Here is a 278,301-nt window from a genome sequence, read left to right on the forward strand (position 1 = left end):
CAGAGTCCGGGGAACGTCTGTTAATCTCGATGCAAAATCCAGAGGCCAAAGCATATCTTTATTATCTAAATTACGCTCTTGAGTTTTTTTATAAATTTAGCATTTTCTTTCAAACTCAAGAGACAGGAATTCATTTGCTTCAAAAGACTGCGGCAGAACTTTTATGCGATATATTACGCAATTTTCTGAACCGCAGCTTTTGAAACACATAGATCTAGTAAGAATGATGAATTTTTCTGTAGTCGAAAATCAACTTCCATTTAATAGTATAAATTTAGGAACAGAGTGTCTTAATTTTCTGCATCAACTGAATGCAGAAGGCAAGTCCGACATCGTAGAAACCGTAAGGAAAAATTGTTTAATGTTTTATATTACAGCTGCAAACGAGCATGTCTTCGTCGAGCAATTCTTAGCATGTTGTATGTTTTTGAACCACCTTTTATATTAAATGATACAAATAGAGACATTTCCTTCAGAAATGTTCTCTTAATCGCTAAGAAATTCGGCGGTTTCGACGAAGAAGGACTGCAAACAGAATGGTCAGTATTGCCTTTGGAATTTACAACGAAAGGTAGACAGACGCTTATCGAGATGAAATTCGATGGTTTCTGGAAAACAATTTTATTAACGCGAAATTTGGACTATAAAATTAAATTTCCTGAATTGATGAAATTAGTAAATACAATTAGATCACTTCCAAATTCCAATGCCGATGCAGAAAGATTGTTTTCCATGTTACCTGACATAAAAACAAAGAAACGGAATAAACTTTCTTCGGCCAGCGTCAACTCTATTTGCGTTGTGAAATCTTCGTTAAAGGCGCAGAGGGAAAACTCTCAACCCATGGAGGTAGATGACGATCATCTAGCTCTATTGTATTCCAAAAATTTATATCATAGATTTGCTAAGAAGCAAAAGTGTAATTTAAGATTAAACGCAACATATGACAATAACTTTGAGAATTTTCCCGCTACGTCATATGAGGAAAATTAAGGTACCGATTTACTACAGAGCTTTTCTCTAGAGAGATTTTTCTCTCCAGAGAAAGGCTCTATAGTAAATTCGTACTATTAGGCTGCAATGACAGTATAAACGTTTTCATGCGACGTAGGCGCAACAAGGTGTGATGCATGTACCATAACGTCACGCGAAAGCGCTTACACTGCAACCGCAGTCTTGTTAGTGATGTCCAAAATATTTTTTTTTGGACATCGCTAATATGTAAATAGTCGTTCAATTTGTCTCGCGTTGTTACTTTTTTTACGTATTTCGCTTGCTGTAAATACTATTCTGCTTGCTCTAACTATCATATTTTTTCTTCATTTATTTGCTTATATTTTGCCGTATATTTTTAGTTAGTGAAATTGCTTGCTGTAGATAGTGTGGCTATGACGTAGAATGTCGCGCCTTGTTACACTTACGTCACGGTACCGTAAGAGCAACAATGCACGACATAACGTGCCAGCTTAATCGCAAACGTCCTATCCCGACATCCCATCCTTTGGAAATGTAAACAATTATATAATTTTTCCATTTTTATGGCTCGTGTGTATATTAATAAAAATTAATGCATTCACGAGTTAGTTTTTCATTATATTGTAATTTCATTACATTAATAAAAACATTTTAATATACGGCATGTGATAATGTTACAAAGAAATAACAATTTTTTACATTTCCCTCCTGATGGAAGTGACCACCACCTTCCCGTGGTTTCCATTGAACGGTAGCGTGCACGTTATTCTTTTACCTATCGTTACAATTATTTTGTTATGTAAAGTTAAGTCAAATATATAACATTTGATTGTGTGTAACAATTTGATACGGTTATTAAAAAACATAGTGGGAAAAGTCAGTAGTAATCTATTTCTGTAGCGTGCACGGTACTGGCTAAGAGTGGTTTTTCATTTTAATTAACCCTTAATTAACCCTTTACGAGTAAGACTGCTTTGAACAACATTATTCTAAAATATTTGTGGAATACGTTTTTTATGTGGTTTAGGTAGGTATGCAAGGCATAAGATTTCGTTTAATTTTTCCTGTCTAGGAAAGATAGGAGAAAAATATATTTGATCTTAATCCTTCTTAAGATTTATATAAATCGCTTTAAAAATTTGTTACAAATGATGTGTATGTATCGAAATAATTATAAAACTAAAAACGTATAATCATCATTATATGGGAGCTGATCACGCTTAAAATATAATGAGACCTTAAAACGAGAACATAAAACTTAAATGTTAAGTTTCATTGAAATTCATTCAGCCGTTTAGACGCAATTATGTCAATAGCATAGGAACAAAAAAAAATATGTTTTTTTGTAGTAGTCACAATATGATGAGGGGGTCCTAAAACGTGTATTTCCGCTAAAAAAAAATTTCGAAATATTTTTTTCGTTATTGAAATTCACTTATTGTTAGTCGTTGAGGAACAAAAAAAATGTCTTTTTTTCAATAGTCACAATATGATCAGGGGTCCTAAAACGTGTATTTCCGCTAAAAAAAAACTTCAAAATTTTTTTTCATTATGATACTTTATAAATTTCCTTATACCTTACATATAGGTCGGAAAGTAAAAATGCTGGGGCAGTCGAGACTTGGAAACGTATGCCACTTATCGCGAGATCGTATTTCAGTTGTTTTGTCTTTTACAAGAGCAAGAAGGAAAGGCTCACATTAGCGTTCTTTATCGATTTGCCGAAGTTGTGCGAAGTGCCGAGCTCACGTACACGTGGCTCGTGCGGTAGGGTATGCCTGCTATCCCCACCATTCCGTTAGACGCTAAGGAAGTTCGTCGTCACTGTTGTCGATTTCGATGCACTCAATTATGCCCGATCTGGCCACACTGCAGCAGTGGCTCGAGCACGTGGCGATAGTGTTTTGTTTATACTGCTCGCGCATCGATGGGCCGTTGAAATGCCCGGACGAAGAAAGGACGTAGATACATATAGCCCAGTTCCCATGGGTTTTTAAAAGGCAATAATTAGAAATAAAGTTCTATTGAATGAATAGCAGTATATAGACGTCAATTTAATATATTTCATTTTGCAGAAATGAATTTAGAGGGGAATCAAAAAAAAAGGAAAGAAGAATATAGACGTTCTAATATATGGCATGTGATTATGTTACAATGAAATAACAATTATTTACATTTCCCTCCTGATGGAAGTGACCACCACCTTCCCGTGGTTTCCATTGAACGGTAGCGTGCACGTTATTGTTTTACCTATCGTTACAATTATTTTGTTATGTAAAGTTAAGTCAAATATATAACATTTGATTGTGTGTAACAATTTGATACGGTTATTAAAAAACATAGTGGGAAAAGTCAGTAGTAATCTATTTCTGTAGCGTGCACGGTACTGGCTAAGAGTGGTTTTTCATTTTAATTAACCCTTAATTAACCCTTTACGAGTAAGACTGCTTTGAACAACATTATTCTAAAATAATTGTGGAATACGTTTTTTATGTGGTTTAGGTAGGTATGCAAGGCATAAGATTTCGTTTAATTTTTCCTGTCTAGGAAAGATAGGAGAAAAGTATATTTGATCTTAATCCTTCTTAAGATATATATAAATCGCTTTAAAAATTTGTTACAAATGATGTATATGTATCGAAATAATTATAAAACTACAGACGTATAATCATCATTATATGGCAACTGATCACGCTTAAAATATAATGAGACCCTAAAACGAGAACATAAAACTTAAATGTTAAGTTTCATTGAAATTCATTCAGCCGTTTAGACGCAATCATGTCAATAGCATAGGAACAAAAAAAAATATGTTTTTTTGTAGTAGTCACAATATGATGAGGGGGTCCTAAAACGTGTATTTCCGCTAAAAAAAAATTTCGAAATATTTTTTTCGTTATTGACATTCACTTAGTCGTTTAATGTATTCATGTTAATAGCATAGGAATAAAAAAAAATATCGTTTTTTTCAATAGTCACAATATGATCAGGGGTCCTAAAACGTGTATTTCCGCTAAAAAAAAATTTCAAAATTTTTTTTCATTATGATACTTTATAAATTTCCTTATACCTTACATATAGGTCGGAAAGTAAAAATGCAGGGGCAGTCGAGAGTTGGAATCGTATGCCGATTATCGCGAGGTCGTATTTCAGCTGTTCCTCTTTTACAAGAGCAAGAAGGAAAGGCTCACACAAGCGTTCTTTATCGATTTGCCGAAGTTGTGCGAAGTGCCGAGCTCACGTACACGTGGCTCGTGCGGTAGTGTATGCCTGCTATCCCCACCATTCCGTTAGACGGTAAGGAAGTTCGTCGTCACTGTTGTCGATTTCGATGCACTCAATTATGCCAGATCTGGCCACACTGCTGTGAGGAACGGCACAGGACTTACCCCAGAACCGTCAAAGGCACAATTTCTAACATACAGGCATGTCTCTATAAATTTCAAATCCATTAATCAATATGAATTTGTGATATGTCAGCCAATTTCGAAAATATGGTTTCGAGAAAAACTCATTTAAAATTTCTGGTATGATTATTAACCGTTGGGTACTCTTCCCTCTAAATGGCTATAACTTTGTTATTTTTACGAATTTTAATGAGTCTACGTTTATTATAATTGCTAAATGAAGAGGACGAGTTCCGAGTCAAAGATCAGTTGCGGGGTTTTAAAAAAGGACAGATTTGCAGTTTTGTTCTCATTAATGTTTGCAGCGTGTTTGCGAGGGATGTGTCCGATATATACATATGTATATAATCAATACATTTTCCTTCAATAATTCTCCATTGCAAAAATTCTACAGTATTCTTACATTTTTTTATATTTTAAAATTTTCCCATGTTATTAGAAAGTAGATATACGACGTAAGTTATACAACTTATAGTTCCTAGCATGTATAACATGTATATGTATATAACGCATGGTCGCTTCGTATGGAAAGTCAATGAATCTTCAAAAAGCACCCAGGTCCGATTACGAGAAATGTAAGGTCTGTCAGTCACGATGGCTTTTGTCGTTTACTGACGATTCGAACGGGTGGCGATGCCAGCAGGCTTGCTTTCGAGAAATGTAAGCGACGTCAGCGATGCAAGAGCGAGAAGGAAATCGAGTATCAGCCTGTTCTTCTCGGCTCTTCCGAAACTCAACGAGCTCACGTACACGCAATTGGGCATAGTGTGCGAAAGTGAGGAATGAGAAGTTTCCGGGGCCCCGATGCACAGTCTGATTAAACTGATTTCGAGTCGCAAATACGTTTCTGCCGAGTTATTTTTTTAATAAATGATGTATTACAATTTAAAATAAAAAATAGAGAATTTGCGGTGTACGTATCAATGACATACATCCTTAGGAATTTTAATAATCTTGAAATTTTTAAATACTCTTAATCGATTGATTTCTCCAATGAAATTAATCGATTAATGTCCAATGATAGACCCTACAGCTTTAATTCCGTTAAAAAATAATAAAATTTATGTAATTTTATTTTCTGTCTCACTTCCTCTTGTGTTAATTTCTGAATTTGTTGATAACGTTGCGAGTGACACGAAAATGGTAATGGGGTCCCGGGACCCCAGAAACTCCGGCCGAAAAATTACATTACGTGAAAGGTCTATTCATATATCTCGTCTGTGGTGAAAGGTCTACTCGTATATCTCGTCTGTGGTAAGAGGTAGGACCAATGGAATACATTCACTATTGTATGGTGTTTTTCTCACTTTATGGGCATAAGGAACAACTTTTTCAACATTCTTAAAATTTATAAATATTCTTCATCCAAATACGCGTTGTTTGAAAATTTTTTTCTCGAAAGTGCTTAGAATTTCGGGGTCATGTGTATTCACCAAAATTGATTGTAATTGACCCCTGCAAACAAAAATAATGTTTTTATAATGATTTGGAATTTTTTAATTTCATCGAAAAATTTTAGCACCTACTCGCTGTCGATTATTTCTTAACAATTTGTTTTTGATTTTTAATAAATTGATTTGACACTCCACGGAAATGTTTAATAATTTGTTGTAGGTATCCATTGTATATTATGACAATCATATAGTTTATACTATAAATATGCGAAGAAACGCATTTAAAACGTGAAATAATACAGTTTAATCCCCCAAAATCATTAGTGAAAAATGTATAATACCTTCAACTACACAAAAAAATATTTCCTCGCTTGGTTTTTTAATAAATTTATTTACCCTATAAATTTACTTATTTAATCATTAATTTATTTTTTAACATTTCATATAGAGTTTCAAAAATCAATTCCAAAATTCGACTTTTCAAATCGTACATGATTCGAGTTAAAATCGATCTGGATTTGTTAATTTAATTTGGATAGGAAATAAATTACATAAATTTTTGTAACGCTTCTTTCTTTAAAAACATTTGAATTCCAATCAAATACCGAGGCACACAAGCGATATGAACAAGTGCAAAGGATCATGACAAAAATTTGACACACGCTGTTTTGCTAAACAGAAAAGCGTGTTGAACGAAAATATCATTGTATTAATAAAATTGCCATCGTTCATATATATATTAACATTTTACATCGTAACACTTATTCGTATATACAATTAATTCTCCCGCTAAGTTTCTCTTAAGCTCTATTTTACAGTATCTGGAGTTGTTCGCAGTACAGAAAAAAAGAGGCCTATGCATCAGCATTAAACAACAACAACCTCTTAAACACCTTAAATAACAAATCTTTATTTACATTCACGTCTTAGCGTGTCCATAACCTGAAATATCGGAAATATTGACATGACATACGCTCGCGATCCAATATTCCAAACAGTTCTCCGATTTTACATTTTATTTAGCATATATACTAATTGCGATCGTAGCGCGACCAACGTTCAAGATGTCTGTCGCAACGGCTCGGAATTCGCGTTAACCCTTCGAATATTACGCAACTTTCGATCTTAAGAGACACGATAAAGTTAGTTGTTTAAATTCCCGGTGATTTTTGAAGGAGTCGACGGAAAAGGTGTTTAAAAAATATGATATCTACTACACTGAGGTTTTCGAGTGATAAAATTTGATTTTTAAACATAAAATCATGTTCAGTTTCGACGGCAAACGAAGGGTTAACGTTCATCTTGGACGCGTGGCGCGTAAACGGTACCGTAACGCTACATACACCTGGGCAAATAATATAAAAATAATTCTGAGGTACTTATCTCCCCTCGTAGTCGGAATTTCCTATCTAATTGGCAGATCACGTTCGTCGCGTCTGTAAATAAACATCCTCGCGTCAAGAGGATGACTCACGTCTCGTATTACTCGTGATTTCTTGTCTTTTTCTTTCCGTCTCGTTTGTCCATTTGTTTTCTCTACCCATTGGCTAGCCTGCGACGTTTAGGCACAGGAGAACTCCTGGTTCTTGGAACGATACGCGCGGAAAAAAAGGGAGAAAGCAGAGACGGGGCAAACTTGCATTCACGAATACGAAACAAAATTAACATTTTTGTTCGTTGTTCCGTAAATAAAATTTGTAGTATCCGACTATTCGCATACGGAATTTCGCGTATTCTTTCGATCTCTTAGAATCGACCGTTGCCTGTTCGAATCTGGAATAATAATCTAGCATCAGCAATATTTTTCGTTCTGAAAAATTCGATTGTTGGCACTTGCATTGTTTTCTACAAACACTCTTCGATCGTGGAATAAAATATTTTATAATTGAAAGTTTTGCTACCAAACATGAAAGTCCACGAAAAGAATTTGTTTGATATTAGCAATTTCGAGACAATTGCTGTGGTGTACTTTTGAAAATTAAAAGTAAGCAATAATGAACTGCATAAGTGTACATTGAAATTATCCAAAAACTGTAAGAACTATATTAGTGTACGCTACTTTTGAAAAGACGTCCATCGTTATTTAAAATAATATTTAATCCTCGCGTACAATTTCACCAGTGTCAGAGGCTGGCAGTCAATTTATTCCAGAAAATATTCATTTATCATTCGAGATGTACGAAACATTAATCCATTACTGATTTTACCCGACATTGAAACAATTTTTCAAATATTTTTAACGTTGTTCATTGGCTAAAGCCATTAAAATAATTCATCGATAATGTTGAATGAAAATGCCGTTAACCAACAATTAAATTATGAAAATATTATCAAGAAATTTTCCGCTTCAAAAACTTGGAAAAATTCATTGTAAAGATAATTTACTTTTTATGTATTTTTGCTTTATTAATCGATACTTGGAATTTTATGCTATTTTTTCTATTGTGTATGGTGTTCGGCATCGGGGGGAAAATTTTTAATGGGAAATTCTAGAGGCTGAATTAAGACAAAAATCAAGAATACTAATTTGTTGATTGAGGCTTCGTTAAAAAATTATTAACCTTTACAGTACCGCCTGTAGAACGGCAATCTACGAACAGCTGCGTACACGCGACAGTGGTTCTCACTCACAAAACTGTACGGCTGTCGATAACGTCACTAAGTAGAGTTTCTCATACTAAGTGAGAAACATTATCGCGCGCGCGCAGCTGTACGCAGGTTGTCTGTCTACAGGCGCAACTTTAAATGTTAATAACTTTTTAACGAAGCCACAATCAACAAACTGGTATTCTTGATTTTTGTCTTATTTTAGTCTCTAGAATCTCTCATTAAAATTTTTCCCCGAAATGCCGAATACCCTGCATGATAATAAGTTTAAATAAAAATTCGTCTCTTGTATTAGTTCGTTTAAATTTTCCGCATAATCTACCACTGCCAAGTATTGCACAGATTTCATAATCGAGTCCAATCGTTTGAGTCTACCTTATTTACGTACAAGATCGAAAGCACGATACTCTAGAGCAAGGCATCAATTATATGTAGAAAATAACTCTCATCCTAAGCTTAATTCGCATCTCGACGATACTCCCTAATATTGGTGTCCTTAAAAGAATACGTTCTTTACACGAGTCATTATACATTGACAGTTCTACCAGGCTTCAAAAGCGTTCTTGCATTGATCTAAACCTTCAAAGAAACACGACAGAGACGCGAAATTCTTATCTCGACGAAAATTTCGAACGATACAACTTCGGTGCCAGAGCGTCTTAGAGAAATCGTAATAATTATTTCATAAACATAAATTAACAAATCTGATCGAAAATTTCTTAACGTTCACTATTTTTTCGTGTTGCTTTTCTAGTAATAAATGTTTATATGATTTCGTTTTTATTTACTTTAAATTGAGTTCCCTTTAATTTCTCATCCGTTATAATTATGTGTAATCGTATTTTATAACTCAAAAACATTCGTAAATTTTGAATTAATAATTAAATTGGATCGACAAAATTAAAATATGATTCTGTTCTGTAGGGCCCGCCAAAAATATTCTTTCATCGACAGAGGGTGAAAAGTTTCAGAAATAGCACTGTAGAGTCTCCACTCTTCACGGACAAAGAATTTAATACCTTAACCGTCTGTGACGCTGATTTTATTCATACTTTGTTCGAATTCCACGTTCGATAACGCGTTTCGCAAAAGATATGCAGCGTTTTTCCCCTAATTTGTAGAAATTACACGTGGCTATTACTATGACGAAGAAAGGAGCTCTGTGGCGCTGTTTTGCTACGGGTAGGGACTCTGAGAATTCGTAGGACAGAAATCGTTCGAGTCTGCTAAGTAGACTCATCAGTAAGGCTTCCTAGCAGACCCTTTAGACGACTGGGATATTGGGAAGTCGGTCAAAGATTGTATATTATAGTAACCGAGGGGTCAGTCGAGCGCTTGTGAGAGCGCGACCCCTCTAGTGGCAAGCATGGGAGGTGACGCCACAACTCGGATAAGAAAAGGCGGTCGGCGTGGTTGATGCAATTAACTGACGTAGAAAGCGATTATCAGAAATTAGTTACACTTTTTTCACTGAACGCACGCAGGGTAATCACTGAATTCATTGGTACGCAGTCGTTGTTTTAAAATTAACTTTGTACTATACTTGGTATAGTTCCTTCTTGTTCTCATACTTTGAGCTTTGAACTAACTTTCTTCTTAGATGGTGTTCCAGCAAAACACTAACTTTTTTTTAACAATTCATTGATGTAATTAAAGGCTGTCTCTCTAATATTAACCACTGTTAATTAAGAAACGAATATTCGTTTAGGATTGCTACACCGATCCTGTGCACTTAAAATAATATAAAATGTAGAATATACTACAGAAATTACGTATTGACTAAAAAAAAAACCTACAATGTTAAGTACAGTGTATTTTTGTTATTCTTTTAAATTTGATTACATCAGATTTGTTCTGTATATGTATATTTTCCATCTACTAATTGTTTTGAGTAGTATAATAATGCTAGTATTGACGTTGATAGCATTGACAAACCTGTACAATATTGACATTGGTAGGTCTGATAATTGGAGGGCTGATACAGATTTCTAGCTTGTTTAATATTTACAGTTTACTTGCAACTACGATGCAAATTCAAGACAATTTAAATTTTAAAGTTTTAATAATATTTTCCGAATAAGCCTGCATCCAAGTGTTACTTGCAATTAATTAGCAATTATTACTTTTATACAGAATACACTAAACAAATTAAAATTAGATATAATTATTTTACACGTCAAAGCAATATACTAATAAATGTTGGCAGTAGTCGCTTTACATTATGCAAATAGTAATTCTAATAAATTCAATGATTACCCTATAAAATCGTTGTTTTCGTTGCATCGCGTTGCACTCTAACGCTCTTAAATAATAACGTACGATCAAATAAGCTGATCAAAGTCGTCTTTTATAAAAAAAAGGATCCCTCGTTGATCGAAATACAGCCAATCAGATTGACCTTGTAATAAGATATTCTGTAAGATAAATTTTCGCGAAGAAATTAAATGCAACAGGAATGAATATTACTATTATATATTAAATAAATACAGAATAGCTGTGCTCATTACGAAACAGAATATTCTGTAAACTTGTTTTTCCGAAATTAAAAACAAAACATAACTCGTAATGTCAATTTGCTACCTGCGCTCTTTGCCAGTTCAAATTTCATTCTTTTGCATCCAATTTCCTCAAAGTTCACACTTTTAAGGTATTTCTATTATCAAACTATAATAATGTCTTGTACATGTTTTCTGATCACGGCAATAAGAACAAATAAATTGCGTTATGTGAACAAAGGTTTTCTTAATAATTCTTCGTTTAAATCAATTTACTAGAAAACAAACTGATTTGCTTGTTAACACAAACATTAAAATATTCCACGAATCGAGCCATTCATTATGAAAGTTGGTACAAGACCATTTCTCTCAAAAATTATTAATATGTGCTAATAGGCTCTTTGCATACTTTTGATTATCATCGGTAAATAAACTTACCAGACGTTTAAAGAATACGCACATTATTTGAAGAAAAATATGCTTTTGATAAATGGATCTACATCATTTTCATAATTATCAAATTTGAAAAGCATAGTACCAATGTTTCTTCTAAGGCAGAGAAGCAAGCATGTGACTCGTTATGTCCTCTGAGTGGTAATTGGATTCTTTTGAGCAACCAAAGATTACACGATTGAATAGATTCATTAAAGAAATTGTATGTCTTTATTCGAATGAAATGATTTTTATACCATGTATGAAATAAGTCCAGTTTAAAACTGTGAAATATCACCATATTTACTTATACGTTAATTTTAGATCATACAGGACAAATCAATATAGTATACTGTAATTTAATATCAATATTCGTTTCATTTCTTAATTGTTACAATAATATACCTGTTTTGTGTCCTTATATTTTACAAAATATAACATGGATATCATAGAAACGTAATATTCACATTTGTGGTCCAACACTACTTCTATAATTAGTGGTTATCATCTATCATTTTTCGTTTAAATGCCCTTATACCATTTTCATAATGAACGGCTTAAATAATAGTTTTTGCAACACTGGTTCAGAGTCAGCAACAAACTCGATCGTGAAATTAATAATCTGTCAGAAGAGACACTTTTAACTATGAAAACAGTCGTAGCAGCTAACGCATAAAGCTGCAGGGAAACCAATCGCTCGAATCTACAACTATGGCGAATTGTCAAACCCGTTAACAACACCTGTACGATCTACAATCAAAAGCAGTCTTTTAAATCGAAACGCACACGAACGCTGCTGTTTTATTGAAACAAATGTCTAGAACTAACGCAATAATCCATTGCTGATTATTTTTTCGGTGGAAAAGCGATCGCCAAATTAGTTGACAGTTCAGGGCCAAATATTGGAGAGGATTGGTCAGGATTTCGTGCATCATAAACTAATGATTAATATTACAACTATATTAAATTCAACTTATGAAAATTATTCTGAAACATATACTTGTCTAAATAAATGCAAACCATACTGCAACATAAAATATTCGTCATACTTTTGTTTTAAAACTAAAAAAAAAAAAAAGAAACAAACTTTGTTCAAATTACACATTTTCTTTTTTTTCTTGGCGATATCAATTTTTATAAACTATTTCTTACGCGTATCTTCTATTTGTCTATAGTTTGTTTACGTGAATAAAAATTTACGTTGCAACAAAAAGTGTTACATTGAAATTTCCTGGCAAGAACTTATTTCACGAATAACTAAAATTACGATTGGATTTAGAAGAAAATGTCATGTTGTTTCCCGACTGCCAACGGTAATCTATTCGTCATGTTTCTTTCGCTTTTAAATTTACTTTCTTCTACGGACGTTTGCTTGACCGGTCAACTAATTTGACACCCGCTATAAAATCATTCACGCGAACGGTGAAAACGGATCGAAGGATCGAGAGGGCTCCGTCTAAGCAACGACGCTATATGTATCTACCAGCAGAAGAGTTTGTGTCGGTTTCCTGGAGTAGGATTCGTGCAAAATCGCGTCAAGGAGCAAGAAACTTATTGTCACGTAAATTTGGCACAGAAGCTAATATGTGCCATTGCACATGTACGCTACGAACGATTCATTGTATCGCAGGACATCTGATGCTCGAAAATCGTCTTCTGAGATTCTTCGAAGCTCTGGCGGGCTTCCAATCGGGCTTCCAACTAGCCAAGGCGTGTGTTTGGATACGGTGAAACGCAAGATCGCTTTCTCCCTTCGTTCGACGATAATTCTTTGACGTTTCGTAGAAAGGTCTTAACTGAACATTGATTCCAAGTCAGAATTTTTCTCTATAATGGTAACAATTGCTTATTGTAACATTTCAACGTTTACGCGTGACATTAACCTCTCGCACTATGTTCAGAGTTGTTCACGCGTCGGTACAGCAGTTTCACCATGTTTGTATATGTTTCTGTACACGGATATAATCGTTGCAATACAACGTTAACATAAAAACTAAATATTTCAAGACCTTTAGATACGACAATTACGGTTTATCCAGTTAATTAAAATCATCGTGGCCTAAAAATAAATAACTTAACTTGAATTGCTAACATCTTGAAATAGCTGGCAGGAGAGTAATTATCGTTAATCGAAGCAATGTTATTTGTGTTTTATATAAACTATACAAGGTCTGAATAGTGTGGAGTCTATATACTTTGGAAAATATACATTTCGCCCGATATATTATAGCACAAGGGGTTGCACGAACCATTGTCATCTTGACTCGGCCCTTTCTACCAAACATCAAATAATTACGTTAAAAACTCTCCGCATCGCAGTTCGAACGTGAGTGAACTATAAACCAGGGTTGGGGAACCTGCAGAATGTGACCCGTCGAGGCGTTCAGCGCGGATTTCTCGCATATTTCGTTAATCGTGCGTTTATACCATTTATAGGTTATAAGTTTACAACAGGGCGAGAACTATCCGAACAATTTAATAACCGAACATTTTATAAGTATTTGAATGCTACGAATGTACTATTTTTCCACGAGAAGAAGGCACAGCGTACTTGCATCCCCACCTCTGTTGCAGTCCGCTGACTCACAGGCATTGGTCGAAAACGTTGACGAAGATCGGTGACAGCCAATCAGCGGACTGCAGCAAGAGTGGGGATGCAACCACGCTGTGCCTTCTTCTCGTGGAAGGACCTGTACTTCGAATATCACTATTCGCCGTTATTCAAATATCAAAGTATTCGTATACTCGCGCCAGGACAGGGACTACTTGATTCATAATCAACGTCTACTAAAATTTATATTCAAATACAGAAAAATTCGACAAAGTAGTCCTGATCCTAGTCCTAGCTCGTAACTGTCGTATAAAAATACGTAGATTAAAAGATCGTTCGCTGATTTACGGGTTCCTAGAAAGGCATTAACTTATATTCAGGTAAGTATCTCGTTATAATTTCGTCAAATTGTATTGTAGATGAGTGTGCGGCTTTGTGAGAAATCCATGAAGCGATACACAGCCTTCCAGCGACGGAAGGTTCCCCACCACTGCTCTAAACTGTGCTACTTTGTTTTTCTCAGGAGGGGGATGCGCATGTGACCGAACAACAACGTTGCTTAGAATGCACACCGACGCTAATGTATCGTCTACGACGATGTGCAACGCGTAAGATAGACGCGACATTCGAAACGAAAGTGTTTCGTCGAGACGATGGTAACGATTACAATCACGTTTTGTCTACGCATCTCTTCTTTCTAGTTTGATATCAACAATTTAAAAATCGCTTGAATCACTATTGACGATCGAACGTTTGATATAGTTAAGGTCAGACGCAATACAAGGATTTTCTTTATCAGTCTACGGATAATAATCCCCTTCTCGTCGACTTTCGAACAGTGTTCCTTGAAACCTTTCTTTTCTTTTAGCTATCTTATTAAAGATTCCTGCGTTTACCTAAAAAGAGTATATTCCAAAATTAAATACATATGTACGTATGTATATGTATATATATAAATACAAATATCTCTATTTTACAACGCAATGTACCGAAATATTCTTCAGCTCTCGCAATTATACATATAGTTTATACGACATCGACGGTCCTTATTCTCTTTCTCACAAAGCGATTAAATCTGATCCAGTCGAGAACACGGGCTGCACTGTGTTTACACAGAACAGATTGTACAATGTAGGCATAATTATAGAGATGAATTCGATTTGGGGGGGGATTTAGTAAAAAGAACTTATGCAAACATTTTTCCCTGTTTGGTATTATTCTTGAATTGCAGCTATTTTTGTGTCGTACCAGTCGTTTGTCAATTACTTATAGAAAGCACTGTTGAAAATTTTCAATAGAGTGCAGATTACAAAATTCATTATTGTTTATCTTGGATGCTTTCAACGTGTTTTTCCTAACTTTTTGTAAATACACTTTTTTTTTTTATAAGGTACAAGGAATAGGATTTTTTCATGTAATCTGCATAACTAAAACTCTTTACAGAACATTATGAAAATGTGCAAACACACATACACGCAAAGAATCATACACGAAGGTTCAAAGTTTTACCCTACACAGGCACAAAAAAGGCTGTAATTCAAAAACAAGATCGCACGCGCGAAAACATTTGAAAAGAAATCTTCTGGTCGTTCTAACATTCGGAATTCACCTCGAAAGTTACACCCACAATTTATTACAGCATTTACAAAGAAACCGAACGATCCTCGTGCGATCAAAGCATGACACGATGAGACATTCTATTGCTTATATTAAATGAACACACCTAACGGAAGTAGATAAGATATAAACGGAACTTCGATGAAGAGAATTGACAAAAGAGACAGAGACGAACTCGATTTACAATACAAGGAATATTCTGTACAATATCGCGTTATCCTAGGATAAAAGCAACTGCGTTTCTTTTTTTTTTTTTTTTTTTAGTTTTGTTTTCTCTTTTTATTCAGTACGATTCCAGTACGAGCGATTTGGAAATCGACTCCTTTAAAAATGTTTGACCACGACGTGAAAAAATATTTGCGATCGACGCCGGATATATCTAACATTACGATTTAAGTGCACGTAAGTGTACAAATCAACGCAAAGAATTCGAGGATGATGTCGATATTGTTTCGATTTTTCATTTATTCCTTTTATCCGATTCACATTTGACTACGAACAGTCCATAAATTTACACCTGTTCGTAATGAAATATACATATTTATCGAGCGGAGAAAAATAAGGGACATGTATATTTTTTGATCTCCAACCCCTCGAGTTTAAACATTTTTGATTGACTATTATTTTTAATTAGTTTCGCACGAATTCGTGACATTTAGTCTGTACCCAGTGGAATTCACATATTTTTTCATGAAAAAATACCTTAATTTTGAATTCATCTATACAGAATGAGACCGTTGATCTGTAAATGAATTTTTTTTCAGAAAGTAAACGAAGGAACCAATGCGGTGATTAAAAGGAAAATGGTTAATAAATTTTGTATGTACCATTTTGTTTCTCTCTCTCTCTCTCTTTCTATTCATCTGTTACAGTTTGCTTAATGTCTAGCGGCCAACTAATCCGATTTTAAAATCAGTACGTCATCTATTTTCAAACTGATCACAGAAGATGTATCTCTTTTACTATTCGTGAGTTTTCTTTCATTATATAAAATAATATTTTCACTAAGTTTGATCGACGACTATGATTATAACATTTTAAATAATCCTACTGGCATCCGGAATGGTTTAAAATAACGAGTCACCATTGAATCAACGAATATTTCTATTTTTGGTCACTATAATTTTGAGAAATGTCGAAGACATTTCTAGACATTAAAAACTGGCATGACAGTCAACGTGTTGACTATACGTGAAATCCCTAATATACATATACTATCACTCAGGGTTTACCACATGCGAGGTACTCATTAACTCTAAAAATGAGAGAATACGACGTGTAAAATGTTGTTTCATGTAGTTTTTTTACTACGAACAAAATCATGAACATAAAAAATATTGTAAACAAGTGAATTCGAATAGAAAACCACGAAACATTCGACTAATAAACTTTCTCGTATCTTTGATAGATTTCAAAATAATTTCGCTTCTTTAAACTCGAGTTTCTTCGATAAAAAAATAAAAAAAAAAAAAAAAAAAAAAAATTATACATGCCCTTGGGCCTCCTGTTACACAAATATGCAACGTTTTCTAGCTGACTACGATCGTTCGACGAGTCCGGATTAAGTCAAAATCGGAAAAATACCACACCACTGGATTTTCCATATATCTTCGTATGCGAGTATGTATGCTTAATACATACATATTATACTTCGTAACGTTTATCTAAGCGACGGACACCGAAACAACGTATCCCTATCAGAAGATGGATAACGAATGATCTGCGTGCGGGTACACGGCTCAATGTCAGGAGAATATTAATAAGAACGTTATTGAACGAAGAATAACGATTCCCTAAGTTATACCGTGGTATTCTGGTAATGTTCAGCTCGCGGGCGTTACTTGGGAAACGGTGAACGGCGTCACCTGATAGAGAAAACACCTGTTGCACACTCTTACGGGTTTTGTGTGACCGTAACGAGGCAGGGGAACGTTGTTGCTGCTGCAACGACCGCAGAACACCTTGCCGCAGTTTCTGCAATGATGCCTTCGTCGCACCACGGTGAATCCTGCCTGACAAGCCATACACCTTGGCGCGTCGTTGTCGGGAATCCAGGCTGGCGCCCTCTCCACGCACTCTTCTCCACGTTCGGTTACAGGAGAAACTGTAAACAAAAATCCTCTGTACACTGACTGGTTCTATTATTTTGTTAACCCTCAGGAGATCTTTAGGTATTTTTCTATCCAAAACCGTTCTTATTCATTTAGGAACGAATGCAATTATGGACAAAACTATAATGAAATTTGTATAAGTATGTTTGTTTTCTGTTAGTGAATAGGTATCGATGATGGCATGGTTAAACAACGACATAACGCAACGTGTCGATTGTCGCTTGTTCTTGCATCGTGTCCGGCGTGCGAGTCGAGTTGCGTCGATGCGAAATCACGTCTATGCGGTGGTTTTATATTCTTGCATTATTATACGTTTATATATTATAGCTATTCTTAGTCTGTGTGTGTTAGTGGTTTGTATAATGTATTAATATCCCGAGTGAGAAACAATCTGACATTTTCCTTTCTTTAACATATTTTTGTTTATATGTTTATATCATATTTATCCAGAAGACCGTCAATGTATGGTGAAACAAAGAGGACCGCCCGAGGGTTAAATACCTGTTGTAAGATTTTCAGATTTTCTAACAAGCGCGTAATTAGAAATTGACACGTACTAGGATTTTGGTCATTCGTTGCTGGAGTCTCTTCTAAATCCTCTTCGTATTCCTGCAACGAATCTTGTCGTTCGCGATCGATACCCGTATCGTTTAAAGGACTCGTCGTCTGATTATCCGTCGTTAAACTTTCATCTTTCGTCTCTCCGTCCTCTACGGTTTGACTACTGTTCATAAGGAACACGCACTTTAAAATATTGCGCAGATCCGATGCAAAGTTCGTCTGCAACTGATCAGCCACCCCTGCTATGCACACGAACAGTCGATGGACAAGATCTTCCGACGATCTGAAACAGTATCAGCAATCTATGTAACCAATTATTTAACCAACAACAAGAAAGTACACGTAAATACTATTCAACAGAGTGAATAAAATTTCTTTCCTTCAATTTTTCAAGATAATATTAACATCAAGCTCATATAATATTATATTTACTGCTCATGCATTATTTTCATTCCATTTTGAATTTGTATAACTTACAAATTTATAAATTACACTTTTTGGGGAACCCAATCCGATCTTTGATCAATCTCTACATATAACGTCTCAAAAATAATCAGATTCTTCGGTGGTTCTTAACCTGGCTTCAAAGGGGCTGTAGAACTTACACATTGAAATTTTAAATATTTATTATGACAGCTATTATGCTAAAATATATCTTTTTCTTAGCTAAACTAACAATATAGAAAATAAATGTAACGGTTGACGTCTATGTAAACTTTTAAATGCTGATAAAAGTATTGTAAAATGGAACAGATGGATAAAGTGGAACACAAATATTTCTCTTAGATAAACGGTTCGAAACGAAAGATTTCGAACATACAAGTTTCAATATTTAACCAACTTGATAACTATTTCTTTTTCCCTGGTTATCAGAGAACTACTAAGGTAAGTATTTCAGTTGATGGTTCTTACATTATATTTTGGGAGAGGCAAAACTTTTTGAAAAGAGAAAAATGAAAGTATTTAGTACATACTTATTTTTGTTTAAATAATTAGGTTGAACAGTAGTATGTCAATTATTATTCTAGTTTCTTAAAAAATTTTAACTGTTTAATCTGTGGGATATGTACCTACGTTTGTCATTGCAACAAACTATTATGTGTTAACTAAGCATGTGTAATGAAGGTAAAAACAAGATTGTTTTATAATTTTGTCGCGAACTGTAAATTCTATCGAAAATGCAGACCCAGCCAAGATTAAACTAGTTGATTTTAGAAAGAAAAATTTGCTACAATTGAAACTAAAAAAAAACAGAGGATTCTGATGTTCCTCATAAGCTTATCCTCGTATTATAGAGCCAACTTGTGATTTTATTCTGTTCTGTGCATTATACCTAAGCAAGTCAGGATTTCTAACATTGTTAGTTTCAAGCGTTGCATTTACTAAATCTTCTGTAACTTTGTAATTTTTGCAAATTTCACTTCAATATTTTAGGGGGTCATTCTTAAAACCCCAAAAATTGAAAAGAGATAAAAAAAATTCGATTATTTCAATCAGTCACAGTGGTTTGCCCCCTTAATAGAAAAGATTGGTTGAGAATCACCGCCATAAGAGTAAAAGTCGTGGAAAAATGATTTTTACCGAAATTTCGCTCGAATCTGATTCCTATTCGCGATCTCGGCGGCTTGCATCGCCAGTGCGATCTCCTCGTCGTCCTGACAGTCGCTCTGGAACTCGCTGGTCTCTGAGCTCGAGTCGCAATAGCTGGAACAACTGGAGCTGGACGCGACGTCCGGTTTGCGAATCAACGAATGATCTGTATTGAAAGACTGTGTTCCGGGGACTGCCGATGCGTTTACCAGTCTTATCGCTCGTGTGGTTCTCTGTGTATTATTGTCTTTTGTTGCATTCTGCGTCCCGTAAGAAATGTTCTGAGGTATCATGGGTGAAACTGGCTCCGTCACCAGGCCACTCTTGTCCGTCCTTGGTCCCAAACCGTCGTTCATCAGTTCGTTCGGACTTCTGTTTCCCAATTTCCTCTTGGTCTGTTCCGAGCGCGGATTGACGCGTTCCTGCTGCTTGTCCCTCTTCTCGAGATCCCTCCTCTTCATTCGACTGATTTGCTCCGACCTGGATCTCCTGTGATCCAGAAGCTTCCGATTCTGCGGCGACAAGTTTCTCTGAGCCTTCGAGGCGACGCTGCAGGTTCGTTGGCCGGACGCCGGCGCGCCGCGGGTCTCGAAATGCTGCAACCTCGGGCTGGCGCGCGGACTATGGCTACCAAAGTTTGGCATTTGCCTGGTGTTCTGGCTAGGATGCAAACTGGCCCCGTAGCTGATCAATCTGGGGTTCAAGCAACGATCCGTCGAGTTCGACCTGGAGCTCTCCGTGCTCGTGGCGGACCGTACGTTCGGAAAATTTGTCGTTCTGCTCTCCTGCATCGCCCGATGAACGATCTGCCCGTTGTTCCTCTCGTGTTTGCGCTGATGACGTCGCTTCTGCTTCTCGTACCTGACTTTCCTCGACGCCATCTTGTCCTGCGCGTACTGCTCGATCTTCGTGCCGATCTTCCCGATGTTCTGCGACGTGGACGGACAATTCTCGCACTTCAGGTCGCTCCAGAACTCCTTCCTGGACGTGGACGCATCGATGTTCAGATTCAGATTCTCCCAATTCTCGGTGTAATTGATCTGAAAGCTCGACTGGTTTGAATCGCACACGGATATGTGACCGTTACCGTACGCGACGCCGACGAACTCCTCGTTCGTTCCGTCGAAGTTCGACGATATCCTTGGAATGTTTTTCGCGGCCTCCGTGCTGGCCGAGTGCAGATTGTACACTTCGATGGAATGGTCCAGCGACGACACGGTTTTCACGCTTCTCAGGCTACAGACGCACGAATTGTCGGAGATCGTGGAGCTCTTCCTCTTGGGCGAGTTGAGATTCGAGCAAGAGTAGCTGGTGTTCTCTTGCGTGTCCTCGTCGTCCAAGTTCTGCTCGTCGTGGTGTATCTCGTTGGCGAACGTTTTCTTCTCTTCCGGGCTCTTGTCGTAGAGACTGGTGTTCTCCGACGATATCACCGTGCAGATACCCGAGTCCGTCTGCTCCGACATCTCGTTCTGACAGTCGCCGTCCAGCAGAAGGTTCGACAGGGTCTTGTTCGCCTCGGATATCAACTTCTTCGAGTCCAGGTCTGGCAGTGAGTTCTGTATGTGCACCGTCTCGCCCGTCACGTTGTTCTCGTGCGAGACCTGATTGAGCAGATACTGCGTCTGAGGTATCTCGATGTTCTCGGAGCCGCCTAGCATCTCCGATATATCCGTGGTCATGAATTCGTCCTGTTGCTTGTGCAGATGATTGTTGCACTGGCTCTCGCTGGTACTGGACACACTACTCTCGTCAGCGTTCCGAGCCGCGCTGCCTTGCTCCATGAAAACAGGACTTGCGTTCTCCTCGTCCCTTCTCGAGCAAGGACTCCCGTCGCAGGATTGACCTCTGCTGTTCGAATCGTAAGATTTCTTAACGTTGTATCGCACTTCGTTACCGACACAATCCCGTTCACACAATGTCCTCGAGCCACCGTTGCACCTAACAACACTTTCCTCGTACCTGTCCGTTGTAACGCTCACGCGATTAGGCCCGGTTTCCGTGATATTTATCCTCGTTTCTCTGTGCCTATCCTCTAACCGATCGGTCCTTCTCTCTGCCGAACGATCGACGTTCTCTTCCGTCAATGTTTCAATTACGTCGTTCGCCACCTCGTCCATATTGTTTCCCGTATTCCTCGTCACTGTGTAAAAATCTACGATGAAGTCTTTGCAGTTCGGATAACCGGTATAAAAATTGTGAACGAACTCCTCCAGGTCTGGTATGTCCTGGCACGCAGACTTTGACGACTGCGTGATAGGACCCGACGGTTCCTCGTTCGAGCACAACAGTTTCTCCAACATGTACAGCTCGCGATTATTTAACGTCCACAGAAGCTCTCTTATTTTTAGAAGAAGCGTCTGAAACAAAAACATTAAACATTGGTATTGCTGTTGTTGCGTAATGCTTGTTGGAGAGCGATAAGCACGATAAAGGTTTAGATTGGCATTGACTTTCGCGTAACGGGGTCAGTCTGGTAATTTCGAATCAAAAAATCGACTGCTTTTGTTTAATATTCAAGTCTGAAAAGCATCGTTGCGAAAAGAACCGAACCTTTTATTTGTTTTAAAGGGATAAGCCTAAATTTTAAAGTTTACTTTTGAAAGAATAACAAAAGAGGCCTAAAAAATCCATATCTAGACCGGAATACACCCTCTTAATGGACTTTCTAATGGTCTCTTATAAATTTTTATTAAAAGTGGATATTTCTTTTTTTCATTCAGTTTGAATCCTTACTTTTAACTATATGTTTCAAAAGTATTCACAATTTTTTTATACGAAAATGTTAAACATTATAGGAGTTATAATTTGGTGAATCAAATTTGAAGAGAATCTTCGACGCAAGTATCTTTAATCACTAAATGTAAAGAAGATCATAAAAAGTCAATAACAGTAGAGTTCCGATTACCCGACACCCGATTATCCGGAATGTCAGAATAACCGGCATATTTACCTCGACTATTCTTCGGTAAATGATACGGAGTATATTTCACACAGACGAAGTCACAGCCATATGCATCTAGCAGTGACGTCGATACTAAACAGTTGACAAATAAAGCGTAGGAATTTTATATAGTTTACTTTTTATTAATAAATTGTATTACTACATTATCCATGGTTGTGTTTATTAAAAATAAAAAACGAATTTTTAAGAAAAATCGACCGGGGGTACGTGCAGAAATTTTTCGGCAAAATTTCAAATCATTCTGAAAAAATTATTTTTGGTTGCAGGGGTCAATTACAATCACTTTTGGTGAATAGACATACGCTCGAAATCCTACGCACTTTGGAGGAAAAAATTCCTCACTGAAAATATAATATGTAGCCAGAAGTGGAACCCCGCATGCGAATATTAAAAAGATCATAATTTCTGAACGGATTGGAGGATTTTAATGTTTCAAAATACAAATAACGCGTATTTTGACGAAGACTATGTAGAAATTCTAAAAATGCTCAAAAAGTTATTCCTTGACCACATAAACTGAGAAAAACCACATAAAAATGGTCCAATTTTCAAACAGCCATAACTCCTACAATAGCGAATATATTTCATTGAAATTTTGAGGGGAACTAAAGTTCATGGATACCTACAAAAAAGTATTAAACTACTTTTCCGTAGCGCGTCATATAAATTTATTAAAAATCAAAAACGAATTTATAAGAAAAATCGACTGAGGGTAGGTACTGAAATTCGGCGAAAAATAAAAATTTCAAATTGTTCTGAAAAAATTATGTTCGTTTGCAGATGTCAATGACAATTATTTTGGGTGAATACACATACCCCCGAAATTCTACGCATTTTCGAGAAAAAGAATTCAGGAAGGCGGACAAATTTTTCGGCCTAATTGAAAAATTTCAAATCGTTCTAAAAAAATTATTTTCGATTGCAGGGGTCAATTACAATCATTTTTGGTAAGTAGACATACCCCCGAAATGATTCTGTAATTTCATTTTCTGTCTCACTTCCTCTTGTGTTCATTTCTGTAACCTGTTGGTAATGTTACAAATGACACGAAAATGGTAATGAGGCTGTAGATCCCCATAAAAATGAGGCGAAAAAATACACTACGAGACGAGGTCTACTCGTATACCTCGTCTGCGATTATATTTCTTGTATTGATCATTTCATACACAGTATGTCGGAAAAATAACGGAACTTTTTAATGAAAACTGCTAATGCCATCTATTGAAACAATATGTAACCTGAAAGCTGTATATTTCCTCTACAAAACAAAAGTATCATTATTGGAATCGACTAACGGATTGTCAAGCTATAACGGTTAAAGTGGCAGTACCTTCTGTCACTTCGTCACAGAAACACAATGGATCAAAGAGCAAATATTAAATTTTGTTTCAAGCTCGGGGAAACTTTTACAGAAACATTTGAATTCATGAAAAAAGTTTATGGTGATGATTGTTTATCCCGTATACGTGTGTTCGAATGGTATAAACGATTCCAGGACGGTCGTGATGCTTTGGAAGATGACCCAAAGCCAGGCCGGCCAAAAAAGGAAAATCGCCATGAGTTGGTGGAAAAAGTGCGTGAAATGATTACCTACGATGCGACTTCAAGTGTTAGATGGATGGTAGAGGTATTAAATACGACTAAAGGCATGATTCACGAAATTTTGACAAAGGACTTAAACAAACGGAAAGTCTATGTTCGATTTGTTCCTCACGCATTAAATGAGGACCAACAGATTGCTCGCGTTGAACATTGCAAGGGTCTTATTAAAACAGCCAGGCCGAACTGCACATTTCTGGAATCGATTGTGACTGGAGACGAGACTTGGTGCTTCAAGTACGATCCACAAACAAAGCACCAAAGTGCAACGTGGAAGTCCCCAGACTCTCCGAAATCGAAAAAATTGCGATACCAGAAGCCACGAGAGAAGACAATGTTGATCTGTTTTTATGATTCGAAAGATATTATACTTGGGGAATTCGTTCTACAGGGTGAAAGTGTCAATGGAGAATATTATCTGGGTGTTATGGAGCGTTTGTGGAAAAAAATCCAAAAAGGAAGTTGGTTTTTGTTGCACGATAATGCACCATCGCACAAGACTGTCGCTGTTCGTGAAGTTTTGGTGAAAAACAGGTCTGTGTGCTCCAACATCCTCCGTATTCGCCAGACTTATCTCGATGTGATTATTTTCTATTCCCAAAACTCAAACTGGCCATGAAAGGAACGTTTTATGACAGTGTTATACAAATCCAAGGCGCGGTGACAAGAGTCATTGAGACGATTTCGCAAAATGATATAAAAAAATCTATGCTGGCACTAGTCGAACGTGCCCAGCGGTGTATTGATGCAGAAGGGATGTATTGTGAATAAAAAAAAATAATTTTGGCAAAATAACTAATTTCCATATTTTAATTTAAAAAGTTCCGTTATTTTTCCGACATACTGTGTATGTAGGTATAGTCCAATTATTCAGTATATTTGATTTCTCGCCATTGCTTCAGTCCCGAGGATGCCGTATAATCGGAATTTTACTGTACTTGACTTTAAAATGTTATCAAATATTTAATTTTCAATAGTCACAATTCATACCGAATAGAATACTTTTTGATTATTTTATTTCCGATGAACTTTTTTAAATCCTTCGCTGGATGAATATGAATAACAAATGTCCTTCTTTGGCAAAAATATCTAAGAAACCATTAAAATATTGTGATCCAGGCAGAGATACTCCCTTATTGAATTAAAGTTGCCAAACTGACGAGAATCGTAAATAATTACCGATTGTTGCTAATTATGATCGTTGGAGGTACGCTTACCCTAAAAGGTCTAAACATTTCACTAATGTTGTCGGGGGAATTGAGGCACAACGGGCCTCCCGGCGGGGCCAAGAGACCGGAAACAATCGCCAAACGAGGAATAGTAAACATCAGGGCTGGCTCGTAATTATCCACGTCGGCCTGGCTGAGCAATCCGCGCTCGAGAGCTCTTTGCAGTGTCTCCGAAAATAAAACGCACACGAGTTCCTGCTGTTCGTACTCCTTCGTCGATTTCACCGGTACCATGGCGCCTACGTAGCACAATTCAAAATCGGCGAACAGTCGGTCGAAGATCTTCAACGACTCGATCAGCTTCTCCAGCAACGGATCCAACGGGTTTTGCGTCTGAAAAATGAACTGCCAATAGTAAAGTCAATTAACCGACGTTCCAATTAAACGACACCGTTGTTTACGTAAAAATTTCATCTTTAGATCTGGACGTATCATTCGTCCAACTATCGCAGTTTTTCTTTGAAAAATTCAACGAACGATGAATTATTCGCGCGCGACAATGTTGCCAGTTGGCAACGTTACGTTCTTTCTATTTTAATAAACAACATATAGCGAGGGATCGTAATGAACGTAAATTGTGTTGCATTTTAACAACGTGACACACGTTCGGCTTTCTTACTTTCTCTTACAAGGGGAGGTCATACCCTGTCAACCTGGGATTTCAACCAAATTTGGCAGAGTTGTTGGGGCTGATGTCCAAACGCATTCTGTAAAATACTAGACGTTTATGGCCAGCCATTTTGTTAAAAAATGGCATTAAAGTTTAAAATTTCGAAGTTGTCGGATCGACGTTTCTTTTTTTTTAAATTGTAGGTCTCGAAGAGGGGAACACAAAAGTCCAATACATTTTTGCCGTAACATCAATAATTTAAACAAAAATTTGAGTTTTTGTGACGGGATAAATACATATGTACCGTGTAGTTGTAGCGTATTTTCAACAGTCATTGTAGCCGTGGAGTTAGCGTCGAGGAATTCGGGTTGGAAGACTGGGGTTCGTCTCCCCGGAACTAGAACATTTTGTTTTTTTTCTTTTCTTCGCTTATTTTTGAATTTTTATTTATTTTTAATTTTAATTTTTAATATCATGGAAAAAGATGGCTATTACAAATAAATAAAATACTATTATGGTTATAAATGTTTATTTTCACACATACTTACAAACATATTCTCATATATATTTACATCTCACGTATAAATAAATACAAAAATTAGATATTTATTTCATACGGGTTTCGCAATGCATTGTATGATTTTTATCATAAAAACAGGAAAAACATAATGGTTTCATACACCAAGCGCATGTTATAAATGCTTGTTCTGTACAGCATTTTTTATTTCTTAGGTCGTGTGGAAAACATACTTGATTCACGTTACAAAAGATTTCTTTTTTATGATTCGGAGGGGTGAATTTAGACGCATACCATGCATATTTAATCATGTCGGTAAAAATTGGAGCAGATAATTGATAATGGATTATGGAATGTAATTTTATTATATCCTGTCTATTGGTTAATTCTCTGTTTTCGCGGATTAATGTTAGGGCGTTTTGGAGTCTTGAAAGAAAGTTCTTAACCTGTCTAAAAAAATACACGTCACACGGTTGGCAAATGGGTGTACATTTTGGTGGTATCACTTTTAACGTGCAGGTAGCCATATTTTTATCTTCCGGATCATAAAAGATCCTGTCATATAATGCTGGATTTGTTTGTCCACCCCACGAATCGATGACTAATAAGAATTTATTTGCTTTTACGTAAGGTTTTAATATATTTTCCAAAAATAATTGATAGGTATCAGATTGCAATTTCCCTGACTTTGTGCAAGTGGCATGTACATTGCCTAATTCTTCTTCTTGTTTTCGAACATCTACTGCTACCAGTGGTCCAAAAAATGCTGTACAGAACAAGCATTTATAACATGCGCTTGGTGTATGAAACCATTATGTTTTTCCTGTTTTTATGATAAAAATCATACAATGCATTGCGAAACCCGTATGAAATAAATATCTAATTTTTGTATTTATTTATACGTGAGATGTAAATATATATGAGAATATGTTTGTAAGTATGTGTGAAAATAAACATTTATAACCATAATAGTATTTTATTTATTTGTAATAGCCATCTTTTTCCATGATATTAAAAATTAAAATTAAAAATAAATAAAAATTCAAAAATAAGCGAAGAAAAGAAAAAAAACAAAATGTTCTAGTTCCGGGGAGACGAACCCCAGTCTTCCAACCCGAATTCCTCGACGCTAACTCCACGGCTACAATGACTGTTGAAAATACGCTACAACTACACGGTACATATGTATTTATCCCGTCACAAAAACTCAAATTTTTGTTTAAATTATTGATGTTACGGCAAAAATGTATTGGACTTTTGTGTTCCCCTCTTCGAGACCTACAATTTAAAAAAAAAGAAACGTCGATCCGACAACTTCGAAATTTTAAACTTTAATGCCATTTTTTAACAAAATGGCTGGCTATAAACGTCTAGTATTTTACAGAATGCGTTTGGACATCAGCCCCAACAACTCTGCCAAATTTGGTTGAAATCCCAGGTTGACAGGGTATGACCTCCCCTTGTTAGTTCGATTTTCAACGGAACATCTCGTGGACTTTCGTGTCTTGCGTTATTTACACGATGTTAATAATCGTATTCTTTGATACGAACAATTAAAATATGGTTCTACTTTTTTTAAATCAGTGTGTTACTTTTCAGAACTTCTACTATTTTTATTCCTTTGAAATTCATGCAATCGATCGAAAGATAAATAAAAAGAACGAGACATATTTTTCGACCCTGAAAGCGGAAGACTCGAGCATTAAAGGGTATAGCCGAATAAGGGGGTCAAATGTGCCCCCAAACCGAATGGAACGAGCCACGGGTCATTCGATAGCAAAAAAAAAATAACCCCTGTGTGCAAATTTTTAACTTGAAATCTCGACCGTGGGGGTAGTAATGGGGTGAAAACGAAAATCATGTTTTTGAATTATTTCTCTTGACCTATTGAGTAAAAAAATGTAAAAAAATTCAGAGACATTTCGGGTACCGGGGCACATACTTTGGGAGATTTTCAGATTTTTTGATTGAAGAACCAGGTAGTGAAAAATAAAAAACAGCAAAAAATACCGAAAAATGCCGATTACGTATTGAAGGAGGCCCGGAACTACTTTTATACTTTTACAGTAAACAGGTATTACTATTACTATTACTCTCAATTTTTTTCAGATTTTTCATTTTGGTGCGCCGCAGTGAAAAAAAATAAAAACCGAGTTTTTCCTCGTTTTCTGCGTATTAGAGTAACTTACACGTTGAATTTTTATGCATCCTTCAATATATAAGTGTTTTGTAGACTGCTTAATGTTTCTACACTAAGCAGAATTACATAACAATTGAAACAAATAAAATAAAGCCAACCGTTGAGCGCAATATATCCTAGAAAATCAACGATATTTTCAACGGCGTCGATGGCGGAGCGTTAGAGTGTCCGACTGCTGAACCGCTGGAAGTTTTTTTACCGTAGGTTCGAGTCTCTCTTCTGGACTTATTATTTTTTTTTCTTCATTATTTTTTTTTTCAAATTCTAACTATATAACAATGCTTTATATTTATTTATAAATGTTCTGATAGCATTTTACAAATATTTTAACCTGAAATATGTATAAATATAGTCTTGGAGTGTTTTTTGCGTTTTTATTTTTTTTGTCAACCACGATTATTGTTTAACATCTCTTACACTGAAATTAATGTGAAATGTTAGTTTTCAAATCTCTTACCTTTGACTATTGTGAATGGATCGGAGCAGAAGATTGTATATTGGCTTACTATTACTTCTTCTCGCCCTTCGATCAAGCAGATCTTTCCTTCTCGTTCTCTTTCTTTGATAAATATGAATGTTTGCTGCGGCTTTAGTATCTAACGTAGACATGTAAGGGCCATTCCACGCCAAATCTATTAACCCACTCTCTGCCAATGATACTTTTTTCTAATAAACCCATTTTTAAGTACCAGTTTGATCGTTTCATGCTTATTTTTGAATGAAGTATCATTGCTCGATGGAAACCACGGGGAAAAATGATTAATTGTCCTACCTGCGTTACGAAGGAAATAAAGGTTCATTGGGTGAGGGCCCAGACCGTTCAGGTCAATGGGTGATTGTCGCGTTCGGGTTTCACAATGTATTTTTTAATTACGCATTTCAAGCTACTATATGCGATGGGATTTATACATAATTACTTGGCATGGTCCGTAGAGGTTGGTCCTACAAGTGTTTTCATTATCTTTAAAACCAGCAGTAAGGAAAGGATAATAACCCTTACATGTCTACGTTAGATACTAAAGCCGCAGCAAACATTCATATTTATCAAAGAAAGAGAACGAGAAGGAAAGATCTGCTTGATCGAAGGGCGAGAAGAAGTAATAGTAAGCCAATATACAATCTTCTGCTCCGATCCATTCACAATAGTCAAAGGTAAGAGATTTGAAAACTAACATTTCACATTAATTTCAGTGTAAGAGATGTTAAACAATAATCGTGGTTGACAAAAAAAATAAAAACGCAAAAAACACTCCAAGACTATATTTATACATATTTCAGGTTAAAATATTTGTAAAATACTATCAGAACATTTATAAATAAATATAAAGCATTGTTATATAGTTAGAATTTGAAAAAAAAAATAATGAAGAAAAAAAAATACTAAGTCCAGAAGAGACTCGAACCTACGGTAAAAAAACTTCCAGCGGTTCAGCAGTCGGACACTCTAACGCTGCGCCATCGATGTCGTTGAAAATATCGTTGATTTTTTAGGATATATACACCCAATGGTTGGCTTTATTTTATTTGTTTCAATTGTTATGTAATTCTGCTTAGTGTAGAAACATTAAACAGTCTACAAAACACTTATATATTGAAGGATGCATACAAATTCAACGTGTAAGTTACTCTAATACGCAGAAAACGAGGAAAAACTCGGTTTTTATTTTTTTTCACTGCGGCGCACCAAAATGAAAAATCTGAAAAAAATTGAGAGTAATAGTAATAGTAATACCTGTTTACTGTAAAAGTATAAAAGTAGTTCCGGGCCTCCTTCAATACGTAATCGGCATTTTTCGGTATTTTTTGCTGTTTTTTATTTTTCACTACCTGGTTCTTCAATCAAAAAATCTGAAAATCTCCCAAAGTATGTGCCCCGGTACCCGAAATGTCTCTGAATTTTTTTACATTTTTTTACTCAATAGGTCAAGAGAAATAATTCAAAAACATGATTTTCGTTTTCACCCCATTACTACCCCCACGGTCGAGATTTCAAGTTAAAAATTTGCACACAGGGGTTATTTTTTTTTTGCTATCGAATGACCCGTGGCTCGTTCCATTCGGTTTGGGGGCACATTTGACCCCCTTATTCGGCTATACCCTTTCTCAAAAAGAAAGAAAAATGTGCAAGATATCCTCTACTGTGTTTGAACACGTTCGGATAATAGAATTTTCCATTATACGGTGAAATTAAAACACAATTTCGAGGAGTAAACAGGTTTCGCTTAAAAACACTTCGTCAAGCAAGTGGCGATAAATACCTTCAGGTTCATGTGACCTTTCAGCGCGTGCTCTCTGAGCAAATTCCTGACGATATCCAGCGACTTTGTCAGAGCCTTAGCCAACGGCCTCATGGCTGAACTTTCAGCTTCCCTGTTCATGATGGAGGATCCAGCCGCTAAGCATTCCGCGCCGAACCATAACTGGCCGGCCAGGTTCTCCTGCATCACGTCGTCGGGGAACTTCACCCTGAAATCCCGATTCGCCCTGCTCTCCGGTATCAGGTCGTCCATTATCTGGCTGCATATCGTCAGCACCTTGTCCTGACAATGGCGAAGCTGATTCACCAGCGTGGTGCATCTCTCTGGCTCCTGTCTGCCATCGAAGGAATCCAGCTCGCAGGCGACGGCGTTCAGGGACTCGTCCGCGTAGAAAAACTGAGCGAGTAAACTCGTGTCGTCTCTCTGAATTCGATAAAAAAAGAAACGGATCTTCGTTAAACAACACAAATACGTCATCTTCTTGGTTATTTCATGCGAGATTAAAGTCAATATTGTTGAGCCGTTCATATGGCGACAACTATAATAAGGATGAAGATCGTGCGGGGATTCCCGTGGCTTTTGTTCAAGTCGAGTCGTTTGTCCGAGCCGCATGGTTGGCATCGTAATTATTATTGCAATTTATTTATATTAAACTATGTAATACTTAAAAAATAATAAAAGTGGTTGTGTTTAACATTGAAATATTGTCTATATGTATACATATATACAGGGTGTTCGGCCACTTCTGGAAAAAATTTTAATGGGGGATTATACAGGCCAAAATAAGACGAAAATCAAGAATACCAATTTGTTGATGGAGGCTTCGTTAAAAAGTTGTTAACAATTAAATTCAAAAATTTTAAATCGTTCTGGAAAAATTATTTTCGGTTGCTGGGATCAATTACAATTGTTTTTGATGAATACACATACCTCCGTAATCCTATCCACTTTCGAGAAAAAAATCGGGTAGGTGCTGAAATTTTTCGGCAAAAAACAAATTTTTCAAATCGTTCTAAAAAAATTATTTTCGGTTGCGGGGGTCAATTACAATCATTTTTGGTTATTACACATACCCCCGCAATCCTACGCACTTTCGAGAAAAAAATTCCTTACCGAAAATCTAATTAGCCGCCTAAATTTTTCAACGAAAACAAATATTTCAAATCGTTCTGAAAAAATTATTTTATGTTGCAGGGGTCAATTATAATCAGTTTTGGTGAATAGACATACCCCCGAAATCTTGCACATTTTCGAGAAAAAAATTCAATACGGGCGGAACTTTAACCGTTAATAACTTTTTAACGAAGCCTCCTTCAACAAATTGGTATTCTTGATTTTTGTCTTATTTTGACCTATAGAATCTCCCATTAAAATTTTTCCCAGGGGTGGCCGAACACTCTGTATATTTATTTAATCAGTTCCTATGCAAGAGGACCTGATATTTTACAACAAATAGAGGAAAACCTACGTCGGTATACTCGAACGAATAAAATAACAATTTCAAAACAATTTCAGATTTTGATTTTTTAATTTAATTATACCACTTTTTATTATGTATTTTCACGATGTTTTACACGAAGTATTTACAAATATATTCTAAACGTTTGTTATATTTTTTATGATATTTATTCTCACCACAAACTTTTTTTACAAGAAATTCGATGTTCAACATTTCAATTAAAAATACAGGTATCAAAATAAATAAGTTTAAAAATTTTTGCCATTATTCAAAAATTTTAACTTGAAATTATTTTTCAAAAGTCATTTTTCCTACAATGATTGTTAAATTAATTTAATGTTGTCTTTCTTTTCCAACTTTTCAGTAAATACGTTCATCATATTTTTTACAAACGGTTCTTAAAAAACAGTGCTAGCTTTTCGATTCTTTCATCAAAATCGATGTTCAATGTTTCAATTAAAAATACACAATTAAAATTGACTTTAGAAACATGTTCAGCGACACGTATTAAAATAAATAGGTTTACAAAATTTTGCTGTTAATTAAAAATAGGCATGTATTTTGTAGATTATGTTTAATATTCCACGAATCGTTGCATACATGGTATGAATGCTACTCAACTGTTATACTAAAACAAAAGATGGTGTGCACGTTTGCCAACGAGAAAAAAATAAATATTTCCTACACGTGCATGTTTGCCAACATGGGAATGAGAAACATTTCCAACAAAAATTTTAATTTAACTAAAAATTATTTTCCAAATTTCGTCATTTCTCCCTGAATAATTGTTAAATTAATTTAGTGATGTCTTTCTCTCCCAATTTTTCAGTAGATACAATTTGGTCGAGATAGGTATGGTTGTGTCACGATTTCGGAAACACTCTGTACTACACAAAGGAGCGTGATAAGAACATGCTTAAAACAGACAAAATATTGACGAGCGATACCAGCTGGTTCGTGCGCGTAATAGACCAAGTTTAGAAACTTGAACGATAATACACTTTTCGCTATATAGTTCTGGACGTAATAACTAATTTTAGATGCAGTAATTATTTCTTTATTCGTTATAAATAGCCACACTTTTGTCACTGTTTCATTCACTCGTAATAATTCTTCTCGTTGGTGGACACGTTGACAGTATGAACTTGAATTGATACCGAATTCTTAATTTTTCAATACTTCATATTTAATAGCACCTCAATGTTTCTGTATTGCATGTTATTAAACTATACAAGAATGATGCTTCGATGAAAACTACTTATTGTTACTTTTAATTTTCTTTCGATTCGAATATTTTCATTTATAATACTTCTTTCGTATATTTTCGAAAGATAATTATTAGCGACGGAGTCATTAATTTATACTATTTGATCCACGATCTTGGTACTTCAATGTACTCAAGATCGTGAATCTTGTTGAGTATGACGTCATTTTTAATTGTAAATCCAATTTCGAATTTGTTACGACGAACGTTGTATCTAGGTTAGGATAGAATTAAATAATCCATCAAAGTTGGTACTTGTTGATTATGACGTCATTTTTAATTGTAAATCCAATTTCGAATTTGTTACGACGAACGTTGTATCTAGGTTAGGATAAAATTAAATGGTTCGTCAAAGTTGGTACTTGTTGATTATGACGTCATTTTTAATTGTAAATCCAATTTTGAATTTGTTATATCGAACGTTGTATCTAGGTTAGGATAGAATTAAATGGTCGATCAAAGTTGGTACTTGGCGCAATTCACAAATTGGGGCTCTTTTCTTATTCGATATATTCTAATACACGCAATGACAATTTCTTCGTGCTTCGATGGATTATAATTTTCGAGTCGAATCAATATTTTATTCGTAATGAAATTTTTTTAATTTATTCAAGATCGACGTCCAACTTCTTTCTCGGTTGAAAGTACGATCCAGAAATAGTAATAAAATATTTTTAAATTTACACTTCGAATTCCACATTTTCCTACCGCGATAATGATTGCACGCATATTTCATAGATACAAAAAAATAGCAGTATTAGCAAAACAATTTTGTTACTGCTAGAACTCTGTGTGTAACGCTTATCGTTGTGATAAGGCATTTATCGAATATCATACGTGATAAAAATAGATCAGGCATATAACGGGATACACGTAAAAGTTAATTAAACAAAGTGTTCAATAACAAAACACATAACAGGAGTCGATCGACGATTTGTTGTTAATCCATTCTTGAAGTGTGCCCAGATACGATAAACGATATCGTTGTAATTTTTTCCATCGACTGGAAGGCAGAGTTTGTTGGGTTAAAGTAACGAAACTGGATGATTTAAACAGACAAATTGAACTTATTTACTAAACTTGACAAAGGTGTAACAAAACGTGTGATCGCACAATGAACGATATGCACTACGTAGCACCGAAACCCTCTGTTCTTTTTTGGGGGCACGCTCAGCGCCATCTGCTGAGTATGCAGTGTACAACATGCGCCAGATCCAAAAGCTGGGAATCGCGATTGAAATTCCAAGAGTTTAATAGCGTTTGCAAGCTGTTATCCGTTTGTTTATATAAATAAAACTCAATTGCGTCCGCGTATCGAAAATACGTACGCAACGAAATTATAAATGCTTTCGCGGCAAATGCAAGGTGAAAAAAAGTAATGTAATGACGAAAACTTTCTTCGTCGTATCGTCAATCGGAACGTTTCCCTTGGAAATGACACAATTGGTAATTTTCCGTGCACGTTCGCCGCAGAAGAGAAACCATCGCTCGAAAGATATTTATAATTTGTTACGAGCCTGTGCGTCGCGAAACAATGACTCTAATTATATCTACGATGTAATTAAAAGGGGGTCCCAGCCACGATACTTTGCGTCCCGTAAACGGTGATCTTCAATGAAAGGGTACAACGACTCGCTGCTAATTACATCGCGTAGCGTTGATTTATTTAATAACGAAACATTTTGCCCTCGACGACGCGACGATCGTTTGGCCTTTTATCGTTTGTTCACGACGAAGCAACAGAGATAAAATACCGTTGCTCCGCGCAGGGCTTATCAGATGTAGAATTAATTACTTTTGTTATTAGACGAAATGTAATTCTTCGCGTGCGTTATCCATCGCGACGATTAATTAAACGACAAATGTTATTGCAAAGTTACCAGAGCGCGACCAGCGAAATATTTTTTCTCGTTTCTCTTCCATTGTCCTATCTCTTCGCGAATTTACAAGTTTTGCAAACGTTTCGATATTTTTGCAGCTTTTTTTTTTCTTTTTTACTTTGGTCTCGATTCTTATCTGACGGGGTTTTTTTTATTAAATTGTTGTTTTCTGTACCATCGTGTAGATTAAACGATACAGAAACGTGTACGAAGCTCGATAAAAGTTTGACCGATAACGCGTTCAAACCGCGATAACGTTGGCTACGAAATCTGCATCTTTTCACACTTTCTACTTTTACGATATTTTATTGCTTTGTATTACTTGCTACTGACAAATACTATATCTCTGCAGTTCAAACGTCGAGATAATATTAATTCTTGCGGAAGAAATATTTTACAATTTTTTTTCTTTACTAACGTGTGAAGAACAATCGTGTAATTTCTATAAATTGTATATTTTTGTGCGCGTATTGTGTTTACGAATGTTTGACGATGCGTTGAAGTGTCAGTCATTTGCAAATTTTATTTAATAAAATAATAAAATAAATTCATTCAGTATTAATTTATTTTGTAATAAATAACTGGCGTTTATAATATGTTATTCCAATATTATGGATGGAGATTTTTTAAATAGAATTTTATTGTATAAAATTGAGAAATAAGATTCGTAATGTGCAAATTCAAGGACGATAAAAAACATTTTTAATATACAGTGACAAGAAATGTCACCGAAGAAATTTATTTAATTATAAATTAATACAGAATTAATTTATTTTATTATAAATATCTGACGTTCATAAAATGATATTCCAATATTATGGATGGATATTTTAAAAATAGGATTTTATTGTATAAATTTGAGAAATAAGATTCATAATGTGCAAATTTAAAGACGATAAAAAACATTTTTAACATACAGTGACAAGAAATGTGTTCGCTATTTTTTGTAGTTTTTAATGCTCAACAACAATTCATTATACAATTTTATTCAATTTAAAATTTTGTTTTGGCGTTTGTTCTGTAAGTTATTAACACCCTTTTATTTATAATCATTTGAATCATGCTTGTTATATTCAAATCTCAATGTAAACAATAATTTATTTTACAAATCCATCAATTTAAAATTTATATTTAGTAATTATTCTATAAATGAATTATTCCTCTTTTTACATATTTCACTGAAATGACGTATATACAAATGTATTGCAAATTTAATACGTACGTAACATATTGTCGGTCCATTGCAATAAACACAACTGCTGAAGTGTGATTTTTGTAACGAAGGAAACTAATGTAATTTTTCTAACGTCGGAATCGAAACAATTGTTAACGTTCTCTTTACTTTCTTGTTTCGATCAAGCATTAATAATATTTATTCACAAATATTTTATTCGAAATAATGGATAAGAAGACGATGGACATTGCGCGTTTGTAATTTCTTCGCACGTTTGTACTATTTTCCAATTTAATCATCGAAGGTCGAAATCCATATAAATGTACCACATCAACATATTCTCTAACAGAATCTGTACCAAGCATGATTATAACTAGCTTACTCTGCAAAAGCATTCGACGAACCAACAATTATTTGGTACATTATTTTAAAAATATTTATAGAATTTTCTGCGAAACAAAATTCTTTTTTTCCAACTCGTAAGCATAATAAATCATTTTGAAAATTTTTTAAAAATTCAGGAAGACATAATTTGAGGGTTTCTCCCTTAATTTACCAAGACACATTGTTCAAATATTCACAGTTTTTTGCTATCAATGACTTTCTCTACATGAAAAATTGCTATGGAAACGGTTATTTCCTCTAAGCCATTGGAACTCGAGCAACAAGACTCGGGGTTAGGATGTTGCAGTTTGTTTAACGTTGTCCTCTATAGAAGACATTGTTTAAACGAACAATAAACGCGAGTATGCCTCGCGTGAGTCAATGGTATCGATTCAAAGTGCATCGACATAGCGTTATGCAAGTGCAATTGCACGAGCACGTATCGCTGTGCATCCTAATTTACGTACCATTGCGCCGCTTAAAATAGATAAAAGAGCATGAAAGTATAACAACACTCGGAGGATTTTCGAATTTCGTGTAGAAAATTTAATGTCACAAACATAGAAACACGAGTTTATAATCATACGCGACACTACAGGGCGTTCGGCCATCTCTGGGAAAAATTTTAATGGGAGATTCTAGTGGCCGGAATAAGACGAAAATCAAGAATAGCAATTTGTTGATTGAGGCTTCGTTAAAAAGTTATTAACGTTCAAAGTACCGTCTGTAGAACGTCAACCTGCGATCAGCTGCGTACGCGTGACATCGGTTCTCACTTAGAAAACTGCAAGGCTGTCGATACGTCAGTAAGTAGAGTTTCTCACGCTGAGTGAGAACCACTATCGCATGCACGCAGCTGTTCGCAGATCGCCGGTCTACAGGCGAAACTTTAAACGTTAATAACTTTTTAACGAAGCCTCAATCAACAAATTGGTATTCATGATTTTCGTCTTATTTTGGCCCCCAGAATCTCCCACAAATTTTTTCCCAGAGGTAGCCGAACACTCTGTATACTCTTTGCTTATTTTATTTCTCGTCACGGTACGAAAACAAAGCAAGAGAAGATCTACAGAAAAATACGAAAACTATAGCTATCGAAACTGGTGTTTCTTTCTAATTAAATATTGCAGTAATGAAACCTTTTAATTTGGTTCCACGTACTTTAGTTGCTTAGTTTAAACAACAGAAACCATTTCAAACGTTATTGGAAATTAATAATTATAGTTAGTTTTCTTAAAAGATCGTAACATTCATTCGAGTATTGACGTATCATTTTAAGGTAGTTTTTTAGATTCTATCGAAGGTTTGCAAGTAGAAACGATTCTAAGGTTCCTCAAATTTTTTTGTTTTATTTTCCAAACAACTTTGGAACGCTTTAAACGAAAATGAATTTTCACTTGGTTCAAATATTGACTTTTCCCGTCCCGTAGTTATTGTTTGCTTTGTTTTCGCGTAAGCAAACAGTGTTCTTAAACAATAATCGCTCGCGGGAATTGTTACTTCGATATTTGTTTACCCTTTGGAGTTGTGTGAAAACTAGTTCGTTAAAAGTATACGAATTTTGTTTTTCATTGTGTTTTCCAGAAATGAGTTTATTGTTTGTTTCAAATGTTTGCGTCGTTACTGCTTCCAAATTCTGTCCACAATTCCGCAGTCATTGGTGGGCACCAACTGGAGAAAACCTCGTTACGCTTTCTAAATACGTTTTCGATGTTGATTTTTACAATTCGTCTTCTGTGCCGCGACTCCCATGGTTAATGAGCCATTAGTGTCATGCGTTCAACACATTATTGTAAAACTACGTTTTTTTTGTATATTAGATAATTAGCGTACGGAGTAGAACGTCGATTATCCCAACTAATTGTATCGCATTATTTACCATAAATTGCACCAATAAAAATCTTCGTTGAATCGTAAAATCGACTTAGTAAATATTTTTTAATAATTTTATTCTCATCAATATTTTACACGATTCTAAATAAACAAAGATATTTAAATGAATATGAATAAGTAATAGTCAAGAATATTGACAAACTTTTTTCGAAGAACAATTTTTACTGAAAAGGAATCTTTTCAAATCGAAACGATAATAATATTATTGTTTAAATTATGCTTGTATCGACGATTGTCTTTCTACTACCGATTCATTTTACTGTATTTTATCACCTAGCATAATTTCATTGCACTGAAGAAGACCCAAATAAAGAACACATTTATCGAGAATAATGTATGGCGGTTTGATCTTCCATTTTCAACTCTGAAATCCTTATTTTTCACCACAACGTCATAAAACTTTGGCATGTAATTTCTGAATAATATTACTTTCGAAAAAAAAAAGTAAAAAAGAAATCGATTTTTTGACCGCCTTAACGAACCTTTAAACGACATTTATAGTATAATTTTTTTGTTAATTCGTTTGCATATCACGAACGTTCGATCGCGTATAAAAATTAGGACACGTGCCATTGATTTACCATCACCGTGACGTATTGTTACGATCTTCGATGTAAATTATGCATTTATTACTTCCTATTACGGAAATGAAGTTAGATCATCAACTAGGCCACGGTTCGTAGCACAATGGCGCAGTGTACACACGTTTTCATTCAAATTCCCTTTATTACGCGCGGCAACCGTGTCGCCATCTTTCTCTGTGTGTTTGCACACAGATCGCGGAACGCAAAACTTCACCACATGTAACGAGAAAGGCCGTCGATTAGCATAAAAAAACATCTAGGTCAGACCAGCAGTAAAACTAAGAAAAACTCGTTAACCTTCGATTAATGATACGGTGCGATTAGGATTCAAAATTAGCGTGGCGTCATTATTTTAAGAAATGCGGTTCTACGAACGAAAATCTCGAAATAATATGTTCCAACGGCGAAATTTCATTGCGAAAATATACAGGATGATCGGCCACCACTGGGGAAAAATTGTAATGGGCGATTCTAGAGGCCAAAATAGGACGAAAATCAAGATTACGAATTTGTTGATAGAGGCTTCGTTAAAAAGTTATTAACGTTTAAAGTTCCGCCCGTACTGAAATTTTTTTCTCGAAAATGCGCAGGATTTCGAAGGTATCTCTATTCACCAAAAATGATTGCAATTGGCTCCTACAATCGAAAATAATTTTTCCAGAACGATTTGAAATTTTTTTTTTCGTCGAAAAATTTCAGCACCTACCTAAATTTTTTTCTCGTAAGTAGGTAGGATTTCGGAGGTATGTGTATTCACCAAAAATGATTGTAATTGATCCCCGCAACCAAAAATAATTTTTCCAGAACGATTTAAAATTTTTGAATTTAATTGTTAATAACTTTTTAACGAAGCTTCAGTCAAGAAATTGCTATTCTTGATTTTCGTTTTATTTCGACCTCTAGAATCTCCTATTAAAATTTTTCCCAGGAGTAGCCGAACACCCTGTGTAGGCTATTTCAAAAATTGTTTTTCACCAAAATCTTCGTTTAAAATTCTTAAATCCTGCCTATTTGAGGAATTAAATTCAATGTTCCTGAATCGTGGGAAATCGATTTACCAATATGGTCTTTGGAACACTGAAATGAAATTTTCTTCAAATTCCACACATTTTTCCGAGGAAAATGATAGAAAATACATTGAACAAATTATTCTAGTATAATTTCAGTTGACCGCAGATTTAAAACTCTGCCATTTATTCATTTCAATTTGATTTATAATAAATCTTGGCCATAGTAAACCTCGAACAAACTAAAATTAAATAATTCAGGCCTGAAGTCGATTAAAAATCCCATCTGTACGCTTCAGGTTTCCAAACATTTTGTAACGTGCTTTACTGACTAAGATTTTATCGAATATACACGAAATGTTCGATACGTACAACAATATTTTATCGTTTCGTCCACCAATGTACTTTACACACAGTCAATCGAAATAAATTCGGAGCAAACGATTCGCGTCGAACGCGGACGTCTCGCAGGCAATTAGCGTCGCTAACAGTCTTCGGGACTCGACGAACATATTTTTTTTTCTCTCTTTACTGCGTTTCAAAGTGACGTTGCGTACGATAAACCTGACCGAGCGCTCGTTTATTTATCCCCGCTAAATAATGGTGTCGTAAGCTAAACTCTTTACTAGATTCGCGTTGTCATTGTTCGTAATCGGAATATCGGGGAAACACATTGTGGCGTCGCTTCCCATGCTCGCCACCAGAGGACTCGCGCTCTCACAAGCGCTCGACCAACCCCTCGGTTGCTATATACATTATGTAATATAAGTTCACGGAATTTCTCACTTTCAAATCATGTATTCAAGTCAAGTGCATGTATTGAAACAAATTTTTGTGTGTAAGTAGGCAACATTGTATTCAGTTGCTACGCTAAATTTGATCGCAATATGACAACCAGTGTGTTCACAGCAGTTATTTACACAAGTCGATCTCGAGTGAGCTCTGCGATTTTTGCGATGGAAAGAACTGTCGAACAAAGAATTTGCCTTAAATTTTGCGTTTCTAACGAAATTTCTTGTGTCAAAGCGTTAAAAATGTTACAGAAAGCCTATGGTAAGTGGTACCTATAAAAAAACACAAACATACGAATGGTACAAGGCATTTAAAGAGGGCCGAGAAGAAGTGCAAGATTTGCCGCGACCGTCAATGGTTTCGACTGACAAAAACATCGAAAAGATAAAAAAAATGGTCATCGATAATCGTCGCCTGAGTGTTAGAGAGGTGGCTCATGAAGTGGAAATATCTCACATGTCCGTGCATAACATTTTAACCGAAGTTTTGGGCATGAGACGCGTGTCGCTGCACGACTTGTTCCGAAGGAGCTGAATTGTCTGCAAAAAGAACATCGAAAAGCAGCTGCTGAAAATATGATTTCACGAGCTTCTAGTGACTTTACCTTCATGAAACGCATCATAACCGGTGACGAAACATGGGTCTTGGATTATTAATAAATAATGCTTTACAAAACTGAATCTAACAGTGAGGAACACTGTCCATTGTCTGCATACGATGACCGTATTGGCATGATCGGGCCTAGGAGCCTGGGTCTGTCGTTGTAGTCGAGGGCCAGGGAAATAAACATGATGCAGGCAATGGTTTCTTTCCGTTTTAAGTGGACGTCAGATTTTCCTTTAGGGGGTCTAAGCGTCGCTTCACTTCCTGTTCAATTTTAACAGAGTAAAGACGTCCTTCCGAACCATATAATAAAGTTTCACTTTTACTTATACAGAGTACTGCTTTTTCACCCAATTCCAATAATGGGTTTATGAATACGATATGCAAACAAGTCAAAAATCTTCGGAATATCGCTTAGAAAATGAACTAAACCCTTAAAAACCGCGTCAAAGTCGCTCGAAAATTAAGGTCATGCTCACTGTTTTCTTTGATTATCGTGGTGTTGTTTATTCAGAATTCCTTCCAGATGGACAAACAGTAAATAAAGAATATTATTTGAGCGTCATGAGACGCTTGCGTGAAAATATTCGTCGGAAACGGCCAGATGTGTGGAAAAACAATTCTTGGATTCTACACCAACGATAATGCTCCATCGCACACATCGATCTTGGTACGCGAATTTTTGGCCAAGAACTCAACAAATGTGATCGAACAAGCACCGTATTCACCAGATATGGCCCCCTTTGACTTTTTCTTATTTCCGAAACTCAAATTACCCCTTCGGGGAAGACGTTTTGAGTCGATAAAGGCCATAAAAGAAAATTCGCGGAGGGAGCTGAAGGCGCTACCTACTTCAGCGTTTAAAAAGTATTTTGAAGACTGGGAGAAGCATTGGCGTATGTGCATTGCTCCTGATGGGGCCTACTTTGAAGGCGGTAAAATAAATTTGGATGATTAAGTAAGCAATTTCAGTTTTATTTTCAAATTCCGGGTACTTATTATACATAATGACGATGATATATCAAATATGATGAAATTAGTAAAAACACAGTTAGATTTGTGGCGGCGCTTCCCGTACTCGCCAGCAGAGGGATACGCTCAACTTGTACCTCTCTCACAAGTACTCGACCGCCCCACCTATTCTTATATTGTATACACTCCTCGATTAACCATCATATGTGCTGGCGTTTAAGGTAGTGCCTGCTAGAAAGCCTTACTGATGAGTCCACTAACAGACCCGGTCAAAACGCGCCCCTCCTTTCCTTTTCTGCTCTCCTACAATTCTCACGAGTTCCTACCCGCAGCGAAGCAGCACCACAGCATCATCAACGAAGATCGCGGTATCGTCAATGGAACGAGCAGCACCGAAGAACGGTTGTTTTTCGAACAGTAATAAAGTTTGAACGGAACACTCGATGTTAAACATTTATTGCGACTTCGCGTTTGCCAGAGAAAAACCACACTCAGCGTCAAAGAATTACCGATACCGAATATTTACTCTCGTCGCGCGTAAACGAAAGGAGGGATTCGGTAAAATAAAACATCGCCGATTTTAAACAGTTTTTCGGTCTCGATAACAGGATAAAGAGCGTCGTAGATAAGAAAACTTTGAACTCTACGAGTCCTCGCGACCCGACTTTTGATCCAATTCGTGAGAATTATCACGCAATTAACGAGAACGTTAAGGGGTAAGACCACTGTAAAAACCTGAAATAAAGCGTTTTTTTTTGCGATTTTTTTTTTTTGGATGGATGAAAAAATATTGGAAATAGATGGTGGAATAAAAAAACAATTTGATTGAAATTCCTTTTAACTAAGATATAATGTTATTTGAAACACTTGGAAAGCACGTCTGCACAGTTTGAAAGAAACAGAATGAGAAGGTCAGTGACGAAAAATTCGTCCCGTACCCCCAGACCCAATCGGTCCTATACTTTGTCTAAACAAGCCAAGGAAGGGACACAGCTGCACCTTCTTGACTTGTATCTCGAAACGCTAAACGCAACACACGCATCGATGATTTTTGTCAAGGAAAGAAAACTTTCTCTTTTGGAAGAAACAAACTAACTAAAAATAAGAGGATAATAATATTCAAGAATGTTATTAACCATGTCGTTAAGTGTTAAAAAAAAATATTTATTCAAAAATAGTGCAAAATGACGACGCTGGAGCCATCCTCGCGAGGCGCGTTTTGAATTTGAGGCGCTCTGTGGCACGCAGTGTAACTGACTTTATATCTGGAAAAAACCAAAAGTTTTCTCTTAATCTGCATAAGTGTAACTGGAGAGATACGTAGGGGATTTTTGAAACATTCATTTTTGTGTGATTGGCGAGCATTTGAAGTAGAAAGTTCAATTTTGTACAAAAAATGGGGCAATCATTTGTCAATAAATAATGTTAAAATTAACTTATCGAAGATCCTCTACGTATTTCTCTAGCTATACTCATGTAGATTAAGAGAAAATTTTTTATTTTTGCGTCAGTTATACTGCATGCCGCAGAGCGTCTCAAATTCAAAACGCGCCTCACGAGAATGGCTCCAGCGAATGGAAAAAAAAAACAAAACTGTTTTACAGTGGTCTTACCCCTTAAAGGGGTGCAGGCAGTCAGAAAATCCGACCTTTTTTGTTCCAAAGTAATACTATTCGGAAATTAAATGCCAAAAGTTTCATGACGTAGTCGTTACATGTTTTTCCTTCATATTATAATATACGAAGGAAAAAGGAGATATAAATGAAGGAGATGATCTTTTATAGAGGATACGTTTTAGGGTCTCAAAGTGGATGCCCTTTAGAAAGTTTAAAAACTCTGTTATTTCATAGATCATTTTGTGCAAGACTTTAAACGCGGTTTTTCTCAAAACCACATTTTTCAAATGGGCGGCTCAATAACTCAATTTTCATCCGATATACTTGAAATTTTGTATGGTGGTTCCTGATACTATTCTCTTCGGTTGCACGTACGGAATTTTCTTCTAAAAGCTTCTAATTTCCAGAAAAAAAGGTTTATAAGACAAGTTTTTTTACCTTAAAATCTCCATTTTCCGTATTTAATGCGGTATTTTTATAATTTTGATTTAATATTTAAATAAGTTCGGTGCAAAGCGGGGATTATTCAGAGTATTTTGCCGTTTGGTACATTCAATTCGCTTCATCTGGAGATGAAAAATCACTGGAAAATAAAAATAATTTGTATTTGTTTAAGTGTTCGCTACATGGTTGTTTGGCAACATTTTGCAATAAAAAAATTTGTATTCGTATAAATTTTATGCTACCAAAACATCGTGTAAAAGGGAAATTATTTATACCTAACCGTTTTTTTTTCTTTTAATAAGCCCTTACGAAATGGGTCAATCTGACTGCTTGGTTCCCTTAATCTACTAAGGAATATGTTATCCTCTTCGGAAAACAATAAAGAAATTTATGTACGAATTATATTGAAACCTTAACAATAAAAATACAATTTTCTCAATAATTGTCGTAGATTCTATAACAAGTATCGATCAAAGGCATTATAATGAAGTAAAAATTTCGCATCGTGCAAATTTTTGCATTTATGCATTGCACTAACTGGTCAACAACGCAGAATAATAAATAAAATTTGAATAAAACTTCGTATTCATCTTTCATTATACCCAGGGCTGCGATTATTTAGAATATCTAATAATGTATTCAAATATTATCATTTGAACATTACCCAAATACAGAAGCACTTATAGATTCGAACAGTAAACAAAAAAGTTGAATTTTCGATGATTTTTATTAATTTTTCCCCCTTGAGATTAAGACAAACGATAAAACTGTAAATATTGTGTTTGAATCAGTTTTTATTCCACTAGAAATTCTGCAAAATGCATTCGAAATCGCGACGAACGTGTCGTTTTTTTCATGAATATTATTTCGTGTCCATTGCTGCTTTTACTGCAAATAAAATTTTCTTAAAAAGTTGTTTTCCTTTCGTCAGACTTGCACGGTTGCAATCATTTTTGCATGCAATCGCGCCGTAACGCAACATTTAGCACGATTAACAGATTTCTCTCGTTTCAGAAACCTTTATTACACGATACGTCATTTTCTAATCAATATTTGAAGTCTCATTATCGAAGCACTTACGAGTACTCGGAGTCTCGACGTTATATACATTGCAATTTCATAATACTTTGCTAACCAAACCAACGACGAAAATTCGATACGTATTTTCTAATTTCCGCCGTGAATCAAATTCATTCGATTCCAACACTTTCGTGCAGACATTTATGCATAAAATCGAGGTTACTGTGTTAAATTTCACTTTATCGTAAATTTCTTAATACAAGTGTCTGTAATTTTTTAAATAATGAGATGCCTAATTTCTTTTTAACTCGCAATATAATCGAGGAGAGAGGTGAAAACGATGCCCAACTTTCTTGGTTGTACGAGCAAACGTGAATCGATAACAGTAACAATTTCCTCATCGAAGCAAATAAATAAATATACAAATACAAATGTATAAAAATTAAAAAATAATACAATACGAACTTGAACAGCGTACTCGAGAATATTTAAAAAAAATTATTATATTTACATTATTATGTTACATAAATTGTAACAAAAGAAGACCAAAATAACAAGCTTAATGATTAAACAAAATCCATTTTCAGGCTTATAATACGATTCGTTTTTATGTTTCGATAATTTTTATACGACTATATTCGTTATTAAATAACAGTATTTCATTAAAGTTCTATTTTTGTGTTGTAATTTACAGTGTATAAAATATAAGCATAAGTCTGTCGATATAAAAAAGATTTGTATAACAGATTTGTTATTAAAATTATTTTTCACGGTTAAAGACGGAGATTTGAAAACGATGAAATATATTAAATCCAATATTTACCGATTCTAAATTACTTCGCTAACAGTGACGTTGGCGAGCGTAATTTACATCGTAATGTATGATCAACGAATCGATGGAAAATTCTAATTCGGATCAGAATCTGTAAAATTGTTTAATACGATTTTGTTTAACGCTGTGCATTATGAAATACGACGTCAACAATGACGCAAACGAACGAGGAATCGAATAGTTGCCTGGCACATCCTCGCTAATGGATGCTTTACGATCGAGAAGCAAACAACTTTTTAAGCGCGATACGTTATAGCTTTCTTTCGGTTCCTGTATTTGCTTGGCTTTCAAAATAAAAGCTTTTGCTGATAGCGAATAGAACAGAAAAAAAGAACGAGCAAAAATAGACGCGCTTAAAACTGATATTGTGTAGAAGTAAAATATTTTAATTAATTCCATCGCTCCGCGTAGGTGAAATATTTATTCTATTTAGATTTTTGTTGGAAATGTTTCTCATTCCCATGTTGGCAAACATGCACGTGTTGGAAATATTTCTTTTTCCCTCGTTGGCAAACGTGCACACCATCTTTTGTTTAAGTATAGCAGTTGTTTAGTTTCAGTACCATGTATGCAATGGTTTATGCCATGTTAAACATAACCTGAAAAGTACATGCGTCGTTTTATTGTCTAATCCTATAACCTTCGCTACAATTTCATTCAAATCTGACGAGTTCTGTTTGAAATTCCATGAATATATTTAAAATATATATGATAAACAGTACATTTACTTCACAGAGTTTCCTGGATGTGTTTATTATTAGTAAATAGTGTTTACCATATTTATTAAATATTAATTTACATACGAAATCGCGTATTACGTACATTATTTTATCTTATGTATTCTTTTATATTTCGACTCGTTTAATTTTCCATCGAATAGGATTTTGTCTTGCAATTAAATCTATGCCTGGGTCTTTATTTGCGTACGATTCGTCTTACTTAGGGTTACATGAAATGTCTTATAAAACGAAAATGGAAATACAGAGCTTGTCGCTTATCGAAACGGTTCGAACCGATTCGTTCTCAGAAACGTAACGTAACAGGAAATCCGTGACATCGTTGACGTTAATCTCAGTGCAACTTTGCAAATTGAGAGCGTGCAAACTTTCGAGCACGATTTGCGCGAACGTCCATTCGCATACTACGTGAGTCACTCTCTCCAACGTGATTTGGTGAACGCTTCGCATGTCCCCCTCCGCGCCCCGATTTGAACTCGAACCTCAATCGCTGATAGACAAGCGCAGAAAATATGCGCACGTGTCGCGCCAGTAAAACATTCGCGAACCGTCAAACTGACTTGGTTTCGGAGATACGTAAGATTTCAAAACGTTTCGTTGCGTTTCATTAATAAGCGCCGGGTTGCTCGAAGAAATTCCAAGAAATACTACGACCCTCTTTAAATTCATGCTCACCGATAGTTGTAGTAAATTCGTGGGAAATCCTATGCGCACTGACCACTGCGCAGGTGAATGGGTTGAGTTAGGTCGGCACGTTGCGCGAACGGGGCGACGTGTAAGACGGAGACAGAGACGGTGAAATTAAAAAAATTACGCCTTTTTTTACACGACGATATCTCCGAAACGGAAAGTCGGATCGATGTGAACCAAAAACCATTTTAAATGGTAAGCTTTGCCGCTTCTAACAGTGGCATATTTATCGATAATGTACCAGTAGCTTCGGATGCGTGTAAAGTTTTAATACTTTTAATACGCGTTACTAGATCTGGTTCAACGAGAATTGGCAGAAAATCTAAATAAACACCCAAGTGACGAAGCAGATGGAACATATATCTACATACAGTGTTGGACATAAGTTTGGCACAGCACGGTTGTGTTGTGGTACAAATGCTTATAACTACCGAACAAATTGAATTGATCGAATATGTGTATTCATAGTCGACGAATATAGTATAAACTGTCTATCAAAGTGTTACAACAACCAAGTAAATTATTCGGATAATTTCGTTCGTAACGATCCTATTAAATGCTTTCGACGTTACCGACAATTATTATTTCATGAAATTTCGTTCGTTTCGACAGTTTGTCGGCCCCTATTTAACGAGACAAATATAATTTCGAATCGATCAATTTTGCTTTTTCTCCCTGCGTTTAAATAATATTCAATGACCTTGACCTTTCATCTTTCAAGTTTCCAACATACTTCTTGAAATCCTTTTATGTATCGGTACGTTGTCGATTCGATTATTATTGCATTTCTGGTACAAGATAATGTCTATGATACTTGTATCGAAAGTATGAATTTATGCTCTACTTTGTACGATCGCCGACTCTCGCCCACACGGTGTGCATAAAAAGAAAAAAAGTCATCTAAAAGCAGCGAAGCACGGAACCTCTGTGTTTAATATTTCACGGGTCGACTAGATTCAATCGTAAATGCCAACCGCCTGACGTGTAATGTCATTGTCGGCGGTCGTACGAAACGCAAAAGAAAATACCGCGGGAAAACGCAACACGGTTACGAACACGATATGCAAAAATAATCCCCGCTCGGCCAGACAATGATTTTACAGCGTACGTGCGAATCGTGCCACCGTACTTAGTGTTCAAAGAACCGTACACAAGCTTTGCCGATTCACAGAATCTTACACAATGTGGTGGCTTGTTCTGAATGGATCTAGCGTGAAGAATTCGGTATATACGATTTGAAAAGGTATTCTTTACTGTAAAACACGTATTTTTTTTTTTATCCAAATATTTCACAACATTCTGTGTTTTTAAAGAATTTGTGGCGCTGCTTTGCTGCGGGTAGGATCTCGGAGAATCGTAGGAGGACCTGCTAGCCGTCTTCATCAGTAAGGCTCTCTAGTAGGCCCTGCTTTAGACAACTCGGATATTGGGAAATCGGTCGAGGATTGTATGCATACAGGGTGTTCGGCCACCCTTGGGAAAAATTTTAATGGGTGATTCTAGAGACCAAAATAACACGAACATCAAGAATACCAATTTGTTGATGGACGCTTTGTTAAAAAGTTATTAACGTTTAAAGTTCCACCCGTACTGAATTTTTTCTCGAAAATGCGCAGGATTTCATGGGTATGTCTATTCACCAAAAATGATTGTAATTGACCTCCGCAACCAAAAATAATTTTCTCAGAATGAGTTGAAATTTTTGAATTTAATTGTTAATAACTTTTGTACGAAGCCTCCATCAACAAATTGGTATTCTTGATTTTCGTCTTATTTTGTCTTCTAGAATCCCCCATTAAAATTTTTCCCAGGGGTGGCCGAACACCCTGTATAGCAACCAAGGTGTCGGTCGAGTGCTTGTGAGAGCACGCTCCCTCTGGTGGCGAGCATGAGAGATGACGGCACAAATTCTATAAAATTAGAACGTGCAAAAGAAGCGAAAGAACCTGCTTTATTTGCGATTATTTTACATAAGTATCCTACATAAAAGCTGGTATAGTTAATTTAATAAAAGAATATTCATCGAACGATAAACAAACATTTTGATTAAAATTGAAAAATATTCGTAACGATTTCGACGATGTTTCAATTTCCATTTCGATCCAACAAATTACTTCTACGTGTTGCACGATGAAAAATTCACATGAAAAACTTTATATTTCGAGATAAATTAAAACATTTACGTCCAGAAATAATATAGATCCCTGGAAAATGTTGAACGATTTGGATCGAGGTGTAAGTAAATTAAATTTCAAACGGGCAAACTGTGGTCGGTTATTACTATATATAGAACGATTGATTGTAATTTAATTACACGTTGTGTGCAGCGGCACGGTTAATTGCGCGTATTGCGATGCAACGAACGGAGAGATCATTTGAATATGTCATTCTGAATTTTCAGATCGACCATAATAGAATGATGCAAATTATCAAACCAGAGGCGAGTCCTCTAAAAAGGTAATTGTGTCCTATTTTACGACTCTAATGGACTTAGAAGGTCGCTGTCACCTGACCTGCAGACAATCCCCATTAACCACTTTTAAAAATATTCAGATAATTCTCGTATCGACAGAAATCTCCAGAACAAATTTTTCTGGAACATTTTCCATAAATTATTTATCTTACCAGAAATAAAAACATTGTCAGAAGATAACATTATCTTTAATTCAAAATTAACTAAGTAAATCAGGAAACGAAAACTTCCCAGAAATAATACAGTTCTACCATTTTTACCGCCAGTAAAGATACAGCAAAGGTTCAAAGGTTATATTTGTACGTTGCAATAATAAATATATCACGTTAGTGTAATCTATCGGATAAATTAATTGAAATTCTATAGAATCCTAAATCGATTAATAATTGTCGAAAAATGTATTTGTATAAGTCGTTGAAAAGTTATTAACTGTTGAAATTTTATGCGATGCTGAATTTGTTAGTGTTTGAATTACAAGTGCAGATTATTTAGTTTACGAATTATTTTGTAACGCGTTATAATTCGAAATATACACGTACACAGAGGCTGTGTCGAAACGTACAGAGAGCGATTCGATGACTGCGTGGTTGCACAATGTTGATATCGAAACGAACTAGCAAAGATTCAGTGGTCGATATAGACACGAGTTAGTAACGGTACCGTGATTGAATGACGACTTGGAAATGAACTGGTGAATATAGAACAGTTGCAAATTCCTTCTGTAGGAGTCGCTAAGTGTTTAAGGATTTTTAAGTAAGAGAGAAGCAGGACAAGGACAAAATTTCGGATACAGTGTTTTAGAGCTCAAACGAAATTCGAGCCGGAAACAAAACACTTTATTTTATTCTTCGTTGCAATAAATATTCGCTATGCGCTTTAAAATTAATTCTACGTCTATGAAAAATAATTTGGAATATAGAAATATCTATAAGAGGCAATAAATAATTTCTAATAAATCGTTAATAACCCATTCAAATGGTTCACTGCGAATATTACTCCTTTTATATTTATGTTCTTCCTTAAAACATTCAACTCTTGTTCTTGAACGAATTAAAAATTTTTATCTGTCTCCATATCTCAAGCGTTGGAGAATTATAGTTGCGTGTATCGACTATTTCTGTTCTTGTGCACGTTTATGACGAAAGCATGAGTTTTATTTATATTTCTCTTTTTACGATTTAACATAAGTAAAAACGACGTGGAATGTGAATTTATCGACACCGATTGAATTTAATGCGAGTAGCCCCCCCCCCCGAAAGAGGAGCATACCGTCAATTTAGCATTAGCGAGCATAGCTGTAATCGAAATTAGTGAAACAATATTATGATTGAGTCCTCCTTGAAACACGTCAGGAAGTCAATTTGTGGTTAGTCCACCATGAAGCGTATTACAGTCATCAGCGTTGAAAGTTCTGAAACGCGTTCCACACGAAGGTTGAATTGCATCGAATAAAAAAGGGAATGAATGCTCGAATCAGGTTTTTATAGAAATTTTTATAAAATTACTAGTAACGAGGATCCGTGCAATTTAACATCGTGAATCTTATTTTTCGTTGGACGGCAACTTTCGCGAGAAATTTATTTTTAAGATTTGGAATATCGAAAATGATCAAAGTGGGTTTTTAAATTTGAAATTCAAAAGACCAACTCCACGAAGCTTATCGATTACTATTTATTTTTCGATATTTCATTTTGTCGATGCTATTGGTATCGTAGAATTAAATTTTCCACGATAAACAATAAAATATATACACGCTATACAGGATGTTCGGGCACCCATGGGAAAAATTTTAATGGAGGATTCTAAAGGCCAAAATAAAACGAAAATCAAGAATACCAATTTGTTGATAGAGGCTTCGAAAAAAAGTTATTAACAATTAAATTCAAAAATTTCAAGTCGTTCTGGAAAAATTATTTTCCGTTGCGTGGGTCAATTACAATTATTTTTGATGAATAGAAATACCCCCGAAATCTTGCGCATTTTTGGGAAAAAATTCAGTACGGGCGAAATTTTAAACGTTAATAACTTTTTAAGGAAGCCTCGATCAACAAATTGGTATTCTTGATTTTCGTTTTATTTTGGCCTGTAGAATCTCGCATTAAAATTTTTCCCAGGGAATGGCCGAACACCCTGTATACTCCAGATACTTCGAAGATGGTTTTTAACTGTCTTATATTAAAATTCTGTCGAAGAAGTTTATGGATACAGGATACTGTTCGTTGCGTATTTTTATTACAACAAAATATGATTTTATTTATGGGAGTTATTGAACGAAGAACACGAAGAGGGTCGAGTAAACGAAAAGGTCATCTCATTGTTTTCATTAACAACTCTTTAAATATCCACTTTCGTTAGAGTGTCATTATTTTTCTAGAAACGTGAAACATTATTATTTTAGTATAAATTTACAACGCTATAATAATCGTAGTAAGCATGCAATAGTGTTACTGATTAGCTATACGCAGCATCGTCCTTCCACGAGAAGAAAGCACAGCGTGTTTAGACCTCCACTCTTGCTGCAGTCCGGTGATTGGCAAAAAATTCATAGGTTTTGTAAGATCAACAACATTCACATGAAATTCTCTAAATTTAGAGATATCACACATTCCTACCACTTTCTCTATTAACATTCATTACATTAATATTTAAATATCTAACTGTACACAAATTAAATTAAATCAACAAATTAATTTAAATTACACTACTATACACTATACATTATAATAATAACATTATTCAACTGTACACAAATTAAATTGATATCTTAGTATCCAATTGTAAACAAATTTTTTCTGCAAACAAATCAAATTTGTCTGTATTCATAGACAACAATATGCAGGAAAAATTTGTTTTAGTTTTTAATAGAACTTTATTAAAAAAAAGGACAAGTAAATCGTTCAATTGAAAATACATTAATTTATTTTCCATATGAAATACTTCATGAAACAACGGTGTTATTTCAAAATAGATTATTCATCAAATAACTAGAAGAATTAATTTTAAAATAATGTATTTAAAAAGTTTTTAAAACGTGAGGTTAAGGTTCAAGTGTCGGTCACCGGTGACCACCATAACAGTCAACGCGTTAATAACACGTTACTCGACAAAGCTACGCCCATTCAGAAGAATAAACGATCCGAAGGTATTAAAGAAGCCTGCAATTTGATCGTGAATGATTCAGTTAGAACAATACAGAGTGATGCAACGTGGCACGTGTAAAGTGTGCCACACCGACGCGTTATTCTGTCAAAGCAATTTCGTTTCGGGACAGAATTCGAAGAAAGCCATGAATCAACGTCAAAGATAACCCAGTTTACGATAAACGAGGAAAGACGTTTTTCGTTTTATTTTGGAGACTTCGATATTAACCGCACGTCCGATTATTACAATATTATTAAACGTGACTCATTGAAATTACTCATCGTATGCAAAAGACTAAAACAATACCGTGAATTGCGTTCGAGAAAGGAGTAATATTCATTTTTATCAAATATTCAACTTAATTAGTGATACAACAAAAAAAGTCGACAATTTTGCACACTATATATTAAAAACAATCGTTTGGTAGTTCCAAGCGTAATTACTTATTGTATTACATAATCAAAATGATGTTTCCAGCTATAAATTTAACACTAGAACTACCGACAATTATGGTGTATTTATTAGTATAAAAGAAATTAAAACGATAGATACTTGAAGAAATATACAATGTAATGGAAATAAGTGTTTATTCGTTTTTTTTATCAAGAACTAGGATAAATTTTCAAAAATCTAGTCGAGTAAATTTTTTACAATTTTTATTAAAAATTATGAATGGGTCATTTTTACCACTTCGGTAGTTCTAGTGTCAAGATCCTTCTACTCAAAGCAGTAGTGTTCTTGTTGGTTGGTGAAATAATAATTGACGAAATCACAATTGTATATTCACAAGACTTTATATACAAAGTAAGACATGTTCGCTTTAGCTGCCGATCTGTACTAAGAGATCGACAACGTGCACAGCACTTTTACATGTATAAAGCCTAGATGGCACCAATACAATGTCCATTGTATGATAACAGATGTCGCAATTAGCCCCATACTCGAATTTCCATATTCCAACAGTGCTTATAGAAATTTTGTCTACTGTATGAGATGCTCGGTTCTTCAAGCTATTTAAATATTTGTATTTCGTATCGAATCACTCGTGCCTTGGTCGGAATAAAACGTAAGAAAGCCAATGTAATTATATCAACACCTTAAAGAGAAAGGATTCAGTATGTAAATAGGCACGATGAATTAAAGCGAACGGTTGTTTTTCTCGCCGTTCCGCACGGATAGTATCATCGTAAGGAACGGCTCTCTGGAATGAGTCATTCGAACGCATCGTTGACCCTCTTTCACCATTGCCAACCCCTGAATACAATGCTTTTCGGATACCCTCCGTGTCTCGATGTTCGTTCTTGCGTGAGTTACAAATCCACCCACACGCACACGTGATCACACGACGATCGTCACGTAGGAATATCCTGTCACAGGGCGACACTCTCTTTTAAGAACAAAACCACGCACGTATCGTGCGTATTACCAAATAATGCACGGATTCATCCTTCGTTTCCGGACCAACGATCACGCAACAAAGTCGGGAAAATCTTATCCACGAATAACCAATGCCAATTTAGTTTACATATTAACTTATACGTATACTTGGTAACAAGAGGCTACTAAACAAAACACACAGAAAAAGACTACGACATGTTCTTCGTGCCCCACGATAATGATCAGCGCCGCTCCGCGGTGGGCCCTGCAACTGTTCGGCCCGCGAATTATGATCTACTTTATTTATGATGTACTAAATTATCTTTAAAGAATTCTTTAAACCATTATTTGAACGAACGAAGCCGTGGGCAAAAGCTCGTACACGTATCGCGTGTATTAAGGAATAATGCACGGATTTGTCTGTTATTTCCAGACCAGCGATCATACGAACAACATGGGACGACGCGTAGCTCCGAACAATCGATTTTTCAATTAATTCTATATGGATTTTATTTGTTCTTCCATTAAGGTATTATTCAAATAGAAATCCTGTCAAGGTTTCGACGATCGTATCCTATAATTACGATCCCCGATTTCGTAAACGTTTACTGTTATACAATGTAACTTTTCTTTTTAATATAAATTTTTTATTTGTACATTCACAATCCGGTCACAAGCCAGCGACACTGACAGATTTTACTGTAAATGAGGTGTAGTGGTATTTACCATATCATTAATATGAACATCTGCGAATTAAGAATCTTAAAATTTTCAATTTATTATTGCTAGTAAATATTAAAGGTCATTACCATCTATGCATAACTATACCGATTCGTTCAGCAACGACTATCATCGTGCCCTCCTATTAAAATGTAGTCTGACGCTCTAATTAGGGCAACCACGATATCTCATTTCGCTGTACGTAGCATGGTATTAATTGAAGTGTCGCCTATCTAAGCAATCTACGTTACCTATACTATCTAACCGCCAGTTTCAACGTGTTTGGACATTTACTGTATTGTTACAGAGTATACGAGTTACAATTAAACGAAAATACGCCATACTGTGATCCCTGTATGTACACTTTGTATTAACACTTTGACTGCCTCGTCACTCGTATGTACGTGACTGGATTTACCACTATGGTACTAGAAAAATTAATTCTCAAGTTAAGACGTTGAGAGAAATAAATTTGAAAAGAATTTGCGAATTTTAACAAGGTTACGAAAATAAGTGCTGAAACAAATTTTAGGTTATTTAGTGGCAGGATTTACCATTATAATACTAGAAAAATTAATTCTCAAGTTAAGACGTTGAGAGAAATAAATTTGAAAAGAATTTGCGAATTTTAACTAGGTTACGAAAATAAGTACTGAAACAAATTTCATGTTATGTAGTGGCTGAAACAAAAGTTAGGTTATGTAACTTACAATGGTGTAAAATCAAAATTTTAATTTTGCGGAGTATTATGCAGTTTTCATCTGGCAGTGAACGTGTTAATTCTTGACCAGTCGTAATCAAACAAATTCTGTATTTCGCCTAGATAACAAAATTCTACTTGGTACACGTTTACTGGCATTCAATTTACTATATTTTAAATACTTAATCGTTCAATATTTAAACTATTAGTAACAAATAAATTTTAATCATTCTACTAACCTAATCTAACCTGACCTAACCCACCATAAGGATGGAAATTGTGAAAAGCTATCGTCGATAATATTTGAGAAAAAGAATAAAATATTACACAAAGCATTTTATCCAGAAGTACACGGATCCAAGTTTGAGAATCACTGTATCAGCTTGACTATCAGATAGATCAATATCGTTACAAATGTATGCTGTATTCTTTCTATCGTTACGCAATAATTTCGATGTTTTCGTACAGGCGATTTGCATTTAAATAGATTATCAAGTACTTAGACGTACTACTAATATGTTATTACTAACGATCCATGAAAAGTACCGATAACGAAGGGATAATCGTTGTGCTACGAATATTATTTATCACTGTGATTTTAAAACAAGATCTCGTATATTTTATTCTTGACGAAACGACCATGAAAACATCGCGTCGTGTCACTTTGGATAGTAAAGTCGAAAGAAAGTTAATATACGCTTACGTATAGTTATAGACTATGGCTGGCTGATACAGTTACGACTCTCGAGTGAGCGGCATCGATCTACGAGCTCTCTTTCACTCGAGAGCACTATGCAAACCTCACACGTTCAAACCTGTGTGCACATACGATGCATCACACTTAAAAAAAAGCTGTAACAAGAACACAATAAAGGTTTTCTTTCCACAAAATAAGGAAGTCAGAATGTATGCGACAAAGTTGTGAAATTTCATTACATATTTACAAATACTTTTGCAAATGTCACGTCAAAAATGCTATTAAACTCTTTCATTTATATTTGTTTTTATAAATTGTCTTTTAAAAGAAACAGTGTAACTTCATAGAGAATTAAAAAAAAAGTTTATTTGTCTACTGTATAATAATATTACATACGATTGAATTAACTTTTATTTTTTTTTTTTAATTCTCTATGAAGTTATGCTTTTTCTTTTAAAACAATATTTTATAGTACATTTATGGATTTATTTATACATGAGAGATAATAGTTTTAATGGGAATGTAATATATTATACGCAATATAATTATCAAGAAAATAAGACTTTCAAAATAAATGGATGTAAAAATGAATTTATTTCCTATCGATGGAAAAAATAATTTTCGATAAAAAAAAATAAATTTGTAAAAATTTTGTAAATATTTGTTACAAACTTTATTCAAACTAAAACTTTTATTTATCTGGTCTTATTGAAGCTCATAATGTGGCAAGTTTTAACATAAAAGTTCCGCTTCAACTGTTTCTACGAAACCGATTGAGAAAGTTTCATAACCGTTTCAAACTTTGGTACAAATATAATAATACATATCGCACACAGGCTACAAAAATGCAATGTTTGCATTACAAGTAAAAAACAGTAGGATATAGACATCCCTACTCGTCAATATTTTATGAATCGAAGTTAATGTAAAAGAATAACACATTTTGAATTATTACTAAATTTAAAAAATAACTTTTGACAATTATTACCTAGGTTATCGTATACTTTTATTGACAATAAACACGGTTATTTAGTTGACATTTTGCGAAAAAATGAATTTAAAATTTTATCGTGTCGTTCGAAATTTCGCTCAGTCACGTAGACTTTTAATGATTTTTTAATGAAACACTAACGACCTCTAACGCGTTAATCGAGTTTTACAGGCGACGACGGACAATCGAGAAAACGTTTACCTCCACGCAACGAAGAGAAATAAAAAGCCCAACCAGCCGTGTTTATGTTTATTTTAAGCCGACCGGTGATTGTACGACGGACTTGAACGAAATACGTTTGGCGATCGGTCGTACGAACACTCGGTCTACCGATGTTTTGAGAACACGTTGAACCTGATCCAACCATGGTCAAGGCACCGTAAACTAACTGAAATCTTTACTTTCTCGACACAGTAAACTTGAAAAGTGTGCTATGTACTCTTTCGTCCTCAGTCGATGAAACTGCAACTCAAATACTCTAAAAACATACGAGTACATTTTCGTCGTACTAATTTACAATGTCCTATCTCAGATTTTTCAAAATAAATTTAAGTACTGCAAGTTTCACGCATGTTTTATCTTCTAAACGAAGCTAGAAAGTCCTAAAAGTTTTGTAATAGTCTATAAAGTATTTAATTTATTTGTCCTAATTACTTTTCGAGATGTATTACTAATTTAAAATGCATATAATAGCACATACTAAGGTTATGTTAGAATAAACAGTTAAAACGTAATTGTTACTTGTACAATATTGTATAATAAACAGAAGGTTACTACCTATCTCAAGATGTCAAGTCAAGCATATTATCTTAAACATTACAAGTCAATTGCTATACGTTGACCTTATTGGTTGTCTATTATTCGAATACAATTTTGCTCATCTTTAGTATTTGGTCATTCGAGAGTGTTAGTTCTTGTATACATATACGCTGGCGTTTAAAATGAAACAACCCTATCCGGGAACAAATCTACATAACTTACATATCGGTGTTATAGTGATCTACCAAGCTCGGTTTCTATATTTAGAAATATATTTTCTATCTGCACGTTTCTCGAAATAAACTAGATATCGTTTGTTCAAAATAAAAATAAATAATAATTCTTTTGACATTTAAAAGATCATATAGAATGAGTATTTTTTAGAATAATAAGCCAAAAAGAATAAATATTTTTCAGAATAATTGTCGTAAATAAAAATATAATCTTCAATTACACTGCTTGCATCAAATCATAACCAAATAGAATTTAAAATTATCTCGAAATTAACTTCATACGAATTTTAACACTAGATTTACGGGCATTGATCGCACGTATATTTATTGATACTTTTCATGTTGACGATTACCTTAAAATACAATTTTTCTTTTAATTAGAATATGTATTCGTGCCATTGCATCAAACAAATTCAACATAAGTTGTCAAAAAATAATATTTACGCGTTCTGCAATTTTAAATATGGAATCTGACATCCGTCAAATTGACGGGTTCCGTAAATCTAGTGTTAATATTCTTTTATTGACAGATTTCCAGGCAACCGAAATGGTAAATTAATGGAAAAACATTTTTGCTCGCCTCATGACAACTCCTTCAACATGGTCATGTGACGCCATATATGTACATACGTATGTCAGCCCGAACGATCTAGGAACTATGTACGCGTACAAAATGTGTCATTAGATACTAATCGCTGGGAATCGGTTCGGTGGGAAGAACGAGCGACACGTTTCATCGTGCTGCATCATTTCCCGACTCATAAAGCAAACGCGACAGTGGTCGAAGTTATGAGGAAGCAACATCGAAACAGTCGGAATGTCTATTTTGCTTTCGCGTTTTCACGCTTGCAACGTATCATCGAACATCAATGACAAAATGTTCGTAGAAGGGGGGCAAAAAATCTTTTCCTGATACGTGCTAAGAATATCCGACACACCGACGAATATTCTACACAATAGAAACGCACGATACATGAATTAACGAGCGAAACGTGTTGCTAAACATAGTTGTTGAACCTTCCATAAAAAGGAGTGCCATCTTGATTTTCTAAAACTTATCATTTCTTGGAACCTGACTATTCGACATTGAGGTTAAGTGTCAGATTCCAGAATCAAGTAACATTAGATGTAGGTCATCAGTAATGAAAGAGAAAGTGTCGTAGCAAATAGAAAACAAGTTCAGAAACTGTTGTTATTCAATCGTGAAAGGGAGAATACTGTAGAAGTAAAAATATTCTTAAAGTATGTATTATATTGTAATTGAGGATTACGGAACAAAGACGTTTTTATTTCTTTGAGATCCTGATAGATTAAATAAATTTCCGAAAAAAAATAAACACGGAGATTGTTATATTTATTTTTCTAACGTAAAGACAACCTAACGAGACAATCGGTTTATCAATGTTTCTCTGCAATGCCTTCATAATAGGAGAAACAAAATTTATCCGGAATCAGAACCAATCGGAATAGTCTTTGTTACACTGTGCTGTTGCGAGATTAAAAACCACCAGGTCGTATTGCATATCAGCTGATTAGGTCGCGCACACACACCATGATCGTTACTTGTAATTTCAATCGGTAAAGACTTCTTTGTATGCGGCGATCGCTGTAAATTGTGAAAAGCAGGGAAACGTGAAACCGTAAACAAGGACGATATGCAGCCGTGCACGTATCAATGAAGCACGGGTACGTATATCACGCAGGTGTAACACGTCGCCCGAAGCACCTCGGGGCTATCGTGCGAATTTTCACGAAACAGGTGGCAACAGCGCGCAGGTCCAAGAGACGGGCCGAGGGGCGAGGAAAAAAGAACAAGCGCACGCGTTCGATCAGCTAAGCCACACGATGAGAAACGCACGGAGACGGTGAAAGAGAGACGGAGAGGCGCGATAAAGACCAGATGCGGAAAGAAAGACAGAAATTGGGACGGCAATACGATAGAACGGTACGGTGCTCACCTTAGGTCTGTAGAACCATTTTCTGATAGACTCCATCGCGGGGCCGTCGAGGATGTCGGCAGGCTCACGGGCGAGTCGTCACTGCGCCTTTTGCAGCCAGAGCACTTGCGACATAGTGAAATGTGCCACTGCGACCTTAGCAGAAACCGTCACACCACGAGACACCACTAGTCGATCGCATACGAAACGTAGTTCTCTCGTCAAGTAGTATCACAGTTAAACGTACGATCATCGACGATTTTGCTTGGTCCACGCATCCGAAACTGAACATGAAACGTGAATCGCGCGTCCGTACGACTGACTGACGATTCCAGATTGCAAAGGCGCAGCTCGGTGTTGCGCATGCGTCCACGCGGCATCATGGTCGACATGACGTACAGAGGTTGAACAACACTGCCATCTGCACCGCGTTCAAATTCAAGTTGCTTCGACGTTCTTGGTATCAACAATAATGGTAAATGATCAATGAATGTTGTATGACTCTTTTAAACGCTTTCAAATATCAACTTAACATATTTTGCATGAGAGTACAAGAGAAATAGAGTTTTAATTTTCCTGCACGAAATAAATAGGAACTGTAATTTTCAAAGGTTTGAGAACAAAATATTAACAGAATTGTCATTGTGGGAATTGCTTCAGTTGAGATAACAAAGACACGATTTTGTTTTAATTATATGTCATTATAGTATGCAATTACCATATTCTAAACTCGGTCATATAAATAATTTCTATATTTTTAATTGAACTTTACATAACATTGATTTAACATTTTCACGTTCATTGCAAAGATTCTTTGTATGGATTTTAATATTTGTCGGTACGAATCAATCACAACATTTATAAGACTTTTATATCTGATGATACGGAGCACATAGAAATGTAAACTTTTCAGTAATATTTCATAAATTTTGAAGAAAATAATGGCAATTTTCCTGATATGATTTTCGTATTACTAATAATATTCTATTTCGCAATAGAACAAAATTTCAAAATGATAGATTTCAAAACAACAGATATTTTAAAAACTTGAATGAAAAATAAAATTGTATAAAATTTCGAACAACTCGATTTCAATGATTCATATCTAAGAAAATCTACATTATCTGTAAATATTAAGAACCATATAAATATAGGGTTAAAAATAAAATTACCAATAATACACAGAAGGAATTTAATAATATTATCTCGAAATTTAACATATTTTCATCTACGTGACTAGATTATAAAAAAAGCAATTAAAAATGTATGACTTTAACAATGTTAAATATTATGGATCACAAATTATGCACATACATAAGTTCCATATTTTAAGTATACATTTGGATTTAAAATTACAAAATAGATTCCAACAAATCTACTTAATATTAAAATTGTCTAAGCCTCGAGTCGATAAGATAATAAACGCAACGAATTCTAATATACAAGAACATCGATCACATAAACTATGACTTAAAACAAACTGCAGCATCGTGTTATACAAATTCCTTCAATTAAATTAACAAGTGTCATTGATGCAAAACATAATTCTATTAACAAAAATTGTTATGAAAACTTACGCTACCCTTTTACTTCTTGAGATTTATCTACACACACGTTAAAGAAATGGAATGTATATTTCTACCATAATGAATAACAATAAGTTTTTACATCTACAGAAGGATTCAAATACAGATTAATTTGAAACACATTGAAACGAGTGCTATTTCCAACAAATTTATTGGTCTTAAATCTTAATAGAGTAGAAATAGAACACCCCTTGTGCTTGTGCTCTCAAGAAGTAATGTATAATTGTAGTTTAGTTGCTTTGCTTAAAACTTTTTGAAAATAATATTGAGAATATTCAATATCTTATTTCCCGAATCCTCCAACGCTTCTAACTTGTAACTAGATTTTAGAATTTAGTATTTAATAATAAAATTATCAACCAAAATATAAAGTTCTAGTACTAGTAAAAATATATCATGAATTTTTTTATTATGTTACAAAAAGTTTAATTTTGGAAATAGACTTTCATGTAACTAAATGCCATTGAACATTATTAAATATACACATATTGAGTGGCATCATGGCCCAAAAAGTTATAAGCAAAATACTTCTTGTAAATGTATGTATCCTATACTCAGTTTTGTGCAATAACACTTTACGATTGGCTGCCAATGCAGTCTTCATAATTTCGGTTACACCCTTCGTATATTTTTCTCAAAAACTGTAAGTGTTACCATAAATACTGGTTATGTAACTACAGAAACATCTAATATTCGATACAAGCATCACTATACCTTTGCTTGAAAAATGCAAGATTTTATAGTTTGACAACTTAGAAAAGATCCCTGCAATGGGAGAATTCAGTCTCTTCTCCAATCAGGTGTTCCCATTGACTTAGTTTACCCTTTAGTCCCTTGACAGTGGCATTACTATTCCAGTTTGAATTTCACAACCTGAGATTTGTCTTTTTTTTATACTAAATTTATGTCATATGTTGATGATGTTAAAGAATTAAACACTGCAAAATACCAGCCTTCCAGTTCAAACGATTATCCAGATATTAAATTTTAAAGTCTATGTTCCTTAGCAACTCTACGTTCGGTCCTTGTCACCCTTCTCAAGTCTTAATTCTTTTAAACAGTGTCGGATGACCAACGATCACTAAAACACTTATTCTACTTATTTGCTAGTATCAGATGACACCTGATAGATACGCAATTCTATGTCTCATTCCTATCTCTACCTCTATTATGCTAAGACAACTTTCACAAGGATCTTGTCTAAATTGTCGAGCTATACTATATGTATAAGTAGTAATTTCAACTCTTTTGCTTTTAATTGTAATGCACTACCACGTCTCACGTACAATCTATGCGAACTCACTATTTATCTAAAACATCTATATCACTTGAAATGAGAGTAGTTGAGTAACTTCTTCTTTTTTTTCCGTTTCGTTAAAATACTTGAATCACATAAGTAACAATTTGTCCATTACAAACATTCAAAGTCATAATATACCTTTAATAGATTGCCACACAGTAGGTAAATTATTTCAAGTAGTATGATCTAGAAAGTATCACCTAAAATAAGAAACATTTAAGTGAATTATCCGTATTATTGCACGGTGAAGTATGTCAGGAAACATTTTAAGCAGTAAATGAATAATACGTTTTCTTAAAAATTATAAGCTTTCATATCTACGACGTATTGTTTCAGCGATTGTATTCAATTTAAATGTTCTAAAATATACGATACAAATTTAAGTATCCTCTTAATACTTAAATAATAATATTAAATTTTATAAAATACACAGGATTTTAATTAAACTTGTTAATAAACTATTGAACATATGTAAAAATTTATGTATAAAACAATCGGAATAAATTTATTACGAAAATAATATTTTCGCATTTTCGAGGCAAAGTAGATACTTAAAACGAATAACGTAGAGTATACACAAATATTCATTCGATATTTAATATTCAATTAAATTTGTTCATCAAATTCGTAAAATTACTCTTAAATGTTAATAAAGGCAGTAAGTAAAATTGTTTAATTCATACGATAATTTTCAAAATTACGAAGAATTTTAGGTACATTATATTTAAAAATCATTTCGCAACAATTGAACGCAATTTGACTTAACAAGATTTATAAAACGTGAAAATATTAACGTGAAAATTTTTTTAAATTCCTTATAGAAATTCCATTAGCGAACATTTTTACAGAGAAAAATTCTTAAAATTCAGTAAATCACATCTGTTCTCCTTTGTACCAGTAATGTTTGTATTTCTAAAATACATCTCAATACGCATTAATACAATTATCTAGAATCAGGAAAAACATTACTGAAATTGTACTAACACTATTGTGGTAAGAACTTTATTGAAAACACAGCAAGTTATTCTGTACTGTTAGACGAAACTCCAACTTTTGATATAACTGTAACACTATCGTATCAATTGAAACGATCTTCAGTTAGCATTCAACAACATTAAATCACTCAATTAAAGACAATATTGCTTAAAGTTTGAAATGCATATTTGAAAAACGGATAAGTAAAATAAATATCTCTGCCTCGATGCAAAAAACATACAAATGTTACGTGTTTGTGGACATCTTCGCGAAGTAGGCTACAACGATAAAATTTGGCAACAACTAATGTACGACTTAATTTACAATTTAAGCAAAACATCGTAATAAACCTCGAATTTTGTATACGTAACCTTTTTAATGATGAATAAACCACGAACGCAAGTAATAATTGATCTGTGTATTATAAACTCATTGTAAATTTAATAAAATTACTAATAGTCAAATTTTTCATTAAAAAAAAAACAACATTTTTAAACAGACAAAACGTCACACGACTGTATATATGAGAATATTAGACAATATTTCTGTCTACTGATTGTATGTACAAATTTTGACATAAACGTATTCACAGAAGTAATGAATTTGACATCGAACTTTTTCAGTAACAATTTAATACTAAAGTGTATAGAAAGAAATGTATAGAAAGGTATAAAAGTAGATGGCACATGGTCTTTTGAAGTTAAAAAAAAATCATAAATTAAGATGCTACTCGTCGTAGCATTAGTAACTCAAGAAAGCAGGAAAAAGATAATTAACTAAACTTAAAACTTACGGGTCATAGGTTTCTGAAATGCATAAAAAATATCGTTAACAAGATGAGAAACTACATTCGTTGACTTGAATGCGTGTTAGTGAAATTGAAACATCGATTGTCCTCTTCGCAACCTCGTTGTTTAACTATATCCAAACTGCACTTTTCTACACTGACAGAGCCATTTTATGATACGAGCGTTCCGCTCAACGATACTCGGCGGATCACTGACCTTCTCGTTACAATCTTCGTTGCTCATGCCAACGCTGCAATTATTGTTCTGCCATTGGCTGCTCTGGCTCGTTTGGTTGTTTCCAACCCAAGAATAAAGACCTAACGCCGAATCGACGGAGCTAACGCTATCAAAAAATACAGGAGACGACGTCTTTGAATCTGGTTCCGCGATACACTGATAATTATCTGTATCGAGACCTAAGCGATCGAAGAAGTTCTCCAGTTGAGTTATTGACCGAGGAGGTCGAGCAGGCACTTTGTTGGATCGACCATTGTCTTGACGCCAGTAACGATCACTGATATCTGACTTTGATCTCAAAATTGGTCGACCGCGGCCTTCTTTCCAGCCTTCGGAAAACCTAATAGAACAATTCAAATTATTGTTTAATTTCTTTCAAAACAATATCAACTGACTACTCAAGACGCTTATATCCCATTGTTTCTCGTACATAGAAAAAATTCACTCGATGGAAAGTCGTTGAGTAAGTAACAAATATACACGTATCCGGGTATTTTAAAAAATACAACGACGAGTTTTATTGCATAGAAATATTTAAATTATCGCGAACAAGCTTACTGTTTACAAGTTTGTGTTACAAGTTTATTGTTCAACATTTTCAACTAATTTTTTAATAAGGAATCATCGCCACAGCTTCTTCGGTTGCACTAACGCTCTATACATATACGTACCTTGAATTGCATGTCGGACTATAATCTGTTTGACTGTTGCTACTTTCGGAATCGGGACTGTAATGTCTTGCAACGGAAGGTGGGGTACCGTTAACGTAACTACCGCCTTTCGAACGTTCTTTCTCCGTCGAGTGTTGAGTAGATGCACCACTGTCACGCCGTATATGACTCCAACAATCCTAAAGAGAACGTTACAGTAAATAAATACTGCGGTCTCCGTCAAAGGAACGGTGGCAAACCATTTCATGCGAGTAACACGAAAATTTATTAAAAAGTACAGAGCTTTCCAATAACAGCGATAGAACAGTTATTATAGCCGCCATATTTGTATTCAGCCATGCTTTATAAATTATCAGAGAGCTGACAGAGTTTGCTGATTGGGTTCTTGCCAAAATAATGAACCAAAATTGACCATAAGCAAATTGCCGAACTTGGGGAGATATTAATTCTCAGTCTTGCACTCAGAAGTTACCGTGTGGTGTAGATTTTTGGTCGGTAGAGTTATTCACTCTTATTTTTTTTCAACATAAAGATGTGACTGTGACTATGTTTATCTTTTAAAAAATTGTTTAATGCAATCTAAACGCGTACAAATAAACCTTGTAAATTTGGCTGCAAAAGATGGTACAGTTTCTTTGTAAAAAGCTCCCAAAATATAAGAAAACTCATTTTACGCTTGGGCATTACGTTAAAGTAAGAGCGTATCGGTATTTTAGATGTACATAAAGTTTTTTACAAATATTTTCACAGTTATGGAGATATCGATAGGTCCTTGTGTGACAGGCTATACATCAAGACAACCGACTACAACAGACTGATCCAACACAATTATTAGGATAGATTATAGGTTCGCCATCCCTGCAATTATACAGGGTGTTCAGCCACCCTTGGGACAAATTTTAATGGGGCATTCTAGAGGCCAAAATAAGACGAAAATCAAGAATACCAATTTGTTGATGGAGGCTTCGTTAAAAAGTTATTAATGTTTAAAGTTCCACCCGTATTGAATTTTTTTCTCGAAAATGCGCAGGATTTCGGGGTGATGTCTATTCACCGAAAATGATTGTAATTGACCCCCGCAACCGAAAATAATTTTTCCAGAACGATTTGAAATTTTTATTTCTTGTCGAATAATTTAAGCAGCTACATAATTAGATTTTCGGTAAGGAATTTTTTTCACGAAAGTGCGTAGGATTTCGAGGGTATGTGTCATGACCAAAAATGATTGTAATTGTAAATCAGCAACCGAAAATAATTTTTCCAGAACGATTTGAAATTTTTGAATTTAATTGTTAATAACTTTTTAACGAAGCCTCCATCAACAAATTGGTATTCTTGATTTTCGTCTTATTTTGCCCTCTAGAATCGCCCATTAAAATTTTTCCCAGGGGTGGCCGAACACCCTGTATGTTATGCGATAGATTTATGTGTAACTCGTACTTGTATTATTGGTGGTGGTTCGCTACGGTGTGTACAGTGTCCGGACGAGCCACCAGAATCCCTTGCAGTTGCTCCGTGGCTCAGTTTACTAGAGCCTGAGGACTTGTACGTTCGACCACCGGATGACAATACGCTGCTGGCGTCGCCGCCGCCAGATCCTAAGGAGCGTCTAATATGCCTGGAACTGAAATAATCAAAACTCATATACACGATGCTCCGTATTGAGTGGTACAATTGAAACGGGAGTGCTTTTATGGCATTACGAAGTTTGCCACCATATACAGATAAGAGATAATAAAAACTATACAGGGTGTTCGGGGAAAAATTTTAATGGGAGGTTCTAAGCACCAAAATAAGACGAAAATCAAGAATAGCAATTTGTTGATTGAGGCTTCGTTAAAAAGTTATTAACGTTTAAAGTTTCGCCTGTAGATAGGCAATCTGCGTACAGCTGCGTGCGCACAATAGTGGTTCTCACTCAGAAAACTGTAAGGCTGTCGATACGTCAGTAATTAGTGTTTCTCATGCTGAGTGAGAACCACTATCGCATGCACGCAAATTGCCGTTCTACAGGCGGAACTTTAAACGTTAATAACTTTGTAACGAAGCCTCGATCAACAAATTTGTATTCTTGATTTTCGTCTTATTTTGTCCTCTAGAATCTGTATACATAAAATTAACATTGCAGTTAAACCATATCCTTTTAAATAATATTTTGGTATGCGTCTTCGAACCTCAGATGACTCTATTATAGACTGTATAGTCTATTCCTAACAGTGTGTAGCATTTGTTAGTCTGGAACAATGTTAACTGTAAAATTCTAGACCATAAAAGCATCGAGAATGTTGAAATATTTCGAACATTACGCGATTATAATTTCTGAGATGCGTGAAAACGTTCCGAATACCTGCGGTAACAGACAGAGTCTCGCTTGAAACTGTGCTCCGAATAGTCTGAACTAGTTTCACAATCCGGGCAATTGTTCGAGGATTGATGGTGCGCCGACGGTTTGGACGACTTCGTCGACGCGCGGGGCGACAGCGATGCTCGTCGTCGTGTGCTCGTATGAAGGTCGGGCAAAGATTTGTGGCAGACCGTGTTTTCCACCGACTGGGAGCTGGTCGATTTTCTCGTCGCCCTTCCGGACGTGTGGGAGTGCGAATTGCTGCGGCCGAATTTGAAGCGAGCATCTTGTTGCAAACAGCGCTGCGAAAATAAATTACCAGGAATCAATTAATATTTACTATTCTAGTAAAGAATAGTTAAAGCATAGAAAAATATTAAGGTGTTTGTACACTAAACCCAATAGTTCAAGAATTGTACCGCCTTGAAAGGAGTTTCGTTACTTTTAATTTTTGTCAATTTTTTTGCTCGTGGTATCGATCCTTGGAAAATTACGCGATATCACAAACGATAAACATAAATTTCAATGAACAAACTTCTCAACTGTATCCATCCTGGTGCTAGAAATTGTAATCAACACGTTGACCCGCCATGGTGGTCACCGGTGACCGACGTTTTGAATGTATGTATAATGTTTCTTTAAAACATTTGCAACAACTGAACCCTAATACTTGCACGTTTTTGATCAATGTTATTTTCATTAGAAATGCTATAAAAGAATAACTACGTCGTTCAATGATTAAATATTCTTGTTTTTCTCACAAGAATTTTGATAAATATTAGAAACATTTTGGCAATCAACGTGTTAATAGTTACAGAGAAATTGTTAGTTGGCTATACGGTTGTTTTTATATGACAATTGATTATTAGGATTAAATCAGATTATTAATAATAGGATTAAATCAGAATTTGAAAATGTACAGGATTATGGAAGATTAACACAAATAATTTGTTTTGTAAGTCACTTTCATTAAGAGCATAAAGTCAGAATAAAATGTTTGATCTATGAAATAAAACTGAAAAATGAAATGTAAAACCGTGGATTATATTCTTAAAACAAAAAAAAAAACATGGCGGATTATTTGGCACACGTGAAGCGCGAATGGCCATTTGATTAAATATCTCATATGATAACTATACGCGGCTGTTGTTCGTCACTTCCGAATTGCGGCGAATTTGGTTTCAAGCACATGGAATACTAAATTGCACAGACAGCTATTTAGAATTACAAATTGAATGTTCACACGTTCATGTACCATCAATTAGTAAACCGTCCGCCACAAACTATTCGAAAAGACTAGAAAGGAAGAGGTTAGAAAATCTTAGAAATACGTTATTTTCTTGTAATGCTAATTTTATTCAGCAGTATATAGGGTGTTCGGCCACCCCTGGGAAAAATTTTAATGGAGTATTTTAGAGGCCAAAATACGACAAAAATCAAGAATACCAATTTGTTGATGGAGGCTTCGTTAAAAACTTATTAACGTTTAAAGTTCCACCCGTACTGAATTTTTTTCTCGAAAATGCGTAGAATTTCGGGGGTATGTCTATTCACCAAAAATGATTGTAGGTGAACCCCGCAACCGAAAATAATTCTTCCAAAACGATTTGAAATTTGTTAATTTAATTGTTAATAACCTTTTAACGAAGCCTCAGACAAGAAATTGATATTCTTGATTTTCGTCTTATTTTGGCCTCTAGAATCTCCCATTAAAATTTTTCCCAGGGGTGAACACCCTGTATAGTATGTGAATTTATGCACGAAACGTTATCTCGAAAGGTATTAAAATAAATAGAAAAATATTGTCGTTTATGTGATTTTAGGTTTGTAAAAGGAATTTGTTGCTACGAGCATTACAAGTTCCGTGACAATTCAATCGATTATACTATGCACGTATTACATACAGCAGTGGAATATGTTGCGTCTTCCGCGTTAAACTCGCAAACACGCGTATGTACAACTTCCGGTTCCCAACTCAGTTTCCTCTCTATAGCATCGTGACAGTTACGATTCACCATTAGCAAGTATTTACACGCCCATTCACCGACACGCCTAAGTAACACGTGTTTAATACAGCACTACAGTAATAAATTACAAAAGAGTGAAACCAAATTGCATAATCTTTTCCTGTAGAAAAACCTATGCATAATTGATATATTTATAGACATGGCAACTGACGTGATAGTCAACACTTTAATAGTTGCGGAGAAATTGTTTTTTGGCTATGCTATTGCTTTTAAACGACAATTGATTATTAATAATAGGATTAAATCAGAATTTGAAAATGTAGATACTAGGATTATAGAAGATCAACGCAAACAATTTGTTTCGTGAGCAACTTTCGTTAAGAGCATAAACTCAAAATAAAATCATTATGAACGGAATTACCATTATTAACGGAAAAAATAGCATTGTCGTATAAATTACGAAGACTTAATAAAAAATTTGTATAATATTAGTTAATAAATTGAATCTTAAATGTTCCTAAAATTGGGTTGCATATTTTATGCATTATGAATATTTTCACCGAATGCTGTTCGTGTATTAAATAAATTTAGCCACAAAATTATTTTACTAAATAATCCTTAATTGTTTCTAACAGTGTATGCAAACACTATCTGCCTGAGAACGTAATAAACTTTAGCAACGACGAGGGGACCACTAGAAAATTAACTATGAGAAAATATTTCAAAGGAAAGTAGAGCAATAATCCAAGCAAAGTTACGAGCGAAACAATGCTCGTTCTTTTTAACTGGTAAGCTTGATTAAAATACTTTACAAATAATGAAACTTAAAATTTAGCCACATTATTTAATCTAGAAATGTTACTAGTGATGTAATCGTCACGTTTAATCGATACAAAATTTTGGTTTCCGTCATGAATTTGAGTAGGCCCTGTATTTTGTTATTACTAAGATTAATTTTTAGTGTAATCCCTAGTTTATGTCTTTCGCGTATCGCATTATATGCCAAGAGGTAGGACCAATGTAGGACCAACCTCACTATTGTTGGAGTTATGGTCATTTGAACATTGGACCACTTTTATAGGGTTTTTTCCACTTTACGGTGTTAAGGAACCACTTTTCTAACATTCTCAGACTTTTTAAATATTCTTCAACAAAATACGCGTTGTTTGCATTTTTAAACATTAAAATCCTGTCATTTTAAAGATTCACATGAAATTTTGGAGTGACATTTCTGGTCTGAAATTATATTTTCGGTAAGGAATTTTTTTCTTGAAAATGCGTAGGATTTCTGAGGTATGGGTACTCGCCAAAAATCATTGCAATTGACTCTTGCAACCGAAAATAATTTTTCTAGAACGATTTGAAATTTGCTTTTTTTCGTGGAAAAATTTCAGCACCTATTCCAATTTTTTTCTCGAAAGTGCGTAGGATTTCGGGGGTATATCTATTTACCAAAAATGATTGTAATTGGCCCCTGCAACCAAAAATAATTTTTCCAGAATGATTTGAAACTTTTCAATTTCGCCGAAAAATTTGTATGTGTATTGACCAAAAATGATTATAACTGACTCCTTCAAACGAAAATAATTTTTCCAGAATGATTTGAAATTTTTTTTCCCCCGAAAAATCTACTTCCTGTCGTTTTTTCTTAAAAATTCGTTTTTGATTATTGATACATTTGTTTCACGCTGTACAGAGATGCTGTCTAATACTTTTTGGTAGATATCCATGAGCTCTACTTCAGAAATAAATTCCAATCAAATCCATTCACTATTGTAGGAGTTATGGCCGTTTGAAAAATGAACCATTTTTATGGGGGTTTTGTCACTTTACGGGGTCAAGGAACAATTTTCCGGAATTTCTCAAAATTTCCACATATTCTTTACCAACATACGCGTTGTTTGCCTTTTGAAACATTAAAATTCTTCAATCCGTTCGGAAGTTATGGCGGTTTAAACATACAAATGAAATTTCGGAGACCCATTTCTGGTCACACATTATATTTTCAATATTAAATTTTGTTCTCGAAAGTGCGTAGGATTTCTGGGATATGTTTATTCACGAAAAATGATTGCAATTGACCCGTGCAACCAAAAATAATTTTTCAACGAGGTTTAATTGGAAAGAAAAAAGTTGTGAATAGAAAAAAGTGAAATTGTACTATTTACATTGATATTCCATCTTTCCACGATTTTCAACATACTCTTATTATTACAATTTCTTCCTTTCACACAGAACAAACTATATTTCCCTGATTTTCGCTGCTGTATATGTATGTATTTTGAAAGTGATCCAAACATTAAAATAAAAAAGGTTTTATCAAATCTTCGACGAGGTTTAATTGGAAAGAAAAAAGTTGAGAATAGAGGAAAGTGAAATTGTATTATTTACATTGATATTCCATCTTTCCATGATTTTCAACATACTCGTATTATTACAATTTCTTCCTTTCACATAGAACAAACTATATTTTCCTGATTCCCACTGCTGTGTATGTATAGTGAAAATGATCCAAACATTAAGATAAAAAAGGTTCTACCAAATCTAGGACGAGGTTTAATTGGAAAGAAAAAAGTTGAGAATAGAGGAAAGTAAAATTGTATTATTTGTATTGATATTTCACCTTTCCACGATCCTCGTCGCGGAAATTGGGCGACAAGCTTCCGGGCGAGTACCGGAATTTCTCCTCCTGAGGAACGCCGTTCGATTGTATGACCACTTGTGCCGGTTTGTCAGGAAAAAAGACATTCTCTTTGCTATCGGTATTAAGCAGTCGACGTAATTTTGTCTGCAGCTGATCTCCGCCGGTGCTGCTTGGCGGCCCTGAAATCGTGCGTCGCTGCGGAACGGGAACCAGGCGTGGACTCTTCGGCGGCAAAGCGGGTGGCAGTGTTTGTTGAGGATTCAGAATACCGTCTGCTGTTAAACGAAACCCGAGTGTGCTTTAGAAATTTCCCCTATCATCTTCGATTCGTTATTCGGTGCAGTCTTTATCGGTCACTCGACTGGCAAACAAATGGAAATATGTACATAATACGTGTCTAGGTTCTTAACGCCTTTCCCTAACTTGATAAGCGAAATAAAATTATTCATCCTAATTCTCTTTGAATATTTTACTAACAAAGGAGAATGTTAAAAAAGTGCCGTACCAAATTAATAATTATAAGGCAACATTCTACAGATTCTGCACTTCGAATTGTGCACAATTGTTTATAGCAAATGTGATAGAAAAGTCCTGAGAAATGTGGTTGAAGTTGACGTTGCTACGAAAGACAAATCATAACTTTCTGACTTCAAATGACTACAACTTTGAAGTGAATGCATAGAACGCAACAATTCCGATACTATTTTGTAAAGAAAAGTCAATATTTATATAATATGCAAGGAAATATTGCCCAGATTATTGGTTAGTAACAATAAAACGCAAGAGATTAAGATGATGTATTAGGATGCAAATATTCCTCAAAATATGTTTAATGGTACACTGTAACTCTTTCCTAAAATGGAATTAAATGCATTCAATATGAAAAACTGTTATTATATTTCATCCCCTTCTTCTTTGGATCATAATTTTTTAATGAATTTAACATTAACTATGACATTCACAACGTATACGATATGGTTGCTATCGTGCAATCTGAAGTGTTTATCCTTCAGATGGTTCTGCTAGTTCGTTACATTCTTGTAGAGGTGTTATCTGGAGAAGATAACACTTTTCCTTTTGTCTGGATTTGGACCACAGTCTTATGAAATAGATTTTTTAGATTTGAGATTTTATTTTATTCTGAAGACATTTTGTATTACAATTTTTGTAGTGTGCTTGTGCAGTGTACTTTGTAGTTTAGTGTGATTTGTGTAATGTACTTTGTAGCCTAATGTAATTCTTATAGTGTATTGTAGCGCACATTATAGTGTAAACTGTATTATTTGTAGCAAGTCACTTGCAAAGTTAGCTCGAAACAAATACCGGAAGTGCAATGACAATTGGTATTGTGCGGGATGCTATCAAAACAGAAATGTCAATAGCACGGGTGACAGCACTTTTTCAGAAGTAGATTCGCTTTGTGAAGCAGTATCCAGAGTTCAAAAGTGTTTCTGAACATTGACACAAGTCATTTGTCAAGAAAAAGGGGCATCTTTGGTTGCAGTTTACAGAGTTCGTTAAAAGTAAGGTTGGGCTTGCTGCAATTGTTGGACATACTTGTGAGTGTAAAATAGGTCAAAGTGTAGTAGGGTGTTGTTGTTCACATATTGCAACAGTATTATGGTACTTCGGACTTGCGCGACATCAAACATCCACACATTCATCTGCCTACTTTCTCAACAGATATTTAATCGAAGAAATATCATCTGAAGAAAAGGATGAAATATAAAATAGTTCTTCATATTGAATGCATTCCATCCCGTTTTAGAACTGAGTTCCAATATACACTTAAGCATATTTTGAGGAATATTTGCATCCTAATATATTATCTTAATCTGTTGCGTTTTATTATTACTAACTAACAATTTGAGCAACATTTCCTTGCATATTATATAAATATTGACTTTTCTTTACAAAATAGCATCGGAATTATTACGTTTCATGTATTCACATCGAAGTTATAGTTATTTGAAGTCAGAAAGTTATGATTTGTCTTTCGTAGCATCGTCAACTTCGACCACATTTTTCACGACTTTCCCATCATATTTGCTATAAAAAATTGTGCACAATTCGAAGTGCAGAATCTGTAGCATAATGCCTTATAATTATTTTAGGTGCCTGGCGGGGTACAAATTTAGCACTTTTTTAACATCCTCCTTTCATTTCTCTTACCAAACTACTCATCAGCGAATCGGTAACGTTATAAACGATCGTTCAATCGTTCCGAACAGTCCAGAGGCAAGTATCTTTTAAATGTATTAGTTTTTCGAAGAATAAAATTTCCAACTCGAAACGATGCACTGCGAATTGTCGGTTATTATAAATTTCGTTCAGGTGAGAAGAAGATCGACGTATAAAAGGGGATATCTGGTTACGCAACCGTGATTTACGCGGCGGAGAAACCAACATTACCGAGATTAGGTTGCGATAGCATACGAAGATTATGTATTACAGGAAAATGTAGTATTACGTCAACAGTCAAACAACTTTGAATAAATTAACTACGTTGTTGACCGCGGAAATGTTAATTAGGATCAAATCAACCCTCATTCTGCATCGTCGTGTCGAAATACTTGAATCGATCTTTTGGAACTAATGCGCGTGGACGCAAGGATATCGAGTATCGCATTAGTTAAAATTATGAAATCGGTTTCCAAATATTTCTTCTGGCAATTGATGTAAAAGAAAAAGTTTTCATCGATTCCTCTCGCAAAAGAATCACTTTTTTCCACGAATCTGTATTGTTCGGATCTTCCCGGTGCATCTGCTTTGAACTCTTGACCTACGAAACTCTTTCCAACCCACAGATTCCTTACAACTGATTCTACACCTGTTCTGAACAAAACCGCCGACGGTAAACGATCCGATCGTTGCCTGTCGCGCGACTGAAACGGCAAAAGTTATGCCGTTAAGACTACCACGACGGTCGACCGCAATGGTTTAAGTGAAAACGTATGATCATTTAATCCGTAGAAAATCAACTAGTATCGCAAGAACCTGAAATCGACGGAAATCGAGCCGTTCGATTTCTTTTCATTATCAACTCGGAAGGTCACAGGCTTGGACGAGCGCTTTTCAAATAGAATCTTTATTTCTACGTGATTCGGTGACGTTCACAATTTTTTTTTGAGTGAAAAAATTGTAATTAACGCGTTGACCCGCCATGATGGTCACAGGTGACCGTATAATGTTTCTTTAAAGCATTTACAACGAATGAACCCTAATACTTGTACGTTTTTAATCAATGTTATTTCCATTAGAAATGCAATATAAGAATAAGTACGTCATTCAATGATTAAATATTCCTGTTTTTTTTCATAACAATTTTTGATAAATATTAAAAACATTTTTATAAATGGAAAACTGACGTGGCAGTCAACGTACCAATAGTTGTAGAGTAATTGTTGTATTTGTTCTGGAAAAAAAACAAAAACTTTTCTTAATCTATATGAGTATAGCTAGAAAAATACGTAGGAGACTTTTTAAAATATTAATTTTTGTGTGATTGGCGAGCATTTAAAGTAAATAGTTCAATTTTGTAAAAAAAATGGGGCAATCATTTGTCAATAAATAATCTTAAAATTAACTTATCGAAGATCCCCTACGTATTTCTCTAGCTACACTGATGTAGATTAAAATTTTTTGTTTTTTTCCAGATACAAATTTGGGTCAGTTACATTGCGTGCCGCAGAGCGCCTGAAATTCAACGCGCCTGGCAAGAATGCCTCCAACGTCGTCATTTCGCACTGTTTTTGAATAAATATTTTTCTTCTAACACTTAACGACATGGTTAATAACATTCTTGAATATTATTATCCTCTTATTTTTCCATCGATCAAAAAAAAATCGGCAAAAAAACGCTTTATTTAAGGTTTTTTACAGTGGTCTAACCCCTCAAACGATGGTTGTGTATCGGAAAAGGGCTGTACCAGGTCGTGACCTCCCGTTTATCAAGGAAAATCGAAGCGCTCCCGTACGTTCGTTTCGTAAACACGATACTCGAAGCGGCTACGTGGACACCTATCTTGGAGTAAGGCTCCACGGAGCTTTCCAAAGTACTTAGATGGCCACTTACAGCTATCTTGTTCATGGCAAGTTGCCCGTGGCAATGGAACGGAAAAGCGGGCACGGGCCACTCTTAAATGCCCGGAGTTAAATCGATTATGCGCTTCGAAGGTGTATCCGAACTTTCTCGAGAGACTTACGTCTGTCCTGCTCGTGGCACGACGCCCAGCAACAGGGCGGCGTCAGCGTGGCAGGTGGCATCTGCGACGGGGACGTCAGTTGCATGGAACACATCGAAGCGGTGCCGCATTTTCTCAGCAACCTGGGCGGTGCACCAGGCGCGGTCAACTGCGACACCTGAAGATGTCCGCTGTTCTTCAGCTCCTGCTTCCGGTCCAGCACGATCTCGCTCTTCACGTAGAAGGCCTTCGTCTCCTGGAGCAGCTCCACGGCGCTCTTCCGCTTCCCTGTGACACGTGACGAGAAAACCAGACGGCTGTAAACGACACTCGAGTAAAAACGGTAAATAGCCTGCTTCCTGTAAATGGATACCAAGCCAGATACACCCGCTACGGCGGGGTTAAGCCACGTGTGCCAGCACGAGGCTCGTTACCACTTTCTTTGCCACGAAATATTCTACCGTTTTAAACGCGAATAAATGCGAACGTATGAGAATATTAAATGGGTTTAATATGCGGTAAATATAGGGAGAATAATTTATACTATTCTTTAGTTTCGACCAGGAACTTTTAACCAAGCGAAATCACGATTGAGAAAAAAGTATTTGGCGTTTTTCTCATTTTATAGGGTTGAAGAACAACGTTTCGAACATTCTTAGAATTTCTAAACATTCTTCACCCAAATACGCGTTGTTTACATTTTGTAATATTACAATCCTACAAACCGATCAGGAGTTATGATTTTTTATATATACGCATTTCGATGAAACATTTCTGGCTACGCATTGTAAATATTTACGGTAAAGAATTTTTTTTCGAAAGTACGTAGGATTTCGGGGGTATGTTTATTAATCAAAACTAATTGCAATTAACCCCTGCAACAGAAAATAATTTTTCCAGAACGATATCAAATTTCTTTTTGGCTGAAAAATTTCTGCACCTAGTGAATTTTTTTTCTCGAAATTTCGTAGAATTTCGAGGGTGTGTCTATTCACCAAAAATGATTGTAATTGACCCCTGCAATCGAAAATAATTTTTCCGGAATGATTTGAAACTTTTCAATTTCGCCGAAAAATTTGTCCACCTTCCTGAATTTTTTTCTCGAAAGTACGTAGAATTTCAGGGGTATATGTATTGACCAAAAATGATTATAACTGACCCCTTCAAACGAAAATAATTTTTTCAGAACAATTTGAAATTTTTTTTTTTATTGAAAAATTTCAGCAGCTACCTGTCGGTTTTTCTTAAAAATTTGTTTTTGATTTTTCATAATTTTGTTTGACGCCCTATAGAAAAGTTGTTTAATACTTTTTTGTAGATACCCATGCGCTCGGCTCCAGAAAAAAAGTTTCATTAAAATATATTCACTATTGTAGGAGTTATGGCGGTATGAAAATTGGACCATTTTCATGGGGTTTTACTCACTTTACAGGGTCAAGGAATAACTTTTTCAATATTGTTAGAATTTCTACATATTCTTCACTAAAATACGCGTTCTTTGTCGTTTGAAACATTAAAATCCTTCAATCCATTTAGAAGTTATGACGTTTTAAAGATGCGCAAAAATTTTGGAGTGACATTTCTTGTCTGAAATTATATTTTCGGTAAGAAATTTTTTTTTCAAAAACGGTAAAGATTTCGAGGGTTTGTCTATTCACCAAAAATTATTGTAATCGACCCCTGCAATCGAAAATAATTTTTTCAAAGTGATTTGAAACTTTTCAATTTCGCCGAAAAATTTAGGCACCTATCCGCTGTCGATCTTTCTTAAAAATTCATTTTTGATTTTTAGGAATTCTGTTTGACGCCCTATAGAAAAGTTGTCTAATACTTTTTTATAGCTATCCATGAGCTCTACTACCAAACTAAATTTCAATGAAATATACTTACTATTGTAGGTGTTGAGGTCGTTCGAAAATTGGACCATTTTTATGAGGTTTTTCTCATTTTACAAGGTCAAGGAACAACTTTTCTAGAATTCTTGGAATTTCTACATATTCTTCACCAAAAGACGCGTTGTTTACATTTCGAAACATTAAAATTCTCCAATCGGTTCAGGAGTTATGATTTTTTGCCTCGAAATATCCTAGCTTTTCAAATATGAACAAATACAAACGTATGGGAATATTACATTTGTTTAATATGTAATAAATGTAGGGAAAACAATTTTTACTTTTTTTTAGTTTCGACCAGGTAACATTAACGATGCGAAATCACGGTTGGAAAAAAGTATTTGTCCGTGTTAAGTTCTCAAAAATAGTTGTAATTCCAGCTACCCTTGTTTCTTCAGTAGATAGAAATTTCATTTGATTTTACACTAGAAGAGTACTCAAGATGGGATACTCCTACAGTAAAAGAGAAATAGTAAGACTTTCCATTAATTTAATTGTTGTGTTTTTTGCATCTTCTATGCCAGATAAGATGTCAAAGAATTTAAAATGTCAAATATTAAAAAATTAAAATGTTCTTCCTACGTAAATAGGAAATCAACCGTGGCAGAATGCTTTGCAATTTTCTATTTTAATTACGCGAGTGATTTACTGCCCTTTACGCGTTAATTGTTGCACGTAAGTAAAAGGTCATCGGTGATTATTTATAACACTCTCGATGATAATAGAATGGTTTAACGCAACTACAACCGGGAGAATTCTTTCTCCGCTCGATTCGGCGACGAATAATTATGAGATCGAACGTATTAAAAGTATAATCGAAACTTGATCGAACATCTGTGTTCAACTGTTCATGAACGCGAAAGGCTCTTCGTAATACCACGTAGAAATTTGTATAGGAGGACTGAAAATTATACAATGTTTTTAATAATAAGCCCAAGACGGAATAGAAGTCGATTCTTCGTTCGAATGGCATTTATCAATATTAAGCTACCGAAAATGGCTCGAATCAAGAAATTTTATTCCACATTTTCCCATTTTTTTTTTCACGTTGTTCCAATCGGAGCCTTTGTCAATTAAACAGTTTTTTTTTCCTCTCTATTTCGGTGAACTCTACACGCTTCAAATTTTTTTTCGATCCTTTTCCGTAATATATCACCGTGTATAAAGGGCGAAATCCCGTTTCAATGCACACTTCAACGTTTCATCAAGTTCATCGTTTCCGCGCGATGATCGATCACGGTACGGGATAAAGGCGCGAATCAAACGAATGAAACGGCTAGCGACGACGTAATAGAAAACACTGAATCGGATCGAGAGCATATTTTCGCCACGACAATCGGGAATGATTTACGGCGATACGTTCCTGTTGATAAACGAGAGCAGTAACAAAACCGGAAGTCCGACGCGCGAGGACCCTTTCCGTGCTGATTAACAATATTTTTCCACGTTGGCTCGCGAGAGAACCTACTTTACCGGAAAAAATGTTTCCGTGTCGATGGACGAAAGTAACGAGATTAGTTAGTCATCAGGAATAAACGGAGGCCAAGCTGCGCGTAAGAATCCTCACGGCGATCAGGATGATCCCTACTCGTCGTGCCAGGACCTCCTGAATAATTCATTAAAACATTCTAATTATGTAACGAACTTTTATGCATGAGAATCTATTTTTCATAATATACCCTGGTGCGTCGTGGATCTTTAATACTTCGGGAACACCGGAAGATACATTATAGATCAACTTCACAGCGACGAGCAAAACCATAAGCCATTTAAATTGTTAATGCTAGTATAAGCTGCTTGGTTAATACATAGTTTTATCCGTATAAGTAGTTAAAAGAGAGTCGTATAGTTCAATTCGTATTAGGTAATGTTAATTTTAATTTGAATATTAATAATAATGGAATTTTTATGTTTTATGTTGATTTACATTTCTAAGTAATATATGTTAATATATACAAGATGGAAATAATCCGAGGAAAATTGAAATAATATTTTTGTTCTATTTTCTTTTTATATAGCTTTTATTGTTTATAAGAAAACATTACTGATATGTATATGGAAGAAGGCTGAAACAGAACCTTTGTAATTTGTGAGGAAACAATAGGTACTATACAACAGATGGAAAATATAAAAGTACGGAAAACGAAACATTTGAAAATCAGTGTACTATTATTGCTATAATCTGGTCAAAATAATAAGACGCACAGAGCTAACAATAGGAATAAAATATTTATCACAAAAATATCGAATTTGTAACTACTGAAATATTTCGAGCATCGGTATAGTCGCGTAGAACAAAATGGTGAATGTAGAAATTAAAACTTTCTATCTATAAACGAAAATTAGCTACGATAAATAAAATTCAAGAATAAAAATTTCATCAGCGAATTGTTGAATGTGAATTGATCGTAACGCGAATTCATCAGCTTAATTAGAATAATTAAAAAGATATTTATCAATATTTTATAGTAAGTGGACGCATGCCTTTCGTAATGCAAATAGTAATGCGAACAGAATTAATTAGATGATTAAAGCAACTAACGATCCTCATTATATCACGTAATTACACCACGCTGAATGCTTTTGCCAACTAATAACAATTATTTTTATACAACATTCCTAAAGCTTCTTCTAACGAGAAATTCACGAACGCAACCATGTGATCGAGGAAAACAATACTTGGAGGCGACGATACCGTTTTAATTAATTATATTACACCTAAGAGTCGACGTCGACGACGCATTAAATTCTGAACGAATTCTAGTCATTTTTTTTAAAGTAATTACATCGATTACGCTTTATGAAATTCATATATGTACAGGTATCGCTCCGTATGATGCGGTAGTTCTTTAAAAATTCTTGTTTTACGAAACAAAGAATTAGAACAAAAAAATCAGGGTCAAAAACTACTCGTTTATTTCTTTTATAACTATCAAAAATGTATTTATCAAAAGTATTAATAAATGTATTATTATCAACTCAAAATAACTTCTATTTCATACTCTTTGCTATTTATTCGAACGTTTTGGCAAAAGTCCAATATACAAAAAATCAAAATTTTATTAGCTCACGTACAGCACACTTCATTGCGAAAACATAACAGAATGATTAAGAACACAACTTCACCAGTATAAATGATGGCTAAAGTTGATATTACTATATTCGGCCACCCCTGGAAAAAATTTTAATGGGGGATTCTAGAAGCCAAAATAAGACGAAAATCAAGAATACCAATTTGTTGGTGGAGACTTCGTTAAAAAGTTATTAACAATTAAATTCAAAAATTTCAAACCGTTCTGGAAAAATTATTTTCGGTTGCGGGGATCAATTACAATAATTTTTGGTGAATAGACATACCCCCGAAATCCTGCGCATTTTCGAGAAAAAATATTCAGTACGGGCGAAACTTTAGACGTTAATAACTTTTTAACAAACCCTCCATCAACTAATTGATATTCTTGATTTTCGTCTTATTTTGGCCTCTAGAATACCCTATTAAAATTTTTCCCAGAGGTGGCCGAACACCCTGTATGTGCTAATATTTGCAAGTAAAAAACAGATTAATTTTTAACCTTTTCCAGTAATGCTTGCAATTTTAATGAAACGAAGATAATTAAAACATATATGAACATAAGATAAATACGCAAGAAAAATAGTATATACGCTCAAATGATACAAATTGCCCGCATTGGACAAACTTGGAAAGAGTTATAGAGAAATCACGGATCCACAGATTTTTATTTGAAATGTTTATTTCTCTAAATAAATATAAAAATATAGACATATAAAATATTTTGGAGACGAATTTTGCCAATTTGAAGTTATACCAATGCACGTGCACGCACTTCACACACGCGGTCGGGTTAAAGTATCTCGTTGGAGACGGAGAGGCACCATCATCTGCGGCTTCCTCCTGTTTTCGCGTGCCACGCACGTTGATGATTGATGACACGAGACTGACACGCCCCCGCGGAGTTGATAACCTCGTCTTGTACCAATCACTGATACGGCCGCGATAACGTCGGAAGGAAAGGCATCGGTTCAACGCATTGCTGGACCGGGATTCGAACACGATATAATACAGGGTGACCCATTTAAAACAACCCACTCGAATATAAAAACTGTCGATGATTTTGTTTGAAACAAAGTTCGAAACAAGCTGTCAAAATAGAAATTCGAAACTTGAAGTGCCGCCATTTCTTTATTTGTCGAGATTTTGATTTCTCCCTAGTTTTTGCTATAACTGCACCCATCCTAATGAAGACATTTTATCCTCCTTTGTTTTAGATCAGCAGATCGGCTATTGAACCCCAGCTTAATCGTGGAAGCTATTGGAGCACCCTTTCCAGAAGAGCCATTAAACAAGAAGTTATAGCTCCCACGATTTTGAATATTTTTTTATGAAAAAAATACTGTACATGCTTATAAGATGAATAAATATATATGCAACATCTCAAGACACAACAACCTACCTACCATTAAGAAAAAGAATCACAATAGTCGAAAAAATGACAGTCAAGACAGCAATACCTCCTTAAGAGAACCACTGCACTGTGGAGAATTGAAAAAATCTATAAAATGATACAATTTTTTTATCTCTTTTCAATGCTCGAGATTTTAAGAATAACCCCTTGAAATACTAAAGTAAAATTCACAAAAATACAAAATTATAGAAGATTTAGTAGATGTAGAACATGTAATGTGCGTAATGCTTGAAACTAACTGTTCTTTATTTTGGAACAACTCGTTATTCCGTGCACGAAACCACTGTACCATTTATGGCAAAAAATTAGTTTACAAAATATTTTAATTGTAATATTGTGGGTGGTAGAATTACAAGTATAGTATTATTAAAATATCTTCTAAACTAATATTTTGCCATAAGTGGTTCAGTGGTTTTGTGTAAGGAATAACAAGTTGCACCAATCGATGCATTACAAAATGTACAATTCTATTTAAGAAACAAAATTGCTTATTTCTAAACCATTAAACTTTTGATACCATCAACAGTTGCAAAGATATTCGATATTCGAGTGAGTCGATTTATATGAAATCCTACTATACAGGGTGATTCTTAAATCGGCGTCTAGTGTTGTGGTTCAACCGTATCCAAAAAGAACATCTATGTGTGAACGAACGTTATCCGTAGATTACGTTATCTTTTGTAACTGGAACACTCACTGGTGCATTCAAGATTTTATTTTCACCGTTTCTATTTTATAACTTCCGCGCATTATACAATATTATTTCACAATCCTTTTAGACACGATGTGTATACAAAGTTTAAAAAAAAATAATTTTATTTTTTTGTATGTAGAAGATAAAATTTTACCAAAATTGGACACGTTGGGACGTGATCAATGTAGTTGAACTTTGGTAATCAGACAAGAATCGACGTTTTTCGGATAATACATCGATAATAAGTCAGCAATTTATAATAGAAAATAGAGTGTTTCAAGTGCAATAATAAATAAGCTAAAATTTCACTAAAATTGAATATACAACATGTGATCAGCACAGTTAAATTTTGATAATTAGATAAGAGTCGACGTTCTTCCGTTAATACATCGATAATAGGTCAGCAATTTATAATAGAAAATAGAACGTCTCGAGTGCAATAATAAATAAACTAAAATTAGACCAAAATTAGACATTCAACACGTGATCAACGCAGTTGAACTTTGATAATCAGACAAGAATCGACGTTCTTCGGTTAATACATCGATAATAGGTCAGCAATTTATAATAGAGAACAAAACGTCTCGAGTGCAATAATAAACACTGCTAAATATTCCTTCAATTTAATACTGTAATCGTGGACCGCAGCAATTTCTGATAGAAGCGTTACAAAAAGAAACGTGTGACCTTAATTGGTCAAAGTAGTCGCCCGGGAAGCGAACGGATCTGCTTCAAATCTCGGCTCAGCAATTCGATTCTTTTTCTGTCGAAAATTTTCAGAAGTGGGACACGGTCGTTCTATATACTATTTGTGCTGTATACTCATTTCGTTTTAGCGCTACATACGTACAATGGCTCATGAAAGTATTCGAACGCTTACATATGCAAACTTGAATGGCCGAAATAATGTACATTAAAGTAATTTGCTGAAACAAGTAGATGTCAATAGGAAGGTGGAAGTCTTAAGATTATGCCAGTAAAATTTGAAAAGGATTCAACAACGTAAAGAGGAGTTATGATACATTTATTAGAAACAGGCATGATAAGCGACTCACAAAAGTATTCGAACTCTGTAACACTGTTGATAGTTTTTCATCTTCCTTTGCACCGAATGTAAACATCATTGCTAAATGAAAATATTGGTACGTTCACTTGATGTTAGGATATCGTTTCAGTAACAGTAACGTAAAAGTGTGCACAATAGTATTTAAAATGAACACCAAAAAGTCTGAACCAAAAAGTGTGAAAGAGAAATAATATTACGATTGCATGAGGACGGCAAATCGTATAACGAGATTACCGGGATTGTGAACAGAAGTAAGTCTACAATACATTACATCATAAAAAAGTCAAAGAATGAGGGAACACTTGCAAACAAAGCTCGATCAGGTCGACCAAAGAAATTGACTGGAAGAGAGGAGAAAGTTATCATTCGCGAATTAAAAAAGAATCCTACTATATCCGCTCCTCAACTCGCAAATATGGTAGCTGATATGTTTCATAAAGAAGTTCACCCGGAATTATGTCGACGAATCTTACGAAACAATGATTTTCATGGCAGAGTACTGCGAAAGAAGCCATATATTAATGCAGTAAATCGTAAAAAAATATTGACTTTTGCGAAAACCTACATTAATAAAGATAATTCTTTTTGGGATAAAGTCATCTTTTCGGACGAGTCAAAGTTTAATATTTTTGGCTCAGATGGTCAAAATTATGTGTGGAGAAAACCAAATACAGAATTGGAAATTCGACATTTACATCAAACAGTGAAACACGGAGGTGAATCGGTCATGGTATGGAGGAGTATGGCTGCCAGTGGCACCGGAAATTTAATATTTATTGACGGAATACTTGATAAATATAAGTATTTAAATATTTTAAAGAATAATATTAAAGAAAGTGCCAGTAAACCAGGATTATTGGAAGATTTCCACTTCTAACAAGATAATGATCCGAAGCATACTGCTAGAATTGTAAAAGAATGGATCGTATATAACACACCACACATGTTAATTACTCCACCGCAAAGTCCAGACGTAAATCCGATTGAAAATTTATGGGCTGAAATCGGAAAAAGATTAAATAAATTTCAAATAACATCAAAGCAAACACTGAAAAATAAAATTATAGAAATATGGAACTTCATTGAGTGTAGTTTTACAAAATCATTGGTTTATAGTATGGAACATCGGCTAAGAGACATTATAACTGCTAAAGGTGGTCCAACAAAATATTAATATTAAATAATTTAATAATACATGTAGCGTTCGAATACTTTTGTGAGTCACTTACCATGCGTGTTTCTAATAAATGTATCATAACTCCTATTTACGTTGTTGAATCTTTTTCAAATTTTACTGGCATAATCCTAAGACTTCCATCTTCCTATTGACATCTACTTGTTTCAGCAAATTACTTTAATGTACATTATTTCGGCCATTCAAGTTTGCATATGTAAGCGTTCGAATACTTTCGTGAGCCACTGTAGGTACGTACTTCGAGTCTCGGAGTTCCGTGCTTGGCCATGGACCGCCACATTTATCAGTCCGACCGAGACTTAGGCGATAACCATTCTCAACGCAGAAAGATTTCGGGGGTGAAAGAGAATTCGTCGATGGATCGAGCTTTCGAGGTCGCGTTTTTCGAACCGCGTTCAACGCTATTTGTATCATCCAGCAACGCGATTCTTTCCGTCTAAAGTTCAAGAGCGAACCAACGGCGAAGCAAACACGAGGTTTCAAAGTCTCAGAAAGTTATAAATAATCGGATACGACCCTTTGACAGATCAGCGTGAGTCGTTTTAACCTTACCCCTACGGGTCGTGGGTTAAAAGGAGCTCTCGTGTTTTTCTCTCTTGTTTCAACTTATGGTTGGAAGGTTCTTAAAGTCAAACACTTCTATAAAAAGAGATAGCCGCGTAGTGCGTGGAGGTTTGTTTCGTTTTAACGCTTAAAAGCTTGACGCGACGAACCGTTTGCTTTGCGGCTTGCAAGTCATCGTTTTTACACGTCTGAAACCAGCGTTCTTTCGTATAAAACGAGACACTTCGTGAAGACTTTATTTCTAGTCGTAGTTCGAAACCCGTTTAGAACCGTAGAATCCCAGCCTCATGGTAGATATTGACTTACGCTTGTTAAGAAACTTGTCTCACGGTGTTGTATAAAAGCTGGCCAAAAAGATGACATCGATAATTTTATCATTATAGCATTTACGAATTTTGTTTATTTTAAACGTACAACTTAACAAAAAATATGTAGACTGTAAATAATTGCTTTTTTATTACAAAATATTATAAATAAAAATAGACTCTCAAAGAAGAACAGGTATCATTAAATGCATAGTGATTAATTTATTACCTTTTTTTTCAATCAAACAAAACTGTATGCTTTTCTTGACAGAAATTGATAAAGATTAAATTAAAAATGATCTAATAAGATAATGTAAATGCATCGTGAAAGGAAGAATGTTAAATGTTTATAAACAACAATTCGTTACGCGTAATACGCATCCATAAATCGCGATAAACCGTAGAATTGTGGTGAATTTGACAGAGATCCGAAACGTGACAGTAAAGTATTCCTGGACAGCGAATAGTTATTTATGTTCTTTGTCTTCTAGACGAAAATTGAGTTGAAACTTGTTCGCGACGCTTGTTAGGTCCGCGTTCTTTACACAAATCACATGCGACAGTCATGGCTGGCCGGTGACATGTGTTTGACACGCCGCAGAAGACTTTCTTTTTAAACGACCGCAAACTGCGATAATAACGACGGAACAGAGATAAGAAAAAGGATGAGCTAGCAGAAGCTCAAAGAACCAACGGATACTAAGATGACACGAACGTATCTAACACAACAGCTGCAAGGTGCACCCGATCCGTAAAGAATTCTCGAGGAACGACGAGGAATTGTAAGTTTCTCCTCTTACAATTTCCTAAAATGATCAAAGAGCAGACAAGAACAAAGAGAAGTACGCGCGCCGAGAATGAGAAAAGTTTTCGACTCGCCAACACGACGTTCCGAAAGCATTTCTTTACAAATCTTTTTTACCTATTGTAACTGTTCCGCTTTATTATTACTGGCCACGACACACGCTCGAAATCTCGAAAATTTTTGCTATTTTTATGATTTGAAACGTTCACTAAACTATTGCATTCGTTTATTTCGCGAATATTAATAAATTCATTTCAAATATCTACTTTGGGATTTGCCAATTATTCTACAGGCCTTTGAAAAATATAAAGGACTTGATTTCGACTTGTCGAAAAATAGACAAACGTTTTAAACATTCGTCAAAAGTGACGAAGGTCCTGCGGGCAAGTCAAAACAAATTGAATTTAAAATTTTTATTATTAGAATAAACGTACGTATTTTATTCACCGAACCATTCTAAAGAATGTCTTCAAACGATGTGAAATTTATTAAAACGTGCAGTTATTATATCGATATCATTTGCTTAAAGTGTGATACCTAGCGACCTTTACGACTCGACAGAAATAAAAGACCAATAATAACATTTGATATTCGATTAGAACATCAAAAATAGTTAGTAATAGAAATGATTGTTTACAAACCAAAATAATTTTATAGTGTACAAATTAACTGTAATGATTACAACATAAATTTTTTTATCGTTTTTTTTTTTTTATCAATAACAATACCAGATTTAATCGAGAATTCGTACAGAAGAGCGATTATCGGAAATAAAATATTGCGCGAATATGATGCGGAAATAAGAATAAAAAATACTCGTACGACTAGATAAAAATATGTTTCAAATTATTCGAATAATCCGTTATTCTGATAGCAGAACCGTAAGTAAATTTATATACTAAAAACATTTTATGTATTATTAAATTATGAAATACATAAAATACCATTATTATATACATTTACTTACAGTTACTCAAACACGGTACGTGACCCAAAGAACGATCTTGGGATCTCGTCATCGTAATTAATTGCCCTCCACGTAACATTCATCGGAGCAGATATTCAACAGGAAAAGTTAGATCCTTTATAAATATTGTATACTATGCTCAAAGCATGTTTTTTTTTATATCTCGGGTTTCCCCGGGGTTCGAACAAAATGGAAACGTTTAAAAAAAGCTGATCGTGAAAACGAACGCTTCGCAGCATTCAATGTCAATGCGAGCACGTGTCGACAAAGGTGAAATAATAATATTAAAATTGATTAGTGAAAAATACCGGAAACAATTGAAAAGAGGAAAATATATAATAAAAAAGAATCGTTAGTTTTTTAACTTCTATTAAATTAATTTTTAATGTTTCCTAAGTTGATTTAATATTTAAAAGATATTTTTCTAATTCGCTGACCGAATATTTCGGAAAGTAAACATTCTCCTTAAACTTTTACAAACATTGTCGACGAAATTTCAACTGCAAATTGGTATCGAACAATTCCAATTTTGAATAAAATTTAAAATTTACCATATAATTGCTGCAAGGTTAAAAATTCCATGGATCGTATTACTTTACGAGACGTTAGTTTTAATTTAAACAAAAGATCATTTCTTTGTCTCGTTACTATCGAGAGTTGTATGATTTTTACGCAAACTTGGTCAATTTGTTCCATTGTGTGGAGCAGAGTGAATTAACGTGGAAGACATTTTGAATCGATGAAATCTAGGATGAAAGGAGATTGTTCGAATCGACTATGATAGAAATGAAAATTGTTCTTACCGGTATGATCGATGTGCCGATGATGATTCCTGACGTACGGGGGTGCAGGGTGTCTCGGCTGCATCTCCCAGTACGCGTTTTGACTATTACCAAAATTATTCACTCGTGGCTGCTGCGAGGGCGAAGTTTGCTTGCAAGGCAACCTGGCCATGGCAGTCATCATTTTCTTCTGCGCCTCCTCGCGTGCCCAAAATTAATCACTTCATCGATGGTCTGCTTTGTTGCGCCGTCGTTTCAACCCCATTTTCGAGCGATCGTCTGTTCCCTGGAAAGTAATTCTCTCTGAAGCCTGTGCAACCGTTAAATTTGAATTTCAATGGAAACCGTTCGTCTCATTATCGGGGGATACCGTGTTTACACAATTAGTCGCGTATTAATTGGTCAACGTTCAAGCGTTCCAGCCATGAAATGGTCATTGTGCCCCGACCTGACAATGTTGTTCCAATTGTTGCTGAAATAGACCGTTCGAGTACAAAGGAACCTGCTGCACCTTGTTAAATATTTAATCAACCACTTCCATTCGACTCCGAATATTCGCGTTTTTCAACCTATTCTTGACGACGTTTCAAATAAATACAAAGAATTCTGACTTGAAGCTACATTTAAGGGAGTATGTATTGCTGTCTAGGCTGCCATTTCTTCGGCCTTTTTTTGTGATTTTTTTTTAACGGCAGGTAGGTTGTTTTGTACTGACATTTTGCAGATATATTTATTCATCTTATAGGTATGTACAGTATTTTTTTCAGCAAAAAATATTAAAAATTGCGGGAGTTACAGCTCCTTGTTTAAAACAACGCATTTAAACTGGCTTACATGATATTTCAAGATCTAGCAGACCGATTTACTTCAAATTTGGAGAGAATATTGAGTTTTACTATTTTTTTTAATACGCTAAAGACAAAAGAAAGGTTAAAAAATAAAAATTCGAAACTTGAAGTGTCGCCATTTCTTTATTTATCAGGATTTTCACTTCTCCCTAGTTCCTGCTATAACTGCAACCTGCCTAATGAAGACACCTTAGCGCCCTCTGTTTCAGATTAGCGGATCAGCTGGAATCCTGGAAGCCATTGGAGCACCTTTTCCAAACGAGCCATTAAACAAGAAATTATAACTCCCATGATTTTTAATATTTTTCCATGAAAAAAATATAGTACATGTTTATAAGATGAATAAATATATCTGCAAGTCTCAGTACAAAACCGCTTACCTATCATTAAAAACAAAAAATCATAAAAAGTCTAGACAGCAATACCTTAAATAAATACAATTAGTAGGGACGTTGAAAACGTAAATATTCATCGACTCTATCCAAGTATCTCAGCGTATCTTTAACGACGTCTTAAATAAGAAGAACCACGAGTCGGATAGAACTGCATCTAAATAGATACAATTTTTAAGTACGTTTTAAAGTAATATTCATCTGTGTGTGCACTTGTGATCGAACATGCTATTGCCGATTCATCAAGCACTGTCCCTCAAAGATCCAGTCACGTGTACAATTGCCATCCATTAGAATGTCATTTCTATTCTTCGATCACAGTGACACCACGGTTGTAATACCCTATACCATGGTCATAATAATCCGTCACAACGCGATCATGGTTCGCTAATGCATTATTGGAGTCTCATTTACACTGACGGTCCAATCGCGAGCCGATCAAGCATTATTAGAATCACGTTTCCGTGCACGGGTATTCGAAACATAGGATAACCGAACCGTGATTGGATCACCGGTGCGAGTGGAAACATTGATGGCCACGGGAATGCAATTTGTGCCGCTGTTTGCGGACATGCATAATATTCGAGTCGCGCGATATTCCAAGAGGCTTGCTCGATCGAACCGAGAACGAACCGTGATTGTACCGTAATTAAACAACCGCCATAAATCAAGCACGATACCAAGAATAGTGAAAGCACTTGGAAGCATCTTCGTAAGAGACCACCAGGCCATATAACTGTTCTACATAGGAAAACACGACACACACACGGTGAAAGTGATCAGTCGCGCCAAAAGTAAAGTAAAACTAACATTAGATATCGGTGTGAAATAAAGCAACCTCGAGCTAAACTTTCATTAGAGGATTTTGTGATCCTCGAGACCCGCGACAGAAGGTGTTCTCAACTTGTGGAAACAATTTTCATTGTTTCAAACTATTATCGAACCTTCTGGATCCCTTATGGTTCCCTCTGATAAAAAAAAGAAAAACAATTTCTACGAAAGGGAAATTTCAGTAATTTTACTCCGATCCTATCCGTAAGTATAAAAGTTTCGTTAGAAAAGTTACTTGTAGTTTCAATAAAATGATCAATGCCAGGAAAATAAATATTTTATTGCGCTAATATTTAACCAATTAACGGAGGTTCGATTCGAACGTTATTCGGAGCAAAAAAAAAGTATGTTTCGAAAATATTCTATAGAAATGCAACTAAAGTGCTGTTATTAAAACCTAATTTCCCAACCAAACAACGACCAGACCAGGAAACGTTTTCGGAACTATCGTAACATCCGTCCTCAAAGGGTTGACACTGGAGATCCATTTCATCCGGCTGCCACTTCATGCAGCGCAGCCTCCAAGATTAACTTTTTTTTTCACGCGTTCCAGAAATTATTTTATCCTGTTGAAACCCAGATTTCGCAGAGGATAGTTCGCGAAATGAAATATCTTTCACCACGGTACAGCGTACACATTTATTTCGATCTAACCAACGGATGGTTCTCGAACGTTCAATAGTCTGATCGTGGATTAGAAAAATTTATAAAAATTCCATCGGCATGACTGAAGCTCTCGCGTCCAAGACTCGGCGCTCGTCTATAACAAGCCATCGAGCATTTTTATTGCTGGTTACTTGGAAAGATTATTGAAACTGCGATTCTCGGTACCCGCGCAATCTTGCGAACGACACGGAAGAATAAAATCATCCAAGATGAACGCGGAATCAAAGTCGAATGACTCGTTAACAAGAAAACTACACAAATGGAAACAGAAAAATATTAGTCTATATTCGCTATTTAATGAAACAATCAAAGATCAAGTTTTTGAAACAAGTGATTGTACTCGGAGAATTTTTAATTCTCCTTAATTAACTTTGTAAAATCCATGTAATGTGGGTGGTGATAGACATACAAGACTCGCATTAAGTATTAAAAATGAGGTTATTATTTTTATTTAATAAATAATGTAGGAAACATACTTTATTTTATGTTCGGTTTAAATAAATTTTGTTTCGAAGTTTAATCGAGTGCAAAGGTGGTAGCGGTCTAATTCTTATTTGAAATAAGAATCAATAATTTTTGTTGTTTTTACCGACAAGTCAATTACCATCATGGGACGTGATAGTAAAGTAAGAGACTCCTATCCAGTAGGTCCAAGTTCAATTCCCAATAACAACAAAAGTTTTTTCTCTTAATATAGATAAATTTGAATAATGAAATTCATATATAAAAATGTTAATTAAGTTATAAATAAAGTGTCTTTGTATTTATTAAAATATATAACGTATATAAAAATATAAAAATTTGATAACGATGTGAAATTCCTCCATCCACAGTAGCTGAAAACAAAGAAAGCATTACGAACTTACTTCACAAACGAAGACTTTATGTTATAAATAAAGATATTTTATTTGAAAGATAATTAGATTTATTTTTTGAAATTCAAATTTATCTATATTAGGAGGAAAACACTTATGTAGTTATCAGGAATCGAACTTGGACCTACTGAGCAGTAGTTTACTATTACGCCCCATGGTAGTAATTGTCAGATGATCGATTAAAATTATATTTCTAGATAATAATGAAACTTTAATCATGTGTAGTGAAATGGAAAGAAACGTTTATGATTACCATGTAGAGTAACCATTACACTTATTACACTTAATTCAGTGTTGCACATTTCGTACAGAAAAGTCGAATTTTTCAAATGTCCGTAAATACAGGGTGTTCGGCCACCCCTGGAAAAAATTCTAATGGGAGATTCTAGAGGCCAAAATCAAACGAAAATCAAGTGTACCAATTTGTTGATGGAGGCTTCGTTAAAAAGTTATTAAAAAATAAAATTAAAAAATTTCAAATCATTACGGAAAAATTATTTCCGATTGTGAGGGACAATTAAAATCATTTTTTATCAATAGACATATCCTCGAAATCCTCACCATTTTCGAGAAAAAAATTCCTTACCGAAAATATAATTTCAGGCCAGAAATGTCACTCCAAAATTTTATACGTATCTTTAAAACGTCATAACTTCTGAACGGATTGAAATATTTTAATGTTTCCAACGACAAATAACGCGTATTTTAGTGAAGAATATGTAGAAAATCTAATAATATGGAAAAAGTTGTTCCGTGATCCGATAAAGTGAGAAAACCCCATAAAAATGGTCCATTTTTCAAATGACCATAACTCCTACAATAGTGAATATATTTCAATGAAACTTTTTTCTGAAGTAGAGCTCATGGGTACCTACAAAATTATTAAAAATGAAAACGAGTGTTTAAGAAAAATAGGGTAGACGCCTTTTTTCGGCGAAAAAAAAAATTTCAAATCCTTCTGGAAAAATTATTTTCAGTCGAAGGGGTCTATAACAATCATTTTTGGTGAATAGATACACCCCCGAAATGCTACGCATTTTCGAGAAAAAAAATTCGATAATAAAATTTAATAATTTTTTAACGAAGCCTCAATCAACAAATTAGTATCCTTGATTTTCGTCTTATTTTGACCTTTAGAATCTCCCATTAAAATTTTTCCCAAGGTTGGCCGACCGCCCTGTATATGTCCGCCACCGTACTTGAGAATGATTCTATCGCTAGGTACGAGCAACTGACAGCTCAGTCGATTATAACCGCAGTAACGAGAAATATTATCATTCCAACGTAAAGTGTATTATGTCGATAGGAAGTTGGCCAACCGGCAGACAAAAGCAGCAGGGATTAAACCGCGTGGTATGTACGCGTCTATCTCCGCAACGTTTTACGGTGACAGGGGCTGCGGGAAAGAGACATGCAGTCTAGGGTAAAGGCTGCAAGATAAACAGAGGTCGATGAATCACTCTCGACACGACCACTCTACAAAATTGCGTATCGTCGAACGAAGAAGAAAGAAGTATATACAACGTTAACCGGCAAATATTATCGTGCGTTGAGAAACGCCCCCGGGGAATATAAATGGGATTGCCATTGGCCAACCGTAGCGCACGAACTACATCTGTCCGCGCTGAAAACGATTTCTGAAACATTAGGGTTGCCTTATCTGACACCTATTCCAGGCGAAAGTGGAAATAGGTAGAGGAACTCATTGTTCGATACAATTTTTACCCAAGACGACTCGAAGATTCGGTTGTCCTAATCGACGCTTTTAACACTTGTGTCAATAACCAAAATACTTATGGTTATTCCATAACCGGGGTGTACTAGGATAGAGGCAAAGATGGCCATACACGGTGCGCCTACGAAGTTTTAGGACTGGATTAAAAGAAAAACCAAACGTTATTTCATAGATAATTTGGTGCAAAACCTTAAATGCGTTTTTTTCAAAACCACATTTTTCAAACTGAGCGGCTCGATAACTCGGTCAATTTTCATCCGACAAACTTAAAATTTTGTACGGTGGTTTCTAATACTATTCCTTTCGACTGCACGCATGAAATTTTCGATCGAATAATTAGTTTCGACGTGGTGTTAAAAGAAAAGTTTTACGAGGTGTTAAGATTGGATTAAAAAAAAATTGACATGTCACAAAAATAAATTTATTTCATTTTAAATTGGTAATAATATCAGACAGAGACGTTAAGTTATGATTCTGAAAGTATCCTATCTCTCATTTGATTGTTTACTTATTGAGCTAAGCTTACTTCGAATCGTTCAAACCAACTCGTGTACTCGATTACGCATTCGTACTTAATTATAATATTACATTTTAATAATAAAGTTTGCTTGGATAAAGTCGAGAATAATCATGATTGTTCTAAATATACAATATACAAATATTTCAGAGATAAACAGGTGGTACACTCGACAATAGCAGTTTATATTTCCTTTTTAACGCGACCGATAGAATTAGACACGGGCAAAATTTTCAAAAACACTGGAGAACTTAACGAATATTCGACGATACAGAGTCGACTATACCCAATCGAGAATGCTTTTAAATGCAAAGTTTCGCAAACTTTTCCCTACGCCTTAATAAGCAGGCTCTACTTCGAAAAAATCTCTTTTCCATTCAGAAATATCCTGTTTATTTAACGACGCGGAAAACGAATAAATGCGTGCAAGGAACTTGCATTACAACGCCGCGGGAATAATTTATGACAGACCCGAGAGCTGCAGACTACCGTTTCGTTCTTCAACGGTAAATTTCTCATTGGAAAATTAACTCGTTCAATTCGATCGAGTAAGAAGGCTGCAAAATGTTCGCGTCAGCCAGCGAATACTTGAAAACAGGAATTATATTCGGATCGAGCTTAATTAGACGCTCAAGGCCACTTTTCCTACCGTAATCTATGCCAAACACGGCTACCTACTTTTTGCATTGTGCCAACTTGTCTTTCTGTTTGAAAATGGGTAATGAAAACGATTAACGAAAGTATAATTCAAATAATGATATATCTGAAAACGTTGATTCTAAGTTGGATCTTCTGTAAATAAAAATTCTCGGTAGAATAATTTCTTAACCACTTTTAGCCAAAGATAGCCAATACTTGATCAATCAGAAAGCACAATTTTTAAAGTAGTCAACAAAGGACAATGGCAGAAAATGACCAAAATCACAATTCTACGTGTTCTAAGATGCAAAAGCACAATTTTCTATCCTGGATACGATGGAAAATCAGAGGGAGCGATATTGAGAATCGTTGACTTAAAATGAACGTATATTTTAAAACGAATGCATGAAATATGAAAATTCAAACATTATTTTATCGCTAATAGTCGATATTTGTATCTTGCGTGAAAAACAGGTATCAAAAATATTAACCACGGAAGGTAGTTAATAAGGACAATAGATAACAATGTATTCATCCGCAGAATTATATCTTACGACTTACGCAATAAGGAAGTAGAACTTGTTTAATGTGTTACGTTATAAATTCTCTTCCGTTTCGAACGATAACAGTGACCGTAGACTTCACACATCTGGACCTCATCATTTAAAGCAAGCACCTGATTTTCGTGCACGATGTAAATATTGATTATTAACAATAAAATAACGCTTGAATTTTCATATTTCATGTATTCGTTTTAAAATGTACGCTCATTTTAGATAAAAAATTTCCAGTATCTTGCCCTCTCGCTTCGTCTACTTTTTTCATGACTTTCTCATCATTTGCAGGATAAAAAATTGTACTTTTGCAATATCTTAAAACGTGTAGAATTATATCAATATTTTAAGTACCGGACAAACTCAGATTTCAAGATTTTCAAGAGAAACGTAATTTTGTCACGAGGATAAAATGTATGAACTAGTAGGTTTACCTAAATAAATTTTTATTTTGTAACGCAAAATGGCATCCTGAACGACGTCACTTTCAATATTCAAGAAAGGTACAGTGACGTTTAGGTTAATTGGTGGCTTGGTCTACGATTATATATCTTCATTAAAAAGGTTTATTGCGATTTAACGCTTAGATCATCTCTTGCGATCTTCTTGCATAACGCTAATTCGCTACAATTGATAAGTAAAATAGTCTCTTCTTTCTACGTTTCTTTTATAAAAGGAATTTCTTCGCACATAACAGTTCGAACCGCATGTCTGACATGCCTAGCTTACTAATTTTATGGCGGAAATAACCCATCATTAGCATTGAGCAGCCAGTTAATTAAGATCGAACTACAACAAACATTCCAGTTTTTCTAATGGATTTATAAATTTAATATGCGTTATGATAACTTAACAGTTAGAACAACGAACGAACGAAACGGAATTTAATGCAATCGTAATTAATGGAAATTTACGAACGAATACAATTAAATAATTCGAACGGTATATTCCAACTTCGAGTAAACACAAAGTTTTCAAACGATTACACTATTAACATTGTGAATATTTGAAACCGTAATAATTGCAAATACAATTAAATAAACGTAAATTTGAAAACAACAAAACACGGTACAATAATAATTATTATAGAATTATTAACGTAAAATATTTGCCTTTCGGAAACGCATTAATGCACTGAATTAAATTACTCCAATTTTCTCTCTACAATTTCTCTCTGCAATTGCATCAATTAAGACTACGTTAACGAGACTACAAACACACCATTCGCCGTTGAATAGGACAATTGTTCTTAGAAACAAAAGATGGCAAAATGTTATCGAACAAAATGGTCGACACACTGTCGATTAGAGTTTCTGTTTTTCATGGAACATTGAAAGAACGCGATTACTTTTTAGTCGAGCCGATAAAACCGAAAATAATTAATTTCGAAATAAATCGCCTTGAACTTGGCTCGTTCTCCAGACACGAAATCCCCTAATTATTTCAAGAGGCTTATTTCCAATGCAGCGAATCCTCATAAGCATGCGGGTACATACAAGAAACTCCAATAACGTCTCGTTTGCACGCACTTGGAGTCAAGTTGTTTGCCCCGACGAGTCGAGTCCCGAAGGGTTGGCTCGCGGTTAACGTCAAATCCACGAAACGCCCAGAAATTCGAATGGGCTATCAGATCGCGAGGCATTTTACCGAAACGGTCGAGGTCCATCAGATTTCCAGCAATTTTAAACCGATAGGAGAAACACACAGATAAGAGCGGTCAGCGGTGAGTCAAGCGAACCGTTCGTTTCCCAAAACCACGTCTCTCTAGTGAAAATCGGAACAACGAGCTGGCATGCTATCTTCCAGCGGGAAAGGGCCATTATCGAAGAAACAATTATCAAAGCGGTCCGTTTCGTGGCCGAACACTGTAAGTAAATACACTGACCCTCGCAAGGGAAGGACGCGAACTGTCCGACTTCCGATTTTAACAGGTCTTTGCAAGGCGGTAGTATACGAAGGCTCACTAAAATATTCGAACGATGACATATTCCTGATTAAAATTTACACGAACCGTGCAGTATAGCAAATATTTTGATATTTTCGTATACAGGGTGTACGGCCACCTCTGGCAAAAATTTGAATGAGAGATTTCAGAGGCCAAAATAAGACGAAAATCAAGAATACCAATTTGTTGATTGAGGCTTCGTTAAAAAGTTATTAACGTTTAAAGTTCCACACCGACCGGAAAATATTTCGAAAAAATTAAAAAATTTCAAATTATTCTGGAAAAATTATTTTCGATTGCAGGGGTCAATTACAATCATTTTTAGTCAATAGACATACCCTCGAAATCCTAACCACTTTCGAGAAAAAAATTCCTTACCGAAAATATAAATTCAGGCAAGAAACATCACTCCAAAATTTCTTGCGTATCTTTAAAACGTCATAACTTTTCAACGGATTGAAGGATTTTAATGTTTCAAAATGCAAATAACGCGTATTGTAATAAAGAATATGTAGAAGTTCTAGCAATATTGAAAAAGTTGTTCCTTGACATCATAAAGTGAGAAAAACCTCCTAAAACTGGTCCAATTTTCAAACGGCCATAACTCCTACAATAGTGAATGGATCTGATTGATTTCTCAAATGGAGCTAACAGATATCTACAAAAAAGGGTTAAACATCATTTGTGTACAACTTCAAATGTATTTATTAAAAACCAGAAACAAGTTTTTAAAAAAAATCGATAGGGGTAGTACCTAAATTTTTCGGCGAAAAAGAAAAATTTGGAATCGTTCTGAAAAATTTATGTTTAGCTACGGGGTTCAATTACAATCATTTTTGGTCAACAGACATACCCCCTAAATCCTACACAGTTTCGAGAAAAAAATTCGAGTAGGTGGAGAAATTTTTCGGCAAAAGAAATTTTATTAAATCGTTCTAAAAAAATTATATTCAGTTACGGGGGTCAATTACAATCATTTTTTGTGAATAAACATACCACCGATATCCTACGCACTTTCGAGAAAAAAATTCGTGTACGTGGATAAATTTTATTAATAATTTTTAACAATAATTTTGTTGAGAACTTTTGAACAAAGCCTCAGTTAAGAAATTGGTATTGTTGATTTTCGTCTCATTTTGGTCTGTAAAATCTCTCATTACAATTTTTCCCACGGGCGGCCGAACACCCTTTACATGATTGAAAAATTTTATTGAAATCAAATAACACATATCCGAATTAGAAAGACTTTATTAGATTTAATAGCCTATCGTAAGTCACAAAAGTATTCGAACTGTAAGGGCAACCGTCGTATTAATAATATTTCTATCTAACGGCGAATGTAAACAAACATTGATCGATTCATACACAATTGGTCTAACAAGGAACCATCGCGAACGGTCCGGCTTCGATTTTGATGAAACTTTGTACACTTATAAAGCAGCCAAAAATAATCGACACGTATTTTTTTTTAGAAAAAAATACAAATTGTATTTTTAAAAATTTTTTAACACCATGTTATTGTACATAAGAAACCATTAACCTCGCCCATTAACAATTTGTTTGTATGTCTTTCCGTTTTCGAGATAGCCGTTTCGAGCCAAAATTTCAAGGGGTGGTTTCAGCCCTTAAACTCGAGTTACCGCAGCTAAAAAAAAATACGTGTCGATTATTTTTGGCTGCTTTATAAGTGTACAAAGTTTCATCAAAATCGAAGCCGGACTGTTCGCGATGGTTCCTTGTAAGAGAAACACTGTTCAAAGTTCGCGTCGTAATTTATTTAAAATCGAATTTTTGCAGAATGAATCGAAAAACGTTAGAAACAAGTAAGTCAGAAAGAGAACTGTTAGTAAAATGGTGCAAAGAAGGAAAATCTATGAGTGAAATTGCGAAGCTTATGGACAGAAGTATGCTCACGGTTGACTATATTTTTAAAGAATTGAATAACGAAGAAACCATCGCAAATAAATACTGCTGTGGTCGACCAAAAAAAGTTAACGGAGAGAGAAGAAAGGATAATAATTCGAGAAATTAAAACAGATCCCTTTTTTTGGCAAAATTGGTTCATCCGGAATTATTGCGAAGATTATTAAGAAAACACGGTTTTAATGCACGAGTTCCGAGAAGAAATGCATATATCAGTAAAAAAAATAAAATATTACGTCTCAAAAACAATATATTAATAAGGATTATTCTTTTTGGCAGTGATGGTCGCAAAAATGTAATGAGAACAAAGAACACCGAATTACAATCAAACAATTTACAGGCAATTGTAAAACATAATGGTGGCTCGATGATGGTGCGGGACTTCATGACAGCAAATGGGGTTGGAAATCTCGCATTCATCGAAGGGATTGTAGATAAAATGGAATATTTGAAAATTTTAAAAGAAAATTTAAATGATAGTGTAAGTAAATTGGAAAAAATTCGACAAGCCACGTTCTTTGTATTAAATAGACGAAATTATGAATATTTTTGATGACAATACAAATGTTTTTCGACTTCGTTGTATCAAAATGTATCTGTCTCCTGCGAGAGCAGTCGTAACCGTATAACTTGTCCGGAAGCGTTTACAGGCTTGCGTGCGTGTGTCGCATGAACTCGTATGTTTGCACAAAAAACAGGATAAGGTCTCATTTATAACATTAACCTGGCCGGCGTTGGAGCATCAACGATGCGAAGAGAACCAACTTTTCTCGGTTGACCCAAATGAATTGTAATTCAGCAGACGAATACATGTTGCGTTCCATCAAACTTGCGTTCCGAGATGAACTAAATGTGTCATATATCGGTTACTAACACATGTAACAAGAATTAGATCATAGGAAAATTAAAAATTAGTTAAAAGAAAAATGTTCATTGCTGTTTAACATCGATTGCTAGCATCCCTATCAAGAATAAAATTAATTTAAGAAATAATAATACTGTTCTCCAATATCAACCATTAATATTTGTAACAAGAAATAAATTGCAGAAATATGTTCATATTACAATCTATTTTCAGTTAAACGGGTCTATAAAAAAAATTTCATTTCTATTTAATATCTGTCATTGGGCATCCGTACGAAGAATTAATTCGAAAAAAATTCTCACCGTTGCTTAATTGTCTGGTATCGATAGCAGAAATTAACGTAGAACGAAATTATATCAGATATTAGCCAGGATTGAATCGAATATTGGTTCTACTGTTTGTAGCCAGAATTACTTCACAGAGAAATTTCCGGTGCTGTCTAATATCGGTTACCGGCGAACGTAACGAGAATTAAGTCGGAGAAAAATTCCCACTGGGGTCTAATATCGGTTACTGGTGTATGCACGAAGAATAAGACCAAGGAAACGTTCCCATTGCCGTCGCTCGAAGCCCAGACGATGTAAGATTTATTGGAAGCGTTACACCGTTTCCATACATATTTTCTATCGAATCAATATTTATAAGCCTCTTGGGAAAAGGGACGTAGTTTGAGATGAGCTTAAGGTAGCGATAATATCGGCGAATACGCGTCCGTATATTTCCCCGATGTACCCGACGAACGGGATCCCGGCTTATGTACAGGTAACTCCTGTACACAGTCTTGAGATATCCTAAGTACACGTCTACATGCAGGATATGCATCGTCGACCGTACTACCAAGATACACAAGGTGTCGTAAAAAGTACATCTTTCTACTTCGATACGTCTCACCTTATAAAAAGACGCCCGACGAATCGTTCGTTTCGTTCGTTATACGAGTCGGACTTGGTAAATGACTATTTTTAACATGAAACGTAAAATAATACGCATCATAATTCTTATCTTAGAAATAATCTTAAAGTACATATTAATGTATCGTAGAAAAATCAAGTGACTTTTCGAAAACAATACGTACGCTTTAAAATGGAATAAATATCGTTCGATTGATATTCGATATTAATTCAGAGAATTAATTCTTACAATACTCTTTATTCGTATAAAAAGAAATTATTAGAATTTTAAGAAATTCAATTTTGTAGTTCTTGACTTTTTCTCGATGCGCTATAAATCATTTAGAGCGTGCAATTGCATATTATCGAACTAAGCACTTAATTGACAACTGAAAACTGTTCCATGAATATTAATTTTTACTTGCAGCACGGATTTAGGTAAGAAAACTCGGTAATTAGAGAGATTTCGCAGGTTCTGATATTTTTCTGAGGCACTGCAATGTATTTAGAGCGTGCAACTGCACATACTGCACCGTTACATATGTACATATATTCTTGAATAAATCATACGATTTAAAATAATTAATATCTTTAATACTCTTACCAATATTTATAAATACAAAATTGTAGGAGTTCATTTATAATTCAGGAGAACGTACTAAATATAAAAGAAGGACTCTATAACAATAACTTTACTAAATAGTCTACCCAACTTATCCAACTTACCGAAATTTCCAACTTTTTGAACATTTTACCGAACGATAGAAACTATATTAGTTTTTAATACAGCCTGGAAAAAATACAATTATATTTTTCAAGTATCATCGAAGACCTACGAAATTGAAAGTTATCGGATCCCGAATTTTTATCGAATGAAACGTGCACTATCCGACGACTCGTCGAGAATTCAATAGAATTAAACGAGCCTGGCGCCGGATTCGTAAAAGATAAATCGCAGTGGAAACGAAAAATTCAATCGATGATAACCAACAGGCTCGTCCTTTATTTTCCCCACGAGCCGTATAACGTGTTTAATTGAACGAACGATGCTGCTCGAATTCATAGACAATCTATTAGTTCGATCAGTTGCATCGAAAGTTATAGTAATTCGGCATTCACGAGATCCTGTTGTTTGTGGAATCGCGTCCCTGAAGGCTCGAACGTGGCAAACTTTCGGAGCACCTTGTACACGTGTGATCGTACGCGAGGCTCGCGATTGCCAGTGTGCGAGAATGTGGTGCACCAAGACCGTCCATAGTAATGTTGGTTTCGTATATGCGGCGTGCACACGGTTTCACGGGTTATTTGCATAGTCTGCTCGACTGTCTGGCGAACGGAAGCTGACTACGAATTCCTGCTAGGGCAGCGGCGTGTGTCAAGTGCAGCTAATTCATTTCGCTGACTATGGGGTGCTCGATCGCTTCGTCCTTGAGATAATATTAAGAGCCAATCGTAGACCTATGACATCCGCGTGTCGGGGGACCCTCGTGATTCTTGCGTCCTCGATACTTTATCGATACGCTATGAATTACGGTAGCTTAGACAGAAATATATATGTACACGGTACAAGTCTGTTTATCGCAACTACGTCTATCGGAACAGAATTTTCGTCCATGCTCAATTTAACGAACTTCTATCATCTAAGATGTGAGCAAAGACATTTATGTTGAAACAGTTTTGTGAGGAATATTCTTTTCTCAGACGATACTACTATTTAACCCTCGTAATGGCAGGATCATTTTAATCCAGAAAGAGGTAGAAAATATAAAAATATTTTTTCAATGTAATATTCAATATAATATTGTAATATAAATTGTTATAAATATAATGTATCCAGTTGAAAGTACATATACACCAAATTGTACGTACAATTCCTTTCAGAAGCATAAAATGCAAATTCTATTGCGGATTGATACGATCCTGTATTCAATTGTCGCGTCCGTTCTAAACAATCCGCCATTCGAGGATTAAAATGTCCAATATTAGAAGCAAAATTAATTACATCACGCAATTCTAGAAACTGTCAATCACATTGGTAGAATACGGCAAAACAGTATTGCCTAGAGACCAGAGACGAGAGTTGGAATCGACTTGTTATCGATCAAATGTAGAGATGGGATCAAGTACAATTTCACTAACTATGTCTCGTTTCGCAGGTTTTGAATACTACTTGAAGCAATAATGGAAGCAATAATGTTTTATTAATTATACGTAAAGTGTATTTATTCTATATAAATAGATATCGAACTCTGGAACGAGTACTTGTAAGCTTCGAAAAGGCACTTATAAGTACTTCGACGTTATGGATACTCGAAACTTTTAGAAGTAGTACACGAAACTTGTAAATCAGAATTCTGTAACAGGTTTTAAGTAAGATATTTGATATAGTGCTTATAATTGAGTTTTATTCGAAGAATTTACACCTATTTAGAAATGATATTTTATTTACAATACTTGGTTTTAAACTATTTTTTCTTTTATCTATAATATTCCCTGCTTTGGGAAAGACACTTCGCGAATACACACACCCCCAAAATCCTATGCAGTTTTGAAAAAAAAAATTCTTTACCGAAAATATGTGTGACCAGAAATGTTTCCCTGAAATTTCGTGCATATGATTAAAAAATCATAATTACTGAACGGATTGGAGGATTTTAATCTTTCACAATGTGAAAAACGCGTATTTTGGTGAAGAATATTTAAAAATTCTAAGAATGTTGAAAAAGTTGTTCCTTTAGCACTAAAAGTTAGAAAACCCCATACAAATGGTCCAATTTTCAAATGACCATAACTCTTACAATAGTGAGTGCATTTCATTCATTTATGACATAGAGCTCACAGATACTTACCAAAAAGTATTAAATAACATTTCCGTACAGCGTGAAACAAATATATTAAAAATTCAAAATGAATTGTTAAGAAAAATCGAAAGCGGGTAGATGCACAAATTTTTCGACAAAAAAAATTTTAAATCTTTCTAAAAAAATTATTTTCTGTTGAGAGGGTCAATTACAATTATTTTTGGTGAATACATATAATCCTCAAATCCAACGCACTTTCGAGAAAAAAATTCGAGTAAGTGGACAAATTTTCCGACAAAATTGAAAAAATTCAAATCACTCTGAAAAAATTACTTTTGATTGCCGGGGTCAATTACAATCATTTTTGGTGAATATACATATCCCCGAAATCCTACGCACTTTCGGAAAAAAAATTCTTTACCGAGAATGTAATGTGTGGCCAGAAATGTTGCTGTAATTTCATTTTCTGTCTCACTTCCTTTTGTGTTCATTTTTATAACCGGTTGGTAATGTTGCCAGTGAGACACAAAAATGGTAATGGGCCAAAGAAATACATTGGATGTACGGTATACTCATATTCCTCGTTTGTGATTATATTCTTCGTTTTTATCATTTCATACGTAGGTATAGTCCAATTATCCGGTATATTTAACTTTCTGGCATTGCTCCAGTCTCCAGTATGACGGATAATCGAAATTTTACTGTATTTGAAAGTACATACTGTTTTTTTTTTTTTTTTTTTTTTTCCAAAGTACTTATAAAGAGTTCGAACCTATCTCATAGAAGTTCGAGTGTACTTGCAATGTACTTCACCCAATCCCTAATTGTATCCCACCCGCTTGTTCGCATAACGGAGGTTCTGTCGTCAAACACCAGCAAGCAGAGTCGAAAAATCGTCCTTGTAGGCAAACGAACGACCGTCGGAAGCGTGAAATGAATTCGCCTAGCCGACAGTTTATGGCACACGCGTCGATTGACCTACATTGTTGTGTCACAGGAAGAGATGCCGGGAACTGAATTACCGGAACACTAGCAGGAGCAATGAACGAGCGTGAGGGTGACTTAATTAGCCAATTATTGTCATCGCGAACAGTGCACGCAGAGGAACCGTCGGACTCCCCTATATAGCTTTACCTCTAACGACTATCCGACGTTAACAGTCGGTTCGATCAAATTCAGGACAAAGCAGTGCGAACGTCAGACCTATCCTTGAACTGCAATAGACCGTCCCATTTTGAATTTTTCGGAGAACGAGCAATGTGCCCCGATTCGTTCTCTGTGGTTCTTGCCAATGGCTCACGAAATGTATTCGAACGTACGCTGTTTAAATTTTGATCGATAAAAATATGCGTGTCAAACTTAAGGTCTGAATGTAATTTTATAACAATTCTAAGACACGAAAAATACAAGATTGCATTTACTATTATTTCCAATAGAGACGGGATATTTGAAAGGGTTCGACAATGACTGATTCGGCGAATAAAAGCCGGCATTCTTGCAAAGGGATGAATTTTTAAACATTTCTTATAACTGCCATAAATCATAAATATCTTTTCATTGAAGCATTTTTAGACGTAAATTTATACGAATTTTTATGCATTCGACCTGAGTAACAGGTAATATAAATTTTGGTCCCAACTTTTTTTGGACACCCTGTATACCACCAAAAGCATTCGGAAAATACAGAGTGGTCCACGCAGCCCTATAACTTCCAAAATAGGCGTTGCACGAACAAATTTTGTATACAAAATTTGCGTGGTTTAAAGGGGTACACTATGTGGTGCATTTACTTTTTTTATAGGTGAAGGCGTTTCGGAAATTTGAAGGTCAACTTTGTTTCTTTATTAAATAGAATACTGTATTTTTGATATCGAAATATGGAAGAATATCGAATTCTGAGTAAGAAAGTATTCCCCTTCATTAGCCCTAAATCTAACAACTAACAAGTAAATTCACTTCATTTTTTGACAATTTTCTTCGCGTAATATCAACAATGAGTAATAATAGTACTGAGTAATTGCACTTTACTTCTTGATAATTTTCACTGTTCTACAGATATCTGTGATAAGGTTGAGTCTCCAATTTGACATTACACGAAGAAAATTGTCAAGAAATAGAGTGAAATTACTCGTTAGCTGGTAGCTACAGGGCTAATAAAGGCTAATACTTTTTTACTCAGAATTCGATATAGTTCCATATTTCGATGTCAAAAATCTTGTATTCTATTTAAAAAACTTATAAAAAAAATTAATGCACTACATAATGTACCCCTTTAAACCATGCAACTTTTGTATACAAAATTTGTTCGTGCAACCCATATTTTGGAAGTTATAGAAGTCCACAAGTTGCGTGTACCACCCCGTATATGTGAGTACAGACAACATTGAACAATATCTTTGCGTATTGAAATCAGAAGGGAGGAAATCGGGAGGGTGACCCAATATGCACCAAGATAAAAAGGTAAGAATCTCTAGTTCCCCAGTTCCGAGCTGCTTGGCTGCATTCTTCGAACTCGAAATTTCACCGTCGCGAACAAATTCGTAACAGTTATCGGGACAGAATGTCGATTGGTAGAAAAGTTTGAGGAAACCCGACGTCCTTCGAGAACCTTGTTAGGCACGATTGGCACACGCGGCTCTACGAGCTACAATTTCTCGCTGGAAAGAGACTAATGCACGCGTGTTGCAAACGCAACTACCTACCGCGAAATGTTGATGACTGTCATTCCGTCCCTCACCGGAGGCAAATTATTAACCTGGCCGTGAGTCTCGCAGGAAATTATGTTTTTCCAATGTTACACTTTCGCGCGCCGTACCCTGAAAGAGGCCTCGTCGCCAGACCCCCTCATTACTCTCGATTTCTTTTCAGCAAGATTTTATAAATAAACATGACGCGTTGCGTCTATTAAGTAACACTAGCCCGAGCAAGGTTGGTTCATAGGTTCATTCATATTCGCGTTACTGTTTACGTTATCGGTCCGCGCGGTTAGCGTTCACGTTGAGAAACTTCTTTCTGCTTTTTTCCCGTTTAATTAGAGCACTCTTTGTTCGGTATAATCAACTTGACCCTGACGTTAGAGATACTAGGGAAAAATAATTTGTCGAGATACCGATAATCGGTAGAAAACTCATGTTTTCCGCTCTGCGGTTTGGCGCGATTAAAGCGCAAAAGGTGAGACGGATATCATTTATGGCCGAGAAATATGTCTCTGAAAAGGGTACAACACGATTCGAATGATCACAGCGGCGTGTAGAAACATATTCGTACGCAAAAATATTCGAATACATTTGTAACATGAACATTTGTACACTGTAATGATGATTCATTATAAATGGAAAGAAGCTTGTTTTTCTATGAATTCTTCACATTTATTATTTATCAAAATTGTTTATTATACTCTGTGTTTACTTTCATTTACAAAGTAGTTTTGTGCCTTATCAGTATAAATAAAAAGAAGCTTGTTTCTCATGAAATCTTCCCATTTATTTTTACCAAATATTGTTTATTACACACTGCGCTATTACATCTATTTAGACTGTAGTTTCTCTTTTTTGGTTGTTTAATATTAAACGAACAACTAATGCCTAATTATAAAACCAATAGAAGAGGTATAAATAATATAAAAACGGTAAACAACAAATCAACAATACAAAGGGTTTTTTTTTCTCCCCAGGCGGCCACCCATCTTAGTACTGACGTGACCGAATGGTGCTTCACTTTTGTGATCACACTAGAATGGAAGTTCGCAATGTACCATGACCGTTGTCAAGATTTGTTTTTAATTTATTCCATTATAGTGTACGAATACAAGTGAAGGTAACTATATACAGAATGTTCGGCCAACCCTGGGAAAAATTTTAATGGGAGATTCTACAAACAAATATTAGATAACTTTTCTATAGGGCGTCAAACAAAATTATTAAAATTAAAAAGGAATTTAAAAAAAAAAATCTACAGGAGATAGGTGGAGAAATTTTTCGGCGAAATTGAAAAGCAACTTTGGAAAAATTATTTTCGATTGCAGGGGTCAATTACAATCATTTTTGGTTAACAGACATACCCCCAAAATTCTACACAGTTTCGAGAAAAAAAATCAAGTAGGTGCCTAAATTTTTTGGCGAAATTTAAAAATTTGAAATCATTCTGGAAAAATTATTTTCGGTTGCAGAGGTCAATTACAATAATTTTTGGTGAATACACATACCCTCGAATTCCTACGTACTTTCGAGAAAAAAATTCTTTACCGAAAATATACTGTGTGGCCAGAAATGTTTCTATAACTTTTTAACGAAGCCTCAATCAACAAATTAGTATCCTTGATTTTCGTCTTATTTTGGCCTCTAGAATCTCCCATTAAAGTTTATCCCAGGGGTGGCCGAACACCCTGTATAAATGAAATTAGAAAGTGTTATACAGTCCACCAAGATCTGCCACCTAAATTATTTCAAAGCACATTTCATCCGTAGAAATATGTTTCGAACAGAATTTGTAGGGTAAAAAGTGACATAGGGCATATGCTAATAGAATTATGTAGTTTGTTTTCTATACAAGGTGATCGGCCACCCCTGGGAAAAAATTTTAATGGAAGATTCTAGGGGCCAAAATAAGACAAAAATCAAGAATACCAATTTGTTAATTGAGGCTTCGTTAAAAAAATATTAACGTGTAAAGTTCCGCCTGTAGAAAGGCAATCTGCGAACAACTGCGTACGCGTGATAGTGGTTCTCACTCAGAAAACTGTATGGCTGTAGATACGTCACTAACAAGGAACCATCGCGAACGGTCCGGCTTCGATTTTGATGAAACTTTGTACACTTATAAAGCAGCCAAAAATAATCGACACGTATTTTTTTTAGCTGCGGTAACTCGAGTTTAAGGGATGAAACCACCCCTTGAAGTTTTGGCTCGAAACGGCTATCTCGAAAACGGAAAGACATACAAAAAAATTGTTAATGGGCGAGGTTGATGATTTCTTATGTACAACAACATGGTGTTAAAAAATTTAAAAAAATACAATTTGTTTATAACAAAAAAAATTTATTAACTTAATTTTTCATTTTATTGAAATTTTCATAATGACAAAAAATGACGAGCATTTTATTCCAAATCCATTGGTATGCGATTTTTTAAAATTGCCTCCTACAGTTTTGCAGATTTTGATGATTTACATCTTGCGCGCACATCCATTATGGTAGTAGCCGTTCTAACTTTGATTCGACAGGGCGTAGGTGCCTAAATTTTTCAGGGAAAAAAAAAAATTTCAAATCGTTCTAAAAAAATTATTTTCAGTTGCGGGAGTCAATTTCAATCATTTTTGGTCAATATATATACCCCCGAAATCCTACGCACTTTTGAGAAAAAAATTCGAGAATGTGTGAAATTTTTCAACAAAATTAAAAAATTTCAAACCATTCTGAAAAAATTATTTTCGGTTACAGCGGTCGATTACAATCATTTTTGGTCATTACACATTCCCCCGAAATCTTGGGCATTTCGGAGAAAAAAATTCAGTACGGGCGGAACTTTAAACGTTAATAATTTCTTAACGAAGCCTCCATCAACAAATTGGTATTCTTGTATTTTTCCCGATTTTGTCCTCTAGAAGTAGTCCAAGCCTACGGTGCTCCATTAAAATCAAAGTTAGAACGGCTACTACCATAATGGATGTGCGCGCAAGATGTAAATCATCAAAATCTGCAAAACTGTAGGAGGCAATTTTAAAAAATCGCATTCCAATGGATTTGGAATAAAATGCTCGTCATTTTTTGTCATTATGAAAATTTCAATAAAATGAAAAATTAAGTTAATAAATTTTTTTTTGTTATAAACAAATTGTATTTTTTTAAATTTTTTAACACCATGTTATTGTACATAAGAAACCATCAACCTCGCCCATTAACAATTTTTTTGTATGTCTTTCCGTTTTCGAGATAGCCGTTTCGAGCCAAAACTTCAAGGGGTGGTTTCACCCCTTAAACTCGAGTTACCGCAGCTAAAAAAAAATACGTGTCGATTATTTTTGGCTGCTTTATATGTGTACAAAGTTTCATCAAAATCGAAGCCGGACCGTTCGCGATGGTTCCTTGTGAGTGAGAACCACTATCGCGCGCACGCAGCTATTCGCAGATTGCCGTTCTACAGATGGAACTTTAAACGTTAATAACTTTTTAACGATGCCTCGATTAACAAATTGTTATTCTTGATTTTCGTCTTATTTTGGCCCCTAGAATCTCCCATTAAAATTTTTCCCAGGGGTGGTCGAACACCCTGTATAATGAACTCGACTTGCTTTCGTTTGTAAGTTGTCCCAAAATATAAATAAAAGAAAATAATATTATCAAAATTGATCGTTCAAGTGGCAATAATTGGATCTTTAAGAAAAATACAGAAAATAATAAAAGTGCGACCGAAAATTTATTTGTCGAACGCAATTCCGTGGATTGGAAGCATACCAAGAGACAGTGGCAGCAAACGATAGCTTTAACGAGCAACGTGCCGACTCTTTATAGCTACGTGTACTTCCATCTATGAATTCTGAGATACATTGTGTTCGTTCGAGGTGACCTATTTTTGTTCGCATCACCTATTGGAGAAGGTACTTTTCCATTGTAATCTTGTTTCGCGAATCGAGAGCGAAAGCTGGAGATATACGCGTTCCCAGACAGACTAAGTATAACAGAGATTTTTATTAACTATTCGTTCCCAGTCGCTTCCACTCCATTTTCGTTGAAAATATACGAGCGTGCACGGTCTTGGAAGACCAAGCTCGAGAAACGATCGACATAAAAAGAATAAGAATATTTTTAATCTTCCTATGGGAAACAAAATATTCGTACATAATGTTTCTCTGTTGTAGCGGAAAGCAGACTGTGCCAATTTCATTGCGTTATTTATATTAACACTTTCCTATACGACGACTATAAATGTGATAAATATTTTTGTAATTAATATACGATTTAAATTTTCAGAAGTTACATGTGGATAATATTAAAATTTTTTTTCTTGCGTTGTCGGAGAAATTACTAGAAAAACACACGCTTGTCGTAAAACGAGAATACTCGTTTCCCGTCGGTAATGTGTTAAATATACTATTGTAAATTTGGATTTCGTTACTACAGTGAAGAAATGCACGTAAGTTTCCGTAACCAAATTGCGTACGAACCTGCTGTAACGAAATATAAAAAATGACGAAAAGCGTGCGATTGACCAAGTATTAACAGTCAGTAACATAGTGACGAAGCGAAACAAAAGGGAAATTCGTATGGCTGTCTCTTACATCGACCACGATTAATTCATAAATGAAAGTTTTCCAATACCTTCTGTATTGATGCTAGTAATGACCTTGAAAGTAAACAGGAAGTGAAAGAGAGTCGGAGAGAGTGGGAGGACCCAGATGACGTTCAACGCATCGGTTTTGCTGTCACCAATTTCCGGATCAGTCCGATGAGATATCGGCCAACCCGATAAAGGAAAATACAAGTTCTGTTGACGCGACGCAGCTGATATGTGAAATAGTTTATTCATTGACAACGCATTCATTCTCCCATATTCCACTCTTCCTACGCATTCAGATGCATCAGCTTTTCTCGATCCGTGATGCACGACTGTTGTTATATTAATATTTTACTTTGAGAAAATTGCAACAAAAGAAAAATTATACAGGGTGTTCGGCCACCCCTGGGAAAAATTATAATGGGGGATTCTAGAGGCCAAAATAAGACAAAAATCAAGAATACCAATTTGTTGATGGAGGCTTCGTTAAAAAGTTATTAACAATTAAATTCAAAAATTTCAAATCGTTCTGGAAAAATTATTTTCGGTTGCGAGGGTCAATTACAATCATTTTTGGTCATTACACATACCCCCGAAATCCTACGCACTTTCTAGAAAAAAAATCGGGAATGTGTAAAATGTTTCGACGGAAAAAAAATTTCAAATTGTTTTGAAAAAATTATTTTTGGTTGCGGGGGTCAATTACAATCATTTTTGGTGAATAGACATATCCCCGAAATCCTACGCAATTTCAAGAAAAAAATTCAATACGGATGGAGCTTTTACGTTAACTATTTAACAAAGCCTCCATCAACAAATTGGCATTCTTGATTTTCGTCGTATTTTGGCCTCTAGAATACCCCATTAAAATTATTCCCAGGGGTGGCCGAACACCCTGTATAATTTAAAAAAAAAAAATGCATTTTACAGATTATTCTCTTAACCGTAAATTTAGGCAAACAATTTCTTGCCTAACGGGAAATGTATAATTGAGAAACAGCGACGACAAACGGTTCCCCCTTTAGATTGTTTAACCAATTCACAAGACGAAGTATAAAAAACGAAAAGAACTAGTTCATAACCAATGTATAATAAGAACTTATTGCATCACGCTGGAAAGCGGTACGAATGGAAATTTCTAACACGATTCGAGATTCGTGCTTCGAAACAACGCTTTAACGTTTCTATGTGAATCGTTCCTATTCAAACAAAAGATATGCCTCAGAATTCCTTAGGAGAATATAACCGAGAAACTTCTACGACAGACAAATAATAATTACCTTTTCTTCGACTCTATTGAAATTAACCGAAGCGTTTGTTGGAACTTGTTTTCTCCTAGATTGAAAAATAATCGAAACCTTGGCGCGGAAAATATAAACGAAGTAAAATTTATATTGGTTAATATATTTAAAAAAATAATTGTAAAAATATGTGGCTAGTCGTGGGAAACAAATTCAGTATAAACGTTTAAAAGATGAACGAAACGCTATAAATGAAAAATGTACTACATATTTAATAGAGCAGAGCTTCTATTGAATGCATACTTTATGTAATACAAAAAGCAGTTCTGGAAATATTATGAGGCTTACGAGCAAGCCTTACAAGTGTTCGTGCATTACACAATCGGAGTAGGTCATCCTCGAATTGTATCGAAGCGTATACATATATGTATTTAAGTCATATTAACATTTGGTAAAATTAAAAATCATTGCTTTTCAAACTTTTCGAACTCTCTTAATAAAATCTTACAATGTCCACGCTGTGTCTATTAGAATTAATGCATTAATGTTGATCGATCGAATAATGTACCCATAGAATACAAATAATTATTTAAAGAAGACCTCCGACTAAATTAAATATTTTTATAAAGCCAATTGAAGAAAAACGATTACACTTTGAAAATAATTTCTACCTTTGATGGATATAGCGTTGATAACTGAATTTTTTTTTCTGATTGTACACAAACCTATGCAAAACCGACGGTCGATGGTCGACACTTTCTTAAGCCACTCGGCGGCTTGTTATTTCCATCCCGCTTTTGACATTGAATTCGCGTCGTGTGCCGTCGGGAACAAAAGACGATAAGACCGATATCGCCGTGCCAGAGCAGAAAACACGAGAAACTCGCCTACTTGAATACGAAGACGAGAGAAGCCGCGTTTGAAGACAAAAAGCTGCCAATATCGTTGCAGAACGTTTCAAAATTTCCCGCGTTCGACGCTTTGACAGAATGGAAGCGCGCAATGGAAACGTAATAATTCGATTACCTCGACATCAAATTTACCAAAAGGGTTGGAAGTTGACAGAATAACGTCTATACATGGTCCATTGCCCCTTATCTTAGCAATTCGATGCCCATTTCTACGTTTCCTGCAACAGCGTTTCATATTTCTATGAAAATATGGCGCAACTGCTCCGAATCCCCAAACACTGGATATATTCGTGTCGATCTGCAATTTAGAAATAAAATGGCGCCAGAAGTTTTGTACGTTAATGTCAAGGGACACGATACCAATTACGAGAAAAACAGCACTTTAGCATTTTTGCTCGGCGAGAATAATAAACAGTTTATATATCTCACGCTATAAAGAAAAGTAACTGTATATATTGAGAATATAATCATCACCATATGGTACACGCACCATATGGCAGCATATGGATCACGAACTCAATACATAAGTCGAAGAATTTCGTTTCGTTGTCTCTTATTTCACGTAAACTATTCCATTCGTCTAATCGCGTTTACGTGTAAGTTTTTCAACTCTTCGAAACGTTGGTTTCATGATATTAGAAGCATATAACCAAACGTAGGAACGACTTTTGAACGAATTAAAACGAACGTGACAAGAATGTCTTGTCTATGAATCTCTGGCGCAGAAAATTTAATTTTGTTCGAACGAGGCTTTCTAAAATAGTTTGGAAACCATTGCTCTACACCATTAAAATACTCCCGGTGAACTAGGCTGGATTGTCTAACCGTGTCTCCTGTCTTTTCGAAACTCTCGCGTAGATTATAAAAGGCTGGACAGGAAAACAAGCACGGAAAATGTCACGGCCTTTTCTCTCAGCCTCTCGCACCGGCAACGCCTGTATAAATATGTGGGGTTAAATCACTTCCTTGGTGTCCCGAATTTCAAACGCAAAATTATGTTTCAACATCTTTGTTGGAGAATCACAATCGACGCTGTGAAATTGATACACAAGTCAGCGAAAATGTAAATTCATTTTTCCTAATCACTTCAAAGCATTACCTAAACTATGTAACGGCCATTGTAAAATGTTTAATGAAAATGTTCCACTTTATGAACAGGTTAGGTTAGGTTTGGGTTAAGTTCTTTGCAGTCCTTCGTAAAATGTTTAATGAAAATGCTCCACTTTCTGAACAGATTAGATATTACTTCGCTTTAATTCCCCCCAATTTTGATGCCAGAAAAGAATTAATTGATAGGTCTGTCAATGTCGAACAAAATAAATTTCCCCCAAGATAAATTTCTCATCTTTTTCTAAGACAGTAACTTAATCGCGAACAAATAAATAAGTAATTTATCAAATTGATCCTCGGGCAAAAAAGATGACGGAAACAGCAGTCAAAGGCTACTACGGGTGTACCGTTATACCATCCCCTTATCGGTTCTTACAAGAGATAAACGACACGAGAGAGGCGAGATAAGAAGCTCGAACCAAGAGAAAGAAATAATTTTTTATCTAACGCGTTCGAGACTATTATCTAGGAAGAAAAATGAAGTGGGTGCTTGTGTACTTAGTTCCAAAGTAAATGCACTTTCTGCCGCGTTGGACTGCACGACAGAATCTGCCGTTCGCACGGCCTACTGCGATAAGGGAAAGAAATTTCTGCACGCGACCACGCGACAGTATTGATTAAAACGAAACTTGAGGTTTGCAGCGTGTTGTTGCACCGTCTGTGTGCAGTGGAAAAAAGAAAGAAGGTACAACGCGTTGTTCGAGCATCGACTACGAACAATTTTTCTCGAATAACGAACTATTAACACTAAATCCACCATTTAATTCTACTGGTACTCCATTTTTTTTATTCGACCCTCTATAACCCAGCGTGACACAAGTCGCGTACCTAGTGCATACCTACATTTTTTAAGTCTAATTTAATCCTCAATTATAGTTTTAAATTAATAGGATGGGTGCAGGTTTTGTTAAAATTCTTAATAGTATTGATTAATGGGTATACAGTATAATAAGTTTCAAAAGCCAAACATAATTCGAGTTAGGGTTAGGTTTAATATCCGATTATATATTTTGCCTAAGTTTTGGTGACTCTTAATAGACGAGGAATGCATTAAGTTGTGTAATAAGCGCTCCTCGAATTTTTCCACGGCCTATCGTCGTAACATTGAAATCGTAAGAATCGAAAATAGATTAAGCATCTCACAGTTCTGTCCAACTAAAGTCAACTCATGCATACACTTTATTCTTTAACTTCTGCTTTGTATTTCCTTCGAATTAAAGATTTTTCATACCCATTCCGTAGATGCCAATTTTCTTCTTTTAAACATAGAAACTATAGAAACATGGAAAGTGTCTTCTATCGGTTGTCCGGTACTATGCCCAGATAAGAGTTTTGCCCATCTTTGTCCGAGAGGCACCAAACATTTCTGTAGACGCTCTCGAATCGAGGCGTCAGTGGCGCAGCCACAGACCCTCGCGTCACGCAGATCGTGAATCTGTCCCCTAATTGCGAATCGTTTTTTACAAGAAGGGGGGAAAAAAGGTGGATCGTTTTTCTTTAACAGGCTGTTCGTCATCTGTTGAACAACTGATACGGCTGAGATCGGCCTGTGATCGATCTAGCGTGGACTCTGCTGGCTGCCATGTCGGCACTGAGCTGACCAACGCGTCGGCAACGAGGTCAGACCAAAAGTACGAAAACATCCCGGACCAATCAATTAACCCGAGCCCGCTGAAACAGCCTCAATGGAGATTCAAACGAAGAGAATCGATGGCTGTGCCACTGTGTAGCGTCGTCGTGGGTCACCGCTTGCCAAGCGGTTCGTTTCAACGCACGAGCCCAGTGAACGTAACGCGCCTGTGTCTCTTCTTTTCTTCTTTTTTAGCTGTTCGAGGGACCTCGGAATCGAACGGTCGACTTTAAACGCGTTTATACCGGCGACCGTTTCTAACCGACGACATCAAAGATGGTTAACGTCCTTGATATTGAATTTTTACTTCCCGACCACGAACGACAGAAAACTACAATACAAGAAATTTTCACGGTTCTACGTAAGTTTTCAAAAACAATGAACTTCTCGTAATACATTGAGTACCGAATTGCTTTTAAATCGAGTGACCACGGAACTCCAAAGTTTCATTAACAAAAATGAAATAAATTTCTTTTTTCTTTTAACACTTTCACTGCCACGTCATCCATATATGAGTGACAGGATTTACCATTATGATACTAGAAAAATTAATTCTCAAGTTAAGAAAGTTGAGAAAGATAAATTTGGATGGAATTTGTGAATTTTAACAAGGTTACGAAAATAAGTACTGAAATCAAATTTTAGGTTATGTATAGCTTACAATGGTATAAAATCAAAATTTTACTTTTTTAGGTTATGTAGCTTGCAATGGTATAAAATCAAAATTTTACTTTTGCAGAATATTACACGATTTTGATCTGGCAGTGAACGTGTTAAACGAGATACATGTTTTTAACAGGATTCGAAAACTTTTATAGAAAAAGCAATACATTTTAATAAATATCTTCAAAAATGTATATTTTCCAATCTATTTCGAGATGGTATACAGAAAAATGGTAATAAAGTACATTTTTCGAGAGAAACTAAAAACCGTTAACGTGCTTACGAACAAATTACTTATTCATTACGTCTAAATAATTATACAAGAAAAATTATACGGTTATTCATTATCGTTACGTTCTAAGAAGAATATAATGTACTTCGCGAACCTCGAATTATTTGGAATTCAATAAATGGATTATCGACTTAACAAATTACAATATGCAATAAATACACATTTAATTTATGTGCTCATGCGTGCTTCGTTCCCCTTGAGTAATATAACTGCACCATTACTCTGAGGAGAGATAAATTACACTCAATTTCCTTTTTGCACGGTAGATACGTTCCAAAGAACACCGTGTAAAAGAAGACATATTGCATATACTAAATACAGAATTTGATCTGTAACTTTCGATAATCGAACAAAATTTTATTCGAATAATAACACCAATTACATTTTATAATTGAAATTTTTATTTTTATTTAACGAGTAACGCGAGCAAACAGTTATTTATCTTTTATTCGTTATTTGACCATATACCATTTGCACTAGTCGAACGATGACAGAGATTAATATTCATAATAAATATTCCAAGATGTGTAACTTTGGTTCCTCGTATCTGTACACTCAACGAATTTTTACACCTATTATTTTACATATAGCAACAAGGGGATTGTCGACTACCACCCTGTAAAAATAGATTAAAATTCAAAGGGGAGAAGTTGAGCTCTCCCCTCTTAAGATCCCGGTTAGCGCTACCCCGTTTTAACGTTTCGTTATAGCACGCTTGTGCAAACGCTCGATAAATTGATAATTCCTCGAATTCTCCAGCTTCAAGCAATATCGAGGTATGTGATTAATAATAATAATTAATAAGCATGATATTCCTTAATAAAAGTTCAACGCTGTTCCAGTCATATTTATGTTTTCACCTTTCTCTATTTACGTAAGAGTGGAATGACCCTGTTTGGAGCTGTTTTGTTTAGCGCTCTAAATTCTAATAACCAATCCTGAACATTAACTGGATTTTTACTATCTATTTACACATTATACATATCCTTTTTGGGATACTGATCAAGAATTCGCTTTCTCAAATTCAAAGTGGCGAATCCAATATGGCGGACAAAAGTTACAAACAATATTTTCAATCGTATATCGTTAAATCTGAAGGAAAACTACAGATTCTGTGAAAAACACGATGTCGACGACCACTTACTTCTTCGGATGACTGATGGAGTTAGGAATTTCAATGAACGGATAACCTAAACGTTTTCGTATTCACGTGTTTGCATCTTTCATGGATGGTTTGCATCTTTCATGGAAAAATAAATGATTTCATCTATTTCCGTACAATTTAGTAAAGAAAAAAATTATAATTCATATTACACGTAACGAAGAAATAATACTTAGTCTAATCTGCAAATACTTTTGTACGAGACAGTATTGTAAACGGATAACTGTACACGAATCTTGCATCCAATTTCAATAGGATGAAAAACGCGTTTAATTCTTTCGAAAGTATTCCAACATAGATTGCAGCATTGCATAAACTAGTAGCTGTTACAAAAGTAACAGACTATGTTTTCAACGCGTTTATCAAAAAAGAAAACGAAGACACCATTGCACTATACTATGAATAGTTACGTTAAACAAAAAAGTGTCATTGCTAAAGGTTAAGGAAGATTATTATTATCGACTCGATTTAACCTCGGAATAAAATTATAAAAAAAATTTCATTGCCATCGCTGGCAACATAAGAAAATGGGGATTGTATAAAAAATATTAACGCTTGATTCGCTGCGAATATTTTATATTATCCGTGATGTATAATGAAACAATTAATGACAAAAATTAAAAACAACTTTTCAAATATATCAAAGTTCCAAATAAATGGTAATTTTACTTTTACTAAACAATTAAATTAATTTTCAAGTTCCAATACATATAATCTTTTATAATTATTTAATGATCGAACAGTAACATAAATAAAAATCTAAATGTATCCAGAATACGAAAGTAAAATTGATAAGACATATTTTACAGAAATATAAATATCAAATATCATATTATCAATGAATATAAATAATCATGGAAAATTTGAGTAACGAAAATCGATTTATATATTTAATAAGACATTAATAATTCTGTACCAGCAATATTAAGTTAGATCCTAGAAAGAAAATAAAATATCATGTAATCTCCTAGATGGTTTTTGAAAAATCAAATTTTACTCAAAATAATCGTATATATTGTTAATTTGATTTTATTATACTCGAGTTATATTAAATTTCTTCTACTCGAATGGAGAAATTGTAAACAAATTTTTTATATCACTTCAGCACACAACAATGCTGCGTGCACTTGTCAATTTCGTCGTTTGTTTCATGTTGCAAATGCACTTGTTAGAATTATTCAAGAAAATTTTCATGAAATATAAAGATAGTAACACCATCGATAGTTACATCGACGATCCTCGTCTAATTGTTCTGAATTTCAGTCAGAGTAAAGTATTCGCATGAATAAACTAACAAGAATCGTCGCGATAATCTCAGGAAAAGCCACAAATCACGATACATATCGGTATAAGAAGTGGCGGCCAAATTGTTAAAACTATCGAACCTCAATTTATCCACGATCAAACTACGAAACTCTCAAAATCACATTCTCATTTTTCTGTTTTAGTCTTGCCTAATTCGAGTACGTAACAGACGTGTTCTTAGCTGGTATAAAAACGAAGGAAAAAATTAAAAAAAAAAAGCACATGAAAAAGAAACAGGTATCCCACGATTTTGTAGCAGTAAATTAGATATAGACGATGAAGTTTGCCACTGTCAGTCAAAAAACCGGTAAAACAATGTGACAAGCGATTACTTACAATTGATGTTGCAGGGTCAGCATGATTTGTTCAAACAAATAAATACAGATACGTGCATTTGTGCGAAGACGATACGAAAGCACAGATTCGTGCCCGGTCATTCAACGTTAGCACAAATTTAACGAAAGTCTATGAGACGGCGGCCAGTTTCTAAACTGCATCGGCACACTGAAATCGTACGAACGCGCACTTTGCGATACTTTTGTGTACGAGCACAGCGAATCCCGATAGTCGCTCACGTTCGTAACACCACTCCGTTTGACATAATTTGTCTGGTGACCCCACGGCTGGTTACTCGTCGGCTGACGCAAAGCAACGCAGGGAGCTGCTAATAGAGTGGTGGGGATACGGCAGGGATAACGAAAATATGTAGATGTCCTTGCAGTTCGTTAGTTCGAAGGTAAAACAGAGCCGTTGATTGGCCAGATATCTCTCCCCTCTGTTTGCACGGTTCACGATTTCAATGAAGTTTCCTACAACACACGTGTTAAATTATAAATAAATCTTTCTAACAGATAAATTTAATGCTTGATTTATTAATGGTCTTTTAATTATTGAAAGAATTAAATTCTTCGCTTGTTTAATACATCTTATATAATGTATTTAATTCAGTACAATCACGTATATAGAATCACATAATTATTCTGTACATAATACGTTACATCGAGATGTCGAGCAACAATTTATTAATCAAATAATCTTGTATTAATTTGAATATTTTCTTTGACATTGTTTTATATTCGTGGAAGTTATAATTTTTCGTATCGTTAAATATTTTATATCCAATTGTACACTTTATTAATAATTAATTAATAAATTTGTATTATAACAACGTGGCAACAGTCGGTTCAAGTTCTTTAGTGCCCTCTAGCTGTTCTTCGTTCTTAAATGTGACATATACATTGATGCACATGCAATATGCAGTTGTGCTATCGTAAACTGTTGTGACAGATCGTAGGGTTAAGTTACGATTTTATTGTAAATAAAGGTTTTTCTTATTTATTCTGAAACAGGAATTGTATCAAAAGATGGAAAATGATAGCCCTGTAATATACGGACTTGAATTTCAAGTATGCAATTAAACATGACAAATGTTACAACTATTATATGTTTTTAGTTATTTACAAGAAATTGAAATTACATTAATGAATATAATATTTACTAGCATGAGAGAATTCGTTTCTATAAAATGTTATGAACATTGCAATTTATAACATAAAATTGCTAAATCTATTAACAATAGTAACATTATTTTTGTAATATTATAGACAAGAGCATTGTCTGCACAAACAGCAGAAACAGACATTGTTAGATTTTTGGTAGGAACACAGTCATTAAAGTTTAATAATAATCAAGTTCATTTGGTGGAACTTAATGAAGAAACAGGTAGTTTAAAGACTCAAGTATTTCATCATCCTATTGGGGAAATTTGGTCTTTACAAGCATCACCCACAGATCCTAATGTGTTTATAACATGTTATAATAGTTTAAGCGGTAATTGTGACTGAAATTATTTTTATTAAAAAAGTAATACAAAGGATAATGGAACAGAAAAATCAAATATGTGTCGCATCTTCATTTAGATGACGGTAGTTGCCAAATGAAAGGAGCTATTTGGAAACTACCAGAATTAAAGGAATATACAAATGATGTTGAAGATCTTAAAAAAGTAGCAGATATTAATACGATACCATATGGTTCAGATCTCAAAACTATCGCTTATCATACCATTGATTCAACAAAAGTTGTTTCAGTTGTAGACAATAAATTCATATTATGGGATATAGCTAATAGCGAACCACAGGTAATAATAGTTCTTAATTTACTATTAAACAAATTTATTTACCTTCTATCTTTTATACTGTTTAGGCTACAACTATTGGTACTTTAGCTAGTAAAGGTCAACCACGTTTTACAAATGGAAAATGGAATCCTCACAATGGTTGCAATCAATTTGTCACACTAAATGAAAATAATGTTCGCGGATGGGACTTCAGAAATCCTTCTGAACCATCTTGGACAATTTTGTCTGCTCATTCTCAAATTATTAGGTAATAAGAAAAGTCATTTATTATTTTCTATTTGTCGATTTAATTTTTATAGATCGTCTATAAAATAAAAAGCAGTTTAGTATGACATCTATTTTATATTTAGAGATCTAGATTTTAACGCAAATCGTCAATACTTTTTATCGACATGTGGAGATGATGGGTACATGAAATTCTGGGATATTCGGTCGCCTACGGAACCAGTGTTATCTCGCATAGAGCATTCACATTGGGTTTGGAGTATTAGAATTAATCGTTTTCATGATCAATTGATTCTAACTTCTAGCAGTGACTCAAGAGTAATATTATCTAGTATTGCATCAATATCTTCAGAATCATTTGGACATACAGTAACTCCTGAAGATGACTCTACACAGAATGACTATTCTTGCAAAATATACAAGTAATTATAATAGTTTGACTACAGAGTAAAAATAATACTTTCTAAAATGACGTGAAATATAATCATATTTCCAGGTTACATGATGGAGTCGTATGTAGATATGAAGAACACGAAGATAGTGTTTATGCAGTTGAATGGTCATCTGCAGATCCTTGGACATTTGCATCATTGAGTTATGATGGCAGATTAGTCCTTAATAAAGTACCCAGGAAATACAAGTATCAAATACTTCTTTAATTTAAATTTGTATATTTATATAAAGTTAAATAAATTTTATATATATCAATTTGAAAAGTAATTATATTTATTTGTAACTGAATGCAAATATTTTGTTCGCAACACGTATAACAGATTTGAAAAGTCTTATTTTAAAAACCACTTACACTTTTCTCACATACTCTGTAGAAGAAATTTATTGGATATTAACCTGTACTTTATTTATATTATATATTTTATAATCGTTCTGATACTTTGCTTGCTACATTTCTTAATTGCCCATATACTTTAGAAGGCGGACTACCCAAAATTAAGTTACATATAGCCCTTCGTGCAACTTGTATGTTTTGGAAAGAACCAAGTATATGAATTTTACTATCTGCTAAAACAATTCTAGTCTTTGTTACATTTTCTATCGTAAACTTAGTCCTACCACCTTTTCCAGCTAATCTTCCGATCGCTCGAGAGAGATGATCTCCTTTTAAAGGTTTTACATCTTGAATTTCAAATGTTTCTACAAATAAATCATCTAGTCGTAATAAAGCCAAGGCATCTTCTATTTCAAACCCATAAATAAAAGCCTTTACAAAATCAGCCCCCTTTTGTAAATTAGCAATGTCGGGAGTTTCTGATTCTGTGCGTAACTCTACATTTCGCGTTTTTAAATTAAACCTTATTTGCAATTGTAAATGTTCTACAATAGGTGTAAATATTTTCATCCAATTTTCTTTCAGTGGAGTATATCTATGTGCAGGCACTGGTATCTGAAAATATTTTACATTATTTTAATAACAGTATAAAAATTCAAAACAACTTATATTAACAAAATTAAAATACTGCATTTACCTTTCTTTGTTCTCCACCTTGTACATTTCTAGCCTTTTTTAAAGTTGTATGTGGTTTCGTTTTACCTTCTATACCATCGATTACTTCAACCTGAAAAAATATATGACCAAAGATGCAAATCCATTGAACGAGAAAAATAAAATATTTATTATGTGAATAATAAATTTATATCTAAAATAGTTCAATATAACCTAACTTTATACCTCCATATGATCGTTTGCACGTCGTTTCTTTCTTTCTTTATGCTCCATGACTTTAGTTGTTTCTGAATTATCGTTTATCTTTTTCTGATCTATACTCATTTTTATAGAAATTATTTAGTTACTACAATACAAAATAAATGCTTTATTAAAACACCGGAGCGACCATGACCATGTGTCCTACCCCTTAATTGCGATTTGGTTACGACATATATTTATAGTACCTTGGTAACCCAGGTAACACGAATTTGTGCCTTATGCACAGATAAATTTAACAATTTAATTCATTAGAAAATTATTAAGACTGATGTAGTCCAAACACTCGTTTACAGTTATAAACAAAATTGTACAGAATAAAGGAAATGATCATATTGAGGTTCAAATAAAGCTATTTCGATATGGCCTGTTTTATTGGAGTTCAAAGATTCGATTCTAAATGAAAATTAATTTTAAGATCATTGCAAACTATGCTAAATTCAAAGAAAGAAAACACTATCTACCTTCAGCATATTAAAGATATCTACCAAAATGCAGCAGAAGGGATTTTACAAGAAACATTTAGGTAAGAAGGAAGATAATTTAATCAAAGTGTTTAATGAAGATCAAATAAAGTTCTTAGAAATAGGTACACCCAAAGATCATGGTGTCAGGTGATAGTGGTGATACTGTAATAAAAGATTTCTGGATATACAGTTACTCCCAGTTATATTCGTACACTATAATGATGATTCACTTTACAAAATGAAAAGAAACTTATTTCTTATGAATTGAGCTTTTATTTTTAAAATTGCTATAAATTCATTTGTCATACATTAAGATATTTATGGGTTTATATTTTAATAAATTAAAAAAAAAATTTATCAACGGTTATGCCACGTTGAAAACACCGGTTCTCGTTTGATTGATCGCTTGGTATCACCAAGTATTATTGATTTTTGTATATTGTTTATATTAGTATACCTCTTTATAAGTTTTGTAACTGGACATTACAAGCCCGTTAAAACGTTTGGTGAAAATAAATAGAAAAGAATTCATAAGAAATAAATTTCTTTTCGTTTATACTGAATCACCATTATAATGTACGAATTCAAGTGGGAGTAATTGTACCATAGTTTGTGGTTCAAAAGAATATAAAGAAATTCCGAAACAAAATTTACCATATCCTAGCATTAGAATGTTAAAAAAAAAGATTTAAAATTTCAACCATACGAACATCTTAAACTCGACTAGAGTCGAGTATGGTGATGATTATGAATATTTAAAATGAGTGAGCGTCTAAACCGAACACACCCTATGTAAACTTTATAAATGCATACATTATAAATGATACTGAAATTTTTACTAAAAGATAGTAAACTGATTATCTGATTGGAAACTTGTCAGTATAACATATATATATATATATCATCATCCGATATAACCTCGAAGATAACATGAATGATTTTTGGTCTGTGTTACGTTTCATATATATTTTAAAGAACAATCTTTATAAAATTATTAGTACGTTTTTACTGAAATGCATCAGATACTGTAACTATACACAACTTTGCTAAAATAGCATAGAGATACGATTAGCGTATATTTTTACGTCAACTTCTATTATGTAGTATATAAATTTACTAAAAAGTTTTTACATTTCTTATAGTTTATACATCACAGTAACATATATGCGTCAGAAATTATAAAAGTGACATAAGTAACAAATTTGAAAATATTTAATTTATTTCTTGTTTTGTGTTACATTGATCTATACTATATCTATATGCGATATATAAAATATATGTCTTAGGTCACTTTTTTAATTACAGACATATTTATTTCCCTAATTCATTCAAGTGTATGAATTATATTTGCAGATAATTTGCATTTGTTTGCTAATTATGAAAATCGTTCAAAATGAATGATAAATATTTATATAGTTTTGTAAAAAAAAAATACCAATTTGAAAATATAATTATACAATTAATGGTAGTAATAAAACCCAGCAGATAAACACATTGATCATCGTGCTACATACATATGTATGTCAAAAAGTTCCAACAGCTTCACTTACATCGGCACGTTGCATTATAACCATTTTAACGATGATCGAAATATAAAAATTTTATTTATGATTAAACACTTCTTTTAGACACGTTTTCAGATAGAAGCAATTACATTTCGTATTACAACGATCTGTCAGCATTTATATTATTTTTATTTATTAATTTCCTTCCTAAATGGCATCGGAAAGGCAAGAGAAAAAACATATCGAGGACTTCGATCATAGTAATGATGAATCTTGTTTAAGCTTTATGACAATTTATATAGTATCCAAAAAAATTCAATTTCTACAAATCGAAAACGAACAAACAATCGGATTATATTCTTTCTAAGAATTATATGAATATTTATTAATAACATTAACAATTACTTAAATAAGACTATCAAGAAGTTAAACAGATGCTTTATAAAAAAAAAAAAGAAAATTATTATTACTTTTATTTCTCTTCATAATGATTTGCAAGAGTTTTAGACTACAAATTAATGTCATATATGTATTATTTCAAATTAGAGATGTTTAATAAAATAATTGAATGTATTGAGAAATTATTTTTTTATACATCATTAGCAAACTTTAATACATAGTTTGCTTTAAAATAAATGGGTCTATAAAAATTTATGTAATATTAGATATCTTTGACAGACAAAGATGTATGAAATTTATGAATTCTTGTAATATAATTAGTAACTTTACTTACTGGACGTAGCTATACATAAATATTTAAAATAAGAAAATTCTTTACTTTGTACATGTTGACATCTTTCATAAAATATTTTAGAAAAGAATTTGTATTAGTAGACATGTTACTATATAGTTTACTTTGTTATATTTCCTTATGAGGTGAACACAATGATGTAATCATAATATTAAAAATATACAGAAATATTAACTTGAATCTTGTATGGTATCTTTTAAATTTAAGGGCTTTAGTAGCAAGTGTTTTTAAAATGCTGTTTACTTTCCTATCACAAAGTGATTATCGTAAAATTAAAACTGGAAAAATTCATACAACTACAGAATGTATTTCTGTATTATAAATGGTGGTAAAACTGTTTTGATTTGACAAATATGCACACAGAATATTAGAGTAATTCATGAAACTGGGTATGATACAAAATAAGCAATTGCATTTTTTATAACACATTTTTCATTATCTTTTAAGTCTATGGTAATAATTAATAACAAGAAAAAAACCTTCTTCATCAATGTGTCTACATTAATTATTAAAAGGTACAATTAGCAAATTACTATATTGTGTATCCACTTTGTGTAATAATAGGTAATAATATAATTATAATATTTTTTTTATAATTATAGCGTGATTTTCTTTTCACGTGCTCAATCGTTTTCTACAAATATAGTATTGTATCTAATTTTTTATATTTATATATTTATATATTTATATATCCAGTTGGATTATTATCAATTATTTACTTTTACTGCTATTTATATCAATTAACCGAATACTAAAAATACAAATGTTTGCATATAGCAGGTTTTAAAGTCATCAAACTTCATTTGTAGCTGGTGATCTTAAAACGCACATTCATGTACATGATAAAATATTTGTGGCATTGCAAACAAAATTAAGGAGCTTGTAATGCATTCGTTACATATATGTATAAATGGGCACTAAAGTGAACATTTTACTTGGCATAATTATTATAGTCTGCACAAAAACGGTGGTATGTTAAATGTGTTTACAAACCACACTATAAACACCAATTGTTTATTGAGCATCACAAATACACCATTTTTTTTAATTGTGTTGAATATCAACAATTGTTACATATTACAACCAACCCATGATCTTTGGTGTATAAGTATTATTTTTATTACAATAAATACATACTATATGCAATTATATGGCAGACAAACTTTAGAAGCTCCTTAATTATGTGAACATGCGAAAGATTTACTTATCTTTAAAATATTTATATTTACACACAAAACTTGGTTTGTTTATAATCTATACAATCATATAAATGTAATATTCAATGATAAAATTGTAACATAATAATCCCTAGCTTACTTATCTAGCATCGAAGAGAATATTTTACATCGAAATTACAACTCTTTTCTTTCTTGCTCTTACTTAAATTCTGTTATTAAATTACTATACTTTACATTATATGTATATCATTCCATTACAATATAGGGCTGAATCAAATTAAACGCGATTTGGATATTCATTTCTTTATACGTTTTATGTACAGCATAAGTTCCCACCATGTAAAATAAGCATGCTACTATTTACAATATGTAATTTAAGATCCATTGAAATAAATTCTGTTAGACAAGTAATGTTCTAAATAATTTAATGTAATATTAAAAATAGAAAAAAAATTTAACAAAATTGTAATCCAGAGTAGTTATGATTTAATGCAATGGATAAATTTGTTAAAATTTTTCCTATTTAAAATATTATTAAATTCAGTACTCAACATTCATATGACAGAAATATTCCTTTGAAATATGATGTACTGCCTGATAGCCACCAAAGCTTTAATAAACAATATAAAAAAAAATGTTTTATTCAAAATATTTCATAAAATTTAATGATTTTGAAAGAACAAAGAACCAAAAGCTTTTGTTGGAGAGATGAAAATATATTTTTTAAAGCAAGATCAGGTTTATTTATTTTTCATGCATTAACGAATTTAACAATTCTCAGAAATCGGCCGCGATATAATTTTAACAAGATTCTATGTCATAGAAAAGAATTAAATATAAAACAATCGTAATAATATTTTTTTTTTATAATTAATTTGCAAATACATCTTTTACTTAACGAAAATAGTGGAAGGTACGCAACAGAATTAGAGAAAAATTAATGTAAATTAGCAGTAAAATTTTTTAAATGCAAGTTTTCAATATAAAGAAGTGCTATGATGGCTATCATAGGCTCACGAAGAACTTCCTACTCTCAATCGTATAATTTACATTTATACAATATAAAACTAGATTATCTGTTCACAAAAACAATAGTTCATATACATCACATACATACATACATATACAATATTATATGTACGTATGTATACACATCCTCATATTTTTTAAGTGTTGCCAAAAAGGTGCTACTTGAGTTTTCAGTGCACAATCACGAAGATTAATTAATAGTATGACGAAGTTGCACAATTTGAATAATTAATTTAATAAAAATTTAAACAGTTCTTATATTTACAACGAGGGGTGTTTTACGTATCTTTACAAGAAATTATTTACAAAATATATTCATTCATATATTACCTATCAAATTAACATTGTATTAATCGTTTTTCTATAATAATTATTCCTATTATTTTCATATATTTATGCTCGATTTATCCCAACGTTCTGTTTATGTTTCATAAATAAAATAAATCCTTTTTTAATAACCATATATCCTTTGCTCTCTGCAATATTGTAACTCAAGACGAACTTCCCACTGAAAGACCATGTTCACTGGGACAAGAAAAATAGAGATCTTGTAGTACTATAAACGACATAATTTTTATCAAATTCAATAAAATCATCAATTATAGGGTATCATAAGTAAAGTTTTTTGAATAGATGCGAGTTTCATTGTGTAAATATATAAAAAAGTACGATTGTCCTACAAATATTTTTGAGAAGTCTTTGTTATGAATATACATGGATCGAAGAAGTATTTCGATTTATATCCGCAAAGAGAATGTACTGTTTAGGTTAATGATGAATAGTGTATGTAATTATTATAGAGTCTTTCCATTCGCATATAATTATTTACGTGTAAAAATATTTATGTAATAAATTGATTAAAATAAATTCCAAATATAAACTAATATTTTCAAACAAAGTCTATCAGTGAAGTTGTCAGAGTAGCGACTTCAGCCCCACCAGTTAATGAAATTTGTTTTTGAGAAATGTACATTATTTACGGCAGTACAGTCAGATTTTATGTTTAATGCATTATAAATTTCGACTTTCTTTTACCATTATTAACCTGTATTAGCAATCCCTAATAACAATATCGAATAAATGATACATCCTGCAAATGTAAATTGATTTGTATACCACACGAATCTTTTTTTGGTTTTAACTAAATAATACAAATATTAAATGTTTACTGTAATTGGAGTCTAATAACATTACACTGTCGATTCAAATATTTTGAAGATACTGATCATGTAACGGAATATTTAATAAATTTACCATTAAATGACGTTCATTTAGATTTTGTTTAAAACTTAAATACAGGGTCACAAAAGTTTGGCAAAAGAAAGTTACACATCGACTCGGCAGTTTTAGATCAGTTCAGTTACTTAGTTTAAAGTTTTATGCATTGAGCAGATTATTCTGAGTAACTAAACTTTGCTGTTTAGGAGTACAGTGTAATTGAGAACGCTAGACGGCCAAAAAAATAGTAAAGTTATTTTTATTTTTTACTTTTTCGACAAGCTACTTAAACATTTAAAAACATAACAATTGTGGTATCCTAAGTGTCTAGAAATTCGTTTCTAATATTCTCGTGATAATATTATGGAATATAACATGTACACGCTTAATTCAATGAAATCCAACGTATGTTCTATTGTAACAAAAAATTTGAATACCATCCAGCACTCTAAACACGATACTCCTGCTACATGTACATCAGCATTGTGCGCTATTGACGCAAACAGTTTCACCAGGTGGGGTCCAGCCACACGGCGATCACATAACCATTTATAACAGATACATAATCAGTCGGACATGCCTTGACGAGCGACGGTAGCTAATCACTGTCAAGGTCACTTCCCGAAGGTCATTTGTTTTCTCGGGATATTCGCCTCCGTTTTGCCTGCTCTGCTGCCTCAGCTGTTACTAAAACAATGTTCCCGCTGTACGAGGTGTTTTCAGTTAAAATGGTATGTGAAGTACATAATGTATAAATTATACTGTCATAAATATTTATGCAAGGATCAATTAACTTTAAATTTTTATATAACATATCAAAATAAAAATTTCGGCCTATATATATATAATAACGTAAAAAAGAATTTTTAAAGAGTGTGAATATTTATTTGATCAATGAATAAGTTACACTTATAAGTGTATTTAAACATTTTACATACCAGCACCACTTCGAGTTTTCCGTCTAGTAATATCTTCTGTAGATCTAGTTGCACCCCTTGTATTGCTCGCTGGTGTTGCTAGTGGCGATGCTGTATTCTGTCGCACAGACCTTCTTGTTGTTACCTCTCCTAAGGATTCGTTACTGGATGCGGAAGTACCTCGCAGCCTTTCCTTTCCAGCAGTAACTACCGCGGTTGTACTTGGTTGCTTGGTTGTTAATAAACGGCTCTCTCTTTGCACTCTATTACTGGCATTGAAATTTGATATATTACTGGAATTAATTTGACTGCCAGAAACAGTTGTGCTTGTATTTGTTCTAGAATAACAAAAATTTATTTACGTAGCGGGGCTCTCAAATCTCTGACATATTCAGATATGCACTGCTGCTAAAAGAATGCACCGATGTTGCTTACTTTTGATCTTTAGACTTTGGAGATGCAGCGGATGTTTCGTCTGATAATCGCATTCTTGCTTTTCCTACAGATTCAATCAATGGTTCATCATCAGACGAATCTACTTCTACCACAATGGGACCTAAAAATACAAAAATTCTTGTATCAAAATGTTCAGGTCCAATTTTAACACAACATTAATATGTAATGTAAAAGTAATTTGTCATAAATTAAGAAAGACATGACTGAGATTGAGAGATAGCAGTATAATACTTGATTATATAATATATGCAAGTGAATCAGTGAAACGAATAAATTATGTATGTATGTATGATCATAATAATCTCAGTTTCATTGACATGTATTAATGACAATTACTTCCAATGTGGACAAAAATTTGTATGGATCGATTGTACTTAATTGGCACTTTGATTTCTCTGTTTTTGGCAGTCCTTGTTGTCTTATAAGGAAACAAGTGAAAAAAATGCATATCTAATATCTAAGTAAGACACTGACATACAAGCAAAGGCATCCTATATAATTGTACCACCTGAAAAATCGCTATTATATTTTTGAAATTAGAAAAATATATTTTCTGTAGTAGCTTTTTTCTACATGCAAGAACAATAAAGATTTGCATACAACTGATTATTAGATCTTAAAGCTCTTATTAGGTATTCATAAACAAAAGAAAACACATGAAAGTATGCTTCTAGTATATTCTTAATAGATCCATCTAAATTGAAAATGTTCATATCCTATAATGATCCCACACATTTTGCAGAAAACATTTGTTTGTAATTCCAATGATAGTGGAAACATTTTAGGTGATAAAGTTATTTAAGGACCCTAATCTATAGTGTCCCACTTTAATTTATATACACAATTATCCTCCTAGCTATTTGATATCTAAAAAAATGTTTCAAATTGAACTTATTCTGTTTCACTGTAAATACTCATGATGAATACAAGTCTTATCTAAGTAATAGGATCCCCAAAATTTTAAGGTAACCTTTATTTTATTTTTAAATAGAATTCTTTACTTTTGTTTAACTAAGCTACAGTTAATTTCAAGACGAATTTATTGATTGATGATATTTTGATTTTTCAAGGTCATTTATAAATAAATTGTTTCTTTGCTGAACATTAAAAAAATATTCTTTGTTCTCTGCATTAGAAAAGACGACTTGAGGTATCAATGATAAGACTTCTGAACATCATAAACATTTTTACGAATAAGAAATAATTCGGGAAATAACTGTATGCATATATTAAAGTAGAACAGCCTGTAAATACATTAGTACGCCAAATCATATTACTAAATCAGTGAATTATAAAATGGAATAAACACCTTTCTTGGCCTTGGCCAATATGCTGAATCCTTTTTTCGACTGTTCTTCTTTGACAGGTACTTGTTTCTTTAAAGAACCAGTTTCATCTACACCCATGCAAGCTTTAATAAGTTCTGCGGCGTTCTCGGAACATTTCCGTTTTCCTGGTCTTGGTTGTGGATCATCAGCAGTACTAGATGCTACAGAACTTTCGCTTTCTTGGCGTTTTCTTTTCCCGACTTTTATTGTCGTATTAGGAGATAATTTTGACACTCCTAACTTAGGGCTTGCTTTAGCATATGGTGATATGCTGCGTCTTTCTTCTAATTTATTAGGACCATGAGGACTACTTTTTGGAGTCTTCACAATATCAGGACTGTTTAATTTTTGAGATCTTGTTCTTAAAGATCTTTTCTCATTAGTGTCATTTGGAATTTCTATTAGAAGTTGTTCCAACAATGATTTTGGTGGTCGTTTAACATAGTCATCTGAATTGTTAGAGTTCAACCTTTCCACAAATTGTGCTTCGTCATTATCTTCTATACATATGACATCCTGCCGTCCCTCTAGTTCCTGTTTTCTTCTGCGCTTCCTTTTAACATGTTCCACGTCACTAGAATCCACTTCTGGATTTTGTGCTGCTGGGCTTGGAGTCTCGTCTCGTTGTAAAACTACCGAATTAGAGTATGTATACAATGGTGGGGTAATTCTAATCGGCTGAGGATCTTCACCCAGGGGTGATTGAATACCTATACTTATATCACTTGCATCATTTACAATTTTCTTAACCAAATCGTCTGTAACTTTTTGAAGATTCATAGAAGGCTCTCTAACTGATATTTGTTGATGACTTTGTACATTAGATTTTTGGTTTTGATCGGAACATTGTTCTAACTTAATGGTTGTTGTGCTTAAAGAAATGCTAGAGCTTTTTGAAGTATCTGACCGATCATTTTGCCTTGTATCATCAACTTTTGTATTTACTTTAGATTCTACTTTGATTTCAGAACCAAAACTCTGACTATTGGAACATGAATTGTCTGTCACTGTGCTAGCCTCGTTTGTAACTGTATTATCAAGTTTTTCTGTCTTTACATTACTATAAGCAACATGATTTTGTATTACAGGCACACCATTATTATTTTGTCCATGAGGTTCGTTGCTTAACCTAATTGCACTGTTACCATCTATGACTGTTTTTACATTGTCTTCGAATGCACTCTCGGGGGCATGTGACACTTCGTGTTTAATATTTGTCTTACCCTGATCATGCTGATTAATAGAACCTTCTAACTTAATGCTACAATTGTCTTTCTCAGAAAAGTCATTTGTTTGCTGCTGCGCGCATTGCAATAAATTATCACTATCCACATTACCGGGTACAGGAGTTGTCACAATAGTCACTGATCCTGTCACCAGAGGACTGGATACACTTTTATCATTATCAGTCACTTCTAAACTAGCAACCAAGTCACTATGACCACCAGTTCTTGATGTTGATGAAGTAGATTTTTCACTAGGTATATCTTTTGTATCATGTTCACTGGAGTTTGATATATTGCGACTTATATGATTTTCAAGATAACTTGCTACGGATACAGGACTTAACCTTTGTGGGCCACTGGACTTCAGAAGTTCCGAATGGGAATTTGAACACATATCACTACTACTAGTTGAGGAAGGCACGTTCTTATTGGTGGTTGATAGGGAAGATTCCCCTTGAACAGCAGCCTTTGTGCTGCTTTGCGTTACTGATTCGGTTGCTGGCCTGTGCAAAGGAGATTCTCCTTGGTTTGGTGACTTCTCTGAAAGAGCATCCATCGACTCGATGCCTGAATCTTCACCACCTCCTCCGCTACTAACTCTTTCTGTGCTTGCATCTACACCAATTGCAATTGGAACAGTAGTTTCAAGCAACTTTTGTTTAACTTTTGCTTCTGTTACATTAATTTCTCCAATTGGTAAAGTTGGTTTGTTGATAGGTAAATCAATGTTTTGGGATCTGGGAACTTGGTCCATTGAGTTTCCTATTACCGAAGCTTGTGTAGTTTTCAACAAACTAATTCTTTGCGTACTATCCACCTTGTTCTCTGCTGCAGATCTATCAACTTGTTTCATATGATTTTGAATCACTCTTTTGTGTCCAAAATGATCTATTTTACTATGCCTGTTGATTGCAGCATGCGTATCACTTTTTAAAACCATATGGTTTTTTAATTTTTGACCAATACTTTGATTTTTTGTTACCATGCTAGAATTTGTCTTACAAGTATCTGTATCTGTCTTACTTTTCCCAGAAATAATCCTATTTACAGATGACTGTGCAGTTTTTACAGCAGTTTCTACATGTGCAGATACCTTATTTTCAAGATTGGTAGATAAATTCGAATCATTTTGCGTAGGCATACTTGAAGGTATTAATCCAGAGTTTTCATTCTCAAATGATGGTTTGTTGACAGGTTTTGTATTTATATTTGAAACAGCATTAGCAGAAGAACATTCCGGAACAGTCTTCTGACTACTAAAGTGTGTGGCCTCTGCATCTTGAGATTCTATAACATAATTAAAAGAATTAATTAAGAAAAGAAATTTCATGATACATATTAAAACAATTGTATAAAATTATGAAAATATAACATTCGATCAAAATAAGAAAATAGAAACAAAAGCACTATATTTACCTCCTAAGTGCAGATCTTTTTCATCTATTAAACTTAATCTTCTTCTTTTCTCTTGACTAATTAGATCCTTTTTTACGCCATTTACTTCTGTTAATCTAGAAGCAATGGCATTCAAGGTATTATTCTTTTCAATTGCTGATCTATTAATGTCGCTATCGCTCGTTCTTCTAATTTCCCCCACTTTCTTGACTGCATTGAAATCATTTCCAGCCAAAAGAACGTCGGTTTTCCTTAACGATTGGTTTGAATCGCCCTTGTAATTAAGTTTTCTCCATTTTGCTTGATTATCCAAAATTCTACCACCGGATAACAAATTTTGTTCACGATGTAAACCATCTCCTGACTCTGATTTCTTTTTAGAGTCTCTTCTTTTGGTTTTACCTGTAAAATTATGTATAAATATTAATCAAACACGTAGAAAAGTAATATTTTTAAAAAGTGTAAATACAATACATTATTTTACAATAAATTCATACTTTTATAATTATTATAAAATACAGCATAACATGTATCTTACCTCCTCCTATTTTATGCTCTTGCATATGGTTTTGGACATCTAGTTCAACTTGATTTTTTGTTAAAGATTGTTGCGTATTTAAAGGTTGATTTAAAACAGTAGACTTATGTTTTGAAGGAGATGGTATTCTACTGTTTAATGGAATATCATCGACATCACTGTTTTTACTTGAACTTGGTTTTGTAATTCCGGTTTGAACGCGTACATCTACCGGTAATTCTTGTTTTAAGGCATTAGGTTTCGACACAACAGTTTGGAGTAGATTGTTGACTTTGCTAATAGCATTAGTGCTGTTGTTGATAATTGTAGAATTGGATAAAGGTAATTTGGATGCAGATGATGTACCTATAATCATACTTAAAGATGACCTTTTTTGCAATAATTTGTTCCCGTCTATACACTCCTTCATTTTCTTTAGCTTGCCTCGCCGTTTTACACTACTTGGATCAGATTCGCCATCCTTTAATGATTTCTTTTCCTTTTTTCTGATTTGTACTACCGAAGCATTACGTCCTCTTAAGGAAATGTGTAATGGAGGCACTCTTGGTTCATCGCCGGTTCCAGAATTGGGAATACCAGCGGTAAACATTTTATTTACTGATTTATCGGCTTTTCTAATTGGTGGCGTGTTTACAAAAGAAACATCAACTTTATAAGCTGGTGTAACAGGTTCAGATTTTTCCAACTTTAGTCTTAGTTTGATTTTTTCTCCAGGCATTGGACTTTGCGTAGTGTCTCTATTGGATTTTATTCTACTGTGTTTTAAACTTCCTTCACTGGCGGTAGATTTCACTGTGGTTTCGGAATCTGATTGATCTGTATTTGTTGTTGTATCATTTCTTCTTGAGAAATTACTGTCTGCATCGTCGTCAGAAAATATGGAATTTGATCGGTCATTCGATGGGGATGGAAAGGAAAAGAAATCATCTTGGTTATCTACCGCACTTTCCGGTTCCGAATCTGAACTCTCACTAGGCATTGGTTCCAGATGCCCGGTTAGAGGGTTAATGAGAAACTGTCGTATTTTACCAGTTGACGTATATTCTGGTTCAGGTGTCTCTTCTTCGTGTTTAGGAGATTGCGATGGTTCGACCTTGGTAACAGGCGAAGCGACATTATTGGTAGAAACGTGATTAGGATGAGATCCACATTGAGAAAAGGCACCTGAAACCTGATTTGTAGTTGGCAGACGTGTAGTATTGACTTGAGCACCTTGTGGAATAGAAGTATTTTGTGCGTTCCACGTGGTCCCATTAGCATTACTTGGTGCAGCCTGATAATTTCTACTGAGAATATTTTGACTTTGTCCATATCGGAAATCGGTCGTATTACTGGTATTAACATTCATGTTTTTAAGTTGATTATGATGTAATTGTTGTTGCACGTTCAAAGCTTGATTTTGCTGTCCTAAATGAGACTGCGGTGGAACCGGTTGTCGCGAATAAGGAGGAGGAGTTTGTTGCCGTTGATTATTTAAGTAACTTAGCCGTTGTTGTGGAACATTAATGTTTACCGTAGAGTGCTGCATTAATTGTTGCTGTTGTAGAAGTGGTGGATTGGAAACTGATGTAGATTGTAACGATGTATTTACAGTTTGTTGCTGTACCAAAGGTTGCTGCTGCGTTGAAGCTTGTTGTGTAAGCAATTGCGAAGTATTTATGTTCTGTTGTTGCTGAGTTAAAACTTGATGCTGTTGTTGTTGTTGAAGTAACAGTTGTCGTTGCTGCAAAGGTGTTCGAATTTGTTGTCCATTAACCGGATGCCTGATCGGAAGTTGACCTTGCAATTGTACTTGTGAAGGCCTGTAAGCCAATTCTTGTCTAATGGGAAACTTTTGTTGTATTTGTACTTGAGCATGCAACGAAGATGCAGACTGTTGTATTTGTCCACTAGTAGAGGTTTGATGAACTATTTGTTGTGTCATAGTTTGCCCAGTTCCACCAATTACATTGATCGGAAGTTGTTGAGGAATAGTCGAAGGTTGATTAACATTAACAGTTGCAAATGCAGACGTAGAAGATTGAGATAGATCAGGAATGACTGATGTCCCTCCAATGAGGTCTTCTGTCCTAAGCGAGTCTAAATTTGGTGGAGATTCACTAGGTGAAGTTAAATCTTTCCTTCTAACTGTTGGTTTTTTAGTAGGTCTCATACGATTAGTAATTCCAGAACTATCAATAACAGCTGGTGGCAACATTTTCTGGCCAGGTATCACATTGTTCGGATGTGCGCCAGCATCATTTTGTAAAAGATTTACAAGAAGTGGACTGGAGAGAGCAACTTGATTTCCATTACCATTTGAATTTCCTGTCAGCTTGTTATTGTTTGGTGACAGACTAGATGTGGTGGTAATCGATGACTTGTACTGATTCGTCAACTGACCAACCGATGCAACTGATTGAGTAGTAGTATGGCCAGTTGTTAATGTTGTTACTGTCGCCAAATTCTCTTGAGCAGGATAAGGCGGAGGTGGCTGTACATGATGCTTAAATTGGATAGCATTTTTAATTGTAGTTGCTTGTGATTCGCGACTATGTATTGCTTGGGCAGCATGTGTCATACTGGCAAATGGGAATGGACCATTATAATTACTCCTGGGCGAAGTGCTAGAATTAGTTACTGGTTGATTTCCAGAGGCACCAACATTGCTATTGCCTGATGTCGACTGTACAGATTTTGTAAGAAACGATGGGATGGGATCACAGTCCGTAGGTGCAACTACATTTGGAGAGCGAAATTGTGGAGTTTTCTCTGATGATGTACCTGAAATAACATAATGGTTATTCAGAAAATTTTACATATTTAAAGGAAAGAATTTTAATTTTATACAATATATAGTAACATACCAGCTGCTATTATTTGAGCCACATTACGTAATGCTGAAGAAATGCTAGATGTATTACTTGGACCAGGTAAAGCTGTCTGAGGATCACTGTCAACATTAGTTGTATTGCTAGTGGGTTCATTTTGAGATTTGGCACCACTTTCTTGCGAGGGTCCTGAATGTAACACAATTTCTTGTGCTTCTCCACTAAAGCGATTGGCTATCCTCAATGATATTACCTAATATACCAAATACGTGTATTAATTAAACATTTAACAACAAAAAAGAATTCAAATTAATGAAATATGTATTAAATAGACAGTAATCAAATTTTAAACATTTTGACTAATTTATATTAATGAACATTTAACAACAAAAAAGAATTCAAATTAATGAAATATGTATTAAATAGACAGTAATCAAATTTTAAACATTTTGACTAATTTATATTAATGAACATGTATTACCTGATCTCCTTCAACCTGCACTGAAAGAATTCCAAGCTGTGTAAGCGTCGGAGAAGCCTGAGCTGCTAATTCTCTAAGACGTAATGCAGCTTCTCTGGGTATTGAAAATGTGACTCTGACAGAATTCCATGGCTCTACTTTGTTTACTCTTAAACCATTCCCTTTATCTATAAATTATAAAATAATGTAATTAACCAACATTGTTGTTATATACTGTCAATATCAATACTATTTTTAATTTGAAAATTTAGAATAACTCTTGTATGCAAAAATTACCTTTGCAAAGCAAAGATTTAAGTCGATCGACAATAATTTTAAACTTGTGTGGAAACTCAGGATCTTCTAGGTCACCCACACACGTTACCACCGTCTCGATCAGATCACCATCACTATCAGCCGCCATGACTAAAATGTATAATAAATTGATGTCATATTGACTTAAATAATTTTACTATTCTAATTCCATAAAAGTTTTTAATCAATTTACTGTAAGGACTATATTATATTATAAATCAAATCTAAAATAATTCATTTTGTTTTTATAAAAAATTAATAATAAATATCATATTATACTATAATCTTGACTAATAGAAATACAAAGTAAACAACCACTGATATTTATTTAAAACAATGTAGTAAATAATACAATCAAATGTACTATGATAAATGAAAAACAAATTTTCATACTTACCAACTACAAATCACATAACTACCCAGAGAGCTTACAAACGCCTCAGGGTATCACTATGGTATGTGGTGATAGGATGTTTGTCCGTCGGTTCTAAACCGACAGCTCCAAACCACTCCAGCACTAATAAATATGCTTAATGTTTCTATGGGACAAAATAACACATTTTTATTAAATAATATTATAATATAAACGGAAAATTTATATAATATATAATTATGTTTAACACTGTTGTAGAAATGCATCTATGATTTAAAGTAAAATTAATACTACTTTGCTTCGACATACAAAAATACAAATATTATAATACAAAAAATCTATAAACCTTTGGTCTATAAGCAATTAATTTGTAAAATGTAAAATATTTAAAACTATTTATTAAGAAATCAGTTAGCATTTAAAATATAATCATACACTGTATGCCTTAACTATAGCATTTCTCATTAAGTATATTTATCAGTATAAGAATAATATAGTTATTGTTTATTTACTATACAATTATATTAAAAAATTTAAAGTGAGTAATATAAAATATGATAGATAAATTTTAAAAACAATATATGGAAATATAATACCTTACAAGTATAAAAATAAATAAATTAATATGTAACTATATTCTAAACTTATTTTAACAAGATACGAATGAACAATTAATGCATCTGAAAACTTAATATAATTATCAATATACATATGTTAATATTAAAATTAAAACATACATATATTAGCAGTCAAATAATATTAAACGACTTCAGAATGAAACTGTAATTAAACTTGGTAAATAGCTATTAAATAATAGTAAAACAATACTATACTTAATACAAATAACCAAATAAAAATAAAAAGAAAGATTTATTTAAATTTTTCATAAGTGTAATTATTCAATTAGTGATATTAAATTTGAATATGATTTTATTTTACTGTGTCAGTAATTTACAAATTATAGTTCAAGGAATAGCTAAATATTTGCATAAAAATGATTATAGCGATGTTACAAAAGTATAAACTATATAAATATTTTTATTAAAAAAAAATGTTAGAAATATTAAATTCAATTATTAAGTGGTTAAAAAGATGAAAATAATTGTATAAATTTGAATGCAGTGTCGAACATATAAAATCTAAACATAAAATTGACAAGTGTTATCGAAACAAAACACTCACGAAAACATAGTGCATAAACAAAAAGTGAGGCCAACGAGCATTACTATTTAGGTTATAATTTGATCTTGATTTTCATCAAATTATAGGGATTAATGAAAAAAATATACAATTAACATCAATTACTTGATCAATATTTACAGAATCGGCAGACATATATAAAGTAAACGATTTTGGATTAAGTCTTACCACTCACGAACTGCAATTAAAATCTTTTGGGCCATAAGACGGGGGCACAACTTCTATATGGAAGAAAATAGGTTATAGAATACTTTTCTTAACCAGATGCGAAACGTCGATTGTTGTGTTAATCGGAATTTAGTATTTTGATAAAGAAATAATTCATTTTAACAATTTCCATAATGATTTTCGGCAAAATAGGCATCCAGAGTACTGGATATCGGGGGGCCACCATTTTGTCCGTCGGGGGAGGTGTACGTGAAGTGGTCTCAAGCATGCTCAAGATAGACCGTCAAAAGTCTGAACATTTTTATTTCGCAGCTTTCCTACATGTTTTCTAATTGCGTATGCTTACCAAAACAAAGTTAAAATTCGATAACGAATGGCACACTAGCCAACGAGCCTCACTTCAGTCTTTGCACTGAACGATTCGATACCGTATGAACACAAGAAAATTTTAACGTTACCCCATTTCTTTCCAACTTCGTGCGGGATTTCTCGCGTCCAAAATGCACGCAGCCACACCACAGGAGCACTAATTTTAATCTAAAATATGCCGCGCTAGTCTTACTTCACTTTCTGCACACAGCGCACGGTAGGAATCACGAAAAAACTCGACATAATCGGTAATATAAAGGGACAAGTCATAAAACGCCATGAACAATAACAAGGAGCCGCCATTTGCAATGCGAACAACTGACATGCGCAAATCAATCGCGCGGGGCACGCTGGGTATTTGAGAGGCGCCATCTTGCCAATCATTTTAACATTGAAATTTCCTAACCTATCACTATTTATATTTATGGAGTTTAATTTTTCTTACTGCATTTAAAAATATTGTATTTCAATTTACATTATTTCATATTTTACATAATACACATACTTGATACGAGTAATTTATTACAACTTTCAGTGTTCTACGACATATATTACTTTTATATACGAATAAATATCGTCGGTTCCAAAAAAAAAAATATGCATTTATTACAAGAAATAATTTGAAACATTTATTTTTTCTGTAGGTATATCCTTCAAGTGTATTTACTTAAAATATTTATTGAAGCAATAAGAAACGAATTTTAAATATAATAGTTACAAAATACATTTTTTAGTTTATATTTCCAAAATGCATTACTATAAATAAATGTGATACATATAAAGAAATAATAATTTAAATACTAAGTACATGTATCATAAACAATACTTCCAACATAATAAAGATGTTATTCAACAAACTTCAGGATTATATAAGTTTCATCAACCTTACAAATGTACATCTAAAGTGTGATTTTCTAATAGATTTATTTATTAAATATGTACATAACTTCATACATGGAATTCTTTATTAGCACTAATTTTTCATTTGTGGTATTTAATTTATAGGGTGAGACTGCATAAGTCCGGCATCATTCATTTTTTTCAATGCTACCTCTGGATCATAAGTTCTAAAATTAAACAAAATATTTATGTTACAAGTTAAAAATCAAAAGGCCTATAAGTATAACCATCACAAAATTTTGGTTACTTGTAAAAGTCCGTCACTTTGTTGTCAAACGGATCACTTATTATCACTTTGTAGGCTAGGCCACTCAAAACAGATAGCCCTAACACGATTGGTAAATTTCTTTTAGCACGCATAAGATGAAAATTACGAAGATTAGGTTTTGCTAACCGTGATTCCGACATCTGAAATAAAAATATAATTAATTATTAACTTAATTACAATACTTTGCATTAACAATATTTTTCAATAACATGCAATTGATAATTTTGAATATCATACATGACAGATCAATAAAATTTATGTAATCAATTTTAATAGATAAAATATAAAAAAATGTATATTTTTAAATAGTTTATACTTTTAAGTAATCAATATATTGTTTTATGACAGGTTAAACATACTTGTAGTAGTAAAATAAATATTATATAACATTTAATATTTCTTAGAATGTAATAAATCTAATTGACTTAAAGGTGAAAAGATTCAGGGAACTTAAAGGAACACATACTTTTTATAAATGAAATAACAAAATACTTTAATAAACTTTAAACTATATACTTTTTTATAAATCGATGTCGATACTGTACTCAGGAGCTATGCACCGCCTAAGAAACTGCTGGAAATTGTTCACGAACTTACAAACTGAGAGTTCCTACGTATTGGTGTATTCCGAAATGAATACGTAACGGATCTATGTGTTCTTAAAGTAATAAATTTGTATTATTAGTTACAATTTAATATACGTAGCTCATGCGTTTTTACATTACATAAGAAGAAACATTTTTTATATAAAATGTATAGGAATTCATTGTATTTAGTTTAAAATTAATTGAAATTGGTATAAATGATATGTATTTGTCGTTCTTCGCCTTTTAGCAATAGTATTTTCTGTCGTTGAAAAATTGAACAATTTCTTTAAATTTCGTGTATTAAGTTTTGTTTAACAATGATAAGTTGAATAGATTTTGAGAAAAATTGTTGAAATACATCAAATTGAAAACGTTATCTGTATGACGTATACATTATACTTCAAATATGTAAAAATAAGAACATGTTTGCGAAAAAAGCATGCCATTAAGCAATTATAAATACGATGAAAATTTAAACTCTGTTAAATTATCATTTGACTGATAATTAGTATTAAATTGGGATACTCTATCAATAATTTCGTCTTCGTTTGATACTTTTTGAACGAGTCCATCTTATACTATTATTATCAATGGTGGATTTGGCCAAGGAAACAAGAACGTCAATTTTTAGTGTAGATAAAGTACACTTTGGTACTTTGATGCGTAATTTGATGACAGTTTATTTATAGTTTTGCGTTAGTTTCACCTCAAAATGCTCAAAAATATACCATCGATGACATCTATTAGATCTGATGTCAGTATTTATTAGAAATGCAGTGGCACTAACTACTGACGAAGTAGTGAATTGTTGCGTAGGTGGCTGTAACTTCGCTTGGACTGTCTCATTGCACTTAACGTTAACAAAAAATAAAAGTGTCAACCTTGGATTGTACGATTCGATAGTGAGTTTGAATAACATTGAAATTATTCTTTTATCCAATTAATTTCATCTTGTTCGTCTCGTACTATACTACGTTCAACTTTATGACAGTGTTTGTAAATACTATTTTATGAATTAATTTTGTAGTATGTACTAACAATCTTTTGTGTAATCTAACTTATAATCTGTAGATATTATTGGAATTTTCGTTAATTGATGCTATTACTTGCAGAATATTTACAGACTATAAAAGTTGTCTTTCATTTTAGATTTTATTAAATGTCTTCATAGTACAAAAGAGTGTTAATTAATACATCAGACATCATAAACAATACAATATATAATCATTATCTATAATACAAGATTGTTTTATTTGTTTTGTTGTTACTTTAGAAGAGTTCAATGTCTGTAGATTTTCCTACCATGTATGTATTATCTTATCCATTGTCTTCTTAATGTATTTATAATATATGTCTTTATTGTATGTGATAGATTTTATTTGTGACTGTGTAAAAACAGTCAAATCAACATACAGCAATTATGGAACAAATGATTGCTTTAAGTGCACAGAATTCTTTGTCTTTATTGGTAAAATTTGGGATAATGGCTTGGAATAATACCTGTGGCAATGAAAATTGTTCTGGACATGGAGAATGCCACAATGGTACTTGCTTATGCGAGGTAATATATAAAAATGTTATAGTAATACTTTGATTTCTGTTCATGTACTTTTAAAGCTAGATTTTTATTTTCATTTTTATAGATTCAGTTCGATGGATTGGAATGTCATGTTCCAAATTTAAGTTATTACATTGCATTTGCAACAATATTCTTTATGTTGGCATTTGTGTGTCTGATACAACTTATTATGTGCATTGTTGCCGAATGGCAAAAGATGAAAGCACCATCTTTTCTCAGAGCCTGTAGAGTTACCACACAGAAAGTTTTGTATTTCATTGTGTTTCTGGCATCAGTAATTAGAGGAGCATATTTTACATCACCAGTAAGTGAATTAACCATATTTAAGTCTTTTGCTATTTCAAATATTTGTTAAAGCAAGAGAAATTGTTTCGAGGCGTACTACACAATCCTATTAGATAAATGTTTAATATTGTCAATAGACTGCATTCAAGGAAGGATGGTCAAGAAGTTTGTTATCAGCATACTATCCACTTGTTTTAAGCGGGTCCTCGTTAATCGTTTGTTTCTGGGCTGAAGTATTTCATTTGAGAGACATATCATGGGATAAACCACAGTTTCTATCAAAATCATTTATGGGTTTTGTTGTATTTAATGTGTTAACGTATTCTCTGCTTTTAGCAGAATTCACGACTGCTCAAATATATTCGCAAGAAGATCAGGTAAATTAAACGAAAGTTAAATTATTTATTCATTTAATTACAATTGCTTTTAACTTTTCGAATATAACTGTTCAAGTAAAAATAAATGAATGTATGATGATACGATTTATGATTTAAAACGTATATTAAAACATATTTTTCCAGAGCTTTTATACACATATTTTTAATGGATGTTATGCAGTGCTTCTGTTCATTGTTGTAGTATTTTTTTTGATCTATGGAGTAGAAGTCTTTTTCAAGGTATGTTAATTTACAAACAAATTAGACATGTAAGTGTTTTATTATTACATATGATATACAAACTCTTTAGCATATACTCATTGTATTAAAACTATTTCTTTTTAGGTTCGAGGTGGATTTTTATATGATTATCAAGGTTCTACGGTTGTGAACAAACGTATGGTTTCTGATTTAAAAGTTAATGTAGAGGAACAAGTTACCGCAAAATTATTTGATCCTGTTCCAAGTACATCACAATCGTTGCAAACACAACAAGAAATAAATATTTCTCAATTGCACCAGTCTCGCGTTGGATTATTATCGCAAGCTTTCATGCTTTTTATTATTGTCGGATTTTTGTGCAGCGAAACGCTTAGTGAATTTTGGAAAACTAAGTAAGTTTGGAGATAATATACAAAGCGAACCAAATAACGTGGCCAATAAATTGATAATGTTTAACGCGCTCAATTTTCATTCGTTTATTTTTATTACAGGGTTCCCTTATATAGCAGGAATTGGCATGATATTGTTTTCCGTGTCATTGAAGTTGGAGTTGTATTGTGGTTCCCATGTGTGTTGTGGAATTGTTTTAGGTGTGTTTTTTGTATATTATCAACATTTACAACATAATTTTGTAAATTTTAATTATTTAAAATAACAAAGCAATGTAATTTTTTTACACTAAATCCACAGTCCAGAACAATTGTGGATTTTAAATCCGAAGCGTATATTGAAAAGACTAGATCAGTCTAAATATATGAAAGAAATTGAATTACAAGACAAAAGCGGAGAACAAGACGCTGCGTTATTCTCAGATGGAACATCGATTAGTAGTAAAGACTGTTGGATTTGTTATGATAGTGACAGGCAAGATGCTGGTCCATTGATACAACCTTGTCAATGTAGAGGGGATGTAAGCGCGGTTCATCATAATTGTTTACGTCGATGGTTAGTCGAGGTAAGACATTAATATTTTACTTCTACCGTATTTAAATTTCTTTACTGTGTCATTATATATGTTGTATATATTTCAGAGTGCTGTAAATGCTGATAGTCTCACTTGCAAAGTGTGTGGTGCACAGTATAATGTTGAACACGCAGATAGGTTAGATTGGCAAAATAGTATAACTTCGCGTCATTGTTTGCAAACTATTGCTATTGTCACTACAATGTGTGGGTCCTCTGCTGCTGCCTGGACACTTATTCAATTAGTAGAGGGACCTATTATTAGAATGTTTGCAGCCGGTGCTGCATTATTGGTGATGTACGTTTGTATAAGGTAAGTTAAGAATGTCCTTTTATATTCTAATATGCAAATCTTTTTATACTAGGTTGTATTAATTGACAAATTCATTTTTAGATTTTTAAGTTTAAACACAGTAGTTGCGTATCAACGTGCCAAAATTTCATCTTTAAATATTATCAGTTCTGACAGTAATGGGAGTGCACATGTTTCAACTATTAGTCACACAATTTGTGTAGACCTGCCAAAGTCTGAAACAGCGACGATTTAATTAATATTTGCCTATTTTCTTTTTATTAATGAGAATAATCTGCAGGAAAATATAGAACACAATTCTTAAAACTTTAAATGGATGTAAATTATGTGTGAAATTGCATATATTTTACACAGAACTTTTTTCTATGATTCGTTAGACAACTATAAAAAAAAAGTTGATTTGAATAGTTAATTTACGAATTATGAAAAATGTATTGCGTAATTTATTACTGTGTTGAAGAAAAAAAGCGATTGCCAAATTTCAAGTTTTCGTATGTTTTTTGACTAGTCTGTCGACAAGTTACCGTAAATTTAAGAAATTCCAATTATTTTTGTGTTCTTAGTAGCAAATCGAATATTTATATCAACATATTTGCCAGTATAAAAATTTGTGCTACTAAGGGCTGACAATATTTTTTTTTTTAATCAATATTGATAATGTGATATCTAAAAATGTCATTTCAGGGTGACATGAATTTAATATTTAACATTTAATATTAAAATTATTTTTTTAATTATATATAAAAAAAAGAATAAGATTTTCCGAAAAGTAATTTTGAAAATGAAGTTGCTTTATATACATTATGCAAGTGCGAAAATTATTTCTGCAGTGGTAAATTTGCAATATCATAATTAGTATTTATAAAATAAATTATAAATATCTCGAAATAGTGGTGATTGCAAATATGAGAATAAATGCAGTGTTAAAGAAGGGATTGTTCTCAACAGAAAACAAGCGCATAGTTTTGTAACTATATTGCGCTAATCATATGTAAGTCTATAATGAGTCCATAATACAGAACAAATGATTACGACGAGAACATTATACGGAACAAACGTATAAGAAAATAGATTATCTAAAATTACAAAATTAAATCTTAGTGAATAATTATTCTGCATAAGATTAACCGAACTTATCCTCATTTCAATCATCTATGGTTATGTAAATTTTGTACCACATTTATGGTTTTACGAAATTGGAAACATTATGTATAATAATACATATATTATGGATGATCCATTGGTATGTAATGCTATTTTAATAGGTAGTAAGACTTATGTTGTTTCTGTGTTACATGAATTTTATATTTGAGAATACTCGTATTTCATATGATATCTAGTTTTGTAGAACGTGTATATAGTATTATAATTATAAAATTATATGTATCTTCTCTTCTTGGAAGGGGGTATATTATGTATGTAATATCGTACTACTAATGAATATTTTCTGTTTTTTTCTTTTGTAGAAGTACAAAAACATTTTAATGGTAATAACTGATTATAATAATTGTAAATGTAGAACAGTTATTTATATGATGGTTCCATTAACGACTATTAAAAAATACATTTTATAGGTTACAACAATATAAATGATTAGCCATTCTGTATTAAAGAATACTAACAGAAGTAAAATAATATCTGCTTAATATAAGATAGAACAAATATTAAGGTAAATCTATACAATGTAATAAAAACGATGTTGTTTTCATTACAATGTTTACTCTTTTTATTATGAACTGGCTGACATAACCAATTCGTATTCAAAATATGTATTTACTGTTCGTGGATTTGCGTACAAGTAACGAAGTATGTAAGGTATAACAAATAATTAAAATATCACAAATATGTTTAACATCGATATAATTAACTTTTAAAAACCTGAAATTTCTGATTAGAGAAACTACTATTATTTTCATTATTCTGCGGAAGAAACTTAAAAATATTATCAGCACTTAATCTAATAAAATTAATTTCAATTCATCCTCATAGAAATACTAAGATATATAAATATGTATTAACATCAGCCATATTCATGTTATTGCATGTAAAATGTAGGAAAAGAAGGGAATAGTAGTAAGTTGTGATAATAAAAATTGTATGACATAAAAGTAAGTTGACTATTAAATAAAAGAAGCCAAACTAAAGCATATTACTGATTACTAATTTTATTGTTATGTTTACAAAGACAATACTTAACAATGTTACGAATATATTAAATTAAAATACTGATTATTAAAAGACAAAAGTAAATTTTTGATTGGTGAATTCAGAAGAGCAGATTATGGTAATATGTGATTTCAGGAATGATTCTGATAGGGACTTTATACCGTTATGATGTTGATATTGGCATTATTTCACTCTTTGAAGTGGAGTGAAAACAAGGAAACAAGGAAAAAACGATTGCACGGAATCGTGTCTCTTCTACGTTACAGCTTATGCTCCAGTCCCGATCCGTGCGCCTTAACAAACTTTTTATGGAAATTGATATAGTAGAAATGTCAATACATGTATAATACCGAAACCGATATACTACTAAAATCCAAAAAAATTACCGGTATTCCTGAATTACGGTTTCTGTAAAAGTTATAACGGTAAAACTGAAAAATATCGCTATAATATCGATATATCGATTTCCATTTCGATATAAATCCCTGAATTCTGAGTTACCTTTAAGTATTTAGATACGCATAAGAAATACATTTTACAAATTAAATTGAATATTTAATAAGTAATATAATTATAAACATACAGATACAACAGAACTTAAAATATCATTTAATATGAACTACTAATTTGAAGTTTATATTTCTCGACATTAGATCGATCTGCTCTGACTGTGCAATAATGTTACCTGTTGCCATGTGTAAATGTAAATATTGCAGCAGGTTACTTTTTGAAGTTGAAGTTGGATATTGAAGGGTAAATTTTAAATGCAGTTTTCTTTTGTTCAGCCTACCCTGGAACAAATTTTACATCATAAATATAATATGCGTATATGAAATAAATGCTTTGTATTACCGAATAGATTCATTATATTTTACTGATGTTATAGGTCTAAGAATATAATATTAATATTGTAGGAATATACGAATATTCATGTTTGTGGGCTTGCAGAACTCTTATAATAAATAGTTCATATAAGATTTCTAATTTTAATCGATCAAAATTTGTAATTTGCTCCTGAAAGTAAAATAATATTAAATGTTTTACCTGCAATGCCTGCAATTGCTTCTGAAGCAAAGTATTTCACATCGACATCACTATCAGTATTAAGCTTATCAAGTACGGGTTTTACTTGAGCCTGCACTGCGCAAGGCTCGAGATAAGGTCCTATCTTCTGAAGAGTTTTTGCAACATTAAATCGTACATTGGCAACATTGTCAGTGGCCATTCCAAGGACAGTTGGAAGCATCACCTTTGTTGTTATTTCTGGGCCACATACTTCAGCCAATACCTATAATAAATAACATTGTGAATAAAAACACAAAGATTGAAATATGGACAAAATATCGTACTATAATATTACTCACATTAATACAAAATAGACAAGTCATTCTGTGAAGATAATTTTGATCCCTCGACATTGCTAAAACTTTTGGTATTACTGTATTTTGTGCCCATTCAGGACCAAATTTTTCTACCAACTTTTTCAAATTTAAGGTTGCTGCTTCTCTGATAGCGTATACATGATCTACTAACCAAGTCATACATAAAGAATTTAATTTTTCGTCGAAGAATTCAACACCAAGTTGTCCAGCTAGTAATGGCATATATCTGAAAAGGTGTACATATGTTATAAATCAATTGTCACCTTATATCGATCGCTTTCATATTTCATATTTATATCATGGAATTGTGAAATTATGCATCATGAAAAGTACTCACTCTATAATGGCTAATCTCACTCGCCATTTTGTATCCTCAGCTAATTCTACAATAGCTGGTAAAAGAGATTGCGAAAGCTGTTGTATACCAATAACTTCATTGACGCATTCTAAATTACTGATAATATTCAAACGTACGTCTGAATATTCATCTCGGAGTTGTGACAAAAATAATGGTAATAGATGCTCAATTGTACTGTGAATTTAAAGAATATTTCATAAATATTTACTGGTTCCAATTACGTTTTTATATTCAAATATGTAATATTTACTTACTTATGTTTCCCAAGTATTGGACTAAGGCCCATTATAACGCTTGCTAGAGCTGATTTCACATGCTGATTTGGATCTGATACAAGTTCCTTCACTATTGGTAATATGTTCGTCATTATAATAGACTCTTGATTAAATTTGTCAAGATTTTGACAGAAGTCACGAACTTTATCAGCTGCAGCAGCTCGCACCTCAGCTTCCATATCTTTTAACAATACTTGAAATGCTGGTACAAGATCTGTTTTTGTAATCTCCGGGCCTACAGCTTTTTGTAGCTGAAATGAATAAGAACTGAAGTTAATAAACAATTAACGTAAACAATAAACGTATCTTGCTTTACAACGATGCCTTCTGTTTACCACTACACTTACGAAATGTCAGTGAGAAATCAAACGATACATATATTATAAATGAATAAAAATAAAAAAGAAAAATGTGATAACAAAGCCCGGACACGATTTATTTACTTTTTTATAAAAAAACTTTTTATTTTAAGAATTTCATATTTAACGTCGCATGAAATTCGAAACATTAGAGACAAATATTTGTTGTATCATCCCAATTGGTGAAGATATTTAAGTGGTCTGGTTTAATTGAGATGCTTTGTACATGTACTCTGATTACATACTGAAATATTTTGAGAAACTTACATCTGTGAACTTATCAGCTACCATGTAACGTACACGCCACGACTGATCGCTCGCACACTGTCGAAGTGTAGGCATGACCAATTGTTCTACATCTTCCTGTGGTAATAAAGCTGCGATAGTAACACAGGCTTCAACGGCTAAAAGACGAACTGAATCCTGTGGAATTTAATATTACACATATTAACAATGTTCTATAATTGACTATTATACTTTTTATACATCTGAAGTTCCTATAGTTTCCTACTTGTTCATCTTGAGCCAAAATAACAAACATTGGTATTAAATCTGCCTTCACGTATTCAATTTCCATAACCTTTGCAAATTCTCCTAAATTTGAAGCTGCAGATCGACGTGCCATCGGCGTGTCATCTTGACATAAATTACGGAAATGATTTCGTAAACATGCTGTAAAGACAAAATACACAATTTTATACTTCGAAAAGTAAGTTTTATTTTTCCATAGATAGGACTAAATTATTTTCTGCTTACTTTTAACCGATGGACTAACTCGTGGGTAACATACACTAAATAGGCCACATGCAGATGTTCTTGACGTAAACCAATCTCCTGTAGCTAAACGATGTATCAGAGGAACAAACTGCTCTTCCAGATCCGTTGGACTATGTTGAGCAGCGATCTTTCTTAAAGACTCCATTGCTTTATCTCGAACTATAGTTTCTTCCACTGTTGCCAAATTCTCTAGAGGTTTCTAATAAAAAATTAATTTTTTATTGAAATCCATTTCTTATTAATAAATTAAATAATATCATATTTTTACTTCTCTATTTAAGATATATGTAAACAATACATTGCTGTATATTAAGATATGAAAGATACAATGTATATTATTATGCAACTAAGGTACGTATCAGCTGTATAATAATACGAATTGTTGTCTTATAATTATAAAAAGAATTAATTCCAAATATTAATAACAATAATTTAATTTCAACCAATAATAATTTATAGATTAAAATGATATATATATGAAAAAATTATTATATTGAATGATGTTCATTGCTATAAAATACTTGAAATATCTCTTGCATTGTCATATTTCTTCAGGGAACTTATTTCATCATAATGAATAGATAATTAATTTGGCACTTATAAAGTTGTTGTAGTTACACAAAATGTAGCATCTATATATCGCATTACTATTAATTAAATATATGATTTTTTTTAAACATTCTTTTAGATCTTTCAAAGTTAAAAATTTTATATCTAATGGTATTTCAGAACCTAATAGTATAAGATTATAAATGATGATGTATACCAATAAGCATGGTGCATGTTCTGGACCTCCTACAAGAAGGGTAAACTGTCCAAGTTGTTCTGCTAGTGCTAATAGAACTTCATCTTCGTCGTACATAGACTCTGTCAGAAATGGTATCAATTCGCTACGTGTTCGTTCGATGCCTAAAGCAAGAGCAATCGTGGATAATTTCTTTATTGAATTCAGCCGTAACTGTAACAAAAGAGATTCTGTGAAACTACAAGAAGATCATCTACAATTAATTCAACTAAATTCTTAAATGCTTTCTTTTTTCTAATCAGATTTGTTACAATCCGTGTTCGTTTGAATTCAAATTTTCACGTTTAAAATTTTTAACGTTGTAGCATCGTTGCGCAGTTGGTTTATAACGCCAGATATGTTAATATCGGAAGCAGAAAGTTGATGGTAAGCTAACAGCCGATTAATCGAATATTTTATTCAGTAGTACACTACCGCTTTAGCTATCTTAACACTCTGTTTCCTTCGGTGACCATGGGCAGTAAAACAAGCTGATTGCTTTGGAATTACAGAATAACGATTATGAACATTATTCGAAGTACCTGTACATCTTCGTTTTTTAGTTCGTCGATCAAAACCGCAATTGGATAAAGGCTGTCATCCGTGATAGTGTCGCTCGCTGCCATTTTGCTGCCGACCACACCAGAGCTTGGAAACTCCTGTGCATTCAAGTAGTTGTATTCAAATTACTGCGCCATCTGATGGTTACTACTATTACAGTGTACTAGCGACATATGTAAAATTTACTTCCTTGTACTGTTCGGAGCTGAAAAGATCTGTTCCGTTGGGTACCATGAGGCAAAAGGAAGAATGCTTCTCGAGTCCGTGTATGGAGTACGAACCAGTGTTACCAGAACACGCACCGGGTACACTCGAAATTTCCCCTTCCTCTTTCTTACACTAATGGACGAGATGGCGTGGACGTAACCTCGCAGAGTTCAAAGGGTTGAGAAAGAAGGCGAGTATCAGTCGGTCTTTCTCAATCTTGAGGCTATGTAAGCTCCCGTATACGAGATAGCATTCTGGCATGAAAGTGGTAATTTCGAGTGCGCACGGTTAGTGATATGGTAACACCATAGACGAGGTATACGAGTAGACCTTTCACCCAGTGATGCCAGAAAAGCACCGTCGGGTGCACACTCACACATGCTAGATACGCGTACGTGAGCTCGTGGAGTTTCGGAAAGACGACAAAGGCAAACTGACGCATGCCCTCTTTCTCGATTCTCCGAAGCTGCCCGAAGTAATTTCGGACCGCTTCGTGGGAGTCGAGAGAGAAAGGCACACATTTGCCTTCTCGCTCTTAACAACTGAAATCCGACCTCCAGTCAACGGCATACGATTTGGATTCTCGAGCCGAGATTCTCGACTGCCCAGGCATTTTTACTTTCCGACCTATGTAGACGCACATAAGCAAAGTACCCATAATGAAAATAAAATTTTGTAAAATTTATTTTACGGAAATACACGTTTTAAGACCTCCTGATCATATTTTAATTATTGAAAAGAAAGAAATTTTTTTTTATTCCCATGTATGAGCACACATACAGTTACTAACAAAATTGAGCGTACACCTATGTAGTTAATAAAAACTGGTGGGAAAATGAACATAAACGGACATATTTAAAAGTAAAAACGTAATATTTATTTTGTTCATATATTTTGAAGGACAATTAGTGGAAAAAGTCTTAAATAAAATTAATTGTTCATTTCTATTTAGCAAAAGCAACAAAACTGTTCTTGTTTTACTGTCACAAAATTGAGCATACAGCAGATCAAATTAAACAAAAATAACTAACAGATTTTATTTTAATATTTTGTTGCAAATCCTTTTGCATCTATAACTGTTCTCAAACGTTTTGGCATAGACTCGACTAACTTTTCTGTAGTCGAACACGGAATACTATTCCATATTTCTACAATTTTGCGTTTAGCATCTGTTTTATTACTAAAACTACAATTATTTAATTTTAATTTTAATTCTCGCCACAAATTCTCAATGGGATTAATATCCGGCGATTGTGGTGGAGTGTGTAATAATTTTGGCACGTTATATAGCAGCCACTCTTTAATAATATACGATGTATGTTTAGGATCATTGTCCTGTTAGAAATAATATATGACTGGCATGTTTAATTTTAGAGCTGACGATTTCAAATTTTTTTTCAAAATATCGAGATATTTTAGTTTGTCCATAGTTATTTCAATAAAATTGCTATTACCGACTCCACTTGCTGCCATACATCCCCACAGCATTATTGAACCTCCGCCGTGTTTTATAGTAGGAACCGTATTCTTTTGATCGAACTCTGAATTCGGTTGTCTCCATACTATTATTTTTCCATCCGAATTAAATAAATTAATTTTAACTTCGTCAGAAAATATTACGTTCTTCCAAAAATTTATATCACAACTTACATATTTTTTTGCAAATTCCAAACGCTTGATTCTATTCACCTTAGAAATATAAGGCTTCTTCCTTGCTACCCTACCGTGATAGCCTTTATCACGTAGCACCCTACGAACAGTTTCTATCGATATCGATTTTCTAATCCTCAATGAAACATCTGTTGTTAATTTTGGTACACTACTTTTTGGATTAATTTTAATTTGTCGTATTATGTACCGTTCGTCAGTTCCAGTCAGAATTTTTTTCCTTCCGCGTCCTGGCTGATTATGCAGTGTACCATTGTATTTGTAATTGTTAATAATTTTTTTTACAGTAGAGTGGGCTCTACCTATTATTTTTCCAATTTGCCTTAGAGATTTACCTTGACAATACAATTTAACAACTAATTTTCGCACAGAAATATCAGTTTCTGATCTTTGTGAAGCCATAGTGCAAATTTTCGCTAATAAACAATGACAAATGAAAATCAAACGTATCATAGCAACGGAACTATGTTACTAGATACAATCGAATGAATTGTAAACCATGAGAAGTTTTACAAAAGTTAGTTTTCTAGTTACTAATAAACTGTACGCTCAATTTTGTGACGATAAAATAAGCATACTTTTGAAGTTTTTGTTAAACATAGATGAACAATCAATATTGTTTAATAATTTCTTCACGCATTATCTGCTGAAATGTACAAGTAAAATGTATAATGCGTTTTTACTTTTAAATATGTCTGTTTATGTTCATTTTCCCACAAGTTTTTATTAACTACATAGGTGTACGCTCAATTTTGTGAGTAACTGTATATATATTATTAATACGATTTTTGAAAATCAAAATACTTTAAGATTGAAAATTAATAAATTAAAATGAGATTCCACTCTTTACCAGTATTGTGCACGCTGTGGTATTTTTCAATAAGAAGAGTTCTTACTTTTATAACATAAACAAAACAGTAGAATTAATAATTGCAGAAATTAATTAATAATGATTTTCCTCGATTGTTTTGAGATAACCGTATCAATTTGTTATGACGAACTAAATAGAACTAACTAGAAACAAAGGAAAAGTGATCCCGTTTGCCAGTTTAATACAAAGTATGGGTTGTATCTTAAATTTTAAAAGGACATAGTCGAATATTTTTAAAGGTACAAAACATAGCGTTTCATTGTAGAACAGTAACATAAGTTAGCAGGTAATGTCATAAAACTGTTTTTCCCAGCTATATCCCTTTTTACCTGAAGTATAAGGTAAAAAGTACGACCTACAAGGTACGACTATCCGAAAATCGTTCACATTTTATCAATGTAAATGAAGCGGCCTTTCCATCAGAGTTAAATAACAAAAGGACAATGTTAAGTCATAGAGGGGTTTACTGACCCAAGAGCGTACAGCATATGCTATACACCGTTGGAAAGGTCTTGCCAAGGCGAATCGACTGATACCATTTTTAACTTCGATATCAGATGGGATAATGTCGAAAAATGGCCTCAAAGTTCGAGATTTTGCGATTTTGAACAAAAGAAACCGGTAGTAAAAGCCCATCCGGCCCGAGGGACCTCGGGTAGGCACCTGAGGAAAAACCGAGGGGTGTAAGCGATACTCTAGCAGATTGGGACGGCAACTGTGCCCCACCACCTTCATTTCAGTGCCGTGTTGGGCCTGCGTTTGTCGCATGGGCCCCGTTCCAAATGCCCAAGGCGAAATCGCCAATGGATCAGCTGTTTTTCATGAACATAATATATTCATGATAGACGATTCGCAGGTATGAGTTGGGAATGTACAGGTTAGTATTCAGTATTCACATCATTATGTTTCGTTCAATCAATAAAATGTCACTCCATTCACTATTGTAAGTGACGCATTAGTCTGAATACTAACCTGCACATTCCCAACTTATACCTGCGAATTGTCTACCATGAATATATTATGTTCATGAAAAACAACTGATCCATTAGCGATTTCGCCCTGGGCATTTGGAACGGGGCCCATGCGGCAAACGCAGGCCCAACACGGCACTGAAATGAAGGTGGTGGGGCACATTTGCCGTCCCAATCTGCTAGAGTATCGCTTACACCCCTCGGTTTTTCCTCAGGTGCCTACCCGACCCGAGGTCCCTCGGGCCGGATGGGCTTTTACTACCGGTTTCTTTTGTTCAAAACCGCAAAATCTCGAACTTTGAGGCCATTTTTCGACATTATCCCATCTGATATCGAAGTTAAAAATGGTATCAGTCGATTCGCCTTGGCAAGACCTTTCCAACGGTGTATAGCATATGCTGTACGCTCTTGGGTCAGTAAACCCCTCTATGACTTAACATTGTCCTTTTGTTATTTCTGTGAAAACAGAACTTTCATTAGATGTAGGTGGTGCTTGAAATTGTTATGTTTTCACTGTTTTTACGAAAAGTACCATCCAGATTCATGTACTTCGTACATTGAAAATAACATATGTTAAATGTAATTGGTTAAATTCAACTTTAAAAAAAAATATTCGAAGGTCAGACAAAAATATAATGTCACATTTAGTGTACGATTAAAATATGATTGAAAAAATAAAAAAAAAGGATTTGTTTTGGCAGGGTTCGAACCAGCACAGCAGAAGAAGTTCGGAACTTGCAGGCAAAGACCTCATCACTCACACCACGCTGATTAGTGGTGAACATAGTTCTATTTCTGAAAATAAGTACCTGTAATAACTTTAATAATATCTCAAAGTAAAACCTATCCCAAAACCTGGTACCATTCCAACTTTTCCTTGTTAGAAACGAGTTTTCAATTTGTCTTAGCGAAAATCGCAATCACATTTTGCACATTATTCTAAAACATTTGTGGTATTCGTTTTCAATGCGATTTAAGTAAGCATGTAATGTATAAGATTTCATTTAATTTTTTCTTTTCTAGAGAAGATAGAGAAAAAGTTTATATAATTTTTTTTATACATATGTAAGGCGTCGGGAAAAGGCGAGGCCCAAGCCGAGGCGCTGGCAAGGGACCGCGTCTGGCCTTCGTCCGTCAACACTCCCACCCCTACCGATGGGGGAGAAGGCTGACGACAAAGGCGAGGGTCTAGGCCCAGGACGGGCTCATTTGTTTTTCCGACGCTGAAAGAACGGGAATAAAGCATGTATACGAATACCCTGCGTATTTCTTAATTCCTAATTCCATTCTACGCGTCTGTCTAACATATATAAAATTTAATTCGTCCTAAGATTTATATGAAACATTTAAAAGATTTTTTATACATTATGCCTATACATATATCGGAACAACTATGAAACAAGAGGTATAATCATTATTATCCATGGACTGATTATAGTCAAAGTCTAACCGGACTTTGAAATGAGAACATAAAACTTAAATGTAAAGTTTCATTTAAATTCATTTAGCTATTTATATTCAATCGTATTAATAATATACATATGTGTGCTCATACATGGGAATAAAAAAAAAATTTCTTTTTTTTCAATAATTAAAATATGATCAGGAGGTCTTAAAACGTGTATTTCCGTAAAATAAATTTTACAAAATTTTTTTTTCATTATGGGTATTTTGCTTATGTGCGCCTACATAGGTCGGAAAGTAAAAATGCCTGGGCAGTCGAGAATCTCGGTTCGAGAATCCAAATCGTATGCCGTTGACGGGAGGTCGGATTTCAGTTGTTAAGAGCGAGAAGGCAAATGTGAGCCTTTCTCTCTCGACTCCCACGAAGCGGTCCGAAATTACTTCGGACAGCTTCGGAGAATCGAGAAAGAGGGCATGCGTCAGTTTGCCTTTGTCGTCTTTCCGAAACTCCACGAGCTCACGTACGCGTATCTAGCATGTGTGAGTGTGCACCCGACGGTGCTTTTCTGGCATCACTGCCTTTCACCTAATGTATTTTTTTGGCCCGTTTCCCGGAAATTACCATTTCCGTGTCACTCGCAATGTTACCAACAGATTTAGAAATGAACACAAGAGGAAGTGAGACAGAAAATGAAATTACAGAAATTTTATTATTTTTTAACGGAATTAAAGCTGTACGGTCCATCATTGGACATTAATCGATTAATTTCATTGGAGTAATCAATCGATTAAGAGTATTGAAAAATTTCAAGATTATTACAATTCCTAAGGATGTATTTCATTCATACGTACACCGCAAATTCTCTATTTTTTATTTTAAATTGTAATACATCATTTATTAAAAAAATAACTCGGCAGAAACGTATTTGCGACTCGAAATCAGTTTAATCAGATTGTGCATCGGGGCCCCGGAAACTCCTCATTCCTCACTTTCGCACCCTATGCCCAATTGCGTGTACGTGAGCTCGTTGAGTTTCGGAAGAGCCGAGAAGAACAGGCTGAAATTCGATCTCGCATAATCTCGAGCCGAGATTTTCGACTGCCCAGGCAATTTTTACTTTCCGACCTATGTAGGCATATACAATGTATAAGCAAAATACTATAATGAAAAAATATTTCATAAATTTTTTTTACGGAAATACACGTTTTAGGACCCCCTGATCATATTTTAACTATTGAAAAAAAGACATTTTTTACTATGCTTATGGATGTGCGTTCATATATTTATACTATTAATACGATTGAGTCTGAACAACCAAATGAATTTCAATATAATTTTAAATTTTTAAATCTGAAAAAATTTTAAAATACTGTTCTATTTGCCCTCTTTGTTTAGCAATTTAAAAAAACGCTGACTCATAAAAATCAATCACATGAAAATGAATGGAAGTTGACACTGCCCCTGCAGAAAATAAAAGACTGGAAAATTTTTCTTCTTTCAATGAAGAAAACTCTTTTACTTAATCTTTTTCGAAGGCGAAGACAAAAAAATCGATTTTGTCACGGCAACAATGGTTGGATGCGACGTATGGACGTTCCCCCGAATGAGGGCATTTTTGTTCTCATTAGTGTTTGCGGCGTGTTTGCATGGAATGTGTCCGATATATACATATGTATACATACATATAATCGATTCATTTTCCTTCAATAATTCGCCATTGCAAAAATTCTACAGTATTCTTATATTTTTTGATATTTAAAAATTTCCTATGTTATTAGAAAGTAGATATACGACAAAAGTTATACAACTTATAGTTCCTAGCATGTATAACATGTATATGTATATAACGCATGGTCGCTTCATATGGAAAGTCAATGAATCTTCAAAAAGCGCCGAGGTCCGAATTTCGAGAAAGGTAAGGTCTGTCAGTCACGATGACTACCGTCGTTTACTGACGATTCGAACGGGTGGCGATGCCAGGCTTGGTTTCGAGAAATGTAAGCGACGTCAGCGATGCAAGAGCGAGAAGGAAAGCGAGTATCAGCCTGTTCTTCTCGGCTCTTCCGAAACTCAACGAGCTCACGTACACGCAATTGGGCATAGGGTGCGAAAGTGAGGAATGAGGAGTTTCCGGGGCCCCTATGCACAATCTGATTAAACTGATTTCGAGTCGCAAATACGTTTCTGCCGAGTTATTTTTTTAATAAATGATGTATTACAATTTAAAATAAAAAATAGAGAATTTGCGGTGTACGTATGAATGAAATACATCCTTAGGAATTGTAATAATCTTGAAATTTTTAAATACTCTTAATCGATTGATTACTCCAATGAAATTAATCGATTAATGTCCAATGATGGACCGTACAGCTTTAATTCCGTTAAAAAATAATAAAATTTCTGTAATTTCATTTTCTGTCTCACTTCCTCTTGTGTTCATTTCTAAATCTGTTGGTAACATTGCGAGTGACACGGAAATGTTAATGGGGTCCCGCGACCCCAGAAACTCGGGCGGAAAAATTACATTAGGTGAAAGCACAGACGAGATATATGAATAGACCTTTCACCTTATGGACTTTCGCGGCCGAATCTGACTGCCATACCGACCTGAAAATTCGGAGGTGATTTTAGCGGCCTCTTCTCATGGATGGCGTTTAGTTGAGAAACTAGGCACTGAATTAGTATTGATGGGCAGCCAGCTGAGTGTGTACGTAAATACATGTGAGTTGATTATGGGAGGGATTGGAAAAGACAGTGGAGTATTATCAGACGGCAGACCCGTGCCCAAAGGGAACTGCCCCACCACTCACATACACTAATGCCAACCACCTTGTATATGAGTTCTGGCGTTTCGTATAGCTTCGTAGATTCGAGAAAGGCGGCGAATGTCAGTCTATCCTTCTTGCTCTCAACACAGCTGAAATTCGATCTCGCATATTCTCGAGCCGAGATTCTCGACTGCCTAGGCATTTTTGACTTTCCGACCTGTGTAGGCATATACAATGTACATATAAGCAATATACCATAATGAAGAAAAAATTACAAAAATTTGTTTTTACGGAAATACACGTTTTAAAACGATAATATTTTATGAACATATTTTAACCCTTTGCACTCGGTTGTCCCCTCTGAGGGGACATGAAAGTTTATTAGTGATTAAGGAGAATGAACTGATTTCACCGCAATTTTTTAAGAAACACATGTTTTCCTGTACTTTCCTATTAAAATGGGAAATATTCTATTAAAATGAGAAATATATCAGCCGTTTTTACGTTGGAAGTGGAAGGATTGTCGAGGATGGTCAGAGGCGTATGGTCGGATTCAAACACGTGGACAATAAACGTAACTATATAAACTATATTATTTAGTGTTTACTAAAATTATTTAACATAAAGAACATAAAACGTAAACGTAAAAAACTATAAACGTAAAATCGAAACTTCATTCAAAGTCGAACCATTCCTATTGCTATCTTCGTTATAATCTAAATAAATTAACGTTCTTTGTCGGACAATAGAATGAATAATAAGCTACATATTCCAAATGTAGGCCAAAGAAACCGGGACTGCATTATTTGTTCCGACAGGAAAACACCAGGAGAAAGACGTCAAACAACATTTTATTGTGAAACATGTATAAATCAACCTGCTATGTATATTGGGAATTGTTTCAGAATTTACCATACCATAGAAAATTATGAGAAATAAATTTTTATTTTTTATTTTCTATAGATACATCGAGGCGGCCGGCAATGAATGCGTATAACAGCTGTGCTTAAAAACTCGATTTGTGTAGCCGGCCGCCTAACGGCGGCCACGCATTCATTTTCTATTTCAATTTTCTTTATTGATATTATCAGAAGTGGGAAAGATTTCAGCCATTATTTCGACAAATTTAATTATTAGATCATTAGCATGATATTGTCGACGGAAGAAGAATTCACCTAAATAGCCTACATAATGTATTTGGCGAGTTCCATACTTCAGAATATTCGAACCTTTGACAACAATGCAGAACTAGATTTAGCTCGACACATTATACATTATTTGTCGTCGGTTGTCATGCCGACTAATACAAACAAGAGAAAAAAGCAACGATCGTGGACTGATGCAATACAGAGCCACAGATATGTACATATACATAGACAGAATTCATTGTGTAGTAGCGATCTTTTTGAAGAAAAATCTCGGAAACTAAGGCCGAGCGGCGGTTATATGTATAGGAAAAAGTTGCTCAAAATGTTGATTTTGGTCTGTCGGTCACGATGGCTTTTGTCGTTTACTGACGATTCGAACGGTTGGCGATGCCAGACTTGCTTTCGAGAAATGTAAACGACGTCAGCGATGCAAGAGCGAGAAGGAAAGCGAGTATCAGCCTGTTCTTATCGGCTCTTCCGAAACTCAACGAGCTCACGTACACGCAATTGAGCATAGTGTGCGAAAGCGAGGAATGAGGAGTTTCCGGGGCCCCGATGCACAGTCTGATTAAACTGATTTCGAGTCGCAAATACGTTTCTGCCGAGTTATTTTTTTAATAAATGATGTATTACAATTTAAAATAAAAAATAGAGAATTTGCGGTGTACGTATCAATGAAATACATCCTTATGAATTTTAATAATCTTGAAATTTTTAAATACTCTTAATCGATTGATTTCTCCAATGAAATTAATCGATTAATGTCCAATGATGGACCCTACAGCTTTAATTCCGTTAAAAAATAATAAAATTTATGTAATTTTATTTTCTGTCTCACTTCCTCTTGTGTTAATTTCTGAATCTGTTGATAACGTTGCGAGTGACACGAAAATGGTAATGGGGTCCCGGGACCCCAGAAACTCCGGCCGAAAAATTACATTACGTGAAACGTCTATTCATATATCTCGTCTGTGGTGAAAGGTCTATTCATATAGTACCTCGTCTGTGCTTTCACCTTATAGACTTTCGCGACCCAATCTGACTGCCATACCGATCTGAAAATTCGGAGCTGATTTTAGCGGCCTCTTCTCATAAATAGCGGTCAGTTGAGAAACTATTCACTAAATTAGCATTGAGGGGCAGACAGCTGTAGTGTATGCGCAAAAACATGTGAGTTGACTATGGAAGGGATTAAAATTCATTTTTAAATCTATTGGTAACGTTGCAAATGACAAGAAAATGGTAATGGGTTTTCGAGACCCCATAAAAATGGGCCAAAAAATCCATTCGGTGAAAGATCTACCTGTATACCTCGTCTGTGACAATCTGACAATACTCTTGAATCTTTGATGAAGCTCTATGTTTATGATGATCTATGCAAAGCGGATCGCAGCCAATTTGCTAATATTATTCTTCAGTTTTTAATTAATAATTGCATTACCCAGCTAAGAGTGATACGATTATTAATTAAACACTAAATAGTATTATCTAGGTCTCACCACGTGGAGGTTGCTGCGAATGGAGACCTGCCCTAACCGATTCCCAACCGCCCTCCATTCCATCCAACAATCGTTGGTCGAAGAAGAAACAAACGAAAGTGAAACCAACGAAGGAAACAACCAATGAAAGAGTTTTTTGAGAAAGAATTTGCCTGTAAATTCTCATCAACAAAACAGAGAAATAGACGAAAATATTGCCTGCCTGATATAATGATTAATAGAAAGAACCAAATTCCTGCTAACTATAGATCTAAATTCGTTTACATCCTACCTATCTAATCATCTAAGAAAATACATAGAAAATGTATTCTTCCTTGTTGATCCTTCGACGAAGATTTCCTGAAACATACTGTTACATACTACCTAACTATAAATCTAAATTATTAAAACATAAACTAAGCAATCTGAAACAAAATACATGAAATACATTATTTTTTTTTCTATCTTCTATTTATTCCACGATGATTTCCTGAAACACAAACAAAGCCATATCAAACAAAATTGTAGCAATTCTTAATTGTTACTTCTATAAACCTAAAACTTCCATAGGAATGTGCTCTGTAACAGAAACTTGTTTAATAGATTAGTAAGAGAACAAACAAAAATTTGACACCTGCAAGAAGCATATGCCCAACACTGAATCTGTAAAACTACAAATACTAAAACTACAGGCAAGTGCAGTGACAAAGTAAAAATAGTTCATCATAATATACGAGGTTACTTTGACTCTAAAATGAATTCGTCGCAAAATATCTTCTTGCACGTCAATCTAATGATATATTTTAATAAGTAAAAAAAGACTTTGGGTATGTTCGATATCGAAGATACCCAAAGTCGTCAACTCAATTATGAAAGTGAATTTAATTATTGAAGAATGTGAAGAGCAATCGGAAGCTACTAATTTGACACTCATTCTAAAATGAATATAATTATAAGTATTATAAAAGATATTAAAATCATGACTCTACTTTCGATTGATATTACGATATTTGTCATATAAAAAATTGCGACGTGCAAAAACATCGCAGGCTTAAATAAAACGCGACGCGTCACGTGCTCATAGCGTGCAGTGAGTGTGGGTATCAAATTGATCCCCGGCCTTGATTATCAGAAAAGCAAGTCACGCCCCTGAACCACGTCACTCAGCTTCTCTACGTACACCGTCGGGTCCTAGAGGACACACGATCACAACAGAACCCAACTTAGTACTCGAGAAAGGATATGAATCAAGAACTCTTGCCGGAGGTTATTCTCTTTTCCGTATAAAGAGGAGAATATACGCCCGGTGAGGCTCCACTTAAGCTGAACCAAGCTGCACCAGGGTTGAAGCGGTTAGAGCTATCAGACCTACTACACAAGTGATCACATGTTTCATTCTATCAAACAGGGGTGATCGAGCAAAACTCTCTGGTCCTTTCAGTCGAGACATAATCTCGGAAAGCGAAAACCAGAGAACAAGCGGACGAGAGTAAGTTATATGTATATGTACTCATTATATTTTTATTTTAAAATGAGTCTCAAATTAAAAATAATTGAATCTACTATGGCATTTGTCATCTTAAAAATCGCGGTGAGCAAGAAGATTATAATTTTAAGCAAAAGATACTGACTACACTTGCCAAAGAAAGCACGTATACAACCAGTCGAAGTTTAAGTCTAGTTTAATTGTACCAAGCAATTATTTTGTTTAAAAAGAGGTGAAGGTAAATCGAGGGAGACGCGACGCGATACGACGCGATGTCGATCAGCAGTGATAGACGCAAGGAACGAGATACGCGACACGAACCGAGTAACTGGTGAAAAGGGTCAGCTCCGTTGCCTCTTGGCAAGTCCAATCGAAGGAGAAGCGAATCGACGCACCCGACACAGAGGTTCCCCATTTCTCCCACGCATCCGGTTGGGAGCCAGTTGGATCCAACTTGGGACGACTAACAGAGAGAGGGAGCGTGTGCCGGGGCTACCGTAGACAGTAACAGTCTCTGATCCCCTCTGCGGCCGAAATACGCTTTCTCTTGGATCGTCTCGTCAGAGAATTACTTGGCATATACGCAGCAGTAAATCACATATTCGTTTCTTCGACCAAAAAATGAATATTCCATGCGAAAGGGTATCAAAAACGATTATTTGTACAACCCACGCTATCAAGCATTATTTTAACTATTGCTTGATGTTTATTAATAATTATTGCAAACAATAGGTATAAAAATATGGACAAATTCGAGGAGACTGAAAGTTTCTTTGAATTTCTGTCGAGAACCAAGGGTATACATCACGTATTCATTTCTTCGATCTTCTGCTCTTTATACGATACTTTCTTTTGTATAAGTTTTCACTTTTCTTTTCTTATCAGTAAATTATACAGGATTCTAACAAAGATATGTAAACTGCCTCACTAAAATCGCAAAACAATATATTGTAACACCCAACAAAACACATATTAATGCACACAAAGAGAAGTTGTGTATTTTGGATCGTAAATTTGGAAAATATTCAAGCATTGAGGGGTTTATCGAGGTGTCGGCCAATTGAAACGATTTAAAAATATTAAAACGATTATAAATATTATATTAAAAAATTTCAAATCGTTCTGGAAAAATTATTTTCAGTTGCGGAGGTCAATTAGAATCATTTTTGGTAATAGACATATCCTTCAAATCCTACGCATTTTCAAGAAAAAGAATTTTCGTCGAGGTTACCCTAGGTAGTAATCGCAATTGTAAAAGAAATACAATAAACATTCCAAGCTACCGTTTTTCTTTTGATGCTATGCGAAACACACAAGAGGTATACGAATAGACCTTTCACCTTATGGACTTTGATGATCCAATTTGACTGTCATACCGAAGTATTTTTTAAATAAATTAGGATTTTCGGTGTAGTTGTCAATGGGGTACATCCTTAGGTATTTTAATAATCTTGAAATCTTTAAATAATCTTAATCGATTGGTTACTCCAATGAAATTAATCGTTTGATGCCCAATTCTGGACCGTACAGCTTTTATTCCGTTAAAAAATAATAAAATTTCTGTAATTTCATTTTCTGTCTCACTTCCTTTTGTGTTAATTTCTAAATCTGTTGGTAACGTTGCGAGTGACACGAAAATGGTAATGGGGTCCCGGGACCCCAGAAAAATGGCCCGAAAAAATACATTAGGTGAAAGGTCTACTCGTATACCTTGTCTGTGACCTTACATCCAATGCATTTTTTCGGGCCATGTTTCTAGGATGTCGAGACCACATTTTCATGTTCATGTCATTCGCAATATTATCAACAGGTTACAGAAATGAACACAAGAGGAAGTGAGACAGAAAATGAAATTACAGAAATTTTATTATTTTTTAACGGAATGAAAGCTGTATGGTCCAGAATTGGACATCAATCGATTAATTTGTTTGACTTTCTATGGAAATGTTGTATAATACTTTTTTTTAGGTATCACATGTACTTACGTACCCACACAACAGCTATCTGCCCACAAATACTAATTCAGTGAATAGTTTCTCAACTGACGGCCATTCATGAGAAGAGGCCGCTAAAATCACCTCTGAATTTTCAGGTCGGTATGGCAGTCAGATTCGGCCACGAAAGTCCATAAGGTGCAAGCACAGACGAGATATATGAATAGACGTTTCACCTTATGGACTTTCGCGGCCGAATCTGACTGCCATACCGACCTGAAAATTCGGAGCTGATTTTAGTGGCCTCTTCTCATGGATGGTGGTTAGTTGAGAAACTAGGCACTGAATTAGTATTGATGGGCAGCCAGCTGAGTGGGTACGTAAATACATGTGAGTTGATTATGGGAGGGATTGGAAAAGACAGTGGAGTATTATCAGACGGCAGACCCGTGCCCAAAGGGAACTGCCCCACCACTCACACACACTAATGCCAACCACCTTGTATATGAGTTCTGGCGTTTCGTATAGCTTCGTAGATTCGAGAAAGGCGGCGAATGTCAGTCTATCCTTCTTGCTCTCACCACAGCTGAAATTCGATCTCGCATATTCTCGAGCCGAGATTCTCGACTGCCTAGGCATTTTTGACTTTCTGACCTGTGTAGACATATACAATGTATAAGCAATATACCATAATGAAGAAAAAATTACAAAAATTTGTTTTTACGGAAATACACGTTTTAAAACGATAATATTTTATGAACATATTTTAACCCTTTGCACTCGGTCGTCCCCTCTGAGGGGACATGAAAGTTTATTAGTGATTAAGGAGAATGAACTGATTTCACCGCAATTTTTTAAGAAACACATGTTTTCCTGTACTTTCCTATTAAAATGGGAAATATTCTATTAAAATGAGAAATATATCAGCCGTTTTTACGTTGAAGTGGAAGGATTGTCGATGATGGTCAGAGGCGTATGGTCGGATTCAAACACGTGGACAATAAACGTAACTATATAAACTATATTATTTAATGTTTACTGAAATTATTTAACATAAAGAACATAAAACGTAAACGTAAAAAACTATAAACGTAAAATCGAAACTTCATTCAAAGTCGAACCATTCCTATTGCTATCTTCGTTATAATCTAAATAAATTAACGTTCTTTGTCGGACAATAGAATGAATAATAAGCTACATATTCCAAATGTAGACCAAAGAAACCGGGACTGCATTATTTGTTCCGACAGGAAAACACCAGGAGAAAGACGTCAAACAACATTTTATTGTGAAACATGTATAAATCAACCTATGTATATTGGGAATTGTTTCAGAATTTACCATACCATAGAAAATTATGAGAAATAAATTTTTATTTTTTATTTTCTATAGATACATCGAGGCGGCCGGCAATGAATGCGTATAACAGCTGTGCTTAAAAACTCGATTTGTGTAGCCGGCCGCCAAACGGCGGCCACGCATTCATTTTCTAATTCAATTTTCTTTATTGATATTATCAGAAGTGGGAAAGATTTCAGCCATTATTTCGACAAATTTAATTATTAGATCATTAGCATGATATTGTCGACGGAAGAAGAATTCACCTAAATAGCCTACATAATGTATTTGGCGAGTTCCATACTTCAGAATATTCGAACCTTTGACAACAATGCAGAACTAGATTTAGCTCGACACATTATACATTATTTGTCGTCGGTTGTTATGCCGACTAATACAAACAAGAGAAAAAAGCAACGATCGTGGACTGATGCAATACAGAGCCACAGATATGTACATATAGACAGAATTTATTGTAGTAGTAGCGATCTTTTTGAAGAAAAATCTCGGAAACTAAGGCCGAGCGGCGGTTATATGTATAGGAAAAAGTTGCTAAAAATGTTGATTTCTACAACATATTCAAAAATCATCGAAATCGGTGAGACCCGGCCTTTTCTAAATAATTACCTCATTTTCTTTCAATAATTCTCCATTGCAAAAATTCTACAGTATTCTTACATTTTTTTATATTTAAAAATTTTCCCATGTTATTAGAAAGTAGATATACAACGAAAGTTATACAATTTATAGTTCCTAGCATGTATAACATGTATATGTATATAACGCATGGTCGCTTCGTATGGAAAGTCAATGAATCTTCAAAAAGCGCCCAGGTCTGATTTCGAGAAATGTAAGGTCTGTCAGTCACGATGGCTTTTGTCGTTTACTGACGATTCGAACGGTTGCGATGCCAGGCTTGCTTTCGAGAAATGTAAACGACGTCAGCGATGCAAGAGCGAGAAGGAAAGCGAGTATCAGCCTGTTCATCTCGGCTCTTCCGAAACTCAACGAGCTCACGTACACGCAATTGAGCATAGTGTGCGAAAGCGAGGAATGAGGAGTTTCCGGGGCCCCGATGCACAGTCTGATTAAACTGATTTCGAGTCGCAAATACGTTTCTGCCGAGTTATTTTTTTAATAAATGATGTATTACAATTTAAAATAAAAAATAGAGAATTTGCGGTGTACGTATCAATGAAATACATCCTTATGAATTTTAATAATCTTGAAATTTTTAAATACTCTTAATCGATTGATTTCTCCAATGAAATTAATCGATTAATGTCCAATGATGCACCCTACAGCTTTAATTCCGTTAAAAAATAATAAAATTTATGTAATTTTATTTTCTGTCTCACTTCCTCTTCTGTTAATTTCTGAATCTGTTGATAACGTAGCGAGTGACACGAAAATGGTAATGGGGTCCCGGGACCCCAGAAACTCCGGCCGAAAAATTACATTACGTGAGACGTCTATTCATATATCTCGTCTGTGGTGCAAGGTCTATTCGTACACCTCATCTGTGCTCGTATATCTTGTCTGTGATTATAATAATTAAAAATATTTGTCGATCGCACATACTTGCGGCACGACAAACTTTGGCAGTCTGTCGTAAATGGCGGTATAATCCACTAAATAGTAATTGCATAGACCAGTATATATAATCTCAAGTTAATGTATAATACGCTTAATACGATGTAAAATTATACGTCTGCACAAAGAAAAGCAGAAATTATGAATTTCGTGTTGCTGTGTCGGAAAGTAGAATTTGGCGTTGTCTTGTAACGACAGGAACAGGAATTATTTCTTGAAAAACTTGGATATTTTGCCGTTGAGGGCATAGTTTTTACAAATAAAATTAATTGATGAGTAAAAATACTAGATTTAAATTCTGCTAAAGTCGATCTTGCAAGTTCCTATTGCAATTATATGCATACAATAATAAATATGGAATATAAGTTAATAAACAAATAAATAAGATGATACAGTTAGAACAATATAATTTTAGCATGTTTAGTTGAAATATCTAAGATTAAATTGATATATTGAACGGCTTTTCCAAACCGTATCGAAGGAAGTAGAATGCGAACGAAGCGCAGACGCAACTAGGATGTTTCGAACGGTGATAGTAGGTACAAAGTTTACTGGTAATCAATGGCGTAACATAATATGCATACGTTAAATTACTGGAAGATTATTAGTGCAACTGTGCCAAATTTACGGAAACAATGAGATTCGAAAGTTAAAGTTGTATTTTGGTTCAACCCAATAGCCTAACAGTTCAAAATGTCCGTTAACACGTAACAACAATTGTATAGTTTGTTTATTTCAAAAAGTGATAGCTGTGCTAACTAATAGCGGAATACAAATGCTACCCTAGCATAATTACCCTAACTACCTGTCCACTATTAACTACATTATTAGATTCCGTTAATAGGGTAAAGGGTAAACAATCATATGATGTATCTACAATAAAATTGGAGTGACAGTGCATGTATAGAATAAGTAATTTAGTGCATTGTCAATGATGTATACATCGAATTTAAAACGCGACATGATCTTTGGCGAAAAATATAAAAAAGGTAAGTCAGTGTTGATAGAATAAACCTATCCATAAAGTATCAACATATATTTACTTAACTGCATGATTAATTTACTTAATTCACATAATATTATTTATGTATTTTGTTATAACGATACACATAAATGTAACATGTTTTATTGCAATATGAACATAATATACATGTTAAAATTATTTCAACCAATTGGTTTTAATTGCACTCGCATAAGCTTTTGAGATGAATTTCTAACGTTAAGGAAGTACTTTTATGTATTATTATAAAACAACTCTCTTCAAATATAACTAATTATTGACAACCAAATCTGAGTATAGTAATAAATGTAAATATTTTAAACATTTTATCTACGTAATCTCATATATATTTTCCATTATCATATATTATTTTCTTTTTTAATAATATTATTTTTTTTATTTGGTGCAATGGTCCAAATATACTGTGCAATATACATTTTTTTTTTACATATATGAATTCTTCTCATCCTACAGCATAGTTATGATACAATGTAAAATGCTTTCTACAAGATAGGGCATCAGCTCATTATGCTCAAATTATGGTCAATACACAATGGAAGAAAAATTATGTGAAAGGCAAGTCCTATATCTTTGTTCGACCAATCACAGTCAATTTTTTCTTATGGAATCTTGTCGAAAATAAAGTATAAGGGTCGCAGCCTTCTATTTCAGTCTGCGACATAAAAGATAATATTTAAATTAATTATGCAAATGTAACTGCTATATAATTTTAGAATATAATGAAAAATATAAAAAAGCGAGTAATAGAATGTTTAATGTTAATGGTAGAACATTTGAACATAAAATATAAAACATCTCAGAAAGTACAGTGTTTTTAATGGTCATGACTTAACACTTTTATATGCAGTCTGATGAGAAAAATCAATTTATATGAAAAAACTTTTTCTCTTAATAATTTATTCGATAGAGTACTAATTGAAATGTGACCATTAATAACAAAAAACTTTGCAGTTGATTGTACAAATACCAAAAGGCTTTCAGTGTTTCACTGTGCAATGGGTCAGTATGTTAAAAATATCTTGAATTATATATTAACAAAAGTTTAAAATGATTTTGATTTAATTGTGCACATTATAGAAAACATATGATTATAAGTCAAATTAATATTAGAAAATAGGTATTGATACTATTCTAAGTAAGAAGTATTTAATGGCGAAGTGGAATAATTTGCTAATGCTTTATATTGATGCATAATTCTTATACATATAGACCCACCAGAATCAAAACACTTAATTATTTCCATTGTTTCTGATGGTACAAAAAAATATTTTAGACATGATTTGACTAGTTATCATCATTGCAGTATACTCAATTTATTACACTTCCCTATACTTATTTCACTATATCACAGTTTATTTTCACTTGTTGCACAAACATACAATCCTCCAAACGCGATCATGTAGCAATCGTGTTTTGCAATTTTGCTAATTTCCATAGAGCATACTATTATTGCGTTCATTTCGTTTTTATATTCTTTTCCTGTATGTCTATGTTACTTACATTTTACCAACCTTATATCCTATGCCAATTTTAGATAAAAAATAAAATTTATTCGTTTGAGTAGAAAAATTCAAAAATCGTCCGCGACTAGAAGATTAATAAAAACAAAAAAGGTTATACTGCTACTTATGTATATTTACTTCAAGATTGGATTCTCCCATTGTTATTAGATTTATACGTTCAGCATGATAATATAGTATTGTCCTTCCACGAGAAGAAGGTACAGCGTGTTTACATCCCCACTCTTGCTGCAATCCGCTGATTAGCTGTCACCGATCTTCGTCACCGTTTTCGGCTAATGCCAGTGAGTCAGCAGCTGCAACAGGAGTGGGGATTGTAAACATGCTGTGCCTTCTTCTCGTGGAAAAATGGTACTAGAGAATCATCATCATCTTGCTTCCTGTACGACTTCATTGAATTAGTTGGAAATACACATGTTTAGATCACGTTTAACTGCGTTGTTTTATTTTTTGCTGAATCCGCTATCATCGATATATTTTAACATCCGCTACAGGATACAAGACAAGAAGACACGTACTACTTCGACGCAAATAATATCGATAACATTGAAAAATTCGAAGACATTTAAACCGCGCCATGTTTCTTTTTCGAAACCAGTCAAACGATGCCATAAATATTTTTTGGTATCGTCCGAAGTAAATGAAAATAATTAGGTGTTCTAGTCTTGGTAGGACAGCCTGTATGTTATAAGCTTCTTGCACAATTTATCATAGAGATAAGTTCAAATTTGTTGCGAGTATCTTGACAACAAATATTACATATTTCAAAGAACAAACTTAAGTATGGGTAGCAGAGGAATCCGAGACATTTCCACAATATTTCATCCTCAACAAACTGATGCTTCAACTATTCTTGGTGACAATCAGCAGAACCATGGTTCTCGAAGTAATACCGGCCAAGTTACTCATGACAATTCCGGTAAGCATGTATCAATATACAATATTTATAAATACGTTATAACAAACTATGTGTAATGATTTACAGTAGAATGTTGATTAACTGTTTTATGCATTTATGACTGTACTTTTTCGTATAAAAACATTTATCTAACACTGATATTTTTAAGAAAATTAAACTAAGTGCTATGGTTTATAAGAGGCTTGAAGTATACATTTAATAAAAGACGATGTAATTCACAATAATGCACGCCGACCAATGATTAATCTACGATTGCGATTCGCACGCTTTACTACAATCGCACATGTGTGAAACCTGAGTCAACAAATGTTATTTAACCTCTTCAGGGAAGGTTGGACTATTTATTATTGACAGTAACTATAATTATAAAAAACTAAACGTCCACATATGTGGCCAAGGGCGTGAAGAGGTTAAATTATAACTAATTGTAAGAATTTAGCCTTCTTTTTGACAAATACAATGTTCTTGCTACAAATACTTGACGGTATTTTAAGAGTGAGAGATGTGATTAAACACTGTTTTTATTTTGGTAGTGTACTTTATTCTAAAGTTGTAGGTGACTCATGATGTAAGAAGGATAGAGGGATCAACTCTATCTCTACTCTTGTGGTTTTAAGTAAAAACTTCTGATACAGGGTGTTTTGCCGTTTGGCGTAAGTTTTAAAATCATGTTTAATTTTGGATATGTTGTAGTCTTTGTCGATACTGAAGTATCTCAAAGGATTTTTCAACATTTTGAGAATTGTTGAACCTACAAACATGTAAAGTTGAATACTACGTTTGTTCGAAAAATTGTATACAAATAAAACTTGTTCCGGTTGAAAAAACAGTTCGCCGGTGCAGTAGAGCAGGTCATTTGTTTCAAATAATTTAAACAAAAAAATGGTGAAGAACAATTTTTATTTGCTAGTTACATCCTTTGCTAGTTCAGCAGCTATAATTTTTTGAAAAAAGATAGCACTCAACTTTACATGTCTGTAACTACAACAATTTTCAAAATCCTTTAAGATACACTTAAATATTGTTAAAGTCTACAACATATTCAAAGTTGAACTAAATTTGAAAACTTACTTCAAAAGGTGTTCGATTTCGTGTGAAATAACCTAGTATATAGATCTTAGTTTTTCCAGTAGACTTTGCGAATGTTTAACTAGTTATTTATTTTTCAACGCAAACACTGCTATTTAACGCGTTCACTGACAAATCGAAAACCCTTATATACCAATTTTCATTTAGATTAAAAAACGTCTTCGTATTTTGGCCACGTTTTTGCGATTTGGGACTACTGTGCCCCGTCCGGGTGACCTTTACGTCCATTAGGATGTAGTGGTGGTCACGGATGAGATCTCTCCAAGTGTGATCGACTACGAGCGCCCCCTCGAGCCTACAAACATTGAGTGTGCGGTCAAGACCTTCGCCAAGATCCATCTAATCTAAACTTTACCGACTGCCGTGAGGGGACATCTAACACTTACAAAGCACAACGTCATGGTGGAGCGACGGATCTTACTGACCTTTACATTCTCTGCAACACAGCCCAACTGAGATACAAAGGCATCCTTGACTTCTATGCGGATAACGAAGTCGTACAGAACTGTGGTGTCATCTACCGTACTCGCCACCAGAGGGGTCGCTTTCTCGCAAGCGCTTGACTCACCCTTCTGTTCCTATATATACGCTCCTCGACCAACTACCTACTATTCCGTCGTCTAAGGCAGGGCCTGCTAGGAAGCCTTACTTTGTTGACGAGTCCATTAGCAGGCTTGGGACGAACCGGCCCTCTCTCCTTTCTCCACCAGCAGAAGCAGTGCCACAGGGGGCCCCATCACCCTCAAATAGATGACCCCGGCGTCTTCGATAATTGGGCCCTATCCACCTTCATGATTGTCCTTGGTCAAAACTTCCTACAACATGGCTGGTCCAAACTACGTATACTGTCAAATTCTCGGGGATCTTTCAAGATGATTCCTCCATAACTCTTCCTCTCTCTCCTTTTCGCATGTACCTCCGCAATTTCAAGTTTAGGTTCGATTCCCTCAGTTGGCTTGCGGTCCTTTTAAAGGTGGGTGCCTCCATCAGCCGAAAGCGCAAAATTAATTGGACGCGCCTTTGCGAATGTATAGACGATGGTGTGCAATTTATCCATGACTGCAGTTTGGGGTCCAATTCACTTTTAAAAGATGACATCCGCTGCTATTTGCAGGTTCTTCTTAAAATCGTAGCGATGCATAATCTGGAAATCTTCTAAGCTGGTGGCACCAAAGCAAGCTTTTTTAAGCTTGCACACGTACATGCGTGTGCCATTCAGTCTTAATAGACCTGGAGGCAAAAACTGTCTTGACCTTCTCCAACTGGACGTGCATTATTGCTGCCAGGGCACTTCATTTCCTGTACCACGTACTGGAGAATTCTTCTCTTATCCCTTTCTTCTGTGAAAGTTGAATTAGTTAGTTCGTCTAATAAGTCCCCGGCTGGGAGTTGGGAGAACAGGTCAGGATCATCCGTATCCTTATTGTTAGTGATACCCTACGTGTAGGAGCTCGTCGTCTAATCTGACATAGTTATATTTCATATAAATTGTAGAATGTCACATCACACAAATAAATTGATAATAGAAAATTAATACTTGAATATGTGGTTTTGCTTATTTCACACCAATCCTCTATCCAAATTTAAACTCTTGTATCGAGCTATTTTGACAACGTTCTTCGCATTTGCGAATATTGAATATTAGCTATTTTAATCTTGTTGTTTATTGTACTATTGTATTCCCAGAATAATGATAAAACATTTAGATATATCTATATCATACGATGTTAATGACAGGACTGTTATATAGTGTTTCTTTTTTCAGTTTTAAACATAGTTTTTGTGATCGTAAACACTTGATATTGTTTATTTAGGTTGTGAGCAACAGCAAGGATGCAGCGTCATTGTTGGCTGTGGTGATTCCGCGCCGAGTTGTCGTCCTATAGAGACAAGCGGAAGTGGAGTCGCTGCTGAGGGAACTGGTGGTAATCCAGGGCATAATACGGGCCAAACACAAGTTCAATCTCATATGACCACGCCTCCAGTTACTTACCAACGAAGGCCTAATTCTTTATCCGCTTGTTATGCATCGTGTTGTGCTGAATCTGCAAAAAAGGTTCATTAAATCTAAACAATACTTATGTAGCACAGAAATGTGGAATAGATAATAGTAAGGATAAATTATAATTTATTATAAGTTTATTTTGAAGAATTAGTATTTTTCTTTTTTTTTTTAGGAAAAAAAATCTGTTCTATACCTTCAGCGTTAAAAGATGACAAGTTGTGTAGTTGGTGGAACAAATATAGCGGTCTATGTAAATCTGTTTCTAGTGCTTTATTTAACGATATTCATGTTAGGTGTAAACTACCGAATGAGTCTGTCTTTACAAGATATCAATTGTTACAACGTTTTATTCGTCTTCGAACATTCAGATCCTTAAAGTTTCAATGCCCAACAACAACCATTCTTTCAAATAGATTCTCAATTTTTAGCATTCTCTAGTCAAAAGTGTTACCGCTTTAGTAACCAACAATTATTACGAGACCGTTATATTTATTTCACCGAGTATGCCTAAACGGTGATTTTTATTAATGTTCGCACATTGTGCTATTCGATAAATTATTGCGCGTTTTCATTGACTGTAACAGTGTTTTTGTATTTATTGTTTTGTAATGTAATAAAGTATTCGTTATAGTTAGTAGAAACATGAATTTGATTTATTTATTGTACACAATTTGTTACATAATAAACGAGAAACCAAATATTGGCAAAATTTGACATCGCAAAAATATTTGGACGGTTAACATAATTGGACAATTAATATTACATATTGATTTAATAAATACATATTATTTTGTATTTCTTTTTGATGATTTCATGGTGCATTTCCTGGGTTTGGAGGAGAATGCCGGTTGTCTGATACGTACTTATCTAACTACAGTAAATCTTGGATGACTGAGAGAAACACGGAACCGAAGTGTTTCAGTTATAAAAGCACGATTAATTTTCAGTTCCCAGAAGGACACAAGCCGAGTTACGGCGCGTCGTTAACTACAAGCTGTTCAATCGCCATCAATTCGAATAATTCCCTCTCTTTAACTTTTCGATACATATACATATACAGGGTGCACCAAATGAAGTGTTACAAGTTATTTTATCAGAATTTAATAAAGATATCGATTTCATTTTTTTTAAATTAAATGATTCGGAGGGATCAATCTTTTAGTTCCTCATATTCTCCTGAGTAAAATGAGACCAAACATAACATATAACAAATAATACAAATACATTATTCTTCATTATCAGATCAGATCAATTATAAAAATAAGTTGTTATTTATTATTATACAGGGTGTTCGGCCACCCCTGGGAAAAATTTTAATGGGGGATCCTAGAGGCCAAAAAGGGACGAAAATCAAGAATACCAATTTGTTGATGAAGGCTTCGTTAAAAAGTTATTAACGTTTAAAGTTCCGTATTGAATTCGTACTGAATTTTTTTCTCGAAAATGCGCAAGATTTCGGGGATATGTCTATACACAAAAAATTATTGTAATTGACCCCCGCAACCGAAAATCATTTTTCCAAAACAATTTGAAATTTTTTTTTCCGTCGAAAAATTTAGGCACCTAATTAGATTTTCGGGAAGGAATATTTTTCTCGAAAGTGCATAGGATTTCGGGGGTATGTGTAATGACCAAAAATGATTGTAATTGACCCTCGCAACCGAAAATAATTTTTCCAGAATAATTTGAAATTTTTAAATTTATTTGTTAATAACTTTTTAACGAAGCCTTCATCAACAAATTGATATTCTTGATTTTCGTTTTATTTTGGCCTCTAGAATCCCCCATTAAAATTTTTCCCATGATTGGTCGAACACCCTATATTACAATAATATTTTATAAATAGTTCTATAAATTGTTTCACCATCACTTTATTTTCAAATGTTTTATTAAAATTGTATGCACCGAAATCAGCAATTTAATGGTAAAAATATACTCTTGAATTTTCCGTAGCTGCCCTCTATTTCTCTAAAATCCTGGAAATGATTCACATAATACAATGAACATCGATATTTAGTAATTAATACTTAAGAAGATTATATGTGTCATATGTTGAATTAAGGAACCAAAACTAGAAAAACCAAACTACACATATAGTGGATTTAAATAACAGCGTAACTGTCTATTTTTTATTACTTTACACAATCGAACTCACGATAGACTGAATTGTTTAGATTTTTAATGCGCGTACAACGTGTTTGCCTGTGTGTATATATATGCGTGTAGTGTAAGCATTCTAATTGGGAGCATAATACGCCTTATTTATTCTCTTTCACGCGGACTTATTATTATTGCAGATATACTTCGGTGTATGTGTTACGATATGTGTCACAGCAAGTTGGGTCGGTGCAACGCATTGTATCAAATATTTATATTTTCACAAACTGGAAGATCCAACCTACCCATCGCCATCGAATTCATCTGTCACAGGATTACGCCATCAACATGTAAGTTTATTTTATTTTCAGTTTACTTTGAATAAAAGTACAATCTAAAATGAAACGATTTATTAAATATTCGTATTTAATAAATACGAGAGATGCTGTTGCATTATTATTACGGTTATATTGCCGATTCTATTCGAAACATTTAATTTAAAAATTTGGGCTAAAAATTGAAATTAGTCAGTTAATCAGTTCATAGATTAAGATTTTTATTTTACATACGATTGATGCTTTTTCAATTCTATACATTCATTATGAAACTAGCTTAGTTTTTACTTTGGGATTACACATCTTCAAAATTATAGTATTCTTCTCACGAACACATAGTATTTCTAACGTTTTTGATGGCAACATAGCGTGATTAAAACGTTTCGTAATTTGCTATGTACATGCAAATATTATCCAAATTGTATCGTGTTTGGTTTTATTTTAATTAAAGAAATTACAGGAATATATTAAAACAAATTTTGTTCAAAAAGAAAAACAAGAAACAAAAAAGTGTAACGGTAATTATCTTGGGACACCCTGTGTATGCAAATATTATAAATTCTTCGCCAGTTTAGTTGACTTTTATATTTAATTATGTTAGATAAGTGATAATATAGTTTTAGATTAACGTTATTTTAATTGTACTTTTTTGAAATCTTTTCAGACGGTTCCATATAATGCCCCTTTCTTTACAACTTGGTTTTGCACAAATTGGGAAATTCTATACTTTCCAATTTACTTTCTTTGCCAAGCTGCAAGAATTAAATGTAATACCCCATCTGAAATAATCGCAGAGAATTTACGAGGATTTCGCGATAAAGGCTTCACCGGTGGTCGTTTTTTGATCAGATGTAGTCTTTTTTGCGGACTATGGGTGATCACAAACTATATGTATATTTATTCGCTCAGGATATTACTAGCTACCGATGTAATGGCACTTTTCGCGACAAACGTGTCATGTGTCTATTTGTTATCGTGGGTAATACTCCACGAACAGTTTGTTGGAGTAAGGGTTAGTAGTATTTCTTCATAACAGTTATATAATTTTGACAATTACGTTTATAACAAGATGCACAAAAAATGTCGCAGATAGTAGCTGTAATTTTATGCAATACTGGAATTGCACTGTTAGCGTACATGGACGGAATAACTGGAAGCCCGACATTGGGAGGTGTTGTTCTGGCAACATCAGCAGCAGCCGGTTCTGCAGTTTATAAGGTAAAAAATACTCTTGAAATTTTTTCTTAAAGCGCTGAACACTCTTCACTGGCGGTGCATGACAAGTAGGAGCTCGGGTTCGAGCCGTCAAGAAAATGGGGGCAGAATTTAGTCGAATGGTTCCGAAACAAAGCAGCTGCCTGGGATGGATCGTACGTCCTTGTTTTTCCCATTTGAAAATAACGAAGGCAGATATATATATATATATGTGTGTCAAAAATCTAAGAAGTAATTCTAGAGGCCAATTTAAGACGAAAATCAAGAATAGTAATTTGTCGATTGAGGCTTCGATAAGAAGTTATTAACGTTTAAAGTAGCGCCTGTGAGACGGCAACCTACGAACAGCCGCGTAAGCGCGATAGTGGCACGAGAAACTCTACTTACCGACGTATCGACAGCCTTACAGCTTTGTGAGTGAGAACCACTAGGACCGACCTATCGCTTGCATGCAGTTGTTCGCAGGTTGCCGTCTCACAGGCGGAACTTTAAACGTTAATAACTTTTTAACGAAGCCTCAATCACCAAATTACTATTCTTGATTTTCGTCTTATTTTGCCCTCGAGAATCATCCCTTAAATTTTTGACGTATAGATGCCGTTTTCTTGATGACTCGAACCTGGGTTTCGCCACCTTTTCGTGTCGCTGTACAATTACGACTCTGGCACTTCCGAATAGTAATAATTTCGTAATAATTGCGGTATTAATCTATATTAATAAACATTCAAATGACAACATAAGTCGCGTGTTTTGCTCGAAATGTAACATGAACGAAATCGGCTTGAATAATAAAAAATCCTTTTTACTATTGTTCTTTATTGTTGTTTTCGCGGTTCATTTTCAAGTTTCTTCCTCGAAGTCAATAGATTACTATGCGATCATTAACCCTTTGCACTCCGAATTATATTTCAATTTTGTTATCAGCTGCTGCCAACGCTTTTAAGTGTTTTATTTAAAATTTACGTTAACTAAAATGTAACGCAATTTAAACGAATAGAGGAACAAACAAATTAAATTAAATATCTGTTTTATTTACACTATTGTTGTATTTTGTAATTTTCAAGTGTACGATATCGCTTTGGTTTGGACTCGAAAAAATGTCGGGTCGCACTCGACATAGGAGTGGAAAGGGTTAAAAGAAAATGACCTTGGTAATGTCAATGAAAGTCAATTTTGCCAAGACACGACATTTTTATAGATCCTGCATACGCATACGTGACACAGTCATAATACTAGTATTATACGGTTAAACTAGTGTTCCATTTACGTTTTAAATTAAATTGCACAATTTTTAACGACCATTAAATGATATGGAATAGCTAATGTAATGTTAAACTAGGTGCTGTTTAAGAAAGTTATAGGAGAAACAACATTTGGCCAAATGTCTTTGTTCTTTTCTCTAATCGGATTGTGCAATGCGGCGTTATTGTGGCCAATTTGTTTGGCTCTATACTTTTCGGGTGCGGAGAGCGTACACTGGGGACGGTTACCATGGACAGCATTAATTTTAGCGAGTGTTCTTCATCTAGGTTAGCATCTCTGTCTCCTGATATTAGTTTCTTATATACATTATGTAAAATAAATACCCGGAATTTGTAAATAAAACTCAAATTGCTTACTTAATCATCCAAATTTATTTTGTCGCCTTCAAAGTAGGCCCCATCAGAAGCAATGCACATACGCCAACGCTTCTCCCAGTCTTCAAAACACTTTTTAAACGCTGAAGAAGGTAGCGCCTTCAGCTCCTTCCGCGAATTTTCTTTTATGGCCTCTATCGACTCAAAATGCCTTCCCCGAAGGGGTAATTTGAATTTCGGAAAGAAGAAAAAGTCACAGGCGGCTATATCTGGTGAATACGGTGCTTGTTCGATCACATTTGTTGAGTTCTTGGCCAAAAATTCGCGTACCAAGATCGATGTGTGCGACGGAGCATTATCGTGGTACACAATCCAAGAATTGTTTTTCCACACATCTGGCCGTTTCCGACGAATATTTTCACGCAAGCGTCTCATGACCCTCAAATAATATTCTTTATTTACTGTTTGCCCATCTGGAAGGAATTCCGAATGAACAACACCACGATAATCAAAGAAAACAGTGAGCATGATTTTAATTTTCGAGCGACTTTGTCGCGGTTTTTTAGGGTTTAGTTCATTTTCTAAGCAATATTCCGAAGATTGTTGACTTGTTTGTGTATCGTATTCATAAACCCATTATTGGAAGTGGATGAAAAAGCATTACTCTTTATAAGTAAAAGTGAAATTTTATTAGATGGTTCGGAAGGACGTCTTTACTCTGTTAAAACTGAACAAGAAGTGAAGCGACGTTTAGATCCCCTAAAGGAAAATCTGACATCCACTTAAAACGGAAAGAAACCATTGCCTGCATAATGTTTATTTCCCTGGTCCTCGACTACAAAGACAGACCCAGGCCCCTAGGCCCGATGGTGCCAATACGGTCATCGTATGCAGACAATGGACAGTGTTCCTCACTGTTAGATTCAGTTTTGTAAAGAATTATTTATTAATAATTCAACACCCATGTTTTGTCACCGGTTATGATGCGTTTCATGAAGGTAAAGTCACTAGAAGCTCGTAAAATCATGTCTTCAACAACTGCTTTTCGATGTTCTTTTTGCAGACAATTCAGCTCCCTCGGAACAAGTCGTGCAGCGACGCGTCTCATGCCCAAAACTTCAGTTAAAATGTTATGCACAGACGTGTGAGACATTTCCACTTCATGAGCCACCTCCCTAACACTCAGACGACGATTATCGATGACCATTTTTTTTATCTTTTCGATGTTTTCGTCAGTCGAAACCATCGATGGTCGGCCGGCACGCGGCAAATCTTGCACTTCTTCTCGGCTCTGTTTAAATGCCTTGTACCATTCGTATGTTTGTGTTTTTGATAGGCACCACTTGCCATAGGCTTTCTGTAACATTTTTAACGCTTCGGCACAAGAAATTTCGTTAGAAACGCAAAATTTAAGGTAAATTCCTTGCTTGACAGTTCTTTCCATCACAAAAATCGCAGAGCACACTCGAGATCGACTGGTGTAAATAACTGCCGTGAACACACTAGTGGTCATATTGCGATCAAATTTAGCGTAACAACTGAATACAATGTTGCTTACTTACCACAAAAATTTATTTCAATACATACACTGTGGGATTTGAAAGTGAGAAATTCCGGGAACTTATTTTACACAATGTATATCTCTCGAATAAAAAGAACAAATTTCTAGACATTACAACGTTATTTTATTATCGCTTGACAGTTGCAAATATGCTTGGTAACTTCAGTATCGCTCTGACATATGACTTGTTCATTACACTGGGATTAATCACAGCTGTACCCGTGTCTGCTGGTATGGTAAAGATTTAAAGATTTCCCTTACATTACCGTTATCGTTATTCAATGATTGATCAACGTTATTGCGTTTCAGCGTTGGATGTTGTTTTATATGGAGCCCACTTTATGGGTATGAAATTGGCAGGGATGATCTTTATAGCGGTTGGCTTCTTTCTCGTGATGTTTCCGGATAATTGGCCCGACTATATAACCAGACTACTTCGGTATGCAATTTAAAAGATATTTTCTAAACATAATTTGTGGTATGTTCACTAACTCGAAACTCATCTCTTTCTTAGTCTTTAGTTCTGTAGTAATTTTGCTAACGTTTTTTCCTATAACTTTTTCTCATACACGTAACACCGAAACGTACTTTGTTCATGTGTATACGTGTACGCATAAAGTGGGGCACTTATGCAGGCTATCCGAATAACATGTACATTTTTAGAGATGCAAAAAATGTTTCACATACAAAATGTTTGATTTCGATAAGAACATTAAGCCCTTTTCTCGTTCGAAATTGCACTTTCAACAACTCTTTAAGATAATTAACATTTTTTTATGTGGAATATTTATGTTGTAATAGAGAGCTTTAAAACGATTGAAAATGTTATGTTACACAAAGAAAATGTATATACAGGGTGTTCGGCTACCTATAGCAAAAATTTTAATGAGCGATAGTAGAGGCCAAAATAAGACGAAAATCAAGAATACTAATTTGTTGATGGAGGCTTCGTTGCAAAGTTATTAACATTTAAAGTTCCGCCTGTAGAATGACAATCCGCTAAACAGCTGCGTTCGCGCGGACGGTTGCGGCAGGCGAGTGCTAGTGGTTCTCACGCAGCATGAAAAATTCTGCTTACCGACATTATCGACAGCCTTAGATTTTTGTCCACTTATGGGAATGCGAACACCTTACGTTGAATAAGATTCAACCTGTCTTATGAAAATCCAGAAGGGCATATCAAAACTCGCCCGACGAGATTTTCACAGAGAAAGGGTGAATGCCAGTTCCAATACACAATGTTGTGAACAAAAATCACCCACATGCGATTATACACGCCCCACGATTGTCCACAGTGTCCACAAGTATCCACAAATAATCCTTTCAGGCACTAACCACTATGCAATTAAATAAACACGTACCGCGATTATGTTATTCGTGAATGTCTACGTGTACGTGTATCACGATTCTTCCGAGTTACTTACGAATAAAACTGTTATTAATTTTTCAAATACACTTCAATTTAAAAATGTAAACAGGAATTTAATAAGTATTCGCTGATTGTTTATATCACTGTATTTCTTACATACTACTTAATACATAACTGTTGCGTGGACTCTCGCGACCGGTAAAATTGGAGTGGCGCGAAAGGAACGCTTTCCGAAGAGTAAGTTATTATTATCGGAATAGTTGGAATAAATGTATGTAGTACTGAACGAGCATAGTTGACTTTTTGACTGTGTAACGTGGAATGTCTATTTCAGGTCTGATGTCGGTATTTACATGGATGGTGGAATGTTATTGGCTAATGTGTCGCGTTGTAGGAGTGTCGTTGGTTCTGAATGATTGGTGTAGTTGTTCTGTGTGGGTGTGGTTTGACTGTACTGGCGGAAAGGGCAGGCTCTGGTGAGGAAGCCCTTTCCGGGGTTGGGACGGAGTTTTCTAGTAAATTTGAATGTTAGTAACAATTAAGTGAAAGCTAGCCAAGTGAAAGTGCGCGCTAGCCGCGCACGTGCATTTCAGCTGTCTAGAAAACTCCGTCTTGGTTACCCTTGAAAAACAAAAGGCTGAGGGTCGTTTGCAGGCCCGGCCAACGGCTCGACCGAGGGCCTTGACTGTCGCCAACTAACCCTGCCATAAAGGCTAAATTGCGAGGTCCTGCTCGCGTCGCAACAATAACTGAATCAAATATGTCTAGAATGTGTGGCGTGAACGCGTTTTACGACTGACTAGCTGGCCGAACACGTACCGATGCTGCCCTTTGTCTCCGCTGTGTGTGAGAGAGATAAGCGAGGCGAGTGACGTAGAATCGGGGTCCTGTTCGACATTTGTTTTTCTGAACCTCGTCGATCGATGGCACAGTCAGCTGCTAGTATTGTTACATTCTTCGCCGTGAACGTAAATCGATGCGAAAATTTCATTTATCCTGCGATTCCTTTTTACATTTTTAAATTGAAGTGTATTTGAAAAATTAATAACAGTTTTATTCGTAAGTAACTCGGAAGAATCGTGATACACGTACACGTAGACATTCACGAATAACATAATCGCGGTACGTGTTTATTTAATTGCATAGTGGTTAGTGCCTGAAAGGATTATTTGTGGATACTTGTGGACACTGTGGACAATCGTGGGGCGTGTATAATCGCATGTGGGTGATTTTTGTTCACAACATTGTGTATTGGAACTGGCATTCACCCTTTCTCTGTGAAAATCTCGTCGGGCGAGTTTTGATATGCCCTTCTGGATTTTCATAAGACAGGTTGAATCTTATTCAACGTAAGGTGTTCGCATTCCCATAAGTGGACAAAAATCTAAGGCTGTCGATAATGTCGGTAAGCAGAATTTTTCATGCTGCGTGAGAACCACTAGCACTCGCCTGCCGCAACCGTCCGCGCGAACGCAGCTGTTTAGCGGATTGTCATTCTACAGGCGGAACTTTAAATGTTAATAACTTTGCAACGAAGCCTCCATCAACAAATTAGTATTCTTGATTTTCGTCTTATTTTGGCCTCTACTATCGCTCATTAAAATTTTTGCTATAGGTAGCCGAACACCCTGTATATATATATATGTATACTTAAATACTCATCTTACGAGTCTCTGTTTAATTATAAATAAAGAAATATGTCAATCTACTGGCAAATGGTTACTGACTTTAAAATGATCTGAACAGTTCAGCTTTAAAGAGAAAACACGACAATAAACAATATTTCCTACGAAAACTAACAACCTGTACTTAAAACATGTTTCTGTATCGATAAAAATACATGTGCTATTCAAGTAGCCAGTTTAAAATGTCATTTAAATATGCAGAATGTTTGCTTTAACGAGAATATCTAGAATATATCTACTGCTTTCGAAGATACGGGAAAAAGTGATGTATTGTTATGATTATGCTTTTTTCGTAAACTATATATCGCTACGTAAATAAAAATATATCATACTGTTTAAACAAATTTCTATGACCTTAAAATCTTGTAAAATCTAACCCAAAACAAATTTCATTACTTACGAGAATTATTGCCCTTTTAAAGCAAACAAACAACTTTTGTGAATCTTTTTTAAATCTTCAACAGAAACAGAGGTATTCTAGACGTTCAGGGTAAATCAAATACCCTATGTATAACATATTTCGTAATAGGTAGTACAACTATGAAAAGTAGCGACTCTATACGAAAAAAGAAATAGAAAGTATCGGATAAAATTTTTATTCGATAAAAAATCAATTTTTAAAATTCGTCTAGTACACGTGTAGTTAATTATAATTCTACTAAATGGACTTTATCATGGCTTATCTTGTATCAGCCCAAACAGCTTAGTCTTACTTAGAACGTAACTTCTCATTTTGTATCTGTACGCAGTTGTACCTTGCAGCAACCGAGAGTATATGAATGTAATTATTGCGTTAAGTACATGTCAATATCTGAGGTTTTTAAATTTTTTTCAAAACGATATCTTGTACGAACAAATTTTATTTTATATTTTCTACATACATTCATACTTTCGTATAAAGTCGTTACTTTGCCGATCATTATGTGTGTTACTTATTCCGAACGGTCATACGCCTACATGCACAGGATGTTTATATACACATATACAATTTTACATTTATATATTCCTCCTTTCCATTTTTGCAAGATTATTAAAATATCATTTATTTCGTTTTGCACCAATTTAGAAAATAGCACATAGTTCAATAATGTAGCATACGCTTGACACACAAAATTGCTTATAGACCTATTTGTACATTATTTTACCTTTCGTCTTCTCGGTTGCCTCGAAACGCATAAAAGTTCACTCTATAAACAATTTATTGCGAGACAATTTTAACACTTAATCATGTATTTGTTCATGCCCATGTTATTGACGCTTGCAATGCTCGTCAGTGACACGATAATTTAATTATGAATTTAATCTTGCCGAGTCGATGAGTTTACAAACAATGCAATCATAATAATGTCGCGATAACGGTACGTTACCGCTGTCCAAATAAAATTTGTCTTTTTTTACAATATGTCGTATCAACGTACGTCTGTAGGCGATTTATTGTGGGTAAACTAGAAAAATATAGGAATGAGATAATCGATGTATTAATTAGATTCACGTTCCAGCTTAATCCAATTGCAAAATGACTATGCGACTAGCGTTGGAACATTTCTGATTTAATAGCGTTCGAAGAATTCAGTGTTTTTTCTTTTGTTGGTAAATTCGTAATGGTCGAAGCAATGATCTTCAAATAATTTCGAATTAGATATAACTTTGTAATTATTTTACCGATTAGATATATTTAAGTCCTTTTTTGGATACTTTCGGTTTCCTTTTTAGCGAGTTTCAGCAATTTATCGCGCTAGAGCTCACCGTTCTCTGGTCTCTAGTGTTCGTTACTGTAAAAAGATAGCTACTAGGAGTGTGCTGGTACCCGATTTTGGTCATTAAACACTGGTAGTTCGGACGGTGACCGATCCACAAAGGGTCACGAAAGATTCGAACGATGACATATTTATAATTAAAATAGACACAAATTGTAGAGTACGTATTACATGTTCTCGATACACGATACGTACGAAAAATTTCAAAATATCGACTATTCTGTACTATATGTGTCCGTTTTAATTATAAATATATAATCGTTCGAATACTTTCGGAAGCTGTCTGAATTCGACGTTGTTCGATGGCCTAAATCGAGAACCAGCACACCACAAACAATATGTCACAGTTTGTCGACCTTATATTTCTTTTTTCTGCGTAGAAGACATTCGAAGCAGTTTTGTAGAAATTTTCTTTTGGCATTTACAGGTACTTCGTTTGTGTTTTTTAAATTGACAAAATTAAAAAGCAGCACTGATATTGTTTTACAGGATGCCTGGAATATGCAAGAGGTTTAAAGTGTAGAGATTTAAAATGAATACCATAGATAAGTAACGATAAGAAAGATAATGATTTTATAAAAATGGAACTTAAGTTTGAAAATAACGAATTTGTAAGATGACAAAATTACACGTTATCAGACTTACAGTTATTTCTACAGTATGTTACAATGTATTTTGTTTGTGCTTCTTTTAAAAACATTATACAGTACTTGCATAACAACCTGTCGATGGCCTATATTTTTCGACAGTGTTAAAATTAAGCGCATATCGTTTAGTTCATCAAAATATTTTTTTCATGCTGTAAAATCTCTGTAATGCTTCCTTTAAACATAATTCACTGCGAAACAACTAGCTTGAGATTATTTTGCAATTGTTGACTTTTCGGTACGTGACGGTCCTAATGTATAACGCTGTGAAAAAGAAAAAAAAATTAATAAAAGTTTACTTGTTTTTAATAAAAAGTATTTCTGTTACTTTCAGGTACCAATGTTTAATGTTTTATCATTCTTGAGCTGTTCTATGCAGCGTGAAATAGAAAAGCCTAATTCTTCATTGTACATTACATCCACGAAAACACAAAGTATTGACTTGTATTAAACAATGATTTCATAAAATCCATTATTTTACTTTGAAAAGTTTTATATTCAGCAAGCTCACGTCTGTTCTTTCGAAAATATAGAAAATCTTTTACATTAATTTTAGAAACAAAGATATTCAACAATTTCAAGTTAAAGAAGACACCTTATATATTGTCAAGTCCTTTGATACAGTTAGTATTGTTCAATTAGATTACTAGGTTCAAAAATTACTACGATGGGCGAAAACCACGTACTAGGTTATCCAACTTTTTCGAAAATTTCGATCCTAAGACTTCTTCTAATTTCTGTTCCACTCGATTTTCCACCGAAATAGGTATCTTACGTAGAGGTTGTTGTACCGGTTTGACGTGAGGACCTACAATAAAACATCAAGCCCGATCGCATTAAGACTCAAATTTAATTTAAATACGTTTAGCCATTTCTTTTCATTTGTACGAGGAAGATGTCACCATTAGAGGCGATATAAAATGTGGCAATTACTTCTGACTTTCCTTTAACTTGGTACAATCGAAAGTTCGTTCTGTTGTTAATTTTCGTCACGCGTAAGGTTTCAAATAATTTATGTTTTATTAAGTAATTCCCAATCTTGATCGATAATTACACTAACTCTTGCTCTAGAATCGACGAGCGTAACACCTCCTATAAATTCATCTATTTCGTTCTCACTAACTTTCGTTATCGCACACGTATTGATTAATCGAGCAAAGATTTATTTCACATTGTTGATAAAATAATATTTTATTAATTACATGTGGTCACACTACGAAAATTAAATTTGTTGTATTATGCTTATTTTTTGTTTGAAATCTGTGGCGCGCATGTGGCCGCACGATGGCGCTTTACGTGAGAATACTGGTCGACCGTAGGGGAAGCCCCAAGTGAAGCTCGCCACGCGCTCGCGGGAAATCTCGTGCGTGTATATTAATATCGAAACAATTTTACAATTTTGCTGTATGATTTATTGACTTAAATAAATTACATTCTATATCATTATCGGACCACAAAATTTATTATTAATTAACAATAATGCTGAGCTTTAGAATATATCGTGAAACTGTTTACGTAATTGACAGAAGTATTTGTCGTTACTGAAATTTATAATATAATATTTTAGCAAAGTCTAATATGTTTTAAAGAACATACGTGTTTTTAATACTCTAAAATGAATTCTTTTCTAAATAACAAACAAGGTCGCATGAATTATCTTTTATTGTATCAGTTTTATATCTGTGTGTTTATGCAATAAAACTCGCTTAATTATCAAATGCCTCGATCCCTTTCTATTAATTAACAAGCTTGTAATTCCTTAGTTTTGAAAGTATCAGATTTTACTTTTCATTCGCAATTTCATCTTGTTGTAATTTTTTTCTGAAATGTGTTCCTTATTAATTACACTTTCGTTTAAAATTATGTAACTAATGTTAATATATTGAAGATCGATGCAACATTATAAATGATTGCATAATATGTTGCTCGTAAAGCGAGGTGTGAATCGCGAAAGAAAACTTGCTTGTTGATAATAGATTGTGAGATGGCGTCAAACGATGTAGGCGCTCAATGACGAACTACTACTTAAAAATTCATCATTTTTTTCAATATTCCATCTCACGCATTTAATTCTCTATTTATTCGATGCAAAAATTTTACGAATTCGAATTATAACGATCAATTGCAATCCCACTGAGTTATATTCTGTAATTGTACATACCGCAACACTTGATTAAATGCGATCGAGAGTTTCCTATAATCTTGTTCACCGAACATCAAATTAATATGTCCCGTATTTCTACGAGTGACACAGGTCATATTAATTTGATATTCGGTAAACAAGATTATAGGAAAACCTCCATTGCGTTTAATCGAGTGTCGCGGAGTGTATTTCTTTAACATAAAAATTTACTTATAACACTACCAAGAGTCTTTAAAATTATATGATAAAATACATCGTGTAAAATTGATTTCGGTATTTAAAAAAAAAAAAGAAAAGGAAATATCGCATAGATAAGTATCAAAAGCTATGATACATGTAATTTAAGATTGAACTTTTACTCCGAATTTTGCAATCATCATGTATATATTTTGAAACAGTGATCGTGTAAAGAACAAAACGACATACGAGTAATGATATAAGAGGCGTTTATACTTCCCCTTAATAACGTGTAACAGTTGAATAAAATATATCTGAAAAAAAATATGATAAAACAATATACACCAAGACGCCATCGAAAGAAGTCGCACGCAGGTCCTTGTGGCAAGTAACCGAAATACTGATGAAAGCCTGGAATTAATATACGCAGTACCACGGACACCCAACATCGCAGAAGAACTGTTGTTAGAAGCCAATGTTCGTCGCTACAACAACCGCAATACCGGCTACGAAGTTATGGCGTGTCATCGGTTCATGGTGATGGCCAAATGCTACTGCCAATTAACAACAATACCAACAGTCAAAATAACAGTGACGAATCGGCTAGCGGGGTACCAGCGACTGCTACCTCAAAGCTGACGCATTGGCATAGTGCCTCGTCCCAACAGAACAACACGGATTCTGAAACCCTACCTCGTCGCATCCTTACTTCCATTTCAACCACGATCTCGACCCCGATCTCAACTTCAATCTTGACCTCGACCTCAAACACGACGAAAAATCATCAACGTTCCCATCTTCTTGGCCTCCAGCGTCAATAACAAGGTATGACAGTACTAAAGTTGCAGATTCCGCGGTTCCCGCGTTCTTGCAATCAACAGACCCTAGACTTGGAAACTTCCGTTCTCATTGGAAATGTAATCGCCCATTCATTTCTAACGCATTATTCCTATAAAATGATGCGGTCAGACATATTTTTTAAAAAATATTTACGCGAAGGTAGAATTAACATTAGAATTAAACTATTCCACAGGTTACGACGACACACAAATCAGTCACAATTCTGATCGAATGACGCTTTAGCATATACGATTACGGACAGAATTAAGTGGACGGGTAAAGGAAATAAGTATAATTTAAATTTAACCAAAGTAGTATAACTATTATGGAATTAAGTTTCATATATTATACAGGGTGTTCGGCCACACCTGGGAACAATTTTAATGGGAGACTCTAGAGGCCAAAATAAGATGAAAATCAAGAATATCAATTTGTTCATTGAGGCTTCGTTAAAAAGTTATTAAAAAATTAAATTAAACAATTTCAAATCATTCACGGAAAAATTATTTTCGATTGCGGGGGTCTATTACTATCATTTTTTGGTGAATAGACATACCCCCGAAATCCTATCCACTTTCGAGAAAAAAATTCAATAAGTGGACAAATTTTTCGTCGAAATTGAAAAATTTCAAATCATTGTAAAAATATTATTTTCGGTTGCGAGGGTCAATTACAATCATTTTTGGTGAATAAACATACCCCCGATATCCTGCGCATTTTCGAGAAAAAAATTCAGTACGGGCGGAACTTTAAACTTAATAACTTTCTAACAAAGCCTGAATCAACAAATTGATATTCTTGATTTTCGGCTTATTTTGGCCTCTAGAATCTCCCATTAAAATTTTTCCCATAAAGATATTATAATATATAAAACTTAAGTGTATAATAGTTATGCTACTTTGATTAAATTTAATTCGTACCTATTTCCCCTACCTGTCCATTTAATTTTGTCCGCAACTGTAGTAGGCATACGAAATTCGAATTTGGGACGTAAAACGTCAGACGAGTTCAAATGGGACCGAACATGCTTTGGTCCCTGAAACAGTTCAGGTGGTCAAGACGTTACAGTTCGGGGAGCCAGAGTCTCGGTTTCAGGGTTGTTACAAGCCTGGAAAAACAACTGTAGAAATTTGCTAATTTTTGGCCTGCGTGGCAACGAAAGTTCTTTGCAGGATGTGTTTCTACAATTCCTGGCAAGAAGTTCTCGATCGGATGCATTGTATGAAATTGACGAGAAATATTTACGTTCTCGAATTATTAAATGTTATTGCACATGATTGTAAATGATCTAAAGCTAAAAGGCACTCAATTTGAAATAAATAACAACCAAATCACACAAACTTTCATTTACTAATTTTTAATTTTATATTGCTAGAATACAGATACGATGGCACGAAGATAACTATTTGACCCATAATCGAAAGCCTTTCTCTAAAATTTCTATCAATCGAAAACTCTTTTCCATTTAATAATTTCTTTGCCTCCTTCCATCCTTTTGATGCTAAATTAAAGTTTGTTTCATTCTCTTCTTATTCGCATTATATTAAACCCTTATTAGTATTCTATCTGTTTTAACTATGTATAGTAATATATTATGCCACAAAAACTTGATTATTCTTCGTAAATTTCATAGCAATGCATCTGCTCGACATTTTCATTGTTCGTTATTCAACTTTGTTGAAAATTGCTACGTAGTATATTTATATAAAATGTGTATGTATATCTGTTGATATACAGGGTGTTCGGCCACCCCTGGGAAAAATTTTAATGGAGCATTCTAGAGGCCAAAATACGACGAAAATCAAGAATACCAATTTGTTGATGAAGGCTTCGTTAAAAAGTTATTAACGTTTAAAGTTCTACCCATGCTGAATTTTTTTCTCGAAAATACGCAGGATTTCGGAGGTATGTGTATTCACCAAAAATGATTGTAATTGACTCCCACAACCGAAAATAATTTTTCCAGAACAATTTGAAACTTTTTTTTCGTCGAAAAATTTAGGCACCTAATTAGATTTTCGGTAAGGAATTTTTTTCTCGAAAGTGCCTAGGATTTCGGGGGTATGTGTAATGATCAAAAATGATTGTAATCGATCCCCGCAACCGAAAATAATTTTTTTAGAATGATTTGACAAATTTTTTTCTTGTCGAAAAATTTGTGCACCTACCCCATTTTTTCTCGAAAGTGGGTAGCATTTCGAAGGTATGTATACTCACCAAAAATGATTGTAATTGACCCCCGCAACTGAAAATAATTTTTTCAGAACGATTTGAAATTTTTTAATTTAATTGTTAATAACTTTTTAACGAAGCCACAGTCAAAAAATTGATATTGTTGATTTTCGTCTTATTTTGGCCTCTAGAATCTCCCATTCAAATTTTTCCCAAGGGTGGCCGAACACCCTGTATATACATACATATAACACAACAACCAGTTTTTTTACTACGTTTTTTTACTACCTCTTTACCAAAATATGAAGGTTCGCTTCCGGTTTCTTAAACGAAGCACACAATATTTTACATCGGGAGCGAAAGTATCGAATACGGAGGAAAGAAAAATTAGCTAAAGTTAACTGTTACAAACATGACTTATAACTGTTACTAAACATAGCTTGCAAGTAAGTTTAAAAATTAATCAAACAAGTATTGTATGCATTTTTCAGTCTCATTGTCAAATATACGTCTATGTATATGATTTGCCACAGCATCAGGAACCGTATGGTAGACTTTGAGGTATCGTGAGTATCGTGTACAGTGTTTGTATACTGTAATACTTTTTGGATTCAACACTTTTGCTGTTTCAGAAATGAAATTCTCAACGTTCCGTTCAAAGAATTCCATTAATAAACACTAAATAACGACAATTTCGAAGAATCGATTATTATTTTACACGTCACGTTCGAAACAATACGATTTTCGATTCAACGATCTTTCGTATACAACAAACAGTTTACAAGTAATTTAAGATCCTCAAGTCATATTAGTAAACATAAAATAATGGACAACTAGAAGTTATTTCATAGAATCTTAACTTTGAATTACTCATTTATTGGAAGGTTGTATTTATGGCTATTATTTATAAATACTTGTTACATATTTATATTTGTCCTCATTAGTACGTACAATATGCCTGTTAAGGAATGACTCTGGAAATTCTGTAACTAATGTATTATAGTATCTATTTACCTGTAGTTGATTGATAAATTAGTTAGTAATATTTAGTTCCTTAATGCAACGTTGTCCAGTGTATGAAACGCTCAGGTGCCTGCTTCCCCTTCTAACTTTTCTCTCGTGCAGTATACCTTTGTAGTTTAGAAAACCAGCAGACGCCCGCGCGCAACTATAGTATTGCCCCCCTTCTTGCATTCAAATTTCGGACTAAAAAATTTCATATTAAGAGATCTTAATGAGCCTTTATGCAGTATACTTCGTACTCGAATTTAAACGTGACGTTAAAATGGAATTTCAATTGCACAGTTGCTGGCCAATGGTCGCTTGAACCAAAGAAACATATTGGCAGGGATAATTAAAACGCATGTATCCCTAATGCATATTGATGCAAGAAGCGAAGCAGCCTTTTATTATATTCAACCGCGTCTTTGTACCATGGTAATGGCGGACAATGACGGGAATGACATTTGAGTCCCGGGATTCAACTTTGGACAGCGCTGCTTCAATGTGTCAAATACTTATTTGTCTTATATCTAATTCGTTATATGTAATGAAGCATCGTGACTAATGTCATGTCGCTCATTGTCAGTGTATCACACGACAGTTCTTGTTTCTAATTCAGTTCTTTCTCTGAAACGTATCTTGAAATTTGCGGACTATCTATAAATTATCATCGTGAGATCATCAACAAGCTAAATATAAATGTGTTATTTCGTTTATACCAGACAAAGACCTATCTTGCTTTGGTTTTAAAGTATTAATACTCTCCTATCTCGTTCGGTAGTTTGTACCTATCCTATAATATATATTGACATTATCATAATAAACTAATGTATACTGTAATTAAAAGATAAAGATGTATGTTTACTGTTTACATTGAACACTGTCTAGAGTGTGAACCATCTTCGCTTTCTTACTCATTGTCTCGTGTAAAAAGATAGTCAAGGAAATTTAACTTATTGATACAAAAATAAAAGATTCACTCTTTAAAATTACTCTAGAAAGAGTATTGTATGATTTTTTTTTTTCACGAAGTTACCATAGTTCAAAGTAGTATGAGACTTCGTTTACGAGATATAAGTTGTAAAATTGTTATGTTTAAGAACGTTATGACACATGGGTAAATGTGTGCATGTAGGAACGCGTAAATTATATTCCAACTAGCTAATTAACGCTTATGTCTCAAAAACGAAGCTTCCGGTCACAAAATGGTCAATTTTCACATGAGTAAAGAGGATGTTAAAAAAGTGCCAAATTTGTATCCCGTCAGGCACCTAAAATAATTATAAGGCATCATTCTACAGATTCTGCACCTCGAATTGTGCACAATTGTTTATAGCAAATATGATGGGTAAGTCGTGAAAAATGTGGTCGAAGTTGACGATGCTACGAAAGACAAATCATAACTTTCTGACTTCAAATAACTATAACTTCGAAGTGAATACATGAAACGTAATAATTCCGATGCTATTTTGTAAAGAAAAGTCAATATTTATATAATATGCAAGGAAATGTTGCTCAGATTGTTGGTTAGTAACAATAAAACGCAACAAATTAAGATAATATATTAGGATGCAAATATTCCTCAAAATATGTTTAAGTGTATGCTGGAACTCAGTTCTAAAACGGGTTGGAATGCATTCAATATGAAGAACTATTTTATATTTCATCCTCTTCTTCAGATGATGATATTTCTTCGATTAAGTATCTGTTGAGGAAGTTGGCAGGTGAATGTATGGATGTTTGATTTCGCACAAATCCGAAATACCATAATACTGTTGCAATATGTGAACAACACCCCACTACACTTTGGCCTATTTTACACTCACAAGTAGTCCAACAATTGCAGCAAGTCCAACCTTACTTTTAACGAACTCTGTAAACTGCAACCAAAGATGCTCCTTTTTCTTGACAAATGACTTCTGTCAATGTTCAGAAATACTTTTGAACTCTGGGTACTGCTTCACAAAGCAAATCTACTTCTGAAAAAGTGCTGCCACCCGTGCTATTGACATTTCTGTTTCGATAGCATCCCACACAATACCAATTGTCATTGCACTGCCGGTATTTGTTTCGAGCTAACTTTGCAAATGACTATCTACAAATTATACAGTTTCTCTCCATTTTACACTATAACGTGCGCTACAATACACTACAAGAATTACATTAGCCTACAAAGTACAACCACACAAATCACACTAGACTCCAAAGTACACTACACAAGTACACTACAAAAATCGCAATACAAAATGTCTTCAGAATAAAATAAAATCTCAAATCTAAAAAATCTATTTCATATAAGACTCCGGTCCAATTCCAGACGGAAGAAAAAGTATCATGGAAAGCCATAGTGGTGTCATCTTCTCCAGATAAACACCTCTACAAGATATAACGAATCAGCAGAACCATCTGAAGTATAAACACTTCAGATCGCACGATAGCAACCATATCGTATACGTTGTGAACGTCATAGTTAATATTAAATTCATTAAAAAATTATGATCCAAAGAAGAAGGAGATGAAATATAATAACAGTTTTTCATATTGAATGCAGTTATTCCATTCTAAAAAAGAGTTACAGTATACCATTAAACATATTTTGAGGAATATTTGCATCCTAATACATCATCTTAATCTCTTGCGTTACTAACCAACGACCTGAGCAACATTTCCTTGCATATTATATAAATACTGACTTTTCTTTACAAAATAGCGTCGGAATTGTTACGTTTTATGCATTCACTTCAAAGTTATAGTCATTTGAAGTCAGAAAGTTATGATTCGTCTTTCGTAGCATCGTCAACTTCGACCACATTTTTCACGACTTTCCCATCACATTTGCTATAAACAATTGTGCACAATTCGAAGTGCAGAATCTGTAGAATGATGCTTTATAGTTATTTTAGGTGCCTGGCGGGGTACAAATTTGGCACTTTTTTAACATCCTCCTTTACCTGATCCGGCTTGTTCTCTCGTTTTTAAACATCGTATATGTATATTACAGAAACATACAATACTACTTACGATGTGAGACAAAAGTACAAGTACTGTATTTAGACACAGGAACTGTCCGCGAAGTTTAAAACAGAAAATACTTAAAGCTATTTTTGTAGAAATTTCCTTTAATTCGTTATCTTTTAGAGTCTTGCTCTTTATGGAATACTTGAGGAAATTTCTAAGATTTGGCTAATCGATATTGAAAATGTGAAATGATGTTATTACTTGCATGGAAATTTAAAAACAAGTCTTAACATTATATAATTATTTTGAGATCTAATTGCAGATGGAGTAGAAGACATGGGCACGGTGTATCAGGGGGAACCCAACGAGACGTGATTGATTATCGCACCGGTTACATAAAATCGCATCTCCGCTCACCTTCAGGAAGAGTTCGGTGACTAGGCATTCTAACACTTGAATCACATATTGAGGACACTTGTCAAAGACATGATGCGTGGACTTTCGAAATGGTTGCATTCCAACATAAAAAGTGTCAAAAAAACATGAGAAAAACGACATAAAAAGTGAAGAAACATGTCGAACTAAATTTTTAACTATAAAACAATCTTATCACACTTCTTCTATAATTTTTCATTACTATAGTTTGTAGATTTGTACACAATTTGTTTTAATGAGAGAAATTGAAGCTTGTTGAAAAATGATTTAGTTTTTAATATAAAGTATAAGTTAAACATGCATTTGCAACTAAACCGAACTAGTATTAGATAATTATCTATTGCTTTTCACTTGACAAATATCAATCGATATCTTTTGTATTTATTGATTATCAGATATTTTTTTATTTCCATTTTCCTTCAAAGTTTTTATTTGTATAAGATTATAAAAATGATAATACATTGTTCAATAAATATTTTAAGACTATTGTTGGAATAAATCTGAACCAAAGAAACACGTATTCGTATACTGAAATAAATCCTATACTTTTTCTGATAAATGTTAAAGATATCTTGAGCTAATTAATTGCTGTACAAATTATGTTCTGTATTCATCAATATAAGTTTACAATAGTATTAGTCTTAATAGTAGTATATGACATTTTTATTGATTTGCATAGTTATTTGAAATAATGAAAAGTATGTTTTTCCACTTATACATTTTTCATACTAATTTCCGAATATACATTAGAAAATAAAATATGTAAGATGCACCAAGTAAATAAAATTTATGGAAACTTGTATTAGATTTTTGTGACTTCTGTTTTGTTCATATTATAAAAATAAGAACACTTCTTATTGAACAATGCTACAGCATGCACGATACTAAGAGTGGATTCTCATTTTAATTTATTAATTTTCAATCTTAAAGTATTTTGATTTTCAAAAATCGTATTAATAATATACATATGTACGCTCATACATAGGAATAATACAAAAAAATTTCTTTTTTTTCGATAGTTAAAATATGATCAGGGGGTCCTAAAACGTGTATTTCTGTAAAGAAAATTTCACAAAAATTTTTTTTCATTATGGTATCACAGACGAAGTATACGAGTAAACCTTTCACCCAATGTATTTTTTCGGCCCATCTTTCTGGGATGTCGAGACTACATTTTCATTTTCGTGTCATTCGCAATATTACCAACAGGTTACAGAAATGAACACAAGAGGAAGTGAGACAGAAAATGAAATTACACAACATTCCTGGCCACACATTGTATTTTCGGTAAAGAATTTTTTTCTCGAAAGTACGTAGGATTTCGGAGGTATGCGTATTCACCAAAAATGATTATAATTGACCCCTGCAACGGAAAATAATTCGGCTCTACTTCAGAGAAAAGTTTCTGTTTGGGCTTCGGTGAGTCGACCAGGTTTATGACAGAACCACGTTTGTAGAGTTTCGTCAAGGCCAGCATGGGCAAAAAATATCTTAGAGTTTCGCTAAACAAAAGGGACAAAGTGTCATAAACTTGGTTGGCGAAGGCAGTCTCGAGTGGTTGCAGCCCCAAGAGACTGTCGGATGGCCCACACGTGCGCGGCTCTGCGCCTTGGGCCTCCCTTGTTTTCGTCGATGGTTCGTACGCGGGCCCAAGGGCTGACGCACGCGGTGGAAAGTCCCCGGAGTTGCCAAACGTAGCACCCTCCGCCTTGGACGCCAAGCTACGTCGGCATCGTTGCACCCCCGCCCCAAAGTCAGCAGTATAAAAACGGCGGCATGCCGTGATTTTGCCCTTATTATTCGCTTATTCGCTTAGTCGCTTACTTGCTTACTTGCTTGCTTACGTACTTAGTTACCATTTGACAAACAGATAGTGCGCTAGCCGTTCCTAATCTGATCAGTGTATATTTTGTTGAGTTTTTAAATACAATACAACAGTAAAACGTCTCGTTAGTCCCCTGAATAAGGGGTGGCCCTTCGCAATTTAGTTTAGTCGGCACACCACGTGCAATATTACTACTCCGGAACGATCCTTTCGACTTCGGAATAAACAGTTTCATTGAAATATATTCACTATTGTAGGTGTATAGTCGTTTGAAAATTGCGTTTTTTAAACCGTTCCATAGTCGATTCACATGCATTTACGCACACACATACAGCTATTTGCCCATCAATACTAATTCAGTGAATAGTTTCTCAACTGACCGCCATCCATGAGAAGAGGCCGTTAAAATCACCTCCGAATTTTCAGGTCGGTATGGCAGTCAGATTGGGCCACGAAAGTCCATAAGATGAAAGGTCTACTCGTATACCTCGTCTGTGATGGTACCACAAAAACTCTTTACCGAAAATATAATGTGTGGCCAGGAATGTTCGTATAATTTCATTTTCTGTCTCACTTCCTCTTGTGTTCATTTGTGTAATCTGTTGGTAACGTTGCGAGTGACACGGAAATGGTAATGAGGCTCTAGAACCCCAGAAAAATGGGCCAAAAAAATACAGTAGGTGAAAGGTCTACTCGTATACCTCGTCTGTGTCATAACGAACTGCTCCTCCACTTACGTATCACTGAGTAAAAAAAACGAGTGGTCAATTGAACTACTGAATTCGGTAAAGTTAACAAACGTGGAAAAGTCTTTCTTTCCTTACATGATGAACAGGGTTGCTACATGGGACATAGTCACGTAAAAGACCAAATTACTGTTATCTGAATATTTAATTCTAGTAAAATTGCATTATTTTTCATAGTAATTTATACATAATTTGTGTGTCATAAAAATTTAAAATTCTTGTACGAGGAGTAAAATTTCTTCGTTCAAAGATCTATTCGAAATATATTGGCCTTGGAAATGACGTTTCCATATGAAAGAGGAATAAATTAAAATGTAGCTTTTGGTTTTTTCATACGAGATTAGTTTTGAACTCGTAAAGTGTTCTTATACGAGGTGTGTAAATTAAGTAATGAAACTGGCAACGTAGCGTTCGATCTGTCAATATTTGAGACGCGGGACTTGGAGAGACGGTAGGTGAACGTGTGGTACGCCTTCGATACAAATTTGTACCCACTAGAGTCATTTGGTTGTCCGTAGCAATTGTTTTCGTAAAACAGTTGTTTCTAGTGCGTTCTAAAAATGAGTCAAAAGTCATGTTGATTTGCTTTTTTGATAACCATGGGAATCGTCCACAAACAGTTTCTGCCTCAAGGCCAAACGGTCAATCAACACTTTTACCGCGAGGTTCTAGAAAAACTTCGAAAAAGGGTCATGCGCGTGAGGCCGAACATCAAGAACAACTGGGTGTTGCATTACGACAATGCACCTTGTCACACAGCAATTTCAGTAAATGAGTTTTTGGCCAGTAAAAGCATTCCTGTGGCTCCTCAGCCTCCTTATTCGCTTAACTTGAGTCCTTGTAATTTTTTCCTCTTCCCGAGATTGAAAAATCACCTCAAGGGACGTCATTTTGGGACACTTGAAAATGTTGGAGCGGCTGTAACCGACCAGCTGAAGGCTATACAAGGTGTTCGGCCACTCCTGGGAAAAATTTTAATGGAGGATTCTAGAGACCAAAATAAGACGAAAATCAAGAATACCAATTTGTTGATGGAGGCTTTGTTAAAAAGTTATTAACGTTTAAAGTTCCGCCCGTACTGAATTTTTTTCTCGTAAATGCGCAAGATTTCGTAGTATGTCTATGCATAAAAAATGATTGCAATCGACCCCCACAACCGAAAATAATTTTTCCAGAACGATTTGAAATTTTTGAATTTAATTGTTAATAACTTTTTAACAAAGCCTCCATCAACAAATAAGTATTCTTGATTTTCGTCTTATTTTGGCCTCTAGAATCCCTCATTAAAATTTTTCCCAGGGGTGGCCGAACACCCTGTATAGTCTGGGCCACAATATAGCGAGGTCGTAAACCAAACTCTTGAGGGTTAGTTCCGACTCCTGCTGCCGGTACTTAGGGTCGTACATGACATCTTGCTTGAGGGTATATTTCTGAATGTCTGTAACTGCACTATCTTTTTTCATTTTCTACATGCATATATTATAAGCAGGTACATTAAGATATTAAAGACTTGAGTAAGACCTTTACCTATTAGGATACCTCTAAAAATGTCTTTCTAAAAATGGCGACACTAGATAGAACATTTCTTCGTACGGCCCTGACTATGGTCGAAGGTCCTTAGCTGCTCGTATTTCTGTCAATTTACTTGTTTCGGGAGCTGAAACGTGTAAACTCTGACACCTGCTCGAGTTTACGACCTCGCTATATTGTGGCCCAGACTATACTAGTATCCGAGTTCCAGCACTGCTATGAGGATTGGAAGAATCGTTTCCAGCGCTGTGTGGCTTCCCAAGGAAGTTATTTTGAGGGAGACAATGTTGAATTGTAATTCTATTTGAATAAAAAAATTTTTTAAAATCAGTCTCATTATTTAATTTACGCACCTCATAGACAAGATCTACCTCTCTTAAAAGTGGACAGAGCCTAGATTATGGTTGAATTATAAACGGTCACGAAAGAAATGGGAGGGAAGGAGTGCCGAACAAAAATGACTGGTTCACGCTCGCTGGTATGCCGTTGCATTTCTGTGTCAGTGGTAAAGGTCTAATAGCGGACCCGGTTTCCTATTCCTTTCAGCCTTATTATAGATGGCGGAACACCGACAATTTCTCGAGGTTCGTTCACGAGGAACGAGCGCGACGTTATTTAAACGTACGGTGGATATTTCAGGAAAGCAAATGCTTGGCCTAGAAACTCGTTAAACGAGGGAACTTCTTTGTACGGAAGAAAAGTATCCGTATTCGTTACGAGGCCCCGTTCGTACGAACCTTCGACGAGATAACGGATGCTCGCACGTTTACTGTAATTACGAAAATCGCATTCCTTAAAGTCCTTCCGTCCGAAGAAAGTGTGCTCTTCTTTCTCTTCTCTGCACAGTTAGAGAATCATGGGTAATGCTATAATCGAAGAAATACTCGAACGTGTGTCATTAGGATTTATTCGTAGACTACGCACGCATATTGATCAGAATGGGTAACGTTTTCATCATCTTTTACGTTAAACATTATTTAACGAATATCCCGGTAAGTACCAGATTTTTGGACCCATCTCGTCTTACAGATTTTTTTACATATTCTTTCATTATACACGCAATAAGTAGCGACGCCTCGAAACAATATTTCGGATGAAGTTTCGAGGACATCTTGTAATAAACAAGAGTTGTGCCGGGAAATATGTATTCAGATCCGACTGTAAACAACCGGTTTTTAATATAGAATTGGGGTACAGTGATTCGACTGGCGAAGTGTGTCGTGTGGTCAATGACTGTTGCAAGAAGCGGTTCTGGACTGTCTCGAATATTTCAGCATAGAGGGTTCGCGGGATTAATTTGCCGTGAAAATTGACAAGAGGCGAACAATTAGATCGCTAAATACGTTCGTCGACGGTTCGATTTACGTTTCTCTGGCGAGTGCAGGTTGTTCTTGCGATTAGCATGATCATCCTAATAAGAACAGACGACGCCAGCATCCCGCTACCGAAACAGTTATGATGAATCGTGATCGCCTATGACCGGGACGCGTGCGAGGCGAAAGATGGATCTTTGACAAAGAAAAGGAAAGCCTCTGGCTATGAGATGGGTTAATGCAGCGTTCTCAACACGGGCGATACACAGCGTGCTTGAAAACTGTTCAAAACGCGGACAAAGTGAAGTTGAACGGAATCTTTCGAAATAAGGAATATTGTTTATACGAGTTGCCATGCCATTAGTTAATATAGACCTTTCCAATAAGAATGATCAATAATTTGGAGATTTTTAGATAATTTACAAAAGATAATTTGGTGGTCGTTGTTTTATTTTGATATATGTATATTGAACAACAAGAAATTGTGATTACGTGGGAGATGCAAAACCGTATAAAATTTACGTGTATCGGTGCAAATATTTACCTACTTTATTTCGGAAAGTATTAAAAATGATCTGTGTTAACTTCCTGTCGACTTTCACTCGTTGAGACACTTAAAAAATCGAGTTTGTCATGATGTTCCCACAATACCAGGAGACATTCGAGAAAGGATTCATCGTTTCGAAATTTATCGAAAGTGTGAGACAATCATTCGTTTATCGTTTTCGATTTCATTTTAGAACTTATTGTTACTATACAAATGAATATTATTCATAGCGAAACACAGCCCCAAAAGCGTAGCAATGAATTTATTGTATAAATAAAGGGTTTTCGGCCACCTCTCGAAAAAATATTAATGGGAGATTCCAGAGGTCAAAATAAGACGAAAATCAAGAATGTCAATTTCTTGACTGAGGCTACATTAACAAGTTATTTTAAAATTAAATTAAACAATTTCAAATCGTTTTGGAAAAATTATTTTCGGTTGCGGTGATCAATTACAATCATTTCTGGTGAATAGACATGCCACCGAAATCATACTCACTTTCGAGAAAAAAATTCGAGTAGGTGTCGACATTTTTCGGCGAAATTAAAAAATTTCAAATCATTCTGAAAAAATTATTTTCAGTTGCGGTGATCAATTACAATAATTTTTGGTCATTAGGCATATCCACGGAATCTTACCCACTTTCGAGAAAAAAATTCGAGGTGTGAAATTTTTCGACAAAATTAACAAATTTCAAATCGTTCTGAAAAAATTATTTTCGGTTGCGGGGGTCAATTACAATAATTTTTGGTGAATAGACATCCCCCCGAAATCCTGCGCATTTTCGAGAAAAAAATTGAGTACGGGCGGAACTTTAAACGTTAATAGCTTTCTAACAAAGCCGCCATCAACAAATTAGTATTCTTGATTTTCGTCTTATTTCGGTCTCTAGAATCTCCCATTAAAATTTTTCCCAGGGGACGCCAAACAACCTGTATATTTTGAAAACTAACGGGTAGGGGTATTCCCCCCCTTGCATAAATATCATTGTTTGGTAGAGTTCTATCAATTAGTTCAATAAAATTATACACGTGCATGTCTCGAATACTAATGGGGAGGGGTATTTCCCCTCTTGCATAAATACGACGGGAAAAATCCAACCACTGGATGTTTTTCGATTTCGAATTTGGAAGAATTGTGTCAGATATTTTACCGATACTGTTTTTCTGTCACTGGTGCATAATCAGCTATCTATCGTCCCGATATTCTTGGTTTAAGAACGGTTACGTATCTGAAAAGCTTAATGAGTTTGAAATAGGAATGTGTAGAATTAACACCGAAGTAAGACTACGGGGAAAAACTTTGAATTGTTGTTTTCCGTTCGTTCGTCGGCCGTTTTGCGCGAGAGAATTCGGTCGAAGCGAACCGTAACCGTAAAATCCCATCGAAGAGCGTTTGAGATATAGACCTTCGGGATCCACGGCGGTCAGCGACGGAAGATTGGTCAGTTCCATTGAAAATAGTGCCAAAGGCGTATGGTCATTGGCCGTGCTGTCTACCCCCCACGTGAGTGCGCAAGCTATATAGTAGGCCCCACGAGGAATTTCATCTTCAGAGCTGAAAGTCAGTGTCAAGGAAGTCCATTCGAAGGTAACCAAGTGAGTAGCACGCGCTGTTATTTCCTGGCAAGTCTCCGAGATCACTCCGAGAGCCCTAGACCACTGTTTCTCAACCTTTTTGGGTTAGCGACACATCTTAGAATTAGTTACATTTACGCGGCACACCATCATCGTGTTATAAAATTTTTAATTTATTAGTCCAGGATAATACGTATATTTATTTATTATTACTATAACAATATATACAGTAAAAAAGAATGTTCTTCACGAGGAACACTATTTAACTGATGACAAAATCGCACAGAATTTTTTATGTAGATTCAAAGTATATATTATTAAAATCACGAAAATATAAATTAACCCTTTATAGTCTAAAGTATGTTTGGTTTTTTATATGAAATTTTAAGAAATGCACATTTTTCTCTGTACCCATTGTATATTGACTATTGCTCTAAAAATACAATTACATACTACATACTGAGAATAGGATTAATTTAGATTTCAAGAACGTGAATAAGAAAACATCTACTTCTAGTCATAAAATAAATAATATTATAATCCTAATTTCATTACTCGGCCCCTTTTTAACTTTGTTCAGGGTGATGTAAAAATCACACTATTACCACATATTTATTTCTAACTGTATTTTCGAAATAACAGCAATTACGAACTATTTAATAGCAATCGCAAATGGAAAGGAGTGTGTTAATTGTATCTATATTTCTTACAATCTAGCTGGTCATACACCGTGTTATTCTTAATTACGTGGAACGATTTGCGAAACAACTATCTGTAATAAACAACACGCTAGCGTCACTTTAATCCTAGCCTGTTTAGGAACGAACATTACAACAAAAATTCAATTTTTATATAATTATTATGGTTTTTATTCCGAATTCCTATATACACGCCACATTGTAGGACAAGGATGAGGAATTTCTTTTCTGCCTCGAGAAAACAGCCGTCACACGTTATTGCAAAAATCCTTTTCCCAACTTTCTTACGTTTCTTTCTTGTCAACGGGTTCGTCGAAGTGAGAACAAACAAAGAAAGGTAAAAGGGACGGAGACATATGAGACGAGACGTTCATCCAGATAAGAATTTTGCTCGTCCCTGCCTTTCTTTTTCTCGTTCGATCGGTCAGTGTAGTCGAGGACGACAGAAGATCGCGACCGTGTTTTCCCGTAACGGTACAACCTGGGTTCAACAAACCGACAGCTTCGATCAAGAAGTAGGCTAGATGGTGCTGCCATGTTGACCTTAACCGCTCTGACACACTTTCTTACCGCTACGGCGTCGTTCGTCTGTCACCCGCGACGCGTTTAGGTTTGCTCGTTCGCGCGCATCGTGTATGTAATTTACTACGTCTCGTTCCTTGGTCGTGGTTCAAGGTCAGTCTGGGCTCATGCAGTAACTCACTAAAATATTTAAATACTTTTATGAATATAATACAGTCGTGGACACAATTTAGTGAACATAACACTAATTTTGGAAAGTCCCCCGTTTCATTACGATGACGTACTTACATTTTATATTTTCAGTTTGATCCACTTACGCCTTTTCCTTTTCTGAAATAGTATCGAGAATAAGAGTTTTTCACACGAATAAAGGAAAGGGGTCTTTGAGCTTAGAAGTTGCTTTGTCACTCGTAAGATTGGCTCCCACGTGTTTCTGTGAAGGAACCCTCGCTCTCGATGCTATTGGGGACATATCACTTTTGTTTAAAACAGAGTCTTTAATAGATGGCGTTAATGCTTGAAAAATGGTGGTCGAGTTTAAAGGATACACCCTGAACAAAAGAATTAGAGATTTTTGCAACTTGAAAAGCAGAGTGTATGGAATTTCTGTTTCAGAATGCAGTATAATCAATATGTGTCGTTATGTTTGGTGGCGCTTGTTTTGGGACAAGCAACGGCGTTGCCCCAACATCCGCAATACCAGCAACAGGTCCAACAGCAAGTGGTGGAGGACAGAAAATTCGCTGAGAAGCCTAATGCCATGAAGAAGGTCGGTCTCGATGATCTGCACGAAGTTGGTTCCAATCACATTCAGGCAAGTACCGACTATACTCGCACGAGGAGTCCGTTAATTTCGGGTTCTGGATTTTGATGAAGCCTTCTAAAAATATGGTGGACTATCGAAACGATATAGCAGCATTTATTTGTATTCCTCAACTTCATAAGAATATTATTAATGCTTCACCGATGAAAATTAGCCCAAACACAAATTATTTTCGAAAAACATTCAATTTCGTATAATTAAAAAATCGTCCGAATGCGATCGTGTTTGGATTCATTTTCATCGCCTTAACCTCAGTAATCCATTGGTAATATTTCTATAAAGATATATTAAAATTATAACTCTATTTATTTAACAACTGGAGAGTCAATATAATAGCAGAACGTTTGTTTAGCTGAACATATGATCTAGCGTTCCAATGATCTGTTACATCAGGATGGTGGCGTCAGCAACGCGTTCTCGTGGTCGAATATGCTGAGCATGATGATGCGGTTGTTGTTGGGTCGAATGGCTGGCGATAACGATGCAAGTAAAAATGAGATCGATGACGGAGTTCCATCCAGTCCTTGGTCAAATTTGGTCGCAGTTGGATTCAGAGTTATCACCGCTTTGATTGGTGGTCCCCAGCACGCCGATGGCGAGGGCATCGACAAGGTTAACAACGACGCCAGCCCTATGCAAGTACGTACCCTTTCCATTTAGTGACTCTACTCGATAAATGAACAATAGATAACGGTTTTCTTTCACTACTAAGTTTGAGCCATGATTTCTTTTATAGTAGAATGTTTTTTTAATTGACATCCTTCTCGAACAGTTCATTAGCATTGTGGTGAATCTTTTGGACGCATTAAAGACATCGTTCTCCCATCGTTCATTGACAGCTCGATCCATGGGAAGACGGGATACCGTTTCCGAGGCTGCTGTCGCGTCTATTACCATGTTGAAGGTAATGCTAAATCCGCTAGTGACACGAGGGTTTTAAAAATTTTTTTTATCAAAGGAGAAACGTTTCTGATTTAGGGTTATATGAGATCATTGAAAACTTTTGGTAATGTGGGACGTGCCGAGGACGAGGGTCAGCGTGGTTGTGCCGAAAGAGCCCTCTGCGAGGCGAGTGCTGAGTGCGTTATGGATGCCCAGGGCACGTCGTCCATCTTTTGTCAACTCGGATCGTACGTATTCTTTTCATCACGCGCATTGTTCGAATGATTAGGGAGATTAAAATACTACATTACCGATAGATACAGCGCTATTTAGATGGGCAATCTTACGAATATTTCGAAAAATTCGTTGTTTAAACCTTCTACAGAGTGTTCGGCCACTCCTGGGAAAAATTTTAATGCGAGATTCTAGAGGCCAAAATAAGACGAAAATCAAGAATATCAAATTGTTGATGGAGGCTTTGTTAGAAAGTTATTAACGTTTAAAGTTCCGCCCGTACTGAATTTTTTTCAAGAAAATGCGCAGGATTTCGGGGGTATGTCTGTTCACCAAAAATGATTGTAATTGACCCCCGCAACCGAAAATAATTTTTTTAAAACGATTTGAGAAATTTTTTTTTTGCCGAAAAATTTCAGCAATTACCCGATTTTTTTTCTCGAAAGTGGATAGAATTTCGGAGGTATGTGTATTCACCAAAAATGATTGTAATTGACCTCTGCAACCGAAAATAATTTTTCCAGAACGATTTGAATTTTTTGAATTTAATTGTTAATAACTTTTTAACGAAGCCTCCATCAACAAATTGGTATTCTTGATTTTCGTCTTATTTTGACCTCTAGAATCCCTCATTAAAATTTTTCCCAAGGGTGGCCGAACACCCTGTATAAACGTTGTTCATTGAGGATGCTTCTTGATCGGAACGTATGTTTGTTTCTCCAAGGTATGCAACTAGTTACCTGCTTCAGAGGCAGAGCGGAGTAGGTTTCGAGGCACTTTACGAAGCAGGTCGCCGCGGTCGCGCAGGACAGGACTGTAGAACTCTTTTCATGGACTGCAATGCCGTATGAAAGGCTTGGTCTCGTCTCGATCTATTCAGTGCTCGAAGCTCTCGATCGATGAACTCGGTTCACTGATTAGTAGACTGATTTGGTACCGTATTCCGAAACGAATCGAACGAAGAAATTGGGACTTAATCCTGAGAATCGATCGACAGTTTATTAATTTTTTCTAGCGCTGCGGGCGTTTATAAACGTTCGATCAGTGCCCCATGAGCGTTCACCGAATATCATTAACAAATGTGATGAGTAATCTACGCACCAAGCACGAGCTAACCCTCCACTACTTATAACAGAAAGGATTAATTTATGATTTTCACTTTACCTATTACGATACATTAATTGTTGAGAAATGGGAAAATACTGTTCTAAATATTTGAGACAGTGGGAAACGTACGAGCTTGTTCGATTAGTTTAATGTTGTGGAAGGTATTTTTAAAGAACGATTATTCCATTACAATTTTTCGAACTTAGAATTCCCAGTTAGTTCGTGTCACTTTATATTTTTATTTATTACATTGACAAGATTCATCATTTGCGTAAAAAAAAGCAGAAATTAGAATGCATTTCAACAAAATAAATTCTAATCGATACATTCGATTTATTTGAACGTTGACACTGATCGAGACACGACCTAGTGGGTCGGTAGCACGTTACACGGAAGAACCCGAAGTGCTCCGACTACACACGAATGCCTCAGATGCCCGAGAGGCTTGAAAGAATTGAGATCCCGCTTAGTATTCAGGTAGTAAGCAGTGTCGAATATTCAGCGCTGCCTCGTCTTGTATTTTTCGAACGGTTTTAATTTATTAATAATACATAGATTTATTTAATCTTGCCGGAACTCGCAGTGTCTGTGGGAATTTCGAGGTTCTCCATAATCACCGACGATTTGTCCCACGAGAGGAAGAGCTCGCTAGGAAGAAATAAAGATTTAGAGATACGAGATCGCGAACAAGTGCATACGCAAGTGGAACAGGAAACGCTTGTCGTAGAAGTAGACCAGAGATGGGCAAAATTTTAATCGAATAATAGATAATCAACAAGACCATCGTGTAGAACTATAATTAAATACTATAATGGAAATTTTAATTTTCATTCAATGAGTGACGAATCAACTGTTATTCAAGATTTTTATCTGCAGAAGAATTTCGCCCATCTCTGGCAAACTGAACGAGATTCGAGGCTTGAACAAACCGTGAACCGGTGTTGGAACAAGCCTCGACGATTATGAATATTTATTTACGTTCATCGAACCTAGATTTAACGCGTACTTGAGGTTAAATTAACTACGGCGTGAAGGGAGACCAAACTTCTATCCTTAATTAAGAAAATTGCAGAGATGGATAAATTTCTTATTTTAATAAAAATGTCTAATAACGAATAAAAGTTTATCTTTATAACTGTCCGATGATATAGGTATATATTATATAAATCATTATATGATCATTCTAATAAAATTTTGTCCATCTCTGGAAAACTACTGGATGATTTTAATTCTCCCTTCGTTTCGAGTTGATTATCTCGATTCTATTTTATCGCACGCAACATTTTGCTTCGTATAACCGTGTATTATACGAATCGTTGTTGTTCCAAAGGAACAATACGATCGTTAATAGGTTCATCAGCACCTACACCCCTTATTTTAAAAACAGGAGCCCTTTGGAAGGTTAAACAAAGTTTATATTTTCTCGCACATTTAAAATACAAATTAGTTGTCACAACTGTTTATATGTGATTGTAAATAATTATATGCGATTGTAAATAAATGTAAATGCCTTAAATGACCTCACGGAAATGGTACTCTTTCAAATACATACCTAACCTAATTTTTCTGCAGCGTTGGAACGGCAAACGGAACAGCGACAGGAAAATTAGAAAAAGAAAAGGAAAAGTGAACGTGTTCTTCGTAAGACTTGAACTCTAGGTTCTTCGAAGTCTTAATTTACTCTGCGACATTATATCTATACGTAACTTCGTAAAAATCAATTTCAAATGTTTAAAAAACATCATTCTATTAACATTTTGCAGTCTATCAACAATCAGAAAGTAAATACACTTTATGGAAATTCCAAATAAATCGGTGATAAAGATGAGTAGAAGTCGTAGTACTTCGCTATAGTATTCAAGGACTAACGACTATTAATAAAGGGAAATGCTAAATGTACACGTAGTACTAATGATTGAATATAACTATTATAAAATATATCGAAGTTTCTACATTTGAGTTTATGTACATGTAAGTTTGCAACTAAGTATGTATATAATATATTAACCTTTACAGCTGTTATTCTGAATGCTATAAGAACGGCAGAATAGTACGAAGTATGTTCATCTTCAGTAAATAAATTTTTTAATTGTTTATAACGAAATAAACAATAAAACATTCTACAATATGCCATTATTAAAATTGCTAGGATAGCTGCAAGCTTCTTTCCCAAGATTCGATCACTCGACAAGCATCGTGTGCGAAAACTTCGTGCTCCTGACTGTTAAGCACGCTTCAAGAACGCTCATGGGCGTTCATAGCACAAGAATCGCCGCTAATAAACGTTCAAAATACCCAAACAGTTAACTAGAAAAGAAAAGGAAAAGCTTCAGAATTCTTGCTTTCCGTTCGTTCACCGACTGCGTTACGCGCGAGAGAATTCGGTCGATATAAAAGATGCTTGGAGCGTCGTGACCGAAGAATCTCGACGAAAAGCATTTGAAAAGTAGATCTTCGGACCCACCAAGTCAAACAGCGATAGGCGATTGGTCCGTTCCATTGAAAATAGTGCCAAAGGTGTGTGGTGATTGGCTGCTCGGCCTAATCCCCTCCCCACGTGACCGCGCAGGCTATATAGCAGGGCCCGCAAAGAATTTCATCTTCAGAATCGAGAGTCAGTGTCAAGGAAGTCTACTTGGAAGTAACGAAGTGAATAGTACCGTTCGCCTGGTATCGATCAACGTGATTCTTGAATCACAGGAAGCTAGAGAATAGTCTTCCATAGTCACGTTCCGATCATCTTCAGGGACGTAAGTAGAACAATGACCTTGACTTCATTTTTCGATGATTGTGATCTCAGTATTTTGGACCGTGCGTGGAACAATTGTGGTAGTCCACTTCAGATTAATGTTTAAAGATTAATGGTTATGCAAGATAACGGTTTCAATCCAATTTTTATCAAGTTGGACAAGACGGAACACGTAAAAAGAAATCGAACAAGTCCTTTTCCATTTTACAATCCGAGGCGTTGTTTTCGAGATGCAAACAGTTAAAGTTTTTGCGCGTGAGAACGTCATGGACACGTGTTCCTCGTGTGCGATTGCGCGTATGTGGTGCCGCACGATCAGCTGACCGGGACCAAAATGGCGACTACCGAAAATTCCATCAGTAAAATTTAACTGCTTATATGTTGAAAATGAAGTATCAGATTGTAAAATGGTAAAGGACTTTTCGATTTATTTTCGCGCGAGGGATCTGAATATTTTAGCTTGTTCCATCGTTTTGAAACAGGTTGCAAAGTAAAGATATTTGCAAATTGTGTGACGGGTTCTTTTTGAAAAAAGGGATTGAAATATATATGTCCCAACAATAAACAAGTAAAACACATATGTATATATACATGTATAATATAGCTAACTATTATAGTTATGTGCATTGTGGGGAAAAACGATTAACAATTTACAAGGGCATTTGAGAGTAGCGTTCACAAAGACTGGTGTCGTGGAACATGCCCGGAACAGGTAGAAAATACACCTTCCGCAGATGTCAGGGTACAGTTAGAAATCGTTGCTGATTTTTCCGAGCGCGACGTGTACCGTTTTCGAAAGGCGTGGCGCTCTTCGTGCGAGACATTTAGTTGATTTATTTGCTCTCAAGATGTTCAAATGAGATCCTTCCGTTTCAACGGGAGCATCGCGTGCCCCTTGCGTACAACTGGGAACAGGCGCATCGAACAAATCGACACACCCGCCATTTACATACGTAAACGTTATTTCCTCGAACAGACTATAACCTCCAACGTCGTTCTCAGAACTTTGCTACTCTGAGCCTCGTTGAAGCATAAAGTCATAAATGTTTTACTACACCGGTCTTCTTAAAAAAATTTTTAGCCACCAGGCAGATTCTTCGTCTTAAAATTCAATGGATTTTCTTAACCAGAATGTAATTGTAACTATGGACTTGTGTCTATTTATAAACTATTGTTTAGTGAACTGTCAAAAGCTGAGTTTAATGAAACTTATGCTTACAATGTATACATACAACATTTACTTTAGTTTCAACTTAGAATTAGTATTAATTTTGGCCAATAGTGAAATGACCTTCTCCACGAAGATTCGATTACCGAATCTGAATTCCATATAGGGGCAATCTCTCCAGCTGCGCAAGTTGACGCGACGCTCTCACATCGGTGAAAGAATTTCCACGATTTCTTCTCGTCGGATCGTCTCTTTCTCTTTTTGTTTATTTTTTTCTTCGGTTGCTCTGCCGGTGCAGTCGACGAGGACGACTACAGTAGGTCACGACCGCGTTTACAGGTAACGGTACCTGTCGGGTTCAACAAACCGGTAGCTTCGATCAAGAAGTGGGCTAGCTGGCGCTGCCAGGGTGACCTTAACCGTTCTGACACACTTTCCTGGCACTCGACGTCGTTCCTTTGATTCAAGCGACGCCGTTCAGCATTATTTGTTCCGTGTACGCGCGATTGTTTAGTTTTTCCCTGCTCCTTCTGGCCCGACGATCAAGGACAGCTCGTAATCGAGGATCAAGGTCAGTGGATTCAGTTGTTTCTTATTCCTGGATTAGGTACATTGGGTCCTACAGCAATCTGCGTATGGGTATTTGTGTTTTTACATTGATGGTTAACACATTAACTGCCATGATAGTCACTGGTAATCGACAATTTAAAGTTACAACGTATTGCAATATTGTTTACAATGAACTAAACCTAATACGTACTTGTAAAATGCTACTTTAATTAGGAATATAAAATAGAGAATGAACTTTCTCTGGGATTGTCTTTTACTGTCTTTTGTGGGTGTTTCTAATATTAGAATGGTAGAGGTTAAGTTTTAAGAAACACATTAAAAATTTTAATCTATTTCAAAACGTTTCGATTTCAGTTTCAGTCGTATGCAGCGTAAATTGAATAAAAGTAAATTGAAAATTAAACTATTGTAAGAATATTACTAAAAAAATATTAGTGTAAGTAATCGAAATGTTTTGAATTTTATTTTTCAAATTTGCTGAGTAAATAGTTTCATATCTTCGTGTGGAATTATTCAAACGAACACTCTGTACTTATACTGACGATGTATGAAACCGTCCGAGCTACTTATCGACGATGAATCGCGTCAATTGTGTGACACATTCGTGCCAGCGCAGATTTTCTCCCGGATCAGTTCTTCCAAACGAGTCCTGAATCTGTGCTCTCGCATCTTCCATAAATTCGGTCGTTCACTCTTGTTTTCTCTTCTGAGTCATCGTTGTCGTCATGGATAGAGTCACGTTCGGACATATTAGTTAAATGCTTTCATATTTATATTTCTGAGACACGATTAACGCTTAATCTAGGAATGGTGTTTTCCAAATTCTTGGAAGACTCCTACTAAAAAAAAAGAATATACAATAAGGCGTATAACTGAACCAATAACCACAAGTTATGTATAAATTATTATTTATCGTTAAGAGTACTAAAGAACATGAAAACTTGTATCAAATTTTCGATGTAACCATTATTTTTGGCCTTTGAAAAATTGTTTGCCTTTAGGTAAAACGATCGAACGCTTGGTGCACTGTCAATTTAAAAATTGTTTCCTTCTTTTATTAATTTGTTTGGTTTTATAGCAGAGTGTTTGTGACTTCTGTTACAGAATGCAGTACAATCAGTGCTTGTCGCTGTGCTTGGTGGTGCTTGTTCTGGGACAAGCATCCACCTTGCCTCAGCATCCGCAGTATCAGCAGCAGGTTCAACAACAGGTCAGAGAGGATAGAAAATTCGCCGAGAAGCCGAATGCCATGAAGAAAGTGGCCCTCGACGATTTGGACGACATCAGCACCAATCAGATTCAGGTGATAACCGGGCGTCCTCGAAATTGGCTAAATCTTCTGATGCATTAGCAAAATTTCACGTTAGAAGTTCTGTTTTATCAGGAAGGCAGCAGCAGCGGGTTTTCCTGGTCGAACTTGTTGAGCATGGTGATGCAAATGTTGCTGGGACAAACGGGCGGCATCGCTGGTCCGAGCAAGAACGACATAGACGATGGAGCACCGGCCAGCCCTTGGGCAAATTTGCTCTCGGTTGGCCTCAGGTTGCTCACTGCTCTGCTGGGTGGTCCTCAACAGCCTGCTGACGGTATAGACAAGGTTGACAATCAGAGCAGTACGATGCAGGTAGGTCCAAGTATTCTTTGGACGTTTGCTTCACGGTTTTCCCGATGCTCACAGTCATTTCTGCTTTAACGCGACGAAGGAAACCCGACCCGATATCGTGTACACGTTTAACTGCCGGACACTGTAACCACGGGAAAATCGATAAACGGGAATTTTCGGTTTCCATGGTAATATTGAATTAACGGCGTATTCGATGGATTGTTCGGAAAGAAATATTATCGTGTGTCAATGTAACCTTAAAATTATAGTTTTTGCAAGTCATTGGAAGGCAAATATTGAAATCGAATAGTGCATATATTACAGCATCAAATGTTTCTTCTCTACACATATTCTGAGTTTCGAATATTACCTAAATTTTCTAAACTTTCCGAACAAGCCAATATTTCGTGGCGTTGCTTTCTGAGTGATATTGAAGTTATTAAAAATTAATGAAATTTTAAGGCTGTGAAAGCCATGGAGAAAATTTTGTTTTCACGCGCTGTCATAGTCAATGACTTTAAAAATCAGGCTAGTTATAAAAAAAATTTCCTGCACTTTCTTAAAACGCAAATAAAGATGTGGTAAAAGTTGAATTTCCTTGGCCTCGGGCCTCTCTTTATTTGAAATTTTAAACATCGCCCAGAAAACTTCGGGACGAGAATATCCCCTTAAACGGATCCAGAAAGTAATCGTGTTCGAAATGGTTCCGCGCGGGAAGAGCAAAGTTTCCGAGAGAGACTTTCATCGCGACGAGATTCAGGTCGCGTAACGAAAGCACAAGCTGAATTGACCGTTACACCCGATGTGGGTCAACCGCATCGCTGACGCGAATTATTTCATGGTAACCACTCGTGGAAATCGCTCGAAGGACGACGCTTCTTCTGGTGTGAAATCTTGATCGTAGGTTAACATCCTTTCAAACGTCCGATTTCGATAAAACGTTGCGTTTCCCCCTCGTAGCAGTGATGGAACCAATCCAATGTTTCTTTCCGTTACCCCTTTCGGTTATCTCATGCTGTAAATAGCATGGCTAAATTTCAATTCCTGGAAAGGCACAAGCCGAGCGAGCATGGCGATTTTGTCGAACGTAGAAAAGGACAAAAATAACACCACAGTATGTTTTGTCTGGACATCTGAGCCCGGATCAGGTTACACTGCACCAGCGATTGCCAACCGTTTTGTTAACCCCTTCCTGTACTTTAACAAGTCTGACTCGTGGCAAAAATTTTGGCCCAAACATAAATATCACTTAACGTAAATAAGTCTTAACGTAAACATCACGAGCCAGGCTCGCGGACAGCAAATCACGATCGTGATTGAGTTTTAGTTCGTATCAGTACGTCACAAGAGTTGGTCACGATAACCTCTGTTACAAAACAGTTTAGCATCAGTCTGGTCTGTTTACTGCGCTTTGACGTTTGCCGTTTGGGTCCGGATTTAGTCGAGCTAAATGGTATGGGAAGGGGTTAAGTCCTACAACTACCAGATTATACCTCGAGTCCCATCACTGCCTTCGAGTTTACCGTGGGATTGTTCGATTTCTTCGTCCTGTAAATTGTTTAGATTAAACACGGCACGCTGTACAATAACTAGCTAACTAGAATTAGTAGCGCACCTCTAATGCAGTAGATTGTACGTCGCTGAGCATGAAACAGCCACAAAGAATTCTTTCCTTCGAAAAGAAGATCCCTTTTTTTTTTATTATCTCGTAGAATGTGACGCTTTTGTACGTGCTGCGAAATAATAATCGACGCTTTCCTGTTTCATTTTTAGAGTCGATGAAGTTAAAAAAACCACAACAGTGTACAAATCGGGTTTTGATGCGCGCGGTTGCGTATGCTAATGAGGCCCGTTACCCACCTCCCCCTTCTCCCAGCAATTAGAAGAACGATCATTATTTTCGTACGGGGTGTGGCGGGGCATCGTTAACGATCTTCACGTTTTCTAAACGATTTAATTTGTCCTCGAACCAGCGTCGGGGTAGAGAAATTAATTTCGACAGGCCTGTTTGCGATCGTTAAGGTGGGCCTTCGCTAGAACCAAACTGTGCTTAGCCTCAGCTTTTGCAACACGCATATTAGAAGCATATGACTTTCTCCGTAAACAATGCATTCAAATTATCTTGACATTACTAACGGATGGATCGACAAGATCTTTCCAGTGAAATCTATTCCGAAAACATTTTAGTAGGTATAAGCGTCTGTTTGCAGGATTGCGTGATCCACCACTGTATACACATACTTTTACCCATCATTGTATATTACCGTGCAATTATAATTACTATCGACGTCCGTCGTGTTTGGGGTACAAGTTGAACGCGACTCCTTGTAAATAATCATCAAAATTTCAACTCAGAGCACATGGCTGGTGTCGGTTGTTTAGGATATTTTGGCTGCGATGCTGGGCGCGTTTCTAGGACGAGACAGAGACCCTAATCAGATTTATTCGATGGCTAAAAACGCTTCCGAGGTTAGTAAAGAAACATCTTAACTGTTCGACGCGTACGACGTTTCGCCAAGCGAGTCGATTTTAATCGTCGTTTCATTAGGATTCGTAGAGCCTGATTTCCAGTAACGTTCAAAGAACATATCGAGGGACATGGTCGAGTTACCATAATAATCCTCCGCTTCGAGACTGAATTTTTTCCTCGGCCATGCTCAACGAGCCTCCAGGTCTGTCGCGAAAGATTGTTCACGGTCAACTAAGCGTGGCGCGGGCGGAGCGTGTCCTTTACTGCGACTCCTTGAATTTCAAACAATGTTATAATCCCTGATGTTTCGTAAAAAAGTTTTTACGAGTTACTCTTCCACAACCCAGCGTGACTCTAAAGTCACATACTCATTATCTACATTTATTAAGTCTGATTTAATCCTATCATCACAGGCGAGGCATACGAGTAGATCTTACACCTTATGGACTTTCGTGGCACAATCCGATTGTCATACCGACCTAAGATGCAGAAATTTTTCGGCGAAAAAAAAATTTCAAATCGTTCTAAAAAAATTATTTTCGTTTGCAGAGGTCAATTACAATCATTTTCGGTCAATAGACGTGCCCTCGAAATCCTAACCATTTTCGAGAACAAAATTCCTTACCGAAAATATAATTTCAGGCCAGAAATATCACTCGAAAATTTTGTGCGTATCTTTAAAACGTCATAACTTCTGAACGGATTGGAGGATTTTAATGTTTCAAACGGCAAACAACGCGTATTTTGGTGAAGAATATGTAGGAATTCTAACAATATTGAAAAAGTTGTTCTTTGACCCCGTAAAGTTAGGAAAACCACATAAAATTGATCCAATTTTCAAACAACCATAACTCCTACAATAGTGAATATATTTGAATGAAACTTTTTTCTCGCGTAGAGCTCATGGGTACCTACAAAACAGTATTAGACAACTTTTATATAGGGCGTCAAATAAAATTATTAAAAATGAAAGACTAATTTTTAAGCAAAATCGACAGGTGCCTACATTTTTCGGCGAACAAAAAGAATTTCGAATCATTCTGAAAAAATTATTTTCGGTTGTAGGAGTCAATTGCAATCATTTTTGGTGAATAGTCATATTCCCGAAATCTTACGCGTTTTCGAGAAAAAAATTGTTTACCGAAGATATAATGTGTGGCTAGAAATGGTCCCCCAAAATTGGGCCCTACAAAAATGTGCCGAAAAAATACATTGGATGTAAGGTTTACTCGTATAGCTCGTCTGTGCTATCATCAATATTATATCAATCATATAGTTAGTTATCAATTGATCCTCGAATTGAGAATGGGATCTTGTTTGTGGGCAACTTGGCGAAGCGTCGAGAGTCGAGGGGAAATTCTTATGCTTCCCTCCTGTAGAATGCTTCTATTCTGTCTGTTTTGCACTTACTGTTTGTCGCGAGTACCCTTTGATCCTTACAATAAAATTGTAAGATGACCAATTCAGTTGTAATTGTAAAAAGTGTTCAAGAATCAAAGATTGGAAAAAGTAAAACTTGGATGAATGCTCGAAAATCGGTACCCTAAGTCCGATTCTAATTATAGAAGCACCACAAGTCGACCGTCGAACGTAGAAAAGGATAGCGAGTGAAAGAGAAGAGAAGTGATATGAGAGTCGAGACGGGGAAAAGATATCACTTCTCGGCTCTCGAGTTTTGTGGTGTCTCGAGGGCAATCATAAATCGGTTCTGGCATTTATCCAACTTTTACTGTATTTTCCGGAGGTGTTCAATAATTCGATTCTTTTTAACAGTTCATTAACATAGTGGTGAATCTTTTGGATGCGCTAAAAACATCGTTCTCCCATCGTTCGTTGGCTGCCAGATCCATGGGAAAACGAGACACAATCTCCGAAGCTGCCGTCACTACACTCACCATGCTGAAGGTAGACTTTCGTTGTCATCGAAAAATAAACAGGATACTTTCGTGTATCGCTGATCATTTTCATGTAACGCTCGATGGAACTTTTTATTCAGGGTTATGTGAGGTCGTTGAAATCTTTCAATAACGTTGGACGCGCTGAGGACGAAGGTCAACGAGGTTGCGCTGAGAGAGCTCTTTGCGAGGCAAGCGCCGAGTGTGTCGCTAAAGCTCAAGGCACGTCGTCCGTTTTCTGTCAATTTGGATCGTAAGTATCTTCCAATTAGTGCCCGTTGTTACGGATTTGCGACTGCTATAAGTTCTATTTAAATAAATTTAGGGGTGCAAGGACAGTCTGGGCTCACACATTGGCATAGTAGTATATTAATGTACGATTAACTTTTCGTTATTCACCCCCGACAACCAACCGTTTCGCTTAGCGTCTCGAACTCAACGAAACCTGATCCAGCAGAGAAAAAAAAGTCCATCGTCTTCCTTGATTATTCATCCAATACCCAAAATCGAACGTTCTTGCTTCTTGCAGCTACGCGACCAGCTATCTGCTCCAGAGGCAGAGCGGTGTAGGCTTCGACGCACTCTACGACGCGAGTCGACGCGGTCGCAGCGGAGAGGATTGCAGGACCGTTTTCATGAATTGCAACGCCGTATGAAGGAGCCACGTTTTAATTCGCTGAGTACGATTTAGGCGTCGCAGGATCTGAACAACTCTAGGATTCGATAGCTCAATTACTTTCAAAATCTCCAACATTTTCTTTTCCTTTTGTTTAAACAAATCGAGTCGTCCGAGTTGTTCGCGTCCCGCAGCTTGGATCGCGTCTCAGAACGGAGAAGTAGCTTTAGACATAGACGTGGAATATGCGTATTAGACGTGTCGGTAACTAGACTTCACCGGGAATCTTGGTAATACTTTTCTTGACAGCTCTCGATCGACGAACTCGGCTCACCGACCGACGGATTGACTCGGTCGTCTTCCAGAAACGTAATCGAAATTGGAACCTGATTTTATGTTAATCGATTAATTTCGTCCGATCGACGACGATCTAAAATTTGCCGGAATTCTCGGTGCCTTTTTGGGGAGCATCGGGATTCCCCGTGGTTCGTCCATGAAAACGGAGCTTGCGAGAGAGGAGAGAAAATCCAAGAACAAATGTCACACGCAAGGCCTGACGAACCGTGAACCGTTCGGACAGGTCTCGACGACGATCACGATATTTATTTATATTTATTGAATTATACTTAAACGTAGAGTTAGCGTGTACCCGAGACTCGATCGGCTACGTTGTGAAGGGAACGCTCGCTTTAGCGAGATATGGTGATTATTTATGAACACGTAGCATTTAAATTATAGACGATATAACGTCATTGGGTGTTTGCAAGTATTTTGATTGAAATTCGAGTTTTCAATTTGACCGCGAAATTTCTAAAATAGACTTAAACACGATTGAACAAGTCTTCCCGAATTCTTCGACTCGAGTTTCCTTACCACCGCGAGCGACAAACGTATCGCGACATTCAGAATCGTTCATATATTTAACACTAGATTTATGGACATTGATTGAACATATTTTTATTGTAACCCATTAGATTGACAGATTTAATTAAAACATATATTCGCGTCATTACATCAAATAATCTTTACGAGTTCCGTAAATCTAGTGTAAATTCTTAGTTGCATAGCGGTCGCGAGATACAAATTGTTCATTAAGGGAGGAAGGCAAGCTTAATTCTGTTGGAATTCCGAGGTTCGGTAATGTCATTTGCTCTGAGCGTAGATCGTCAAATCATCTTCAGACTCCTCCATAGTCGAGGGTTAATGGTACTGAAAGGGATTCGACGAGACTCGTCCTTGAAAGATCCTCCCTAATATTCGTACAAGTTAACGTCTCAGGATATTATTGTTCGTTCTGTTACCCGTTTGAAATTATCTACTGTATATAGGTATTATATACACACACGACAACGGGTGGAGTTTCTTCGCAAAAGACAGGTTATATTTAGCTCATTTAGCGTATCATCTAGAAATAAGTTGTATTTACACGCGGTACGATTGTATTTTAAATCAAGTTAATAAACGGTCTCGTTACGACGATCTTCTGTTCCTTTCAGGCCCTACAATATTTCATATTCTAAAGCATCGACAACATGATAACTATTGGGTTGATCAAAAGGTAATTGCAGTTTCCCCAATAGTAAAAAATTAGGTTATGGTTTAAGTTTGTTTTAGAAAAAGAAAAACGTACACGTTTTTGTTAAAAATTGTTTGTTTGACGTTAATTTTCATATGAAATGGCATATACAGGGTGTTCGGTCAGCCCTGTGAAAAATTTTAATGGGAGATTCTAGAAGCTAAAATAAGACGAAAATCAAGAATACCAATTTGTTGATTGTTAAATAGTATTAAAAAGTTATAAATGTTTAAAGTTCTGCCTGTACTGAATTTTTTCCTCCAAAATGCACAGGATTTCGGGGGTATGTCTATTCACCAAAAATGATTGTAATTTACCCCCGTAACTGAAAATAATTTTTCCAGAACACTTTCAAATTTTTTTTTCGTCGAATTTAGGCACCTAATTAGATTTTCGGTAAAGAATTTTTTTCTCGAAAATGCCTAGGATTTCGAGAGTATGTGTAATGACCAAAAATGATTGTAATCGGCCCCGCAACCGAAAATAATTTTTTTTAAACAATTTGAAATTTGTTAATAACTTTTTAACGAAGCCTCAATCAATAAATTGATATTCTTGATTTTCGTCTTATTTTGGCCTCTGGAATCTCTCATTAGAATTTTTCCCAGCGGTGGCCGAACACCCTATATGCACATGTATTATTTATTAAAAAAAAAAACTATCCTATTTGATAAAATACAGAAAATAAACATTAATGAGACAATAATTATTTCAAACACGTTACTTTATATTATTTGCGTTATACGGGAATTTACTGTACATTTACCTTGGTTCCTTTGCGTTGGTATTGTTAGATGGTCCGCTTTGTGCAATTAAAGGTCGATTAAGTAACCTGTCACAGAGCGTCGACGAGCTAAAGTACAATGGAAAATTGCTCTTGACGGCGATAACGAGGACACTGTATATTTAATCGGTGCAAGTAGCGAAAAGATGGTCGAGATTTCGTCAAGAAACACGAAGGGATCCACATGGCGTGACAGAAAGTATACGGAACTGATTTTATTCTGGACGGAAACAGTCTAGCGTGGCGCGTCGCCGTGACTGTTCGTAGAACAGTTGCAAAACACAGGTGTTCTTTCTTCCATCGCGTGTTCGTTGGGGATTCAAGGTGAATTTGTGAAACTTGACACTTCTCTCGTGGCTATCGCTGCATTTACTCGTCGCATACTATCAAAGCCAGCTTCAGGTTAAAGCAACCAAACACCGACTTAAGGAGGTATATGTATAAAAATGAAACAAGGATTTTGAACACACAACCAAGCCAAGCGTTTACGAAGTAGATGGGTCGATTCTAATTATAGAAACAGCCCAAGTCGACCGGGCATTTACACTGTAAATCAGTTTGAGTATGCAGGGTGTTCGGCCACCCCTTAGAAAAATTTACATGAGCGATTCTACAGGCCAAAATAAGACGAAAATCAAGAATAATAATTAGTTGGTGGAGGCTTCGTTAAAAAGTTATTAACGTTTAAATTTCCGCCTGTAGATAGGCAACCTGCATACAGCTCTGCGTGCGCGCGATAGTGGTTCTCACCCAGTATGAGAAACTCTACTTCGTGACGTATCGACAGCGTCACAGTTTTCTGAGTGAGAACCACTATCACGCGTACGCAGCTGTCCGCAGATTGCCGTTCTACAGGCGAAACGTTAAACGTTAATAACTTTTTAACGAAGCTTCGATCAACAAATTGATATTTTTGATTTTCGTCTTATTTTGGGCTCTAGAATCTCTCATTAAAATTTTTCCCAGAGGTGGCCAAACATCCTGTATATCCAACTTTTACTCTAGCTTTCTTCAAGAAAATAACGCACAATACCCAATTGCAATTGAAGCGTCAATCGAGAAAATATATTTCGTTGGACAGATCTCACAGTATCTCATGATCTGTTTTAGATGACGTTTAAGAATCTGATGAATTTTGGAAATCTCGCGAAAAATTCGTACCGACCCCCCATCGATAGATACCACAGCGGATACCATCACAGTGGCCCTGGTGGATATCACCACAGTGGTTCTGGTGGTTATCACCACAGCGGCTCCGGCGGCTACCACCACGGTTCACACTACGGGTAAATATTTGGTTCATTTCCCAAGCCTTAACATACTGTTTTTATTCGCTTGTAAAAAATTTACGAACGAATCTACGAACGAAGCAAAAACGGAAATTGAACCAAGAACGAATCCACAATTTTTATTCGTTGCTCGCAATAAAAATTTGCCCAACTCTGCTAATCGTCGATACTGTTCCAGGAGTTACAAGAGCAAGGGTGGTGGAAGCGGGGCAGCTCTGAGCGCGTTGACGTTGCTCGCCTTTCTATTCCTCATAAACGTCATGCAGGTAATTATTTCCGTTTAAATCGAGACGTTTAAGCATGTGGCGTGGCTCCTTTCTTGCCAAGTGTGACGCAAACACCATCCTTTTCGTACCCGAAGCAGGTTAGGAGAGTATCTACTTTCCGTTAATTAGTCACGCCTGAAATGAAACGCTTGTTCATGACAAACTCGAATGCAGAGTGAACTGGTTAAATAAGAACAGCTACAAACTTGAAAAAAAAATATTTCCTTTGTCAATTTTTTCTCCGATTGTTTTCTGTCTTCAGCAATCTCTGCAAGACAATAATTCAACAACAACGATGATGACGACCGCGGTAATGTTGCGGGACGGTGATCAACCAGTGGTTTTAGACGCAAGGGAAAAGGAGGGCAAGAAGGGGGACGAGACAAAGCACGATGGTTCTTACAGGACACCAGCAAAATCCAAGATCCAAAGGCTTAACAATCAGTATATTAAATAAAACCAATCGGTACATGATGATTGATACACGATAGTAGTCGAAAAAGGGTGGTGAAATCAACTCGGATCGTTCGGATTGCAAGCTTCTTCGCATCTCGTTAACGATCCTATCCCGAGGGATCGCCGGGCTTTACATTGTATTAAGACATAATATTTATTGAATCATTCAGTAACAATTCCTTAAACGGATGTGCTTCGAAATATCGTATATATAGCATACGTTGTTCTCTTAGTATACACTCTCCTTTCGCTTCATCTTATATATATATTTATTTATTTTGTTCTTTTTTTGTTTTTTTAATGTAATTATATAATAGCCGTATAATTTCTTTGAGAATAAACATATATATATATATATATATATATATATACAGCGAAAAATCTTGATCTCTTCGTTTTTTGTTTGTCTTGTTTGTTTTACGTTGAACCCGTCATGGACGAGCGCGCGGAGATCAAACGTTATTTCCGGTGATCGACGCGGAAACTCAGTCGAAAGATTATTTATAAGAATAGACTCTATAGAAATAATTAATGCTGTTTCTCAGAAAATAACAGGCTTAGAGCCGTCCACGACGAAGCTTCTCGCTTTTCTACGAACTTCTTTTTCGCGGTGTATTTTTTTTAATTATGCTTTACGTTTTTCGTTTTTTTTTTCTTTTTTTCTTTTCGAGGACGATTCTCCTCTTTTATTCGTCCTCTCGTACCCAAAAAAACGGCAGACAACGCACAGCGAGAATATTTATCAGGTCCGTCGGAAAGTTCTGTCCGCTCAACTTATACGACACCAGCCATAATCCAAAATGGTTGGTAAGATCAGAAATTATTTATTAAGCTCTACAATATTTATCTCCAATCTCATTTCGCTCTGTCCGTCGCTCATAGTAATTGCTTTCTGTTCGAAGTTCTTATCTAAATAGTTTGTGTAAAAAAGATCCTTGAAGGTTAAGTTCAATCACTGAGAAAAAAAATAGTATTCAAAATAAGATAGTTACTTTTTTTTTTATTAATATTTCCAGACATACAATGATTTTACCAACACAAAATTGAGCGTACAGTGTGGGAATCCCCTAAAAATTTATACTATTGTGCATTTGTTTTCCGATTTTTGATTTTCATTTATTATTTTGCATCAGATTTAACAACCTGATCGGTTGCCCGGTGGATGGGAACATTTTCTAATTCCAGGTATCGACGTTTTTAACAGCCATGATGAATCCTGTTCAGTTACCCGGGTATACTGTACTTGATTGCTAAAATTACTCTTCTATACTATAATACTCTATCCGGTTAAACTCCAGACATCACAGTGCGTACAGAACTTTCCGGTAAACCTAATACATTCGGAATACTAACAACGGACCGCTTCCCTCTGTTTTGGTTCTTCCTTTCATCTTTTCTCCGATCTTTCTCTTCGTGACCTCGAATCGTCGATTTTACGTCGCCGTTTCTGCAACACGTAACAATAAACAATTGCAATTCGCCGCGGATCGGAACGTCGTGCGGGACTTCCGATTTACTTACGAGGATTCGATCGGTCCCGAGTCGATAACTATACTATAGAAGAAAGTAAATCATTTGAATCCGACTACCTCGCCGTAATATTGTAAATAATAAAGAAAGAACAATCGGTAATGTTTAATCGCAGTTCTCGACTCGCGAACGAATCCTCGTGGCTCGTTACAACTTTCCTCGAGGCAAGAGAGCGTTCTAGAATCTACAGGAACACAATTATGAAATGATTGAGCCACTCGTCAAAACACAAACATTTTTATTCTCTTTCCATTTCACTCCCTCCCTCTCATACCACTTCTCATAACGTTTTCGCGATATGCACTCTCCAATTTTATTTTTATTTACACAACGTTAGAAACACTTAAATATCCTTTAGACTTCTCTTAGCAATCGAGTGTTCTTAAAAATAATCATGAACACTAGAGGGGTTGGATGAGGCGGTTACTGGGAGATATTTTGATGAAGTAAAGGGATTTCCGTCCGAAAAATGCTTCTTTAATGGTACGGGGAAGTGACATTTTGCTTTTGTAAAGGGTATAGCCGAATAAGGGGGTCAAATGTGCCCCCAAACCGAATTGAACGAACGACGGGTAATTCGATAGCTTATCCAAAAAAAAACCCTCTGTGCAAATTTTTAACTTGAAATTTCGACCGTGGAGTAGTAATGGGGTGAAAACGAAAATCATGTTTTTGTACAATTTCTCTTGACCTATTGAGTAAAAAAAATGTAAAAAAATTCAGACATTTCGAGTACTGGGGCATATATTTTGAGAGATTTTCAGATTTTTTAATTGAAGAACCAGGTAGTAAAAAATAATAAACCGCAAAAAATGCCGAAAAATGCTTCGTCTCCCTCTTCGATCAAACAGATCTTTCCTTCTTTTTTTCTTTCTTTGATAAATATGAATGTTTGGTATGGCTTCAGTATCTAACGTAGACATGTAAGGGTTATTATCCTTTCCTTACTGCTGATCTTAAAGATAATGGAAACACTTGTAGGACCACCCTATACGGACCATGCCAAATAATTATGTATAAATCCCATCGCATGCAGTAGCCTGATCTGAGTAATTAAAAAATAAATCTATTGTGGCTCTTTTACAAAGATTGAAAACTGCCACTATTATTGCCCATAGCAGTCATAAAGAATTAAAATCAGTGAAGCCATAAATAAAATCCTCATTTGGGAATTTTCAGCACTAGAGTTTACGGTACAAATACCTCTACACCGCTATTTTTAAAAACCGGATGAAGATATTAAATCGTTACTGTGGATAATTAATCCTCAGTACATGTTTCCAGTGCTCTGCTCCCCCGTGCTGAATAGTCATAGACGTATCATAAATACATTGTAGAACCCGAACGATTTCAGTGTAAAATATGTTAAACAATAATCGTGGTTGACAAAAAAAAATAAAGACGCAAAAAACGCTCCAAAATTATATTTATACATATTTCAGGTTAAAATATTTGTAAAATGCTTGTAGAACATTTATAAATAAATATAAATCATTGTTATATAGTTGGAATTTGAAAAAAAAATACTAATTGTAAGTCCAGAAGAGAGACTCGAACCTACGGTACAAAAAATTCCAGCGGTTCCACAGTCGGACACTAACGCTGCGTCGTCATCGACGCCGTTGAAAATATCGTTGGTTTTTTAGGATATATTACGCTCAACGGTTGGCTTTATTTTATTTGTTTCAAATATTATGTTATTCTGTTTAGTGTAAAAACATTAAACAGTCTACAAAACACTCATATATTGAAGAATGCATCAAAATTCAAGGGGAGAAGAAGCATTTTTTGCGATTTTTTATTTTTTACTACCTGGTTCTTCAATCAAAAAATCTGAAAATCTCTAAAAATATGTGCCCCGATACCCGAAATGTCTCTGAACTTTTTTACATTTTTTTACTCAATAGGTCAAGAGAAATTGTACAAAAACATGATTTTCGTTTTCACCCCATTACTACCCCTACGGTCGAGATTTCAAGTTAAAAATTTGCACACAGGGTTTTTTTTTGGATAAGCTATCGAATGACTCGTCGTTCGTTCAATTCGGTTTCGGGGCACATTTGACCCTTTTATTCGGCTATACCCTTTAACCATTATGCCAAGGAATTTTAAACATACCAACATCAACGATTCGTAGACATTTGACAAAAATGGGGGGTCGTGTCAAGACTCAAAGTATGTCTTAAATATCATTTTAAAATGGCGTCTGATTAAAAAATTTGCTTCTTTTCTCCCGTAGAATAAGAATCGATAAATAACCTTGAAACCTCTCAACGAATACAAAATAAATGGGACAATTGTGCTTCACCCTTGAAACCAAAAAAGGTTTGTATTTAATACTTTTTCGAAAAGTATGTTGCTCTTGAGATATTTAAATTCATTCAAATTTATCTTGTATTAATCTACGGGTCTCCTTGTCCAAGGATGAACCGATATGGAGAGGTGGAAGCAGAACAATGACTCAATTCCTAAATGCGTATTAGAGATACCGCAAAGAACCCGTATGCACACCGTCGAAAAATCGAACTCTTTTCACCAAAAGATTGTCGCGTTTGGTGCAACAGGACTAAATAATTCCATTTTGAACACAGAATACAGTTATACATACAGCTGGTGCTGTCACGAAAACTACAACGTCGAAGAAACGCAACGTTCTTGAGCAGAAATTCCTACGATGCGAGCGTGGCATCGCAAACAACGATCCACGCGAGCTACAAACGACGATCCACTTTGTCGTGAATCGCGTTCGATTCGCTCCCTAGGGACTCCAACGTCGATCCCTTTTAAGGAAATTACATTTCCCGAGTTCCAATGAAACTAATCCGATATCTACTTACTCACGATAATCTCGTTAATTCGTGTTTATTGGTAAACTCAATTAGCGCGAATAGAGGTTGAGGTCAGTCGTCGATCAATGACAAAGGATAGGCGGAATCGTTTACTGCACGCGATAAAGATTGCTCTTGCCATTAAGCAGACCATTACTTATCCACGTGGAGCACGTGCGATGCAATTATAATTGCTGTGAAGTGTATCCAGCATCGTCGTTCAATTACTCTAAACCAGGCATGCCCAACTGTTCACATAGAGAAGTGACGGTCAATTTTAGTACGGTAATTTTAAGGTTAACGTTCTCTGAAATCTGCACAGTTCACTTTCCACGATTCATCCCCTCTCCCTCTCCCCAGGACCCTTCCACTGATTGTCAGTGTCTCAAGCTCTACGAAACCTGATCTAGCAGAGAACAAGAATCGGTAAAACATATTCATTTCACTTCCACCTGCTACAACCATTATCTTTCTTTGTCACGCAATTGACTGCTCAATACTTCGACTGCTATGTCGCCCATAATGATAGGACTTTTCAATATGGAAACAAAAAAAATTTATTCGCAAGTTGAGATGTTCGGGGAAATAAATTTGAATAAAATTCATGGATTTAAGGTTACAAAAATAAGTACTAGGAATTTAGGTTACATAATTTTGGTCTGACAGTCAACGTGTTAAAAAAAAAAAAAAACTGTCTACCATTAATTTACCAACAGGGGAACGCGTGTGTCCATTGTTGCGATGCGTACCCTTCGATAGTCAACGGTATACTGATTTTACGCGCATCTTCTTTGCGCAACACGTACTTTTGAAGGGAACGGTACTCTTGCATTTGTAGCAGTATGGTTCGGTTTGTGCATCAGGTATACCGTTTAACTGATTTTACTGTTTTGCTCGCTGTATCATTATCCGCGTAATTTATATCTCTTGTATGTAGCTTAGGTCTGATATCGTATAATCAGTACTGTATCTATGTTTATATTTGCCCTTAGAAGAATACTCCTAGCACCTCCGTAGCTCTGCCGTAGTCTACAAAAGTCAATGAGTTTAGGAGTGTCCCGAGCTTAGCACTACATTTTCAGAAACAGTTTTTTAATCCATAGATACAAATTCATACAAGTTTAACACGATTTTCAATTCATACAAATTTACAATTCTAAAATATTCTACAATGAAAATATCTAGGAATAATTAGGAGGTATATGCCGATGTTCTATTTGATATTTACAATGATACCGACGATTTATATGGGCGAATAACATTAAATAAGTAACGATGATCAAAGTATCTAGTGATAGTGTTTGAGTATATATATATAAAATGCTCGATTTAAAAATTTCGTACCGACAGTTTGGAAGTTTTAATTACATTAGCTTTCAAAAGCTTTTGTTTCATTGCGTTACGTGTATATGAGATTTCTTTTTCTATGGTGCTTAAATTCACGAATGCGTTAGGGCACTATGAATGCATACGCCGTGTGCCTTTGTAGCATACCTCACTACGAGATCGTTGTTCGTGAGGGCGTGGTTTTGTGACTGTAAAAAATTATCTGCCCGGATATACTGCGGGCAACGCGTTAGGCATGCCTGTTCTAAACTATGTAACCGATCGTCGTGACTCGCTAGTACATACTGCTAAATTAAGATCCCTAATGATAGCCGAGCATTGGATAATTTTACGATTACTTCTACTACCTTGTACTTTCTTCGATTTGACTTCCACAAAGCGGAATCTTTCTCTCCAAGGGGAGAGGGGCTGAAGGAGAAGAAAGAGGAAATGTTTTGATAACGAGTCGAAAAGCAAGTTGTTCGCTTCGCGTTGTACTTTCTTCGCGACTCCGAGGGTATGCCATCGTATCACCGAAGTAAAAACAAAATGTCGACGATTCAGGAGCGTTGGGCCAACCGAGGTTTACCGTAACGTTGAAACATAATTTGGATACTGTACAGCATCCCATTATTCAACGACGTGTAAAATAACAATGATTTTGGTGATTCATGGTCGTTTGATTCTTTCTTGTACGCCTAAGCTCACTAACTAACCGATACTTCCGCGTTTCGTTTCTCGTCGTCCTGTATCGTTCGCCGGACGGTGGCTTGTTTCCAAGAAGAACCGCGATGGTCCTCGTGGGAGAATTGAGAACGATGATAAACAGTTTGGAAAAAATGTGAATTCCATGGATATGCACCACAGGGTGCCCGTGTATATACCTCTCCACGCACATACGCACACACAATACTCTTACGTAATACTTATAGAACAATCTATCGATAACGCGCGCATCATATGCGACCAACGAAACGCGCAAATAATTATTTTCGCGATCTTCGTCCTATATGCTTTCCATTCGTTTCCTACCTCGCCGTGTCAATGATAATTCTTTGCTAGCTCTCCATTTTCAACAAATACGAAAGCACACCTGGACCGAAATACTTGCAGCATTTTCCCTTTCTGTTCTCGTTCTGTTTCGCAACTGGGCAATAAAAGTTTCAGTCTGGCCAGCTGCTGGAACAGCCGAGCGATCGTGTGACATCGATAATAATCGCTCGGTTTCAACAATTCGATAAATTTTTTTTCTTCACGTTTATATTCCTCTAAACCTCAGCGGAAACACTTACAGAGCTATGTCTATCTATATGATATGAAGCGTCGATCGATGATATCAGACACAAGTCACCGTCCGCGATCGATGTCCGCGCAATTCGCAAGGTTACGCTCTGTCATAAGGAAGCATTTTGGTCAACGTGCGCATACCAACAGGCATTCTTCTGTCCGTTATAGATAACGTGAGACTCTAAATAACGAGGAAACGAACGAGGATTCTCGTAGGAAGGTACGTTCTTAGACTAAAATCTCGTGAGAATGGCAACATTCGACTATTACAAGGTATGTATATACAAGTGTTCGATAGACGACTAGCGAAGAGGTAGCGGAGCGCCCGTGCCGTTCGCATTTTTCGAAAAATCGGACTGCGAAACTTCTTTTGCCTGGGATTTAACAATTATTCGTTGCGTTGGTGTCAACTGTCGAATCGCCGCGATCTCAGAAAAGCATGAACGACTGCTTGCCATCGCTGCTAACGACGAGAAAAGTCGAGAAAAACTTGCGACGCTCGAGACACTCGTGTTCCGTGGCGCGAGTCGCGTGACCAATATGGCACACGACTCGTGTGACCAACGGTTGCGCGTGGACCAGCAGGTCGATTGTCGAAAACCGTGGTCCAGCGAAAGACGTTCGTAACGTGTTCAACGTGAATTATTTTGTACCGTGCGAACTGAACAACAAACAACTCCGTTGTCGCGAATCCTCGAATGTCAGTACACTTGTGCTACCGCCTACGTTTTTTTTTATTTATTTTTATTCGACGATCTTCTTACACCGTAACGGAATACGAATTCTTGAAAGTGTATATTGCGAAGGAGAGAGAAAGAGAGAGAGAAAAAAATATAAACATTTGCTACGCCACGGTAAAACGACGTGGTACGGCGACTACTGCTTGACAATCTAACCTTAAAGTATGCAATCGAGTTTGCGTTATCACCAGTGACGGATCTACGTTTCTGAGTAGTCCATCTAAACACATTTGCAAATGCTATAACAAGTATTTATTTACCAACGACATATATTTATTATATTAATAATTATTATTTATAGATGTTAAAAAAATTAATGCAAAAGAGGTTTACGCCAAATATCATGTACCGAAACAATAAAATAATATACGTACGCGTTAGCGAACGGAAGAAATTTCAAAAATTAACATTTCACAGTAAGACACTAAGAAAATTCAATAGAAAAATTAATACTTATTCCTACACGTTTCATAGATTTGAAAGAGGAGTAAAATTCAGTGAAGGAGTCCCTAATAATTTTTTGTTTGTATTTATTACCAAGTCTCGGGGAGAGGGGGGCCGTTTAATTTTGTCCGTTATTCCAAGCGTTTGAAATCCCATCGTAACGCGTGGTACTTAATGAAAAAGTGACATCGTTTGAAGATCGAACATCGCAAGTATCACGGTAGACCCGTCACTGATAGTACTGCGTGCTCCCTAAAACCATCGACGCCGAATACTGCTTTGGGGAAAGAAGACATCATAGAATAGAGAGAAACGAGACTGGAATTTGTTTGTTGTCCAGCAACACCGAACGCCGCTAGCAGGAGCAACGAGAATTCGACCGAGTGAGTTCGAACGAGAAGGAGAATCTGGTAAGGAGAATAAGGCGAGGAGACGTGCCGTGAAACTATTATTGGTGCTGGATCTCGTCGTTCTCGTCCTGCGACACGATGCTGGACCTGTTCGACCTGACGTCGAGGTCCATGCCGAACGGTTTCGACGATGAGTCTGCGAGAAGGGTTTGCGTGCCCTCCTCGATGCTCAGGCTACACTCCAGCGAGCTGTCACTGAAAGTACAGAAACAGACTTCTACTCAACACTAGCGTCTTCGACGGTTGCCCTACGAGACCGGTTCGGCTGTGATCGACGATCGTACCCGGGCGCGTTTACCTGACGATGCTGGCACGATCTACGGACGCTGACGCCGGCACCGTGCAATTGTCTCCGTTGCACGATCGTTCGCCGTTGCTGCTGCAAGAAGACGACGTTCTCGTTGTCGCGGCGGCTTCTCTCATCGACGCCCTTCGCGACTCCTCGTGACATTCGCACCTGTTGATCGCCATAAGAGCATACGTGTATGCAGGGTGGTTTTTAAAGGTGGTTCGATACTTTGCAGATTAGCAGTGCACGCTAAACTGGATAAAAAATGCTTGGGTCAACACACGCTCGGTGAAATTTCCATGCAACGTTTCTCCTTATTACCGAACGGTATACGAATAATGTACGCGTTCGAATTAAACATTTCCAGGATAGTGTATTGTTCGTAGAACCGAATCCCAACGTTGCTCGACGAAGAGAATGGTTGCAACAGGAGGAAGCGAGATGGATATACTACGTCGAGCGACGGCGGCCGAGTCTCGGTACTTGAAAAAGATGTCGCAACGATAAAACAATAGTGCAACATATGAAATTGAGCCAACAGAGTTCGAACCACCTTTCGAGAGTGCCCCATAGGGGTTGTGTTTTTTCGTCTATAGTGTTTACCTTCGGATCGTGCCCCAACCGTTAAGTTGGCGTGTGTAAAATAAAAGATAATACCCGTACCTGCACTCTTCCGGTTGCACGTAGCTGTAACCGCCGGATTTCGGTTCGTCCTCGACCCGCGGGATCGTCTGAATCTTCTTCGGTGCTTTCCTCTTCTCTGGTATCTCCTCAAAGTTGATCCAGTTGGTCGGTCTGGCCGGCGCTCTCGGTGGCAGTGGAGGTGGGCTCGGCGATTTGCCCGCCGCCTTTCGAGCCCCGTCGGGCACCGTACCCGCGAACTCCGAGAAAGTATTCGCCGCGTGCTTCCGCGGGCTCTTCAGCTTGCGACTGTCCTCCCGCGGCAGGGATATCTTCATCTTTTCGATGCGACGCTCGTCGAGGGACGTTTGCATTACAAACTCGTCGAGAAGAGTCGGATTTATAGGCGTCGTGGATCGCGGCCTCTCAATGGGTATCGTTCTATGAATCGCGAAATAAATCATCGTTAATTATTATAAATCTAACCACGCTCGGTGACAAAAATGTCATGTAATTTTTATTTTTGGGGACCGTTTTAATTTAGCAAAATTTGATCGTGCTACGAGACCTAATCCTAGCAAATAAGGACAGAGAATAGATACATTGGAAAGAAGCAAGATAAATATAGCACGTTAAATAGCGTCGGCAGGGATCTAACACTTGAAATGACAAAAAACGACTTGACGAAAATGATTATATTATTTTACTTTACAAAGGACCAATTTCGAGCGTAGAATCTATACCCATTCTCAATTCTATTTCATAATAATTACCTTACTTCATGAAGTCGTTGTTTCGCAGGCAGGATCGGTATTGCTACGCTCTTCTCTAAAGGCAAAGTCGTTGGTAGGTAAGGAAGATCCTCCTCGAAACTTTCCTCGTAGAACAAGCCCTTCCTCTCGTCAGGCAGCTCTTGAGCGAGCTTCTCGACCTTGTTCCTGATGAACTCAATCTCCGAGTCCCTCTCGGACTCCGAGCTGTTGTGATCCAGATCGGAGATCACGCTGGGCGCCTTCGCAAGCCCGTCCTCCGGCCTGAGACTATCGTCCAGCAGCTCAGACTTCCTAATTTCGGGATTCTGCGTCGCCTGTTTCTTGGCCTGCTGCCTCTGTCGCTGACCGTCCTCGTCTATTCTTTCCGGCGGCTCTATCTGTTGCACCTCTTTGCTCTTCCTCTTCGGTTTCGTCACCTCCTTCTTCCCGACGGAATCTTTCGACGAGCTGCTGGACACTCGGTGCTCCAGAGGCTTGCCGCCGTCGATCGATGACGAGGACGACGGTCTGACAGCAGCCTCGGATATTTTGTTGGGACCACCAAGCTTAGAGTCCTTGGACGAACTCCTGGATATCTCCGAGTCCTTCGACACGCTCCGCGGGATCTGACTGTCCCGGTGGTACGCTCTCGAGGTGGTTTCGATCTGGGCCTCGGTTTTGATCTTCGAGGGCGCTGGATGGTGCTCGATCGAGACTTCCGTCACTATGCTTCCGGTGCAAGGCTCGGACTCGTACTCGTCCAGCAGCTTCGTGGGCGTTTCGAGGGGAATCGAAACGCTCTCCGAGGGCAGAGCCACCTCGTAATTCCTGTCGTCCGCGTGAAGGCTTATGAAGATGGAATCGTCCTTGCGGTTCTCTTTCTCCGTGTTGAACCGGAACTCCACGTTACCGATGCTTTCCAGAGACGGATGATCGCCGGAATCGGCGAGGTCGGAGGTCCCACAGGCAGCAGCGATCGCTTCATCGTAGCTCTTCTTTCTCTCCCGTTTCTTAAATAGACTCAACGTCGACGAGAACACGCCTTTGTTCTTCGAGTCTTTTTTCAAGCTGGATGCCCTGCTGCTGTCCGCGGACACTCTCTCGCGCGACTTGGATCTGCTGCGCAGACTCTCGGTAGTGTCCTTTATCTTGGAAGTCAGACTACGTCGTGGTTTCGTGTTGGGCGACGGGGATTCTGGGCTCAACACACTGCTGTCTGTACGTGCCTTAAAAGTCGAACACGCGGACGATCAGAACATGCAGTGTTTCGCGATATTCTTCTCGATAAAGCTAGCGGATCGTCTACAAATACAAAGCCAGGAGTCCGTGTGTGGACCAAGCAAAACGGGCAAGCGTAATTAAGACACTTTTAATTGCGTTTAACGCGTCGAAAGCCGAAGTTACAGTGGTAAAACCTTGGTCCGATCTTGAGATCTCTTCTTGTTAGATGTTCAATTTAATCGATCGGTCCTTGTGGACAAATCCTTCGGCCTTCGACTCACTAAAGGTCATTGAGCGCAAAATAATGGGGGTTCGTACCTTGAACAAAGACGCGAAACTGCTTTTACGAGAAACGGAAGACGGACTGGGCGTCCGAGAGCCCTCCAGGTCACGCACTTTCTGATGCCTGGGCAATTTCGGGCTGCCAGTCACGCTGCTGGACGTGGGCGTGGTTTGCACGATCTCTTTGAAATTCTGCGTTTTCTTTCTCTTGTCGTTGAAGTTCAAACTCACCGGCTTCTGAACCTCCTGGGCCAGAGATCTGACCGATTCCTCCGGCGTCGATGTTGTACTTAACGTTTCTGTTGGCTTCTTCACTATCGGCACCTGAAAGTCGACGGTTTTACGATACTAAAGAACTTCTCTCTTCGAGACGAGGCTTGACAAGATTCGCGTATTGGACTGACCTCTATGTTCACCTTCTCTAAAAATCTCTTTGTGATCTCCACCTCCCTTTTGAAGATCTCCTTCCTCTCCTCGCGTCCCCGCCTCCGTGGCTTGTCCAGGGGGTCCGGCTTTAGGTTTCCGTCGACCATCGAGACCTTTATACTCTCCGGGATCAGCGCCTTGGTGGTGTCCGCTTCCCGCTTCAACAAAATCTTTTCCAAGTCGTCGGTCTCCGGCTTCGAGGGCTCTATCAGGTTGTCAGTCAGCGTAGGCTTGCTCCCGCAGAACGACGTCTCCAGCAGGCATTTGTGCGGACTCGGTGACCTAACGAAGCCGATTGTTGAGTGGATGCGCCCCTAACACGCGAAGTAGAAGTCTCTCTCGTACCTGGAGGAAGTGGCCGAAACGACAGAGAGCTTTCCAGAGGCACCGGAACCCTGGCTACCCACGGACGACAATCTCGACGTTCTGCCACTGATGTTCAGCAAGACGATCTCCGAACAATTACTGTCCTTCCGCTCTCTGTCCAACTGTTTCCCACTGTAATCCGACAATGACCCATCCTCCTTTCGTCTCTTGGCCAGCTTTTTCGACTCCCTTCTGAGATCCTGCTCGTGGATGGGATCTTGCAGGTCTAGTTCTTCCGTCGACGATCTCAAATCCTGGGCATCCTCTTTGTAACCCAAAGTCAGCTTGCACCCAGCCGGAGGCTCTCCGCCTGAAATTTTCAACGACCATAATAACCATACGATTCCTCATTGATTTTCGTCCACTGTACTATTTCATAACGATAATCTTTCTACATAAATCGGAATACTATGTAACTACAATTAAATCTACTTTTTGGTACGGGCTTCTCAAACGACATTCAACGAACATCGAGTGTTTCTACTATAGGATCGTTTTACTTTTTATCATAATTCTACTTAGTTGTTGCTGTCTAAAATCGATATAGAATACTGGGACTAAGCTATAGATATAATAACCACGCTACTCTGTTTAACGTGTCAATGAAAATTATGCTTCGTTTGTGTGGTCGTTCCATCTAGAAACGGGAACAAATAAGGGTCATCTAAAGCTGGACTGGTTCGACAAACTTATAATAATAAATACGGTTCGGTTCAACGATGCATAGTGGGGTATTTGTATCAGGGATTCCAACTATTCTAACCAAAATGAGAAAAAATCTGTGTATACTAACTATATAAATTAGAGAAATTAGGTGTGAATGTATTTGTTCCGTTTTTTGAGTGTAAATCCCATTATACGATACGCGCCATGCGACGGCCGACGCCAACTAGTCTTTTGCGCATCTACTTAGCGCACCACGCGGCGTTTGGGGGAAGCCCGGTTCTCCGATAATGGCGTCCCGTGCATCTGCTGTCGTCTTGATACACTTTTAACGGGTCGGTTGTGTGTAACGGTGCGCCGTTTGCGTGTGTCGCTCGACAAAAGCGAGTCCCGCAAATATAGGACAAACTTCCGGAACACCGCGTTTCCCTTCAATTCTCCCGTACACTCGCAGTGCGTGCTAATTCGTGGAACACATACACAAACGGGAATCGAGCACGCGTTATCTCGGGGGACCGTTTAGTGCCACAGCAGACGTCTCTGTCTCGATCGATCTGAGCCTCCACTCGTGGCGACGCTCTTCTTGCTATCCTGTTACAATTCTACCAAGTGTTTGCGAGATATTGTATTCCAGTGTTCATTGTAGTCGTTTAGGGTGCACGAATGTTAGATATCTCGGTGTTACTTTATCATAGGGCAGCAGTGCCTAACTCGTATATAAACACGAGCCACTGAATACAGTTTTGCTAAAACTGTAAAGTAGTGTATGATAAAATGCATTAGTCGTAAATAGCGGGAAATTAATTTTTTACTAAAAACTTGACACCTTTTGACAGAAGTTATTTTATCAATATCAGATATAATCTGTAAAGTTTTAGTCTTTAAAAGAGTACAACATATAATTGAACGAAAAACACGAGAAAAATGTTATCTCTAACATCGAAGAGGCACGGATTGAATGTATTATTCCTAGAATCTCTGGAGGGAAAAAGGAAACCAAACCGCACACCAGAGGTAAAACAAATTCTCATCCGGCGATTCCCTTGACTCACAACGGGAGAAATAAGCTGTCGCCGTTAAAATGTTTGCGCTAAGAAAAGGAACCAGGAAGACGGACGCCTCGTCTAGCGGCGTGTAATTGAATTTTGTCGCATGCTCGCCAGTCTTGGCGTAAAAAAATTCAATTTTCTCGCGAAAACCGTTCCAATCCGCGTGGAAACTTGTTTTTTTTCAGTGCGCCAAACATTAAATCCTGAAGTGTCGTTTTCGGAGAAAGTATCGTCAACGAATAGTAATCATAGTGGATTAGGTTGTAAGCAATTAATTACCAAGTTAACGACCTTATCTATTTCAACGATCTTAGAGTATGTTAAAGCGGAAACATTCGCTCTTAGTTTTTAAGGTGTAAAATAGATACTGCCTCGCTTATTGCGCCAATCTGCGTTAGGGATATTTGTAATAGAATCACCCCATTACTATTATACAAGATTGCATCCAAACCTCTTTACGAGATCTCTAAAAGAAACATTTCATACGTGGTCCGATGATTTGCAGTCTCGTTACTAAAAGCGGAGCCATATTTCATCCGTCGTTGACGATTCGGTTGCAATAAGCGAGACAATATTGTAGGGGGATAAGCAAAGGTGTTGGCTACCTGCGAGAAGCTCCCTCTCCGGCGTCGAGTCCCTGGAGTTACTGTCCTCATGGTGGGAGGAACTGCTGGCCCGGCTGATGTCTATTCTCGGTGTACTGGGTGTCTTTAGCGAACTGCCAGGCGTTGCCGGCGTGGTGACCTCGACGATGCCTGGCATTCGCGCAGCCGGTTCCCCCTGCATTCAAATTCGTAAGGCTGGTTTTGTCGCTCGGGTGACAGTCACTGGGGTGTGGTGGTTGGTGGCTGGTGGTTGGTGGTGGGTGGTTGGTACTTGGTTGTGGTGATGGACACAGGTCAGCCTGCTCCGGGACACGGAGCTTCGATTGTTTCAAGGGGGAAGACGTGCAGGCGAGCACGATCGCCGAGATCCTCGACGACCACTCGAGTGGATCTCGTTCGAACACACAGCCGATTTAGAGAGGACTCAGGGAGGACACAGGGAAGGACTCACGTTTTCCACCTCGTCGGACAGGTCTTCGAAGGATGCTATCGGCGCTGGTCCAAGCTTCCTCTGACGAGCGCTCGGTAATCCTGACGCCATATTTTTCGATAGCTCAGCCCTCGATGATGCTGCAAAACATCCTCCATTTTATTATTCTTATTATTATTATCATCAATTATTATTAATATCTACGGGTCTGCACTCTTTGCGTAGGTACGATCGATGAAACTGTTGCAACCATGGACACGGCAAATCACTTTTAACGTGTAGTGGTGCAACAATGAAATTATTATACAGGGTGAACTACGTAACTAAATAAGCGAAATTTATTCTATTAGTAGTGGACCGTTGAAAAAGCTTTTTGTCAAGAATGACCCAAGGAGAAATTTCAAACGATTATATAAAATCTTTAGTTAACTTCTTTTTTCACAGTTTTGCTGATGAACATCGTTTGAACGAAAGTATATCGATGCATGTAATTTGATTAATTCTAATAAGGGAGGTCACGTGACGTATGCCGAGTAAAGAGAAGAAGTCCTGCATAACTCTATTAAATCAAGCGAGTCCGGTAATGGATCGAAGACACAGATTAACCTAACCTCCAAGCAGCTGGCCACAGAATCATCGTATTGCACTCTCCTTGAAAGTGCAATGTACAGGGTGGTCGATACGCAACGTGACTATTTAGATACTTTGAGGATTTAGAGGATGCAGAATGACTCGCGAAACTGTTAATTACATTCGCGTGAGTTAATGATTCGTTGGTACCTTAGGTATGAATCGAGTCGGTCACTGTCCAAAGGAGCTAATCAGGGTCGATGTTAGAGCGTTTAAGCGAAGGAGAAATCGATTAACTCGCGCTGTACTGACATCGAGGGTCGCTCATCATACATCGCCACTGCTCGAGTACCGTCGCTCTGATAAAAATAAAACACACGTTGAATAAAAATAAAAATTTAAATTGTGGAACGAAATATTTCATATCGAACGAATAAAAGAGTTATAAATAAAATGTTAAACGGATACATTTTATCTTGCCGGTCGGGATAAATTCGAGACAGCTACGGGAAATTAAAGATCGGCTATGTAGTCTTTACTTAGCCGAGCGGCTAATTAATCGTCCCGATACAACAATCGATTGCAGTTAAGAAATTTGGTTGAACGGACTGGCAAGGTGAATCTCGTGCTAACGTCGCAAGAAATCGACGCATTAAGAGAAGTCTGGTAAAAAGGAACCTCGTAAGAAAGGTCGTTGATACGCTGAGCCAATTAGCAACGAAGTCTCGAAGACTCGAGGGGCTCAGACTGAATCTCGTGCGGACAACGTGTTAAATACACCGCCTTCGTTCCCTTTCTCAGCAAAACAACGTTCTAACGACCATGGTTTGTCCACGAGGCGACTACTGGTTGAACGTGCGCGACAAAATATCAACGGTGCGACGAGATTGAGGTTAAGTTTCGTAATGGCGGCGGATTGTACGTTACTTTTACGTCGGTTTTTAATTTAAAAATCGATCACGATCAACGAGTAGTAAACAGTAATAATATTTTTTGTTCTCGTCGTTAGTTTTAACAATATTGAACTTTCACGCTTTATTTGGTTCATCCTATATAATATGGTGCACCAATCACTTATGTGCTCTATCCCGACCGACAAACGCTCGGGACGAAATTGCAACGGATATTACAAATCCTCTAAATCTGTCAATGCCCGGAAGATTGCCACCGTTATTGCTAACAACCAAGGATCAAACAAAATATTAATAGAATAATAAATCTATTTTTTGTAATATTTACATACAGGATGTTTGGCCAACCCTGGGAAAAATTTTAATGGGAGATTCTAGAGGCCAAAATAAGACGAAAATCAAGAATATCAATTTCTTGACTGAGGCTTCGTTAAAGTTATTAATAATTAAATTAAAAAATTTTAAATTGTTCTAAAAAAATTATTTTCGGTTGTGGGGGTCAATTACAATCATTTTTGGTCATTACTCATACCCCCGAAATCCTACGCACTTTCGAGAAGAAAATTCCTTACCGAAAATCTAATTAGCTGCCTAAATTTTTCGAGGACAAAAAAAAATTTCAAATCGTTCTGGAAAAATTAGTTTAGGTTGCTGGGGTCAATTATAATCATTTTTTGTGAATAAATATACCCCTGAAATCCTACCCACTTTCGAGAAAAAAATTCGAGAAGGTGGGAAATTTTTCGACAAAATTAAAAAATTTCAAATTGTTCTAAAAAAATTATTTGTGATTGCAGAGGTCAATTACAATCATTTTTAGTGAATATACATACATCCGAAATCCTACCCACTTTCGAGAAAAAAATTCAGTACTGACGGAAATTTAAATGTTAATAACTTTTTAACGAAGCCTCCATCAACAAATTGGTATTCTTGATTTTCGTCTTATTTTGGCCTCTAGAATCTCCCATTAAAATTTTTCCCAGGGGTGGCCGAACATTCTGTATAACGCACGTGTGAAATAAATTGTTTCCTAACCACCTCTGGCCATCTACGGCTATGGTTGTTGTACATATGAATCTACGTGCCTGCAAAATATCATTAAAATCGACGAGAATCGGGTCTGACGTTCTTCTTGTCAGTTCCCGTCGCTAAGGGGGGAAGACCGAGGAACGGAGGTCGATCCTCCTTTTTCTTCACGATTTATTCAGAATTTTTCCACGCCCGAGAGATAACGATCGTGCATAAGAAACGCGGAAGAACACAGTAAACGAGACCGGAGGAGTCGAAAAATAAGTACGAAGCTCGCGGTGGAAAAGTTTCGATGGGAAGAACAGATCCATCTATCGCGTCCGTAATATCGTTCGAGTTTGAAAATTTGGCCCGAAGCCGAGCGAAACTCGTCTAGATTTAGAATAGATTCCCTGGAAGGTGGGACCAAGGTTCGGAAACTTTTCGTCCGTTCTTCCATGGCGGGCAACAAATCGCGTATGATTTATCCTCTGGGTGTTCCCATGATCGAGAAGGAGTGGGGGTAGGAGGGTGTTGAATTATAAACGACCAAACGATTCTGCTACGAGGCAGTACACTGATCGACGTTGATTAACCTCGATCGGTGGACTCGTTCCAAATTGAACAAGCGGCTATGTTATCATTACTATTATTACACGGTCAAAGACCTCTTCGGCGAGTGTGCATAGAACGTGCACGGTGGATAGAATATCGTGGCGGAAGCGAAAGAAGCGCCAATTCGCACAAACAACGACGAGGTGGATAGTAAGATTTTTAAGAGAATCGATCGTGCTTCGTAATTAGTAATGGGGACAGGAATGATTCCGATTCTTGAATCCGAGATACAAATTGGGTCTTGAAAATTAAATCTGAAACCGTGACGGGGTTAGACGTTTTGGTCAGTTTTAGGGAGGCCTGCAACGACAGAATTATTTCTAGGTTACGTTGTCGTAGAGAGTAAGTCAAATGACGGGTTTAGACGTTTTGGTCAGTTTTAGGGAGGCCTGCAGCGACAGAATCATTTCTAGGTTATGTTGTCGCAGAGGGTGAGTCAAATGATACAGTTAAAAAGGTAATGTAGCAAAAAATTAATTATTGAACTTTGCTTTTCGTTTGGAACGCTTTTTTTATACAGCAAATAATTTACAAGTAAATTCAGGCGATACGCTTAAATAATTCACTCTGTATATTCTCATATTGGGTCGGTCGTAACATGACAACGACAAAAGGGTGTAATCTCGTTTGAAAATCGAGAAAGAAGTCGATGACTTTGAAATCTGATAAGCAGCGAGTTTGAGAAAAATATTTTCTTAATTATCCATTTAGCCATTTGCCCCCTCTGGCATTTCTTCGTATGGCCAAAAGCGACAAAATATCGAAAATGCTGGACTAAAGTGGGCTACCCTAGATTTTCCGTATTCAAGGTCACATAAAGGTCAGATTATTATAGATTATCGGATTGGTCGTCGCCTCAACAATCACGCCACAATGATAAAAATATATAGTGTCGTTTAAAAATATACCAATGACCATGAAATCTCGTTACAAAAAATTACCTTAAGACAATATTTTCTGTCCCTTAAAATAATGCAACTTCGTCCCAAGGAGTTTCTTCGTACGACCGAAAATGGGCGAGATACGTAGATATTTCCTATCTAAATCCGCCATCTTGAATATTTCGCTTATGTAGTTGAAAGAAATAAAAGGGGTTTACTAGAAAGAGATTATACTGTAACTATGTAATCAGAATTTTGTGTAATCTTGTTAGAGATTATTAATAATATGTAATTTGTACGATGATCATGACGTATAACTTTGTGACATCCTGTACAAGATAATCAGAGAATCAAATAAAAAAAGAATATTCGCAAAGAAATACCGGTAAAGTAAAGTACGGAATCTCTAAGGTGTATATTAGGTCGCATTAAAAGGAAAAAGAACCGGAACTCGTTGAACGATTCGCATACTCGTGTGTCTAATCAACGATGACTTGCCTTCCCGGCCAACGGGCTATGATATGTTTTGGACCTTTGGAACGCAATTTCGTGCTCCGTTTGACTTCGAGCCGAATGCACACATCTCGGGCGCGGGGCATTGCCACCAGGATCGACTTGGTGCGCGTTCAAAAATGTTGGAAACCCGGCCGTGTTTGCAGATTTTGTTTTTCCAGCCGACAAGTTCAAAGAGATTACCTCACGGTCTGCGGCGCCCGTTTTCGGTTACATTTGTCTAGACGTGTTAGAACGGTCTTTGTGTCGCTCGTGCCGCTCTCAGAGACCCCTGGGTCCTCGCGACTAAACGTTCGGTACGTCACATCTTTTTCTTCGGGCTGTTATCGTCACGCGTGGCCTTTCTTTCGCGCGACAAGTATTGTTAGAAATTACCATACAAAGACAAATTGCAGTTTACGCGTTTTGTTACACTTTAATCAGACATCTGTTGATGCAGTCTACAGTGGGTGTGTGCAACTGATTTATATGGGCGGGTACAAAACCACGCCCCCCGTGCACGAAACCGCGCCCCCTCGTGCACGAACCCACGCCCACGTTGTTGTTTTAAACTAGTCAAAAAAGGTATTCTACAGTAAAAATCATGTTATTTTCAAGTTATTTTATTATAATAAGTATAGTTTATCTCTAAATTGATAAGTACAGCAGAAAACGTTGTTTCTTATTCACAGAGTCTATATTAAAGTTTGTTTCAAACTATGCTTTTTATTGCCAAGGATACTAACGCGATTCGTCGTTAACGACTGTGGCAATTCATGTGATTTTTCACTGTCCTGACGATGCTACAGTCAGGTTTAACGACTCCGACGAGAGGATGGGCGCCGATTAATGCGTGGGAGTGGCTTCAAAAGTATGGAATAGTGCCAATATCTGAAAAGTGTCTATCCCCGACAGAAGATCAGTCTTCCAGAGACTTCCTTGTTTCCTATTTGGAACTCACGAAGAATACGCGTGCAGCCAAATTTTCAACGATACACAAAACTTTACGTTCGAGCAAGCCTTATTGTAGTCGTTCAAAGCTACGCTAATCCAACAGTTATAAATATTAAGTAATAAGTTGTTTACACGGAACAATTAGGTAATTCTTTTAGAGTAGGGACACGCTAAGAAAATTATCGGAACAACAATGGCGCCGCCATTAAACCCAGACCAGGATCGAGTCATACACCATTAACCGTCGCAAATATACAGAGTAATTCGAGAAACTGGGACAAGCCGTAACTCTTTTCGAAATAAAGATACAAAAAATTCATATGGTAAAAAGTTATTTTCCCCCACGCGTGACCATTTCTCGACGACATTACTTTTCGTTTCGTACAAAACTCCATGTGCAATCTGCACTGGTATTTGTCTTCTAAACTGGACTACGCATTTTTACGTGCGGGACGTTTCAAGAGATCGATGCGGGTAAAAAAAGCGATTCCGTTAAAAAAATTCCAACAAAGGTTCCGACTGTGGTGTCGGCCTCTGTATATTTTACTTTGTAACCAGAGTAGGCCGCTCCAGCACGGATACTTTTGGGACTCACAGTAACTGGTGGGGAATCCCCGAACTTTCGATCGACGTTTCGAAGAATATTCGCGTTTGGCGGACTGCCGAAGACCCCAAGACGATTCTAGGTTAGGTTCGAGTTGCGTCGCGGTTCCAATGCCGTCGGGGAAACTCGGTCTACGGAGAAAATCGGAAAACTGCGGGGCTTCGGGGCGCGTTTCTCGAAGCTACGTACGGCAACGATGCGCTATAAATAGAAAAGCCTTGTTAGCGGTTACCACGACGCGCTCGTACGAACGTGCTCGCGTCGGGTAGACACGCCAGATACACAATTTTCTTCTTTTTTTATACTCCACAGGAGCTACACCTCCCCTCGGGCCGATAATCGTTCCGCGACCAAAGCAACGGCCGCGCCCGCTGAATAATGAAATGACATTGGCCTCGTGGTTTTCACGATTTATACGCCCGTGTTAGCCTCCTCACCTTTAACCCCGTGGAGTACGATTTCGTTTCCATTACATGTGGTTGCTCATCGATTCGCCGTCGCCATAGCGAGAATATTCTCTAAAGAAGCCAATTTGGTGATTTTGCAGTCGGTGATTAGTTATTTTGTGCGGTCACGCTTCGACGACTGAAGTTAGAACGTAAATGGGGCAAAAAAGAGTGTTTCACGAACGCGAAACGTTCAGGACTTTTCGAATTATGGCGTGTTAAAGATGTAGCACGATACGATCTGATATAACCTACGATGCGTGTACCGCTTCAAATAGATTCGATTCACTGTAATTTAGAAATAGGAAAATAATGGTTAGGCAGCGTATATATGTACGTTTATTTTGTTCCTCTCGTTGTGAATTCATCACCCGAACCTTCGACACGCGATTACGAAGCACTTTGTATAATCGTTACTCTAATATTCGGTTGAGTCATAACCTCAGAATTGAACTTGCGACGAGTGCTTGCGTCACCATTCGGAAGGTCGCGTGGAAACGTTAACGGGAATCGGGGTTGGGCACGATTTTATCCAGATAACGAATAATGAACGTTTTATCCACGATGCACAAACAAGTTTTATCTAGATGAACGATCGTCCGAATTTGAAAAGTTCGTTCGAATAACGTAGACGAATGAATAGGTATAAATATGTCTGTTACATTATTACGTATATTAATAACAAGTAGATCGTTATGCACATTTCTCTGCATCAGAAATATTCTTTAGCGCCCCCTTTAGATTACAGGGCGCCCCATCTGGTGGTAATGCCCTCTACTATGGAAAATACGGATCTAGATAGAGATGTATTCATCGTTACTCAAACATTGTTCATTTCTGTGCAATGTAAACACGCACGAAATATGCATTCTTCAATGACACTTTGTTTGCCTAATTTCGTGCAAGCCTGCACATTGTAAACTATCTCTTGCAATACAGAACAATATTAACCCTGGAACGTCGAACGGATTATTGCATTTCTATAGACCCACTCAAATATCTTCGAAATTGTTGAAGATACCAAAAAACGTTTAGAAGATATTCCATCAGTCACAATATTACAATTAAAATATGTTCTAAACTAATGCTTTTACGCCCGTAATCGATGTATAGGTATTAACGCTAATTGCAGGCTTAATCTTCCATAGAAATGCGAAACCCATATTAATCTCTCGTTATCGTTATTCTCCCAAATGACTCGCTCGTGACTCGAGCCAATGGCTCTTTAGTGAAATCGATCGACTCTTCGACGGCGTGGCATGCAGGAGAAAAAAACGTTGTGGCGTTTTATTCGTGGTATTAGAACACGGGAGACAACCGAGACGATTGGATAGGCCATCCCCATCCACCGTGTTCCGTTTATTTATAAACGTTCTTTTCATCTCACGGCTTTTAAAATTTCCATGCAGTCTGGATATATTTTTCCGTGGGTTCGAGAAAATCGATCTTGTTTGATTCTCCGAACCAGCGGTTCTCAATCAGTTTCGTTTCGTGGTCTTCTGTATTTTATTTATCTCTGTCGGCCCCACACTCTTGTAATTGTTACTCGTTGATAGAAATAATAATTGTTCGCTTTTAAAAATGCCACACACACCACATAAATACTATTGCCTTTTATAATTTCATTACTCGATACACGCCGCTTCAAGAAAGTCGACAATATAATTTACTTCCAAGCGACGGTTCTGGAAATAAAACGCTGAAATTTAATTTCAAATAATTGTTCCACATTTGTTTCAAGTAAAATTCGCCCGGCGTTAATAAGTAGAAGTAAGCAACAGCTGTTTATAACACGGACTATGCCTGATTAAGAGGGCGATGAATTAATTAAATCCGTAAACCAACTTTCCAGTACCGCGGACGTTTTCGGTGACTTTGGGCAAGGGCAAAGGTTACTCGAGCAACGAATCGAGAGCACTGTCGCGATGAAACGCGGCCGTCGGACGCCGTTTTACGGATGATGGATAGAGGTTATCGATTGTTCGCAAATTCGTCCTTTCCATCAATCGCGGCACCGGGCACAACCGATTACACGTCGAGTACACGTCGGAACACGGATTTCAACTGGTCACGAGTGACGCGTGTACGCTGGACGCCGTCGACGAATTCCTTTTCGAAGCGTCGATGAATCATACGCGTTGCGAAATTCGAGGTGTAACAGCTGGTAATGCGGCGGAACGACTGATATTTTCACGAATATTTATGGATTCTGAAACGTTGTATTCGGTAGACGTAAAGACTCGCGAATAAACGCGAATACGTCTTTTGTGTTCAAGTATTCGAACAGATTAACGATGCAAACATACTTGAATAGATTCGAGTTTCAACCCCATTTCCAAGCAGAGATATTATAGCAGCCCAAGTGAAAGGGACTTAGAGTTCGAAAATACGTATCGATCCACGATTCTAATATAATATTCCTATGACAAACTGGACTGAAACTTTGAAATAAAGAATAGGGTGGGCGACTTCACCCCTCGATCCAACAATTACGAAAAAGATTTACCCGTTCTTGCCTTTCGTTCCACCAATATGAAATTTTTACTCGATCATATTAATTCGCTCTCCCACATTTTCTTCCATTTAAGAACCGGCCAAAACTTTTATCCCGTAGGATCATAACGTTACCATCGAAAAACTTTCCAAAACATTATAACTGGGAAACTTAATATAATACTTCGTGTCAGTTTTTAATTTAGCGTACTCTCGTAACTTTATCACTTACACTTTAGAGTCTACTTCATAAGTTGGGTACCATTAAGTGTATACAAAAGTAATGACCATCTTTTTGGTTGAAAATGTTTATTTATGGCTTCTAAGCCCTACAAAATTAATCAATTTTATTGTTACTTTAACTATGCGCAATAAAAATAGAATAGCTCGAGTAAATGTAATTGGTATGGTGGTCAACGTGTTTCAACGGAAAATTAAGTCGATATTTTCGTTGATTTCAGAGGAAACAGCTTGTAACAGTTTATTTGGACCACGTGATATAATGGTATGTTCTATTTAGATCACGACTGCACTCCAATATTAAACGTGCTTAACAAGATGACATTGGCGAATCGCAGAATGGTAATAGATTTAACCTTTCATTTTAAGATCATTAATGGACAGATCAGATATTCGCCCTTATTAAGCCTCGTTAACCTTCACGTGCCACTTAAGACACTTTAGCAGAAATCTAATTCCCCGTTGTGTCTCGTTCGTGAAATTAAGTACGGGTCACGTGATTCAATTAATCGTATTACTTCCTCTGTCACTAATATATGCGAATAATTGAGATTTCTTCTTTCATTCTTTGCAATCTCCCCTCTTATCAGGCAATTGTAGTCAGGACCGTGACAAGACCGAGGCAGAACCGGCCCCTGGCCACCATTTTTCACGACACGGCATTGATCGACATAATACATATTCGTCTTTGTTAATTTTCAGTTACACCCCTCTGCTAAATTTCTAGACACGCCACATTGCTGAGTCTCTATTACATTTGCTTGGCAATATACTCGGAAACGAATTATCGCGTGGAGGCTCGACGAAATACTCGACTGTCGTCGGATAAAAATCTGAACATTCCTGGAAGCGTCGTTCCATGAATATTTCAATTTCGACCGTGACGAAGCTCCCCTCCCGCCCTATCGAGATTTCATTTCACTCGAGCGAAGAATTCTTCTGGGAAAGGGAAAGTATTCCAACGGCGCACGACCGAGTCAAACTCCAACGGTGTCCGACGCAAGACAGGGGTGGAATTCTTTCACGAACTGGTTCGCGGCTTAATCGACCGCCGCCCCTTTAAGGGGGGAGTGTCATGTAAGACCTCAAAAAAATCAATTTTCTTTTTTATTTCATTTTTTGAAAGTATGTATATTTAAGAATGTACTGTTCAATTTTCAGAGATAAATGTCAAGTATCGTGGATTGTAGAACATTTTATGTATAGCCCTCGCGGTAATTACCGGAGTTATTGCTTCGGGTGATTATCTTGTACAGCCTAGACATTACTGTTTCGAAAAGTTTACGACAGGGTCAAAAGACATCTAGTGTTTTTAAAAGTCGAAATTCTAGCGCAAGTGCCATAATGGTGTCAACATCCTGAAAGGAATTCTACAGGGTATTCGGCCACCCCTGCGAAAAATTTTAATGGGAGGTTCTGGAGGCCAAAATAAGACGAAAATCAAGGACACTAATTTGTTGATGGAAGCTTCATTAAAAACTTATTAACGTTTAAAGTTCCGCCCGTACTGAATTTTTTTCTAGAAAGTGGGTAGGATTTCGGGGATATGCCTATTCACGAAAAATGATTCTAACTGACACCCGCAATCAAAAATAATTTTTCGAGAAAGATTAGAAATTTTTTAATTTTGTCGAAAAATTTCACACATTCTCGAATTTTTTTCTCGAAAGTGGGTAAGAATTCGATGATATGTCTAATGACCAAAAATTATTATGATTGATTACCGCAACCGAAAATACGTTTTCCAGAACGATTTGAAATTTTTTTTCGCCGAAAAATTTGGGCACCTACTTATAGATTTTTCTTATAAATTTGTTTTTGAATTTTAATAAAATTGTTTGACGCTTTACAGAAAAGTTGTCTAATACTTTTTTGTAGGTACCCATGAGCTCTGCTTCAAAAAAGAATTTCAATGAGATACCTTTACTATTGTAGGTGTTATGGGCGTTTGAATATTGGACCAGTTTTATGGGATTTCTCTCACTTTACGGTGACAAGGAACAACCTTCTCAATATTGTTAGAATTTCTACAAATTCTCCACTAAAATACGCGTTGTTTGCATTTTGAAAAATTAAAATCCTCCAATCCGTTCAGGAGTTATGACATTTTAAAGATTCGAATTTCAGGGAAGCATCTCACATTAGATTTTCGATAAAGAATTTTTTTCTCGAAAGTGCGTAGGATTCCGGGGTATATCTGTTCACCAAAAATGCTTGTAATTGATCCCTGTAACTAAATATAATTTTTTTAGTATGATTTAAAATAGTTTAATTTGATTTTTTAATAACTTTCTAATAAAGCCTCAGTCAAGAAATTGTCCCATTAATATTTTTCCCAGGGGTGGCCGAACACCCTGTATATAGAGCTGGGATTGATTGGTATCATCTTGCAGACTTCAAATGCGTTTCTCTCGAAACGTTACTTTCTTAATTGGCACAGATAAAATCTCAAAAACTATACGTTCGATTGCTTTGAAATTTTTACAGGTTGTTCCACATACTAATAGTTCCCGCCCGTACCAAAATCATATTGTTATAATGAGTTTATCATATTTTTTTTATTTAAAAATTGCGGAAGAAAGGACGAAATTTTGCAATTTTTACTTTAAGCTTTCACCATTTTGTCAATTTGCAACATAAATTAATTATTTTGATACAGGCGATAACTGTAAACCTACCGAATATAAATCTTTTTGATTTTTTTGATTTAGTCAACCTTGAGAGCTGCAATCACCTACGCCAGTGATTGAACAGATGTTTACTCTGGACACGATAACAACATTAAAAGTTAATGAAAATTAATAAAAAATTATTTTGTATTCCCAAAGGATAGCTAAGTAAACTGCGAAAATGAATCATAACGTCAGATGTAACATTTCCTTAAAAAAATTAAGAAAAATAGCTCAATTTTCTATCATTCACATGAGACTCCCCCCTTAAAAGATCTCGTGGCACGATCGTGCTTTAAACCCTCTTCGCTGTTTCCAACGTGCAGTATGCACTCTCTTCTGGATCCATATTCAGCTGCGTCCACGCGTTTCGACTCTGTCGTCGTCACTGGCAGCACCACCACCACCGTTTTACAGTCCAGTCGAGCCAGGGGCGAATAATCCAGGACCCACGATAGGGGGCGTAATACATAACAGTATTTTTTTGAACGTGTTTCGCACGATTTTAATTTTTTTTCTCTTATTTTTTAAATAATATTAACGGTATACAATAATGCCAGGCATACGTGATGTTCCCACCAAGCGGTCACCCATCTAGATATTAACCGCGCCCAATGTTGCTTAACTTTGCTAATTGGACGAGAATCGGTATTTTCAACGTGGTATGACTAATTTGAAATTTCATAATTATTAACATTTTTATCCCGTGCTAGCCTAAATAATTAGGGTATCTTCCTATTAATTTATGTATACTGAAATTGCTAGTAATTTTGGGCAACACTGAAAATAGTGACCTGGAGAAGGTTAAACGAAACTGAAATAATCGATGAAGTACAAGGACTAAATAGGCGTTTCGTCGAACTACGGACTTTCCTTGGACCTTTAACCCTCTATGACATTCAAGTCTCCTCTTTAATGCAGAAGATCGCTTACTGCATTCAGAATATTTTACTGTTCAATCGATGCGAAGTGTATCGAAGCGCGGTTGTTCCCCGAAGCGAGAGGTTAGCTTTAAGTTCCTCCTTAACCCATTGGCGCACTTCGATGCTCCGCTATACACTCGATATCCCGTGAAATCCCATCGAATATACAGGGTGTACGTAAAAACTGAATGATTTAAAATTTGTACAAAACAGAAAATCCAAATAATTATTTGATGCTATGGTCTTTTTGTCATAGATTAGAATCCAGATATTTTTCGAACGTGTAATCTTTTCATTTTTATTTTTTCATATTAGACATCCTAATATCTTAGACATGCACGTTCAACGTTAGATCGTTAAAACAAATTACCCAATGTATTCCTAAAACAAATTGTAAATTATTAAGGGAATATAAAAAAGAAAAAAATGTTTTGTTAGTTATCGCTTTACTTAGAGTTTCAAGATATCGTGTATAAACGTCGACAATGTCGCACGCTTTGAAGGCACGCGTTGAACGGGCTGAGCTCGTTCTTCCGTGACACGGTGAACGATTTCGGATGGCGTGCAACACAACACCAGAGGCGACGAACTGTCGCGTCCGAGGCGAGAAAAAGACTCCCCTGTTAACAAGAAAGCTTCTCGCTCTGTGAAAACGACTTCGCGAAATGAGAAACGCATCGCGCGAATGCGTTCCTAAAATACAAAACAGAATTTAGGGACGGGTGAAACGGTTCACGAACCCAAAGCACGACGACACGTCGAGATCAGGGTCGGCACTATTTGTCCAAATTTTCTGTCACCAAATACTTCGTCTACTAAGATCATTCGAATATTCGACAAATATAATTTGAATATTTTATCATATTAATATACAGGGAGTTCGGCCATCCCCGGCAAAAATTTTAATGGGGGATTCTAGAGGCCAAAATAAGACGAAAATCAAGAATACCAATTTGTTGATGGAGGATTGGTTAAAAAGTTATTAACGTTTAAAGTCCCGCCAGCACTGAATTTTTTTCTCGAATATGCGCAGAATTTCGGGGGTATATCTATTCACCAAAAATGATTGTAATTGACTCCCGCAACCGAAAATAATTTTTCCGGAACTATTTGAAATTTCTTTTTCGTTGAAAAATTTAGGCACCTAATTAGATTTTCGGTAAGGAATTTTTTTCTCGAAAATGTGTAGGATTTCGGGGGTATATGTAACGATAAAAAATGATTGTAATTGACCTCCGTAACCGAAAGTAATTTTTTTAGAACGATTTGGTAAATTTTTTTTTCGCCTAAAAATTTCAACACCTACCCGACTTTTTTCTCGAAAGTGGATAGGATTTCGGAGGTATGTGTGTTCACCAAAAATGATTGTAATTGAACCCCGCAACCGAAAATAATTTTTCCAGAACGATTAGAAATTTTTGGATTTAATTGTTAATAACTTTTTAGCGAAGCCTCCATCAACAAATTGGTATTCTTGATTTTCGTTTTATTTTGGCCTCTAGAACCTGTCATTAAAATTTATCCCAGGGGTGGCCGAACACCCTGTATAATATAATGGTGTATGAATAATGACATTCAAATAGTAGTACACATATTCGATTAATGTTTTTTGTGGTTATGTATCGAAGTATGTCGATACAATTTCTTTTCCAGCCTATAATATTGAGAAATTAGTGGCCTGAAGGATTTAAAAGTACATTTTTCACGTTGCACTTTTTCCGTAATACGTGTTATTTGCATATTTCAGTCGAACGACATATGCACGAACGTGTTGTATATAATTTTATATGATTTGTGAGTAGAGGCTTCGAATGAAAACGATGCCGTTGTAATTAAGACTGCCACGGAAGTGTTCCAGCAAGGAGAAATTTACTCGAAACTTAATATTCATCGAGGTTCGTTTGCAAACACCGCCAACCACGATAAAGAAATTGCATATCGCAGGCCTGGCCTTGACTGATCCTATAGGGGCTTTTAATACGTGTATTAACCACTTAAGGAATGTACCTGGCGCTTGTTATGGAAAAGAAACTTCAGCAAAAGTTAATGCATAATATCGAATGAAGTTGATTGCTCTTTAGAAAATGAATATTGAAAAAAAAATGGGAAATAATAAAATTACAGAAACACGTAAAAAATGGGAAATAATAAAATTATAGATGTTACGTATGCCGAACGTTTCGTCCCTCAAATTTTTCTTGCCACTTGCGTGCATTGGGAAATCGCCCTGCTACGTATCTAACCTTTGGAATGGGGGTCACTTCCGTCGAGATACAGTAGCCCGGTAATTAACACAATTCGGAGAATACCGAATGCGGTAATTTCTAACGTACTTTTCAATCCGCCCCCACAGATTTTTGGGTATATAAACCCCCGCGACTTCATTACTCTGGGGATCATAATCGTATCGTCACGTTTAGAGTCAACGTCACGTCTCTCGTTACGCGTCTACGATTTTGATAGTCAGTTAGTATATCTAGTGAGATCGGGCTACAGTACCCTTTCGTATCAATATTAAACCATATAGAATCCGTGAACCGGCATAAATTCTATTACGGCCTTTAGTTACAACCGACTTAACTTACCCCCGCATCGCCAGTGCGTCAACACCGAGCAACAACATTTTAGGTATTTATAATTATTCTTTGGACGCGACAAACATACACAGAACACTTGTATCTTTCTGTTTGTTTTAAGAATATATCTAGTTTCATTATTAAATCAGAGTTACTTATCTTCTTTAACCCATCATTATATAAAGCGATTATTGTTAGTTAAACGTTCCCACAATAATATAACCTTACCGCTCGGGTTATATTATATTTAATAATTGAAGTTACGAGGTCAATTAACATATCCTTAATCCAAATACAAATTCTTACAACCTAGTGGCTCCTCGATTACGCATCGAGTTCGTCCACGCAATCTAATACCATCCTAGTGGCTCCCCGATTACGCATTGGGTTCGTCCGCATCCTACAGCTCCCTGATTTCGCATCAGGTTCGTCTGTGATTTATCCAACCTCCCAGCAGCTCCTCGATTACGCATCGAGTTCGTCTGCGTTTGTTCCAACCTCCTAGCAGCTCCCCGATTTCGCATTGGGTTCGTCTGCGTCGTTATCAACCATCCTAGTGACTCCCCGATTACGCATCGGGTTCGTTCACGACATTACACCCTCCTGCGGCTCCCTGGTTTCGCACCAGGTTCGTCCGTAAGTGACTCCATCATAGAGGCTCCCTGATTTCGCATCAGGTTCGTCCTCGTTATCAACTATCCTAGCGGCTCCCCGATCTTGCATCGGGTTCGTCCGTGCACCTAATTAACAAATTGATACCATATTCCATACTCTCTCTTGCACTCGCAGGCCACGCGTGCTGCACGGCTCTGGCTCGTAACACAGAAACACGTAAAAAATTATTTATTCGATCGACGTTACGTTATGCTTTGAAATCCTAATAAATTAATTTATAAAAAAATACTCATACATTAATTTCCGCTTTCACTCGGAATTCGATACTGTATTATCTTCACTAGACTTCAAGGGGACTCAAGGGCGATCATCAGACAGATAGCTGCCGTTTCTCGTTCAACGAAGTATAGTGGGGAGAGCTTCCACGATGAGCTATAGCGCTACGAACGAAGGAAATTGAATAAACGCGCTAGCCAAGCTTAGCTACTGGGCTGAGACTCCTGGTCTACAATATATTTATTCTTGTTTATTTGTTGTAATTTATTATAAAATATGGACAGAATATAACAAAAGGAAATACAATTAACAATCTCTCCTGTAACGAACTCTCTTCTCTGCGCGACTGTGTGGCTCTGGCCTTTGTTTCGATCATCCAGTTCGTCCACCGTTTCGGTTGATATTCGATCGCCCTCCGATTGGCGTCGCTCAGATCTGCACTCTCTCACCATTGCCAACGCACATACATAAAATTACCGTTCGACGTCATGAACATTAGATTACCTTCCAGCATTATTTAAGACGACAAACGTATTAAGTGTAATATTGTTTCCAGTGGACGACTCAGTAGGCGAATTAGAGGCGACGAATCGCTGGAAAGAGAAAACGAAGCCCCGAAGAAGTCCCTGGGAGAACTTTCCAACGTGTTCAAGCTTTCCAGACCGGCTTTCCGCGGGCTCGAAAAGTCTAGAGGTCGGTTAGAGCCCTCAGGTAAATAGCCCCTAACAACTTTTTCGCGCCGTGGGGTGCGGGAGGTGCGACTCTATTAACGTTGGAAGCTCTCCAACTAACGTTCGCCGTGAACGATCTCCGCGAATTTGCCCGTCGGTGCATCGAACCCAACAATCGTCCAAGATTCTGCCAACGAACAATCGACCAGACAGTTAAAGAGGCGGTCTCGTCTCTTGGTTTTCGCAGCAACAAAAAGTTCGCAGTTGTTTCTTTTTGCATTACAAGAGCGAATGATTAAAATATTCAATTGATCCTAGTACAACCCAAAAATGAATATTTATGCGTCGATTAATTAATATTTTTCAGACACAGAGGCCACGAATTTAAAAAATTAACGATACTTGTGGCTAATGCGCTGTTGCAAGGCCATGTATAGTGCCTTTCCTTTTCTCAAAAATCTCCCGTTGTTCCAATTCTTCCGGTTTTAATCAATTCCCGTCTTTTACGTGGCGTCGGAGAGTCTTCTCTCGAATTGTCGTCTCGTTTGTCGCAAACGTCTTGGCACGCGGACCAACTTTCAAACCCATCCGGTCATAATTCTCAAAATCGACGAAAATCCACCGTCGAAAATTCCGACCGTTAATCAAACTACGATTTCAATTACTTTTAAAGCCAGGTTAACGTGCTTGAATAGCAAACATCCACGACGGAGAACCGACCTTTTATGACAAAAAGTCATTATACAGTTTGGGTTAGGTTATTTCGCGTGTACTTAAATGGAAACATTACCTAACTTGAATATTTAAGCCACTATCGGATAAAAATATTAACGAATAAATTATGAACAAATTTCAAATCGTGAAAACGATAGCTCAAAAACTAATATATATAAAAGGCTTCTAGATCCACCCCTGCCGTCGTATATGACAAATTGTACACCTCCTCCTTCCCCACAGTATGCCACTGTGCCCCTCTATAATCATTTCTTTCCAATAGTCGCGTACAGTCTCGTTGAGGGTTTTCAATGAAATCAATTGTACGCTAGCTTCAAAGAAACTGGTCCGCGTTAGCACAAACGCAACGGAGTCATCGCCAATCAGCTTGTGCATCCAACCGCAGACTACCAATCAGAGTACGTGTTTCCACGTTTCTGGTAGTATAATAATAGTACTAATACACCTTTGTTCCACCGGGATTATATGTAAAAGGAAACGAAGTATTGAGTAAAGAAAAACGAAAGTATCGCAATAAAAATTAGTACAAGTATAGGTTATGGTACGAAGTGCGAAATAAACACAATGACGTGAAACTTAATATACATACGTATAACTACAGTAACCATAGAGGTGGATTTAGGTATAGGCTGAGTAGACTGTAAGTTTTATTAAAATATTTTCACCAATTTTTCGGATTTCGACGTAACATTTTTGAAAATTTGAATTCCCAGTAAAACGCGAGAAGAAAAATTCGATTTTCGTTCTAACCGAGAAAGACTACCCTCTAGAGTGAAATCTTGCTTTCAGAGCAACGATGACCTCGAGATTCCCCGGGGGTGGGTCAGAGCGATGGAACTGGCAATTGCGGTCTCTACAGCGAAGCTAGTCGACGCCAACACGGAAACATACCAGGTCGTCCCATAAGTAACGTTCCTTTTTTTTTATCTTGCTTACGTAAATAATCGCATCTCATTCAATTTCACCTGATGTTCTATGCCATGGACGCGCAACAATTTCGCTGACGAGCCAAATAAAATAAAATAATTTTAAAGCCATAAAATACCTTTTCCATTGCTCAAACTTCTCCTGTAATCTGTTTCATAACTATCCTTTTTGCAAACTAAATAGCCTACACGTTCTGCCGGATTATAGAGAGCAACTGAACAAAATTTCATCCAGTTTGAACCAAAATAGTAATAGTAAGGAAATCACAACACACAGACTTTGAACTTTATATTGATAATAAATAGGAATTAAAATACATTGTAAGAAATGTGGCTACTTATAAAAAATGTATAAATATACAGGGTGTTCGGCCACTCCTGGGAAAAATTTTAATGAGGGTTTATAGAGGCCAAAGTAAGACGAAAATCAAGAATACCAATTTGTTGATGGAGGCTTCGTTAAAAAGTTATTAACAATTAAATTCAAAAATTTCAAATCGTTCTGGAAAAATTATTTTTGATTGCGGGGGTCAATTACAATCATTTTTGGTGAATACACATACCTCCGTAGTCCTATCCACTTTCGAGAAAAAAATTCCTTACCGAAAATCTAATTAGGTGCCTAAATTTTTCAATGAAAAAAAAATTTCAAATTGTTCCGGAAAAATTATTTTCGGTTGTGGGAGTCAATTACAATCATTTTTGGTGAATAAACATACCCCCGAAATCTGCGCATTTTCGAGAAAAAAATTCAATACGGGCGGAACTTTAAACGTTAATAACTTTTTAACCAATCCTCCATCAACAAATTGGTATTCTTGATTTTCGTCTTATTTTGGCCTCTAGAATCCCACATTAAAATTTTTCCCAGGGGTGGCCGAACACCCTCTATAAATATAGTTAGAACCTAAAATAAATTCCACAGAAGTTAAGTTACAATAATGCTGTTTAAATAAAGTATTTCAAAAAATAAAAATATAATCGTACGATCGAACGAACTGCTGTACGTTGGTCTTGCTAGCTACCTATTATTCGAACAAAATTTTTCCCACCTCTGGCAAGCTGTAATCTCACCCTTCTGCAAGTATGGGAGTCACCGTTGCAAGAAATCGGGAACACATTCGAACCTGAAGAATGGATTCCAGGCGACTGCGTTCGACGAACACATTAGTCTGTCGAGGCCAAAAAAGGGACAGAGAAATGGAGAGAGACGATTTCATCAACCGTTTCTAAACCGCGCTGTACATGAACCAGCGAGTACGACGAATCACAAAGATGAAGACAATGGGTACCCTATTCACTTAGGGACAACATCCCTATACTGGAGAACGGGACGTGGTCCGAGGCTTTTTATTAGGGTCGCCAATCGGGGAGGTCGCATACGCACGACAAACGGAAACGGGCAACCCTCGATGAATTCGAAACTACTTCACGACCATGCTAGACGAAAACAACGCTGAACGAAAATCGAAACGACGCCGATTGAAAACCAGATTCGTAGACGTTCATTGTCTGAATACGATTTCTCGCCGTGCATTCAGTTCCAATTCATTGTTTTCGATTGTTAGGAAGATTAAAAAGAACGATAACACGGATGAAATTGTCTCAGAAGCGATTCCTCGGTCGCTCTTAAGGAAGACAAAAATTCAGATCACTGAATTTGAACTCTATTCAGGCTATCTCCCCAGTGCACTACTTCTATTGAGTCGATGTTAAATGAATTTTAAGAAAATATTTACTATTTTAAGCTTGTTATATAAACTTAATCTTTTAATAAGCTGTATAATAACACATTGGATAAACTTGAAATGAGTTTAGTTAACGTATTACTGGAAAGGAAGGTTTCCAATCCCCAAATTGGCATGATTGTTAATAAAATGGCATTTGTGAAGTAGCATAAACTATGCAAAAGGCCCTGTTATGCTGCCCGATAATTACTTCGTACCCTGAAGTTTGAAAATTCAGTGTTAATGCATTTGATTCTTATCGTGGGGGTAAGTGACTCATTGTCAGTTCAGTCCCCCTCCCTCGGTTCAGGGTGGTGAATATAGGGGAGATGGAGAGATTACACCTGTATGAAATTCAAATTCAATGGTATAAAACTTTGTTGAAAAGATTTTTTTCCGCTACCGACAAAGATTTCATATAAAATATTATACAGTGTATCCCACTGCTGTGTCTGCTATAGCAAAAGACATCAGGCATGAACCGCTGTGTCTAGACACACAACCGTGCCAGTTACGCTTCGACACCTAACGATCTGTTGAATTTTTATTTTCCATAGTTTCGATTATCCCATGTATAAGCTGAAAGCATCTGTAATAGGCACCTTTAAAGCTTTTTAGAACAAGTACTAGATTTCGTTTGCTTCTCATTAGAGTGCCGTATCGAATCACAGGACTAGGCAGTGACTAAATGCAATAAAAACATGTTACCTAATTTTTTCCTGAATCTAAAAGTCGTTTCAACTCACGACGCGTTCAGAAAACAAAGGTTGCGATAGCTGACACTTTCAGTTTCGATGGTAAATGCTTGGAGAGAAGTCTAAAATAGTAGGCGGTATTCGGGGCATAACAATTTCAGTGGTTTCTATATTGAACAGAAACACCATGAAAATGTGAACCCTTCGGAAGGTGGTAAAGCAATTGATCATCGATGCTACTGGCATTCTAATGGACATTTTCTAGATGGCCGTCTCAACTATTCACCCTGTTGCGAATAGTTAATTTCGAGAGTAAAGGATCGAACGATGACTGGAGCATTCACTAACCACAGACGAATTAGAAAAATAGGCTACAATTTCAATTTCCGTGTTGCACTTTTCGCTGATAGTATCGAGAACTGACTGTCGATGGCAGGGCCTGTCCCCGGACTTTGGACTTTATTTTGTTAGGAGCGCCGATAAAGATAATTTATTACGTTTATCCCGAATACTATTCACTATTGACGCACTGTCGACGGTGAAAAACTGTGTCAGACTATCGCTCTCTAAACTACGCCACGAACCCCCCTAAAAACTACCGAGTAAGCTCTTCTATCTAGGCTGTGCCACAGGCTCAAGAAGGTTAAGAATCACTGCACCGGAGAGACGAAGCACAGTCACCAACATTCGATATATTATCGATTAATAACCATGGTGCGTTCCCCTTTTTTCACAGACACGGACACACCAGAACGCAATTGCACACGAGGTGCTGGTCAGGTAGATCTCGCAAGGATCCCCGTTGTGGTCATCGATCGTCGAATCCTGGCGAATAACACGGAACGTGCCCCTTTAAACGGGCCACGGGAACCCCGGTGTCTCACTTACCCCAGTGTTGTGTCCTCCATGCCAACTATCGGGAAGCAATCGATCCCCGCGTTCCCTGCTACACCATCCTCTATGCTGGATCGGCCCAGTTTGATCTCCGTCCGTTCCCTCGCCAATCTGCTTTTCCACCGTTCCTCTCTTATCACGACGTTCTTCTCGACCTGGGCCAGCGGCTAACCGTGGAACGCATCTTCTGCCCCCGACGGCTTACATCTTGACGGTCCGTGCCAGCTGTGTTCCGCAGGAGACACGCTCTCTCGGCCCTCTGCAGCGACGTACGACGACCCACGTCCTACTCATGCTCGTTATCTTCCGACGGCGCACATGCGCCACCCTAACCCCCCGTTCGTCGCGAACCAGGGCTGCAAAACGCTGGAAACGGGCCACGGGGGTTCCACTGACCCGCCATTTTTTAAATCTCGTTCCGGTATGTTCGCATCGTGCCACAGTAGTAGTCAACATTTTTTTGAAAGACATTCCTTTATATACGTTCTTACAGAACGTGGAAAGACGAGTTTAAAAAAGGCAAATCACGCAACATTGATGATTGGTTTTGGGTGTCGGACAAAGAACTTAATTTATAAACATATTCAAATCAGTTTGTGACAGATTTGCACCTCGAGTGCTATTGTTTCCCAGATTTTGCTTATTAACCAAGTTAGATTGAATCAGTGTGAAACTATCGTAATGAGTTCTACCAACAATGGTTCGGTGTGTTTGTAAAGTGCAACGCAAATGGTCAAAATGCCGTGCAACCACTACGAATATACTTTTACATCCACTCTGTCAATTTAATCTTTTCTCCATAATTAGCTGTCACGTGACTACTCTATAGACGGTAATCAGAGCTGAGTAAAATACTATTTTAATTAGTAATAAATATTTTATTTTAAACCGTATATATATAATTAACCTAGTAATTTACTAACGTTTAACTTACTAATAATTAAAATGATAATGAAATCATGTTGGGCACAACTTTAAAATAAATTGCAACACTTGAGACTAATAGGATTCTTTACTCCGTGACCTTAATGCTTCGCTCGAGATTGTTGACTGTGCGACGAAGGATCGTTTTCGCGATGTAAAATATCTGCTACTCTGTTCCCAGCACTCGAAGGTCTTTACTATATTCGCAACCATTTGTCAAATTGATAACATGGAAATTAAAATTGAAACTAATTATGAAATTAACTATAGCACAATTTAGGGATGTAATAAAAAATGCAGGGAAGGAAAGAATGAACGGAATGTTGTAGAAGTACACGTACGATTTGAAATAAAATAGACTATTTGTTATTTACTATCGATCCTCAATTCGTTTAACCTCTCATGAAATGTGAACCCGTTGTTCGACCATTATTTCACAAACATTTTCATTGAAACTTCACCGTATCTGTCACTGAACATTCCCCATTAATTATTGGGAAATACATAAAGCTATTTATCCCTCGTTGTGTGTCGCTACCAGGCAATATTTACCAATTGTCGAGACGTCCGGTCCAGCAGAACGCTTTCTCTTAAAACCAGGCATTATTATTGTCGACAATCGCAGACAAATATTACCAAACAACCTGTAATATTTATTATTCTCAGCAATTCTGCAATTCAATAACTTTTTCCAATTTTAATTGTTTGATTCCAGATTACAAAAAAAGCTTGATTAATTCAATAAAGCAAAAGATATCTGCCCCCAGTGGCGGATGCAGGAGGAGGGCTATGTAGTCCATATCTCATTTGTTCACACCAGACCATAAAATACAAACTCATAACTATGGCATATATGTGACGCCGATTTCCCGCGGGAATTGGCATGAATATCTGAAGCGTAATAACGAACGTGTTAAAAAATTATAAAAATCTTCATAACAAGCTGTTTTGTGTCGATTGAAAACTGAATTTGTGACGCGGAATTAATTTGACCCATTAACTTGTTCCATAAGTGATGTCAAATTTTTATTCGACAAACAATTTCATTTGCATCAATTTCCACCAAATCAAAGGTGCAGAATACATCCATGATACCCGAAAAGTTCAATGATAAGAATAAATTTAATTTATTCGCCATGCATGGGTCATTTGTAAGGATAATTTCATATTCTATTTAGAAAAAATAACATCAGAATCAAATCTTACGATTAGAAAACTCCATAAAGTGAGCAAATTTATAATGAAAAACTAACGAGTAATGACGATATTCCTTTAATTTGTATTTTAAAGAATCTCAACTGCGTTATTCTAACGTAGCGTAAGAGGCAGAGAATCTTGTGACGGGGGCATTGAAATCGATGCTGTCGTCCCTGTCGATTTACGGGCATAGTAGGGGAGCACGGCAGAGATGCCAGACACGGAGCCCCAGGTGCACCGGGGACACCTCATTCCACTTTCTCACACTATGCCAGATTACGCGTACGTGAGCTCGTAGAATTTCGGAGAGCCGACAAAAGCCAAACTGACACATACTCTCTTTCTCGATTCTCCGAAGTTGCTCGAAGTAATTTCCGACCGTTTCGTGGGAGTCGAGAGAGAAAGGCTCACATTTGCCCTCTCGCTTTTGAACAACTGAAATCCGACCTCACGTCAACGACATACGATTTCAAGTCTCGACTGCCCAGGTATTTTTACTTTCCGACCTATGTAGGCGCATATAAGCAAGGTACTATAATGAAAAAAAATTTTGTGAAATTTTTCTTACGGAAATACACGTTTTAAGACCCCTTGATTATATTTGAATTATTCAAAAAAAAGAAATTTTTTTTTATTATTGCTACGTATGAGCGTACATATGTATATTATTAACACGATTTTTCAAAATCAAGATACTTTAAGATTAAAAGTTAATAAATTAAAACGAGAGTCCACTCTTTGCCAGTATCGTGCACGCTGTAGCATTTTTCAATAAGAAGTGTTCTTATTTTTATAATATGAACAAAACAGATGAATTAATTGTTGCAGAAATTAATTACTAATGATTTTCCTCGATATGTTTTGAGATAATCGTATCAGTTTGTTATGACGAACTAAATACTATATGTCATTTTAGTACAAAGTATGGGTCGGATTATAAATTTTAAAAGGATATAGACGAATATTTTTTCAGGTACAAACATAGCGTTTTATTTTAGAACAGTAACTTGAGTTAGCAGGTAATGCCATAAAACTATTTTACCCAGTTATACCCCTTTTTACCTGAAGTATAAGGTAAAAAGTACGACGTATAAGGCACGACTACATGTACTTTCGAATTTTTCTACAGTCCTCCGCTGGCCTCTGCTGATCGCTGCTGACCACTTCTGATACGTCTGACAACGTATAACGATTACTACGGGCTACTGCCAATGTCTCCCGGCCTCTACTGGCCTCTGCTGACCACCACTTATATTTCTGACAACGTATAACGATTACTACTGACTTCTGCCACCCACGGCTGGCCTCTGCTGACCGATGCTGACCACTCCTGGGCTTTCGTGCAACGTATAACAATTACGACTGGCTACTACCAGCTTCTCCCAGCCTCTGCTGGCCTCTGCTGACCACCCCTAATGCTTCTGACAACGTATAACGATTACTACTTATTACTGTTTGCCCTTGCTGGTCTCTGCATCCCTCTACTGACCTTTGCTGGCCCCTGCCGACCACTGCTGACCACTGCTGACCACTGCTGACCACTGCTGATTTTTGTTGACAACTTCTAATATGATGTATATGTATAAAGTCTTGTATAATGTAAATCTATGGCAATAAATGATATAATTTTAAAGAATTCTTTGTGTTCTCATCATTTTTACCTTTCTTTCCGTTTTTCCAGTAAAAAATGGAATCCCAAAGTGCCCAGAACATTTCCAAAAAATCGGTGACCTTAACCCACTTTCGAAATTGGGTCAAGGCTATCCGGATTTCCTAAATGCGCAGAATTTTTCTAAAATTCGAATGGCTTGGCCTTGAAATTGAGTCAAGGTCAAGGTTAAGGCCATATCCTTATTTCCAAAGTGTTCGGAATTTTTCCAAAATGTTGGCGGCCTTGCGGAAAAGTGGCACGTATCTTATAACTAAGGAAATGCTTTGAAGAGGAAAAGAAAGGTAAAAAATGATGAAAACACATAGAATTCATTGAAATTATATCATTTATTGCCATAGATTTACATTATACAAAGTTTTAATACATACATATATATCATGGCAGAAATTGTCAACAAATGTCAGCAGTGGTCAGCAGGGGCCAGCAGAGACCAGCAGGGACCAGCATGTGCCAGCAGTGGTCAGCAGGGTCCAGCAGAGGCAGGCAGAAGCCCGTTCATGCTGGCAGAGGTTAGCAGAAGCCAGCAGAAGCCAGCAGAGACTGCGAGGGGCTGGCAGTAGCCAGCAGTAATGGTTATACGTTGTCAGATATATCAGGAGTGATATGTGAAATGATATACATATGTACGCTCATGCATAGGAATAATAAAAAAGAATTTCTTTTTTTTCAATAATTCAAATATGATCAGGGGGTCTTAAAACGTGTATTTCCGTAAGAAAAATTTCACCAAATTTTTTTTCATTATACACTTTGCTTATGTGCGCCTACATAGGTCGGAAAGTAAAAAATTCCTGGGCAGTCGAGACTTGGAATCGTATGCCGTTGACGTGAGGTCGAATTTCAGTTGTTCAAGAGCGAGAAGGCAAATGTGAGCCTTCCTCTCTCGACTTCCACGAGACGGTCCGAATTTACTTCGGGCAGCTTCGGAGAATCGAGAAAGAGGGCATGTGTCAGTTTGCCTTTGTCAACTCTCCGAAACTCTACGAGCTCACGTACGCGTGATCTGGCATAGTGCGAGGTAGTGCACCTGGTGCTTAACCTGGTATCACTGGGATCAATGGGTAGTGCCGAATTTTTACCGGCTAAAACCGCACGGCGACCATCCTTAGGCGCCAGGCGTGGGACCGGAAATTCTAGTCAGCCATCACAGAATTCCCCGCCGCGTCGTGCCCTTTCAGGCCCCTCCCTGCGGGACGCACTACTCTTACCGTATTCCCACTTAACCGCAGGCACCTGGTCATCAGCGCCTGCGGCCCCGCGTCAACTGACCAACCTGCGGTCTTAGGTAAAAACCGCGGCAAATATCCCATGTCCCAGCCCACTCACACTCACATTTCACACGCAACAAATTCATACCGGTGTTTGGTCCATGGGAGCTTTTGCTCCGACCTCCGGGATGCCATGCGAGTATGCGGCCACCAGCCTTCTCAGGTTGATAACCTCATCCCTGTTTTACCCAGTTATACCCCTTTTTACCTGAAGTATAAGGTAAAAAGTACAACGTACAAGGTACGACTACATGTACTTTTGAATTTTCCTACAGGCCTCCGCTGGCCTCTGCTGACCGCTGCTGATCACTCCTGATACTTCTGACAAAGTACAACGATTACTACTGACTTTTGCCAGCATCTCCTGGTCTCAGCTGCCCTCTGGTGACAACTTCTTACATGATATGTATGTATTAACGTTTGTGCAATATAAATCTACGGCAATAAAAGATACAATTTCAGAGAATTCTATGTGTTCTCATCATTTTTTACCTTTCTTTCCTTTTCCAAATCATTTCCTTAGTTATAAGATACGCACCACCTCTTTGCAAGGCCACCAGCATTTTGGAAATGTTCCGAGCACTTTGTAAATCCAGATTTGGCCTTAACCCAGTTTCAAAAGTGGGTCAAGACCACTCGAATTTTAGAAAATTTCCGGACACTTTGGAAATCCAGATGGCCTTGATCCAGGTTCAGAAGGGGGCTGGGAGGATCATTATAAGTTGTCAGAAATACAAGCGGTGGTCAGCAATACATAGTCAGCAAAGGCCTGTAGTATAATTCAAAAGTACTTAAAGTATTTTGATTTTGAAAAATCGTATTAATAATATACATATGTACGCTCATACATAAGAATAATAAAAAAAGTTTCTTTTTTTTCAATAATTAAAATATGATGGGGGACGGGGACGGGTCTTAAAACGTGAATTTCCGTAAAAACAATTTCACAACATTTTTTTTCATTATGGTACTTTGCTTATATTAACCTATATATATAGGTCGCAAAGTAAAAATGCCTGAGCAGTCGAGATTCCAAATCGTATGCCGTTGACGTAAGGTCGGATTTCAGTTGTTCAAAAGCGAGAGGGCAAATGTGAGCCTTTCTCTCTCGACTCCCACAAAACGGTCGGAAATTACTTCGAGCATCTTCGGAGAATCGAGAAAGAGGGTATGTGCCAGTTTGCCTTTGTCGACTCTCCGAAACTGTACGAGCTCACGAACACGTGATCTTGCATAGTGTGAGAAAGTAGAATGAGGTGTCTCTGGTGCACCCGGGACTCTATCTGGCATCTCTGGCGCACGCCCCCCGAGCAGTGTGGCCAGATCGGGCATAATTGAGTGCATCGAAATCGACAACAGTGACGACGAACTTCCTTAGCGTCTAACGGAATGGTGGGGATAGCAGGCATACACTACCGCACGAGCCACGTGTACGTGAGCTCGGCGCTTGCGCACAACTTCGGGAAATCGATAAAGAACGTTAGTGTGAGCCTTTCCTTCTTGCTCTTGTAAAAGTCAAAACAACTGAAATACGACCTCGCGATAAGTGGCATACGATTCCAAGTCTCGACTGCCCCAGCATTTTTACTTTCCGACCTATATGTAAGGTATAAGGAAATTTATAAAGTATCATAATGAAAAAAAATTTTGAGGGTTTTTTTAAGCGGAAATACACGTTTTAGGACCCCCTGATCATATTGTGACTATTGAAAAAAAAGACATTTTTTTTGTTCCTCAACGACTAACAATAAGTGAATTGCAATAACGAAAAAAAAATTTCGAAATTTTTTTTTAGCGGAAATACACATTTTGGGACCCCCTGATCATATTGTGACTACTACAAAAAAACATATTTTTTTTTTGTTCCTATGCTATTGACATGATTGCGTCTAAACGGCTGAATGAATTTCAATGAAACTTAACATTTAAGTTTTATGTTCTCGTTTTAAGGTCTCATTATATTTTAAGCGTGATCAGCTCCCATATAATGATGATTATACGTCTGTAGTTTTATAATTATTTCGATACATATACATCATTTGTAACAAATTTTTAAAGCGATTTATATAAATCTTAAGAAGGATTAAGATCAAATATACTTTTCTCCTATCTTTTCCTAGAAAGGAAAAATTAAACGAAATCTTATGCATTGCATACCTACCTAAACCACATAAAAAACGTATTCCACAAATATTTTAGAATAATGTTGTTCAAAGCAGTCTTACTCGTAAAGGGTTAATTAAGGGTTAATTAAAATGAAAAACCACTCTTAGCCAGTACCGTGCACGCTACAGAAATAGATTACTACTGACTTTTCCCACTATGTTTTTTAATAACCGTATCAAATTGTTACACACAATCAAATGTTATATATTTGACTTAACTTTACATAACAAAATAATTGTAACGATAGGTAAAAGAATAACGTGCACGCTACCGTTCAATGGAAACCACGGGAAGGTGGTGGTCACTTCCATCAGGAGGGAAATGTAAAAAATTGTTATTTCTTTGTAACATTATCACATGGCATATATTAGAACGTCTATATTCTTCTTTCCTTTTTTTTGATTCCCCTCTAAATTCATTTCTGCAAAATGAAATATATTAAATTGACGTCTATATACTGCTATTCATTCAATAGAACTTTATTTCTAATTATTGCCTTTTAAAAACCTATGGGAACTGTGCTATATATATCTACGTCCTTTCTTCGTCCGGGCATTTCAACGGCCCATCGATGCGCGAGCAGTATAAACAAAACACTATCGCCACGTGCTCGAGCCACTTCTGTTTCTCTTGAGTCAGTTGAATTCGGTCGACGAGGACGAACATCAGGACAAATTTAAAGGTACGTGCCGTAGGTCATTCTGAGATATTTAAATTGAAAAAAAGCTTTCGCGTAAATTCTGTAATTTTCTGTTCTTTCGCTTTTCTGCTTTTATATCATGGTGTTGTATGCCAGTATGCATCAGCATGTTTACGCCGCTATGCATCATCCTATTTACTACTGCATGCTTTATCATATTTTCACTCCAAACAGCTTAGACTTCTTTCCTTACCTATCCTGACTCATACCCGAACCTTGACCACTGACTCATTTCGAAGCCCTCTCTGTCTCGCTCTTTTCTCTCCCTACCTTTCCCTCTTTTCCAGTCCTGGATATATATCCTGCGCTTTTCCCAAAGCTCAGCTCAGTTTCCATTACTAGACAGATCACAAGTACGCGCTAACCTTTAACCTAAGACGACGACGAATTGTCTAATTTGTACCGGTACCGCCGTTAACCTCAGTGTTCCGACGACGAATAAACCCTTATTAAGAGGAATACAACACAAAACTGGCGACGAGGACGGGATCTCCAATACTCTAAATACAGCGAATACAAGTAGAACCAGCAATTCTACCCTGTGAACTGAGTAATAACTTTCAAGTTACACGGAGATCGAAGAAGACGATACCCGAGGACGCGGCACACTGAAGGAAGTCCTGTTACCTGGTTGAAAATACTGGTCCTAGCAACGCCAGCACCAATTACAGAGAATAACTTCTAAACTGAGTACTACTCAATAGATATTCGTCAGTCTAGACAGTTCTATTTCCTTTCTTCTTCTAAATCTTAAAACGCAATTATGGCTAATAATAATACGCCTCAAAGCTCGAGAATTACATACGATATTTCGTTCTTAATTAAACTAATTCCGGAAACATTCGATGGTGATCGTTTTAAGGTTCGAAGCTTCATAAAACAAGTCGATGGAGTGTTTGAATTAGCCGTACAATCTCAAAAATCTGCCTTATTATTGTACGTAAAAAGTCGTATTACCGGTAAAGCACGGGAACAGATAGACATTCATTGTAATCTAACGACTTGGGAGGATGTTTCGGAACTTCTCTTAAATCTTTATCAAGATAAAAAATCTCTCGATCAGCTGTTTGAAGAATTAAACTCGATAACTCAAAAGAAAAATGAAAACGTGTCACAATTCTATCAAAGAATCGAAGATCTCTCGTCTCGAATCCTAGCAGCTATTCATACATCAGAACAAGATGAAAGTATTTTGCCTGGTAGTATCGCAATGGTAACTAAAATGACTCTTAACCGATTTATCTATCACACTCATCCACAAATCTCGCAAATGCTTCGATACAGGGAATTTCAAACGATTAATCAAGCCTTCACCGCAGCCTCAGCTGAGGAAAAGGCTCTCCGAATCCGTTATGATAACTTTTTGAAATGTACTTATTGTAATAGAACAAATCATGCAAGCGAGGATTGTTATAAAAAAGGTAGTTTTCAACGGAATCCCTCGACATTTGAAAATTCTAGATCAATTCATTTTACACAACAAAATCGACCCTTTAGTCAAAGTAATAAAAGTAGTTTCCACAAAAATCAAATTCAATTTCCTAACTCAAAAGGATTCAATGCTTTAATGCCAAATCAAAATTCGCATCGTTCGACCGATCAAAATCAATTTCCTAATTCAAAAGGATTCAATGCTCTAATGCCAAACCAAAATTCGCACCGCTCGACTGATCAAATTCAATGCCGATATTGCAAGAACATAGGCCATTCTATTGAAGAATGTATAAAAAGATTCGCTGCAAATGTTCGACGTAACAAAAATAATGGAATTAGGTCAGATCAAAACATTCGACACGCAAATGTTCACCTGAGTGATCGTAATTCGCAAATTTCTGAATCAAATCCTTATTCTCCTAAACAAGATTCCACGAACAACGACGAATCCAATATTACGACGAGCCTCAGTTCCTTCACATTTCATAATATCCATCTAAATAATAATGAATTGACATTCGTCCTATTCGAATCTTTATCATCAAATTCCCCTGATGGAACTTTAAAATTTTTAATTGATACAGGAGCATCGATTTCATTAGTCAAAAAGTCGAGCCTAAGTAACTTTAAAATAACTAACTCTAAACCAATTATGCTTAATGGTATCAATGTCAATGCGCCAATCGCAACTCGCGGAGAAACAGAACTCAAATTGTCGGTTCGTAAATACTCCTTTAATTGCAAATTCCAAATCCTCGATTCAAATACGGGTATTCCTTTCGATGGTCTCTTAGGACAAGACTTTTTCGATAAACAAAATTGTAAAATCGATTTTCGAAATCTATCAATCTCAATCGAAACGATTCCATTTTCAATTCCCCTACAACGAAATGTAAATCAATGCTCAAACGAGTCTTTATTAACTTTAAACCCGCGATCAGAAATGATAGCTAAAATATCGGTCACAAACCCTCTTAATTTGAAAGAAGGTATAATTCTAAACCAATTCTTGGATCAAGAAAAATCATTAATAACTCCTTGCGCGTTAGTAAAAGTGACAAACAAGAATGAAGCTTTGACTACAATTATTAATCGATCTCTAGAAAAAAAGATATTCGCCAAAATCGAATTGCCTCTTTTACGTCCCCCTCAGCAAGGTCATATTTTTCACTCAACTAATATCAATTCAAAAAATAAGGAAAATAGATTTAAATCACTAGATGAAAACCTACGTATCGAACACTTAAATCTCGAAGAAAAAGACTCAATCATTAAATTATGTTATGAATTCGAAGATATTTTCCATCTCCCTGACGACATATTAACTACGACTACCGCAGCCGAAACTAAGATTCCGACGTCCGACAATACTCCAGTTCAAGTAAAATCCTATAGATATCCCGAGGTACATAAAAATGAAGTATCTAAGCAAATCGAAAAAATGTTAAAACAAGGCATTATTAAACCTTCTACGAGCCCATGGTCAAGCCCCTTGTGGGTTGTGCCAAAAAAACCGGATGCTTCCGGTCAACTAAAATGGCGAATTGTCATCGACTATAGAAAACTCAATGAAAGAACAATCGGTGATGCCTATCCCTTACCGCATATTGAGGATATATTAGATCAATTAGGGCATTCACACTATTTTACCACGTTAGATTTAGCGAGTGGTTTTCACCAGATTCCCATGCATCCAGACGACGCCGAAAAAACCGGCTTCTCTACTCCGGAAGGTCACTTTGAATTTACACGTATGCCTTTTGGTCTCAAAAATGCACCCGCAGTATTTCAAAGAATGATGCACAATGTTCTAATCGGACTCAATAATAAGCAATGCTTTGTTTACCTTGACGATGTCGTTATTCACGGATCTAGCCTCTCTGATCATAATACTAAATTACGCAATGTTTTTAATAGATTTCGCGAATACAATCTTAAGCTACAACCAGATAAATGTGAATTTCTACGTGAATCATGTCAATATCTAGGGCATATCATTTCTAAAGATGGTGTCAAACCAAATCCAAGGAAAATCGAATGTATTCAAAAAATAGATCGCCCGAAAAATTTGAAACAAATCAAAATATTTCTCGGAATGATAGGTTACTATCGAAAATTTATCCCTAACTTTTCCACGATCGCGAAACCAATAACTTTACTGCTAAAAAAACGATACGGAATTCATTTGGTCTGAACAACAACAGCGAGCGTTCGAAAAATTAAAATCAATTTTGATCAGCAAGCCTTTATTACAATATCCTGATTTTTCTCAACCGTTTGTCGTCACTTGTGACGCATCTAATGTAGGCATTGGCGGAGTTCTTTCGCAGATGAAAGATTCTAAGGACTTGCCTGTAGCTTATTATTCGAGAACTTTAAATAACTCTGAACAAAATTACTCTACTACCGAAAAGGAACTTCTAGCCATTATTAACACTATTGAGCATTTTCGACCTTATCTCTATGGTAGAGAATTTACAATATACACTGACCATAGACCTCTTCAATGGCTTTTTAATTGTAAAAACCCCTCTTCGAAACTCGTTCGATGGCGTTTACGTCTTAACGAATACAAATACGTAATAAAATATAAACCGGGAAGAGTAAACTCAAATGCAGACGGTTTATCGCGACTACATCCTGACCAGGAAGAAAACTTAAAATCTGTACTTTGTACAAATAAATCTAATAGAACATATCAAGATTTACTAAATTTCACTATACAAATATGGACGTAATCGACTTCCCAAAGGAAGAAACACCCCTTGAAAAATTAAAAAGTCCCAATAGTACTTTTGTGGTCCGAAGATTTGGACAAGGATAACCAATACTCAAATTATGTAGTTGAAAACTTTGACATAACAGCATTAAAATCAACCCCTAATGGGTTTACTTAAATTACAAAACGATAAACAAACTCTATTAATTCTATTTCCTAAAAATCTAAATCATGACAAACTCGATTATCGGAATTTATTTGAAAGTTTTAAGGTTCTTCATGACACAATAAAATCAGAGGATTTACTCTAGTACCACCCAAAAGAAAAGATGGACTTAAACTTGAAATTTTTAACGAAATGATTAAATTCTTCTTCCTTCTAATACTATTAAATTTTTAAATACAGCAAAATTGTCCCCAAAAATCGCGAACTCAC

The 278,301-nt window shown here is 35.8% G+C and overlaps 12 protein-coding genes across 25 annotated transcripts; 6 read left to right on the plus strand and 6 right to left on the minus strand.

Moving 5' to 3' along the window:
- Nucleotides 1–14,003: 14,003 nt before the first annotated feature.
- Nucleotides 14,004–61,823, minus strand: LOC122403822 (lateral signaling target protein 2 homolog). 2 transcript variants are annotated; one of them, XM_043407572.1, is made up of 6 exons: nt 61,516–61,823; nt 31,116–31,538; nt 25,519–25,863; nt 19,732–22,097; nt 18,147–18,433; nt 14,004–17,582 (listed from the first exon to the last, which is right to left on the minus strand). In XM_043407572.1, exons 1-6 carry the CDS (start codon nt 61,549–61,551, stop codon nt 17,302–17,304), a joined length of 3,738 nt encoding a protein of 1,245 aa, XP_043263507.1. In that variant the 5' UTR covers nt 61,552–61,823; the 3' UTR covers nt 14,004–17,301. The 2 variants fall into 2 exon arrangements, with proteins under 2 accessions (XP_043263507.1, XP_043263506.1); XM_043407571.1 differs by having other exon boundaries at nt 25,519–25,875.
- A 3,320-nt stretch (nt 61,824–65,143) lies between these two features.
- On the minus strand, nt 65,144–122,637 carry LOC122403823. Of its 2 annotated transcripts, none has more exons than XM_043407575.1 (8): nt 122,348–122,637; nt 90,966–91,230; nt 78,212–78,478; nt 73,986–74,278; nt 69,399–69,697; nt 68,492–68,675; nt 67,052–67,230; nt 65,144–66,720 (listed from the first exon to the last, which is right to left on the minus strand). In XM_043407575.1, exons 2-8 carry the CDS (start codon nt 91,126–91,128, stop codon nt 66,270–66,272), a joined length of 1,836 nt encoding a protein of 611 aa, XP_043263510.1. In that variant the 5' UTR covers nt 91,129–91,230; nt 122,348–122,637; the 3' UTR covers nt 65,144–66,269. The 2 variants fall into 2 exon arrangements, with proteins under 2 accessions (XP_043263510.1, XP_043263509.1); XM_043407574.1 differs by having other exon boundaries at nt 73,986–74,281.
- Nucleotides 122,638–123,223: 586 nt separating this feature from the next.
- On the plus strand, nt 123,224–125,132 carry LOC122403814 (EARP and GARP complex-interacting protein 1). The gene is made up of 6 exons (XM_043407556.1): nt 123,224–123,417; nt 123,616–123,841; nt 123,931–124,151; nt 124,217–124,398; nt 124,502–124,798; nt 124,873–125,132. Exons 1-6 carry the CDS (start codon nt 123,376–123,378, stop codon nt 125,033–125,035), a joined length of 1,131 nt encoding a protein of 376 aa, XP_043263491.1. The 5' UTR covers nt 123,224–123,375; the 3' UTR covers nt 125,036–125,132.
- On the minus strand, nt 125,081–126,572 carry LOC122403815 (RNA-binding protein pno1). Of its 2 annotated transcripts, none has more exons than XM_043407558.1 (4): nt 126,554–126,572; nt 126,064–126,184; nt 125,861–125,950; nt 125,081–125,778 (listed from the first exon to the last, which is right to left on the minus strand). In XM_043407558.1, the coding sequence occupies exons 2-4, from the start codon at nt 126,160–126,162 to the stop codon at nt 125,251–125,253; spliced, it is 717 nt and encodes a 238-aa protein (XP_043263493.1). In that variant the 5' UTR covers nt 126,163–126,184; nt 126,554–126,572; the 3' UTR covers nt 125,081–125,250. The 2 variants fall into 2 exon arrangements, with proteins under 2 accessions (XP_043263493.1, XP_043263492.1); XM_043407557.1 differs by lacking the exon at nt 126,554–126,572 and adding an exon at nt 126,285–126,404.
- A 4,215-nt stretch (nt 126,573–130,787) lies between these two features.
- On the minus strand, nt 130,788–144,069 carry LOC122403813. Of its 4 annotated transcripts, none has more exons than XM_043407554.1 (11): nt 143,889–144,069; nt 142,087–142,228; nt 141,672–141,800; nt 141,396–141,562; nt 140,951–141,167; nt 138,105–140,867; nt 137,588–137,968; nt 134,927–137,458; nt 133,597–133,717; nt 133,183–133,499; nt 130,788–132,925 (listed from the first exon to the last, which is right to left on the minus strand). In XM_043407554.1, the coding sequence occupies exons 3-11, from the start codon at nt 141,796–141,798 to the stop codon at nt 132,873–132,875; spliced, it is 6,678 nt and encodes a 2,225-aa protein (XP_043263489.1). In that variant the 5' UTR covers nt 141,799–141,800; nt 142,087–142,228; nt 143,889–144,069; the 3' UTR covers nt 130,788–132,872. The 4 variants fall into 4 exon arrangements, 3 of the variants coding, with proteins under 3 accessions (XP_043263489.1, XP_043263488.1, XP_043263490.1); XM_043407553.1 differs by having other exon boundaries at nt 130,788–132,931; XM_043407555.1 differs by having other exon boundaries at nt 130,788–132,948.
- Nucleotides 144,070–146,156: 2,087 nt separating this feature from the next.
- On the plus strand, nt 146,157–151,380 carry LOC122403817. Of its 3 annotated transcripts, XM_043407564.1 has the most exons (11): nt 146,157–146,456; nt 146,828–146,859; nt 146,927–147,115; nt 147,198–147,437; nt 147,556–147,795; nt 147,940–148,035; nt 148,141–148,409; nt 148,509–148,607; nt 148,708–148,972; nt 149,049–149,293; nt 149,375–151,380. In XM_043407564.1, the coding sequence occupies exons 3-11, from the start codon at nt 146,975–146,977 to the stop codon at nt 149,526–149,528; spliced, it is 1,749 nt and encodes a 582-aa protein (XP_043263499.1). In that variant the 5' UTR covers nt 146,157–146,456; nt 146,828–146,859; nt 146,927–146,974; the 3' UTR covers nt 149,529–151,380. The 3 variants fall into 3 exon arrangements, with proteins under 3 accessions (XP_043263499.1, XP_043263498.1, XP_043263500.1); XM_043407563.1 differs by lacking the exon at nt 146,828–146,859; XM_043407565.1 differs by lacking the exons at nt 146,157–146,456; nt 146,828–146,859 and adding an exon at nt 146,532–146,550.
- Nucleotides 151,381–151,442: 62 nt separating this feature from the next.
- On the minus strand, nt 151,443–156,416 carry LOC122403816 (serine/threonine-protein phosphatase 2A 65 kDa regulatory subunit A alpha isoform). 3 transcript variants are annotated; one of them, XM_043407561.1, is made up of 11 exons: nt 156,142–156,416; nt 155,937–156,053; nt 155,377–155,568; nt 154,590–154,809; nt 154,345–154,505; nt 154,101–154,256; nt 153,454–153,725; nt 153,179–153,373; nt 152,824–153,067; nt 152,504–152,747; nt 151,443–152,245 (listed from the first exon to the last, which is right to left on the minus strand). In XM_043407561.1, exons 1-11 carry the CDS (start codon nt 156,187–156,189, stop codon nt 152,241–152,243), a joined length of 1,854 nt encoding a protein of 617 aa, XP_043263496.1. In that variant the 5' UTR covers nt 156,190–156,416; the 3' UTR covers nt 151,443–152,240. The 3 variants fall into 3 exon arrangements, with proteins under 3 accessions (XP_043263496.1, XP_043263497.1, XP_043263494.1); XM_043407562.1 differs by having other exon boundaries at nt 151,443–152,250; nt 155,937–156,050; nt 156,142–156,415; XM_043407559.1 differs by having other exon boundaries at nt 151,443–152,250; nt 156,142–156,415.
- Nucleotides 156,417–173,367: 16,951 nt separating this feature from the next.
- On the plus strand, nt 173,368–201,461 carry LOC122403820 (putative thiamine transporter SLC35F3). 3 transcript variants are annotated; one of them, XM_043407569.1, is made up of 11 exons: nt 173,368–173,811; nt 174,795–174,842; nt 176,134–176,282; nt 179,186–179,427; nt 181,674–181,823; nt 182,473–182,820; nt 182,898–183,026; nt 184,363–184,552; nt 186,303–186,392; nt 186,471–186,600; nt 194,370–195,159. In XM_043407569.1, the coding sequence occupies exons 3-11, from the start codon at nt 176,147–176,149 to the stop codon at nt 194,758–194,760; spliced, it is 1,806 nt and encodes a 601-aa protein (XP_043263504.1). In that variant the 5' UTR covers nt 173,368–173,811; nt 174,795–174,842; nt 176,134–176,146; the 3' UTR covers nt 194,761–195,159. The 3 variants fall into 3 exon arrangements, with proteins under 3 accessions (XP_043263504.1, XP_043263505.1, XP_043263503.1); XM_043407570.1 differs by lacking the exons at nt 174,795–174,842; nt 194,370–195,159 and adding an exon at nt 201,234–201,461; XM_043407568.1 differs by lacking the exon at nt 174,795–174,842.
- Nucleotides 201,462–210,720: 9,259 nt separating this feature from the next.
- LOC122403818 lies at nt 210,721–214,567 on the plus strand. The gene is made up of 5 exons (XM_043407566.1): nt 210,721–210,918; nt 211,321–211,566; nt 211,667–211,831; nt 211,906–212,057; nt 212,768–214,567. The coding sequence occupies exons 1-5, from the start codon at nt 210,721–210,723 to the stop codon at nt 212,892–212,894; spliced, it is 888 nt and encodes a 295-aa protein (XP_043263501.1). The 3' UTR covers nt 212,895–214,567.
- A 4,175-nt stretch (nt 214,568–218,742) lies between these two features.
- On the plus strand, nt 218,743–224,261 carry LOC122403819. The gene is made up of 6 exons (XM_043407567.1): nt 218,743–218,940; nt 219,022–219,261; nt 221,623–221,709; nt 223,484–223,615; nt 223,707–223,858; nt 224,135–224,261. The coding sequence occupies exons 1-6, from the start codon at nt 218,743–218,745 to the stop codon at nt 224,259–224,261; spliced, it is 936 nt and encodes a 311-aa protein (XP_043263502.1).
- A 3,430-nt stretch (nt 224,262–227,691) lies between these two features.
- LOC122403812 lies at nt 227,692–228,595 on the plus strand. Its single transcript, XM_043407551.1, has 3 exons — nt 227,692–227,867; nt 228,049–228,136; nt 228,399–228,595. The coding sequence occupies exons 1-3, from the start codon at nt 227,692–227,694 to the stop codon at nt 228,591–228,593; spliced, it is 459 nt and encodes a 152-aa protein (XP_043263486.1). The 3' UTR covers nt 228,594–228,595.
- Nucleotides 228,596–228,905: 310 nt separating this feature from the next.
- Nucleotides 228,906–252,389, minus strand: LOC122403824 (protein SHORT ROOT IN SALT MEDIUM 1). 2 transcript variants are annotated; one of them, XM_043407576.1, is made up of 12 exons: nt 250,337–252,389; nt 249,891–250,100; nt 244,642–244,790; nt 243,883–244,001; nt 243,432–243,606; nt 241,094–241,424; nt 240,727–241,030; nt 240,359–240,646; nt 238,841–240,045; nt 238,110–238,508; nt 237,456–237,614; nt 228,906–230,039 (listed from the first exon to the last, which is right to left on the minus strand). In XM_043407576.1, the coding sequence occupies exons 4-12, from the start codon at nt 243,970–243,972 to the stop codon at nt 229,880–229,882; spliced, it is 3,111 nt and encodes a 1,036-aa protein (XP_043263511.1). In that variant the 5' UTR covers nt 243,973–244,001; nt 244,642–244,790; nt 249,891–250,100; nt 250,337–252,389; the 3' UTR covers nt 228,906–229,879. The 2 variants fall into 2 exon arrangements, with proteins under 2 accessions (XP_043263511.1, XP_043263512.1); XM_043407577.1 differs by lacking the exon at nt 228,906–230,039 and adding an exon at nt 232,136–237,352.
- Between the last annotated feature and the right edge of the window lie 25,912 nt (nt 252,390–278,301).

Source organism: Colletes gigas, unplaced genomic scaffold (assembly GCF_013123115.1).
Source record: "Colletes gigas isolate AHSC1104 unplaced genomic scaffold, ASM1312311v1 Colletes_gigas_Sc00076, whole genome shotgun sequence".
NCBI lineage: Eukaryota > Metazoa > Arthropoda > Insecta > Hymenoptera > Colletidae > Colletes > Colletes gigas.

Excerpts from the sequence above, each read along its gene's own strand:
- LOC122403822 (XM_043407571.1), bottom strand. The coding sequence starts at position 61,551 with ATGGAGTCTATCAGAAAATGGTTCTACAGACCTAAG. Across the intron at positions 18,434-19,731 it reads CAGATTCGAGCGAAATTTCG|ATCGTCGGAAGATCTTGTCC; the intron begins GTAAAAATCATT and ends ATACTGTTTCAG. Across the intron at positions 17,583-18,146 it reads AACGAATGACCAAAATCCTA|TTTCTCCTGTAACCGAACGT; the intron begins GTACGTGTCAAT and ends TTTTGTTTACAG.
- LOC122403823 (XM_043407574.1), bottom strand. The coding sequence starts at position 91,128 with ATGATGACTGCCATGGCCAGGTTGCCTTGCAAGCAAACTTCGCCCTCG. Across the intron at positions 69,698-73,985 it reads GCGACGAGGATCGTGGAAAG|CGCTGTTTGCAACAAGATGC; the intron begins GTGAAATATCAA and ends TTATTTTCGCAG. Across the intron at positions 67,231-68,491 it reads AACCACCACCAATAATACAA|GATTGTTGGAGTCATATACG; the intron begins GTACGAGTTACA and ends CGTTCTCTTTAG.
- LOC122403814 (XM_043407556.1), top strand. The coding sequence starts at position 123,376 with ATGGAAAATGATAGCCCTGTAATATACGGACTTGAATTTCAA. Across the intron at positions 123,418-123,615 it reads TATACGGACTTGAATTTCAA|ACAAGAGCATTGTCTGCACA; the intron begins GTATGCAATTAA and ends GTAATATTATAG. Across the intron at positions 124,399-124,501 it reads GCTCATTCTCAAATTATTAG|AGATCTAGATTTTAACGCAA; the intron begins GTAATAAGAAAA and ends TTTTATATTTAG.
- LOC122403815 (XM_043407558.1), bottom strand. The coding sequence starts at position 126,162 with ATGAGTATAGATCAGAAAAAGATAAACGATAATTCAGAAACAACTAAA. Across the intron at positions 125,951-126,063 it reads GTGCAAACGATCATATGGAG|GTTGAAGTAATCGATGGTAT; the intron begins GTATAAAGTTAG and ends ATATTTTTTCAG. Across the intron at positions 125,779-125,860 it reads AAGGTGGAGAACAAAGAAAG|ATACCAGTGCCTGCACATAG; the intron begins GTAAATGCAGTA and ends AAATATTTTCAG.
- LOC122403813 (XM_043407553.1), bottom strand. The coding sequence starts at position 141,798 with ATGGCGGCTGATAGTGATGGTGATCTGATCGAGACGGTGGTAACGTGT. Across the intron at positions 140,868-140,950 it reads GGCTCAAATAATAGCAGCTG|GTACATCATCAGAGAAAACT; the intron begins GTATGTTACTAT and ends ATGTTATTTCAG. Across the intron at positions 137,969-138,104 it reads AGAGCATAAAATAGGAGGAG|GTAAAACCAAAAGAAGAGAC; the intron begins GTAAGATACATG and ends ATAATTTTACAG.
- LOC122403817 (XM_043407564.1), top strand. The coding sequence starts at position 146,975 with ATGGAACAAATGATTGCTTTAAGTGCACAGAATTCTTTGTCTTTATTG. Across the intron at positions 147,116-147,197 it reads ATGGTACTTGCTTATGCGAG|ATTCAGTTCGATGGATTGGA; the intron begins GTAATATATAAA and ends TCATTTTTATAG. Across the intron at positions 147,796-147,939 it reads TATATTCGCAAGAAGATCAG|AGCTTTTATACACATATTTT; the intron begins GTAAATTAAACG and ends ATATTTTTCCAG.
- LOC122403816 (XM_043407561.1), bottom strand. The coding sequence starts at position 156,189 with ATGGTACCCAACGGAACAGATCTTTTCAGCTCCGAACAGTACAAGGAA. Across the intron at positions 154,810-155,376 it reads AACATGCACCATGCTTATTG|AAACCTCTAGAGAATTTGGC; the intron begins GTATACATCATC and ends ATTTTTTATTAG. Across the intron at positions 153,068-153,178 it reads GTGAGATTAGCCATTATAGA|ATATATGCCATTACTAGCTG; the intron begins GTGAGTACTTTT and ends ACACCTTTTCAG.
- LOC122403820 (XM_043407569.1), top strand. The coding sequence starts at position 176,147 with ATGGGTAGCAGAGGAATCCGAGACATTTCCACAATATTTCATCCTCAA. Across the intron at positions 176,283-179,185 it reads AGTTACTCATGACAATTCCG|GTTGTGAGCAACAGCAAGGA; the intron begins GTAAGCATGTAT and ends TTGTTTATTTAG. Across the intron at positions 186,393-186,470 it reads AGCTGTACCCGTGTCTGCTG|CGTTGGATGTTGTTTTATAT; the intron begins GTATGGTAAAGA and ends ATTGCGTTTCAG.
- LOC122403818 (XM_043407566.1), top strand. The coding sequence starts at position 210,721 with ATGCAGTATAATCAATATGTGTCGTTATGTTTGGTGGCGCTTGTTTTG. Across the intron at positions 211,567-211,666 it reads ACGACGCCAGCCCTATGCAA|AATGTTTTTTTAATTGACAT; the intron begins GTACGTACCCTT and ends CTTTTATAGTAG. Across the intron at positions 212,058-212,767 it reads ATCTTTTGTCAACTCGGATC|GTATGCAACTAGTTACCTGC; the intron begins GTACGTATTCTT and ends TGTTTCTCCAAG.
- LOC122403819 (XM_043407567.1), top strand. The coding sequence starts at position 218,743 with ATGCAGTACAATCAGTGCTTGTCGCTGTGCTTGGTGGTGCTTGTTCTG. Across the intron at positions 221,710-223,483 it reads TGGCTAAAAACGCTTCCGAG|TTCATTAACATAGTGGTGAA; the intron begins GTTAGTAAAGAA and ends TCTTTTTAACAG. Across the intron at positions 223,616-223,706 it reads CTACACTCACCATGCTGAAG|GGTTATGTGAGGTCGTTGAA; the intron begins GTAGACTTTCGT and ends CTTTTTATTCAG.
- LOC122403812 (XM_043407551.1), top strand. The coding sequence starts at position 227,692 with ATGACGTTTAAGAATCTGATGAATTTTGGAAATCTCGCGAAAAATTCG. Across the intron at positions 227,868-228,048 it reads CACCACGGTTCACACTACGG|GAGTTACAAGAGCAAGGGTG; the intron begins GTAAATATTTGG and ends ATACTGTTCCAG. Across the intron at positions 228,137-228,398 it reads TCCTCATAAACGTCATGCAG|CAATCTCTGCAAGACAATAA; the intron begins GTAATTATTTCC and ends TTCTGTCTTCAG.
- LOC122403824 (XM_043407576.1), bottom strand. The coding sequence starts at position 243,972 with ATGGCGTCAGGATTACCGAGCGCTCGTCAGAGGAAGCTTGGACCAGCG. Across the intron at positions 240,647-240,726 it reads TAGAGAAGGTGAACATAGAG|GTGCCGATAGTGAAGAAGCC; the intron begins GTCAGTCCAATA and ends GTCGACTTTCAG. Across the intron at positions 230,040-237,455 it reads GATCGTGCCAGCATCGTCAG|AAACGGCGACGTAAAATCGA; the intron begins GTAAACGCGCCC and ends TACGTGTTGCAG.